This window comes from Acomys minous (assembly GCF_964271855.1).
Source record: "Acomys minous genome assembly, chromosome: 12".
NCBI classification, from domain to species: Eukaryota; Metazoa; Chordata; class Mammalia; order Rodentia; family Muridae; genus Acomys; species Acomys minous.
In genome coordinates, this window is record NC_140493.1 from 86,586,443 (window position 1) to 86,825,175 (window position 238,733).

Here is a 238,733-nt window from a genome sequence, read left to right on the forward strand (position 1 = left end):
GGGAGAGTCATCACAGAGGCTTGCCAGTCTTCACCCCATGTCACGAGCACATGAGCCTTACAAGGGCAGTGTCTTTGTCACATGCGCGGTCATACATTCCCCTGGCCCAAGAGCTTTGTGCTGGTGAGAGAGGCAGCACGCTGTACTGTGGGCTGTGCGGCCTTGGACAAGTGACAACGCTCTCTTGCCTCTGTTGCTCAACGCCACACCGAGGCAACAGTCGCTCCACTGAGGCGGATAGAGATGAAATCGATTCTCATTCTAAAATAGGAAAAGCTGCCCCTCCCTCAGTTTTAAGCCCTCGGCAGATGCCATCAACCGTCATTAGCGTGATCAGCAGGCCCTGAGTCAATGTTTTCTGGGTGAAGAGCTAATGAGAGCCTGCCGAAGTGCACACGGCAATCTCTACCCATAAGCAACATTCATATTTGAGTTCCCTGGGTTGGGATCGTCAGGACAGGTTCTCGAACCTGTCACCTGGACCAGCAGGGCGTGTCTTGTCTGTGGGTACTGAGGGGGGGCAATTTATCCCTACGAGAAGCTGATGAGCCTAAGGTTATACAGCTGCTAAACTACAGAGAACCCAACGATGACAGAGCCAGTTTGAGGACACCCCTTACGTACAAGCAAGTTTCCTGTATCCAAAAAGCTCATTTCCAGGCACTGGAATGCCGGGGGCCCAGGAGAGGCTCAGAGGGTGAAGGACCTTGCCATGTAAGCCTCATGGCTTGTGTTCCACCCACGGAACCCATGTAAAAAGCTGGACACAGAAGCACACACATATGGGACATGATACTCCTGGCCTGGCCCCCAGCGTACTGGTAGAGACAAGAGAGACCCTGCCTAGGAGAAAAAAATGTTTCCTGGGCCTGCCCATGTGTGCCATGGCTGTATGGCCTTCCTCTTCCTTTCTGTCTCTCTCCCTCTCTCCCTCTCCTCTGTTCTCTCTCTCTCTCTCTCTCTCTCTCTCTCTCTCTCTCTCTCTCACACACACACACACACACACACAGTGAGAGAGAGAGAGAAAGAGAGAGAGAGGATTGATTTAAAATAAAAAGGACACTTGAGCTAGGCATGGCAATGCAGGCCTTTAATCCCAACACTCCCAACACTTGGGAGGCACAGGCAGGCAGATCTCTGAGTTTAAGGCCAGTGAGGGTCTACAGAGTGAGTCCAGGACCTCCAGGGCTACACAGAGAAACTGTGTCTCGAAAACAACAACAACAACAACAACAAACTTTTAATTAAAACATAAATCGACTGGAATGCTGATCTCCTCTGTAGTGGTCATGGCCTTCACCTGCGCTTCAGTTCTGGCCCTGGTATTTACAGTCTTTGAGGTCCTGATGTAATTCCCGAATGCTGCCGATCTACAAGATCTACAAGATGGAAGTGAGCCTGGCCTCACGTGGCCGTTGTCAGGTTGGAATGAGGTGACGTCATAGGCACTGGGACGCGCCGTGATGACAGGCAAGCGCAAACAGTGTCTGAGTTGCCTGAAACCTACGCCGTGCTTAGATCTAATAAAGATGCCCACCTCCTCCTAAGCAAGGGCTGCAGATAGTTCTGCGGCTCCTCCTGGTCAGCTGGGCTACAGTGAGCACTGTGGGGTCTAGAGCGTGTCGGCTCAGTGGCTAAGAGCGTGCACCACACGCACAGCATCTGAGTTCAGTTCCCAGCACCTGTCTCTGCCAGCTCACAACCACCTGGAACTCCAGCTCAGAGGAGCCAGCATCCTTTCTGGTCTCTCTGTGGGCACCTGAACGCGTATGTGCACGTGTCCCTACAGACATGAGTTAAAAAAATAAATAAAAAGAAATCTCTAAAAAATAAATAAATAAATAAATAAATAAATATTGTGAGCTTGTTAATGACTTGGGAAACAGTACAAACAAACTCGAAAAATCCAATGTTAGGGCGCACACCTTTAATCCCAGCACCCAGGAGGCAGAAGGAGGTGGATCACTATGAGTTTGAGGTCAGCCTGATCTATATATATTGAGTTCCTGGCTAGCAAGGGCCACATAGTGAGACCTGTCTCAAAATTAACAACAAAAGCCGGGTGTGGTGGCGTGTGCCTTTAATGCTAGCACTCCGGAGGCAGAGGCAGGCGGATTGCTGTGAGTTTGACACCACCCTGGTCTACAAAGTGAGTCCAGGACAGTAAAGGTTACACAGAGAGACCCTGTCTCAAAAAAGCAAAACCAAACCAAATCAAAATAATAACAACAAAACAAACTAACAAAACCTTCCAAACCAGAGCTATATACACAGATGATTTTGGTGGGTTTTTTTTTTTAGGTTTATTTTATGCATACAAATGTTTGACGTCCTGTATATATGTGAACTGTCTGCACAGCTGGCTTTAACTCACTCTGTAACCCAGGTGAGCCCTGAACTTACCATCCTCCTGCCTCAGCCTCCTGAGTATTAGGATTTCAGGCCTGTTCCATGAGGCCTTTCCCACTATAATGAACCAAGTTTCCATGGTGGCAACTATCCCTTTATGAGGGCAGAGCTCCCATGTGAGATGGTCTCTCTCAACACTTACCTTGCTGATTTTATTTCCAGTGTGAACCTCGGGGGGACACACCAAGCCACGGCAGTGCACGAGGCTCATGTCATGAGCAGACAGGGTTCTATCCAAAGTCAGAATGGGAAGTCTTTGATAGTGGCAGGCAGAGGAGCTGTCTGGAACTTGGGCCCTTGGCTGCTCAGTCTGGAGGCCACGCGTAGGAGAACTGGAGACCAATGCAAGACGGGGCGATTCTAGAAAGCAGGTGAAGCAGTCTAAGCTGGAGCCACCCAGAGCTCATTTAGGTGTCCTATGATTTACAGTCACAAGTATCGCCTCCGCTGTCGAAGATGCTCATTAAAAACTAGTATCTTAGCTGGGCGTGGTGGCCCACGCCTTTAACCCCAGCGCTCCAATAGCAGAGGCAGGCAGATCTCTGTGAGTTCAAGACCGGCCTGGTCTACAAAGCGAGTCCAGGACAGCCAAGGCTACACAGAGAAACCCTGTCTCAAAAAAACAAAACAAAACAAAAACCAGTGTCTTTGCTGGGAGTGGCGGCACACGCCTGTAATCTCGGCACGCTGGGAGGCAGAGGCAGGTGGATCTCTGTGAGTTCGAAGCCAACCTAGTCTACAAAGTGAGTCCAGGACAGCCAAGGCTACACAGAGAAAAACTTGTCTTGAAAAACCAACCAAACAAACAAACATAAAATCCAAAAAATAAAAACACCCCCCCCCAATAAAAACAAAAACAAAAGACCAATATCTTCAGGCTGGGGAGATGGTTCCGTGGGTGAAATTCTTGCCGCAGAGCCTGAGAGTCCACACAGAGTCAGGTGCACCTGTCTCAAAACACAACAGAAAGCTGGCAAGACACCTCAGTAGGGACAGACACCCATCATCAATCCTGAGGGCCTGAGTTCAATCTCAGGGACCACACGGTGAAAAGGGAGTACTGATTCCTGCCACGTGAATGCTGTGACATGCATCCCCCGCACCATGCACACAAAACTTAGGGGGAAAACAGTCAGTGCCACCTGCAGACCACCCGTGTAGCAGGCTGGGGCATCTGTCCAAAAATGTGAGAGCCGGGAATAGCACGGAGTAGGAGTCTAAGGTACTACACTCCCAAAGCAAGAGCTGGAATTACTTCTGTAGGACAAGTAGGACGAGACTGTAGGAAGTTTATGTTCTTTAAATATAATAAGCATGAGTGAGTTACATACGTGTTTTTGTTTTGTTCTGTTTTGTTTGAGACAGGTTTTCTTTGTGTAGCCCTGGCTATCCTGGACTTGATTTGTAGACCAGGCTGGCCTCAAACTCACAGAGATATGCCCGCCTCTGCCTCTCTGGGTACTGGGATTAAAGCCGTGTGCCACTGCGCCTGGCTAGTTATATAGTTTTCAAAAGAATTATATAAGAAGGGGATTATGGCTCAGTTGGTATTGTATTTTTTTCTAGCGTGTACGAGGCCTTGGAGTTGAAATCCTAGTGGCTCAGGCCTGTAACCCCAAAACGCAAGAAGCAGAGGAAGAAATTCAAGGTCATCCAAAGCCTTTGAGGTCAGCCTGAACTAGAGACCTGTCTTAAAAAGAAAAAAAAAATTTTTTTTTAATTTTTTAAATTTTTTTGTTTTTCAAGATAGGGTTTCTCTGTGTGGCCTTGGCTGTCCTGGACTCACTTTGTAGACCAAGCTGGCCTTGAACTCACAACAATCCACCTACCTCTGCCTCCCAAGTGCTGAGATTAAAGGCGTGTGCTACCACCACCTGGCAAGTTTTTTTTTTTTAAATAAAAGAATCCACCTAGGAATTTTAGATTTGGGGAGGAACTAGAAGACTCGGGTGAGAAATTAAGAGAGCAATTCAGACGTTTAGATCTACTTTGAAGGTAAGAAACTGAAGCAAGGAGAACCAACTCCACCCTCTGAAGACAGAGGCAGGGGAGGAAGTGCCTCATGTCATGGGATCCAGACTTGCGCAATGTGGTCTCCATCACAGCTGGCGATGACGACATGCCAGCCAGGTATTTCAGTCTCGAGGCACAGACAAGTGCCCAGCGCGGAAGCGTTTTCAGTAGGTGGCTGAGAGACGACGTTGTGTAACCGCGCATGGGGGAGGGGGAACAGTGGCCCTATTGACAGAGCCCTGAGAAACGTTGAGAGTGTAAGGCTAAAATAAGTTCCAAGGCAGCTTAATGACCCATCACAGCCTTCTCCTGGGAGTGAGTCACCAGCATTGTATTACCCCAATCAGCCTCCACTGCCCTGGCGCCCACGACAAAGCCACTGAGATACCACATGGCTAGGCTGCTTCCTGATAAAGCCTGGGGCCTGGACCACAGGGAAGAGAACACCTAGCCACCCTCGTCCCTCATCCCCAGGCAAGCCCAAGTCTCCCTCCATTTCTCATGACCAAGGTTTGCATAATTAGGCCCTGTGTAGAGGTGAAATGTCTCCGTAGTGCTGCAGGGCTCCGTGGCCAGGGTAGAAGTGCGCAGCCACAGAGGCTGCCTGGGCTCGGCTCCCACCCACCCACAGTAATGCTTAGCCAGGGGAGCCCCACTTTACAGCGGAGTATCAATGAGACTTGAAATGAGGGGCCCGGTGCCCAGTCCGAGTGGAGTCCTATCAGCAATGGAAATTAGAAAGCAAACCTGGAGGTGTGGGCCTGTGGTTCCAGCTACTCGGGAGGCGGAAGTAGGAGGATCGGAAATCCAAGGGCATCCTGCTCTGAAAATCAAGTTCCGGGACAGCCAGGGTTACATAACGAGACACTGTCGTCTCAAAACAAAAACAAAAACAGGAAAAAAAAGAAACAAAAAACAAAACAAAACAAAAAACTTAGCAAAGCCAGCCGAACAAAGGAACAGGAGAGCTAGCTGGACTTGAACAGGGGCTTTAAGTTTCCATTCTGTGTCCCACTGTGCAAAAGCTGTGTCATGCTGAGTGGCTCTTCAGCCTCTTGGTGACCAACCTTCACCACCAATCAGAGGCGACACATCAGCTGCTGCTCTTCTGGAGACTGGCTGACATTTTGAGAGCTTAGGGTGCGCTCTGGGTACCGTTCAAAGGCCCGTTATGTACCTGTGTCGCTTCTGGAATCAACAGTAAGCCTAGGCGAGGGAGGCGGTACTGTTGTTATGAACAGCCCCAGCCCCCAACCCCAATCCCAGAGACACGGGGAAGCTGAAGGGCTGGCCTGCAGTTACACACAGCCACAGAGCCTGGCCTTGGACCTGGGAGGCTGACCTCTACAGTCCATGCCTTGTTGCAGTGCTAGGGTTGGACCCAGCAAGGGCACTGGGCAAGGCCGTATGTACCTCCTAGTCCTTGGAGTTCATATTCCCAGTTACTACAGGTAGCATGTAGGACCGTGGCACACAGGATTGTCCTCCACGGTTGTGACTGTTTGACTCAGTGTTGGCCTCACCCAGGCATGTTGTACACACATACAATCCCAGCACTGTGGTACCTGAAGCATAAAGGCAGCAAGCTCAAAACTAGCTTGGGCTAGACCTCAAGTTCCAGAATTATGTGGAATGTATACTAAGATTTTGTCTTTTTCTTTTGTTTTTTGTTTTTTGTTTTGTTTTGTTTTGTTTGTTCTTGTTTTCTCAAGACAAGGGTTTCTCTGTGTAGCCTTGGCTGTCCTAGAGCTCATTCTGTAGACCAGGCTGGCCTCGAACTCACAGAGATCCTCCTGCCTCTGCCTCCTCAGTGTGGGGATTAAAGGCGTGAGCCACCATGCCTGGCTAAGACCTTGTTTTTTTGTTTTTTTGTTTTTTTAAATGAGATTGCTGGGTCATAGTGGTGCATGCTTTTAATCCTAGCACTCAAAAGGCAGAGGCAGGTGGATCGATGTGAGTTCGAGGCCAGTCTGGTCTACAGAGAGAAGAGAGAGAGAGAGAGAGAGAGAGAGAGAGAGAGAGAGAGAGAGAAGTCATTGTTAGCATATTTAGGGAAACAATACTCAGAAAGAAAAAACAAAGAAAAACAAAACAAAAAAACCAAAAAGATTTCCACGGTGATGAGGTACTTATTCAGGAAAGATCCAAGGGGGAAGCCTGTGGAAGGAGGAATCCACAGAAATGGGAGGAGGACAGACCAGGTGGCCAGCACTGGGCTCAGAGCCGGGGAGCAGGCTCTCCCGCCAGGAGTCACATAGATGATTCAATGTCTATCAGGGCTGGAAGGAGCCCAGCCAGGCAATCAGTGGCAGAGCTTGGTAAGGCCTGGGTGATGGGAAGTGGAGACACACACCCCTGGCCTGCATTTGAGGCAGGACTCTTGCTTCATGGGATGAGATGGGGGAAGAAGCCACAAGCTGATCTAAGAGCCAAGAGGAGTTAGACCTTGGTACTGGAAAAATCTCATTATTTGTTTGTTTTGTTTTTCTGAGACAGAGTTTCTCTGTGTAGCCTTAACTGTTCTGGACTCCCTTTGGAGACCAGGCTTCATTACGTCTTTGTAGATATAATTGTACCATGAGGGGAAGGCAAGGCATTCAGCCCTGTCTCAGAATTTAGCGGAGGTCCCCAAATTCAATAATCGAGAAAAATAATATTTTTAAGATTTATTTGTTTTATGCATATGAGCGTACGTACCATATGCATGCTTGGTGCCTGTGGCAGTCAAAGATGGCATCAGATTCCCCTGAACTGGAGTTATACAGATGGCTACAAACTACCATATGGGTGCTGGGATCTGAACCCCCATCCTCTACAAAAGCAAAAGCACTCTTAATCACTGAGCCATCTCTCTAGCCCTTAAAATGTTTTGATTTTTAGACAATATCTTGCTAATTCATCCAGGCTGGCCTTGAATTTACACTACAGCTCAGCCTGGCCTCGAACTTCTCCTGCCTCAAACTCCTGAGTGGCTGGAGTTACAGGGTCTGACTGGGCGTGGTGGCGCACGCCTTTAATTCCAGCACTTGGGAGGCAGAGGCAGGCCGACTTCTGTGAGTTCGAGGCCAGCCTGGTCTACAAAGTGAATCTAGAGTAACAACAACAACAAAAACAAAAAAAGATACAGGGCCTGGCTTGTTTCAGGTTTTATGGGGCAGGCTCAGCTGGGTACTGGAGACAATACTGGGGACACACATGTGTAGGTGACTCTGTGGACTTTTTTAGACACTGAGAGCCATACATGTCTTGACGTTCCTCAAATCTCACATGCGAGACCCAGAGGGACCTGCTCTCAGCCACAAGCGGCCTGGCTGCTCCAATGGGGCCAGGAAAGAAGCAGTAAAGTAATTGGTATTTGTAGGAATAAGATCCTGGGGCTGGAGCGATGGCTCAGCGGTTCAGAGCACTGGCTGCTCTTCCAGAGGACCTGAGTTCAAATCCCGGCACCCACATGGCAGCTCACAACTGTCTGTAACTCCAGTTCCAGAGGATCTGACCCCCTCACACAGACATACATGCAGGTTCAAAACACCAATGCCAATAAAATAAATTATTAAAAAGAAAAAAATCCTGGAAGCAGGATATCCATTGCATTCCAGGTAAAACCAGGCTTTAGCTAGTTAGCTGGAGGAAAGAGAGAGACAGACAGACAGACAGAAAGACAGAGAGAGACAGAGATAGAGTGTTTCTCCTGACAAAGTTTTACAGAAGCTGGATCAGGCTGGCAGCAGCTGGTGGAAAATGGGACTTTGGCAGCAATGACAGAGTCTGAGACAGAGACTCCTTCAACCATGGGCAAGAAGTGCTGTCCTAGGCTTCCATTTGTGACAGTGACTAATCTCATGATGTGGTATTATCACATGGGAATGGCTTGGGGCAGGTCAGACAGAGAGAGGTATCTGGACTGTAAGGAAGATATGTACGGGGGAAAGTGGAAAAGGGTGGAGGTGGTTATTGGTGGAGATGGAGGGCAAGACTCTGCTCAAAGTGCACGCCACCCAGCGCTGCTGCTGCTGGTGAGGAGGACATGGTTTTGGCAGTTAGGATCTGGGCCTCAGGGACCAGGTTTGTTTTTTTGTTTGTTTGTTTGTTTTTGTTTTTTGTTTTTTTTTTAAGGATAACTATTTATTTTATTTATTTTCAAGACAGGGTTTCTCTGTGTAGCCCTGGCTGTCCTGAACTCACTTTGTAGACCAGGCTGGCCTCGAACTCACAGCGATCCACCTGCCTCTGCCTCCCGAGTGCTGGGATTAAAGTCGTGTGCCACCACGCCCGGCCAAATATTTAATTGTTGAAATACACTGGGAGAAATACACTGGGTATAGCATGCAAATTTAACTAGTTCATTTTCAAATACTGCAATGTTCTTAAACAAAGGGAATTCTCCGACATTTAAATTAAAACTTTTAAACCAACTAGTTAAAAAAAAGAGAGATAGTTGTAAGAATCCCGTTTGCCAACTTTACAGCTAAAAATAATGAAGCAGAAACATCAAAGGATAAAAGGCAATATATTACTTCAGGTAATTGTTTTAATCCGGCCCTAACAATGTGTTATAAATACAATAAGGATTGTGTTATATAAAAACTGTTGGAAGAGCTTCAGTGAAAAGACATAACTTTTGTGAACTGTGTTGGAAGGCCAGGACGGAAAACGCTATGCTATGGAGGCTGACGGCCCAGGCCAGGCAGCAACAGCCTCTGTGGCTTTTCACTGGTGGACGACGCGAAGTCTCACCGGTGAATGCAAAGTCTCACCAGTTTCCTTCTATGACCACATTTGGTACGTACCCACGGCTTTAACTAAACAGTTAGGATTTGGGGGAGGTGGCAAAGCAGGGGATCACCTTTCAGAGTTTGTTTGAAGTGTTCCTGGAACCAAATCCCTCCCATGTTCTCTCAGCCATCAGTGCGCTATCTTCCTCTAATTTTTTTTTTCCGTACAGTTTGGCTTGACTAGACACCGTATTGACAGCTTCAGGGGTCAGGCCAACATACACTCCTCCGTAGCTTCTCCTTTTGCCGTCTTCCGCTGCATCTTTAACTGCTCACCGACCCCAAGTAATGTCTTACTCACACAAGTTGATTCAAGCAACCGACTCTCCCATCACCGACCGCCAAACTTATCAACCTGAAGTCAACCATTCAAGATGGAAACAATCAAAATGTATTCTGAAAACTCTCCCTTTATGCTCATTTTAAAAATCAGTTTGCGGCCGGGCGGTGGTGGTGCACACCTTTAATCCCAGCACCCTGGAGGCAGAGGCAGGTGGATCGCTGTGAGTTCGAGGCCAGCCTGGTCTACAAAGTGAGTTCAGGACAGCCAAGGCTACACAGAGAAACCCTGTCTCGAAAAAACAAACAAACAAACAAACAAACATCAGTTTACATAGGGTGAACAGAAATGCTGTCCTCAGGCAGGGACAATGGAAGAGCAGACTGCCGGGTGACGTCAAGCCCAGGGACTCTAACTACTTTGTGCCCGGTTGGGAGGAACATGACAAGGGCCCAGGAGCTGGGTGCAGGCTGTCTACTCCGCCCACAGCACTTAGGCTGATCAAGGCTGCCCTCATCTTCTTTTCTGACACCTCTGATGTCTGTCTGTGCTCCTCAACCTCAGGGGCAATGACCTGGCTTCTGTCTTCACCTGTACCCACTCTAGTGCGGGATCTTTGGTCCTCCCCTGCTCTCAGCCTTCCTCTTGCCCTTTAAAAGTGACACCTGCATTGTGTTTTTCTGTTTGTTTGTTTGTTTTTGTTTGTTTGTGGCAGGGTTTCTTTCTGTAGCTCTGGCTATTCTGGAACTTGCTCTGTAGACCAGGCTGGCTCAAACTCACAGAGATTCACCTGCCTCTGCCTCCAGGGTGCTGGGATTAAAGGCATGCGCCACCACAGCCTGGCAACACCCAAACTTTCGGTCTCCAATTTCACCTTTGGCTATGTCTTGCCTTTCAATACATACCCTGCTCCATCTTCTCCCTGAGCCCTTTGTTGGCTGCAGAGACCTTTGTAACCAGTTCTAGGTCTGGATCTAGAACCTTCTCTCGAGGCCCTGTGGGAGACAGAGGAAGGGGAGGGCTGAGTTTCACGGTGGAACATCACCTGGAGACAATAATGGGTCCCTGGCGAGTTGCCAAATGGGTAATCGACCTAGGAAAGGGTGTCTCTTAGACCCAAGAATAGGCTCTGTAAAGCGGCATCTCTCCTGACCGGCTTAGAAGCATTTGTTTCCTATGAGCTCCTGACTCCCCATGCCCACCTCAAGGCTCTTTTGCAATTTACAGGCAGCCATGCACTGGAGGCCTTCATTCAGGCCACTACTTGTCATGGTAAACCGCTGAGACAGGGCACCCAGAGACAAAAGAGTTGGGGTGCCGCATTCCTGGGCACACACACACACCCAGAGAACTAGGAAGAAAGCAGGCACTAATGTTTCTGAGAGTACTATGCGGCAGGGCTGGACTGGTTTCTCCTCCAAGTGCCCGGATGCTTTGGTTCCTCCCGGGGTTAGAAATGAGTGCTTCCTGCTGGGTATCCCCTGGGAATCGTTCAGTCTTGAACGCTGCCAGGTGAGGGAGGGTCGGCATCTCAGGTGCTTTGGTTTGAATTTTTAAAACCCATTGATGTGGGGCTGGAGGGCACCTTGGCTAAGAGGACAGGCTGTTATTGCAGAGGGCCTGGGTTTGGTTCCCAGCACCCACATGGCAGCTCACAACTGTCTGTAACTCCAACTCCAGACCATTCCGCTTCTGGCTCCCATGGGCTCTGCACACGAAGGGCACACATATGAACACGCAGGGGGATACACACATACAGATGAAACATACTGCTCTGCTGGTACCCTGTTCCCTGGCCATCCTCCCATGCGCATCCCAACTGAGACTAGGTCATTCCAATCTCCTGCCTCTGTGGCAAGGAAGGTTGCCCTGTGTGATGTCATCCGTCACCTATTGAGGCTTGCTTTCCACCGCATTGACGGACCTTGTTGGAAACCAAGGTCATATAAACACAAGGGCACACACCCAAGAAAGGAAAGAACAAATCAAAGAAACTCTTAATGCTCTAAAACCATTTAAAAATATAGTTTTATGTGTGGTTTTTTTTTTTTTGTAGGGAAGGGTTGTTTTTGTTTTGTTTTTCGCGAAAGGGTTTCTCTGTGTAGCCCTGGCTGTCCTGGAACTCACTCTGTAGACCAGGCTGGCCTCGAACTCACAGAGATCCGCCTGCCTCTGCCTCCAGAATGCTGGGATTAAAGGCGTGCGCCACCACACTGGCTTGTAAGGGTTGGGGGCGGGGCAGCTTGAGACGGGGTCTTATCGTGTAGCTCTGGCTGGCCTGGAACTCTCTAAACCAAGTTGGCTGTTAGCTCATAGAGGTCCTCCTGCCTTTGCCTCCTGGGTGCTGGCATTAAAGGTTTGTGCCACGTGCCCTATTCTTTAATTGTGGGTTTTTGAGAAACTGCCTAGCTCCTGTAGAAGCCCAAAGAGGATATTAGGTCTCCTAGAACTGAAGTTACAGATGGTTTTGAGGCATGATGTGGCTACTGGGAACCAAATCTGGGTCCTTTGGAAGACTAGCCAGGGCTCTTATCCATTGCGCCGTCTCTCCAGCCCCTTGCTTCCTCCTCATGGGTCCCCAGGAATTGAACTCAGGTCATTAGACTTGCGGTGCGTACCTTTGACTCCTTGAGCTATCTCACCAGCCCCTCCCCCAAATAATTTTTAATGATTTGATTTAGTACCAGTGCTGGAGTTTCCAAAGCCGAGAGACCAGAAAGAATGGTGAAGGGGCCTGTCGTTTCAGCTGCCAAGGCCGGAGATTTTTCAAAAACCTGCTCTATTTTACTGCCAAATGTCACCAACACTGGCAAAGCTGCTTGTGGGTGCAGGGGATGTTCCCGAGAAGACTGGTGTGTTGTCCTTGGTGACCAGCCAACCTTGGGTTCCTATGAGGGTTTGCCCTCTAATCTCTGCCTGATCTCCAGGGTGTGTGTTTTTTTTTCCCAACTTTCCACATGTGTTTACAGAGCCAGCCATCACCTTTTCGCCCCCGTGGGAAGCTGGAAGGAGACAGAGCAGTCTGACCGCTAAGGGTGTGGGTTCAGGGTTGGGGAGTAGGGGGATCCTGAATTCAAAGTCCACAGCCTTTCATCCTGGACCTGGCCATGCCCCTGACTCAGGGCAAACTCCTTAATATATCTGAGATTATGTTTTCCTGAGTCAGGTGACCTGTGAATGTCAATGAGTCCACGTGTGCTTATTAGTTTTGGTTAATTATAAGTCTACATGCAGAATGTGCAATTCATCATACAGAGATGAAAACTGTAGAGAAACATGCCAAGAAACCTTTCTCTTCCCCTAGCTCACCACACAGGGGTAGGGGGTGAGGGAGGGGGGGTAGTACCCTCCCCCCCACTGTCTGATCACACGCACCCATCATTATGCGGATGCAGAGCCACCCAGCTCCCATGCCTGGGGTCTAGCCTTGTGACTGTCTCCCAAGCCAAGGCAGTGGAGTCTCATCACATTCTATTCATTTGCCACCAATAAAAGTTTCCTTAATGATTTCTTACTGAACCCAGAACCTCACGGAGCTACACACCCCAGCTGTAGAAAGAGCCTTGCTAAGTTTCCCAGGGTAGCCTTGAACTTGTGATCCTCTTGCCTTAGCCTCCCAAGTAGATGAGGTAAGAGGACTATACCACCACGGCCAGGCCGGTTTCATTTGGTTCTAAATATATTCACTCCCCCCAACTAAAGATAAGGAAAGGATGTGGAGGCAGTTTGTGTAGACCTGAAAGACCGTTGTGTATGAGAATGCTGACCTTCTGATTCATGGACAGTGCATCCTCTTCAGGTTGAACTTAGCTGAGAGAGGAGTATTTATACCACAGACACTGGCAACTGCCACAAACCAGCACTTCCCCTTCCATTCCGCCTCCACATCGTCTTCCGGCACACTGCCGTGCCTTGTGAAAAACATGGTCATACAACCACTTGAGAGGGCTGCCGAGACACCCGGCATGGTGACCCAGGCCGGCAATCCAGACACTCAAGAAGTGGAGTCAGGAGGATGGCGAGCTGGATGCCAGCCTGAGATGCACATTAAACCCTGTTTCCAAGTGAGGCAGGCAACTACACAACATCCAGATTGCTTGACTCTTGAGATGAAGGGGACAGGATTTGTCAGCTGTGTGTGTCCCTGCCAGGTGGAGTTAACAGAGCTCTGGGGAAGATCATAGAACTAGAATCTGGCAAAAGTTGGGGTTTCCTGCTCCCCTGCCCTGAGCCTAGTGCCTCATTTCACAGATTTTAACCTCTACGGGACATGATTGGCAACAGCTATCCAATATGAACTCTGCCTCCTGTGTCCACACCCCTCCACAAGGTAAAGAGGCAAACCCCTCCCCAGGATGAGGGTGAGTCTACTGTGCCACTTCCTTCAAGCTGCACTGGCCTTGTGGACTTTTAAATTTACTGATTTACTTCTGTGTGTATGGGTAGTTTGCCTGCATATGCCCCTGTGTCTGAAACAATAACTTTTATTCACCTGATTTAATTGTCACCTCCAAAGCTTACTGCCTCTGTCTGCTAACCTACGCCTAGTTCTGGAAGTTTCTATCCTCCATACAATCTAGCCTAGGCCTAGAATGTTTTCAGCCTCTGAGACTTACTGCTGAATAAACTCACCTTTTTTTCTTGTTCTTTCCGAGCCCTGGCTGTGGCTGGTTCAACTCAGCTGTTCTGGCTCAATCTCTTCTCCAAGCTGACTGAGTCAACCTGGCTTCTCTCTCGGCCTCTGAGTTGTTCTGCTTAGCCTCCAACTAACTCTAGCAATGGCTTGGGGGTTTTGTTTTGTTGTTTTTTCAAGACAAGGTTTCTCTGTGTAGCCTTGGCTGACCTGGACTCGCTTTATAGACCAGGCTTGCCTGGAACTCACAGAGATTCACCTGCCTCTGCCTCCCTGAGTGCTGGGATTACAGGCGTGTGCCATCACCTGGCTAGCAATCTGCTCTAATCTTCTGGCTCCTTCTCATTTTCTGGATCATTCTGCATTCACCTGAGACTAGCCTAGCATGTTTTTTCTTCAACCTGTCTCTGTAAAACTCTCCAGCCAAAACTGTTTCTTCCCTCTCATTCTCTGTGATGCTTCCTTAAGTAGCTTCCCTCTCCTCTCTGTTCACGTGAGAGTTGGGCATATCCTATTCTGTCAAATCTTCCCCTGGTTTGTCACTTTTTTGGGAGGAAGGGGGTCGAGACAGGGTTTTTCTCTGTAACAGCTCTGGCTGTCCTGGAACTCGATTTGTAAACCAGGCTGGCCTTGAACTCACAGAAGTCCTCCTGCCTCTGCCTCCTGAGTGCTGGGATTAAAGGCGTGCATTGCAGCATCTGGATCTGACCCGTCACTTTTTCTGCTGCTCAATTAGACATCACTTTCAAACATGGGTGTTCCCTTCTACAAACTGACTTTATCTTCATTGTTTGGGATTAAAAGCATGTACCACCATGCCTAGACCTAGGCTTTTCTTTATCTGACTTGTTCCATAACCAGGCCAGCCTGCTTGCCTCTGTCTTCTGGGATTAAAAGTGTGTGCCACCACCTCCTGGCTTGTCTGCTGTCCAGCCAGATCATATAGACCTAAAAGGTCTTTGGATGTGATCTTTTGCCAGAGTAGCCATGCTCTGAATTAAAATTCCTCCACATGTACCTTATGCATGTAGTCTGTGTACTTTATACACGCAGTACCTGCAGACAGGCAAGGATGTTGGATCTCTTGGGGATGAAGTTATAGACAGTTGTAAGCCATTGTGTGGGTGCTAGGAGTTGAACCTGGGTCCTCTGGAAGAACAACCAATGCTCTTAACATCTCTCTCCCACCCCTACCCCCCTTTTTTAAAAAAAGATTTATTTACTACTATTGTACAGTGTTCTGCCTGCATGCATCAGATCACATTATAGATGGTTGTGAGTTACCATGTAGTTGCTGGGAACCGAACCCAGGACCTCTGGAAGAGCAATCAGTGCTCCCAACCTCTGAGCCATCTCTCCAGCCCTCTTATGGCCCTTAAAAACCCATAAAATATGGCAGAAATAACATCGAACACATCCTTAACTCTAAAGGCTCTTCCAGATTTTACTGTGGTCCTTTCACAACCTGAGCACCTTGGGCTTTCATGAAACACAATGGTCCATTTGAGAAGTCACAGGGGTGGGGGGTGGGGGGATGAGAAGCCACTTAGAGATGCTCACCAGCACTAAGCACTTGAGACACATGCATGACATCATGTTGGACCCTCCAGCCCAAGAGATGATCCTAGGTGAGACCAACAAACCTCCCCAACTGGCCAACACACAGCCTCGGGGCTGGGTTGCTCATGACAGCCATTCTGTGAAGAGAGTTAAACGTTCCACAGTCTCCAGTGGCATTGAACCCCTTTGCCCTTGACTCCAAAAGTTCCCCTTTGTTTCCACTCCCCTCTCTAGACTGCCAGTATCCTAGGAGCAGGGATTACAAATGATCTGTCCTCAGAAGCCTAGAGCCTAGCACAGAGCTTGTAGCCAGGCCTCAAGGAATGCGGCTGATTCCGAGTCCCAGCTTCAACCCCGACGAACGGGACATGAAGTACCAGAGCTGAGAGTCTCTGCAGTTTTGAAATTGCAGAAGACAGAAAACAGGGGAAACAGGGCCAGGAAGACCCGGGGTAGCTGCTGGCCAGACAAGCCCTGGCCTTCCCCAGCCCTCCTACCTTCAGCCAACAGTGAAAGGTTAGCTCTTCTCCTGGTAATTTCAAGGTGAGGTTGGACTCTTGGTGTCACCTCGAGCGCCATTACTCAGCACCCCTCAGTTCAGAGGCAGGCGATGTATGAGGCCGAGAGGCAGTTCAGCTGGGAGAGGACTTGCCTAGCACGCACGCGCACGGAGCTCTGCTGCTGCCTCCAGCACCACAGAAAGTAGGCGGGATGGGACCGGCCTGTAACAGTGGCGTTTGGCACTAGGGAAGGGAAGATGATAAGAAGTTCAAGGAAGCTTAAAGCCAGCTAGAGAGCCTGCTGAGAAAGGCAGGGAGAAAGACAGAAAGGAAGGCGGGAAAGAAAGGGGACAAAGAAAAGAAAGAGCAAAGGAAAAGAGAAAAAAAAAGGGTTGGAGGAGAGAGTGAGAGAGCACTGAAGCTAAACTTGGTGGTTGTTATACACCTGTCATCTTAGTACTGGGGAGGCCTTGGCAGGAGGACCAGCTCCAAGCTGGTTTGAGTTACATTGTTAGATACTAAATAACAGAAACCAGAAACAGTGTTTTCTTTGTTGTTGTTGTTGTTGTTGTTTTGGGGTTTTTGTTTGTTTGTTTGTTTGTTTGTTTTTGGCTTTTCTAGACACGGTCTCTCTGTGTAGCCTTGGCTGTCCTGGACTGGACCAGGCTGGCCTCGAACTCACAGCAATCCGCCCGCCTCTGCCTCCTGAGTGCTGGGATGAAAGGCGTGCGCCACCACGCCCGGCTTGTCTCTCTCTCTTTCTATGACTCCAGTTCTGCTTTAGCCATCTGGGGGTTGGAACCAGGAAAAGGGGTTCACTGCGTCACCTTGACGCCTTTGGCTGGCGCTTGGAAATGACCCTTCTCCAGGAGGAAGGAAGGGTGGAGACAGGTGAGGAGTGGGGGGGGCAGGGGGGGGGCATTGCCAGACACACCTGCCCAGGTTCCCCCCTGACCTACAGATTAAAGTTCAACCCTTTTTTTGGTATGTGGAGCCCATCCCAGGCTGGGCTCACCCACAGCCACAGCCTTATCTCCCTGCTCTGCCCTGACAACCTTAGGTTGGCGTTGATGACTGGTAAAATGGCTCTGGGTCTGGAATGGCCCTTTCCCCCCTTCCTCCCTGAAAACTTAGTTCTTGGAGGGACCTTCTCCAGCAGCAATTGCTGCCCCTGCTGCAGACAGGCTGGTAAGGTAATAAATACAGTGGGACCACACTCTTCCTTTTTTTTTTTTTTCTCATACATATATTCATTAATCTGTGTACTTAGCCAGTGAGCACCTGCAGGAGTCAGCAGTGTTTGGATCCAAAGACTCTCCAGGTCAGCTTTGTTTTATTAAAAGACCCATCCTGCTGGGCGGTGGTGGAGCACCCCTTTGATCCCAGCGCTCAAGAGGCAGAGGCAGGTGGGTCTCTGAGTTCGAGGCCCAGCCTGGTCTACAGAGTGAGTTAATTCCAGGACAGCAAGGACTACACAGAGAAACCCTGTCTTGAAGAACAAGACAGAACAAAACAGATCATGGTTGCAGCTGCAAGATGCAGAATGGGTTAGTCTCGTGTGTGGGGGGGGGGGGTGTAGGAATGAGGCAGGGAGGCCAGGGAAGGCCAGGACCTCCATGTGGCTCAAGGAAGGGGTGCATGGCCATGTCCGCAGGTGAGAGGGCTAACAGATGGGCACCCCCCCCCCCCCCCCGTGGTCAGCTACACATAGGGACAAGGAGAGCAAAGGAGGGTGTCCTGACTTGTTCCTCACATTTGTGGCCTGAGAACTGTGTCTTTCCCATTCGCACAAGGCTCCTATCTCCTGACCCAGAAAGGTAAATCAAAAAGGAGGAGGTGGCAGACAAGGCCTGTTGGAGAGAGACCCATAGCAGGGGAGAGACCCCAGAGAGGGAACCCGGCAGGAGGTGAGTTCGCTCTCCGACAGGGGATATAAATGTTGAATGAAGCAGTCTGTTCACAGAATTCTTAAAACAAACAGACACATTATTTCAAAATACAGCAAAATCAGATCTCTTCCAAAGTGATATGTGAAATGCTTGGGGACAGAGCACAGAGGTGGTTGCAACACTCTGTTTCCATTTATGTAAAAGAGAATACTTTGAGCTAAAGGAAGCTTTTAGAAACAAATATTTATGTAAATGAGGTAAGCTCCAAATATAAAGATTATATAAATATGTAGATTATATGAAATAAGTAAACATAGGGAACACAATTATTATTTTTTTTATTTTTTAAAACATTTTTATTTTTATGTATACATTTATATTATTACACATATATACAATAATAAAAACACAATTATTTATCTTATTATATTTGTTATATTTTATGGTATGTGTGCCTGCTCATGTGTGTGTGTGTGTGTGTGTGTGTGTGTGTGTGACAGGGCATGGCATATCTGTGAAGGTCAGAGGAGGGTGTGTGCTCATTACTTCTCTTAGCTGCCATGTGAGGCCCGGGGATCAAACCTGGGTCATCAGGCTTGGCAGCAAGTGCGTTTCCCACTGAGCCATCTCTTCAGGCTCTTAATCTTTTATTTTTAATTGAAAATGTAACGGCTTCTTGTGAAACACTTAAGTAACATGCAAACAGTGGGAGCTGGGCAGGGTAGTGCAGGCCTGTAAGCACAGCACGAGGGAAGTGAAGACAGAACAGGCAGAGTGCAAGGTCATTTCCAGCCGTTTATGGAGCTGGAGGTCAGCCTGGACGACATGAGACCCCATCTCAAACAATAGCCCAGCACTCGGGAGGCAGAGGCAGGTGTCCTCTGAGTTCGAGGACAGCCAGGACTACAAGAGAAACCCTGTCTTGAGAAACCAAAACCAAAAAGAAAAGAAAAGAAAAAGAAAAAAACCAAAGCAAAACAAACAAACAAACAAAAAAACAAAAAACCTACCCCTTGTGTAATGCAACCACCTTTTCTCAATGCAACAAATCAAAACATGGAATCGTTCTATTTTTCTGCCGCTTTCTTGTCTCCCCGGGACATTACGGTCTTGTGGAAGAGGGAGTTAGAGCTATAATTAAGCCAGGGGCTCCCAAGTTAAATAGTTGAGGTTCAAAACCAGGGGTGCCACAGCCAGCAACTATGGGATCTTTTGTTGTACCCCATGACGCCTCTGCATAAATTTGTCTGTAGAGTGGGAGTCTTTTCTTGTCTCCTTTCTTTTCTTTCTTTTTCAGGCAGAATCTTGCAATATCATCCTTACCCACTTAGAACAAGATCTGTAGTTCAAGGTGGCCTCAAACTTGCCCTTGTCGGCAGACTCTGTAAATGTGAAATGTGAGACTGGGGGTGGGGGATGGGGTGGGGTGGGTGGGGGTGGGGGATGGGGTGGGGTGGGTGGGGGTGGGGGATGGGTGGGGTGGGTGGGGGTGGGGGATGGGTGGGGTGGGTGGGGGTGGGGGATGGGGGAGATAGAGGAGACTCTGATACTTAGTGACTTCTCTGATAAGTAAGGCTCCCACTCACCAACAGTTACAAAGTATAAGATGTGTCAGACTCCTCCAGTCTGGCCTTCTGCCTCAGCGGTGCAGGCACCTGCTGGGCTCACCTAAAGACGGTGGCGCCTAGGATGCCAAGAAAAGCAACTCCCAAAAGTTGTCCACTGACCATACACTCGCCGTGACACCTGAGTGCCTATGTGAGTGTACACACACACACACACACACACACACACACACACACACACTTTAAAACTTAAGTCTTCTGGTGATCTCCTCTTGGTGGATGTTTACACTGCCCCATTTCAGTCCTAGTTCTAGGTGATTCTGAGTAAGCACTCTGGGAAAATCGGTCTTTTTACACACAACGTACACATCTTCCTTCTCTTACAAAACAGTGTTAGTTCCCACCTCCGCGGCACACACACATGCTACATGAATGTCTATGGATGAGCCCTTCCCCCAACTCCTTTGGCCAACACTAGCCGTTAGCAATGTTAAAAAAAGAAGTTCTAGCAAACCAGTGTATTTGGTCTTGTTAACTTTATTTGCATTTCCTGAGTCTTTAGTAAAGTTGAGTATTACCTTGCATGTTTATTAACATACTATTTTTTCTTCAAAAAAAAAAGTAGTTTTTGCATTTGTCTGTGGGAGGGGACATGAGTGCCACAGCCTGCACATGGAGGTCAGAGGACAATTTTCAGGGGTTTCTTTTGTTCTCCATGTGGGCTCCAGGAATTGAACTCAGAGCATCAGGCTTGACTCTGAGCCTCTGAGCCATCTCTCTTGCCCTTTATTCTGCTTTTGAGAGTAGCCCTGACTAACCTGGGACTCAACATGTAGACCAGGCTGGCCTTGAACTTTCAGAGACACTATCTTCCTAGTGTTAGGGCTAGAGGCATGTACACCACATGGGCCATATGCATTTCGTAAGTCAGTCATGAGAGGTGATTTACATTTTTTTTCTGAAACTGTAAAGCTTAACTTGGTTGTAATATAACTAATTCCTTTGTTTGTTTGTTTGTTTGTGGTTTGGTTTTTCAAGACAGGGTTTCTCTGTGTAGACTTGGCTGTCCTAGACTTGATTTGTAGACCAAGCTGGCCTTGAACTCACAGAGATCCACCTGCCTCTGCCTCCCAAGTGCTGGGATTAAAGGTGTACGCCACCACGCCTGGCCTGTAATGTAACTAATTATTTAAGGTAATAGTATTCTGTAATGATGCTATTTCTAAATTGGCATGTTTGAACCCATTTTCTCTGGGGAAAAAAAAAAGGGCAGGTGGTGAGGGTGAATGCCTTTAATCCCAGCACTCGAGAGGCAGAGGCAGGTGGAGCTCTGAGTTTGAGGCCAGCCTGGTGTACAGAGCATGTTCCAGGACCGCCAGTGCTGCACAGAGAAACCCTATTTTGGAAAACCAATCCACCAAACAAACAAACAAACAAAGCCAACAATGGCTGAGGATGACCTGGATCTTCTAGTCATCCTGCCTTCATCTCTAGTATGCTGAGACTGTAGTCACACGCCACCACCCCTGGGTCATGCCGTGCTAAGGATCAAATTCATGCATTCTATAGGAGGACCTTACCAGCCTGGTCATAGTCCTAACACTTGCAACTAACTTTTGGTTTAGACACTCTGCTTTGTCTTTGTTGTTGTTTTATATTTATTTGGGGGTGAAGAGGACAAGTTTGTGTGTAGAAGTCAAAGGACAGCTTGCTGGAGTTGGTTTCCATCTACTGTGGGTTCTGGGACTTGAACTCAGGTCATTAGGCTTGGTGGCAAGTGCCTTTACCCACTGAGCCACTTCTGGCAGCCCAGCTTTTTTTTTTTTCCTCTCTCTTTAAAATAAAGGGGGTGGGGGTGGAGAAGGGGAAGGACAGGCTGTGGTGGCGCACACCTTTAATCTCAGCGCTCGGGAGGCAGAGGCACGTGGATCTCTGTGAGTTCAAGGCCAGCCTGGTCAACAAAGTGGGTCTAGGACAGCCAGGGCTACGCAGAAAAACCCTGTCTCAAAAACAAAAATCAGTTTTTGCTTTATCTTTATTCATTCTCCTGCTCTGTGTGATTATGTCTACTTTAATTCTGCTTTTCTGTCATCCCAAGTTAAGTGCCTAACTTAGTTCTAATCTTTCTCCTTCTCTAACAAGTGAGTTTGAAGGGTTAGTTCCTCTCACTTGATTTGAATTTTATAAATTTTAGTATGTAGCGTCCACACTGTGTGACTTTAACACAATCTGTTGTTTTAGTTCTGATTTCTGGATAAGCTCTGAATCATGTGTCATTTTGGTTTTGATTTCCTCTTTAACAGAAGCGACGTCTTTCATAATGTGCTTGATGCTGGGTGTGGTCTCACATGTCTTTAATCTCAGCACTCAAGAAGCAGAGGCAGCCAGATGGGTTCAAAGCTGGCCTGCTCGACATAGGCGTCCTTGCTCAAAAAAAAAAGTGCTTTTCTTTCCCTTCTCCCTATTGCTCCCTATTGTTAATTTCTGGTATTCATATTCCATGGACACTTTGGGTCTTAAAGTTTGGGAGAGGGGTTATAGAAATTTTGTGGCCATGGCTAGTTGAAAAGATTGTCTATCTTTTGAAAATACTGTAAGGGTACGCTGATCTACTAAATCAATTAACTCTTATTAGTTACGTTAGCAAATCTTTGACTTTTTTTATCTGCTATGTCAACCCTCCCTCCTTCAATTATTTCCAATGCCTCTCAGTTCTTTGTAACCTGGTCTGGCCTTGTCCACTCTCCCTGCCTCAGCCTCCCAAGGACTGAGCCCGAGATGAGCATCACCATGTGGCTGCCTGTGCTGCCGTCTACTCATAACTCCTTTAGTCCCCTGGCTAGCCAGTATTGAATTTCTTGGAGTTACTCTGCAGGTCATGTGACATATTTCATACTAGCCAGGTGAAGAACTTTCTCACTCCTCACCCTGAGGTGGCACTCCCTGTGCAGGTGGGGGTGCTGAGCCCTTTGCCTCAGGCTCTTCTTCCTCAGGAACTTAGGCTAAGGGGGAAGCCCAAGTACCATTAACGTGTGTGTGTGTGTGTGTGTGTGTGTGTGTGTGTGTGTGTGCGTGTGCATGTGTAGGGGGGCGTAGCTTGGTGGCTCTTCCAAGATGGGTCTTCCTCACACACAATGGTAATAAGTAAAACAGTAAAAACGGAAGATATAAAAATATTTCATTTTTAGATAAGCCGGATAATTGAAGATTATTCTTTGCTTCTGGTTTTGTTTTGTTTTGTTTGAGGCAGAATTTCCCTGTGTGTAGCCCTGTCTATCCTGGAGCTCACCCTGTCAGCCAGGCTGGCTTCAGACTCAGAGATCTGCCTGCCTCTGTTCCTGCCAGGGTATTGAAGATTATCCTAGTGAGTGATAAAACTAAGCTTAGCCACGGAACAAGCGCTGACAGAGCAATTCCAAGCTCAGTGTTGTCTTAACTTCTGGGGTTCAGAGCCAAGTATTGTAAACAAAATTCCAACAGTATCTTTTCCCTATTGTTGTAGTGTTGTTCTATTGCTGTGATAAGATGCCACGAGCAAAGCAACTGGGGAGGAAAGGGTTTATTCAGCTTACACTTCCAATATCACTGTTCATCATCAAAGGAAGTCAGGACAGGCACTCAAACAGGGCAAGATCCTAAGAGCATAAAGAGGCCATGAAGGAAGGCTGCTTACTGGCTTGCTCTTTATGGTGTGCTCAGTCTGCTTTCTTGTACTTTCTTATTTATTTTTTTTTTTATTTTTATTTTTATTTTTGAGACAGAGTCTCTACAGAGTTTTGATGCTCCTAGAGCCTCTACGTAGACAGACCAGACTGGCCTCAAACTCAACAGAGATCCTCCTGCCTCAGCCTCCAGGGTGCTGGGATTTAAGGCAAGTGCAAGCCACAATGCCTTCCTCAGCCTGCTTTATTACAGACCCCAGCACCACCAGCCCAGGGGTGGCACCATTAACAGTGGGCGTGGCCCTCCCCCATCAATCACTAATCAAGAAAATGCTCTACAGGCTTGCCTACAGCCCAATCTAGTGAGGCATTTCCTCAATTGGGCTTCTCTCCTCCCAGATGACTCTAGTCTAAAGCTGACATAAAATTAGCCAGCACACCCACTAAGCAACAACAAAAAGCAACCTCCCTACCCCCTTCCCCCCCCCAATAGTTTCCCATCTATTAGAAGCCAATTTCTAAATTTTCTAATATAAGGTCCCCAGAGACCTGGTGTCTGCGCAAGGCTGGCATCCTCTCTAGATGCTCACCTCTGAACCCTGCACCCCGCCCCCCCAGCCACTCTGGGCCACTTACATTGTCCAAATAGTCTGTGTTCTTCCATTGGATTAGGCAGTGACGCAGCAAAGCCACCGACTAGTCACTATTGATTGAGGGCAAGGCCCTAGAAAGCTCATGTGCAAAGGTCAAAGAAAAAACAAAAGACATGGCCCAAACAAAATGTTTGAGATCCAACACCGGACATAGGGCAGCCAAAGCAAGAATTAAAGAGCAATACAAGATGTGGAGGTCTGAAACCGAGAAATGGCTTGAAGATGGGCAGGGCACGGACCGCATGTGTCCGAAGACAGTGTCAATACTTGTTTGAAGCTTAAAAGTAATTTCCCTTATCTTTGTTCCCTGAGCTTACTCAAATGGAACTTGAGTTTCTGCCAGATCTTTCTTGCAAAGGAGAGAAAGAGGGAGGAGAAGGGATGGGAGAAACATGGGAAGAGGCAGAAAGGAGAGAGAGACATCATGGCTCCCATGGCGTTTTTCCCAGGTACCTCCCCACTCACCTTTCACGCAGCTCCAAAGGTGGCCCTGTGGCATCGCTCGCTCTATTACAGGAGGCCGGGGCTCGGGCAGCCACACCTCGTCCCGACGACATAAACCCCTTTTTAAGTTCATATTTCTCTACTGTGCTTCACTGTAGCTTAGACAGCGAGGGAGTGGGAGCCACACGGGGGACAGCCTGTATTGTTACAAGAACAGGTGCCAACAGCTGCAAGTCAAAAGACAGTTTTCTCAAGGCATCGCCAGGGAGCGGCATGAAAAAGGTGGCAAAGGTCAGAGGGAAAGTGGCCTGACTAAATATCATTAGAACTTAAAAAGCATTAAAAAAAAAATTCTGCGTGTGTGTGTGTGTGTGTGTGAGAGAGAGAGAGAGAGAGAGAGAGAGAGAGAGAGAGAGAGAGAGGGGTGGGGTGGAGTTCACAGGACAATTTGTGGGAGTGAGCCTTCTCCTTTTACCCCGTGGGCCCCTGCAGTTGAACTCAGGTCACCGGGCTCGGCAGCTTACATTTGTAACTGCTAAGCCATCTAACCAGCCTAGAACAGGTTTTGTTCAACTTTTTATAAAACCTACATTATTTACCGGGAGGTGGTGGCACATGGCTTTCATCCCAGCACTTGGGAGGCTGAGGCAGGTTGGTCTACAGAGTGAGTTCCAAGACAGCCAGGACTGTTACACAGAAAGACCCTGTCTCAGAAAACAAAACAAAACAACAAAAAAACCCTACATTACTTGGATTGGTGAGGCAGTGAACCTTATTTTTTTACTTTTTGGTTTTTCTAGATAGTTTGGGTTTTCCCTATGTAACAACAGCCCTGGCTGTCCTGGAACACTTTTTGTAGACCAGGCTGTTCTCAAAACTCACAGTGATCCTCTTGCCTCTGCCTCCAAAGTGCTGGGATTAAAGGCTTGTACCACCATGCATGGCTAACACCCAGGAGGCAGGAGCAGGCAGACATTTGTGATTTCCAGGTCAGCCTGGTCTACATAGTGAATTTTAAGCTGGCAAGGCCATCATGGTGAGACTTTGTCTCAAAACACCAAACCAAACCAAACCAGCCAACTAGGCAACCAAACCCTTCATTACTTGATAATCTTTGATTGGGTCAGAATATTCTACGCAGACCAGAAACTGAGCTTTGAGGTTTGAGCACCCAAATCACAGGTTTGAAATGTTCGGGCAAATTCTAAAGCAACATTTATGATTGGGGTCCTGTCCAGTCATGTATTTAGTTTGCAACAAGCAAACTTGACCAGATTAAAAGGCACCATGATAGCTAACACAAGTTCAGAGAAGAGGCAAAGATAAAAAAAAAAAAGAAAAGAAAAATTATACAAACAAGGCCAGAGAGGTGGCTGAGTAGGTCAGGTGCTTGCTGGGAAAGCCTGACAACTGAGCCAGTCCCTAGAACTCATGAAAGAAAAGGATGGATTCCACAAAGCTGTCCTTTGGCCATCATACGCATGCGGAGGCATTCATGCACACATTCATACAATAATAATAACAAAATAATAATAGTAATAATAATAACAACAACAACATAAAAATACCTGGACCATTTAAGACATGCTTACCCTACATAAGCAGAGAAACACAAATTAAAGCAACAACAACAACAACAACAAAACACCTTTAATCTCAGCATTCTGGGAGGCAGAGGAAGGCAGATCTTTGTGAGTCCAAGGCCAGCCTGGTCTGCAAAGAGAGTCCAGGGCATCCAACCTTCTCTAGAAAAACAAAAACAAAACCAAAAACAACAACAACAACAACAAAAAAAGAAAATGTCCCAGGCTGGAGAGATGGCTCAGTGGTTAAGAGCACTGGCTGCTCTTCTAGAGGTCCTGAGTTCAAATCCCGGCACCCACATGGCAGCTCACAACTGTGACTCCAGTTCCAGAGGATCCGACACCCTTTCACAGACATACACACAGGCAAAACATCAGTGCAAGAAAGAAAGAAAGAAAGAAAGAAAGAAAGAAAGAAAGAAAGAAAGAAAGAAAGAAATAAGAAAGAAAATGTCCTCTTGAGTAGAGACTGCGGCTCAGTGGCAGAGTGCTTTTCTAACAGACACTAAGCTCTGACTTGAGTCATTAGTCATGGTGGGTGGGGGGAGCAGCGTGAGAAGAAGAAAGCATTCTCTCTTTTGACTAGATTCTCCAAGGAAATAATCAGATACAGCTGAAGAACTCTACATAAAAATGTTTAGTATAGAGAGTCAAGGAATGTCCAACAATGGCTCAATGAATGCTTGCAAATCCAAGGAAAGTGATATAGTGCGCAGTCCTTTAAAAAAAAAAATCAGGCAGGGAAAATAGGATCGATGTAGTGTCGATCGAACCACAGGCGGAGGCTGCAGGGATGACTCAGCATGAGGGCCTGCGTTCAGTGGATGCCAGCACCTATGTAAAAAAAATGAGGAGCGGCTGTTTGCACACCTGTAACCGCAGCACTGTGGAGGCAGAGGCAGGACGATCACTGGAACATGCTGGCTACTAACCCAGTTCCACCGTCGGTGAGAGAGACCGTCTCAAAAAAAGGCAGAGTGAGAGAGCAGAGTGCTTGCCCTCCCCTGGCCTCTGCTCATGTTTATATTTGGGCCTTCTCTCTCTGTCTTTGTCTCTCTCTGTCTCTGTCTCTTTGTCTCTCTGTCTCTCTCTCTGTCTGTCTGTCTATCTCTGTCTCACCCTCTCTCTGTCTCTCTGTCTCTCTCTCTCACACACACAAAGAAATGGAGCAGATGTTCATTGTGGTCTTCAATTTTATTTGTAGTATTTGAGACAGGGTTTTGTTTGTGCTGTTCAGGCTGCACTTGAATTTATGTGACCCAAACTGAGCTTGAATTTGTGGCCCTCCAGCTTCAGCTTCCAATCACGCGTCCTTGTACCTAGTTTTTTTTTCCCCTCATCCCCCCCATAGGGTAATCCAAATTTTTGTGTGATCCAAATTTCCTGCAATGAAGATACCTACGTTTGAGGCCTCAATTTTATTTATTTATTTTGTTATAAATTTAGTATTCAAGGCAGCAGGCAATGCAAATGCTCACGTTGTGGCTTATGTGGTGGTCAAAGGAGAACTTTCACTTCTGGGTGAATTCTAGGTATCCAGCTCAGGCCTTCAGGCTTTCATGGCAAGAACCTGTATCCACAGAACCATCTCCCCCATCCAGATTCCCCCTGCCCCTTTAGTTTTTTGAGACAGAGTTTCTCTGCGTAGCCCTGGCTGTCCTGGACTCCCTTTGTAGACCATGTTGGCCTCGAACTCACGGCGATCGCCTGCCTCTGTCTCCTGAGTGCTGCCATTAAAGGCATGCGCCACCACCCCCGGTTGCCACCCAGACCTGGTCTACAAAGCATGTCCAGGACAGCCAAGGCTACACAGAGAGACCCTGTCTGGAAAAACCAAAACAACAACAACAACAACAAAAGAATTGAGTTCAGATTTCCTTAAACATTAATTACTATTGGGGATAGTTTTGTTGTTGTTTGATCACTTATTTTTTTGGTAAGGATAGTTTCACTGTGCGCTGCAAAACACTAAAGGAAATCAGACCTAGGCGGTCACTAGTTTTTTTGTTTTGTTTTGTTTGTTTTTTTGGTTGGTTGGTTGGTTGGTTTTGTTTTTGTTTTTCGAGACAGGTTTTCTCTATGTAGCCGGACTCACTTTGTAGACCAGGCTGGCCACGAACTCACAGCAATCCACCTGCCTCTGCCTCCCGAGTGCTGGGATTAAAGGCATGTACCACCACGCCCCACCCCCAACTTCTGTTTTCTTTTTCGTGTTTATAAGAAAAGCTGGTGAGGTTTGCCACCAGATCCTTGTTCAAAGGCAGGGAGACAGTAACTGTGCTGCAGCGGCTTATCTACTAATTTCCTATTTATTGGTGTGAGGGATCCAACACCGGTCCTTATATACATCAGGGAAGTACTGAGGTAGACCCACCAGCCCTTGGGCTTTGAGACAAGGTCTTACCACGTAGTCTAGGCTAGTCTTTTTTTTTTTTTTTTTCTGAGTATGACCTTTCTTTAGATTGTTCTTGGCTCTGAAAACTATGATTACTAACACCAGCTCCAGGGACTCAGGACTCCACGCAGTCTGACTAGAGCTTGCTTCTGGGGCGGTGATCAGGTCAGATCTACATGCTCCATCGATGCAGCCTGTCCCACCTCACGCTAGTCTTGAATTTTCTTTCCTCCCACTGAGATCGCAGCCAAACACCACCAGGCTACTGTTCCCTGGAGAGGTGAGAGTCCCCATCCTGTCTCCCCGCCCTCCTCCCTGCCCCTAGAATCAGGCCTGTGGTCACCTCAGTCTACACAGTGTGGTAGTGGTGTTCTGACTTCAGAAGCTCAGTCATAGGAGGCCGCGTGGCTTCCGCATGGGTCTCTCTGTGTGTTAACTCTTCAGAAACTCCCTCTTGGAGCATTTTTTCTTAGAACCAGTGCCCTTGCCATGAGAAGCCCAGGCCCTGCGGGGAGTATAGAGGCCACACAGCAACAGTGCCAACTGAGCCTAAGGTGAGAGTACTCTCAGCCCCGGGTTAGCATGACAGTCTTCAGGCCCGTGCAGCCAACTCAGGGATCACCAACCACATGTGGCTATTTAAAGTTCACCTTCATTAAAATGAAAGGGACATTAAAATCTAGTTGCTGCATGGTGGCACACGCCTTTAATCCCAGCACTCAGGAGGCAGAGACAAGCAGACGGATGTGAATTTGAGGCGAGCCTGGTCTACAAAGCGAGTCCAGGACAGCCAAGGCTACACAGAGAAACCCTGTCTTGAAAAACAAAACAACAAAAAATGTGATTCCTCGGGCACTCTGGCCACAGTTCATGGGCTTTGTAGCCAGGCCAGCACGTTGGACAGCACAAACGTATCCCCTTTCTGTCTTTGGAGAAAGATCTCAGCTGACCCTCAGTGTCCTCCCAGCAGAGAAGTTCTAGTCACTGTAGAGCAGAGACAAGGCACGCATGCCCACGTGAATTCCTGGCCCACAAGGTCTACAGTCACAACACAATGGGTGCTTTCTACCATGACAGATAGGGTCTGGGGATAGCTTGTTGTGCGGCTCTGGCGACTGGAGGAAATCCCTTTTGAAAATAAATGCTTCCCCAAAATCCATCCCGGCTGACTTGTGCATGACATTGGAAAAGCAGCGTCTCAGTGCTTGTCCCTACTACAGTGAAGCCTGGGAGAGAACACACTTAGCACTTGTATATCCTCTTCAGTCAGGAAAACTAGGAAGAGAGAGGGGGAGGGGCGTGGGAATCCATTGGGCTAGCACTGGTGTCTGCCACAATCGGTTGTGTATAATTTTAGTAAGCCAGGCTGCATAATAACACATGCAGCAATCCATGCTTTAAAGTGTATTTCAAGTCCCCCAATAACGCTCACTTTCGGAGAACTTCACATAAATGTTCTTTGTACTCAGAATGCCTTCTGCACAGTACTGCTCCTAGAATCTTCACTGTCCTGAACTCAAATCCTCATCTTTGGCTAATGGAAAGTCACTGTCAGGACTGGTTTAGACTTTTGGTCATCAGGATACTAAGGAAAGGGCAGGTTAATGAAGACATTTTCCTCTTGGTTTAAGTTGCCTCTGTGGAATTGTGTATTCCAAAGACAAATAGGCTTGTTCAGAGTTATCTAACTACCTTTGTTACACTTACCCAAGTGACTCTGCTCTGAGGAAAGCATGGCCCTCTTCTACGAACTCCAGGAGAAGCTGCAGGAAACCGCACCGGTTTCCTCAGACCCTATATCATTGCCATCCTTTGAGAAATAATTAGGAAAGAACGAGTTTTGTTGGTCCTATCTCAATGATTTCTTTGTAATTCAGGTTTGTTGAGGTAGGTTCTTACTGTGTACTCCAAGATGACCCTCAGCTGGGTGCCTTCGTGCCTAGCCCCTCAGAACCGGACTTTTAGGTATTTGTCTGCAGCCTTGCCAAGGATAAACTATATGTGGGGTTGTGGGGTTGTTTGTTTGTTTCTTTTTGTTTTGTTTTAAGATAAAAGTTTCTTGAATTACTCCTATGTCATTTAGGAGTGCCTGGAACTCCTGATGCTCCTGCCTCTACTTCCCAAGAACTGGGATTATAGGCACGAGCCACCATGCCTGGCTCCTAGCACATAATCTTTGTCTGTGGCAGGTTCTCACCAAGACTGATTTAGAACTCAAAATTCCTTGGCCTCAGAATAGTGTCACACAAATAGAGAAGAAAGGAGTAAGAATGACAACATATTTGTGCGTTGCCCTATTTTCTAATAAAGGTCAATTCTCAAGTGCAATGGCCTTTAGTAAATTCTCTGGGTAGTGGGTAATGCCTGGTCCCTAGACACTGAGTTTCTGTTTCCAGGGAAGCAGAATAAGAGAAAATTTAGGATGGTTTCCTCTTAGAAATAAGGATGATGATGCCAGATGTGGTGGCGCACACCTTTAATCCTAGCACTCAGGGAGGCAGAGGCAGGTAGATCAATGTGAGTTTGAGAGCAGCCTGGTCTACAAAGTACTCACTCAGGACAGTCAGTGCTACACAGAGAAACCCTGTCTTGAAAAAACAAAAAACAACAACAACAACAACAAAAAACAGACCAAAAAAAAATGAAGATGAGGGATGTGGTGTGCGTGTATGTGTTTGTGTGTGTTCAGGACACTTAATGACACTGGATATTTACCAAACAAGTGTTTTCTTTATTATAAAGTGCCCGCTTCAGAGTTCCTTAAAGATGTGAGGATGTGAGCTGGGGGTTGTGGTGGTGGCATGTGCCTTTAAGCCCAGCACTCAGGAGGCAGAGGCAGGCAGATTGCTGTGAGTTCGAGGCCAGCCTGGTCTACAAAAGCGAGTCCAGGACAGTCAAGGTTACATACACACACACACACACACACACACAGAGAGAGAGAGAGAGAGAGAGAGAGAGAGAGAGAGAGAGAGAGAAATGTGAGGATGTGAAAGGGAGGGCCATAGTTTCTAGTGAGCACTATTCCTTTTTATCTTGACTTTGAGATACTAGGGATTGAATTTAATAGGTCTTTGTGCATGCTGGGCAAAGGGAAAGCAGGCTCTTATGCCAGTCACAGGATGTACAATTATTTTTCTTTATTGTAGGGTGGGGGGCTGGAGAGATGGCTCAGCCACTAAAGGCTAGGCTCACAACAAAAGCAGAAATAGAGTCTTACTACGTAGGCTGGTTTCAAATTTGCTGTCCTCCTGCCTCAGCCTCTCAAGTGTGCTGGGGTTCCAGGTCTGCACCACTGAGCTACAAGCCCAGCTCTCCTTGTTATTTCTTGAGACCTTGTCTCACTGGTGCCCAAGCTGACCTTGAACTCGCTTTGTAACCCAGACAAGCCATGACCTTCGCTCCTCCTGGCTCTTCCCCCTGAGAACCTGCCATTTACAATGCCTGAGTCATCAGCTCCCAAGAAGGCTACCTGGAGCCCGAGATAATTTTTTTAAAATTTAATCACTGCAAATCTATATAAATTTAAGTGATGATTTAGCAGTGTACACTGCTGTAGAAGTCTAAAGTAGATGTTAAATAGTAATTAGCAGTGAGGGACCCTTTAAAGTACAAGACTTGAGCACAAAATAGTTTAAACTCTGTGTGGTTGTACAATCTTTTGGGTTGAGACCCTCTTACACTCCCCACCCCCACCCTCAAGAGTCCTGGAATTAGCCAGTAACAATTTTGTCTGATTTTATTTTATTTTGTTTTGTTTTTGAAACGTGGAGCTCAGGCTGGCCTAGAACTTGCCTTGTAGTTCAGGTTGGCTTTGAACTTGTGATCCTCCTGTCTCAAGCTGAGTGATGGAATTTATAGGTATGCTTCAGAGTGCCCAACTAACTTGTACATTTTTAAATTGCTGTTACTGATATTTAACCAGTCCCTAGCAGATAAATGCTTTAGTACTTTATATCTGAGACTGGAGAAATTCAGGAGAGGGGGGAAGGAGGGAGGCAGGAAGGGAGAGGGAGGAGAGAGAGAGAGAGAGAGAGAGAGAGAGAGAGAGAGAGAGAGATTCATTTCCTCTAGAGAATTCTTGAAAAGTATAGATAAGCTTAACAAAGTCATGATTCATCTATTTTCAGTTAGACATTTTAATCTCAGCCAAGCCTAATATGCTCTCTAATTATAGTGATATATTTTCCAAATTACAGCTCAAGACACATGGCCCGGCACATATGTCTGTAATTCTGAGCGTTTGGTACAGTACCACTATTTACCTAATGGTAATAAATTATGCTTCTAGGGCACATTAAAAATAAAGTGTTTCTCTTGGTAAGTCATTCCCAAAATATCTTACCTAGATTCTTGCAATTTCTGTGCCCAACTAACTATAGAATTTAAAATGCTTTATTATTTCTGTAAAAAAAATAGATTAACTTTCATTCTAGAAAAGCAAAACCACACATCTGAGGAAAACACTGGAAGAATAATTTATATTAAAATTTGTTGACGGATGCTTCAATTTTAAATGTCAATGCGCTCACAATTTAACCCCACTCTGCAACTAAAAAGCCGAAATTAAAAGAAAGAAAGAAAGAAAGAAAGAATTGAAAGCGTTTCTGAGTGAAATTTCTATGTTCTCAAGAAAGCGCTGCCCAAGTTTTAGGAACCTGGGCAACAAACAAGAAATGGGTCACGTGACCGGTCCCCACCTCACCCCCACCCCTCGGCCCATTCCACCAACCCTCCCCTTCTCACTCGCTGTGAGACTTTAGAAATATCCCTTCTCAAAGCTGTTCCTTCTAAAAGAGGAGGTGGAAACCCACGCAAGCAGATCCGAGTACAAAAAAAAAAAAAAAAAGGCTACACCCATAAAAACGAAAGGCCTCTCGGCGGGCCGCGTAGACGAGGATTTGTGCCCAGGGTGGTACAGATGGTCTACACAGAAGGTGAGTTGCGGTTTAACCTCTAGACAGAGGCTTAGGAATGCTCGCGCTGCCGTGTTAAAGGGCAAGGCAGCACCGGGACCGGTTTTTTTCCAGGAAGCATGCCCCGATTGCCCAGGAGGGGAAGGCCAGGCCCTGGGCGTTTCATTCACTGCGTCGCTTTCTCCCCCTCCTCTCCTTGGCTTTCTCTAGCCTTTACCCGGTCCGAGTTTGACGTCCGTCTCCTGGAGACCAGACAGCCAATCGCGTGGCCGCTACGGTCCGGCGCGACCAATCAGGCTTCGTTGCTACCTGTGGGTTAATATTTTTAGCCGAGAGGAACGCCCCGTTCCACTCCCGACGTGACTCGGATTTCTCGGCTGCAGGTTGTGGAAACGGCGCCGCTCCGCGCCCATGGAGTCCCTTGCGTCCCCACTCCCTAGCCACCCTCACACAGTTCAGAAACTCTCGCGGGTTCCTCAGCAAGGCACCGTGTTTATTTCGTGCGCCTGGGTGAAAACCCTCAAGATGCACGCGTGGGCGCGCACGCCGTCGCATAGGCGCCTTGGCATCGTGTCGCTCGCTGGGACGTTTGATTTTAAGACGGCGTTTCTTACGGTCTCAAGCAGCCCTCCATTTGCGAGCTGCTACCTGATGACCCAGGGAGGTCTGGCCGAGGGGGTGGGGGCTTGCAGAGGCAGTTAAACTGTCACCTGGGCGGGAGGTGCAGCGAGGTGGCCTCCCTTCCCCGCCCCCAGGTTCTGCAGTCGTCACTCTCGGGGCGGCGGTTGGCCTAAGCCCTGCGGGGATTAATACTCAATGAACCGGGCGCACGAGTCCCGGTCACCCGGGGGTGGGCTGGAGACCCTCAGGATAGCTCGCTCAAGAGTGGGGCTTTCCTCGGCCACAGACGCCCTGGGAAGCAGCCTTTTCCATGTACTTTGCCCTCCCTCCTCCTGCCTGCCTCGGCCTCCCCTCGCGGCCGGCCCCCGCCGCGTCGCCACCTGCTCCGCTCCCCCCCCCCCCCCCCCCCCCCGGCTTCAGGCACCGGCGGCCCAGCCGCCCCACCCCTCCCGCCCTCCTCCAATCCCGTGCCAATGTCTCTTAACCCCGCCCCCACCCTCTCGACGCTGCCAGCTAATTGGTCGTAGCGGCGCACAGGAGGGCGTGGCCATCTATCGGCGGCCGTCTGGACGTGGGCAGGCGGGACTTGGCCAATGGCGGCTGGGGGCGGGGCAGGGGCGGAGTCGGCGCGGCCCGGGGATGCGGGGTGCGGAGGGCGGGACTGTGACGCGAGCGGCGCGCACCCCCGCGGAGGATGGGGGCGGGGAGGAGGCTATAAAACGAGAGGCGGGGCGCGCGCCGCGGCAGAAGGAGCGAAGCTCTGGCCCGGCGCGCAGAGGGCGCTGTACGGGGACGCAGGGCCGGGCCGCCGGGCTGCTGTGTGGAGAAGCGAGCGCGCTCGTCCAAGCCTGCCGTCCCCGCCACCCCTAAGCCAGAGCAGCGAGCTCCCGGGCCCGCCCGAGGCGTCTGTCGCGCGTCCGGCGGTGGCGACGTCTTGCACCTGGCCGCCTCGCCGCTCCCGACCCACCCGCGACCCCGCCCGCCGCCCCTTCTCCCTCTCCCAGCCGCGCTCGGCGGCGGCCGCAGCCCCGGAGCAGCCTGTAAGTACCGCGGGGCGGCGGCTAGGGCCCGAGGGAGGGGCTGCAGCGTCCTGCGAGCCCGGCTGCGGAGGGGGGCCGCGGGGACCCCAGGGAATGGAGCCCCGAGGCTCGGCGGCCGGGAGATGGGAGCACCCGGGGTTGGGGGACAGCGGCGTTTAAGCGGGTGGAGGGGGGATGGGGCGCCGGGGTACTGGGATCCGGCCCGGCCCGGTGCTCCGGGATGCTGGCTAGGTCCCAGGAGCCTCGAGCGGGGAGCGGAGGAGGGGGGGGGGACGGCAGGGTCAGGTTACGGCGGGGGAGGGGAAGGCAAGGCGGCCCGCGCCGCGACCTGCCGGTGCCCGGGGCCGCGTCCCCGGGGCGGCCGGAGAGCCTGCTCTCCATTTCCCAGGGCGAGCTCCTCCTCCCGGAGCAAGGCTAGTAGTCTTCCTCCTCCTCCTCCTCCTCCTCCTCCTCCTCCTCCTCCACCTCCGGCTGTTGCTGCTGCCGCCGTAGCGCTTGGGCTCCCGGCGCTGTGAGCAGAAATCTAATGAGACCCAACTGGCTGTTTATGTAATTCTTCACAGTCCTGTCTTAAGGCGTTGCTTTAAAACTACCTTCCACCCAGCCTGGCTGGGCTCGGCAGCACCTTTAAGCAATCCAGCTGGATCTGCTCTCTGTCGGCACTTGGCTTTCGGTTTGGAAAGTATAGTTTGGAGGCAACATGAAAGATTCTTTGCCCTTTGTCACCAAGAATATGGAAAATGGAACAGACGGATTAACACCAGTTTGTTTTAAATGCCCTTTTTGATCAACCTCGGTATACAAATAGCTCTCCCTTGGAAATACCTCTGTTTGCCCTTGATCTTTTCTTATCCCCACCCAGTGCTGATCCAGCAACCGTTTAAAGGTCGACCTTATCGCTCCAGCCTCTCCAGGGGCTGTTCGTTTTTTCCAGAGAGAGAAGGAGGTAGTTTTTAAAAATTAGAATAAAACTGAGCAGCCATGCCCTTTAAACAGTAATCAATAGGAGTTTTAAGCTACTTGTTTTCCTTACACTTGCAGCTGAGATGAATTTCATAATGGGGGTTGGGGGAACAGTACCCAAAAAGAAAAAGCCTCCAAGAAGAGCAGTTGTGTGAGTGCCCTTGGCATGGTTAAAACTATAGGGAATATTTTGGTTTCTATCATCTGCCAAGGTGACAGTTTATTTAGTGTCTTTAATTTTAACACCATGTTCTTTAAAAATTAAGAAAAAATTTGTAACACAACACATCTAAATATTTGACATGGAGCAGATTTAAACATGTTTCCAAAACGATCTAGGGACCCACTTCTGAAATGGTGAATAGCACAAAAACTAACAACCAGCTTGTAAAAGTGGAGTGTGTAGGTGGGTGGGTTGAGTGTGCAATACACAGCTAGTAAACACTGTGACATGAGGAGAAAGAAAAGAAACGTATTCTTGGAGGTACCCAGAAAAGGTATGTAATAGCTTAAAATGCAATGCTGTTTTAATTGTAACTGTTTTGAACTTGAAGCAAGTGCCTTTTTAATTGTCTGTTCCTTTATTTTGTAGCGGTATTTTCCAGTCTTTCTAGCATAGTAGACATTTTCAAAAATGAAATGCTTCTGATAAAAAGGCTTTGGAGCTACTACATTGATCTTATTTGGACATGTTTGCTTTTGTTTTGTTTTCCTAAAGGAACAAGACCACGAAAGGTTGAAGGATAATCTAATACCAGCACTTTGAATGAGAATTTGTTTCTCTGCCATAAACTGATTTTTAAAAATTTTATTTTTCCGGTGGAGGAGTTGAAACAAATCTAACTTTTGTGGCATCGCAGCTATGCAGCTTGAAATCCAAGTAGCACTAAATTTTATTATTTCCTACTTGTACAATAAGCTTCCCAGGAGACGTGTCAACATTTTTGGTGAAGAGCTTGAAAGACTTCTTAAGAAGAAATATGAAGGGCACTGGTATCCTGAAAAGCCATACAAAGGATCAGGGTTTAGATGTATACACGTAGGGGAGAAAGTGGACCCCGTGATCGAACAGGCATCCAAAGAGAGTGGTTTGGACATTGACGATGTTCGCGGCAATCTGCCACAGGATCTTAGCGTTTGGATCGACCCGTTTGAGGTTTCCTACCAAATTGGTGAAAAGGGACCAGTGAAGGTGCTCTATGTGGATGACAATAATGAAAATGGATGTGAGTTGGATAAGGAGATCAAAAACAGCTTTAACCCAGAGGCCCAGGTTTTCATGCCCATAAGTGACCCAGCCTCTTCCGTGTCCAGCTCTCCATCCCCTCCCTTCGGTCACTCTGCTGCTGTCAGCCCTACCTTCATGCCCCGGTCCACTCAGCCTTTAACCTTTACCACTGCCACTTTCGCTGCCACCAAGTTTGGCTCTACCAAGATGAAGAATAGTGGCCGTAGCAGCAAGGTAGCGCGTACTTCTCCTGTCAGCCTGAGTGTGAACGACCTCCTCAAGCAGAAAGCCATCTCCTCCTCCATGCACTCTCTGTATGGGCTGGGCCTGGGCAGCCAGCAGCAGCCACAGCAGCAGCAGCAGCCACCGTCCCAGCCGCCTCCACCACCTCCTCAGCAGCAGCAACAGCAGCAGCAGCAAACCTCTGCTCTTTCTCCGAATGCCAAGGAATTTATTTTTCCTAATATGCAGGGTCAAGGTAGTAGTACCAATGGAATGTTCCCAGGTGACAGCCCCCTTAACCTCAGTCCCCTCCAGTACAGTAATGCCTTTGATGTGTTTGCGGCCTACGGGGGCCTCAACGAGAAGTCTTTCGTAGATGGCTTGAATTTTAGCTTAAATAACATGCAGTATTCTAACCAGCAATTCCAGCCTGTCATGGCTAACTAAAAAAAAACAAGAGAGAACATGTATCGTACAAGTTAAAATGCATCGGCCCAAGGGGGACTTTTTTTTTTTCCTCCTTGAGATTTTTTTTTTTTAAGATTATAGTAAGGATACATTCAAGCTTGGTTACAAAATAAAACATGCATCATTTTTCATTTGCCAACCAAGCACAAAAGTTATTTTATACTGACTGTATATTTTAAAGTATACTCTCAGATATGGCCTCTTACAGTATTTAAGATATAGCAAGGACATGGCTGATTTTTTTTTATATATATATATAAAAAATTGGCACTAATAAGTGGGTTTATTGGTCTTTTCTAATTGTATAATTTAATTTAGTACAAAGTTTGTAAAATATCAGAGGATATATATATTGTTTCTACAACACGGTATTGCATTTCTATCTTTTTACTACAGTGATCTGTGACAGCAGCTTCATGTTGTATTTTTTTTACTGAAATTGTATAATATCCATCTTAAAGACATCAACTATTCTGAAAATTGTGTACAGGATATTCCTTTAGTGGTGGAATTAAAATGTACGAATATTTGCTTTTTCAAAAAAATGTATTTTCTGTTAAAGGTTTAAAGATTTTTGCTATATATTATGGAAGAAAATGTAATCGTAAATATTAATTTTGTACCTATATTGTGCAATACTTGAAAAAACGGTATAAAAGTATTTTGAGTCAGTGTCTTACATGTTAAGAGGGACTGAAATAGTTTATATTAAGTTTGTATTAAAATTCTTTAAAATTAAAAATGCCTATTCTGTGGTCTTTGTTTTAATAAGCCTTTGCTAAAGTCTGTGGCTGAAGCTAGGTAGCACATGCTCTTGAAGAAGGCCGGTACGAGGTCACTGAGCCACAGAGGAATAATGGACTCAGAGGCTCTGCTGTTCACCACACAGCAGTTGCCAGAACGAGGGTGTAGCCTCTAGAGTGTCTGCCTAGCAAGCAGAAAGCCGTGGGGTTGAGCCCCGGCATCCTGTAAATACAAGTGTTACACACGTGCCTCTAGTATCCCAGTGTTCAGGAGTAGAGGCAGGATGAGACTATCAAAGTTGTCCTTGAATACATAATTCAAGGCTGCCCCAGGCTACATGAGACCCTGTCTTTTAAAAAATAAACAAAATCAGGGTAACCAGTGTTTGGGGCAGCTTTGTTTTATAACAACCTTCATCAGGAACAGTATGTTAAGGCTGGTTAAGCCTGCTTTATAGCAATTGTTACTTAAAATATCATGTATCTAGGAGAGAGCCAGGTTATAGGATGAAGTCATAATCTAATAACATTTATTTGAAGTATAGATGGAGGAGCTTTAAAAGCGGTTGGCCTACCCTTAAAAGGCTTTGTTTATGATCCTTTAAATTCAGCTATTATCTATAGCTAGAGAGAATTTAGGATTAAAACCATCCACAGTTGGAAAAGTTGCTAAACGTTAGTGTTTGTTTCTTTTCCCAGTAAAACTTTTACATGCTGTTTTTTGGGGGTGGGTTGTTTGTTTGTAGATGGTACCCAACCTAGTTAGGGACTTTAACAGATTAGTTACTGATAATGCCTGAGATTATAGAATTTTGTTGAGGAATTATAAAAAATTGGCTGATGAGTTAAGGCACTATTAAAAATGGAAGGTTGTGGTGGCAAATTCCTTTAATCCTAGCACTTAAGGTAGACAGAACCAAGCTCCAGATCAGCTAGAACTACGTAGACCCTGTCTTTTAAAAGCAAAATAAAACTTTTAAGACAAGTCATTATACTGTTTAAATGTTTGCTGATATGTGCTGATAGAAGATTTGTGAGGAAAATTGCCTTGAACTGGGAAGAACCGGCTCTGCGTTTGTAGTAAGGCACCAGCATTGTCTGGGTTACCAGTGAAACAAGGGTTTTAGGCAGAAGCCTACAAAAGCCTTTTGTCACCCTAGCTGTCTAGAGCAATAAAAGTTTTAAGGCAACAGGCACTGAAATAACAGAAGGAAACTGTTCCTTGTGCACCATGGTGAGGCCTTTGTCCCTTTGTGGACAGAATGGGGCTATGAAGAAGTATTGAAATAGCAAGAAGCCTCACAGTGCCCAGGTCACCAGTTTGGAGCTGTTAGGATCACAGTTTGAACAGCAACAGTAATTAAAATACCAGTTGACAGAAACCAGTGACATTCTCACAGCTTTAACTTGGAAGAAAAAGCTAGAGGGAACAAAACAACAAAGACAAAAGAACTTGTGAAGACTGGACACGAAATTCGGCTCTTGGGAAAGGCCACCTTAGTCTGTTCACATTCATCTGGTACTTGAGGAAGATTAAATTTTATCTTGATTGGTTTCAGGAAAACATTGGAGTTGAGCTTGGTGTCTGAGTAGCTTTTTTTGTTTTGTTTTTTAGAGAGTGAACAGAAGCCCTGTTTTCATGTTTTGTTTTGTCTTGTTCTCTCATTAGGAATGGAAACTGTCTTAAAGGAACATGTGCCTAGCTAGCACATTTGGAAAAGCTTACAACTTAATCCTAGGTCTGTTTTATCCTCACTGTCATCAGCTCAGGTCTTCTGTGTGAAGACTTCTTAGTTTACAGTTTGAGAAGTTCTGTAGTTTGTATAATTTACAAATAATGTATTTGTATGTCCTATCTTTTTGTCCCCAGTTACTGTAGGTGTTGCCGCAGCCTCTGAATGCCCAACCCTAGTGGGTGGTTCCAGGTTGCACTCTGCCTAGGAAGTGGAAATGATGGCTTCAGAGTTAGTGGCTCCTACTGCTAGTGCCTAACATTTTCTGGAATTTTTTTTTCCAAGTAAAGACCTAAATAGCCCAGGCTATTTCATTTTATAGCTGATGGTCGCCTTTGAACCTGATCCTCCTGCTTCTGGATATATAATCTCAAATGCTGGGATTATAGGTGAAAGCCATCACACAAAGCACAGGCTTTCTGCAGGCAAAATGTGTGGTGGCACACGCCTGTCATCCCAGCACTCAGGAGGCAGAGGCAGGTGGATCACTGTGAGTTCCAGGCCAGCCTGTTCTACAAAGTGAGTCCAGGACAGCCAGGGCTGTTACACAAAGAAACCTCATCTCAAAAAACAACAAAACAAAACAAAAAGAAAAAAACCTAACAACAAAAAATGCCTCCTGACATGGCAGCAGTGTTGATTTGTTGTGATAACTTCTTTCTTGAGGGAAAAGCTAAAGGTACCCTGGAGTTGATGCTTTTCTAAATGTATGTTGGTGTAAATTTCACAGTGTAAATTTCCATCTTAACTGAAAGATTTAATGTAACCTTCAGGACTTAGGCTATTTAAAAATAAGTCACTGAGAGCTAGGCATGGTAATGCATGACTTTAGTCACAGCACTCAGGAGCTAGAGGTAGGGGGATCTCTGAGTTCGAGGCCAGCCTAGTATAAACAGGGCGATTTCCAGGACAGCCAGGGCTATTCAGGGAAACATTGTCTCAAAACAATACATAATAAAGCTACTGTAAGGTAGAAACTAAACTGTTTCTTTGGACATACTTAGAGTGATGAAATAAAATGCTGGTTGGAGGCTTTCCTCCATACCTGTTCTCTATACAAACAGAAACTATCATAGGCATTGAATATAAATTATCTGGTTGTAGCTCGGTATCCCTTGGGGATCGGTTTCAGGACCTCAGCAGATTCCAAACTCCAGGGATGCTCAAAGCCTAATATAGACCGTAGGCTATTTGCATATGCCCCATGCACACCTTCCCATATACTTTAAATCATTTCTAGATTGCTTATAATACCTAATGCAATGCAAATACTATATAAATATATGTTATGCTATATTGTTTAAGGGAAAATGACTAAAGTATACATACTGAATAAGGACAAACACTTTCAAGTATTTTCAGCTTGTAGGTGGTAAATCCATAGCTGCAAAGCCACAGATGAAGAAGGCTTTCTCTCTACCCTTGGCTGGCTGGAATACATGCCTTTGACAGTGTAAGAACTGTGTAAGAACAGATGAGGAAAGCAGAAGGCCACATGAACTTGTCACTGCTGAATAAGAGCCATGACATTGTCAACTGTGCTGGGAGGTCACCAGAGATCAGATTTCCTTAGTTTCCGCAGTATACTTGGAAAATCTTTTCCTCTTTTGGAAAGATCTGGAATCGATATCTGTGCACGCAACTGGAAAAGCCATGCATTTGTGTTTGTTGAAGGCAGTTGTAAAACTTTATAAGTGATCCAGTTAAATACTTCAGGAGCATTCTGTGTGCCAAGCACAGTTCTAACCCACTTTACGGACCATGTGGGGCGGGGGTGGGGAAGAGACTGAGGCACAAAAACCTTAGCCCAGGACTCTGGATTCAGACTCAGATGGTCACCACAGGGTTCATGCCCTTAAATACTAAGTTGTATTTCCTCACATTCGTTGATATTGTTATCTGAGGTGAAGAGAATAAACCTCTATTTTTGATGTACCAGACACATACTTGTAAAGGTTCTTACAGAAGTGTTAATATGAGGAGTCTAGTGGACAGCATTTAACCATGTATAGCCATAGGTTTTCACTATTGAGGCTATTAACTAGGAAACAGTTTAATTGGACATGGTGGCACATGTCTGTAATCCCAGTATTTGGGAGGTAAAGGCTAGGGGATCAGGAGTTAAGAGATAATGTGTCAAATCCCATGAGCCCCATCAGGGATCCAGCTGCAAGGACTTAAGGGCCTCTCAATGCACTCCACCTCTTAAAGGCCCACAGAACCTCCCAATTGGGCTACCCTGAGGACCAAGACTTTTAACAGATGGACTTTGGCCAGGATACTGTAGCACCATGCCCAGAGGTCATGGTGATGCTTTGCAAAATATACAAAGTATTGAGCTGGGCAGTGGTGGCACAAGCCTTTAATTCCAGCACTTGGGAGGCAGAGGCAGGCAGAATGATGGGAGTTCAAGGCCAGCCTGGTCTACAAAGAGAGTTCTAAGACAGCCATGGCTACACAGAGAAACCCTGCCTCAAAAAAACCAAAAAATAAAAAATAAAAAAAGATACAAAGTATTTCGAAGTGTGTCAAGAGCAGCACCGACTTCCAACTGCTGCCCCATCTCTCCAGCCCCTCTTCTCTCCTTTTAGAAGCATTGTGTGATTTCCCTGTGCTAAAGGCTGCAGATTTAGTGTAACGATACTTCTAAAACTCACTGACTTCTGAGCTTATTTTCATTCCTTGCCTGTACTTATTGTAACTTCCCAGAGCAATCTTCAATAACAGGCGTCTAGCACCTGTCATTTGTTTGTAAATTACTATTACTATTAATTACTGTTACTAAAGCGCTTCCCAGAGGCAAGCCTTTGTAAGACTTCTGTGAGCGCTTTGTTGCTTTTTGGTCTTTGAAGCATGAGGGAACAAAAGCTCTGATTTTGTTCTTGGGAAAGAATCCTTCAGGTAGGATATATATATATATATATATATATATATATATATATATATATATATATAATTTACTTTTATTTTATGTAAATTGGCATTTTTTTCCTGCATGTATGCCTATGTGTGGGTGTTGGACCCACAGAACAGGAGATACAGACAGTTGTAAGCTGCTGTGTGGTGGCTGGGAATTGAACCCAGGTCCTCTGGAAGAACAGCCAGTGCTCTTAACTACTGAAACACCTCTCCAGCCCCCTTTAGGTATATTTTATTTAAAATGAAAAGTGGCTACATTTTAGAAGCATGAGCAATAATGAATGAATTTCTATACCCTCTAGGGTTAAAAAAAAAATATGAATTAGGCCAGGCATGGTGGCGCTTGCCTTTAATCCCAGCACTCGGGAGGTGGAGGCAGGTGGAGCTCTGTGAGTTCGAGGCCAGCCTGGTCTACAAAGTGAGTTCAGGACAGCCAAGGCTACACAGAGAAATCCTGTCTCGGGGGAAAAAAAAAGATTCCTACTATATAAAAGTTAAAGCTAGTTGGCATTTGATTGGACTCTTAGTGTGGCTTTTGAGGCGTTAAGTTTGGCCACCAATTTTGTTATTGATGGAATTTAACTTGTAACTAATGAGTTTCTCTTAATATTTGAGTTTGAAGATTTTAATATACTTTTTAATTTAAAAAATTGTGTGTGGGGGGCAATTGTGTAGATGTTAGAGGACAGCCTGCAGGAGTCATTTCTTTATTGTGTGGGTTCCAGGATGACTCAGGTCATCTGGTGCCTTTACCTGCTGAGCCATCAAGCGGGTACGGGCACTCTACTTTGTTTTTTAGGCAAAGTCTCTTAATTTCTGTTGCTTTGCTGAGTGTGCTTGCTGTGGAAGTCCATGTTAGTTGCCCTGTGAGCTTCCAGCTGACTATTCTGACTTTGCTCCCATCTCCCATCCCATCACAGATACACTTTTAAAATTATTTTTAGTGGTGTGTGTGTATGTGTATTTGTGTGTGTGTGTGTGTGTGATGGTGTGTATGATGATGTGTGTGTTTGTGTATGTGTGTGTAAAAGATGTGTGATGGTGTGTGATGGTGTGTGTGTGTGTGTGTGTGTGTGTGTGTGTGTGTGTGTGTGTGTGTAAGTCAGAGGAAAGCTTTGTGGAGAGAGATCTCCCTTCTACCTTTGTAAGGGCTCCAGGGACCAAACCGCAGCCATCACTTTACCCACGTAAAACTGTAAGCAAACCTTCAAAGAAAACATTCAGTCAGGAGGTAGTGGTGTCTAGAAGGTACTTGAAGTTATAGGTCTCTTTGTTTAATCGCATTGAATCACTTAGCACTCGTGGCTGTGCAAAAGGGAGCACCGTGACCTCAGTGTAGTTGGGGGATGTGAGGACTTGTCCCTCTGCCAATGAAAAAGCTAGAAGTGCTACTTGCATACCTACCACTTTCGAGAGGTGAGGCAGGGGGATCAGGAGTTCAATATCACCCTTGGCTACACAGCAAGGGTAAGGCCAATCGGTATTACATGACACCCTATCTTTAAAAACAAGTCAGAAAATCCATTCCAGATGGCATGCACTTTCAATTCAGCACTCCAGCACTTGGGCCAGTGGAGCCGGAGGATCTTAAGTTCAAGAGCAGTGTGCTGAGTTGCAGGCCAGCCTAAGATGCCAAGAGACAGGGCAGGCAGGCAGGCAAAGCTGTCAGTGGACATGAGTACTTAGAGGCTCTCAGTTTTTTGGAAGTCACAAAGTCTGTAACTTCAACCATGTTTAATCAGAAAACTAAATGCTGACCTGTCTTGTTTGCTTGCTGGTTGGTTGGTTTGATTTTTAGGTTTCGGAAACAGGGTGTCGTTTCATAATCCTGGATGACTTGGAACTCACTGTGAACTGGATTAGCTTTGAACTTGTGATGATCCTTCTGCCTCTACCTGCCTCCCAAATGCTGGGAATATAGGCTTGGCTCTTTCTTTCTCTTCCTCTGTCTCTCTGTCTCTGTCTCTGTCTGTCTGTCTGTCTCTTTCTTTCTCTCTTTTTTTTTTTTTTTTTTGGTCTTTTGTTTTTTGAGACATGGTCTCTCTGTGTAGCCTTGACTGTCCTGGACTGGCTTTGTATACCAGGTTGGCCTCGAACTTACAGTGATCCGTCTGCCTCTGCCTCCCAAGTGCTGGGATTAAAGGCGCGCACCACCACTGCCCAGCCTTGGCTCTCTTCTTAACATCAACATCTTATTGAATAGTAAGACTTGCGGAGAATTAAAAACCCTACAGCAACACCTGAAGTGCTATTTTATTCACATCCTAGTAATAAATACCGTGGAGTTTGTGTTTCTAGTTTTGAGACACTAAGGGGAACCAAAGTCCAACACTCCCTGGTTTGGTAAGGAGATGATGTGCCTTCTGGGAGCAGCCAAAAAACGTTTGCTAAATCAGTGTGAAGAATACATATAATGGGGTGTGTGTGTGTGTGTGTGTGTGTGTGTGTGTAGCAACTTAAACTATTTAATACATTTTACCAAAAAAAATTTTTTTTACAATTTGAACTGTTGTTAAATTTTACTATTTAAACACCACTGGGCCAAGGATAGGAGTGGTTAAAAGCAGCTGGAGTGATGGGTGTGGCCAGATGAATAATGGCCCCAGTGTTTTGTACTACAGGTAGAAGAGAAGAGGAGGTTTGCCTTACAGAAGGGAAAAACATTGAAGACCTGGAAGGAAAACCACATTCCTCCAAGCGTTACGAGTACTTACTTCACTGACAAAATATGGCCAGTGTGCAGAACGCAGAACAGGTGTACAGTATTTTTAGACAAACCTTGGCATATACCGTGGGTCGTCACATCCCTTCTGTCTGTACACTCCTCAAGTGGTGCAAAAAGCCACTTAGACAAAAAGAGCTAGACATTGCTTTTATGCTTAAAAAAAAAAAAACAAAAAAAAAAAAACAAAGCAAAACACTGAATCTTAAAGTCAAACATGAACCTCCTTTTCAGCCATAAGGTTGCTGCTGCCTTTATGCACAGGTTCTCCACGTGTCCTTCTGTGGTTCCTGAAGGTTCTTTTCTTCCTTAGCGCTGTTGTAAGAGCTGGAGTAATGTGCTGCCACAGACTCTTCTAGAGTGTGAGGGATGGTTATGCTATCCCCCTAAAAGCAGATTCTGACTTAAAACCATTTCACGGGGCTAGAGACATGCCTTGATGGCTAACTGCACTCTTTGCATAAGCATGAGGACCTGATTTGAACCCCAGGACCCACAAAAAAAGACTGACATGGTCACATGTGCCCTTAAACCTCCAGCACTGTGGGGTCAGAGACAGGAGGATCACTGGGGCTTGCTGGCTACCAGCCTAGCTCCAGGTCCACTGAGAGACACTGTCTCAAAGGAATAAGACGAAGAGTGATCAAGCAGGACACCTGATGTCCTTCTTGGCCTCTGCACACACAGTTATGGACAAATATACAAGTAAACATCTCTCTCTCTCTCTCTCTCTCTCTCTCTCTCTCTCTCTCTCTCTCTCTCTCTCACGTACGTATGTATGTATGTATAGCAAACATAATACCTTTAGACCACAGGGTATCACACGCATGGACATGCATCTGCCTAGTCTGGTCTCTATGTTGATGACAGAAGAGAATATTAACTATCATTAATGTACAATAAGGCTTAAGAAATGGAATCCTATGAACTGGGCATGATGGCACACATTTGGGAATCGGAAGCAGAAGGGTCAGGCTTTCAAGAACAGCCTCAGCTGTGACACACACACACAAACACACACACACACACACACACACACACACACACACACACACGGAATCATAAGCCCATACATATATTACCCATGTTAGCACAGGGTCCAGATTCCTGGTGACACAGAGCCAAACTTTTTTGCTTCAAATAGGGGTACTCTTCCAGACGGTTTTTTTCTCGCCATCCTTCTACCACCCGTGGCGTCTAGTAAGGATTTCCCTGGTTTTGCAATGCTTCCCTTGTGTTGTCCGTTCTTCCCACTTTGCCCAACTTTCCACCTGTGTCTCACCATTTGCCTACTCATGGCTTTGTAAGCCACCCACTGTTCCGAGGTCCTGTCAAGGAGCAGGAGCCTCAGTGACTTACCTTCTGCTAGTTCCTTCCTGCTTCCAGGAAATGCCATGGGGATGGGGAGCCATTTCCATACAGCTTAACCTAGCTACAACCCCACCCCCAGCCCCGCCCCACCCTCAGCTTTTCTAGAAGCTAAGGTGGCAACCAGGGGCTTCTTCACCAAAGACTGAGAACGACATAGTTTTCCTCTGAGGAAACTCAGAAACACTGTGCCTTTCTGAGTCTTCCACAAGATCAGAAGAGAGAAGAGAACACGTGTGTGTGTGGTGGAAAGGGGGGGGGGCGGGGATAATGAGAAGAAATACATGGCTTTGTTTTGTTTCGTTTTTTGTTGCTTGGTTTCATTTTGGGTTTTTGTTTTTGTTTTTTGAGGCAGGCTGGCCTCAAATTTGCTATGAGGTTAAAGATGGCCTTGAACTCCTGACGTGATCTTCCAGCCTCTACCTCCCAAATGTTGACAGTACAGGTGTGTGTTGCTACATCCAGCCTTTAGGGATTTTGGTTGGTTGGTTGGTTAGTTTCTCAAGACAGGGGTTCTCTGTGTAGCCCTGGCTGTCCTGAACTCGCTTTGTAGACCAGGCTGGCCTCGAACTCACAGAGATCCACCTGCCTCTGCCTCCCAAGTGCTGAGATCAAAGGCTTTTAGGGTTTTATATGAGAGGTGAAGCATCTTTCAGGCCAAGTGACAGGTGTGTATCCTGTCTCTGCTCTCCACGTCTGGGATGGATGAGAGAGATCCTAAGAAGAGCATCATCCACACTGCCCTGGGGCCAACCTAGAGCTCAGAATCCGTTAGTGGAGGCTTTGTGGAAGGTCTGAGCCTCATACAGCTGTTGATAACTATGTGTATGTCTCTCTTGCCTCATCCCCCAGTCGGAAGGAAAGTCAGAAGCCTCATGTGTTCCTTGTCAGTGCTGATCGCGACACGGTCACAGAGGACTGTGGGAATGGTCAACCTCAGAAACCAGGCATTCATAGTCAGGGCTTACATTGTCTTGACTGTGTGTTAGCCTTGCCTCTAAGCCCCTGCGTATTCTGACTGATTTCAGTCTCTATAGAGCACAGCTCTGGAAGTTGTACCGTTTCTTCCTTTCCGGTGAAGAAATGGAGACACAGGGCTTATGACAGAGCCACAAGAGAGCTGTGGGATTCTATTTTGCAATTTTTTCTTACAGTGGTTGCCCTCAATAGGTCAATTATCTATCTATCTATCATCTATCTATCTATCTATCTATCTATCTATCTATCTATTGGTTTTTTGAGACAGAGTTCTCTATATCGCTCTGGTTGTCCTAGAACTCACTCTGTAGACCAGGCTGGCTTCAAATTCAAAGATTCACCGGCTTCTGCCTCCCAGTGCTGGAATCAAAGGCGTGTGCCACCGCACCTAGCTAATAGGTCAACTTTATAATGTTCAAGGTTATCCTCAGCTCATAGAGAGTTTGAGTCCCCTCCCTTTGCCTACATGAGTTCTTGTCTCAAAAAGCTAAATAAATAAATATAAACAACAAAATATAACAATGCCCACAAACGTCAGCACAATCTCACTCTTGCTTAAGGTAGGAGGCTGTCTAAAATAGGTTCCAATTTCCCCCTCCCATAGGTGCCCAGCAACCCCAATCTGGTTTTAATACCAGCCTTTGCCAGGCATCACAAGCTGGGAGCTAGTCATGCCTGCTGACATCACTGATGCTCTCTAGCTAATCAGGTCCTGAAGTCTTTGGTCCTGACCTTCAACCAGGATGTACCAACTCACATGGCTCCTATAGGCTTGGAAGATTTTCATTCTGGTTCCTAAATTCTTGCTTCGGCAAGAAGTCAATGCATCAGTGTGTCCACTCACAGAGCCACCTGCTGGGTCAGGCCCCCCTGGTGATGTACAGATACAGAACATCTAACCCTTTCACGGAGCTGAAGTCTAGCAGAAGTTAGCACAGGAGCCCAGTCATTATCCCAGGTCACACTGGGAGTGGGAGCCACACACAGAAACCGTGAGGTGCTGAGGCCAGGAGGAGTTAAGTCATACAGAAGGGACCAAGTGTTCCCTGGAGTCCAGGGGCCAGGGCGGGGGCTGGGGGACGTCTGGGCTCCCTCCATTGCCAGCTCCCATAGAGAAACTGAAAAGGACTTGGACATGGCTCCCTTGTCACCTGGTGTGGGGGGAGGAGGGTAGGAGATTTTGCTGATCCTTGGGAGAAAGGCAGAGGGAATGAATCAAAACACAATTCTGTTGTTTCTTGAAGAAGCCGTCTTTGAACTTGGAAATTTTAAACACTCCCCCCACCCCAACACACACACACACACACACACACACACACACACACACACCGTTCCAAGCTTTGTATGGGTTAGAACTTCCTTATTCAGCAAACCCTGAGGTGGGACAGGGAGGCACAGCTGGAGGGGCAAGGGCAGAAGCAGCAGTGAGAAGGGATTAAATTGTGCAAGAGTTGAGAAAAGACTCTGGCCTTTCAACACAGGTTTTCAGTTTATGAGGAGCCTGGAAACCTCCTCAGGCAAGAGGCTCCCTCTAGGGGTCATCTCGCTGGATCCCTACCTTTGTATGAGTTTTGTGGTGTCAGTGTTTGCACAAAGCTCCACCCTTCCAGACGTCCACGTTTGTGGAAAGTGTGCCCACGGCACACGCTCAGAACCATGTTGCCACCCTCATCACCACGCCCTGCCCCTGGTGTAGGAAGCAAATCTTTATGAAGCTCAACTGTTTGATTGTTTGGATGCTCGAAGTAGTTTCCAGTTGGGGCATAAATCAAAGAGTGAGACTTCTGAGGCCTGAGGAGGTCCATGAGTAGAGTACTCGCCTTGCATGCCTGAAGCTCTGGGTTTTATTTCTGCCTCCGCACTAAGCCAGGCCTGGTGATACAGGCCCGTAAATCCAGCACTGCTTAGGCAAGAGACCAGAAGTTCAAGGTCATCCTCAACTACATGAAGGTTTTTAGATCAAAACCAAACCAAAAAACAAAACAAAACAAAAAACCAAAAAAAAAAAAACAAAAACAAAAACAAAAACAAAAAAACCCAGATAGCAATTAGCTCCATGTGCTTCTCCCCCCCTTGGGTGACTTCTGCAGGCTTCTCTTAGTGTCTTCTGTGCCTGAGCACTCTGTGCTCTGCCAAAAATACCATCACAAGCTAGCTGCGCTCTCCCACAGACCTGAGACTGTTTAGAGGACGCCGCTGCTCTGGAGCCTGCTTTGGTACAGAAAGCACAAGTGTCTGGTCCAGGTCTCAGGCCAAACTTACCAGAAGGTATAGGTGTTCAGGCCTTTCTGGTAACACTAAAACTCATGTTAGGGTGGTCTATAAGAATGCAGTGGTGGCACAGGCCTTTAATGCCAGCACTCTGGAGGCAGAGGCAGGCAGATCTCCGAGTTCAAGGCCAGCCTGGTCTACAGAGCAAGATTCTGGGATGACCAGGGCTACACAGAGAAACCCTGTCTCAAAAAAATGCAAAGAGCTTGAGGAAACTTCCAGATCACATTGCTCCCGGTGTTCTCATATAAGCTGCGAAGGGGATGCGTAGAGTTGAGACTGTACCCCAAACTCATCCCTAGTAGCTGTGCCCTGTCAGTCAAACCTCTATATACTCCCCGGAGAAGTAATGGAAGTGCTTCTTGTCAGGACTGGTGTGACAAGCATTTTTGATATATCACTGTCAGACATAGTCTCCTCTACAGAGACTACCTTAAATCCATATGGGAAGTCAAGCTGGCTTTGGGCAAGTCCTCTCATGAGAAACCTGGGAAGAAAGGCTTACGATCAAAGCCAAAGAGAGTCATCCATCTCTGTTCCTGATCTACGGTGGAGGTTACTTAGGCGTGTGGCTAAATATATGGGCTTCAGAGTCACAGGGGCCCACCCAGGCTTGGTCCCTGCCTTGCTCAGGGACCTGGGTAGGTCATTCCATCACCACCACTACCCCACCCCCTCCTTGAGCATGCTTCATTGTCTCAGAAATGAGGAGACTATTAAGTGGAGGTGAATAACATACACCTCACAGGGTTACCAACACTTAATGATACAATGCATGTGGAGCACACATTAAGTGCTGCTAGCCCTCGGTAATAGAAACAAGCCTGTCACCTTTAATTGGTCAAAGGAATCCACCTCACAGGAGGCCCCGGACAGAGCTGGGTCACCCTCTGTGTATCACTGGAGCTGGGTTCTGCTCATCCACAAACACACCAGCTTCTCTCTCTCTCTCTCTCTCTCTCTCTCTCTCTCTCTCTCTCTCCTTTCCTTTTTTTCCCCCCCCCCCGAGACAGGGTTTCTCTGTGTAGCCTTGGCTGTCCTGGACTCGCTTTGTAGACCAGGCTGGCCTCGAACTCACAGCGATCTGGCTGCCTCTGCCTCCCGAGTGCTGGGATTAAAGGTGTGCGCCACCACCGCCCGGCTCAGCTTCTCTTACTATTAGGACCACACTGTGGTCCTACCTATTAGGCTACCTATTAGCCCACTGAGGGCAGCAAGGAGGCTGGAGGACCTTAAAGCTAAAATATCTCGTTCCTTCATCTTATTTTTTTTTCCTTTGCTAATTGATTCATGACAAGGATTGAGCCTGGAACATCACATTTGTTACTCTTTTTCATGTTTTATTATTTTTAACTGGACTCTGTGTTGTAAGGGACACATATGTGACACAGCATCTGTATGGAGGTCAGAGGACACCTATGAGGTGTCATTTTTCTCCATCTACCATGTGGATCCTGGGGATCAGGCTTGGCAGCAAGCCCCTTTACCCACTGAGCCATCTTGCTGGCCCCTATCCTAACAAGAGAGGATAGTTTTGAGTCTGTTATTGATCACAGCAGGGATGTGAGGCTGCTGCCACATACAGTCTGTGGCGTCTTGTGTCCTGAGATAAGGTGTGGGGTCCTTGAAATGAGTCAGTGAGAAGTGGGCACTGGAGCTGGGCGGGTGGAGAAATGGTCTAAGGGGTCTCCCTAAAGGCGCAGAGCGACCCGCCTCTACCCATGTCATCACCTCATCTTTGCTTACTGGGCTGTCAGCTGCCCAACCCGGTGTACATGGCAGGTTAGGGGTGAGGTCTTCCCTATTTCCTCTCTGTCTCTCCACCCTTCCCCCTCTCCCCTTCTTTTCTGCAGCCCCACTGCTCCCCCCCTTCCTGGACCTTTCCCCACCAACAAATGAGTTGACATTCATCCTCCCTTCGCTCTCCAAGGTAGCTGTAGGCAGAGGGCCATTCTCTTCCTCTGTTGTTTTTTTTTTTTTTCCCCCTTCTGGCCACAGGCAGAAGCATGCAAAAGCAATTATTCCCAGCCAACTGGAGCAACCGGCCCCAGGACAGTCAGCTTCTGGAGGGCACCTTGGCTACTGTTATTATGCCATTTACAGATGAAGATGCCAAGGCACAGAGAGGGCCACTTACCCACTGCCACATAGCTGGTATTTGAGCCCAGTCAGTCTGTCCCAGAAACTAATACTCTTTCATTACCTTGACCTTTCCTTGCTGGGAGCCACTGTGGGGAGCAAGGAGACTTGAGGAACTTAAAGCTAAAATATCTTGTCCATTTATTTATTTATTTATTTATTTACTAATTAATTCATGACAAGTGCTGAGGATTGAACCTGGAGCATCACGTGTGTTACTCTTTTTTTTTTTATGTCTTATGCCTTTAACTAGACTCTATTTTGTAAGGGCTATGTGTGTGTTATACCAGCCGTCTGGAAGTCAGAGGACCCCTGTGAGGTGTCATTTCTCTTCAGCCACCATCTGGATCCGGGGATTAGGCTTGGCAGGAAGCACCTTTACCCACGGAGCGATCTTGCTGGCCCCTCTTTCACTTTTTATATTGAGGCAGGGTCATGCTAAGCTGTCCCAGCAGGCTTGGAACTCACTCTGTCCCAGGCAGGCTGAACTTCAAGGGAGACTGGGATTACAGGCCTGTATCTTCAAGCCTGGCTTGGTACCTCTTTAAAGATTTAAGCAGTGCAATTACAATAGCAGCGGCCACGAGTAAAGCTGTTCTTAGACTTTTAGTCAGGATGTCCCCACAAGAACCAAGATGACAGTGTGACATCGGTATCTCTGACAATATGCCAAGGAACCAGCCTGCTGTCAACCTGCTTGGGAGGCGGCAGCTGTCACAGGCACAGTGTCATGCCATGGGAGGGCTGAGTCTCAGGTTCCTACCAATCAGCAATCTCTCTCTACTACAATTAGCTCACGCTTTGGTGGACTTACTTTCACCTGACAGTAGGGGTGTGTGTGTGTGTGTGTGTGTTTGTCCACTTGTGCAAATGTGTGTATATGTACTGACTTGTCTACCTTTTTAAGAACTTTAGCATATTTGAACCTCATTTGCACGAAGGTTTGGAAGCTTTCTGGGAGAAAAGACACGAGGATCTCAAAGCTGAAGTCAGGGCCGACATTCTGCGGAAGCAGCTAGAGAGCTCCAGTAGTATTGTTGGCTGTAAGGCCATGAGACTACATACTAGCAGGTGGCTGAAAATAGAAACCCCTAGAGTCCTTGGCAAGGCAAAAACCTAGAACTAAGGTGCATTAAAGATGCCCCACACCCCCTCCGGGATTCTGCTGTTTAGCTGACAGCAGGGCTGTGCCGGGTAGACGGCCCTGGAGGAATCTGTCTGGGTCACACAGTACAGCAGAGAGTAGCCGCTACTTGAGATGTGGTCAGTGCAACCGAGGAACTACATTTTAGACTGTGTTTTGTTTTTTTGGTTTTTTGGGTTTTTTTAGCTCGTTCATGTGTGCTCAATACTGTGCCTACTTCAGAGTGTGGCTTCACCGTCCTTCAGTAAGGCTCAGTCCACTCAGAGGCCAGCCAGGACCAGATAGAAACATTGGACAAGGACAGTCAAGTGGGGGAGCTGCCACCGAGGGCCTCAGCATCAAGAAAAAGGATTCAAATATGCATACCATGCTAGAAAGAACATAACTAAGGTGGGGCCAACCCAGGTCTGAGTGTTGGCCCTTCCACTCCTTAGCCCTACGGCCTGAGGGAAGTTGCCTTTAAAAGCTTTAGTGTCACAAATTCGGCATGTGTAGAGTAGGGGGAAATGGTACCTGTGAGGCATCTCTGCCTCCATAAGGCATGGGAGACTTGCTTTATTCATTCATTCATTCATTCAATCACTGATCAACTACTTATCAATAGCCTGAATGGCCCGGCCTTGGGCTGCTGACTCCAAGAAGTATTGTAGCTTTCTCTTCCGCTGACTTTAGAGTACAGTGTGGTCTGCAAGCAGCAAAGGAATAAAATCGTGCCAGCTTAAAGAGGACTGGGTGTTGGCTACTCGGTCTTGTTACTCTAAAAAACAAAACAAAACCAAACCTGACTAAAGCAACTTGAAAAATAAAGCAACCCGAGGAAGAAAGGGTTCCATCTGCCTCAGGATTTGAAGGGACACAGTTCACGATGGCGGGGAGGCAGGGCCGCAGGAGTGTAAGGTGACAGGTTGCGTTGTGTACCTACGGTGAGGAAGCAGGAAGAAATGAATGCTGGCCCTTGGTGGCTTTCTCCTCCTCATAAACTCCGTGTGTGTGTGTGTGTGTGTGTGTGTGTGTGTATGTGTGTGTGTGTGTACATGACATACATGTGAAAGCTAGCTGTTGACTTCAGGTGTTAGTTCCCAGAAAGCAGTTCCCTTTTTTTAAAAAAAAATATTTATTTAGGGACAGACTTTCTCACTGGCATGGAGTTATCAAGGAGCCTCCAGGATCCAGCTGTCTCTTCCTCCTATCTCCTCAGTGCTGGGATTGTAAGCTTTATCATCATGGCTCGATTTGGGTTGAGGGTCGGGGATGGTTCTGGGCCTCAAGCTGGGGTCCTCCATACAGATAGACACTGTGCCAACCAAGCTGTCTCTCCAGTGCTTTTTCCATTTTCCATTTAACCTGGGACTCCAGTTCATGAGATCTTGCCACCCACATTCAGGGTGAGTCTCTCTTCCTCAGTTGAACCTCTCTGAAAACACTCCCCACCCCCACTCCTGGACAGGCCCAGGGATGTGTCTCCTAGGTGCTTCCAAGTCTAGTCAAGTGAAAATGAACCACTGAAAGCTATGGGGGTTGAGCTGGACAGCAGCGTATGCAAAGGACACAAGTCAGCATTGTTGGCTCTCAAGCATCTGTAGTACACAACCCTCCGCGGTAGCTCCTTCCCTCACTCGGGCCTTGTTTCCTGACTATCACACACAAAGGACACACGTCAGCCACCATCCACCACCCTCCGCTGTCTGCTAGAGAGAGCTACATTAGGGCACTTCCCGTAAACTAGAAAAACAGAGAGCCCAAGATGGCTACAACTCTATCCCGCCAGAGCCCTGGCAGTTGCCTCAAGACCGAGGAAGGACAGATAACATCGGTGTGTTGGGGCTACTCAGCACCTTGCCAGTGATGTGCTGGGAAGAGGCCCCCACCTCTGGGCCAGTCTGGGCTGGTACATGCTGGGATAAAGTCCTGTATTCCCTTCATGTGAGTGAGCTTGAAGGTGACCATTATTGTTAGACATCTGGATGTCAGGGTCCCCTGACCTTGATTAACTTGGGTCAGCGTGTCCACCTGCCTGCCCACACTGTTCCTTGGGAGGTGCGCCTGGAAGCTTCTTCTTCCTCCTGACACAGCCTGAGAGAGCAGTGTCACTTGACCTCAGGGCGCATTCCAGAATGAGGGCACAGCCAAGAATAGGACCAGGAGCCCGGCAACCATCCTGCCTGCCTTACTCACACATTCCCTAGAGAGGAGGAAGGAGCCCTAGGCTCCTTGGGGAGGTAGGAAGAAGAGTAAGGGCAGGTGAGTGGGGCTGAGAAGAAAGACCCCAGAGGGACCTTTCTTGGTACATGGTAGTCACAAAAATGCAGTACCTCACATGGCCCCTCCTCCCAGACAATGGGGGTTAGCTACTCATTGTGTTCCTGTGAGAACAACAATTAAAGCAACTTTGAGAGAGAAAGGAACCCGAGGAAGAAATGGCTCTGTCTGCCTCAGGACTTGAAGGAACCCAGTTCAGGATGACAGGAAGGCACAGCCGCAGGAGTGTAAGGTGACAGGTTGCGTTAACACTTACAGTGAGGAAACAGGAAGAAATGAATGCTGGTGCTCGGGGGGTGTGTGTGTGTGTGTGTGTGTGTGTGTGTGTGTGTGTGTGTGTGTTCATCTAGCAAACCCCGTTGTGAGCTCTGAGCAGGGCTGTGGTGTTCCTGGAACCCCTGGCCATGACTCTGAATTGGATCAGCACCACCTTAGAGGGACGCCCAGACGTGAGGCTGGAGCCACCTGGAGGCAGCAGAGGCTTCCTCCAGGGAGCTGCCTCCTGGAGGCTGAGGAAGTATAAAGCTAATGTCTGGCTCAGGAATCTAGGCTGTGACTACAGTCGTGTGTGATGGAAGTTTGTCATGTGTCCAGGATGTAAACAGCTCTGGGGTGATGCACCTGCGGCTGACCGACTAGAGCCAGATTCTTTGAGGTGTCTGTGTTCTAGATTGGACTCCTCACTACCCATTCAGGCATGTGAGTTTGTGTGCGCGTGCGTGCGTGCGTGCGTGTGTGTGTGTGTGTGTGTGTGTGTATGTGTGTGTGTGTTATACACTAGTAGAAACAGCATAACACAAGCATGCAGGGCTCTCAATAGTAGTATAAAACCCTTGGCCTTGTGATTTGGGAGCTGTGTGTGTGTGTGTGTGTGTGTGTGTGTGTGCGTGTGTGTATGCTTGTGTGAATATGCAGGTATGCTTGCCAGTGCCTGCATGTATGGAGATCAAAGGTTGGTGTCAGATGTTTTCCTTTGTGACTCCCCATCTTTTTTTTTTTTTAAAGATTTATTTATTTATTATGTATACAGTGCTCTATCTGCATGTACACCTGCAGGCCAGAAGAGGGCATCAGATCACTTTTTAGATGGTTGTGAGCCACTGTGTGGTTGCTGGGAATTGAACTCAGGACTTCTGGAAGAGCCGTCAGTGCTCTTAACCGCTGAGCCATCTTTCCAGCCCTCCCCAACTTATTTTATTTGTTTGTTGTGTATATATGGGGGGGGAGCATTGGCATAGCGTGGGGGTAGGGTGGGGTGGGGTGGGATGTGTGTGTGTGTGTGTGTGTGTGCGTGTGTGTGTGTGTGTGTGTGTGTGTGTGTGTGTGTGTGTGTGTATGTGTGTCTGTGTCTGTGTCTGTGTGTTCAACTTGTGGAAATAGGTTCTCTCTTTCTACTATGTGGTACCTAAGCATTGAACTCAGGTCGTCAGGCTTGGCAGCAAGTCCCTTTCCTCACTGAATCATTTCTCTCCATCTATATGTGTGGAACAGGATTTCTCACTGAGCCTGGCGCTCACTCATTCAGCTAGCCTGGTTGGCTGGGCAAGGCTCCAGTATCTTCCTGAATTCAGGTCCCCAGCACAGAGATTGCACGTCAGACTTAGTTTTTTGCATGGATTCTGGGAATCTACACTCAGGTCTTCAGGCTTGTAGTGAGACACATCCCCAGTCCCTCTGTCTGTATTTTTCTTTTGTTTTACCTTTGTTTTTGAGATGGAGCTTTGCTAAGAAGCCTAGACTGGCCTTGAACTTGAAATCCTCCTGCCTCTGGCTCTCAAGTGCTGAAACTGTAACCCTGTGGTTTGGCACATGGATAAATAAATTTCTCACTACTCTTGCCTTATTTGCCCCATCTACAAAATGTCACTGCATCCCATGAGACCTCAGTGCAGACCACAGGAGAAAGTGCTCGGTGCTGCCCCATATTAAACTTCCTCCGATGTTATCATAATGGAGCAGTTGGAGAACTCAGCTGAAAACAACAACAAAGCCGGGAGCCTATGTGTTAGTTACTACTGTCCCCTTTCCCTGGTTAGGTTTTGTCCTAGCGCTTGAATGGCTTTCTGGTGCCACTGTCCAGAGGGTGACATCAGACTAGGGAGCAGCTGGCCAGACAATGGAGCAGAGTGTCCTGGGAGGCTGGGGGTTCAGGAAGAGGAAGGCAGGAGAGTAAACAAAGCCACAGTGCCTTGCTTAGGGGTGGTGAGGATGGTTCTGGTTCAGCGTCAGCCAAGCCTAAGTAGATTAGAAGGGAAGAAAAGGCCTAGAGAGCGGGCTGGTGGCAAGGAGAGCCACACAGCCTTGAGAAGGGAAGGAGTGCCACTGTGCCACCACAGCCAGGAAAGCACGGGCTCCCCCGGCCTTGCTGCAGGTAGCCTTGGGTTCCTTGTGTCCTGGAGCAGGACTGAGGCCATGTCTACCAGACCGAGCCAGGTGATGGCCACAGGCTGGTGACCCTGCTCTGGGAACTCGTCAGGTCAGCTCAACCTGGGGACCTGCTCATTGTCAGCCATTGTATAAGGCCCAGGAGAACATTTTGAGAGAAAACTCAATTTCACACAGCAGGTGAGAGAGTTCGATAGTCTCTCAGTCACTCATCCCCCTAGGTCCTCATAGCTTCTGAGCCTCGAATCAGCCCGTGTGAGGGCGCTCATTTCGTATGTCCTCTGTGGTAGATAATCAGGAGTCTGCCAAGGCCCAGCACCCAGAACAAGGAGGCAAAGGGTTAGGTCTTGGGGTCCATCCTTGCCCAGGGAGCTCCAGAGGGTAAAAGGGCCACTCCACGCCAGGCTGTAGTTCTTTTTGTTTGGTTGGTTTCCGCCCCACCCCCTACCCCCCAGACAGGGTTTCTCTGTGTAACCTTGGCTGTCCTGGACTCATTTTATAGACCACTCTGGCCTCGAACTCACAGCGATCCGCCTACCTCTGCCTGGGATTAAAGGCGTGCGCCACCACACCTGGCTCAGGCTGTAGTTCTTACAAGGGTAACGGGTCGAATGCCGAGTCTCCCTGAGCGCCATGACTAACCAGGCACCGCAGTGCAGCAAGCCTGTGATCTGAGCACCTGAGCAGCCGAGACAGGAGAATCACGGAGTTTGAGACCAATCTGGACTACAGAGGGAATCTGAAGTGAGTTTGAGTTACACTGAGAGACTCTGTCTAAAACAAAAATAAATTCAGGACTGAGGAGATGTCTCAGTGGTAAACGTTTGTCTCAAAGACATGAAGACCCGAGTTGGAATGCCCAGGTGCAGGGTAGTGAGTATCTGTGTTCCCGGGGTTCCTGTGATGACACGGGAGATGGAGCATCTCGGGGAGCTTGCAGGCCAGCTAGAGCGGTGTATACAGCAGCGAGTCACAGGTGGAAGGGGAGGACAGACACCTGAGGTTGTCCTCTGGTGGCTGCACACGCACTGTGGCATGAGTGTGCCTGCATTTGCACACGTGAATGCAAGTGTGAGCATGTTTGAACACGTCCACGAGTGTGCCTCCACACATACACACATACACACAACAAACCAGCAACGGGTTGTTTTACCCAAGTGCTCCTACTGCTGTTTGTGTGGCTAGGCACGGAGAGGTTCAGAGAGAGCAAATCGGTGGTAGAGGCTGGATTCAAGAGCTTGCTGAGCCTGGTCTCATGGGCTACGTGGCTTCTGCACATCAGCCTGACAGTGTGGGTGGGTCCCCTGAATTTCTTGCTTTTCCAGGGGAGCAGAATAGCAGACTGGACCTAACTGTGGGGTTCAGACTCTTTTTCTTATAAGTGAACTAAAGTGGCAGGTAACAGGTGTGGCTAGTGAGGGGAATGGGCACTTGCCCTTAGGCTCTGAGACTATTTGTTGGACATCGTAAGCCTAGAAGCAGGTTCAGCCAACGTCCCCAGATCTCTAAGGACAGAGTGAGGTGACAGTCCTCACCCTCCCTGGACACCTGACCAGGTTGGGAAATGACAATGACTCAGCCATCCTGATGGCTAAGTTTCTTGCTCAGTGCCCTTCAGTGACAGTTCCTACCCCCTGCCCTCTCTTGTCTTGGGAAATAGAAGCTCTTTGCCCCTTCTTATGCTTTTACTGCAGATGAAAGTGGCTGGGCTGGGCTGGGCTGGGCCTGCCCTGGATTCCTCCTTTGGGTACGGCCCTGGGAACCTCCAGGGAACTGAACTGCAAAAGAGAGGTACCTTGAAGGTCAGACAAGCTTTGGTCTCTACACACTTGACTGGGTCTGGGGAACAGCAGTAAAGTCTCCCTGGGGCCAAATGCACTGCTAGCAGCATTGTCAGAACTCAGCAGGCCCCATGAGGACACTGGAGAGCAGGCATCGTCCTGATGTCCCTAGAAGTCACAGATAAGCACCTGCCTGCCCTACTCTTGTCTCTTCTCACTTAGACTCCACGGTCTCAGGGACAAAGTCTATGGCCCCGATCTCCCATTGGACACCCGTCCCCCCCATGCCCCCCAGAAAGTAGTTAGGCCACATACCAGGGCCCTAGATCTCTCTGTCTATGACTGTGGAAAAGTCACCCTGCCATCTCGGCTATGTTTTCCCCTGCTTATTTCATAAACTCTGACGAGCATGGCTAAGAAATCTCATATCTGCCGGGTGTGGTGGTGCATGCCTTTAATCCCAGCACTCGGGAGGCAGAGGCAGGTGGATCTCTGTGAGTTCGAGCCCAGCCTGGTCTACAAAGCGAGTCCAGGACAGCCAGGATAACACAGAGAAACCTTGTCTAAAAAAAAGAAAGAAAGAAAGAAAGAAAGAAAAGAAATCTCATATCTCACAGGGGACCTGAAAATCTACTGTGTCTCTCCACTACCCAAATACAGCACTATTAGCCAGACATCCCTCCTAAGAGGTCACAAGAACCAATGGTGTGACCCCAGCTCCAGCCCCTTCCTCACCTTCTCCCAAAAGCCACACGGGTAGAGCAGTTGACACTATGAACTTTTATTTAGTATCGTCCTCCTTATATTTGAGGAAGACATTTAGGGCATCCCACAGCGCCTCCTTTGGAGGGATGTGGACAGAATAAAGGGCTGAAGATGGAACAGGGCAGATGCAGAGATGACACAGGGGTTCCAAATCCTCTACCCCGTGCCTGTCTGGCTGGGACCAAAAGAAACAAGTGATCTCACAGCTGCCGTTGCCAAAAGGCTCCTCCCAGGCCCCGCCCAAATAGAGCCTCCCTCCTGATCCACGCAGGTGCCCGAACTCGCCACCAGATGGCATCATGGAGTAATAGCCATTCTCCCTGGACCAGCCTCCACTCTGATTCTTAGACTGTCTGTCCCCTGTCCCTCCTGTCTTTTGTCTTATTTCTCTTGCTACCGAAACAGATCCTGGGGCTTCTCCAAGGAAGTCCACCGCCTATGAATGCACATGATTATTAGTGCCTGACTGCTGCCAATCACCCACTGCCTGGGGGGGGGGGGGGAGCCTAGGGTCAGGACTTGGTGTTTTGGCTGTGCCAGTTGGAGCAGTAACAGCTGCCTACGGTCCTAGCACCTGGCACCCAGGAAGTGTTCACTGAACTGAACTGAACAGAAGCAAACCAACAAACCAATACCAATGCAGCTAAGGAAAGAAAACATGGGTTCTGCTAGTATGGGGACGTGGGGGGACACAAACTGACCCCACTAAAGGCAGCCCTCCCCGCAACCTCCACTAAGGATAAGTTACAGCCTGGGTTGGACAGTGCTCTGGCTTCTTAGTGCTCACACCACTTAATGTGAGGCAGACTCTGACTACAGTAACGGAGGAGGCAGTGGGGACGTTGCCTTACGCAATCCGTGTACTCGCTTAACTCCGCCCACACACCTCCTAATGCAAGCTAAACCATTTAACAACGCAGACCGCCATCTCCTCCTGGGTAGGAGTCTGGGCAGAGAGGCTGGGATCAGCAAAAGGGAGATTAAACTACCTGAGGGAACCCCCGCCCCCATGGGAAATAATTTATGCATTTCTTTTCTTCCCTTTTGCCAACCACTGCCGCCCCACCCCACCCCACCCCACCCGCAGCTAAAAAAGATAAGGGCCTTTTAGCCCAGAGGCAGAGGCAGGCAGATCTCTGTGAGTTCAAGGCCAGCCTGGTCTACAAAGTGAGTTCCAGGACAGCCAGGGCTATACAAAGAAAGAAAGAAAGAAGAGAAGAGGAAAAAAAAAAAAAAGAAAGAAAAAAAGAAATAGGGACTATTTATTGAACCCCAAGAATAGAAGTGGTCTTGAGACTTTGGTGGCTCTCTTCACACACGACAGCTGATGTTTCCTCCCTAACCACGGCTGTCTAATCTGATCTTGGTCCTGTGGCTGGCTGAGGGCAGGGAGTGGGCGGGCAGAGGAGGGTCAGGGTAGATGGGCCCTCAGTGCAGGCCCAGGAAGTCTTTGAGGACGTCGCAGGTTTTCTTGTGCATCACTTCGCGAAGCTTCCTGACCCGCCGGGTGCTTGAGGCGCCCACAAAGCTATCGGGTCTCAGCATGGCCATGCCACCCTCCACTTCCCCCATGATGACGAGCGGTGTCTCGCTCACTGTCACGTTGGGGCAAGGGCAGGCCCAGTCTACGTGAAGCAGGGTGACTTCCAGCGGCTCCCGGCCCAGAAACTTGAGGCCCATCTTCTCATCTTTTAGGACCTCATCCACAGTCACTAGGGCACGGCCTGAGTCAGGCTCTTCCGTCAGCTCAGAGACCCTGCCCAGGATGACGAAGTCACTTCGGCAGAAGCTGGTGACAAGTTTTTGCCGTGGCTTGCAGGCCCGACAGTGCTGGTTGCCCCTCGGGAAGGGACACGACTCCTCACAGGCCTCGCGGCTTTCAAAGTTGTTGCCGTTACCCTCACAGCCACCGTAGATGAAAGACTGGCATAGGCCTGTCTGGCTGTTGTAGGCCCAGCGTGGCACATAGGCTTTGCAGGGCCCCTGTAGGGCGGGCAGGCTGCACGTGGCCAGCGGGCCACTCATACAAGCCAGCATGCAGGCCTCGTAGGTTTCAAAGTGGTTGAGGTTACGATGGCAGTGGCCAAAGGTGAAAGGGAGGCAGTTGTTAGCCTGGGCATCAAAATGCCAGCGCGTCTGCTCCTCGCCGCAATCCTCACTGTCTGGGGGTTTCAGGCACTCAGTTGCTGGGAAGGCTGTACCATTGAGGCTGCTCTCTGAGGTGGCCCTGGCCAGACCTCCCCTGACCACTGACAACGGGAAGTCAGCCCTCAGGACCCCCGCAGCATTCCGAGCTGTACAGGTGTATATGCCGGCATCCTGGGGCTGGGCGTTGTAGATGACCAGCTGGGCGATGTTAGTGACCACCACGTTACCGCGCACGTGGTTCGGCCTCATGACCACGTTCTCTCGATCCTCCAGCTGTTTCTCCCAAGTGAGCTCCGGCCGGGGCCGGCCCACCACATCACAGAGAAAACTCACCGTCTCACCGACGGTGACTGACTGATGGACAGGGTGGTTGAGCAGGGCCGGGGCTGCCATGTCCAGCCCCAGAATCTCTGGAGAGGCCGTGGTAGGATGAACAGTGGTCTCGGGTGGTGGAGGGCTGGTGTTGGGCCAGGTGAAGTGATAGCGGCAAGTGACCACGGCCAGTGTGGTACCCTTGGAGCAGGCCTCAGCATCCATGTAGCAGCGGTTGTAGTAGGTAAGGCCGTCAGAGGCGCAGGTGAAGCTGGGCTCCTTCTCACAACGATCTTTGCACTTGCACACGGGCTGCCCATCCCAGATGTCACACTCGGAGCCCTGCTGCAGACACATGAAGTGGTCACACGTGGCCTCCTTGGGCATGCCCACGGGGCCTTTCTTCCCTTTCACGTCCATGTAGCGGGCTGCCACACAGCTCTTGGTCCCACACACGTTGGGGCAGCACTTCTCATAGGTCTCACATTCCTGAAAGAGCCAGAGGAAGAGAGAGACTTCTGAACATGGAGGAAGCAAGAACAGCATCCTACATCTGCCCCCAGAGGCTGTGACAGGAGGACCTATGCCTGTCTATACACAAAGTGCTTGCTTACTGCTCTCTTCCAAGCCAGGGGGACACAACCACTATTCCCACTTTCTACACAATAAAGCACAGAGAGGTTAAGCAACTTCCCCAAGGTCCCATGGCTGGGAATATGGGAAGAGATGGGCCACTGACCTCTGAAAGGGGATATGAGCTCACTACCATTTTCAAAATAAGAACATAGAGAGACGTAGGTGACACTCGAGTCACAGAGATGAGAGGAGCCAGGAAAGGGCTTCAAGCTCTAAGAGGGACCCTGAAATGCAGTACAGTGTGGTACCCCAGACGAAGCATAGGTTTTACAGAGTGAGGCTGACTTTTTGTCTTTCTCCCACTGGGGAAAGGATGTGTCGGTTAACTTGAAGAGGTCGCATCTTTGGACCCATGTTCAAGGCTAGCCACACATATCTTCCCCCTGGGAGACACCAACACACACCGAACCCAGGGTGTCAGAGAATCCTGGTGACCAGGAAAAAGTCCCCTTGTGTGGTAGCGGTAAAGCCTTGCCAGTTTGTAATCCCCGTCTGACTTCTGTGGAGTCGTGTAAGGCTTTACTCTAATTCTTTGAAATTAGCCCATGCCACCGGAGCCGACGCAAACACGGGTTGCGTGTGGCGCTTTGCACAATGTCACACCGTGCAGCTGGGCAGCTGGCTGGGCTGTTAATCCTCCACCAGGTAGTAAATGTGTGAATTAGTCCCTAACACACTGGCCTCTTGTCCTTCCCACTTTGATTCCAGCCTTTTTGACATTCCACATGAGCTAAGGAGGGAGGAAGCACCCCCCACTCGGCAGTGTGGAACAGGGCTGTGTGGAGCGGGCTGTGTGGAGCAGGCTGTAGACTTGTTTACTGTTCTTCCCCGTTCGGCTCAGAACAAGGACTTTGTTTTGAAACCCTTGTTTGGCATAGGCTTCTGGGCCACAACAGGGGGAGCTTGGGGGCAGAGATGGGTCACATCCAGAGCTGAGGTTCAAGGGAGAGAGATCTCGAGAATGGAGGGTGGACAGGGACACAATGACCTGCGGACAGGAAAACTTGCTCTTTGGCCTGATGGCTGTTCCAGTCCCATGTGGCTAGGCAGTTCCCTCGGGGCTCAGAGGTCCCAGGAATGCTTGGACACTCAGGAACCAGAGCCCTTGGGGACCAGGTGAAGGAACGCCTGAGGGGATACTTAGAATACGGTCACTTAAAGAGTTACAACGTATCCATAGGTCACCTGGATCCTTAGCTGCCCTTAGGTGGCTTCTCCAGACACTCAAAGCCAGCAGAGTGTGAGGCAGCAGCCACTCTCTCCGTGGGAAGTCCTATGCTTCCTTGTGTGGCCAGCTATTTCCAGAAGCACCAGTGTCTCCCATGTTTTTTTTTTTTCCTTTCCTGAGACAGTTTCTCTGTGTAGCCTTGGCTATCTTGGACATGCTTTATAGACCAGGCTGGCCTCGAACTCACAGTGATCTACCTGCCTCTGCCTCCCACGTGCAGGGATTAAAGGCGTGCGCCACCACCACCCAGCTTCCCATGGTCTTTAGTGATGCCCAATTCACATCCAAAGCCCTGAGAGAGTCAGAGATATGGCCAGGCAGGAAATGGGCACAGCTAGAGTAGGTACCGGTGCTATTGTAAACCTATGAGCTTTTCTTCCCAGCAGGAGTGGACAAGGATGACCCTTGGAAGAACCCAGCTGGCAGCCAGAGAAGAACTGTTTGAAAGTGGCCCTTGCCTGCTGCAGCATCCACAAGAGAGGAGCATATGGGAGCACTGGAGAGTCAGACAGGTGGGAACTCAGTTCATTTTTCCCTCCTGGATCACTAGAGTATTTGTACAGACTGGCCTCCTGCTCAGCCTACCCTGCAGCCCCATTGCTGTCGTACGGCTGAGTCCAACCCTGGGGACAGACCTAGAAGCCAGGTGGTCGTGTCAAATAGACAAGCTTCCAAGCCAGCTGTCCCTCCCTGACTGTGGCATCTCTCCTTGTGAGTATCTGTTCTCTCACCTGTGATTGGGCCGCTGAACATCCACCCTGCGGTCCTGTTATCCCAATGCACCCGGTACAGAATTGGCCCACACCAGCCTTCAACAAGCACAAAGAGGAAAACACCAAGATGGATTTGAACACTCCACCCTCTAGGCCTTAGCGGCAGTAGGCAGGCACCTGCTGTGTTTGTCTCTAGGTTGGCAGGATCTGGGCTCCTTCGTGGCCCTGGAGGTACTTCTGAGTCGCCCCCACACCATAGCCCCCACACCAACACACACTCTGTCATAGGCTTCAGGAATCCCACTCACCTGGTCGGTTTCACACTCTCGCTTGCAGGTGCTCTGGGCATCCACCCAGAGGTTGGGGTTCATGTCGTTGGGGCAGATGCCCGCATGGGAATATCGGATGGGTGGCAGTGATAGGCCTCGAAGGGGCACCCCCAGGAGCAGCAGCAACAGCAGCCCCCAGTGGAACCAGAACCGATGATACCCTGGGGCCCACATGGTGCTGCTGTCTGCAGTGGCCAGAGGACTCCCCTGTGATGACACCAAGGCCTGAGGCCCACCGGGGGACCCACCTTCTCTTGGACTGGCAACACCTGCCCTTCCGCACCCCAGCAAGTCTCCTTGCTGAGGCCGCTTGCTGGCTTCGGCGGCTGTGACTGGCTCCACCAAGTGCAGCCTGCTGGGCTGTGAAGCTTCAGATAAAAGAAAGGTCTTTGGAAGGAAACTCCGTCCCCCCCCACCCCACCCCACCCCACCCCACCCCCGGTGCGCAGGGAGAGGAACACAGCAGAGACTCAAGCCTGGATTTATATCCTGGGCGCACCACCCCAGTGGGAGCGAGCTAACCCGATGCCTGTCAGAGGCAGGCTGCTGGCGCCTCTGTCCCGTGGCTGATCACAGACTTATTGCAGAAGGGGGGAAAAAGCTGGAAGCAGTTTAGGCAGCGGTCTCTGGCACGGTGGGACACCTGCTTGTTTTTGACTCCAGGAGGCCCTTAACCCCTTCCAGGGACAGAAATGGCATGTGCTTTGGGGGTGGGGGTGGGTGGGGGTGAGCTGGCCCCAGGACACGCACGCTCACTGTGAGGCAGGTTTGTTTCCCCACCTCCTTGGGGCCAGGCCCCCTCCTCCCCTTCAGCCACCTCTAAAGAACACACAATCGCTTGTTACGAGGAGGGACCTGAGCCGCTGTGTTAGCGTTGCCCAGCTCGATAGTACATTTGAGAGCAAATGACGTGGAAAAACAAGTTCACGGCCATTCAAGGGCGGGCCCCAGCAGCCAGCGTTGTGCTGTGTAAGCCGACTCCCACCCCGGGCACCAGGTCCCCTTGTGTGTGTGGGGGGGGCGCGGGCGGAGGGTAATGCACACGGCCAGCGCCACATCTCTGTGTTACGGGTTACTGGCAGTCCATGTCTTAAGTTGCAACTTTGGTGAATTCCCCCCCAAAATCGTTCCAGAGAGACATACCAAATACCAGATATGGTCTCGCCTCCCCCCGCGCCCCCCCCACCCCCGGGCTGTTGGGACGGATCACATTCCTCGCTCACTTGTGTAGTCCAAGAAACTGGTGCAGCTACAATGTCCCAGGGCTCCACTACACCACCACCGAGATGCCCTTACCGGTAGCCGTAGTGGCCCCCACCCCTGCTTGGTGGGCCCATAGGTGCCAAGCACTATAGACATGTGGCTTTTACTTCCTTCCACGACACAGAGTAAAAAAGCTTCCGGGATTGGGGGCGTGGTGGTGCGGGGGACACAAGCAATTTGTGCAGGGTCCGCGGAAGCACCAATCAAATCAGTCACTGCCCATCTACTCTGGACCCTAATACATCGTCTCACTCAGTCTCCACAGCAAACTGTCCATCCAGTTTGGACTTGGGTGGATGACGCACAGTGAGGCTAAGCAACCCACCCTAGGCCACACAGCTCCATTAATACAGGAGGCAAGGGCAGCCACTTGTTCTGTGTGGTCAGGGACTTTTGAAGGCACCCCTCCCCCACCTGTCTGCCAGAACTGCTGTCAAGGTACAGCCCAGTCTAGTTTTTTTTGTTTTTGTTTTTGTTTGTTTTTTTGTTTTTTAAACAGAATGGTTAAGACGTTTTTTGTTAAGTCAGGGGCTGTATCTGTGGAAGGCCTAGGAAGAGGCAAGGAGGTTAGAAGCAATTTCTGCCCCAGTAGGTTGAGGGTGTGTGATTTGGTCATTAGACACGCTTTAGGATGACTGGGAACCTAAAGCCTGGAAAACAGAGATGCCTTTTTAAGGATAAGCCAATAAGGATGGGGTGGGTGGGTGGGTGTGTGATCTGAGCTGCAGTGGGAGAGAACTGGGAAGCAGCCGGAAGTGGTATCCAAGGCCCTCACATGTTCCCTTGATAGACTTGAACAACCACAGCTCCCCATCCAAGTACACTATAAAAATCATCTGCAATACCATCTCCTGTGAATTCCCCCCATCCCTAGCTTGGTGAGGTGCTGGCTTTTCCTCCTCTGAGCCAATTCCTTGCCATTGCGTGGGTCTAAGATCCGTCTTCTCTGTCAATGTCAAAGTGCTAATGAAGGGTGTCAGGTCTCGATCTGCTTAGTTATCAGAACAAACCTCGCTCGGAGGAGGCCATTTCCAGTAATGAAACCAGACAGCGGGCGATGCTGGCTGCTTTGAATTCCCTGTAATTTCATAAGCTGTCTTCCTGCTGCTCAAAGCAGGAGTCCCTACACAGCCCTACCCCGGCTGTGGCTTGCTCAGCTTTCTGCAATAGGAAACAGACAGCGACATGTTTCTAAGCAGCGCTTAGAGAAAGTGTCACGAGCCGTTATGCCTAGGCAAGCATCCGAAGGGAGGATGCTGGGTGTGTCTGTGTGGTCCGCTGAGGCCATGAGAAGGTTCTAGGGAGATGAGAGAGAGGCATGTCTCTCTACCCCTACTCCCATTTTCAGGGTTGGAGGAAAAAGCTTTCCACCCAGTCTCCACCTGGCAACCCTCCTTGCAGCCCCGGGAAATCCCTGTGCAGGAAAGAGAACTGAGCAGGAAAGTTAGGCTGCAGCCAGGAGAACCATGGTCCAAGCCCACACCTGTACTGGCTGCACCATACGATCTCTCCACCCCTGTGGAGGCTCCCGCCCCCCCCCCCATCTCTGCCTCTGCCCTGAATCTTGTCTCTAACCTATTCTGAAGTTCCTACCACCCCAAGTCTTTCTGTGACTCCCTCACACCCACGGAAGGAGGCTCCTGCCACCCAGTCCCACTCTACAGCAAGCTCCTCCCTGGGAATGGATGTTGGGCTAAGCTGCTAGGCAGAAGCCTGGCCTTTGCGTGTCTTCTCGCTGTCACCACTCCTTCCCAAGGACAAGGGGCCCAGCTTAGCGTCTCAACCACTCAATCACACTGAATATGAGAGGCGAGAGTGAGTCCCGGGCTCCGGTCTATTCTAGAAGGGACTGCCACTGTCATGCCCTTTACACTCTTTGCCCTTCGGGGCGAGCTCAGGACCCGCTCAGAGGTACTGCTGACAGGAGGCCACCATCACTCTGTCAGTGAACTCTCGGTGATCCTTGACCTCAGGTTCACCCTGAGCTTCCTGAGCCTGTGGGGTCTTGACAGGACAACACAGCTGACACTATTACCCAAATTAGCCAGCCTACACCTCAGAGGCAGCACACACCACTACAGGCAACCCAAAGACCCGGGTCTCATACCTTGCCTCTCATCACGTCTGCTCCCTCGTTCCCTAAGCTCATTTTTCTCCTCAAGTGGTTCTTAAAGCCCCTACTGTGTGCTGGGTTCTGCACACACAGAAATCCATGATGCTATGTTCACAGTCTGCACCAGAAGACAAGCGTGCTAAAATAATAAGCCCAGAGTTGTGGGGGAGGTGGTCCTCACCCTGCTAAGGGACAGCCGAAGGGGCTGGGCTTGGGCTTGCTGCTACAGGGTGATAGTGGGTGGGGCCGGAGACCTAGCAGCAGTCTGCAAGAGCAAAAAAAGACAACGTCCTACACCTCTCACAATGAGACCTGGCCCACAGCACTGGCCTCCCTGGCCAACACCCCCCCCCCCGCCGCCACCTCCCACTTTGTGGGGCCCAGGCTCCAGGAAGGAGAGATGAGGGCAGGCAACTCAGCAGGTTTAGGAGTGGGGGTGGGAACTTCCCCCCCCCCCAAAGACAGAGCAGCAATTCCTTCCTGCCTAGACCCTAGTTAGGGCATCCACACTGGCCCACGTGGAAAACCAGCCCAAGGCAGCCCTCTGGCCCTGTGTTTGGAAGGATTTGGGAAGCAGGAATGGGGCTACAGAGAAGATGCTGTCCTCCAGGAGGTACTTAGATGGACGGCCCAGGCCACCTCAGCAGAAGGCTCATTACCCAGCTGGGGACCCCCTGCCCGAGAGGCCTCAGGCCTGGCTTACATTACAAGGCTACATGAGCTCTTTCCTCCAAGTGAGGCTGCACGGAGCCTTGGAATAATTACGGGGGCCTCAGCAGATGGTGGAGGCGGACGGGGGAGGCCTTCAGCTGGGGGACACGTGACCCACCAGCATCTGTGTGGAACAGGACCTGGGAGTGTCCAGGCTGAGCTGATGGTGGTAGGGGGTTGGAACTGAATCAAGAGCAGGAATTACTACGGCCTTGGGAGGGGTGGAGCACAGTCCTGGAAGCCCCAGGATTGTTGTCAGAGCCCCTGGACACTGGAAGGATCAGTGTGTGTCCTGAAACACAGAGGCACACCCCCGGGCAGACAGGGCTGGGTTGCCGTTGAGAACTTGCATGTCCTGGAAAGGTTTTAGCTCAGGTCCCTGCCCCTCTGGGATTCTTGGGCTGAGCAACACAGAAGGAGTGGGCCATTCGGGCTTCACAGTCCGCATTGCTCAAGGGAGGACCACCTCACGTTCCCCATCTGAGGCCCCTTCAGCTCCGTCCTCTGTGATCCATGGCCCGATTCCTCTAGCTTTGCACTGATAGAATCGGCTTCAAAAAGCCAGCCGCCGCGAAGCCCTCAGCCAAGACAAACACGGCCAGGCAGGCCCGAAGGTGTCTGCTCCTGACTGGGCTCTGCCTGAGGAAGTCCAGTTCCAGCTTTCCCACGCCTCAGGGGTCGGGAGGAACACTGCATGAGGGGTGGCCTCCCTCCCACTTAGGGCCCCCCCTCCACCCATGTTTAAAGTTCTCCCAGTCCATAGTGTCCCCACTCCTGCCTTCCTTGTTCCTGCTTTTTGTTCATTGAGATGGCCTCAGCGCCCGCAGCCCCAGAGGGTGGGGGTGGGGGGGGGTGGGCTCCCTGACACTCCATGCATGCTGCCCGGCTGCCCAGCAAAGTGGCCCATGTGCTCTAAATCCATCTGCACCCCTCAAATGCACCTCATCATAAGTGCATCCTTTTTTGTGTGTGTGTGCACACCTGCATTTATATGTGGGGTGGAGGGGGTGAGACCAGGATGAGAAAAAGTCTGCCCTCCCCCCCCCGCCCCCATTGGCTACCGTTGCACGATTCTGGGTTAACAACGGTCCCTGCAGGTTGAGAATGAAGGCAAAAGCATTTAGTCTGGACCACCAGGAACTGCTGTCTCGGTTTAGTTAGCATTGCTATTCTCTCCTTTACCCGCCTGAGCAGCTATCCTTTCTTAAAGCACCACGCAGCTCTTCCCCTCCAGCCTTGCACAAACCTTGTTCTCTGGCAGGGACTCTCATCTCCTAGACGGCCGCTTTCTGACCCATCTCAGCACCCATACCTGAAAGGAAGGTCTCCCAAGCCCCAAAGACCGGGAAAGCTAATTCCTGACCACAGGTTCCCAGTGTAGTTTGTAAATAATAAAGCAAAACCAAACTGAACCACAGCTTACAAAAAATTACATGTTTGGTGGGGTTGAGTTGGAGGGTAACCCTCAAATGTCCTAACCTCAGAACCTGGGTAAGTAACCATATTTTGGGAAAAGGTCTTTGCAGACATTAAGGATCTAGATTTATTTATTATTTATACAGTGTTCTGTCTGCCTGCAGGGCCAGAAGAGGGCACCAGATCTTATTATGGATGATTGTGAGCCACCATGTGGTTGCTGGGAATTGAACTCAGGACCTCTGGATGAGCAGTCAGTGCTCTTAACCTCTGAGCCATCTCTCCAGCCCTCAGCTACCCTTTTGTAACAACAGTACATAATTAGGTCCTCGTTTTCAGATGGCCGCATTGCTGCCTCCAGCCGGGCACAGATGTCATTACTCTGCGCCCTTCTGCTTGTGACACAGCCAGTTCTACATCTTGGGCTCACACTTGTCCCATCAACCCCTCTCTCTCCCTTTCCTCCTGTGCATCTGGAGCCTATGTGCTTTCTTGAATGTCTAAGACGGCTTCCCCTTGAACTTAAATTTTCTCAGCAGGGAGGAAGCCTGCCTGCCTGCAGTTGACGTCCTTGAAGTCGAGTCGGTTGCTGCACATGATATTAAGATCTGGAGTTGAGCCCTTGCAGTCTTCTGCTTTGGGGACAATAAAGATTTTGCTAGATGGTGGCCCTAGTCCCCCCCCCCCCCGTAGCAAAGACCCAGTCAGAACACAGTTTTGCTAGCCACCTTTCCACTCCAACTCCACTTAGCTTTCCTGAATGGCTCTTTTCCATTTACTGAGACAGGGTCTCTCTCTATGCAGTCTAGGCTGACCTGGAACTTGTAACTTTTCTGCCTCAGATATATACATATATATATATAATTTTTTTATTATTTATTTATTTATTTCTGAGACAGGGTCTTTCTGTATAACAGTCCTTGCTGTCCTGGAACGTACTGTGTAGACCAGGCTGGCCTCGGATTCACAGCGATCCGCCTGCCTCTGCCTCCAGAGTGCTGGGATTAAAGGCGTGCGCCTCCATGCCTAATCCAAGAAACATATTTTTTCAAGCTGGGCATTAATGACTCACGCCTATATTCACACACTTTGGAGGCAGAGGCAGGAGAATTGTCGTGGAGTTTGAGGCCACTCTGGTCTACGTCGTCTAGAGGGCTTCTCTACACTAGCAAGACATGGTGCGTGCGTGTGTGTGTGTGTGTGTGTGTGTGTGGGTGTGTGTGTGTGTGTGTGTGTGTGTATGTGTGTCTTAGGGTTCCATTACTGTGAAGAGATGACCATGACCATGGCAACTCTTATAAAGGAAAACATTTAATTTGGCCTGGCTTCCAGTTTCAGAAGTTTAGTCCACTATTATCATGGCAGGAAGCCCGGCAACATGCAGGCTGACATGGTGCTGGAGGAGCAGAGAGTTCCACATCTTCCTCCTAAGGCAGCAGAAGGAGACTGTGTGTCACACTGGGCAAAGCTTGAGCATATATGACCTCAAAGCCCAACTCCATAGTGACACTTCTTCCAACAAGGCCACACCTCCTCATAGCGTCACTCCCTATGACCAAGCATTCAAACACATGAGTCTATGGGGGCCATGCCTATTCAAACCACCACAGTGTGCACGGAGGTAGTTTACAAAAAAAAATAATAATAAGGCTTATTTATCTTATATTTCTAGAAGCTGGAAGTTTAAAATAGGGCTGTCTTGTCTGTTCAGCCTCCAGTGAGGTCCCTTGACTACAAATGGCAGGCAGGTAGCATCACTGTGGGACTAGGTGCAAGAGAGACAGAGGACGGGGTGATAGGTGTAGACAAAGGACCTGAAGGCCAGGCTTGCTCTACTGTAGCACTTCACTCCTTTCCAAGTGGGAAGCCCCGAATGGCATCACACCCTCCAAGGGACCCATCTCCTAAGGACCCTCCCACCTTCCCAATTGTCTCACTAGGGCCAGCTCTCCTACACAGAACCTCTGGGGGGAAAAGCACACCCAAATCATAGCACCTAAGGGTCTCGCGCCATTGCCCTTCTTTCATTTCCTTCCTTCATCCTTTCCCTACTTTCTTTCTTCCCTCCTCCCCCGCTCCCTCTTGGTTTTTTGTTTTTGGTTTTGGTTTTGATTTTTGGTTTTTCAAGACAGGTAGCCTTGGCTGTCCTGGACTCACTTTGTAGACCAGGCTGACCTCGAACTCACAGCGATCCGCCTGCCTCTGCCTCCCGAGTGCTGAGATTAAAGGCGTGCGCCACCACCGCCTGGCCCCTCTCTTGTTTTTTAAAGACAGGATCTCATGTGGTCCCAGCTAGTGCCATTGAGTTGCTGTGTAGCTGGGGGTGAGGCTGAGCTGCGGAGTCTCCTGCTGTCACCTCCCAAGGGCTGGTGTAACCGAGATACACCGCCGTTCTCGGTTCAGTATTTTGGCGCTTAATGCTAATGTGATTGGGGTTTTTTGCTGTTAATTTCTTTTTAGAAATTTTCTTCCTTTCATTCTGTTTCACGTGTCAGGGTATGTAAAGTGGACGGGCACACTCTTTGCAGCAACGAAGTCCTAACTAAGATACATACCAAGGCCGGGTATGGTGGTGGCGCACGCCTTTAATCCCAGTACTTGAGGCAGAGGCAGATGGATCTCTGTGAGTTCGAGGCCAGCCTGGTCTACAAAGCAAATCCCAGACAGCATGGGATACACACAAAGAAATCTTGTCTGGAAAAAAAAAAAGATAGATACCAAATAAACATTATGTTGCTGGGCCTGGTGGCACGCACACCTTTAATCCCAGCACCTGGGAGACAAAGGCAGGAGGATTTCTGTGAGTTGGAGGCCAGCCTCATCTACAATCAAAGACTAGGACAGCCAGAACTCTGTTACACTGAGAAACTCTGTCTCAAAAAAACCCAAAAAATCCAAATAAATATTATGCTTCCCCCAACAAAAATTAGAAAGTATCAAAGACCTAAATATAAACACAAACAACTCAATTTTTGGAGTCTAACATAAGAGGAAATTTAAATACTTTAAAGTTTGGCAATATAATTTTAGGTATAATACTCAAAAATGATCTGTGGAAGAAAAAAAATAAATTATTTCTGCCTAGCAAAAAACAGCATTAGGAGAATGGAAAAACACAGATGGAGAGAGACAAGGTCATCATCATTTCCCGGTGTCTGTGCTGGTTTTATTTCTGTTGCTGTGATAAAATCTGAAAGAAACCAACTCAGAGCCAGCTGTGCAAGCCTTTAATCCCAGCACTCAGGGAGGCAGAGATGGGGGGATGGGATCTCCCTGAGTTCCAGGCCAGCCTGGTCTACAGAGTGAGTTCCAGGAGAGCCAAGGCTACACAGAGAAACCTTGTTTCAAAAGCAAAAACAAAAACAAAGGAAGGAAAGAAGGAAGGAAGGAAGGAAGGAAGGAAGGAAGGAAGGAAGGAACTCAAGGCTGCTCAGGGGAACTTACAGTTTGAAGTTATGGTCCATGTGGAAGGGAACTCAAGCCAGGAGCTTCCAATAACTGTCTGGGTCACATCGGTAGTCAAGAGGAGGAGGCCAGCTCTTACACACTCAGGACCTCCCACCTCAGCAAATGGTGCTGACTCAGCAGCCAAGCAACCACCAGGGCTTTACCTCACCCCTTCCGTGAGTCAACGGACTTTCTCCTCAACGGCACAAAACGGCTATTGTCACTCCAAGGCCCTGGTGATAGCAATGAAAGACAAGAAGAAGGCAGGCATGATAGCGCACACCTTTGATCCCAGCATATGGGGAGACAAAGGCAGTCGGATCTCTGTGAGTTCGAGGCCAGCCTGGTCTACAAAGTGAGTCCAGGACAGCCAAGGCTACATAGAGAAACCCTGTCTCGAAACACACGCCCCCTCTACCCCCCACCCCCCAAAAAAAGGACAGGAAGAAATTCAAGGTGTGATAGAGAAATCAGTGCACAGCTCACACACAGCCTTCCTTGAAATTAGGTTGAAGCAATGTAGCTAGTTTGGGCCCAAGAAGGATTATGTGGAAGTGTCGGTACGCTCTTAGGAGGTGTTCATCTTCTCCATCCATGACTTTCTCACCGTCCCCTGGGCACTTGCAGGCATCTGCACACTTGCCACTCCTCATGTGGCCACCGCCGTGTTGCAGGATGAACAAGAGCAACATAAGCGTTGCTTTCTCCAGGACTGCTTCAACCATGAGGCTGGAATCTCTACTGAGAAGTTAGACACACAGCCTGGCAAGTGTTCCCAAGAGAAAGGCCGGTCAACACGTGGCCCATGGTGGCTTCCTCGCCTTTCCTATCCAACCTGGCCGAGCTCAACATCAAGGTGGCAAATTCTTTGCTACTCTTTCCATAGATAGATAAGAGATTTTGCTTTTTCCATTGAGTCTGGCTATAGCTGGCTTTGGCAACAGAGTGTGCCAGAATACAACTTGCAAGTTGGGCCTTAGAGATCACAGTGGCTGTGCTTGCCCCTCTTCAGAAGGCTCCTTTGAGCAAGTCTGTGCTATGTGAGAATTCCCCCATCCTTAGACTACCTTGGCGCAACGAAGGACCAACCAGCCACTCAGAGAGAGCCTCGGAGGAGCATCGCAGTACCAGAAGAGAGGAGGTGTTTTGTTTTGTTTTGTTTTGTTTTGTTTTTTGTTAGGACTTCCAGCCCAGGCCGGCCACCTACTGAGTATAGCATGAATCTCACTGATTATGCCACACGTGTCAAAAGAACAGCCCAGCAGAACTCCTCCACCCTGAATCTTTCCTTCACAGTCACTATCGTTGGGCACCCTTGGTTAGAGAGACCATTCAGGAGGAGCAGGTGAGAAGGAAGGGTGTGGAAGCCAGTCCAGCCAATCAGCCTGGGGCTTCATCCTCAGTCAGGGGCTGATAAGAGTTCCCTGCCAGGGTCGGGGCGTGGGGGTTGGGGGGGATACTTGGAGATGTTCTGAAGTTGGTGCTTTTGGGTCTGCTCATCATAGGGGCTGGGAGCAGGCTTGGTGGGAAGCACCATCCATAGAATGTTACACCTCACCCTTGATCCCAGGTAACACCTTGCTTGTAGGGAGCGTTCTGTGGTCAGCTGTTTGCTCTGCATGTGAGCTTTTGCCCTGCCTGGTGCTGGGCAGGTCTCAGGTAGTGTGAGCAGGGGTAATTGAACTCCACCGAAGTGCTGGGAGTTGTACGGTTGACAGGCACTCAGTAGATCCTTGTGTGGATGGTACATTCTGGAAGGCTCTTGATAGCAGTCTGCATTCCCTTCCCTGACTATTTCTCTGTCTAGGAATGGTGGTTAGGTGCCTGGAGTGGATTTTGAACACCAGCTCAGAATCCAGAGAAGAGCACTGGCAGGCGGGAGTCTTGCTCTCAATTTAGGGCAGAAGCCAGGGGAGGCATCTGGAGGAAGCGCTGTTAACTCTGAGACTAGAAGAACAAATCATAGACAGGCCTCAGAGACGTGTGGAGGTGGACAGTGGCTGGTGGCAAAGAACAGTTGAAAAACTGGTGGGTGGTCACTTTAACAGGAAAGGAGTGCATTGCCAGGAGTCCAAGTGGGACGTGGATTGACCCAGGCCAGCCCCACCACGAGGAAGGAGGCCCTGGCTTACCTATGTTTACCTTTTTACTTTTTCTTTCTTTCTTTCTTTCTTTCTTTCTTTCTTTCTTTCTTTTATTTCCTTTTCCTTTTTTCTTTTTCCTTTCCTATTTATTTATTTTGGTTTTTCCACACAAGGTGTCTCTGTGTAGCCTTAGCTGTCCTGGACTTGCTTTGTAGATCAGGCTGGCCTCAAACTCGCAGAGATCTGCCTGCCTCTGCCTCCTGAGTGCTGGGATTAAATGTGTGAGCTGCCATGCCCAGCTTTACCTTTTCACTTTAAAATCTGTTCTGCAAACCGGGCACAGTAGTGCATGCCTGTAATCCCAGCACTTGGGATGCAGAGGCAGGCAGATCTCTGTGAGTTCAAGCCAGCCTCTTTTGAAAAACCAACTAGCCGGGCATGATGGCGCACTCCTTTAATCCCAGCACTTGGCAGAGGCAGGTGGATCGGTGTGAGTTTAAGGCCAGCATGGTCTACAAAGCGAGTCCAGGACAGCCAGGGCTACACAGGGAAACCCTGTCTCAAAAAAAAAAAAAAAAAAAAAAAAAAGAAAATTAAAAAAAAAAAGGAAAAGAAAAAGAAAGAGAAAAATCAACCAACTAATTAACCGACCAAACAAACAAACAAAACAAAAAAACCCACCAAAATAAAATGTGTTTTGCATGGAGGTTGCTAAAGATACAAAGTGGCAGTCCACTATGCAAGCTGGGACACAACACACCCCAGTCACTGCTCTCTGGCTTGCCGCTGGCTGACTACAAACATACAACCCAGTGATTGGCTGTCTTCAGCTTTGCTTCCAGCTCTGACTGAACTGAACTGCTGGGCAAAGGGAGGGAGGAGCCCACCTCCCTGCACCTCCATACAGGCTTCTACCAGGGGCCCTGGTCTTGACTCCGCCTACCAGGCCAGTGTGCCCCGCCCCCAGCACGTGAGGTCCAGAAAGCACACCCTACTGACGTTGTGGTACTAGACATGACATGAACCTCAGCACTCAGGCTGATGACTAACCCTCTCCCTCCTCTGGATTCCCGAGAAGAGAATGTAAAAACTCAAGGGCATGCGTTGGGCGCATGGTCAGTTCTCGATCACCATGGGCTCTGGAGTGTACCCCCTAATAGAACCTTGACAGGCACAGGATTGGAGACAGGAGGTTCCGGCCAGACTCTAGCCTCCCAATTTCTTTCTTAGAGTCTGCAACGGCTATTCTTGGTCAACTTGATTGTATCGGGAATTAACTAAAACACAAATTGCTAGGTACACTTGTTGGGGGTTCTTTTTTTTTTTTTTTTTTTTCCTTTTCCTTTTTTTTTGATTGGTTTATTTGAAGTGGTAAGACCCACCCTAACTCCAGGCCGTTTGAGGTTGGAAGACCCACCTTAAATCTGGGCCACACCTTCTGGGGGCATCCTATATAAAGGGCATCGAAGAAGGAAGCCTTTGTTCTCTGCCTGCTTGCCCTCGCTCTCTCTGGCAAGTTCACTCTTTCACCGTCATTACAGCCTACTTCTTTGGGATTGTGACACATACTGAAACATCCAGCCTGGCGAACGGAACAACCATTGTATTCTTAGACCTTCCGTTGAGAGGCAGCCATTGTTGGAATACTTGGACCGCAGACTATAAGGCACTCTAATAAAACATGTATCATTTGATCATGATGTTCATCCAGTCCTATCCCTCTAGAGACTCATTACCAATGCAGGAGCCGAGCTGTGGGACAAACACTGACTAGCTCACAGGACACCACATGATGTCCAGGAGTGAGGGTGGCTGGGCTCTCCGCCGGGAACCCTCATCAGCCCGGGGGCTCCAGGTCTGCCACCATGTGGAAAAAGAGAGGAGAAAGAAACTGAACCTAGTGTGGTGTGGGCTGAGGCCCCATGCAGCTGAAGATGTATAGAGACCCCTGGGTGTGGAGGACTGCTCTTGGCACCCACCCAGCAAGTCCAGGCACCCTCCAACTCTGCTTCATCTCCCCCATTACACTGTCCTTCCAGCCTAAGGTCACCGCTGTGCAGAATGGGTGGGGCCAGTCCCCTCCTTAGAACTGTGAGCCATCAACCATGCTTTCCAGCCCCTCCCCCCCCACCGCCTCCTCTCCGCTGGATCAGTCCTGTTAGCATTTGGATGCACTCTCTCACCCCGAACAAATCCCTAAATCACTCCCTGCAGCCCACACTCGGTCGTCGCACCCAGAGCCCCACCCTTCCTTGCCTTCCAAGCCCTTCTGCAAGCTCCTGAGTCCCAAAACACATCTCGTTTCTCCCCAACTCTGACCGGCCCCCCACACACACACCATTCCACGTCGGTGTGCAAACCTTCTGCCAAAGCCACAGGAGACCGCTGCAGCCCTAACCACCTACCATCCTCAAAGGTGTGTGTGTGTGTGTATGTGTGTGTGTGTATGTGTATCTGTGTGTGTATGTGTATCTGTGTGTGTGTCTGTGTGTGTGTATCTGTGTATGTGTGTCTGTGCATCTGTGTCTATGTGCATGTCTATGCATGTCTGTGTGTGTGTCTGTGTGTGCATCTGTGTGTATCTGTGTGTGTGTCTGTGTGTGCATTTGTGTGTGTATCTGTGTGTGTGTGTGTGCATCTCTGTGTGTGTGTGTGTGTGCATCTGTGTGTGTGTGTGTGTGTGTGTTTTCCCAATGCCAACCCCTTTCTTGCCACCCAGACCTTGCCCATAGGGAACATACAGGCTGAGTCTTTGCCATCTTCTTGCTCCTCCTGACCCTCCCACCACAACCAGAGGCCCCACTAGCATTTGCTGTATGTTAGAGTCAACAGGAAAAGTTATTAAAAAAAAAACAAAAAAAATTACCAGCCTGAGTGCCCTCCTATTCCCTTCCTGTCAATTAAATCAGGCACCTGGAGTGTTGGCCAGATGTGGTGGACCTAAAAAGCCCCCCTGTGAGCCTTACAGGCTGCCAGCATTTTGAGGCAGCGCCTTTCAAGTCACAGGTCGCAGATCCCCAGACATTCAAAGACAGAGTTGCCATCCCTGTGCTTTCTTCTCAGCTTCCGTATGAGCCATTCCACCGCTCAGCACTGAAGACACGAGGCTCCCCTCTAATCAGAATATAATCTGCATACACATTTCCATAACACACTGATGAGGAGCCGTTCTCAGCCTTCAATGGGACTCCAGAGCAAGGTCATTGCTTTTGAGACAGGGTCTGGCTACGCATCACCAGTTGTCTTGGAACCTCCTATCTCAGCCTCCCAAGTGCTGAGATTACAGGTGTGGGCCCCCACACTCAGCAACTTTGCTATTTTTATTTTTTTAATCTCTCTAGAATGCTGAACCATCTTGGCACTGGCTGCATTCTGATTAAGTCTTCTATACTTAAAAAAATGTATATATGGACTGCCAGGCGGTGGTGACGCATGCCTTTAATCCCAGCTCTTAGGAGGCAGAGGCAGGCGGATCTCTGTGAGTTCGAGGCCAGCCTGGTCTACAAAGTGACTCCAGCGCAGCCAAGACTGCACAGAGAAACCCTGCCTTGAAAAACCAAAATATAAAAAAATAAATGTATATATGGGGCTGGAGAGATGGCTCAGTGGTTAAGAGCACCGTTTACTCTTCCAAAGGTCCTGAGTTCAATTCCCAGCAACCACATGGTGGTTCACAACCATTTATACTGGGATCTGATGCCTTCTTCTGTCATGCAGGTGTACATGCAAATAGAGCCCTCATAGATGAAAAGTACATAAATAAATCTTTTTTAAAAATGTATATATGCAAAGCAGATGGGGAAGGAAACGTTGCAGTGAAGTGGAGAGTCACAAGACAGCTCCACAGAAGATAAAACAGACCTGTCTAGGAAGCCATGGCTGGGTAGCGGGGGAGCTCCCAATTACCAGACAAACAGTGGTGCTCTTCCGGACTCTTCAGCTCTGCCGAGCTCCCTTGCTGGGTAGAGGCCTCCATTCTCCCCTGGGAGGTTTCGAAGAAGCCACTTGATTGGTACCAAAGTCCAGATCCTGCATAATGTCACCCACAATGAGCAGTGAGCCCTGCGGCAGCATCTGGAAGCTTCTCCATGGGTTTGGTGAAGCAGAAGGGTGACAATGAGTGTTTCCAGACCTGCACCACCATCATCATTGTCGCTTGTACTAGATCTCCAAGCACCCATCTGCCTGCTGTAAAGAGTGAGAACTGCCTTCCAGTATATTCAAAAACAGACATGGAAATTCGGTGTAGCCATACAAGGACAGATTATTGAGCTACGAAAAGAACAAAAATGACCCAAAGATGCAATACGAGTGAACCTTTTTTTTTTTTTTTCTTTTTCGAGCGAGACAGGGTCTCTTTGTGTAGCCTTGGCTGTCCTGGACTCCCTTTGTAGACCAGGCTGGCTTCGAACTCACAGTGGTCCGCCTGCCTCTGCCTCCTGAGTGCTGGGATTAAAGGCGTGCGCCACCACCGCCCGGTCGTGAGTGAACCTTTGAATCATGTGAAAGCAGCCATCTATCATCTGCCTGTTTTGGCTGACTTGCCTGGAAGAGGGTAAATCCTCGGAGAACAGACAGTGGAGGGGTGGATGCTCGGCCCTGTGAGGATGGAACTGGATGACTGCTAACAGGGGACAGGCTTCCTTTTGAGGCTCCCTTATGGCCACCAGCAGCATAACCTTACCCATGGGACCAACCACAGGACCTGCAGGGACCCATCCCCTTGCTCTTTTGCGTAGGGGGTTGCCCCGGAGGATGGAAGTGACCAGGGTCTTTGGGAGGTGCCTCTCCTGTGCATTGTCTCTCAATGCACTAAGCACTGCCACCTCCACCAGAGACCCCACCCATAGAGAGCCCTGGATGTGAAGGACCGCCCTTGACGCCCACCCAGCAAGTCCAGTTAGGGCGGTCCAGGCCACGTGGCCTTTTAGGAGGAAGGGCTCCCTCTACAGGTTCCCATCAGGCCCTCTTCCTTCCCAGAGAGATGGGGAGCTAATGCCCATCTCCCTCAGCCTGGGGGGAACCCCAAAGCTTGGGTCTGCTGGTCCCAAGTTTAATATGCAAGAAGCAAACAACAGATTTATTGGTTATCATGTGAATTCTGCATTCTACTTACGAATCCCCATTCCTCTCCAGAGTGAATTCAACAATATTTTTGTTGGCTGCCACGGTCACATATACCCCATCTGTGGGCCATCTTCCCCGACATTGATGGAGAAGGGTCTGGGTCTAATGCAGACTCTTGGCAACAAGGCTCAGCCCTCGGCAGACTACAATGTCCACTCTGAAGACTCCATGATCTTCTCCCAAGCACTCCCACCACTCCTACCCGGCGAGTTCCTCTTTGTAGCATCATCCTGCCCAGCCTGTAGCACAGACGGGACCATAATGTGCTTCTTGGCTGCTGTCTAAGGACCGCTGGGATTCAAGTGCCATTCACCACTGTCATACTTCAATGCCGACACCCTCCTCCTGTGCTGGAAAGGAGGAATAGTGTTTTTCTTATTAAATAAACAACTTTGGGAGGGGGGAGGGGGTCGGCGCTCCACTCAGGGAGACCAGACTGATGTGCGGAGTAAGTCTTTGAGTCCGTCTTTCTACCTCTGCGGTGGGGCTTGTGTTTACCCACCTATTCTTAGCCGTCTCGTGTGTGTCTTCCCGTTCAGTCCTCCGTTTATCTATGATGGATTTTACTTCTGTAAAGGTAATAAATGCTCAAGACCCGTGACCTCCTAATTATTCTACTACACGCTGGGAATGAAAAATGGAGGCGTCGCGCAGGAGAGTCGAGGCTCTGTGGTTGTACGTGGTGTCCCTGCCAGCACAAGCGGGAGGGCCTCCGACGCCGCTCCTGCGCCTCCTGGTGCCCCCTTCCCACCCCAGCCCCCTGTAGCCTAGCTCTAAGCCATCCGGCCAGCTTTCAGCCCCCTGGCAAGTGCTATACTGTCCTTCATGTCTGCTGTTTGTTGGTCTCTTTCTCTCGCCAGCTTTTTTCTCTTTTGCTGCTGTGTCTTGACGCAAATACCCCCTTTCACGAAATCTTTTGGGCCTCTCTATAGGATTCTTTAACATTTCTCATTTATTTGTGTCATAAGCCCCACAGGGATTTCAACCGTGTGTGTGTGTGTGTGTGTGTGTGTGTGTGTGTGTGTGTGTGTGTGACATTTAACTGTGTGACACAAAGTCCACATACGTTTTTGCTGAGGAAAAAGGAGAGGTTTTTTTTTTGGGGGGGGGGTGAAATTCATATAACAAAATCAACCGTTCTAAAGTGACCAATGCCTTGGCATTTGTCTTAGTGTTCTATGGCCGTGAAAAGACGCCATGACCACCTCAGCTCTTACAAAGGAATGCATTTAATTGGCGCTGGCTCACAGCTCCAGTTTCAAAGGTGTAGTCTATTACCTTCTTGGCAGGAAGGATGGTAGCACACAGGCAGACACGGTGCCGGAGAGAAGCAGCTAAGAGCTACATCACAGGCAGCAGTGGGAGAGACTCTAAGCTTGAAATGGGCTTTTAAAAACCTCCAAGCCCACTCCCAGGGACACACCTCCTCCAAGGCCACACTTCCTAACCCTTTCAAATGTGCCATCCCTGGTGACTAAGCATTCTGAGCATACGGGAGCCATTTCTTATTCAAACCATTACAGCGTCGTTCAACTCTGAACATGATCGGCACCCCAGAAGGAACCCTACTCCCCATTTTCCTTTCTCTGGCACTGTCTCTGGCACTGTAATTGACTATGACATTTTTGCTTGTTTGTTTGTTTGTTTGTTTTCATTATGCCGAGATTACCCAGATCACGAGACACCCCCTCACCCCACACCAACCCCCGCAAAAAAAAGACCACCAGGACTCGATACCGATGCAGCAAACACAGGGTCCTGTATTACGGGCTCAGAGCTTCGGACCACAGTCCTTCCTGATGGAGCAGGATAGGAGAGTGATACCAGAGCTTCAAAGGTAATGGTTTTATAAGGAAAAACTGTAATTAGGAGTGGGGGGGGAGGGTCACAGGGAAGTAAGGACAAAACCATAAGCGGGGGTCGTGAGTCTCAGGAATGTAGTACTTCAGGCAGTTGGGTGGAGACCGGATCTCCAGGGAAAGTTGTGAGTGTCAGGAATGCAGACCTCCTAGCAGGTTGGGTCCAGGAGGCTGAATCTCCAAGGAAGATTTATCTCAGAGGATCATTGGGCGTTAATTGTATCTAATTGTTCCGGTGCAGTTTCTGGAGAGTGCTGGCAGGTGTCATTCCCAGAACGCAGGGGGAAGGGCACCTGGGGGACAAGTGCCCTCATACAGACCATCATAACTGTAGAATATAAATTACATATAGGATATGGCATTCATTTTCCCCTACATTTTTTGATACAGGGTTTCTCTGTGTAGCCTTGGCTGTCCTGGACTCGCTTTGTAGACCAGGGTGGCCTTGAACTCACATTGATCTGCCTGCCTCTGCCTCCAGAGTGCTGGGATTAAAGGTGTACACCACCACCACCGGTGACTATGACTTTTTTTTTTTTTTAAGATATTATGTATTTATTATTTATACAGTGTTCTGCCTGCATGTATGCCTGATTGTCAGAAGGGGGCACCAGATCACATTATAGATGGTTGCAAGCCACCATGTGGTTGCTGGGAATTGAACTCAGGACCTTTGGAAGAACAGCCAGTGCTCTTAACTTCTGAGCCATCTCTCCAGCCCAGCTGTGAAAGTGTTTATTTATGTTTTTGTGTTTGTTTTGCGTTCGTTTTGAAACAGGGCCTCATTTAACTTGGGCTGGCCTCAGACTGACTCACTGTGTAGCTGCACACGGATGACGGTGAGCTCCTGATCCCCCTGCCTTCACCTCATGTGTTCCGGGGTTGCTAATATGCACCACAAGCAACTAGCTCTGTTTACTTACTTTGGAGTCAAGGCATTACGCTGTAACCCAAGACATTGGCCTGGATCTCACAGTCCTTCTGCCTCAGTTTCCCCAATGCTTGGACTACAAGTGTGTGCTACCACTCTGTCAGTTTTCTTTTTTGTTGTTTTTGGTTTGTTCTTTTCGAGACAAGGTTTCTTTCCTTAATCCTGGCTGTCCTGGAATTAGCTCTGTAGACCAGACTGGCCTCAAACTCACAGAGATCTATCTGCCTGTCTCTGCCTCCCAAGTGCTCCCAGATCTCTTTAAGTAAGAATATTTATTTATTTATTTACTTTTTTTCCAAGACAGGGTTTCTCTGTGTAGCCTTGGCTGTCCTGGACTCATTTTGTAGACGAGGCTAGCCTTGAACTCACAGCGATCTGCTTGCCTCTGCCTCCCTGAGTGCTGGGATTAAAGGTGTGTGCCACCACACCTGGCTATAAGTAAGAATTTTTAAATAAGCGCAAGCAATCTGCTTATGAGTCTGTGGGGAAGTGGTTCCCTGTACGCTGCACCTTTCCCATACCTACCTACCCTAGATAGGAGAGAAAGGAGGTTTACGGGAACAGGAGAAGTAGGCCTTTTTGAATTCAGTTCCTGGTGAGCGATTCCCCTGGGCATAGTTGGCAGGATTTCAGCAGACCGGCAATTCCACTAAAGTTGCTTCTGGAACCTCAGCAGCCGGAACCCGGAGCCTCAAAGCCTTTGCTGGAGCGGGTCTCTCTAGGAGCCTCAAAGTGGAGCGATGAACAGCCAAACAATACCAAGACCTGCAAAGCCCCACCTCCTCTTGTTTTTGGCATATATATATATACATACATGTATATATATATATCCTCTCAGAGTCTGTACTAAGATGTGTTTCAGCTGGCAAAAACGAAGCCCCCTGCACGAGGTGGTTCGTCTTCTAGTGGATAAACATCACCTGTTCTCTCACAGGTTCTGTTCCCCATCCCATGCTTGGGATCAAAACAGTAACGTGTTTTCCTCCACTGCAGTTCCCTTTGGACAGGCCACACCACCGTCTTGGCGGTGCCTCCCCTCCTGCACAGCACACGCTGAGCAGCTGAGGTCCAGGCCCTCTTCCTGCCCCATTTGTACTTCACCTTGTTAAATCTCATAATCTGTCCCCCCCCCCACCCCCCAAAGACTCCAGCATGGTAGCAGCTATGCCTCTGGCCTTCTTGAAGAGCTGAGCCTTCTGGATTGGAGGATGTCTTAGTCACCGTCCTATTGCCGTGAAGAGACACCGTCACCAAGGCAACGATTCTAAAAGAAAGTGGTTAATCGTGGGGCTTGCTTCCAGTTTCAGAGGGTCAATCCGTTATCGTCACAGCGGGGAGCACGGTGCTGGAGCAGTAGCTTAGAGTTACATCCTGATCCACAAGGGGGGGGGCGGGGAGGGAGAAGGAGAGGGAGGGGGAGGAGAAAGAGGGAGAGACAGAGACAGAGAGAGTGGGGCTGGATCTGGCATGAGCTTTTGAAACTTCAAAGCCCACCTCCCAGTGACACACTTCCTCTAACAAGGCCATATCCCCTAATCCTTGTAATCCTTTCAAACAGCTCACTTCTCACTTCCTGGTGATCAATATTCAAATATATGAGCCAATTGGGACCATTCTTCTTCTTCTTTTTTAAAGATTCATTTATTTATCATAAATACACAGTGTTTTGCCTATATGTACACCAGAAGAGGGTACCAGATCTCATTATAGATGGTACCATGTGGTTGCTGGGAATTGAACTCAGGACCTTTGGAAGAGCAGCCAGTGCTCTTAACCTCTGAGCCATCTCTCCAGCCCCGACTGGGACCATTCTTATTCAGACCCCTACAGAGGGGGGGAAGGCAGGTGGAAGCTCACGGTTTGGGAGGATCGTCATAGATGTAGTATCCCCAACAAAGGCTGATCTGAGCATCCTGGGTGGCCCTCCCGGCCCTAAGTTGGAACAACCTGGCTCTCATCAGCCATTCGGTGTCAGCTGGGCACGGAAGGGAAAATCCAGGCCGAGAAGTACTGCCTCAAGGAGGCCAGGTGGATCTGATTCAGAGGACTAGGCCTAGGGTCTATTTTCCTAGGGCTACAACACAAGTTTGTAACACAAGCGTTAGGCCTCACGCCATCATTCCTTTGAAGACAATGGGGACTGAGGATGAAACCATGTATGTGCCAGGCTAGAGCTGCTGTGGTTAAATTACCAGTAGGGTTGCTGGGCGTGGTGATGCACACCTTTAATCCCAGCATTCTGGAGGCAGAGGCAGGCAGATCGCTGTGAGTTCGAGGCCAGCCTGGTCTACAAAGTGAATCCAGGACAGCCAAGGCTACACAGAGACCCTGTCTTGAAAAAAAAAAAAAACCACCCCAAAAAACAAATTACCTAATGGCCTAATAATGTTTACTATCTGGACTATAATTATTATTATGACAGTATTTTCTAACCCGCTAGCAATCAATCAAGACACAGACACCTATTTTATACACACACACACACACACACACACACACACACACACACACACACATATATATTTCTTTTTTTTGTTTTGTTTTGTTTTGTTTTTCGAGACAGGGTTTCTCTGTGTAGCCTTGGCTGTCCTGAACTCACTTTGTAGTTTAGTACAAGAGCAGCTGGAGGCTCAGCATATAGAAGAGTCTCCCAGCCCTTGGAATTCCCCAGGTTTGTTGTAAAAAAAAGAAGTCAGGCAAATGGAGAATGGTAACAGATGTGAGAATAGTGATTAACATAATTCAACCAATGGGTCATTTACAGCCTGGAGTTCCTTCACCTTCTTTGTTACCTTATAATAGTGATTGACTTAAAAGATTGTTTTTTCACAATACCTTTGCATGAGAAGGATAGGGAAAGGTTTGCTTTCTCCGTACCTAATTTTAACAGTAATGGTCCAATGAAGAGATACCATTGGAAGGACTTCCCCAGGGAATGATGAATAGTCCAATTTTGTGCCAATATTTTGTGCAACAACCGTTAGAAATAATTCATAGGCAGTTTCCTCAATCTATCATTTGCCATTACATAGGTGATATTTTGTTGGCTGATTTTGATGCTGATACTTTTTTAAAAAATGTTTAAGAAAACACAAAATATTCTGCCATACTGGGGATTACAGATTGCTGTTAAAAAAAAAAAAAGAAGAAGAAGAAGAGAGATCAGTTGCAAGCTCTTGTTTGGTTTGGTTTGGTTTGGTTTTTTCGAGACAGGGTTTCTCTGTGTAGCCTTGGCTGTCATGGACTCACTTTGCAGACCAGGCTGGCCTCGAACTCACATCAATCTGCCTGCCTCTGCCTCCTGAGTGCTGGGATTAAAGGCGTGCACCACCACAGCTCAGTTGCAAATTCTTAATGACTTTCAAAAATTAATGAGAGATGTTAACTGGTTATGGCCTACAATTAGATTAGCTACCTATGAGTTAAGTAACTTGTTTCAGACATTACAAGGGGATTCAGATTTAAACAGTCCAAGGTGTCTAACCACTGAAGCAGGAAAGGAGTTAATTCTGGTTGATCAAAAACTACAAAGGACATATGTGGATAGAATTGACCTAAACTTGGTTACATTCTGGTTATTTTACCTTCAACACATTCTCCTACTGGGCTCCTTATGCAAAGGAAAAATAAAATCATGGAATGGATTTTCCTAGTGAATAAACAAAGAAAAAAATTAAAGACTTACATAAAAAAATTTTTTTCTGAATTAATTACAAAGGGTAAAATAAGATTATGTCAACTGTCAGGAACACACCCGGCAGAAATTGTAGCGCCTCTTACTGATTCTGAGATTACGTCATTATGGGTAATCAATGAAGATTGACAAAGAGCTTGTAGTAACTATTTGAGAAAAATTAATAACAAATACCCAAAAAACAAACATATACAATTTATTTTAAACAATGAATTAAGCTGGGTGTGGTGGTGCACACCTTTAATCCCAGCACTCAGGAGTCAGAGGCAGGCAGATTGCTGTGAGTTCGAGGCCAGCCTGGTCTACAAAGGGAGTCTGGGACAGCCAACCAAGGCTACACAGAGAAATCCTGTCTTGAAAAAAACAAAAACACAAACAAACAAAAAACAAACCAAAAAACCTAATTAGATCCTTGCAAGTATTGTAAAGAGGACACCGATTCCAGGCAAATACATTGGATATGGCTGGTTGTAAGTCTGATAAAACGACTAAGGTGATCAAAAGCCTATTTACCTCGGTTCAAAAATCAAAATTGTGTGCAATCCTTATGGTACTGGTAGATTTTCCTGAATCTCTTAATATAATTACTGACTCTCAATATACAGAAAAGGTTGTTTTACATATAGAAACTGCTGAATTTACTCCTGATAACTCAGAATTAACTACATTATCTATGGAATTACAAAAGGTCATCAGAAGTAGAAACTATCCCTTGTATATTACTCATATTTGATCCCATACAGGTTTACCAGGTCCATTGGCACAAGAAAATGAAGAAATAGACCAATTATTAATAGAAAATGTGTTCGAAGCTTCAAATTTTCATAAAAAAACATCATATTAACGGTAAAGGTTTGAAGGAAAGATTCTCTGTCACTTGGCAAAAAGCCAGAAAAATAATTAATCTATGTGGGGGTTTTTTGTTTTTGTTTTTTGTTTTTTTTTTTGTATAATCAAATCCCATTACGTGCTAGAATTATCCCTAGGGATACCAAAAGAAATGAAATCTGACAGATGGATGTGTTTCATTTTACAGAATTGAAAGACTAAGGTATGTACATCATTCCATTGATAAATATTCATGGTTTAAGTGAGCAACTACCTTAAATTCTAAAAAGGCAGCCAGGTGTAGTGATGCACGCCTGTAATCCCAGCATTTGGGAGGCAGAGGCAGGTGGATCTCTAGTTTGAGGCCAGCCTGGTCTACAAAGTGAGTCCAGGACTGCCAAGGATACACATAGAAACCCTCTCTCGAAAAAACAACAACAACAACAACAAAAGTCTGAAAAGGCTAATTGTGTAATTACTCACTTATTTAAAATAATGACAATTATGAAAATGCCTACACAAATTAAGACTGACAATGCTCCTACATATGTGTTCCATAAGATAAAATTTTTTTTACATATTATAATATAAAGTACATTACTAGTGTACCATGCAATCCTGCAGGACAAGCAGTTTTGTAGAAAGAGCTAATTGTCCTTTAAAAGAGATGCTTATTAAACAAAAGAAAAGGGTAAAGATACCCAGGGACAGATTAAATAATGCTTTGTTGACTTTAGATTTTCTTTTCTTTTTTTTTTTTCGAGACAGGGTTTTTCTGTGCAGCCTTGGCTGTCCTGGACTGACTTTGTAGACCAGGCTGTCCTTGAACTCACAGTGATCCTCCTGCCTCTGGCTCTGGAGTGCTGGGATTAAAGGTGTGCGCCACCACACCCGGTGACTTTAAATTTTCTTAATGTTAGTGATAAAGGAACAACAACAACTAAGAGACATTAGATTATTTTAAAAACTGAAGAACTAGGACAAGCAAAAGACTTTAAAGATCTGTCGACAATGGACTGAAAAGCTATAATAGTTTGAGATGGGAATGTGGTTATGTTTTCTACAGGGAGTGAAAAAAAATGGTTACCGACAAAACTTATATAGATTAGATCTGACCAAGAAAGATCTCCTAGTACCTAAAAAATAAATGTGTTCGTATAACAAGGGAATCTTAAAGGGCTAGCTGGTCCTTATAACATCACATTCTTTCATACAGCTTGGATATTACAGCACAAACAGATGTATAAAATTGATGGCTTACACCCGGTCAAAAATAATCCAGACATTTATGCATAGATAATTTGTACACCTTACATTTTCCATATATATGTAGAAATGTACCTATACTAATACTTTCAAAAGTTTGCTTATTTTCAGAACAAAAAAAAACAGATAATAATAAAAACAAAACAGGTAAGCCAGTGATTCAACCTCAAAGACTGCCTCAGCTACTGTTTCCTCAAAAAAAAATTACATACATACCAACGTTACAAAGGCTAGCCCAAAGGAGCCATCCCGAAAAGACTAGATAAAAACAGATATAGCTAGCTCTTCCAGTGCTTGGCCAATATCTTGTTTTTTTCTAAGGATACCAAAGAGATGTTTTTACCCCCAGACAAGAAAAAGTAATTTTGAGAACACGACACCCCCATTCCCAGTAGGTGGGGTGGGTGTATTTGGTGGACTACCAGTGTTTGTTGGTTATACGTTAGTAAAAGTTACATTTAGAGATTTATTTCTTTCTCTCTCCTATTCTTCTTTCTCTTATTTTTCTATCTTATCTAGCATTAGGGGAAGGGAGGGAAGGATAAAGGGGAGGATATAGATTTATAGGTTAAAAAAGTAGATTACTGAATCTACTAGCTTCAAATATTTTACATTTGTATTGTAGATTGAGAGAAATTTAAGACTATGTTAGTCAACCCTTGCTTTGTGTATTGTATATTTGTATGTTGATAAAAAAATTTTAATTGTACATTTTATGTTGGTAGAAATGTAAGGTTATTTTGTTAAGAGACCATGTCTTGGAAAAAAAAAAGAAAAGAAAAAGATTTTGTTCAATGTTTACTTACTATATTGTACACGTGCAACTCATTTAAAAAAGTGATGTACAGTTCTGGTCTTATGAAAGGTAAATGAGCCGGGCAGTGGTGGCGCACACCTTTAATCTCAGCACTTGGGAGGCAGAGGCAGGTGGATCGCTGTGAGTTCAAGGCCAGCCTGGTCTACAAAAGCAAGTCCAAGACAATCAAGGCTACACAGAGAAACCCTGTCTTAAACCCCCTCCCCCCCAAAAAAAGAAAAAGGTAACTGTTTTAACCTGTTCAGGATGGTCGGAGATAAAAGTTGGTAGTTAGTCACCTATAAATCTTACTAGGTACTAAATTAGTTAATTACAGAATAAGCTTTATCTAGTCTGTCATATATATGTTAAGCAAGTAATAAATAGCCAAAAACAAACAATGTTTGTTTATCTAGATACATTAAGATAGACAGATGAGTTAAGTGGATGATAAACAAATACATAACTAAATAGATAGATATAAGTATACATAATAGTAAATAACAAGATGGTCTTCAAACGCTTCAGAGATCTATAGAATACAGCATTTAATAATAAAGGGCTTTTCTGACAGAGAGACACACCTGCTCCTGACAACACCGCCAATCTACTTCAAGGGAGATGATGGGAAAAAAAAGAAATAAGTGTGGCACAATGACCACTGGACCAAAGTACTGTCCTTGTCTCTACTGGTGACAGCAGACTGACAGCCCAAACTGTGATCATAGCAGAGCCCACGGTAACTGGCTGTGCAGCTTTGCACACTGGCTGGACCAGTTCTTCAAAACGCCCGCTTCACAATTATGTCTGTCAGATATACTGGGCCAGAAGACTGAAGACTGGATGCCCCAACGATAGAGAAAAACCTGTGACTGTCCAGGCAGTCAGCTCTCTCTGTCCTGTCTTGCTTTTGGAAGTTGCTTGTCTGTGCTTCCTTCAATATTAGATAGTATTTCCTTCTTGGGTCTCTGATGGAGTTGAAGTCTAGATAGCTGCAGTGTTAATATAAGCTTTAAAAATTAAAAACATGGGGCTGGAGAGATGGCTCAGAGGTTAAGGGCACCGTCTGCTCTTCCCAAGGTCCTGAGTTCAATTCCCAGCAACCACATGGTGGCTCACAACCATCTAAAATGAGATCTGGTGCCCTCTTCTGGTGTGCAGGGGTACATGTGAACACAACATTGTATACATAATAAATACATAACTCTCCAGAGGCAGAGCAGGCGGATTGCTGTGCTTTCAAGGCCAGCCTGGTCTACAAAGCAAGTCCCTGACAGCTAAGGCTACACAGAGAGACCCTGTCTTGAAAAACCAAAAATAAATAAATCTTAAATAAAAGAATTAAAAACACATTTATAGGTTGATAAATGTAATTTCTAATAAAGAGATTTTAGAACACTTTGGACATTAGGAAAAGACTCACTATGAGAGGATAGTAGAATATTTTCTCCAAGATTGTCAAATACAAAAGGACTGAGTTATGCACATGTAACTTGTGCCTGCTGACTCTGTATATATGTATATTTGTGTGTATAGTTCTTGTTTTATGCCTATCAAAAAAAATTTTTTTTTTTTTTGGTTTTTCGAGACAGGGTTTCTCTGTGTAGCCTTGACTGTCCTGGACTCGCTTTGTAGACCAGGCTGGCCTCGAACTCACAGCGATCTGCCTGCCTCTGCCTCCTGAGTGCTGGGATTAAAGGCGTGCGCCACCACACTCGGCTTCAAAAAAAATTTTAATAGAATGGGGGATGTGTGAAGAGACTGTAACTTTGCCTTAGTCTGGGCCCAAGGTGAAAACAGTCTCGGGGATGCCACCCCACTGAGACTTTGTCCCTACAAACTGATAAACATCTGAGATAGACTCAGAGGAGGAACTAAGGCCCAAGACAAAAGGCAGGGCTTGGAGGACTGGCGACAGTGGCCCGGCCCAGGGCTCTCAGGGGATACCTCCAAATTCGGTCCATGGATGGTGCAGCTTGTTCTGTCGGATAAATCATCTGCCAGGGGAATTGTCCCATGGAACTGATGCCCAGAAGGTTTCGTTCTTGGTCTCCTTAGTCTCCTTTCCCTCCTTTTTAGGGTACTCGGGCTGTAAGGGAGGCACACGCCTTTAATAAATTCCCAATAAAGTAGAATGGTCGAGGAAGCGGAGCCTACCCAGAGCTCTGCACTGAGCCACATCTAACCCTTGTAGCAGCCCCCTGCCCTCCCCCCTCCCCCCCCCCAGCCCTGTACCCCAAGTTGTCTTCTTGTTTTCATCAAATTCACAGGCTTCTCTGTTCCTGGCCTGGCTTTTAGCAAAAACCTCAGGGACCTGACGGAAGTGAGGGCAGAGAGTGGAGGGACAGAAGGTGTGATGGGGCACTCCCGTTGGCCCTCCACTCTTCTGAAAGAGTCGGGGGGCGGGGCGGTTGGAAAACTTCATGCACACACACACACACACACACACACACAGACGCACACACAGGCACACAGACTTCTGGTTGATCTCCTGTCACAGTGGTTAGCGCCCCCCTGCCCCCCCAACCCCCCCCCCCCACTTTCTTTACTCACATATTTCATAGCAACGAGTACAGCACCTTCATCTCCTGCAGCTACTATGACAAATGACCACAGATTTTTCCGCTTTATTTATTCCCTTAAAGATCTGGAGAATGGAATTCTGAAATGAGTCTCCCAGGGCCAGAGTCACAGCATGAGCTGGCCTATGCCTTCTGGGGCCTCTAAAGGAATTTAGTGTGGTGTCCAGCAAGGGCTCCATGAGGCCTTGCCTCAAAACAAACAAACAAACAAACAACCTGAAGGTTCAGTGATCAGATTGAGTTACCCTTTTCCTTCCTAAGTGTTGCTCTTCCCCTTGTCTCCTGCTCTGGGAAGGAACCTGAAATCCCTTGAATGAAGTAGCAGACAAGCATATTCCCAGATGTTCTGTTGCACTTCAATACTGGGCTACCCGCTCAATACCTTCACCATCCATTCTGAGTCCCCAAACTACAAGCCATCTCCAAAGCTCCACACATCTTGGACTTTTTGTTTGTTTGTTTGTTTGTTTTTTTCGAGACAGGGTTTCTCCGTGTAGCCTTGGCTGTCCTGGACCCACTTTGTAGACCAGGCTGGCCTCGAACTCACAGCGATCCGCCTGCCTCTGCCTCCCAAGGGCTGGGATTAAAAGCGTGTGCCACCACTGCCCAGCCCCATCTTGGACATTTTGAAGGTCATGGCCAAACTCTGACAGAGTTCCCTCAGAACCACCTCTGAAGTGGGCAGAATAACCCAGGACAGCCACAACAGACCTGGCCCACATCATCGTAGGCCACACATGGCTGGGATGCGACAGGACGAAGGAGGTGTTGGTGCCCAGATGATCCCTCCAGACATGCTTCTTCATGCTGGCTGGAGCTCTTCAGCCATGATCTTCTGGGATAGCCTGGGCCTAACCCCATGGAGTTCATTTTGGTTTGTCCAGAGCCATCACAGAGGATCTTACCTCTGGCTGGATGACCTGTCAGGCATGAGTAGAGTCGCAATTGCAGCCAAAGTATTGGGGGCGGAGGCTGCTTTGCTCTGAAGAGAGACAGAAGATGGAGAGGTCGTATCATTGCCTTCAGCCTGGATGCCTGGATATCTAGATATCTGGATCCGGGTCTTCGGAGACACCATAGAGTTGCCCGGGCTGCTTCCCCCACCGGAGCAACCTGTGAGCTATGTCCACAACAGGCACCTCTGTGAGGCATAGTTTGTGGGTGCTTTCCGTTGGCCTTTGCTCTGTTGCCAGCTGCAACCCGCCTGAAAAGTGGCTCCCTCCCTCCGTTACGACAGGGTGATCTTCGTGGTTCCTCGTTCTGAGACTCATGCTGGTGTTTTCCTCAGTGGGTCAAAAGCATTTTCCTACACCTCGGGGCGGGTTAGGAAGTGCACCACTCACCCCCCCCCCCCCCCGCCCCACCCCATCCCCGTTAGAGGCACTTTGGATCACCATACATTTGATGGAGCTGTGTTCCGAGGATTGAGGCCAGGCAAGCTGGGAGCAGTGGGGAGGGCCTGGGAACAATAATAGGAAGCCGGGAGCTCATAACAGGGAGACTAGGGCCTCAGAGGACGCAGAAGAGGGATTCTGCTCAGCCTGCCATAGGGCTGGGAAGCTCCTTCCTGATGGCTGGTCCAAAGCAAAACCCAAACAGCCTCTCCGGCTAGCAGCGGCGGTGTAACTAAGACAGCCCTCCTGAGACCTTACAAGGCCACCACTGTCTTAGTCAGGCTTACTCTTGCTGCCATGAAACACCATGACCAAAAGCAAATTAGGGAGGAAAGAGTTTCGTTTGCTTACACACCTTCCACATCACTGTTCATCGCTGAGGGAAGTCAAGAGAGGACCTGAACCAGCGCAGGCACCTAGAGGCAGAAGCCAATGCAGAGGCCGTGGAGGGATGCTTGGGCCTCATGGCTTGCTTGGCCTCCTTTCTTATAGAACCCAGGACCACCAGCCCAGGGACGGCACCGCCTACAATGGTCTGGGCCTTCCTCCATCGATCACCAGTTAAGAAAATGCCCTACAGGCTTGCAGACAGCCCAATCTTATGAAAACATTTTCTTAATTGAGGTTCCCCTCCTTTCAGATGACTTTAGCTTGTGTCCAGTTGGCATAAGACTAGGCAGCTCAGTCACCAAGTCCCTGGAGCAAGACTCAAGGGTTGTTTGTCTCTGACCGTGCCCGCCAGTTCCCGCTCTCCTCCCAGTCACAGACTCGTTTCAAGTATGGCTAAGAAAACACAGACAAATCCAGGCGCTTTGGCCCACACCTTTAATCCCAGCACTCAGGGAGGCAGAGGGAGGCAGATCTCGTTACCTGGTCTACAGAGTGAGTCTACGATAGCCTGGGCAGTTACACAGAGAAACCCTGTCTTGAAAAAAGAAAAGAAAACACAGACACAATTGTACTAGGCATACTGGCCTTCTATATACTTGTAATCCCAACCCTTGGGAAACTGAGGCCCGGAGGATCAGAACAGGTCAGGCTGGGCTACAGAGTGTGACCTTGCCTCAAACAAACAAACAAAAAAAAAAACAAACAATAACAAGACACCAAGGGGCTAGAGAAATGTCTCAGCAGCTAAGGGCACTGGCTATTATTTCAGAAGACCTGAGTTAAGACTCCCAGCACCCTTGTGGCAACCCATAACGATCTGTCACACCAGTTCCAAGGGATCTGTTACCCTCTTCTGGCCTACTCAACCTCCGGGTACACAAATAGATACATGCTGGCAAAAAATTACATACATACAGGTAGGGGTGTGTGTGTGTGTGTGTGTGTGTGTGTGTGTGTGTGTGTGTGTGTGTGTGTGTGTGTGTGTTTAAGCATGTGTGTGCACAGGCATTTTTGGGTTTGTTTTAATTGTGTTTGGGTGTTTTGCCTCCTGGTACGCCTGTGTATGGGCCTTGTGCCTGAGTAGGCCAGTATCACTACTGCTTCCAGAAGTTTCTCATCATCCTGAAAGAAAACCCAGACTCATTAGTGTGTGTTCCTGGCAACCTCAAACCTGCTTTCTGTCTCTGTGGGTTTTACCGTCCTGGGTGCTTCACATTAATGGAATTTAACAGTCTTGGCCTTCTGGGTCTGGCTTCTCTCACGCAGTGAGATGTTTTCAAGGTTTATCTGCACTAGAGTGTGAATGGGTACTTTGTGTCTTTTTATGGATGAATGATAGTTTACTTTATATTATCCATTCATCAGTTGATGGAGCCTGGATTGTTTCTTCCTTGGCTGTTTCTCCTTGGAGCTCATTCACAGCCCTATCTCCAGATCTGACATGCACCACGTTGTATCTTGCTCTGTACAGCACTGGGCATGAGGCATGCAAGCAGCCAGCCTTCATCAGAGAGAGAGAGTGCACCCTGGGCAAAGGTGATCTTTTTTGTTTTGTTTTGTTTCGAGACAGGGTTTCTCTGTGTAGGTGTGGTTGTCCTGGACTCCCAGGCTGGCTTCAAACTCACAGTAATCCGCCTGCCTCTGCCTCTGCCTCCCAGAGTGCTGGGATTAAAGTCATGGGCCAACATGCCTGGCAAAGGTGATCATTTGGTTTGGTTTGGTTTGGTTTGGTTTTTTGAGACAGGGTCGCTCTGTGTAGCCCTGGCTGTCCTGGACTCGTTTTATAGACCAGGCTGGCCTCGAACTCATACCTGGCTCAGGATCTGTAAGTAAACAGATTCTCTGTCTCTGGGTTTTATCTTTTTTGTTTTGTTTTGTTTTATCTTTTAGAGGTTTTGTAAGATTTGATCTCTCTCTCTCTCTCTCTCTCTCTCTCTCTCTCTCTCTCTCTCTCTCTCTCACTGTTGTTCCACTTTTGAGACAGGGTCTCACTTTGCAGACCTGGGTGGCCTAGAAGTCACTGTATAGACCAGGCTGGCCTGGAGCTTTCTAAGACCTGCTTGCCTCTGCAAGGGTGAATGCCACCACCCTTGGCTTGGTTTGCTTTTTTAAAAGCAAAGTCTCAAAAATAAATAAGTAAATAAATAAATAAAAACAAAGTCTCACTTTGTGGTCTCAAACTCATGATCTTCCTGCCTCAGTTTCCTGAGTAACTGAGTTTATAGTTTTACATGGCCATACACAGCTGCAAAATAGAATTTTTAAAAGCTTTTGAGACAGGGTTTCTCTGTGTAGCCTTGATTGTCCTGGAACTCACTCTATAGACCAGGCTGGCCTCTGAAGATCTGCCTGCCTCCGCCTCCCAGAGTGCTGGGATTACAGGCGTGTGCCTGGCTAAAATATATTATTTTTAATGGGTATTTTACAGTTTTAAAAAAAATTTATGTGTATGTGTGTGCCATGATGCAAGTGTGGAGGTCAGAGGACAACTTTTGGGGCGTTAATGCTCTCCTTCCACTATGTGGGTCACAGGGATTGAACTTGGGTCATTACAACCAATAGCAAGTCCCTTTACCAGCTGAGCCAGCTTGTCACCTCACAAAATAGATTCATTATAGTGTTCTCACTGTTAGACTGCCCTGTGTCCAGCTTGCCAAATGTCCTCACTGCTCCTTCCAGGCAGGAGTTCAACAGACTCCCCAAACAAGCTCCGCCCACTAGGAAACACCATGGAAACCAGGATGTTTCCATCTCAGGGGTCTGCCCGGGATAAAGGCCGCTTAAATGTAGGAGAGTCAGGGCGCTCCTGATTTTCAGATGATCAAAACAGATCCTCTGGCTAGAAACAAAATAAAGACGGACCTGGAGCCACTTTCTGCTAATTGCCGGCATGGCTTTTCCTCAGTCCACATGGCGTGGGAGGGGAAGAAGCGGGAAGCACTGAGCAATCTCGACACTGTTAAGAGTTAAGAGAGCTCTACTGCAGTGCACCCGCGATCCGCCCCACTGCTTCCCCACAGAAGGGTGTCAAGGGCCCTTAGAAAGCGCACAAATAAAATCCACAGAAAGTTAATTAACTAAGCTTTTGGTTTTTAAATTGTTTACGTTCTCTCTCCCTCAATAAACAGTTGTTTTGTTGTTTCCCTTAACTAACAGTAGATGGATAGATAGATAGATAGATAGATAGATGATAGATAGATAGATAAATAGATAAATGGTAGATAGATCGTTCCCTCTCTAACTGCCAAATGCCTCTTCTTCCTGAACTCCATTCTGCATTGCTTGTTTGTTTGTTTGCTTGAGAGAAGATATGACAGTTAGCTCTGTCAACTTGACACAACCTATAACAACTTGGGGACAAGTGAGGGATTGCGTACGTTGGACTGGCCTGTGGGCTTGTCTGTGGGAGGTTGCCTTAGAAGACCCAGCCTCCTGTCGGTGGCACCACTCCCTAAGAAGGGGGTCCAGAGCAGGGCAGGAGTGGAGACAGCAAACTGAGCACACACAAGCAAGCGAGCTGAGGATACATGCCCTTGTTCCTCTCTGATCGTGACTTTGGATACGATGCAAGTCGTTATTTTATCTTCCTGCCACCTGTACTTGCCCGTTGTGATACACAGTAAAACCTAGAATTGTGAACTAAAGTAAATCTTTTCTGCCCTAAGGTTTTGGGTGTTTTTGTTGTTGTTGTTGTTTGATTGATTGACTTGTTTTGGTGTTTTGTTTTGTTTTGTTTTTGCTTGATTGTTTTGGGTTTTTGCCAAGGCATTTTATCAGAGCAACAGAAATGAATCCAGGATTCAAGTCATTGAACGGAACTCCCTAGATAGCTGAGGATGGCCTTGAACTAACTCCAAACCCCCTCCCCCTGCCCCACTTCCACACCACAAGCACTAGGGTCACAGGCTTGGGCCAGCACATCCAGTTTCATGCAGTGCTAGGGCTTAAACCCAGAGTTCTGAGCATCTTAAGAAAGCACTCTACTAACAGTGCCACACCCTCACCCCTGCATCCTACCGTCTATCCCCCTTTCTTATCTTCCTTAGCTGCAACAGCACCCCGTGAATGTCCATGTTCCCCAACCCCTGCTCTCTCCCTGTTACAACTGTACTGTCCTCACAGCTTTCTCTGTGTAACCCTGGCTGTCCTGGAACTCTTTAGGCCAGGCTGGCCTCGAACTCACAAAGATCTGCCTTCCTCTGTCCCTGACCTTGCCACCTGCCTGCCACCACTGGCTGACTAAAATTTATTTATTTATTTATTTATTTATTTATTTATTTATTTATTAGCTATACAGTGTTTTGCCTGCATGTACGTCTGCAAGCCAGAAGAGGGCACCAAATCTCATCATAGATGGTTGTGAGCCACCATGTGGTTGCTGGGAATTGAACTCAGGACCTTTGGAAGAGCAGGCAGTGCTCTTAACCTCTGAGCTATCTCTCAAGCCCCTAAAAATCTATTTCTTTATGAACTATTCAACTGGTCTGTGTTTCCTAGCCAGGACAGGCATCTTTGACATGGCTTCCACGTTGGCCCTGGGCAGCTACTCCAGCCAGCAGCCTGGAGGGACCAAGGCAAAAACTATGTGCAGCAGGTTTCATGATAGACACAGGCTTTTCCCACGTTGCTCCCTTGGTGGGTCCCTGGTTACCTTTGGTGAGCAATTTGCCCGTCACTGCCACAGGCTCCCCAAGGTCACTAGAGAGCCTCTCACACACAGAGCATGCTCACTGCCCAACAGATGAGTCACTTTCCATCCTGTTTTGTTTTGTTTTGTTTTGTTTTGTTTTCCCTGAGACAGGGCTTCTGAAAACCCTATGTAGCCTTGGCAGTCCTGGGCTCCCTTTGTAGACCAGGCTCAGAGAGATCCGCCTGCCTCTGCCTCCCCGAGTGCTGGGATTACAGGCGTGCACCACTGTACCCCTTACAACATCCTGGGTTTTGCCACTTCCGCCACAAGCTGGACCCTCTCCCTATAGTTGGTTCTCTCTCCTCCCGGCCTCTCATGGAGCCTGGAAATCTGGCGCAGCTGAATCCCTTCCTCCCTGCCCCCAGACAGGTGCTTCAGACAGGAAAATCACAGCTCCCATCCTCCTCAGAAGAGAGAACAGGAAAAGCTAGACCGTGGGGCTGCCATCCCCTGCCAGGAATTTCCCCATGCATTCTCTGTGGCTGCAACCCACCCTCCAAATCTCCTTCCCAAGGCCACCCCTGAGGTGGCTTAGCTCGTCCTTTGCAGCCCACAGGGCCTGTTGGCAGCCGTTTCCAGGCCTGAAGGTAGGTGGTCTGAAGGCCCAATGGGTCAAATGGATTTTTTCTGTTTTTAGCTCTGGCTTATGGCTTATTTGATGGCATGGTTCCCTTGAAACCTGAAAAGGCGCCTTATCTATTTGCTCCCAGCCCATTCCAGATGCCAGCAACCACACACAAAATGCATTTTTTAGACATAATTTTCCAGCCTGTCTGTTGCTTCCTATCCTTTGGCCATTCCTTCTCCGTGCGTGGACAGGGGCAGCACTGAGCCGCTGGCTGGGGAAGGACACTGGTTATTCTGACTTTGTGCAAAGCTGAGGCTTAGTGGACTTTTGCTGTTTTTTGAGACAGGATTTCTCTGTGTAGCCTTGGCTGTCCTGGACTCGAATTGTAGACCAGGCTGGCCTCGAACTCACAGTGATCCGCCTGCCTCTGCCTCCGGAGTGCTGGGAATAAAGGCCTGCGCCACCACCGCCCAGCAATTTTTAAAAAATTCTTTTTAAAGTTTGTGTGTGTGTGTGTGTGTGTGTGTGTGTGTGTGTGTGTGTGTGTGTGTCACATGTATGCTGATGCCTGAAGAAGTCAGAAAAGGAGTCAGATCCCTGAGAGTTGGAATTACAGTTCTGAGCTACCTGACCTGGGTACCGGGTGTTGGAGGCAGAACACTAGTCCTCTGGAAGAATAGCAGTTATCTTTAATCCTGAGCCATCATTTCAGCCCCCTGATTACTTATTCTTAGTTTCACTTTTCTTTCTTTCTTTCTTTTTCTTTTCTTTTCTTTTCTTTCTTTCTTTCTTTCTTTTTTTTTTTTTTGTTTGTTTGTTGTTGTTTTGTTTTGCTTTTTCAAGACAGAGTTTCTCTGTTACATAGAGCCCAGGCTGTTCTAGACTCTTTGCAGTCCAGGCTGGCCTTGAACTCACTGAGATCTATCTTCCTGCCTCTGTCTCCTGAGCGCTGGAATTAAAGACATGTACCACTACCACCCCGTTTCTTCTTCTCCTCCTCCTCCTCCTCCTCCTCCTTCTCCTCCTCCTCCTCCTTCTTCTTCTTCTTCTCCTTCCTCTTCTTCTTCTTCTTCTCATGGAAGAGATTGAACTCAAAGTCTGGAACATTCGAAGCCTGGGATCCATCACGGAGCCACACCCCCCACCTCTGGGTTCTAAAGCTTTCATAATATGGTTCCCTCACCGTTGGCATCTAAAAATGTTGCTCTTCCTAACCAACAGCCCAGGTTTCGAGTGAAGTCTTTTTTTTTTTTTTCTTTTCTTTTCTTTTTTTTTTTTCTGTTTTCCTTGCAAACCAGTCAGTTCTTGCCTGAGCCTGTCTTATTCTTGTAAAACCTTGTCCAGTATTGCCAGCGACTCTCTCTTGGGTGGATGAGCAAAATTCTTCTTTGTTTTGTTTTTGTTTTTTCCAAGACAGGGTTTCTCTTGTAATCCTGCTGTCCTGGACTCACTTTGTAGACTAGGCTGGCCTCAAACTCATTGTGATCTGCCTTTGCCTCCTGAAGGCCTGTGCCACCGTGCCTGGCCTGGCTGACCTTGAATTTCTAATTCTCCTGCCTCCATCTCTTAAGGGCTGGCATTCACCACCATGCCTTTTTGTTTGTTTGTTTGTTTGTTTGTTTTGTTTTATGTGCATTGGTGTTTTGCCTGCATGTATGTCTGCGTGAGAGTGTCTTATCTTAGAGTATGAACAGCTATGAGCTGCCATGTGGTTGCTGGGAATTGAACCAGGGTCCTCTGGAAGAACAGTCAGTGCTCAACCACTGAGCCATCTCCCCAGCGCCCCTCCCCCAACCCCCCCCCAGCCTGGTTTTTTATTAATTTACATACTGCGTATGGCTCACGTGTCCATTAGTGTTGTGATGGTTGCATGGCTCATAGAGCCTTAGGACATGCCTTTCTGGTCCTTTCAGAAGCCATCTGCCCAGCCCTGGAGAGGAGGGCTGGCGGACTGAAGGTGGAGTTTCATGAGCCAGACCTAGCGGGAACATTATAGCTGCTTCCATCTCACTGGCCGGAACTCAGCCGTCTGTCTGGTCTCCATGTCTCCCCTTACTGCTGTTTTCCACTCTTCCTTGTATCGGGGTTTCCACCCCATAATACCTTGCTGTACACCCCACCCAGGCCCCAGTGACCTTTGGTTCAGCATCTTTAGATCTGGTGGTGTTTCCCAAACCTCACATGACATGTATATTCCCAGCAGTGGGCGGAACCTCTCGCACGCTGCGGGCTCTGAGGTATAACTCGATCCCATCCACCAAACCTGAATGTCCTTCTCTGTCTCCTGATTCCGCGAACAGTTCATTCTGTCAAACGCCCAGCCTGTAAATCCCAGAAATGGCCACCACGGTCTCCGCCCACGTTCTTTGACTCTCACAAACCGTTCTCCCTCCACCCTGGACCCTGACTCAGTCCAGCTCAGACTCTCGTGTTAACGCCCTCTTTTATCCCCAATGACCCCCATCTCTCCTGAAGCTGGCCCGCAACTGCTTGAGTCTGCCTCTTCAAAGCCCAGTCTAACGAAATGGCTGTGCTGTGTGGGCGCTGCTGCTCTGAAGGGACATAAACACATTACTTGAGGCCACCCATCTGTGCCACGGCAGGAGTGAGGTGCGGACTTTGGTTTATGAGCCTTCAGAGACCCGTGCTTCCTCTCCTCATTCCTCGCAGGATAAAGCACCAGAGAGCACAAAGAAAATTCTTCGCATAGCAGAAACCCTCAAACAGCGCGCAGGGCCGGCAACCCCCTTTGCACACACTCAGAATCCTGCAGTGGGGTTGAGCGGCTTTGCTCCGAGGGGCCCAGGGTGCCCCCTCCCCCCACACCTGTTCCGGTCCGCTGAGATTCCTGATCCCCAGAGCTTGGTAACCAGGCCGTTTTCACAAGGCACCTTGCCTCAGGAGATTGCTCTTCCAAGACAATCCTTTCCCAAAGACCGCCCCCCACCCCTACGCCCACCCCCAAGAGTCACTATGGTCCACCCTGCCTTTCTTCCCTTCCTGAGAACGAGGCCGGCGCTTTGTGAAAAACAAATTGGCTTGAGAGTATTCTGAGATTTGGTGTTTGAAGACGCTGCCTGGGAGACCCTCCTGCCCAGTCTTGTTTCTCCTAGGCACAATACTTAGTTGTATTTCTTTCCGTGTTCGGTCGTTTTGAGACATGGTGTTATTGTCTTACTACACAGTCCAGGCCATCTTGAATTCTCAGTCCTTCTTTCTGCCTCTACTTCTCCTATAGTGAGATGACAGGCCCACGGCACTATGCTGGCCTTAAAGTAGTCCCTTTTACAAGTATAGCTTACTGATCACCTGTCTCCCAACCAACATGTATGTCAGGGAACAAATGAGAAAGTAGAAAAGTAAAGGCTACTGTGTTTCCAGAGAGTTAGGAGGCACTGTCTCGAGAAAGTAAGGCAACACTGTCTGTCTGCAGCAGGCAACGTTGTCACTTTCCACAGAACACAGGAAAATGTCTGTGGTGTATTACCTGTGGTGCTCACTCAAGTCTTGCTGAATGAATGAATGAATGAATGAATGAATGAACATAGTGGTGAATGAATTCGTGAGGCAGATTCGTGAGGTATTTTGCTTTCCCAGCATGTGGAAGGCAGGCTCCACAAAGCCCCGTGCTCCCTCACAAGGCAGCCTCTGTGTCTAGGGCCCTAGAAGTCTTTTCCTCTTAGCAGAGCTAGTGGATCTAAAACAGTGTCTATCAGGTCTGCAAGTAGCAAATCCGTTTGCCCACATGGTCAGGTTCAAAGTACCAGTCACATCCCATTCCTGTCCCCCGTCCTGGGCATGGCCACCTACCAGGGTCACAGTCAAAGTGTCCTGAGCCTGACCACCCGCCATGGCCATCACACATACTACCTTCGCCTTGGTGGTGGTGGTGACATTTCTTAACTAGGCTCCTGCCTCCCCTCTCCCCTCCTCGACCCGTCCTTCCTTTGCGGACAGGAACCTTTTGACAAACTCAGATTGCTTCTCTGTGCCCTGTTGGCTGCTTCTGATAGCTGACAGCTCTTCTTGTACTTGGAATAGAGTCCAAAGTCCTCACCAGATACTACTACTATACACGTGTGTGTGTGTGTGTGTGTGTGTGTGTGTGTGTGTGTGTGTGTGTGCCAGCCCTGCTCATCTCTCATTCACTCTGTTCTAGCCATCTGTTGCTCAAACACATGTTACATCTCCAGGACTTTGGTACTTTGCGCTGCCCTGACCTGGAACTTTCTTTCCCACTTGTGTGCTTGGCTCACTCTCCTTCACTAGCTCTCAGTTCAAACATGCCAGCAAGCCCTTTCCTGTCTCCCTCATTGAAGAAAGCACACTGACTGCTTTTTTGTTGTTGTTGTTGTTGTTGTTGTTGTTGTTTTGGTAGCCCTTCCCAGTGTCAGCTTCCCAACAGATGTCATTATCTCTGAACCTTAGGTGCTGCAAGCACAAATCCTACTGTATGTTGGCATATTCCAGCCACTAGGACTGGGCCTGGCGCATGGCAAGCATACCCTATATGCTATCCGGGCAAAAATGGAAGGGCATCCAACAGACAGAGACACTTGCTGAGGCAGGTCTATTGGGCAGGAGGGAGGGGCCTGGAGCACAGGCCCACAGCCCATCACGGGAGGTCACAGGTCTCCAATCACAAGGCCACGGTTCTTCAGTTCCCCTGTCTCAGAGTGTGCCATCAATTTCTGCTGCTGTCTCCCAAATGGTCTCTGGCCTCAGCCGCCATGAGTTTCCTTTGGCCAGCGAGATGTTCACAGAGTTCAGGGAGATACGCTGAGGCCTTCTCAGCTCTGCTCCTCTGCCTCATCACGAGAACAAATCTGAGCATGCCTGCAGCTGTGAGACAGAAGAGCGTTCACGGGAGGGAGCAGCCGGTGCAAAGGCCTTTTACCAGCAAGTGGAGGAGCCAAGGACCAATGTGGCCGGAGCCCAGACCTCAGTGGGCAAGCTGCGTGCAGGGGCCCAGCTCTCGAAGGAGCCAGGCTGGGCAGGCAGGGCTGAGGAGTCTATCATGAGACCTCAGCTACTGCCTTGTGCCCCCAAGGAGACACTAACACAGGCCCTGAGGAGACGGGGAGGCCAGTGAAGGGGGCAGGAAGAGGACACCGACTGTGAGGTCGGAGCTTCTGGGGTGGGTTGGGTCAAGGAAAGTAACTCCGAGGATCCTACCGCACAGCCACAGCTCCCTGATGGGATCCCTCTCTCTCTCTCTCTCTCTCTCTCTCTCTCTCTCTCTCTCTCTCTCTCTCTCTCTCACACACACACCCTTAGACCCATTCAACGCCTCCTACTTCCTGTTACTCTCCACCTTCGCCCTTCACTTGTCTAATCTTTGACATTCCCGCCAAACTTTAAAAGCAGTTATCAGGCACCAGAGAGATGGCATGGTAGGAGAGAGGACAGGACCTGAGTTTGGCTCCCCAACTCCCCCAGCTGGGCATGACTGTGGGGCTGCAACTGCAGTGAGGAGGAGTGGAGACAAAGGGATCGTCAGTGACCCTGTCTCAAGGGAAGAAGGCAGTGAGCAATGGAGCAAGGCATCCAATGTGCTCCTCTGGCCTCTACATGTGTGTGAGCATTGGCACTTGTGTGTGTGTGTGTGTGTGAGAGAGAGAGCGCAAGCGCGCACACGCGCATGCGCGTGTGAGCACACAGGACCCAATGCAATCATCCACATAACAATTTAAGCCATTCACTGGGCAGTGGTGGCACATGCCTGTAATCTCAGCACCTAGGAGGCAGAGGCAGGCAGATCTCTGTGAGTTTGAAGCCAGGCTGGTCTACAAAGCAAGTCCAGGACAGCCAGGACTACACAGATAACCCCCGACTCAAAAAACAAAACAAAACAGCAACAAAAACAAAGCGGGGGTGGGGTAGGGTGGGGTGGGGTAGATTTAAGCCAATCCTGGCACAGAGTTCAGTGACCCAGCCACTGAGAAGGGTGACATAGGGGCTCTCTAGAGGCACTGAGCTTGTCTGGATAGCCTCACTGAGCTTGGCGAAGTCTCTGACCCATGCCTGCAAGCAGTGCTCCAGGTAACCAGCTGCCTGCAGGAGGCAGGCTGGAGATCGCCTCTTGGCAACTGCAAAGTCAGAGAAACTAGAGCTTGGTGTTTGTTGGTTTTGGTTGCTTAGCTAAACACCATGGTGGGGGGAAGGGTAATCCAAAATGGGAAGCCTTTATCCTACAGGTCAAAGACCCCTCACAACATCCCTACAAAGTGCTTGGGCGCCGAACCTGGGCGCAGAGATGCTGTGTCCCCAGCAGCTAGCATCATGTGTCCCCAGAAGCTAGCATGAGGGTCAAGCTGACCCTGGAGGGCAGCAGGACTGGCCTCTAGAGTCCTTCCCTGTGGCTCTACCCCAGTCTGAAGGGTTCCTGTACAATTTAAGAGATCAAGTCCTCTAGTTCTCCTTTGTGCTTCTGTGGGCTGTTCAGTCATCCTTCCAGAAAATTCTCACAGGCAGAATTAACCAATCTGGTTTTCTGTTGTGTGCAACCAGTAGCTTTTAGTTGTCCAACCCCCACCCCTCAGAGGACTGAACACCAACCCTTAGAAACCTCATGTGTCACCCCTGCCTCCACCCTACACATTACTAGGAGCCCAAACAACCCTAGGGTGCTGGAGAATATGAGTCAGCTTGTACCCATAGTGCCTTGAAAACAGGATAAAAGGTGTGACGGGCCGATGTTGGAGCTGTTAACCAGGCTTCTTTCTTAGGTGTATCGCACCACCCTGTGATGTATTGTAACACCTCAGTGTATCATGCCAACAGTGATGGCAGCATGGTTGTCCTGCGGGAGCTAGGGCTTGACTGCTCTCACAGTTGAGAGCACTGCCTCAGCAAATCCTAGCCATAGAAGGCATTCTCCTGCCCCACCCCAGAACTCAGGGATAGAGATACCAACATCTCAGAATAGCCTACAAGTTATCTCCACATAAACCAGACGTGATGAATTATATGGTTTGTCTGGAAAGAGTGAAGGGGGCTGAGAGAAGTTTCTGGGATCAGAAGACACTGAGGGTCAGTCTGAGGCCCAGGTGGACCGCTGCGTCCTTGGGCAGGCACAATGGCAGTCATCAATATATCTGAAATGGAAAGCCATCAGCAGATGATGCTGAGTGAGGCCAGAGGCCATCTTTGTAGATGCCTGCTAAGAAAAGTAAATCTCCAAAATCAGGAGCGATCTCTTCACTGGCTAGGACCCCAAGGAGAAAGAGGAGGGAACATCTTTAAGGATTTACCAAGGCGGGCCGGAGAGATGGCTCGGTGGTTAAGAGCACTGTCTGCTCTTCCAGAGGTCCCGAGTTCAATTCCCAGCAAGCACATGGTGGCTCACAACCACCTATGAGCTCTGGTGCCCTCTTCTGGCGTTCAGGCAGAACACTGTATACAAAATAAATAAATCTTAAAAAATAAAAATAAAGAACTTACCAAGGCAAGCCTGAATTTTTCAGAAAATGCTTTCATACCATGCAACAAAGGAGAGGGAGGTTGACATTTCCATGGACAGAAAGGCTCCCATGTCTGACTTGAGGGCCTGTGAAGTCTGCATCCACTATAGAGATCCTACCCAGGAAACCTCGCTGCCCCTAGTGCACACAGAAATGAAGGCCAAAGAAGAGCAGGAGGCGCTATGGAGAGCTACGGAAGGAGAGACGTTAAAGTCTTGGTAAAATGACTTGCTTTTATTAGGCACCTGCTGTATGCCAGGTGCCTGGGGTATGCAGGGCACCTGGGGTACGCTGAACACCATGATCAAAATGAGACCCTGCTCCACACTCACTTGGATAGCCCTCAATTCAGTGGAACTTAATTGCTATTTTGGTGACGAGGAAAGTGCAGGACAGGGGCATTGAAATGAAGGAGTTAGAAAGCATGCTTCCCACAGAGTCAGCTCAAACCACGCAGGGTGGCTGCAAAGATGGGTTTCTGGGACAGGAAACCCATCTGTATTCTGCCAGAAACACAGCTCTGGAGCTTTAAGCCCGAAGGTGCTGTTGGGAGAGATGGGAGGTTCCAGAGGGAAAGGACTAACAGAGGTGCAGGTTCTTGGGGAGAACTCTTGAAGGCGTGGTGCGACCCCTCGTGGATGTGAGGGGAATGGCAGAGAGGGGCTGCTCTGCCCATGGCCATGTGTGAGGAGGAGGGAGGAGGAGTTCAGCGGGGCTCAGGGGAGGGGAGGTGGAGGAGGGAGATTCGTGCTGTGAGGCGTTGAAACCTAACTCAGCCCCTGACAGCAATGACGATTTCAGGGGATCTCGGTCTGGCGAGGGGCATTCTGGGAAGACAGAGGGAAAGGAAATAGACCCTTAGAACCAGAGTCCGGGTGGTGGAAGGCGAGGAAGGACTCCAGTAAGTTGTCCTCTGACCTCCACAGTCAAAGATAAAATGAGATACTCCTCACACTCACTTGGAGGCTAGAAATAAAAGACAGTAAATGCACAGTTCAGCCACTCAAGTTGGAGGCCGGTGGAGGAGTAAGGTCTCTCTGGGGACTTCAAACCATTATACACAGAATGCCTTCAAGACGGCCATGCTGTCTGTGTTCTGTCTGGAAGCAGCCCCTCCAGAGGTCCAGGTGCTGGGCTCCCTCTGAGGACCAGGGTGAAGTTCATTAAGGAAAGCTTTCAAGCACACTTCTTTTTCTTTCTTCCTTATGTCTGTATATGTGTGTGTGCCTGCTAGTCTGTATGCAACATGTAAAAGCATGCAGGAACCCTTGGACGCCAGAAGGGGGCGTCAGATCCCACGGAAATGGTGTTACAGGCATTTGTGCGCCACCATGTAGGCGCTGGGAACAGAACCCAGGTCCTGTGGAAGAGCAGAAAGTGCTCCTCAGTCATTTTACCAGCTCATGCTTATGCAGAAGGCTCTACGAGGCTGCTTACCCAACCACTTACCTCCATACCTTCCTCAGTCATTTAAAAAAAAAAAATCTCCCACCCCTAAATTTATCCAAAAGTTAAAGCAACAACAGGGTTGGAGGCATGGCTCAGTTGGTAGATGCTTGCCTGGCACGCACAGAGCTGTGGGTTCAACCCCCAGCACCACGTAACTCAAGTGTGGTGGTGCACTGCTGTTATGCCGGCACTTTCGAGTAGAGGTAAGGGGCCATAAATTTAAGATCACTTCAATTACATAGGGAGTTGGAGGCCAGCCTGGGATGCATGACTCTGTCTCTAAATAAATAATAAAAATCGGAATGATTAAAAACAGCTTATAAAAGCAGAAATCCTCTTGAAAAATATTTTATTATTGCTCATATGAGCATGTGTGGGGTCATGTGTGTGTGTAGGTCAAAGGACAACTCACAGCAGTTAGCTCTTTCCTTCCACATTTATGTGGGTTCCAGAGATGGAGCTTGGAATCTAAGTTTGGGCAGCAAGCACCTATGCTGCCAAAGCTACCTTGCTGCTCCACCTCCAAGTTTTATATGTGTGTGTGTGTGCGCATACTACAGTGCTCATACTGAATGATTCTTGCCTCCCCCAAAGACATTGTGTTTAATATATTATATACCCTACACTATACAACCTATCCTTGGCTGTGGAAGGGGGGTCAGTAGAGCATTTTCTGCCTTTCAAGGCTGATTCATACAAACATCTTTGAAAAAAAACCAGCGTAGAAAAGAAGCAGTGGCTGTCAGTGCACTGTCAAAATGCACGTCAAGACCTATAAAGAATTGTCTCTGGTCTGGGAGTGTAGCTCAGTGGTAAGACCAGCATATGAAGATCAGTTGGGGGCTGGTCATGGTGGCGCACGCCTTTAATCTCAGCACTTGGGAGGCAGAGGCAGGTGGATCACTGTGAATTTGAGGCCAGCTTGGTCTACAAAGTGAGTCCAGGACAGCCAAGGCCACATAGAGAAACCCTGTCTTGAAAAACCTAAATAAATAAATAAATAAAAATTAAAAAATAAATAAAATAAAAATAAATAAATCAGTTGGCAATTTAATGGGGTTGGTTCTCCTCTTCCATCCTTGGCTGGGTTCAGGAAATCAGACGCAGACTGTAAGGCGTGGTGGCACCTTTACCTACTGATCCATCTCACCCTCCCTTAGCATACTTTTAAATGAAAAATTCACATGCAAAAAAAAAAAAGTAACAATAGTTACTTTTAAAATGTCAGAAAATAAAAGCTATGAAGGGTATTAGCTCTCTTGGCTGTGGAAATTACAGTATAAACTTCTATAATTAAAACATAAGTTAGGTAAGACAGCAGTGGGCAGATGAAATACAGGGTTAACAGTAAAGGTGGACCTCAAACCATCAGGACACATGGGGACATAAGAAGCAAGTGCTGCTGGGTGACTGAGTGCACACGTGAGCAGTGAGTGGGCGAGCTGACCGGTCTGTGGTGGCATAGGTCGAGGCTTCCCCTCAGTGTGCCAGCTGCAGCCCCTGTTCCACTGAGCCTGTTTCAACAGGTAGGGCGATTCAGGAACCTTCAGCAAAAGGTTCCACTCCCATCCTGCACCTGTTGACGGCTCACCACACCCTGGCAGCTGTGCCCATATCAATGCTCAGTTAAGACCAGGCCGACCTCTAGTCAGTGGCAGTTCAATTTCCTTGGACTTTGGTTTCCTCATTTGCTCCCTAGGCAATTTGGCCAAATCAGTGACTCTCAATGGTAGCAGCTCATGACAGCCAGTTAGAGGACTTTAACCACCCCAGATCATTTAACTCAGACTCTTTGTAGGGTGTCCGGGCAGTTAGCTTTCCGCAGTTGGTGTACGTATGTCTATGACTTACAGGATCTTCCAGTGTTTGGAGGCTGAAGACTACTCAGCTCCCTGGACCTCCTTTTGCTGTCTTCTGGCTCGGGAGTGCCCCCACCCCCCACCCCCAGACAGGGTTTCTCTGTGTAGCCTTGGCTGTCCTGGACTCACTTTGTAGAGCAGGCTGGCCTTGAACTCACAGATTCCCCTGCTTCCGCCTTCCAGAGTGCTGGGATTACAGGTGTGTACCACTGCGCCCCGCTCTGCCTTGGGAATGTTAAAACATAACTACCCATACATACTGTCCCAGTCCATGTCCCTCCTTGCCTTGCAATCTGCTTTTGAGTTTGGGACAGCAGTCTCACCGGGGACTTTGTCCAGACCCACCTACCCTTGTCTCAGCCTACCTCTTGCACTTTGATGCTTGTACAAGGGGTCACAGTCACAGGACAGTCCACCCAGGCATGGCCAGGGGCTTCCAGCTTCTTTCTAGTCATGCACAGCAACTGAGGAAGGGGCTGTTCAATCTCGGAAATTAAGGGCTTGACATTTCTTATCCCTGATGTAGATCAACAAATCTCTTCAAAGCCTGACCCTGGTGGAGGGCATTGAGGTGCCTGGCTTGGTCACTGGTACTCAGACTACAGCAAAAGGTTCCACTCCCATCCTGCACTGTATCCAGGGGTCACAGCCTAGGAAGGAGGGAGAAGCCTTGAACTTCAGTCTCTGCTTTCACTGGCAGCATACTATGTAGGTCACATGGCACACCTAAGCCTGTGTACTTAGCAATAAACATGACCTTGCCCATTTTACAGGATTGGTGACAGAACATACTAGCTTACTGAATATACTTGCGCTGAGGTGCTAGGAGACTGGTTGGGAGCTCACAGACAGCGTGAGAGGAACCACTCATCTGTCATGGAGGAGCCTGAGCAGGATAGCAGGGAGAGGTTGGCAGGTGAGTCAGGTTCTTGTTCCCAACACAGTCCTCAAGGGGAGTGGTGGTAGAGGGTGGGAGGTAGGGAAAGTGGTGGCTACTGCTGTAGCAGTGGACCAGTCATGAGCAGAGCAACAGGGCCAAGGGTTCTCTCCCAGGACCAGTTATACAAATGCAAGCAGCAGCCAGCAGTGTCTGGCGCTCACTTCTGGTGTTCTGAGCATTCCTTTTTCTTCTCGCCACCCTGTGAGCAAGGGCTTGTTAGCCTCATTTTCCTGATCACAAAACAGGTTCAGAGCAGTTAACCTATTTCAGGCCAATGTGTCAAAGGAAGAACTCACTACCCAGTTAGATTTGGGAAAGTCATGATGAGTTAGTAGAGATGCACAAGCCTATCACCCCACTTGCAAACTGATGTCTGCAACACTCTTCAGAAAGATGCCCGAGTCTCCTCCTTGGCAGAGGCAGATGAGACCGTGCCAATTCCTGTGTGCTGAAGAAGAGACTTGAAGCTGTGTGAGGGGGGTCATGATGGGTAGAACTGTCTCCACACTGGGAGTATTTGATGCTGCTGTACAAGCAGGGCTTGCATTTGGGGAGACTTAAGGCTTTAACTTTAATGCTCTATGGCTGTTGGCTTGAAATTATTCAACTTCTATACTGCCAAGGATTGTGTTCTGCCTTTCCTCCCTGGGCAACACCGCAATGTTCTCCTTACTGCCATCTGCCTCTTCGACTGCCCTATAAAAGCTCACTCCGTTCTAAAGGCTCATTCATCTCTTTGGAGCTTTTTTGTTTGTTTGTTTTTCGTTTGGTTTTTCAAGACAAGGCTTCTTTGTGTGTTTAACTGCCCTGGCTATACTAGATTTGATTTGTAGACCAGGCTGTCCTTGAATTCAGAGATCCTCCTACCTCTGCCTCCGAGTGCTAGGACTAAGGGCGGGTGCCACCACGCCAGACTCTGGAGTTTTGACATCCTCTGTGTTGGTCAAACCCAAAACCTCAGGCATGACAGACAAGTGCTGTACCACTGAGCAATATCCTTAGCCCCACAAGGTTCTTGTTTTTCCGAGACAGGGTTTCTCTGTGTAGCCTTGGCTGTCCTAGGCTCGCTTTGTAGACCGAGCTGTCCTCGAACTCGCAGTGATCCGTCTGCCTCTGCTTCCCAAGTGCTGGGATTAAAGACTTCTTTTCCTAGCTAGGTGGTGCGCACCTTTAATCCCAGGCAGAGGCAGGAGGATCTCTATGAGTTCAAGGACAGACTGGTCTACAAGTCAAATCTAGGATAGTCAGGGCTATTACACAGAGAAACCCTGTCTCGAAAAACCAACCCCCACCCCCAAACAAAAATAAAATAAGACTTATTTTCCTTCCTATGGGTCAGACAGTTTCTCTATAATTGGGACTTTTCTGCTGTGTAGCTTCACAGAGACCTGGAAAAAAACCACTGCATACCAGAAATTTAAGGGCACAGGGCACAGATAGTATTTCTTTCCTAGATTAGACATACTTTTAGAATATAGACTTGGCTTCCTTTCATGATTTCACTGGTAATTAAGAAAAATCACTCAAGACTGAAACTAGGGCTTGTGGGATGGCCACTTGCCACACAAGCCTAAGACTTGCGTCCAATCCCCAGAGCCCACTTAAAGGCTCCACAATGCAATGTGGCATGCCCCACCCAGAAATAAAGCTTTATTAGTTGAGATTAAAACTAATTACTGTCCATTTCCTGCCCTACCTGTGAGGGTTAGGTGATGTAGGAGGGAGGAAGAAGCTGAGGCAGGCACTGCTTCCTTATCTGACTGGCAGATCAAGCAAGCACAGCCAAGTGCTAGAACTATTGCTTCTCAGACCATCTCTTCCCTAATTCCCTCCCAGGTGGAAGGCAGCAAGGCACGAAGCCACGCTTGCCAACTGCCCCACATGACGACAAGCCTGACACCACTAGTTTAGGTTAGGACCAGGCTCTTGAACAATGTTGTAGAACTGTGCTCTCCATTTGGTTAACCCAGTGTAGTTTCAGTCCATACTGTTTTTGAAATAGGAAACTGGCAAGATTCACACTCAATGTCTTAAGTCCCACAAGATGTTGAATCTTCATAGCTCTTATGGGGCGCTGTGAGAATCAAACCCAGTGACTGACACCTGCCCAATGACAGATCTCCTTTAACCTTGCAAATCGCCAACTAAGCATCACAGCTGCTATACACACTGTCAATGTCCTGAATACCCACTGTGGACTTTACTTTTAAATGTATGTCTGTGCACAGCATGCGTGCGCCGTGTGCCTGGTGCCCTCAGAGGCCACTGGATCTTCCTGGAACTGGAGTTAACAGATGGAATTCAGGTATCATTTGGGTGCTGGGATGGAACCCAGGTCCTCTGGAAGAGCATCCAGAGCTCTTAACCACTGAGGCACCTCTCCACTGCTTATTTGAAATCTCTTACTGGAAGTATAGCTTAAAGTAGAGTGCTTACCTACACTCATTTAACACTCTGGCTTTAATCTCTAACCCTGAGAAAGTAAAAAGATGGGTGTGGTGAGCATGCCTGTCATTCTAAGGCTGAGCTAGGAGAGCCCTGAGTTTAAGGTCTGTTCGGGCTATATAGTGAGGCCTGCTTCCAGAGACAGAGGTTGGAGAGATGGCTTGGTACGCTGAGTGTTTATCGCTCTTCCAGAAGCCCAGTTTGGTTACCATCTGGAAGCTCACCACTGCCTGTTAACTCCAGCTCCAGAGGATCCCACTCTTGTTGGCCACAGGAACCTGCACACACATGGCATTCGATGACACAGAAGTCTTTCTCAAACAAGTGCACACCTTGAGTGACTGGCATGGTGTTTGTAGTAGGCCTGACAGGGGCACACACCTCAGTTGGCCCATGTTCTTAAGTCTCAGCTCTTAGCTACCAAAGCTCCAAGTATCCTTATAGTTCAGTTTTCAGGGTTATCTCTGCTATAACTAGTAATGCCAACAATCTTTAAAATGGGTATTTTACCTCTTAAAAACTATGTTTGAATTTTTGGGTGATCAGAACTGGTGCTTAAAGTAAGAATTCAGAACTCCAAAGAAAACGACTTCATCGAAATTGAACTACACAGACAAGCACTGAGTTATCAGAACTTATTACAAGTGAGCTGCTGTGAACTGGGGATTCCCCCAGAACAAGTGGAGAAGATGAGGAAGCTGCCGAACACACTGCTCAGAAAGGTGGGTCACATACCACCAAATAGGTAACTATGGTGGGTGAAATGATGGCCCACAAAGCCAATCATTCAGATTTTATGATCAAAGCACAAAAGTCAAGATGGTAGAAACTGCCTCCAGAGCCACAAAGCAGCTGGGTCACTTCCAGTCAGACACTTCTGTTCAATGCACAGAAACAATGTTTCTTTAAATTCTTTCCTCAGGCTAAAAATGTAGATCTTAAGTTTCAATATCAGATTTCATTAGTTAAGAATGAGTGAGAGTGTGTGAGTGTGTGTAGATGTAGAGGTGGCTCAGAGGCTAAAGAGCACTGGCTGCTCTTCCAAAGGTCCTAAGTTCAATTCTCAGCAACCACATGGTGGTTCACAACCATCTATAATTAGTTCTGGTTCCCTCTTCTGGCCTGCAGGCAGAACTATACATAAAAAATAAATCCTTAAAAAAAAAAAAGGATTGTTTTTTCAGAGGTGGAGAGATGGCTCAGTGGTTAAAGGCACTGACAACTCTCCAGAGGACCTGGGCTCAAATCTCAGCACTCACATAGCAGCTCATAACTATAACTCCAATATCTGACATCCTCATATGGACATTCATGCAGGCAAAACACCACTGTATATAAAAGAAAAGGTAAATAGATTTTTTTTTTTTTTGTTTTCTTTCAGCCCAGCACTCAGGAGGCAGAGGCAGGCTGATACCTGTAAGTTTGAGGCCAGCCTGGTCTACAAATCAAGTCCAGGATAGGCAAGGATATATACAGAGAAAGCCTGTCTTGAATAAACAAACAAAAATATTGTGTTCTCTGCCCCCTCCCCCAACCCCAAGATGGGTATGAAGGCACACACTTTTAATCCCAGGGCTTGGAGCAGTAGATCTCTGACTTCCAGGCATAGGGACCCTGTCTCAAAAAATAAACTAATTCAACTATTTCCCAAGGAGAGGGAAAAGCAAACATGAGTGGTCATCAGTAACAGTAAGCCTCATTTCAGTGATTTCACATAGTATTCTTAAATCACTAAATCTCTCCCCATCATGTAGGACAAAGACATCCAGAGACTCCAGGACTTTCAGGAGATAGAGCTCCTCTTGGTGAAGAGTGGAAATTCTGAATGGACTCAACACACAGCATCACCTCTGACAGAGAGACCCTGCTACAACAATAACGCTGCAAAAATGACTTACTAGCTACAGAAGGGTCTGGAATCATTTTGTCAATAATGAGGCTAGCCCATGTGACAACTTGGCTAACCACATCCGAACTTTGGAAATTTTCCTCACCTTCAACTTCTCATAGTTACTGTTTAACAAGCACAGCTATGGTACCCAGGTGAGGCCAAGTTTTTTCTGAAGTGCTTTGCTATAGCCCAGCACTGACCCTCTGCTTATGAGCTCCTCTTTCCTATACAACGGACAAACTTCATGATCTAAATCAACAACTAACTTGTACAGGCTGAGACTTGTGAGGACAGCTCCCATCTCTTCAGCTGGTGGCGGCTTCATTAGTTTAACTCGTGCTCATGTTCACTCACCCATTCCTCTTATTAACTCCCTGAATATCAAGTCACCCCTGAGTTTAGTTACACCACCAGGGCTCCTTGGGGAACAACACAATCTATTTGCAATCCCAGCAGCTGAATTTTTAGAGAAAAGACACACAGTAGGCATTACCCAATTATCAGAGCAAAATGGTTTCTTATAGCAACTCAGTGTGATTCTTACTGGAATGAGCCTACACCTGCAATCCTAATGGCAGGAGCACTGTAGGATTTGTGCTTTTAAAGAATGCTAGCTCCAGTGTTCCAGCGATGGCTGATTGTGACTGCAAAGATGGATCCTCAAGTGACAACTCCCCTCACTGCCGTTTTACCTTTGACAATAAGGACATTTTAGACAGGAGCTTAAGGCTAGTTAATAGCTAGAAATCACCGTTTGAAAAATGTTGAAGATTGTTTTAAAATCAATAAATTATATTGAAAAACAAGTTAGTCAGGAATGTAATGTTATCCTCTATCCTAATGGCAGAACCGATGCAGGTGCTATCAGTGGCTAGTTACAGTTCCTTCGGACAGTGATCCAATCACTAAGCTAGTGAGCAAATTCTTTTCTGTTCTGATAAGCACACTAAACTCCAAAACAAAAGGGGGTGGGGCGGAGCATGGGGCTCTGGCGGCCCAGAGGCTTTAGACTTTCTGCATAGCTGAGGGATGATCCTGAACCTCCCACATGCTGGCATCACAGATGCACAGACCCTTTTAAGTCCTAAGACAAAACCGGAGAGTTTCAAGATGAAGCACGTTTTCATTTTTTTTTCCAACTTCTTACCTTGAATGTAAAGACAAGCCCTGCACAGGCAGTAACTCCACTAAATGATTCCCAAATTGTTTTAAGTGAAATGAACCAGGCAGCAGGATGTTAGACTAAGATGCCCCCGGAACTTACCTGGGTTAGAATATAACCAACACTCTTGACTCCTAGCTGCACAAAACTGCTTTTTTATAATGATGGAGACTTCCCTTTGTGTTTGTCAGCTATTGAAAGAAGTCTTGGTGCAGCTCACGGCTGCATGGAGGACAGTATTGGCATGCTTACATGCACGCTGAACTCACACCTCAGAAGGACCAAGTCTCCCCTGAGTAGGCTGTGGCGGAAATGGGCTTGGACTAACACTGGGCTATGTGAGCCCTGCACATCTGCTGGTGTTTTAAGTCATAAGTAAAGGTTTTTGTTAATACTTCATGGTACTTAACCCTTCCTTGTTTAGAAGCAACCTTTCCCTGACGCATCCAAACAGAATGAGGCCACACAGCACATGCATGCCTTGTCTATAGTGTTCAGAATTCCAAATCTGGCCAAGTGTGGTGGTACACTTAACCCAAGCAATCTGGGAAAAGATTCGCAACTTCCACACTAGCCTGGGCTATGCAGTGAGACCATCTTAAGAATAAAAGGAGAAAGTGTAACTTAATCTGCCATACATTGAAATTAACTCAGTATGTTTACCAGTCACTACCTACACCAAGACCTTTTCCCACTTAAAAAATTTTTTTATTAAGAATAGCATATATACAAAAGCACACAAACATACAGTTCAAAAAGAAAAAAAGCCCGTCCAGCTTGAGAAAAAGCAGTGGCCATTCCTCTAAAGCCTTTACCCTCCAAGGTCATTCTCAAGTAGCAGCTAATGATCTATGTCAACTGATTCTTGTTTCTCTTTCATGTTTAACAGCCTGTCTTGACCTTTACCAAAGTGAATCATAATGGATAGATCCTTCTGTAGCTTGCTTTTTGGAAACAGTATTACATCATGTATCATCCATGGTCACACGTGGAGCTGAAGTGCATTTTCATGCCTGTAGAATTCCACAGTGGGGAGGTTTCATACTAGTTATCCAACACAAATGCTGACGGGATCGTCCCAGGATTTTCTTTTCTTCATTATACAAGATGACATTAACACATTTGTTCATCCTTCTTCTGGCAACATGTAAGAGTTTCTGAAGAGCACGTACCTAGGGCTGAGTTACAGCACACTTAGCTGTGCCAAACTGTTTCCAAAGTTGCTCCTAAACAAACCTGTTAACAGACAACTCATCTACTTGGGATGGCTGAAGAGAAGAAATAGATCAGTTGTGAAACTCTGGAAATGCATTTTAATAGAAAATCCGTAATTGTGATACAATGAAAAAACCATCTACCTTCTGTTTTAGCTTACTTGAAACATACTTCTTTTTAAAAGCAACACATTCAACTTCAAAGTGCTATAGCCTACATCTCAAAATAAATGTTTCCAAATACAGTAATTGAAAATGGAAAATTCAGATCATATATGATGGACACCATCATATATAAAAAGACATTTATATGTATCTTATATTCCCCACCTCCTGCCCTCCTGCTTCCTGTCCACTTCCCCAGTACTTGGAAGAAAAGGTAACATCAGGATCTTCTAGCTAGCAGCTAGGAATAAAGGAGAAACAGGAATAAAGGAGAGATCACTGAACACTTCAGCTGTTGCTTTTAAACCAAGAACAAGCATTACAATTGTACTTATCAAGTTAAAATGCATAGCCATCTCGAGTCCTTTCACAAGCAAATAGAAACCAGTCAGAAACACAAGCTTGAAAACCTCCCCTGAAAAAAGTGTTACCCACAGAATGCTTCGTGCATAAATGGCGTTAAAGTGTTCTCAAGTTACTCATCTGCACTGCAACTACCCATCTCTAAAAACAGAATTGATGTGAACTCAAAAGCTTCCACCATAAAAATTTCAGTTTGTATATAGACCTAAAATCTTTAGGTGGCTCAGCTCAAAGGCTATGTGAACCAAGTCTTCTTGGACCTTGGAATGACCTTTGGTCCCCTTCTGTAACACTACCTATATCCAAGGCAAGAAACGTTCAAGGAAGTAGCTAAGCGGAACACCATGAACAATTTAACAGCTCATGATTACAAAGGTACAAAAGTACTTTCAAATCCAGCTGGAATCTACTGTAGAGGCTGTCTGTTTAGTCTGTCCGCTCTCTTCAGGAGTGGTCTAACAGTAGGCTCCAGTTCTCCACCTCTTGAGAGTTACAGAGCAAAGAGCCATCAGTCTGTGAACAACTGAGTAAAAAGCTCATTGGATTTTACAACACTATTTAGGAAACCTCCTCTTTCAGAGACATAGGTTACACAGCATAACTGAGACATGCTTGAGAATGCCTAAGAGTAGACATGCATGTGCGCGCACGCGCACACACACATACACTTATGCAACCCCCCCATACACACAGACACATGCAAACACATGGGGCTAGCTATAGCTATGAGCCACTCCAGTGGTTGATTGATTATGCTGCTATGTGGTTAAAAAGTTCCAAAATAAAAAGCATTTTAAAAAAATCAACTAACTGCTTGCTGTTTCCAAAATTAAGATCGGCTCTCCAAAGAGATATGACACATACACAGTATTCTCTCACACACTCCAAATGACAAAGACAGTTATTTGGTCTATAAAATAGAAATACATTACTTAGAGTAAGTTAGTACCTAGACTCTACACCTCACACCCTAAGGAGCAAGTTCTCTCAAATCCTGGATCTGCATTCATCGATCTCAATGTTCAGAGGACACCTTTTCACAGGAGCCCAAATTGTTGTTCTTCATTTGAATTCATTGTTCACTCTAGTCGAGGCAGAAGAAAGCAACCTGGCATTTTAATACTTGAGCAGGCTTCCTAGATTATGTTCTTCTTAATACATCATCATCAAGCTAAACACTACACAAAACAGAGCTTTGGACTGGGTGACTCTGTGCTTGTCAGACTGTTGTTGACAATTACCTTCATCTTCACCTGTCTGGTCTCTGACAAATTCAAAGACAGCCTCCTCACCTACTCTGGCATCTCTACAGCAGCCAGGGAAGCCAGGAAGGCTCTGACCCCATTAACATTTTCTCATATAGAGCTTCTAAAAGTGATGACTTCATGATTCATCCCAGTTTCTCTCTGCATTGACCCATAATGCACACTAGAAGAGCACAGCGGCAAAAGAGCGAGAAAAGGCTGAGACCCAGTCTCCATGTCCTAGCACTGATCAACATAAGACCACTTCCTACATAAGCCACTTGCCCACTTTTGTCACCTATAAACTGATGGCAGTATTAAAAAACTAAGTCACAAGAAATTGATGTGATATATAAACATTTGTAGTCAGGGATAATACTTTATATAGTTGATGGAGCTAGATATAAACATGCTGCTACTTCCATGTGAACTATCACCTGCTTTATTTTTTTTAAATATCTTCATTATATATACACTCCATACATGGAATATGTACATTTATAAACAGACAAGACTGGGTTAAAAGAAGTTTGTGGTATAGGACTTAAAGGAAAAGAAGAAAAAACCAACTAGCTCAAAGTTTCTGAATGTCTGCCTAAATGATTTCATAGGTCGACAGAAAAAGACACTGCACGTTTATTCAGAGCCTTTTACTACTAAAGAAACCTCTCATGGGTGTAAAAATATATTCTAGTTCACTGTACACCTTTGCTATTAAAAGCAAATCCAAATTTATTCATAACCACCCAAAATTGAAGCACCATTAAAACATCAAACGGGAAGTTCTATAAAAATCACCCTTCAACAGGACAAGTTAGAAAAAATTGTTCCCTAACATCTGTATTAACAGTGTGCCTCATAGTTAAAAACAAGGGACTAGTTTGGAGTTGATAACTTTATTAGAAAAAGAGCAGTACTAAAGCCTTTCAATGACACAGACAATCAACTTTGTAACAGAAAGTCAGAGATACTTTATTTTCACTTCTAAATCCAAAGGCTAAAGTGTAGCCAAAGTGTAAAAATGGGATCCCACTTAGTTTGCTTCCTTCACACAAATACTAACGCTTAATCCTGTTTTCAAAGTCCGAGACTGAAAACTTGCAAGTAAACACTGAGCAAGCCACATGTTTAGATAATATTTCTTAAAAAGTCTTAAAGAAAAAAATATGATACAGGACCTAAGTTTTCAAAGTGGCATTATGTGCTATTAACACATGTTCTGAAATCTGGTAGGTCAGGTCACAACAGTCCTGAATTAAATTTTAATAATAATAATAAAAAAAACAAATATCTAACTGAGCTTTATACTTTTTCTATGCCACTATAGCTTTCTTTCACCTCATTTTAATGTTGATCTTCACTTTATGCCGTTTTCAGTATTCTTCAAAAAATCTTCAACAGTAGTCCTACAATGCAAAAGTTGGGGAAAATTGATAATTAGACAGCATATAAAAGGTAATATTTTATGACTAAGTGTTGGCCCAGTCGCTAACTGCTAATCATGATACATGTGTATATGAAATGTTTGTATTTTTTTCCATCAAGGCATCGGGGTGGTTCTTAGAGCCATGAGCCTGTGTATGCTGCCTATGTGTGAATGGCTCACAGAGTCACAACTACACTGCTTTTCTAAAACAGGAATGCCACCAGTAAATAACTAATTGGTACTTCCTTTCGAGTTTTTCATCCCACGCCACTAGCCCAAAGATTGAACAGTTAGAGGTTTTAAGAACACCTACAAAACCTAGCTTTAAACAAGTTCTTTAAGAACCCAACCTCATCCGATAGTTAATCAGTTCTTCATGTCACTGATGCAAGCGTCTGTCCTTGCTAGATGCTGTTTCTTTCGATGTCTCAGCCAGTGACTATTCCTCTATACTATGGCTGACTGCAAATTCTCCTACACAGTAGGAAATGTTAAACACATACCTCTTAAAGACTTGAGAATTGCACTGAATGTAACAAGGCGGATAATATGAAGTGTTTATTGTATTTTAAATTCTTTAAAGATATCTAATTCTGGGCACCACTGCATCCCTACACACAGTTGAAAAAAAATTCCATTCTGTTAACATATGATTTTTAAGATTTCACGCAATACACAAAAAACCCCTCCTATGCTTCTCGTAAAGAACAAAAAGGATACACAACAGTTAAGCGTAAAGGTCACAGGCAATAGCATTCAAACACGGATGTGGGTAGAGAAAGGAGTACCTGGCATGAGTACCTGCTTAGTTTGACTGAATCCTTGATTTCTAATTTGGCTTTTCATGGGCCGCTCACAACACCAACGCTGTGTGAGGTATGGTAGTCAGCTGCAATAATTCATAAACCCTACACTTCCATCAATCCAATGCTACTGGCTCTCGAGTTACAGAACAAACTGCATTAGAATGCAAGGCAATAAAGCAAAAAACTAGAAACATCCTTGACAAAGAAATACTAGCAGTTTAATTAAAACAAAGTAGTCCAACATGTGCCTCAGAAATAGTTAAGTTTTTAAAGCATATGTTTCTGCCAATGTACCAACACAAGATGGACTTAATACCAAAAAGAAAAAAACAAAAACAAAAAACAGTTCAACCTTTTTATTAAAAAAAAAAAAAAAGAAATGACAGCAAAATCCCTAAAAAAAGGATAATTAACTTTTCAATGGCGACTATATTACATAGGTGGACAATAATTTCCAAAGAGGCACACTAATGGGGGCACGAAGTCTGCTACAAAATAGCTGAGACAAAACAATGTACCTCAAAATGTTTTGCAGGACTACACTGTCTTTTCCTTCAGAAGAGGCTTTTGTATGTCTTCTTACTCGGCTTAGATCCATCTTCATCTGTGCATACTTACGCTGCACTGTCAAACAGTAACAAAAAGCCCTAATCAAAGTGAGAAACAATACACTTACCTCTGTCTGATCTGAGGTCTTATCAGATCAGTTTTAATTGGACTGAGTGTCACCTTCAGATTTAATGTCTTCACTGGTCCCATTGACCTCATTCTTAGTATCACTTTCCTTCGATTCAGCGTTTGTGTCTTCACTTTGTTTTTCTCGACTACTGGGCTTCACGCTACTTTTTTTATCATCAGATCCCCTCTTTTCTGCCATGAAAGAAGACATTGACCATGGAATTTAGAGTAAAATAAAAACACATTACTCTTTAAAAAGGGAAACAATAGAAATAAAAGAACCATTTCCCACAGCCCACAAGAAATAGTCTGCAGAATTCACCAGCGATGTTGTCTGAGATAATAGAGGGAAAGGCCAAGAAGGGGACTAAGAGGAAACAGAAGGTAAAACAGGAAAATTTCTCATACTAGTGAAGACTTGCTAAATTCACCGCATGATTTAAAACGTCAATAAATTTCATTTTAGATAAAGAACATACAAAGGCAACAGGAAAGGTACACAAGACAATACACAAAACTGTTAACATGAGTTAATTAAACCGCAAGGGCAAATGGCAACCACAAAGAACATTTAACATTTAAATGACATGTTCAGCCAATGAAATGTTTTATTAAAACAATATTTAGGAATTTAAATACCCAAGAGGGACACTTAATAAGAAAATGTGATCTTAGAAAAATTCAAGAACCTAAACCTCTGTTTTCACTAGATGTAATGACATCTAAGAGTTTCTCCTAAAGGAAAAATTAAAACTCAGTTCGGTTACAAATGTAGTTTCCAGCTTCCCTCTACTGTTGTGCTAAGGGGAGGTGGCATACTGTCTTCCATGCTATGTGTCCCTTTAAAGAAAGATTCGGTAGAAAATGTTAGACACCTAAGAATAACTGGTCTAGCAAAGTAGGTCATAACAGGAAAGAGAGAAACTCTACATAGATAGCTGTTACAGAGAACACCAAATACCTGGAAGAAGGGTGGAAATGCAAACAATGTCGTGAACTCATATCTTAAGAGTGTATGAGGTTTAACATTTGTAAAACAAGCAGAGCAGTGTCTAAGCAGTTAACTGTAAGACCTGCCCGGCGCCTGTCTGTCTGCATGTGGGAGCTGTGCTCTAACTGACCTTGTGGGGAAGTCCTCCCTTTGTGCCTTATGGGCTTCTTCGGTGCACAGGTAGCTCCCATGAGGAAGAGTCGTCTTGTTTCTCCGTAGAGGACTAGTAGTCCAAAAATCTTATCTTCTGGCCTATGTAAATATGGTAGATCTTAATAGTCCTAAGGATATCCATAATGTGTGGTGGATTTTAGAGTTATGGATTAAATGGAAACTTTCTGAACAAAGGGAGCATAGGTAGCTATGTGTGGGAAATGACTTCTCATTTGTGGAGTTAAACTGCTTCTGTTACAATTATAGCACTTGAAGCAGAGAACAGTGTTACTCAGCTGCCATTATCAAATGTTTGCTAGTACAGATGCCTGATCCCAAAGGCCAGAATGTTATCCTTTGTATACTCAGGTGTCTAGAGCTGGACTTATTTCTAAAAGGCATCAGTCATCTTCCAGTTTACGTTAATTCTCCAATGACAATGCCCAACCAAGATAGGCCTGATAGTTTTTTCAGTGTCCCGTCTTCTCTTTTCCTGCCTCGCCAGGAAACTTAAGAGTCTTACTAAATTCACCTTGTCACCGGTCAATAATTCAGGACACGTTTTTGCTTTACCTATAAATTATACAAATATGTCTATTTAAGTGACATGACTGAAAAAAATAACTAATACAACAATAGCAATCTGTAATCAAAAACACGACAAAACACAGGTGACTGATTTGATCTGATACAAGAGTCACTAGGTGACATTCTTGGATATATATATAAATAAATGGAGACCCTCTCAAAACAAAAGCAGTAACCCTTTAACCCAACTGCCTTTTAAATCACAAAAGCAATTTCTGAATTTAAGATGACAAATAGTAAAGCTCCTGAGGTGCTTCATGTGTCCATCTCTGCAAATAAGGGGGGGGGGGCTGTTTATACTGCTCGTTTTTTAACAGTCTAGAAAAAGTATCCAAGTCTAGCAATATAGCTATAAAAAGCAAAACAAAACACGAGTTAACAGACATGGTCAGTGTAACATAGCAGCAAAGATGTGGAAAAGGACAAGATGGGATTAGGATTGAAAAGATCAGAAACAGGCCCTTTCTCTCATCCCACTAATGTAAAAACCAAAGATGCTTAAATAATCCAAAAACAAAATTAAGTTTTAAGAGGAGATCTTGGTGACTAAAAACACTATCCTCCAGTAAAGGCTAAAAGAGTATTTTTGTGAAAAGAGGCCAAACACAAAATTGATAGTCCATCACTATCACTAATACAGCACCTAACTACTGAGAGCTACAGATCGAAAGCATGCAGCTGCCACACAGAACACTGTTAGGACACTTAGGTAAGGAACACAGAGCCTAATTGCTGAGTTAAGCCAATGCTGCACAACAGGACCAACAAACAGTGTGCATGTATTTTGCAAGACAGTATGGAATATTGCAAAATTTTTAAAAATGTAGCCAAATAAACCCAAAATATCTACAGCCTAATCACTCTCCAAGGTGATACAAACTACAAAAAAACCTTCAGGTTACCAACTGAATAATGAGGCTTTAATATGATCTTAAAACCTCAGGTCAATTACCCATTTCACACATCAGAGCAGAAAGAAAAAGAAACAGAGCTTGAAATTGAGCTGGCTGTTCTGGAGCACAGTGAGTAGGGTATGGGTTATCGACGGCACCTCTCATAACAACCAACCTTTCTCCTTGGACTTTCTATCTTGCTCTCTGTCCCGACTTTTACTCCGGTGTTTATATGACTTTCGATCTCGGCTTTTTGATCTTCTTCGATCCCGACTGCGAGATCTATGTTTTCTTTCTGATCTGTCATGGCTTCTGCTTCTTCGTCGATCTCTACTTCTTAATAATTTAAAGAAAAAGGAAACAACTTCAGCTGACATTACTAAAAGGACTCATTTAATAATTAAAAAGATTTAAGTAAAACTTTCCCTAAAGAAACAAATCAGGAGCGGGTATGGTAGCAGTCTAGGAGGCAGAGGTAGGTGCATCTTTCTGAGTTTGAGGCTAGCCTGGGCTACAAAGTGAGTCCAGGACAGCCAGAACTCTGTTACACAGAGAGACCCTGTCTTGAAAACCCAACAAAACAAGGTGCACACTTTTAATCCCAGCACTTGGGAGGTGGGTCTCTATGAGCTCAAGGCCTGCCTGGTCTACAAAGAGAAACCCTGTCTTGAAAAACCAAAAAGAAATCTCAAGGCTGAAAATCTTCTTGCAGCTGGGTGGTCGTGGTGCACGCCTTTAATCCCAGTACTGGGGAGGCAGAGGCAGGCGGATCTCTGTAAATTCAAGGCCAGCCTGGTCTACAAGGTGAGTCCAGGACAGCCAAGGCTACACAGAGAAGCCCTGTCTCAAAAAACCAAAAAAAGAAAAAAATCTTGTAAATCAAAACCCAACAAACCAAACCAAACAAACAAAACCAACAGATATAGCATCCCTGGAAAGATTATCTCAGATGCCCAAACAGGAGGGAACTAGCCAAGAATCCTCCCTAAAGATGGAAGCTAATATTTCTTTCTTTTGTTTTGGTTTGTGGAGACTGGGTTTCTCTGTGTAGCCCTGGCTGTCCTGGACTCACTTTGTAGACCAGGCTGGGCTCGAACTCACATCAATCCGCCTGTGTCTGCCTCCTGAGTGCTGGGATTAAAGGCGTGCGCCACCGTGCTAGGCAAAAGCTTGCCTTTCAACCCTCATGAATGTACCTAGCACACAAGGATGTAAAGTCTTTCCTTTGACTTTATGACAGTACACAAGTAATATACATCCATCAATCATTATCTTTCTTTCTTTAAACAGGGGTTTTCTCTGTGTAGCCTTGGCTGTCCTGGACTTCCCTTGTAGACCAGACTGGCCTAGAACTCACAGCGATCCACCTGCCTCTGCTTCCCTGAGTGATGGGATCAGTTATTCTATTTCAAATTTAGGATTTTAATTAATCATCACCCAGGGTAGCAACATGTGTTAGACATAAAACCTAAACTTGGGTGGCAACAATCACTTACAGTTCTCCATCAGCCATGTACTCAACATTCAACAATGCAGGGTACTATGTCACTACGAGATTTAGTGACTTAACACATTTTCAACTCACGACAGTTTCAATTGATGACATTATATGGAACCCCACCATGATAAAAACCCATTTCATGTTCTTTGCTCATGACTGCACTGCTGTGTCATCATGAGCAAGGCTGTTAGAAGGGTTACATACCTGCTCCGCCTTCTGTCTCGACTCCGCGATCGTTTATGGTCCCGAGACCTGCTGCATCTCCGGTCAGAAGTTCGGCTTGAGTGTCTACTCCGGGAACGACTTCTCTTTCTCCTTTCTCTGTCACGAGCTCTCTCTTTCTCTCTTTCTTCTTCTTCTCTTCGTCTTTTCCTTTCCCGTTCTTCCCTTTCTCGCTCCCGTTCTTTTTCTCTTTCCTCTCTTTCCTGCTTCTCTTTTTTGAGACGTTCATCCCGGTCAGGTTCCTCTGTTCTTTTTCTTAACTTTTCCTAAGGAAATCAAGTTGTGTTTTTTGGTTTGTTGTAGTACTGGGACCAGCCAGAAAGCCTCAAGAACCCTTGGCAAGTGATCCATCAGTAAGCTCTCGCCCCAGCTCAAGGTGGACTTTTATATAACTTCAGCCTTTAAGACATTCTCAAGCAATTTACAGACTAAGTTGTTTATGGAATCTCATATCCTCAGGGGGAATGAAGAAATGTTGGCATCATATGTATGTATAAAACACCATTATTTGAGTACTTCTTTAGGTAAAGTCTCAAATTCTGGTATTTGAAAATGAAGGAAATAAAATACTTTGATATTTTCTCAGGAATCATCACTGTTTGTTTTCTTTACATTTTGTTCTGGGGATCAACCCAGAGTGGTGGGCGTGCTGAACAAGCAGGCTAACAGCTATACTGACACATCACTGCTTTAAAGAAATAAAAACATCAACAAAATGCCACCCATGTTTCTGTCATCGTTTGACCAATTTTTAGCTATATAAAATACAGCATTTCAGTGGCAAACTATTACTATTGTTAGAAATTACAGCTTTTTGAGACAGGCAGGGTTTCTTTGTTATACAGAGCCCTACCTGTCCTAGACTCACTTTGTAGACCAGACTGGCCTCGAACTCAGAGTTCGAGGGAGAAACTTACTTTTAATTCTTCCACAGTTGCTTTAATTTTGGCATAGCCCATGTGTTGTTTTCCCATCAAATGGTCATCTACTCGGGACTGGGCATCTCCTACTATCAAAAAGGCTCCACACACTTCACAAACTTCCATTTGTTTTTCTTGGGCAGCAAAACTTTCAATTGTCTGAAATGAGAAGTCAGTTGCTATAAGAGTATCTGAGGAAGAGAATAAACAAACTCCAAAAGGAATTTAACACCTATTTTCCATTTCTCCAGACATAACTGAATATCAACTGCTCAGGTTTTAGAAAAGAAAGGCTGGAAAAGAGCCACCAAACCTGCCTTTTCCAGAAATAAGGGCAGAGCAAATGCTCACCTGACCTAACTGCTCAACAGCAAATCACCCTGGAAAAGATATGCTTAGAAAGCTACTTTAGCCTAACTTGCTTTCATACAGGCTCGATGACTCAATCATTAAGAACCTAACCTGCTGGTGAGCACTGTGAGCTTGCAGCACTGCAGGTTAGCAGCAGGAGCAGAACAGCCCATCGCCAGGACTGAAAGGACACTTTAAGACTTTGTCCATTTTAAGCTAAGGTAAATAGAAGTACCGGACAATTTAACAAAAAAGAAGATATAATTCAGGCTCAAATGAGCATTTATAGTTTAAGGCAAGGCTCAGCAAGAGAGTCACCAAAATTTTGTTTTAATAGTTTTACTAAGGAGCTGGCAGATGGCTCAGCAGGTATGGGATGACAAGAAAAGTTCACATGGAAGGAGAGAACTAATAATGGCTTTGAGTTGTCCTCTGTTCTCAACACACAGGCTGTGACAGGACCACACAAAGACACCACATAAATAAATGTAAAAAATAAAGAATACGGTCTGTTTGCAGTGAGATAACAATGGTGATTATTTCTATCCACAGTTCTTCCTCCACAAGGCAAGCCACAGAAACTTTAATCTTCCTTCACATTTGAGACTTGGGGTAGACTATCAAGAAATTCATTGACCTGTATGTTTGATCACAAGGTCCTTTTTTGTTTTTTGAGACAGGGTTTCTCTGTGTAGTCCTGGCTCTACTGGACTCGCTTTGTAGACCAGGTTGACCTTGAACTCACAGTGATTCACCTGCCTCTGCCTTCCAAATGCTGGGATTAAAGGCGTGCGCCACCATGCCCGGCTTACAAGGTCCCTATTTTAAAGGGCTTCTGCACAGCAGACAGAGTAAAGGATGCTGCAGGGAGGTCACAAAAAGATCTGGACAGGCAGGCTGCTGGGTTCCCCCACTTGGTCTATTGCATTGTATCATATTCTTTTTATCTAATCACATTTCTACCCAGTAGTCCATGTTTGCATTATGCTTATTATAGAAAAGTCTCCAATATGACCCAGAAAAGGGCCTGAGAGCTTCCAGATACCTGAATACATGGAGGCTCCTAGAAGGTGGTGAACCTGAAGAGGAGATGGAAGCTTCGCAACCCTTCTCCCATACCTATGCATCTCTTCTTCATCTGCATCCTTTGTAATATCCTTTATAATAAGCTGGTAAACGTGTTTCAGAGATCTGTGAGGTACGGGAGCAAATTAATTGAACCCGAGGTGAGGGTTTGTGAAAGCTCTGAATTTTTAACGTTAGTCAGAAGCACAGGTAAAACCTGGGGCATGACTGACATCTGACATACATGTGCCTGGGATTATGTGTGCGTCTAAGATAGGAAGAAGGACTAAGGGAGGAGGAGAAGCAAACAAGGAAGGACAGAGCAAACACAAGCTTTAGGATTGAGCTCCCAACTATGGAATCTAATCCTATGTCCAGATAGCCTGCACTAAACTGTAGACACTTGGCTACTGAAAAACATTCCTTGCTTGGTACTGGAGGGAAATCGCTAGCTGGGGAAATAGCTCAGAGGTAGAGTGCTTACCTGACAGACACAGTCCCCTAGGCTTGGTTTTCAGCACTGTGCGTGTTGGGGGTGGGGGCAGACAGAGGGGGTACACCAGACCCTGCTAACTTTGAGGATTTTGCTCTACATCTTCATAATGTAAGGCAGAACACAATAGCCTTGTAACCTGCCAACCCAACACACATGGCCTTTTAAGAAAACGCTTGCTTGATCAAGACTGAATTTAGGATAACAAAAAACAGTATTCAAAGATTCTCCAACAAGAGCAGATTCTAAGTAGTTCATAATTACCAGGCTTCTTGACAACTTAGAAGGGTAAAACTCACCGAGGTGGTAGATCTTAGCAATTCTCTCTCTTCTTTTAACTGTTCAACCAGCTTCATCATTCCCTGGGCTTCTTCTACCTTTCCTTCAGATCCTAACTCTTCAATCTAAGACAGAAAAAAACAAAGTCAAGACTCCCCCTCAATTAAGCTAAGATTTTACAGCTACCATGCTCCATTAGCATTTAGTGAATGTCTTTTTACTTGCTAGTATTTAGCCCTCATGATTTCTTTTAAATAGCTTAGATGACGTGGACTTTAAGTTCACAAAGATTAAATATGGACACATGTATATAACCGCAAAAAAAAAATCATTACCAGTTAGATCTGTTCCTTCCCCACCCTAAAAGCTTTCTTCCTGATCATTTTAACACTTCCGTCAACCTTAATCCTATACATAACTGGCAGGCAATCAATCAATAATCTCCTTTCAGTATAGATTAGACTGCACTTTCCAAATTTTACATAAATGGTATTACAATGTGCCTTCTATTCCTTCCTTAGTCTAGCTTCTTTCGCTCAGATGGTTTAAACATTTATCCATATTACTGCAAATAGTAAGTTCCTTTACATTGTGGAGTATTGTTTCACTATACATAATTTAATTTTAGTTTTAAGACAGTATTCTGTCTCTGTAGCTTTGGCTGGACTGCAATTCACCATGCAGCCAAAACTGACCTTGAACTCAAGGCACTCCTCCTGCCTTAGTCTTGAGATCATGAGCCTCACAGCTGGCTTGCTCCAGCACTTGCTGATTAACATTTGAACTGGTGCAAGTATTGGGTTTTACTGGGGTGGAGATATGAGTAACTTCAAATAAAACTGTGAACAGCGGTGTAAAAGCTGTACAGACAGACTTTATTTGAGTAAAGGAACAGTTCATAATATAGTTTTAACCTTTTAAGAAGCAAATTAAATACACACATACAGAGAACAGATTAAACTTTCTTTTTTTGGGACAAGGTTTCTCAGTGTTATTTTGGCTGTCCTGGACTCACTTTGTAGATCAAGCTGGCCTTGAACTTGCAGCGATGCTCCTGCCTCTGCCTCTCTAAGTGCTGGGATTATGGGCGTGCACCACCATGCCCCACCAGATTAAAATCATCTAGAGTACCTGTGCCTGAATCATTTTACACATCCACCAGCAATGTCTGATAATTCTAAAGAGACCAAATCCTTCACAACACTCAAGTACTTTATATACTTATTTTTTTCTGTTTGATATTAGCTTTGAGACAGGGTCTCTCTGTACAGCCTTGGCTGTCCTTAAGTTCACAGAGATCCACCTGCCTCTGCCACAATACCTTTCTATTTATTCTTTTTAATGAAAGTCATTCAAATACTGTTAGATATCTCCCTGTGTATCTTTCAGGTCTACTTTCTAGTCTTACCAATCATGTGTCAGTCTTGCTTGTGTTCTAAGACAGGCTCATGACCCACTATCTCCACCATCTCCCACATGCTCCAATTATTGTCTCACACTTCTGTTAGCAACTCTCACCTGCTGTAGAAGCACATCAATTTTGTCTGTCAGAACCTGAATTTTTTCTTCATTTTTGCCTGTTGGACCAGCAGCCTATTAAGAACAGTAAAATGTGTTAATGCTACCGTTGATAAGTAAAATACCAAAGAAAACAGTTCATACTGTTGAGCCCAGGGATAGAGTTAGTGGTGATATGTGCTAGGCCTTGGGTTTGGTTCCAACATTGCTCCCTAAAGTAATAAAACACTCAAATTCTCATGGATAGATAGATATTTCTCTTTTCACCTTTTTTAAAAAAAGAAACAAAACACCAGGGGTCTTTCTATGTAGCCCAGTGGCCTTGAACTCAAGATCCTTCTGTCTTAACCTCTCAAGTGCTAAGAATAGAGAGCAATTAAAGAGAGGACAGGAGGGATGGAGGGAGATTGAGAGTCACGGTACATGTCTACAATCGCTTGGAAAGTGGAAGCAGGAGATCAAGATTTCATCCCACCACTCTTGGAAAGTGAAGGCAAAGAAGCAGGCAGATCTCTGAGTTCAAGGCCAACTTGGTCTAGAAAGTGAGTTCCAGGGCTACATAGAGAAATTGTCTCAAAAACAAAATGCTGGGCACAGTGGCATACCCTTGCAACCCCAGCACCCAGGGAGGCAGAGGCAGGAGGGTCTGTGAGTTTGAGGTCAATCTGATCTACAAAGCAAGTCCAGGACAGCCAAGGCTACATAGAGAAACTTTGTCTCAAAAAACAAAAAGACTTCAAGGCCATCCTCAGCTACAAGTTCAAGACCAGTCTCTACCACAGGAGACATAGTCTCAGTGAAGCAAAGTGTTTAAGAACTGAATGCTAATCCAATTGTCTTGGATTTGTGGTAGCCAATTACACACATAGTTGCTGATACTTGAAGAGAAAAATCCTCAACTGAGAGTGGTGATGTGTGCCTGTCATACTAGTACTTAAGTTGAACCAAGGGGGCTGAAGAGACAGCTCAGAGGTTAAGAACATAGGCTGCTCTTCCGAAGGTCCAGAGTTCAATTCCCAGCAACCACATGATGGGTGCCCTCTTCTCGAATGCAGGTGTACAAAATAAATAAATAAATCCTTCTTTTTCAAGACAGGGTCCCTTTGTGTAGCCTTGGCTGTCCTGGACTTGCTTTGTAGACCAGCTGGCCTTGAACTCACAACCATCTGCCTGCCTCTGCCTCCCAACTGCTGGGATGAAAGGTGTGCGTCACCACTAAATAAATAAATCTTTAAAACAGAAATTGAGGCGAGAGTATCACTGAGTTCCAGGCCAGCCACGGTTACATAGCAAGACCCGTTTCAAAAAAAAAGAAAAACTATTATTCATAAAACCAATGTTAATTTACTAATGAAAATTGTCTAAGAACTACAAAGCCCAGAAAATGGGAAAGAAGAGACTGAGGCTAATCTGCGTCAGGCACGCATCATCTATACAAGATCCAAGGCCTGTATGTCCATTTCTGAGCACTTCCATGAGCTCTGACTCAAACAGCTAACACCTGCTGGGCACCTAACCATGTGCTAACCACTGGTCACAAAATATGACTTGTCCAATAGTTAACTTTATTATTTCCAAGGCATGAGACAAAGGTTAGCAATTTTCAGAAATTGGAAGATTTTTGGATTCATGCCCAGATAGCCTGATTTGCAACTGCAAGCTCATGTCACTTCTCACCTCCTCCTTAATGTCTCCACTTGAGTATTTGGAAGGCATTTCAAATTTGACGTTTCTAAGATAGAAACTGTACGAGCAGAATTTCCTCTAGTTCCTAGCTACATTAAATTCTGTTAGTTACCTGGCTACTCAAACCAGGAACCGTTCAGGTAAAATGGATTTCTCCCCTCCCTGCTCACCCAAATCCTCACCCTGCAACCATTGTCACCCAGCCCACAATCATTCCACAAGCCCCCAGATGACTTGCTGCCTCCACTGTACACCCTTCAGGCCATTTTCCATTCTCTATTCAGAGTGAGCCTTTAAAATCTATACTGCAGTTCTTTTCACACCTTCACTCTGGCTCAGCTGTGGCTGTTTGAAGAAATAATCTCTTCCTCCTTTGTCTTTAAGCTTACTGAACCTTGTCTCCCCACCACCATGCGGCTTCCTCTGCTTCCTTTGGAGTCTGCTAGCTAGATCCTTGCTTGCTTTCCAAGGCCACTGTTAGAACTGTCTTTTTAGTCATGTTCTCCTTGGAACAGCAATTCCCTTAGACAATCTGGGCCCTTTGCTTATCCCTTCTCATCATGGAAGGGGGATGAGTCACTGGGTCAGGGCTAGTTCCTAGAAGACCACCTGCCCTGGCGTTCCTAGGATTAACAAAACGGAAAGCACACCACCAGAACAAACAAAGAGGGGAAGGAAGATGCTTCCCTATACAAGTAACAGAGAGAAAGATGCTTCTTACATTTTATATGATTATAAAGGACAAAGTAACAAATGAAAGCTAAGTTTTAAAAAATATGAGATACCTGGGTCTCCAGAGAACAAGAGCCCTTTACAAAGACTAAGTTCATTTCATACTTACCCCAGAGGACTGCTGATTTTGTGATAATGCCAAACGAGCATGACCTCGTCTAATTCTACGCTCTACCTCAGCAAGTAAACTCTGTAAGTATCTCAAAAAATCTCTCTCATAGCCGACTTTCATAAACCGAGAACTCTTCTCATACCTGATAAAATGAAAATAAATAAAGCTTTGAATATTACAAGTCATATATTCTCTACCACTCCAGCTCAAAGACTGATGCATAAACAAACCATTACAAAAAATTTCCGGCTCTTACCTTATCCTATCAAAGGGAAAAGCATTACATACTGCATTACTATTCGTTATTAATCAGTTTGTTGTTTATTTGATCTGGTAGTACTATGTATAGAACCCAGGGCTTTAACATATATTAGCAAAGTGCTCTATAACTGAGCTATATTCCATAACCCTGGTTTTTTGACAAATGGCCTAAACTGACCTTGAACTTGGATCATCCTGTTTCAATTTCCCAAAGAGCTGGTTTTATAGGCCCACACTACCAGGCCCAGGTAAAAACACAAGCTTCAGACACAGGTTTAAGCACTACTTTGAATCTGTGACCCAGAACCCAGGACAAATTGTCATTTATAAAACATGGGCCAGGACCAGTGAGATGGTTCAGCAGGTAAAGATACTTACTGCTAGGCCTGACAACCTGAGTTTGATCCCAGCAACCCACATACCAGGAGAGAACTAATGCCTAGAAGCTGTCTGTCCTCTTAGCTCCACAAGTGTGCCATGTCTCAGGTGCATGCAAGCCTAAAGTAAGGCATAAAAACTAACTAAAATTAAAATGTAATTTAAAAATAGCTATACTCTGAAAAGGAAGGGGGAAAATAAAGGTTGAGCAGTGGTAGTACGCGTCTTTAATCACAGTGCTTGGGAGGCAGGGGCAAACATAACTTTGAGCTCAAGGCCAGCCTGGTTTACAGGGTGAATTCCAGGACAGGCAGGGCTACACAGACAAACGTTGTCTCAAAAAACAAAACAACAACAACAACAGCCGGGCAATGGTGGCACAGGCTTATAACCTCAGCAGTCAGGGAGGCAGAGGCAGGCACATCTCTGTATGAGAGAGACAGGCAGAGACAGACAGGCAGGCAGACAAACAAATGGCTCAGCAATTAAGAGCACTGTCTGCTCTTCAGAGGTCCTGAATCCAATTCCCAGTAACCTCATGGGAGTTCATAACCATCTATAATGGGATCTGATGCCCTCTTCTGGCATGCAGGTGTACACACAAATAGAGCATTCATATATGTAAACAAAATCTTAAGGAAAAAAAAAAAGCTGGGCATGGTGGTATATACTCTAATTATAACGCTACAGACAGGTAGATATCTGAGTTTGAGGCCAGCCTGGCTTACATAGTGAGTTCCAGACCAGCTAGGCTACATAGTAAGACACCTCATATAATAAATAAATTTTTAATAAATAATAAACCAGACTTGGTGGCTCATGTCTTTAATCCCAGCACTGGGAAGGCATAGGTAGGTGGGTATCTGTGAAATCAAGGCCAGCCTGGTCTACAAAGTGGTTCCAGGATAGTCAAGAGCTACATGTGAGATTTTACCTAGATAGATAGATAGATAGATAGATAGATGTAAGTGAAGGAAGTTGAGCATGGTGGCAAACACCTGTAATACCAGCACTCAGGGGAGGCAAAGGCAAGTGGCTCTCTGTGAGTTCAAGGGTAGCCTTGTCTATAAAGTCAGGACAGCCAAGGATACGCAGAGAAACCCTGTCTGAAAAAGCCATGAACAAGCAAATAAATATAGATGAAGCTGGAAGCTAGGCTCCCTAGAACCCATGTAAAAAGCTGTGCAGACATTGTAGTCATTTATACTCCTGGTGCTTGAGAAAGGGGGATTCCTGGAGCAAGCTGGCAGGTAGAACAGTCAGAATTAGCCAACAGGAGACATTGTCTCAATAAATAAAATGGAAAGTGATCAAGAAAGACAGGCTCCACATCCCCACCCCATGTTCAAGTGACCCACCCCCCTACCCCATGGGAGCTGAAGAGCGAGCTCAATGGGTTAAACTGTGTATTGCATCTGTATGGGGGCCTGAGGTTGGATCCATATAAGCCAGGTACAGCAGTACGGGTTTCTAACCCCAGAATTCTAATAGTGAGATTGAAAGGAAACACAGAAAAATCCCAAAAGCTTTTGGGCCAGTTAGCCTTTCACAAGAAGTATTGAAACAAGAGACCACCCCCCACCCACCCCGCCGCCGCCCCTTTTTGGTTTTGGAGACAGGTTTTTTTTGTTGTTGTTTTGTTTTTTGTTTTTTGTGTGTGCAGCCATGGCTGTCCTGGAACTCATACAGAGCCTCCTGCCTTGGCTTCCCCGAGTTCTGGGATTATAGGTGTGCGCCACTGCACCCAGCAAGAGAGCCTATCTGACACACAAGGTTACAAAACAATTATAAAATAAAATCTAAAAGGGAAAACAGAGAAGTAAACATAAAATAATAATGTTAAGCATATAATATACATTCACATGGCAGCTAATTTCATTAATGAAGCTATTAAATCTTACCATGCCAAGCCAGTGCCTAGACTTATATGAAACATTATTTCATATTAGTTCTAATTATTTCTTCAATACTTGTCTTTTAAATAACTAGGAGGAGGGGAATAACAAAAAAAAGGACAACTCACTGTTTTCTTAGATTTTCATCATGAATTTTTTCACATGGACCTGAGAGAGAGAAAAGAAGGTGCATCAATTACTTACAACATTAATACCCCTTTCCAAGCCATAAAAGATATGTTTGGCTTTTTTCTTTCTTTCTTTTTAAGATTTATTTATTATTTTGTGTACAACGTTCTGTCTGCATGTATATCTGTAGGCCAGAAGAGGGCATCATATCATGTTATAGATGGTTGTGAGCCACCATGTGGTTGCTGGGAATTGAACTCTTGATCTCCAGAAGAGCAGTCAGTACTCTTAACCTCTGAGCCATCTCTCCAGCCCGCCTTTTTCTTTCTTAAACAGTATCTTACCACATAGCCAAAGCTAGTTATGAATCCTCCTACCTCAGCTTCCCTGACAACTGCACCATGTTTTTTCCTCTTTCTCTTTTAAAAAATGTTGCAGGTCCCTGAGCATTTTCACTCATGTGGCCTGCAGTCAACCTGAACAGTGTATCCCTCTAGTAAGTATCACTTTATTCAGAATAAAGTTATGCTGCTACTTCTTAGGAGTGGGGTCAGGAACAACATGGGACACCTGAGGCTGTAGGTCAATGGTAGAGCACTGGCTTTAACATGTACAATGCTCCAGGTTTGATTCCTACTATCTCTGTGAAACAATACAGCTGCATGGCAATATGGCAGCCCTTGAAAAATAATAAAATATAAGCTGTGCGTGGTGGTGCACGCCTTTAATCCCATACTCGCAAGGCAGAGGCAGGTATATCTCTGTGAGTTTGAGGCCAGCCTGATCTACAAAACGAGTTCAGGACAGCCAAGGCTACAGAGAAACCCTGTCTCAAAAAACAAAATGATAATAACAATGATGATGATGATGATGAAGAAGAAAAGGACACATTCTATCATTGAGTAGACTGCAGATACCAGAATGCATCCCGCCGAATCATGAAATATCGTGAAAATTGATCTCTTTAGCCTTCAAGGTCAAAAGGGGAACAAGGAACAACAGTGATAAGATAGGACACTGCTCCTTACTGCCACCACACAAAACGTGGATGCTATGGACCACTGCTGTAAACCAGTACTGACATTACCTTCAAATACTTAGAGTTATGCCCCATTTCTTAACCCCCAGTGTGAGCATTTTTTACTTTTTCAGCTTTGTCTTCTGCAATTATACTCCATTATTTCAGAATTTTCTGCTTAAAAAAAAAAAAAACTTTTTAAAAAGATTTATTTATACATATGAGCCTTCTATTTGCATGTATGCCTGCACGACAGAAAAGGGCACCAGATGCCATTATAGATGGTTGAGTCACCATGTGGTTGCTGGAAATTGAACTCAGGACCTCTGGAAGAGCAACCAAAGAGCTATCTTTCTAGCTCTTTTGCTTGCTTATTTGCTTGGGTATTTGTTTTTGGTTTTTTGTTTGTTTGTTTTAAGACAAGGTTTCTCTGTGTTGTTGCCTTGGCTGTTCTAGACTCTCTGTAGACCAGGCTACCCTTGAACTCACAGAGAGCTCCCTTCCTCTGCCTTTCCAAGTACTGGGATTACACCTGGCTTCCTTTTATTTTTAATCTTATACATCAAAAATCTAGGTTATAGCTAGGCACGGTGGCACACACCTGTAATCCCAGCACTGTGTCCTACACAGTCCTATGCTCGTTGTTCTCAAATTCACCATAGTGTGCCAGGGAAGGTACAGATCCTATTTTGTCGTGCCTCTCACTTGATGGACTTACCAATGTAAAGACTGACATTTAGCACTGCATTAAAAAATGTTACTTCAAAGGAAAAAGAGAAAATGTATTTCTTGGGGCTAGAGAGGTAGCTCAGTGAAGAGCACTTATTGGCTGCTTCTAAAAGCTTTACTTTTAACAAGTTCAGCGTAACTACAATCTATTCTTTCTAATGTCCACAGAGCACTTATCTGAAGATACTAAAGGTAGGTAAGATGTCTAAACAATTTCAAACCACTTTCCCCTGTACTTCCCATCAGGCCTCTTCCCTTGCCCATTTTGTTATCCAAGTTAAAGGTATTCTCCAACTGTCTGCTTGGTTAGTATTACCTGACAGGCAAGTTGCTTTTTAAAGACTTTTTGTGTACATACACGTACGTGTACACACACACACACACACACACACACACACCCCTGGCCGGAAGAGGGCATGGGATCCCCTAGAACTGGAGTCACATATGATTGCGAGCTACCGTGTTGGGTGTTAGGAACTGAACCAGGTCCTCAGCAAGAGCCCTAAAACCGTGAGCTATCTCTCTAGCCTTGACAACTAATTTTAAAAGGATAATTCCAAATTCTGATGGGAAATTAGATGGATGGGCAAGCTCTGTCAGCAAGGGCCTTTACCAAAGGAAACCAAGAACTAATTTTTTTGAAGGCATTCTCAGAGGGCCAGGATGCAGACAGATCACTTCTCTGAAGTCTTCAACTGCTCCTCTATAACTGGGGGAAAATAGCTAGTTATACCCTTCTAGATCATTTTAACCCCAGTACTCAGGAGGCAGAGGCAGGCAGCTTGAGTTCAAGGCCAGCCTTGTCTACAAAGTGAGTCCAGGACAGCCAATGCTACACAGAAACCCTGTCTTGAAAAACAAACAAACAAACAAACAAATGAAACAAAACCAAAAAATCCCACAACTTTTTAATAATCTTGTTTTTGCTCAGAATTGCCCAGTGCTGTGCTTAAATTTTCAAGATTCAGACTCTTCCAGCCATAATATGCTCTGACATCAGGAATATAAGAGAGCTCATAATTCAGTCAGAAGGCCTCTTTGGTCAATTATTCCAAAAATAATCCTTTATCTTCCTGGGGCACTGGGATAGAAAAGTCAGCACCAATAAATGTGCAATACCTAAACTGGCGGCTCTTTATCGGGAGCTATGTAGACAGCAGAGGACATTTGTCAACGTCTGGTGACGAGTGTGTTAGGTTGTGTTGTTATAGTAGTATGTGCTACTGAAGTTCCAGGTCCGGGACAGGACTGCTGCAATATCCTCAAATATAAGAGAGGCCCTGAAAACTGCTTCAAAATGCTAACAGTGTCAAGGCTGAAAAATCTCTCAACTGAAAATCTTGTGCATTTTTAGACATAGGACTCAGCCCGGGCTTTTATGGTACTCTGGTGACCCAAATCCCGGACTAGCCAAGATTCTAGGATCCAACCCTTACTTTCTCAGTCTCCTCTGCAGACTTCAATGCAGGTCATCTGTTGAGACTAATCTTCTGAAACTGTTTTGATACCCACATTACTGCTGATGCCACGCCTTCAACACACTTTCTATCTTAGCCAGCCATGGTTGCTTAAACCTATAATCCCAGCATTCAGGAGACAGAGGGAGGAGAACATGGGCTAGCCTGGGCTATAGTAGTGTGAGTGTATATGTGAACAATTTTCACCTTAATGTTTTACAAGTGAAGGTGTGAATACTTACTTATGCCAGTATGCTTAATCAGCCTGGCATTTAGTAACATTCAAAATTAACCAAGAAGTTACTTATTAGCAAGTTTTTAAGGGGAAAAGAATTTCAGGATTACAAAGAAAGTTTTGAATTTTGTTTGGACCACAAGGTCTTACTACATAACCTTGGCTGGCCTTCAACTCAAGCTTTCCTTGCCTCCTGCTGAGATTTTAGGCTTATACCACCATACTTGAAGACAGATTAAGTTCAAGTATGATGAAAAGGTAAACAGAAAAAAAAAATCACTTACCAAGATCAGAACGGGTGTTTGTGAACAGCTCCGCAGGACAAAAACCACAGAGATAATATTTACAAACCTGTTGAGAGAGGGGGGGGGAGGTACTTTTAAAAACCTCTTAGTTCTAAAAATTCCATTAGAAGAGTACCAAATAATACTCTTTCTTTCTTTTTGTTTGTTTGTTTGTCTTTCGAGACAGGCTTTCTCTGTACAGTCATGGTTGTCCTAGACTCACTTTGTAGGCCAGGCCGGCCTCGAACTCACAATGATCCGCCTACTTCTGCCCCCCCTCCCAGGGCTGGGATTAAAGGTGTGCACCACCATGCCCAGCTCCAAATAATATTCTTATGTCCTGATGTTTTCATCTTTTTGACAAAGTACAACTTCATCTGTTAAACTGTGACCTTTATACTCAATAAATTTTAATAAAAATGAACACAACTTATAGAAGAGTCAGTTATACTCTAGGTATGTATGTCTGCTCAGATATGATCCATTGCCCGGTAACAACATCTTGTGTTTAAGAACTGGCTGTGAGCTGGGAGGCACAGGCAGGTGGATCTCATAATAATGGAAAAAGAAATTGAGGGGCGGGGTAAGTCCCCAAGACAGGGTTTCTTTGTGTAGCCCTGGCTGTCCTCAAACTCAGAAATCTGCCTGCCTCTGCCTCCTGAGTGCTGGAATTAAAAGCATACACCACCATGTTTGGCCAAAAAACCAAAACAAAACAACCAAAACAAAAGTTATTATCTAAAAAACAAACAAACAAGCCGGGCGTGGTGGCGCACGCCTTTAATCCCAGCACTCGGGAGGCAGAGGCAGGTGGATCGCTGTGAGTTCGAGGCCAGCCTGGTCTACAAAGTGAGTCCAGGATAGCCAAGGCTACACAGAGAAACCCTGTCTCAAAAAAACCAAAAAACAAACAAACAAAACAGAAGCTGGAAAGATGGCTCAGCATTTAAGAAGATGTAGTGCTCTTGCAGAGGACCTGAGTCCAGTTTCCAGAAACCAAGTGGAGAGGCTCACAACTACCTGTAACTCCAACTCTCTTCTGGCATGAACGCATGCATACAAGTCCTATGTATATCCACATACTCACAACACCTCCCACTCACACAGTTAAAAATACTATCTTTTAAAAAAATCTTTCAAAAAAACCATTCTCGTAAATCCCTTTTTGCCATTTACATGAGTGATATTTCAGTAATATGCATGTATACAATACATAATGATTTCATTCTAACCTTTTCTTTCCCATCATAACTTTTTTTTTTTTTTTTTTTTTGAGACAAGGTTTCTCTGTATAACAGAGCATTGGCTATCATGGGCTCACTTTGTAGACCAAGCTTGCCTCAAACTCAGAGATCCACCCACCTCTGCCTCCAGAGTGCTGGGATTAAAGGCCTCTACCACCATGTCCAGCTTCCTACCCTAACTTAATTTTCTCTTCTTATGGTACTTTGGTCCTTTGTATAGTAAATTCCAAAAATCAATGTTCAAGCTTTTTAATAGACTAAACTACAGATTAGGACTTGGAACTTGTGGTCTAAATCAAAGATAACACTTATTTAAAGTAAACTATAATTACAGATCATTGTGAGCCACCACGTGGATGCTGGGAACAGAATCCAGAGCCTCTGCAAAAACAACAAGTGTTCTTAAGTGCCAAGCCATCTTTCCAGCTCTTGTGCTTTAGAAATACGTGTTTTCTCAAATTATTTCTGAACCTCCCAGTGGGATATAGTAGCACATTTCTGTAATCGCAGCACTATGAACCCAAGGCAGAAGCTCTAAGCTTAGAGCCTGTAGTAATCTGCCTCGCAAAATGACTAAAATAGCCAGTCATGGGAGCTTCTGTCTGCAACCAAGCACCTAAGATTCTAAGGCAGGGTCACTGGGACTCTGAAGCCAAGGCTAAGAAAAAAGCTTGCCCAGAAAGATGAATCCAGTGCTGGCCAGATGGCTCAGCAAGCAAAGGTGCTTGCCACCAAGACTTAAGACCTGAGCCTGACCCCAAAACCATATGGTAGAAAGAGAGCCAGCTTTCACCAGCTGCCCTATGAACTGCACATACACAGCATAGTATCTTTTCTTTTTTGGTTTTTTTGAGACAGGGTTTCTCTGTGTAGCCTTGGCTGTCCTGGACTCACTTTATAGGCCAGGCTGGCCTCGAACTCACAGCGATTCACCTGCCTCTGCCTCCCGAGTGCTGGGATTAAAGGTGTGTGCCACCACACCCCACCCAAAGCACAATTTCTTTAATCATGAAAGCTTTTTCAAAAGTCAAACAACACGAAATCAAACCAAAAAGATAAGTACATCATATAGCAGTACACCAAAACTATGCCGCTCTATCCGGAATTCTCTCCGTACACAGGCTCATCCCTATTCCCCACCATGCTGGAATAGAACCCAGAGCCTGGCATGCAGCTGGCAGGTTTTAACCCCTAGACTATACTTCCAGGCCCTAGACTGTTTCTGATTCTCCCTAGGAATTGGAAGAGTTTAAAAGCCAAACACATTAGAACATAGAAAAACTGGTAGTACATTCTTGGATGTTTCAAATAAAGTTATTAACCCCAACAATACAAATAAATCCCCATACTATTTTATTTCATTTATTGTGTGCTGTGTTCATGTATGTTTATGGGCAAATGTCTAAGAAAGTCAGAAGTGAATGTGGGGTATCTTCCTCTAACACGCCTCACTTTTGTTGGTGTGTGTAAAGGCTGTTAATACCAGCAGTCTCCTGCAGCTCTTCTCCTCCTTAGGTATTGGGACAGTGCCCTTGCTGAACTTAAGGGATTGCTGATTGGTTAGTCTACCTGGTCAGTAAGCCCCAGAAATTCACCTGTCTCTGGCTGCCCAGCACTGGGGTAACAGAAACACTATGGTGCCCAGCTGCATAATTAGTATCTTTCTCTGGGATAAAATTGTGCCAACTGCTTGAAATTTAAGATATTTATTAGCCTTTGGCATTTAAAATTAATCACTAAAAAATATAAACCCTTATCACAAATTAACCCTGTCTCGAAAAACCAGAAGAAAAAAGGAAGCTGGGCACAGTGGCACACACCTGTAATCCCAGCACTCTGGGAGGCAGATGTGGGTGGATCAATGTGAGTTCGAGGCCAGCCTGGTCTACAAAATGAGTCCAGGACAACCAAATATGAATCCTTTACTTGACATCCTATGGAATGCTCCCAGAATTTTGGTATTATAAATTACTACTGATTAGCTGGGTGTGGCGGCTCATGCCTTCTATCTCAGCATTCAGCAGGAGGATCTCTGTGAGTTCTAGGCCAGCTTCATCTACAAAGTGAGTCCAGGGCTTCTACACAGAGAAACCCTGTCTTGTAAAACCAAAAACCAAAACACAATTTACTACTAATATTGGATAGGCATTTGGCTACAAAAAGTGTGTCAAGTTCCAGGACTGGAGAGATGGCTCAGTGGTTAAGAGCACTGGCTGCTCTTCCAAACGACCTGAGTTCAATTCCCAGTAACCACATGGTGGCTCACAGCCATCTATAATGAGATCTAGTGGCCTCTTCTGGCCTGCAGGTGTACACAGTATACACAATAAACAAACAAACAAACAAACAAACCAATCAATCAATAAATCTTTTTTTAAGTGTCAAGTTCCAGCTCTCCCATCCTTCCCAGTGGTAGTGTTCACATCTGAGTAAGTGAGCTAAGTGAAGTAAGTATACACTGTACCACTACCACTGAGCTCTGCCTTCTTCAAGTTCCATTTTATAAGATGGATGCTAATGAAATCTGCACTACAGGCAAAAACTACATCCTTGTAATTTCAGCTATGTGGCTCAGGTAGATTTTGAGTCTGGGATAAGTCTGAGCAATACAGTGAGCTCCTAACTCAGCTTCCTCCCAAAACAAAACAATCAACAACATGAACAAAACCACTTAATGGTCAACCCTGATCACTTTTTATGAAGACTTCAACTGTTATACATGTATTAACTTAAAATCCAAGGACACCAGAAAGTTTTACTATAGTTTCTTGTCCATATTAATACTTTAACTCTGGCTACATGCAGCCTAGAACCAAATGGGTATTAAGAACAGTCTCATCCAATAATCCTAGCTGACCTACATTTTGAGTTCCTCCTGCCTTGGCCTTCTGAGTACTGAGATTTGAGGGTTGTGCTCTCATGCCTAGCTAATTTTTTTTTTAAGATAAAGAAATGTATAAACAGAAAAAGAAAAAGGAAAAAAGGAACTTCTCAAAGACAGTTTTGAACAGAAGGCTGTGTAAGAATCAGTCTGTTAGCTACAGCTTTGCTCCAGCTATACCATGATCATATTTTCGGGTAAGTAGTCTTTGTGTCTCTCACTGCATTCCATACTCCTTTGCAGTCACAGCCCACACATTTCTGGTTACACATTCTGAATGATAAAATGTCAACCTTTGCCGGGAGTGGTGGTGCACACATGCAATCCCAGCACTGGGGAGGCAGGGGCAGGCGGATCTCTGTGAGTTCAAGGCCAGCCTGATCTACAAAAGCCAGTGCAGGATAGCCAGAGCTATGTGTAACAGAAAGCAAAAAATAAAACTAGCAAACAAAAAAAACCCAAACAAATCAATCTTCCACAGCAGCCAGGCAGTGAACACCTCCACCGCTAAAAGCCTTCAACTGTTTTGCAATGTAATGAATCTACACCTAATTCTCACTTAATCTCACTATCACTCCCCACCCAAGAGACCCAAACAAGGGCTTCAGTTCTAACTGTACTAAAACCTTCCCAATTGCACTCATGGATAGTAACGTGTCTTCTCTCTGGCCCTCCTTCAGGCTCTTACCAATCCTCTAGGTTCCAGTATTTAAAGGCCACTTTGTATGAGAAACCCGTCCTGAGTCTCATTTAGATCAACTGAATCACTCAGAAAGGACATTCTCCACCCTGTTTAACTGCCTGTAGGCATTTAATATTTAATAGTAGGTATCATGGACTACACTAACTTTTAAGAGTTTATTTTGGTGTATGTGTTGGCATGTATATGCTACAGCATGCACCTGAAAGTCAGAGAGCAATTTGTGAGAGTTGGTTCTCTTTTCCAAATGAAGAAATGGCTCAGCAGTTAAGAGTACTTCCTGCTCCTCTGGTCAGGCAGCTCCCAATGGACGCCCAATTCCAACTCCTGAGCATTCAATGGCCTCCAACACACAGAGATCTGCCTGCCTTTGCCTCCCAGAGTGCTAGGACTACAGGCGTGCACCACCACGCCTGGCCCACTCAATCTTCTTACATTGACAGTATCTGCTAACATCCTCAAAATTTTAGAAATGTACATTTAGTTCAATTTACTTCTTAAATTGTTAGCCTTTAATGAACAGGTTATGCTTGAATTAAGTAAGGTAAGTGACAAAAGCAACTGCAGTCACACGATGTGGAAGTGCACTCCTATATGCAAGGGGATTACTTAAGGACAGCCTGAAAAACTATTTTGGTCCCAGCAAATAAACCAACTGCTTTTGACTCACTGCAAACATTGTAAAAGTCAGTTACATCATCCATAGTTAAATTCACTTTTGGAAGGAGGGTCTGAATATAAAACTCCAATGTGAACTACAAAATTCATATTATATAAAAAATATACTATCTGGTCTGCAGATGTATATGCAGGCAGAACACTGCATACATAATAAATAAATCTTTAAAAAATAAATAAAAAAATATACTAAAAGCTCCGTATTAGGCCTTGTAATTCCCTACAATCTTCTGTAATATAGCTTCTAATGGCTTCTCTGGCAATTGTAATCTTCCATGTAGACTTTAACTGAAAGGTAGCCCTGGGCAGTAGCAGGAACACCAACCAAACCTGAGACAAACTGCCTAATAGAAACTCACCAGCGACTCCCAGCACTCTGAAGGCAGAGGCAGGCAGATTGCTGAGTTCGAGGACAGCCAAGATAACACATAGAAACTGTCCTGAAAAACTAAAAACAAAACAAAATAAAAAACACCAGCAGCCAACCTGGTCTACAAAGTAAGTCCAGGAGAGCCAAGATAACAGAGAAACCCTGTCTCAAAAAACTAAAAAGAAAAAAGAAAAACCAAAACCACCAGCGATTGTAAGCAAAAGAAAGCAGAAATACGAGGCAAAGGAGTATGAATCATTGAAAGGGTTGATGTAGGGTGAAAATTATTCTCAAACTACACAGCAAAGAGCCTATAAAGCACTAACACTAGTATACTACTCAAGACTCAACAAGGTGGGTTTGTAGGTGGTTTCGGCACCCCCAAAAGCAAATTTGGGCCATCAAGATGGCTTAAAGATTAAAGACATCTGCAACTAACCCTGAACTCCCAAGATCAATCTCTAAAGCCACATGGAAAGAGAGAACCAAGTCTTTAAGAGGTTGTCTGTCCTCTGACTGGCGTGCATCCATGCACACAAGCGCATACACACAAATTTAAAATTCTAACTATAGCCAAGAATAGTTTTAACATGCTTGTAAACCCAGTATTAGGGATATAGAGATCAAGAGTTTAATCCCAGCCTTTAATCCCAGCACTCGGGAGGCAGAGGCCGGCAGATCTCTGTAAGTCTGAGGCCAGCCTGGTCTACAAAGTGAATCCAGGACAGCCAAGGCTACACAGAGAAACCCTGTCTCGAAAAACCAAAATCAAAACAAAACAAAATGTTCGTGCTTCAATTCCAGTAGGGTCCTATTCCCTCTTCTGGTGTCCACATAGTGCGCAGACACTCATATCAATAAGATAAATGGAAATGTGTGTATACAAATACACAAATATATTTTAGATAACGTACCATAGAGCTAGTGTTAACACTAAAGTAAGGTTTACTTTCTTCTCCCCCTCTGGCTTAGCAATTAAGAACACTGCCTGTTTTCCAAAGGACCAGGGTTCAACTCCCAGCATCCTCATGGCAAATCACAAGTGTCTTTAATCCCAGTTCCAAGAGATCTGAAGCACACACATTCATGCAGGCAAAATACTAAAAGCATACATTAGGGCTGGAGAGATGGCTGAGAGGCTAAGAGCGTGGCCTGCTCTTCCAAAGGTCCTGAGTTCAATTCCCAGCAACCACATGATGGCTCACAATCATCTATAATGAGATCTGGTGCCCTCTTCTGGTGTACATGCAGGCAAAATACTGTGTATATTTGATAAATAAATCTTAAAAAAAAAAAAAAGCATACATTAGCCAGGTATGGTGGCACACGCCTTTAATGCCAGCACTCAGGAGGCAGAGGCAGGTGGGTAGCAATGAGTTCCAGGCCAGCCTAGTCTACAAAGCGAATGCTCTGAAGCCAAAGGTACAGAGAATCCCTGTCTCAAAAAACCAAAAAAAGACAGGGTCTCACTATGTAGGTCGGGCTAGCCTGGAATTTAGAAGTGCTGAGACTAAAGGCACAAAAGGAATATCACTATGCATTTTCTATTTTGACTGCTAAGTATCTACAGATGGCTTTTCTCCATCTAATCCAACAATGGCAGGGAAAAAAATCTGAACACAGGCCAGAGAGGTGGCTCATTGGGTAAAGGCACCTGCTGCTAAGCCTGAGCACTAATGTCCACCCCCCCCATCTTTCCACACACACCAAATAAATTTCTAAATGTTACTTTCAAAAAATTCAGGAGCTGGAGAGATGGCTCAGAGGTTAAGACCTACTTCTCTTCCAGAGATCCTGAGTTCAATTCCCAGCAACCACATGGTGGCTCACAACTATGTACAGTGTGATCTGATGCCCTCTTCCGGCCTGCAGGTGTACAGCAGGCAGAGCACTATACATAATAAATAAAAATTTAAAAAAATTTTAATTTAGGAAGAAAAAAATTTCAAATTGGAATAAAAATGCAAAGCCATGTTGCAGTGTCAGGTGGTAGAGACTTGATGGTGAACCTTTTACACTCTCACATGCTGGATTTGTCCATCTCTTGGGGTATTTATTTATTTGTTTTTGGTTTTTGGAGACAGAGTTTCTCTGTGTATCCTTGGCTGTCCTGGACTCGGTCTGTAGACCGGGCTGGCCTCCAACTTACAGAGATCCTCCTCCTCTGCCTCCCGAGGGCAGGGATTACAGGTGAGCACCACCAAGTCCCAGCTAGAGGCGCGGTTTTTATTAGCAACCAAAAGCATAGCATCTGACTAACTTGAAGTAAGTCCAAGAGCTTCCTTCTCCATGCTTACTAAACCCTACACAGTATCTGCGCTATTTATAAAGAAAGGCCACCTGTTTTGTTCCTGGTCATGACCTCCAGCACTCACCCTTAGCCCTGCAGCAGCATCTGCCTGGAAATCTTTGAAACTAGAATACAATGCAACTTCATCATTAAAGGCATGATAACAATCACTACATAGTGTATCAATAAAAAGCATTAAAACAGTCTGAAGAGATGGCTCAGAGGTTAAGAGCACTGTCTGCTCTTCCAGAGGTCCTGAGTTCAATTCCTGGCAACCACATGGTGGCTCATAACCAACCATCTATAATGTGATATAATGCCCACTTCTGGCATACAGGTGTGCACGCAAATGGAGCACTCACATACAATAAGTAAAATCTTAAAAAAAAAAAAAAAAAGCATTGCTGAGCAGTGGTGGTGCATGCCTTTAATCCCAGCACTTGGAAGGCAGAGATAGGAGGAGCTCCGTGAGTTCAAGGCCAGCTTGGTCTACAAAGCAAGTTCAGGACAGTCAGAACTATATAGAGAAACCCTGTCTTGAAAAGCCAAAAACCAATAACTATATAAATAAATAAAAATGTAAAAAAAAAAAAAGCATTAAAACTGAAAAGAGGGCTGGAGTGATGGCTCAGAGGTTAAGAGCACTGCTTACTCTTGCAAAGGTCTCAAGCTCAATTCCAGCAACCATATGGTGGCTCACAACCATCTATAGTGAGATCTGGTATGCTCTTTTGGCATGCAGGCATATATGAAGATGAAACATTGTATACTTAAATGAATAAATCTTTAAAAAAAAAAAGGAAAGCACATCTATGGCTGAGATGACATTAAAGCCTTAATTATTACTTTCACCAATGAGAAGTCATTAACTTATCCACATATACTACCATGTACCATTATTCACAACACATGTTCAAAACTAATAGAGTAAGGAATCAATCTTTAAACCAAACCCACAAATATCCTATTTGTGTATCAGGGAAAATCCTATTTTTTCCTGACCTTTGTTGTTAATTTTTGAGACAATTTCAAGGTGTAGTTCTGTCTGACCTTGAACTCACCAAGATCCACCTGCCTCTTGCTCACCAGTATTGGGATAAAAGGTGTGTCACCAAGCCCAGCTAATTTTTCCCAACCTTTTAAAAGCTTAGACTGAAGAGCAGTGGTGTGGCGCCCCTTTAATGCTAGCCATCAGGAAAATTGAGGCAAGGGGATCACTGAGATCAAAGCCAGCCTCGCCTACAGAGTGAGTTCCAGGACAGCCAGGGCTACACAGAGAAACCTGTCTCAAAAACCAAACAAACACAAAACCTGTTTGGGGATAAAAGCACGGGCTATTCTTCCAGAGGGTTTAAGTTCCATTCCCAGCAACCACATGGTGGCTCACAACCATCTGTTATGTGATCTGATGCCCTCCTCTGGCCTGCAAGTGTACATGCAGATAGAGCACTCATATACATAAATGAATCTTAAAATAAAAAATAAAAAAATAAAAAAAAGCTAAGAGAGTCAACATAACCTAGAGTCTAGTGATAAGCAATGGGGACAATAAACATTTCAAATTCTCAGGTGGTGGTGGCGCACGCCTTTAATCTGGGCAGTGGGGAGGCAGAGGCAGGCGGCTCTCCTTGAGCTCAAGGCCAGCCTGGTCTACAAAGCGAGTCCAGGACAGCCAGGGCTACACAGAGAAACCCTGGGGGGGGGGGGGGGAATCCACAGGGGACTCATGTGTTGAAATCAATCAATTCAATACACTAATAAATATGACTAATAACCAAAACCATAATTATACCCTAAGAAGACTTTTGAAGTCAGGTATCATTTCCAGACAACTTTAGCCAAACACTTTTTGAGACAGGGTTTCTGTTTAGCCCTGGCTGTCCTGAACTCACTTTGCAGAGAACAGGTTGGCCTCCAACGCATAGTGATCTGCCCGCCTCTGCCTCAGAGTGCTGATATTACACATTTTTAACATAAAGAAATCATGTACCCCATCTTATTTCTTCTGCATCGCAAAAGAGAAAATTGTACTTTACTAAAACCTTGTGTTTTAAAGCAATACATAGAGCCAGGCATGGTGGTGCAAGCATTTAATCCCAGCTTTGGAGAGGCAGAGGCAGGCGGATCTCTGTGAGTTCGAGGCCAGCTTGGTCTATAAAGAGAGTCCAGACCAACCAAGGATACAGAGAAAACCTGTTGCAAACTAACAAAACAAACAAACAAATAAAAACAATGCATATGTAACTTTCCTAAAAAGCCTATCAGTTACCAAGAGTGGAAACGCCTGCAATCCCAGCACTCTGGAAGCTGGGCGAAGATTTCAAGTTCGAGAACCACCTGACCAACAAAGTAAAGCACTGTCTCAAGAAAAACAAAACAAAAGCGTTTGTTGAATCATTTCCTCACATTTTATTAGCAAGTGATTTAAAACTGCTGCTTGATTTTAACTGCGAAGTAAGGTCTAGTGCATCTATTTTCTGGGTAAGATCTACAACAGTGCACGCCATGCACAAAACTAGATTAAAAAATACTTGACATACAGTACAATATTTGCACGGAGCCAGCTTCAGAGAACCGTGCAACCTGGACAGTGCTACAAAAACGCCGATTAACAAGAGATCTTGAATGAGCTGCTCGGCTCCAGCCTCACCTGCGTGTGAACCTGGACTTATATACTTAACTCTTCTAAGAGGGTAAAAGGATCGATTGAGTTTTACGTGAAAAGCAAAAACCTTGACAACCGCCTACCTGGGGGACTTAAAACAACTGCCATCAAACAGTATTGGCAAATACTGTTTACGACAAACCGTTAACAAGTTACCTGTTTCAAACGTCTACCTTCCAAAAGAAGTGTCGAAATGGAACCACTCCTAAATAACGCACTGCCACGATTTTTTTCTTTCCCCCACGAGTACTGGTCAGAAATCAGGCGAAATACGATGGCTGCACCCAGATAACGGAAGATTTTTGCCCTTCTTTTTCAAACGGTAAAAAAAAACAAAACAAAACCCGGAGCTCTCTCTTAATAAAACGTGCCCTTCCTTTTCTTTTCCCGCGTTTTCCGGCTTCACCAAGGTGCTTCTTTTGCCCCGCAGAGCGCAATCCCGGACTTCCTCCACAGGAAATCACCCTATTCCCGGGGTTCGCGCGGAATCCTTCCTCCTGGGCCACCCTCCCGCCTCCCTCAGCCGTCAGGTGCTTCCAGTCAGCGTGGCCGGGACCCCAAATCGCGCAGGGACACCCACCCACCCCTACACCCGGGCCTGGCCCGCGCCCTCCCCTTCCCCTCCCCCCCGCCAGGCGCTTGGGCACAGGCCCAAGGCCCACGGGACTTACGCTCTCGTGGTCCCACCGCACGTTGCTACGCTTCTCGTCCGGGGCGAGGTTTCGGTCCCGGCCCATTAACTCATCCAGCAATTGCGCGGCCGAAATCATGGTGCTTCCTCCGGGCGGCTGCTCTCACACCAGCCCTAGCACCCACCAACGAAAGACACCAGCCACTCGGCCGCCAAACCCCTCGGCCCACTCTCAAGCCGAAAAAGCCTCTTCCAAAGAGCAGCCGATAAGACAAAATGGCCGCCGCCCGGGCCCCTTCCCAGCATGCCGTGCGCCCGCGGAGACACGCCTAGGCCCGGGCAGCGCGGTGCCTGCGCCGCTTCGCGGGCGACGGGGGGCGGGACCTCCGGGCCAGGCCTGGGGCAAGCCGGGGCCAGACGCTGACTCCGCCCCGCCTTGCCGTGGTCCGGGCAGCCTTAGATTTCCCTAATCGCTGTGGAGCTCGGCCTTTTTCACTTCGGGGGAAACAACAAGCTAGCCCCGAAATGGAGAAAATGTCCCTTTGTCCACGTGGTGCCCAGGCTGCCATCTTCCAGTAAGGGAAACAAGAAGAGAAAGCTACGTTCGTGCTCAGACTCCATTTTCCTAGTCGCTATAGTTACTGCCTCCTCGACTTGGGTTTATTTCACTGTCAGCAGCCCCCACCCCACCCACCCATTTAGATGCTAGGGACCAAACTATGACCTTAAGCTTAAGGCTCTACCAGCGAGCTAAATTCCCAGCTCCTCTACTTGATTTTGTTCGGATTTTCTTGACTTTTAGGGTGGAAAATTGAGGGATAGGCTATGTGCGGTGTGGGAATTATTTATTGTCCCTAACCCTCCCATCCAGGAATTTTTTTTTTTTTCGAGACAAGGTCTCTCTGTGTTAGCCTTGGCAGTCCTGGACTCACTTTGTAGACCAGGCTGGCCTCGAACTCACAGCGATCTACCTGCCTCTGCCTCCCGAGTGCTGGGATTACAGGCATGCGCCACCACGCCCGGCTCCATCCAGGAATTTATTTTCCTTCGTTTTGTGTGAAGTGCAAGTATTACTGTGTGTTTGGGGGCCCATAGAGGAAGAGAAGAGGTCAGACCTCTATAGTTCATTCTTTAGGACCCATACACTTTTTGTTTTATGTGCTTTTGTTTTTTCGAGACAAGAGTTTTTATGTGAAGCCCTGGCTGTCTTGGAACTCTGTAGACCAGGCTGGCCTCGAACTCACAGATCTACCTGCCTCTGCCTCCCGAGTTAAAGGCATGAGCTAAAAGAGTCTCGGCCCTGCACGCCTTTAGCCCTCGCACTTGGGAGCCAAAAGCAGATGGATCTCTGTGAGTTCGAGGCCAGCCTGTACTACAGTGAGTTCCAGGACAGCCACGGCTGTTATAGAGAGAAACCCTGAAAGAAAGGTGTTACACTGGGACCTGAGCTTTCTGTCAGCCTGAAAGCCTCAAAGGTTCTGTTATGTGTGCTTGCCTAGCACTGCAATTATAAACGACAGGGTTTTTACATGTTTGTGCTGGGGATTAAACTCTGGTCTTCATGCTGAGTGGTAAACTCGGATTCTGGAATTTCTTCAAATGTATTAATTTAATACTTTTTTTTTTTTCCCGAGACAGGGTCTCTCTGTGTTAGCCTTGGCTGTCCTGGACTCACTTTGTAGACCAGGCTGGCTCGAACACAGCGATCTTGCCTGCCTCTGCCTCCTGAGTGCTGGGATTAAAGGCATGCGCCACCATGCCTAGCTTAATAATACCTTTAATTATAAAGCGTGCACACCTTTAATCCCCAGGGATCCGGAGATAGAGCCAAGAGGGTCAAGTCCAGCCTGGCTAACTTACGGAGTTTGGAACCAGTCATGGCTACATAGTGAAACTTCGTCTCAAAAACAACAAAATATGTGTGCAGTCGGGAACAGTGGAATAATCTCCCCGATTTGGGGGGTTGGAGCAGGGGGATTATTGTCCCAGGCCAGCATGGATACACTGTGAGTCCCTATCTAAAACAAATTTTTTAAAAATTTAAGCAAACGACAAAACCCCAACCACCAGATAGCTAGACCGAAAGGCATCTGCTGACAAGCTTGATCCATCCCCAGGATGCACACCGTGAGAGGAGAAAACCAACTCGTTGTTAGTAATTAGGCAGCAGAACAGCCCTCCCAAAGGCCCCGAGGACCATGGGAAAACAGGAAACCTCAGAGTCACCCTAAAATATGTCGCTGTCATCAGCAGCACATCACCGCCAGCCACCAGCATTCAGGTCCCCCTAAATTACCGGTGCACTCTCTGCACATGCACCAGGTCGCTTTATACAGGGTGCTCACAACCCCCTCCCTGTCTCTCCCTCTTTCCTTCTCTCCCTCCCATACTCTCTCCCCTCTCCCCAGAGATCACCTCTGTCTACCCTTCCAAGAAAACCTCTCGGGTCTGCCTCGCGGTGTGGCTTGTGTATCTATCACACAGTCACACCACGCGAGCTCCAGCACTCATGAAAGTTGTGCTCTGACCTCCATATGCACATCCACACACACGGACTATGGCATATAAAATAGAATGCTAAAACAAAACAAACAAACAAACATTAGGGTTAAAAATTGGAGCCCTGGGGGGCTGAAGAGACGGCTTAGCGCTTAAGAGCACTGTCTGCTCTTCCAGAGGTCCTGAGCTCATTTCCCAGCAACCACATGGTGGCTCACAACCATGTATACCCTCTAATGCCCTTCTCTGGGATGCAGGTGTACATGCGAATAGAGTACTCATATGCATAAAATAAATAAAATCTTTTTTAAAAAATCGGATGCCGGAAGTGCTGCTCACGCCTTTAGTCCTAGCACTTAAGAGGCAGAGGCAGGCTAACCTCTGAGTTGGAGTCCAGCCTGTTCTGTAGAGTTGAGTTCCAGGATAGCCAGGGCTACACAGAAACCCTGTCTCAACCAACCAAAGGGCTCAGAGGCAGGCGAATCTCTGTGAGTTCGAGGCCAGCCTGGTCTACAAAAAGAGTTCCAGGAGAGCCAGGGCTATTATTCAGAGAAACCCTGTATTGAAACAAAACAAAAAAACAAAAACAACAACAAAAAACAAAGGGGAGGGGACAAAAGGGACCAACCTAACAACAAAAACCTCAACAAGACTCCCTCTCTCCCTTTGTTTCCTCATCTGTAACTAGGGTTATGTGTCTTCCTCATCAGCGTTATCGTGAGAACTGAATAAATTGCTACACTCTGCGCATTGGTAGAGGAGACTCAAATTTTTGTTTTCTTGCTTGTTTGCTGAGACGGGGTTTCACTATATAGCCCTGGCTATCCTGGGCTCGCTTTGTAGACCAGGCTAGCCTTGAGCTCACAGTGATCCTCCTGCCTCTGCTTCCCAAGTGCTGGGATTAAAGGCGTGTGCCAGTGCCTGGCTGCCAACGGGTTTTTAACTCTGTTAGTAGCAAGAGAGAATGAACCTTTTCATTGTCAAAGGGTAGAGGTCAGCTCCCCGTGGAACTGCTGAGAACCATGACAAAGCTCCAACCAGACAAGGAGGGAAAAAAACCAGACCTCAAGCTCAAGACTGATTCTCCTACCTCAGCCTCCCAGTGTGTTAGCATATTTCCCCAACCAGAAACCTGAAGAGTTTACAGTTAAGGAAAGAAAAAGTTTCAAAAACACGAAATTGGTAGCATTGATAAAAACTGCTGAAGGTCTGGTAGCAGAGGAACTTTTTAAAATATTCTTTGAAACCCAGCACTTGGGAGGCAGAAGCAGGCAGACTGCTGTGAGTTCGAGGCCAGCCTGGTCTACAAAGAGAATTCCAAGACAGCCAGGACTAGTACACAGAGAAACCCTGTCTCAAGAACCAAAACCAAGGGCTGGAGAGATGGCTCAGTGGTTAAGAGCGCCACCTACTCTTCCAAAGGTCATGAGTTCAATTCCCAGCAACCACATGGTGGCTCACAACCATCTATAATGAGATCTGGTGTCCTCTTCTGGCTTGCAGGCAAGATACGGTACACATAATAAACCTTTAAAAAAAAATTAAAAAACAAACCAAAACCAAAACCAAACAAAACAAAAAAGCATGTGGGAGGCAGAGGCAAGTAGATCACTGTGTGTTCAAGGCCAGCCTGCTCTGCAAAAAGCAAATCCATTACACAGATAAACTCTGTCTTGAAAAACCTAAATATATACATTCTTTGAGTCTTATGAATGGAAGCTAGACTAAAATGGGCTGAAAAACTAGAGGGAAGCAAACCCAAAAAGGCTAAAATACAACACTCAGGAAGCTGAGGCAGGAGGATCGGAAACTAAAGGTAGTCCTTGGCAGAATGAGAAAAACCAAGGCTTCCTCCACTACTCCACTGTAACTTTCCAAGGCCACAAATTAGTCCTCAAGTTCTGCTGCTCTTGAGCCTGTGAGTCATCCATCGCTAGCCCCGCCCACTGCATGGCTCCTCCTCCCCCAGCTTCCTGTTGTCCATCCTCAAGCCTCTTGGAGACTTTCTCTCCATCATTAGAATTTTGAGTGTTCTTTCAGAGTCCTGCCTGGCTGTCTTCTCTCAGTACTCACCAACTCTCTTGGGATTATCTCTTCTGTTTCCATAACTTCAGCCAGCACCTTTGTTGCTGAGTGTCAGATCTCAACCTCAGCTCAGATCTCCTTTCTGAATTTAGTAGTCATGGCTACCACCCCCCAACCCCTCATTTACTGGGCTGGTCCACTACATAAAAGTCAAAAACAAACAGAAACACAGCTTCCTGGGCCAGAAGTATATAGCCCCAAGGCAGAGGGCCATCCTGACATGTGTGAAGCCATGGGTTGAATCCTTGGCAACAAAAGAGATGAAAACAACAACAACAAAAACAAAAACAAAAACAACAACAACAAAACTAAATATAGGTCCCCAGACAACTGAGTTAATAGATTTTAGTTAATTCAAGCCTAAGGAGATAGCTCAGTAAAGTGTTTGCCAAGAATGCATGAGGACGTAAGTTTGGATCCTTAATTTGCTTTTTTGTTTTTGCTTTTGTTTTTTTCGAGACGGGGCTTTTCTATGTAGCCTTGGCTGTCCTGGACCCGCTTTGTAGACCAGGCTGGCCTCAAACTCACAGAGATCCTCCTGCCTCTGCCTCCTGAGTGTTGGGATTAAAGGCGTGCGCCATCACTTAGCTCTTAGTTTGTTTTCTGTTGCTGTGTGATAAACATCATGACCAAAAACAACTTAGGAAAAGAAGGATTGATTTCATTTTTCAGCTTATAGTCTATCATAAAGGGAAACCGGGGCAGGAAGGCAAGCAGGGCAGGAACCTAGAGGCGGGGCAGATGAGAAAGCTGTGGAGCAATGCTGCATACTGGCTTGCTCTCCTGGTTCACGTTCGGTTGCCTTTCTTTTTCTTTCTTTCTTCTTTTTACTTGTTTTGTTTTGTGTGTTTTGCCAGCATGTATGTATGCATGTGCACATGTGCATGCTTAGGTCTGAAGAAGTCAGAAGAGGGCATCTAAAGCCCCCCCCCCCCCTCAGAACTAGTTACATATGGTTGTGAGCCACCATGTTGGTGCTGAGAACCAAACCCTGGGCCTTTTTACAAGGGCAGCAAGTGCTCTTAACTGTTGACATCTCTCTAGCCCCTAATATAATCCTTTCAAGGAAAGAAAATTTACCAATTCTTATTTTTAAAAAAAAATGTAAATTTTGGAGTGCATCTAACTTTTGTTGCTACTGCAACAGATTTGTTTGTTTGTTTGTTTGTCTTTCCAGTTCTGAAATGCCGGGCCTTGTTTGGGTATGTACTCTACCACAAGTGATAAAGTACCTACTACCATCTTTGTTTTGTTTTATTTGTGTGCCTGCATGTGTGCCTGCATGCTAGGAGGCACCAGATCTCACAATAGATGGTTATGAGCCACCACGTGGTTGCTGGGAATTGAACTCAGGACTTTTGGGAGAACAGCCAGTGCTCTTAACCTCTGAGCCATCTCTCCAGCCCTTGTTTTGTTTTTAAGGCAGGGTTTCTCTGTGTATCCCTGACTGTCCTAGAACTCACTCTGTAAACCAGGCTGGCCTCAAACTTAGAAATCTGCCTCCCAAGTGCTGGGATTAAAGGCAGATGTCACCTCTGCCGGGCCACTACTATTTTTTTAAAATTGCCTTTCATCATTATTATTATTTTTACTGTTATTATTCATTTGGGTTTTCCAGACAGTTTCTCTGTGTAACAGCCCTGGCTGTTCTGGATTTACTTTGTAGATCAGACTGGCCTCAAATTTAGAGATTTGCCTGCATCTGTCTCCCAAGTGCTAGAATTAAAGGCGTGAACCACCATGCCTAGTCATACTATCTTTTTTTTTTTAAGATGTATTTATTTTATGTATATGAGTGTTCTGTCTTCATGCACACTAGAAGAGGGATTCATATTCTATCACAGATGGTTGTGAGTCACCATGTGGTTGCTGGGGATTGAACTCAGGACCTCTGGAAGAGCAGCCAGTGCTCTTAACCACTGAGCCATTCCTCCAGCCCCGATACTATTTTTTTTAAGTTGCCTTCCTTCCTTTTTTTTTTTTTTTTTTTTTTAGATTTCTATTTCTTTCCATGTCTTTCCAAGTTGTGTTCATTTGGTGTGCCAATCCATCCATATCAACATCAGATGGAGTACCACGCTGGATCTGAGAATTAAATTTTAAATTGAGGAAACAAGGAAAAGCATAAGCTCAAGCAGCGTTCCAATTTGCCACCGGGGTCAATGTAAGTGTTTAGTCAGTTGCTGTTCATCACTCCTGGTGTGCAGTGTGTGCTGTGTGAATTACTGTATCATAATAAACAGACATTGCTTTTTCTTAAACAGTAACAAGACAAACGCGTGCTGTGCGCCCTTGGCAGCCCCGAGAAATGGAAATAAAGACTCTCTACCTATATTTATCCCTTCCTATTTCATCTCCTCTTTGTTCAGGCCCTCCTCTCTGCCTCCCCAGGGCGTTTTCCTTAATCTTCTCAGCCCATCTGCAAAGTTCTAGCCAGTGCCACATCAGGAATCTCTCCAAGGCCCCTGAGCTCAGCAAAACAATATTTTCTGTTTCTCCCACTGGGTGGTAAAACAGTGCCAACCGAGGCTTTGAGCCTCATTAGCTAGGTTAGGCAAGGAGTACTGCACACTGCTGTTTATGAACGCACCATAGCTCTACCCTCAGTGCCTAGGTTCAGGACCGAGATGACTAAGCACCCCTCCCCAGCCCGCTCCGTCTTTCTTTACAAAGCTTTCAGAACAATTAATTATAATTTATAAGATATAATGAGTTGCATTTTATAAAGTATAAACAATGTTCATTTTCATGAAAGCCAAGTTAGAAGAATTTCTGTCTAAAAACGATAAGGGGTAAAACAATAAAACTGAAATAAATATTCTAGCCAAATGGTCCCAAGCACTGACAAAAATAAGAAAGAACAGTGTCATCTATCTCTGCAAATAATGGGCATATTATAGTAGGATCGTTTTCAGCGCATTTCCCGTCCTGCTGGGTAAAAATTGGCTCAGATAGAAAAAGAGCTACCCAAACTTGGGACAGTGGGGGTGGAAACCCACCAATTATTTTTAATGCCTGCTAAACAGCCTGCTCCAGAGGATAAGGCTTTTCTGGCTCTCAAGCAAGTCGGGTCCCTCCGCCCCCCTAACTATTCCGGTGTCTGTCCTCCTCGCTGGAAACTGCTGGGTGGGAGGTCTAAAAATAGCCAGTGAATCACAGCAGATAATCCAGTGCGGTGGTTACATAAACAGCCGGCCGGGGCGGTGGGGCCGCGGGTCGGAACGAAACATATCTGGGTCAATGTTGTCACAGTGAATAGGGTCCCCCGGAGCCGGCCTTCGGAGGCGCGGCGGGGGTGGAGGCCTGGGCCTGTGGGCCAGGAGCAGCTGGGGATCTGCCGGCGGGCGGGCGGGAGCACGAGGCCCCGGGCCGGGCGCGGGCGGAGGCGCGAGTGGGGCGGGTGAGCCCGGCGCTCCCTCCCCATGGCCGGGAGTGGGTCGCGGAGGCGGCGGCGACGCTGACAGGCTCAGGGCGGGGCGGCCGGGGGCCCGGGGCCCTGGGGAAGATGAGCGCCCTGCTAGAGCAGAAGGAGCAGCAGGAGAGGCTGCGGGAGGCAGCGGCCTTGGGGGACATTCGGGAGGTGCAGAAACTGGTGGAAAGCGGGGTGGATGTGAACTCCCAAAATGAGGTCAACGGCTGGTAAGTGGCGAGCGGGGGAGGCCTAGGGTTCAGGGCCACTAGCTCGGGGCGTGGAGCAGTCATCGGTGACCCAGGACGCCGGCTAAGGCGAAGCGGGGTACTTTTCAGGCCTCGTAGGTTGTGCCCTTTCGAGACTAGCCCTGACCCAGTTGCCTCGTGCAGACGGGAGCGCAGCTTCCCCAGGTCATACCTTCGGTGGTCCACCGCGGACAGCGCCCTCGGGGACACCGGAGGCCACTCCACTCCGCGTGCGTGCCCCCTTGTTAGCTTGGCTCGAATGGTGGTGATGCTAGCTAGAGGCTTTGATTTCTCAGCGACTCTGCTCTGGATTTCATCAGGCTTGAGTTCTTTTGCCACGGGCGCTTCTGAAGAACACTTCGTGCAGAGATGAAAGCATAAGCAACCGATCAAATGCCAATCTTAAAACCAGCACGATTTCTTTAGCCAAGACCAGGAAAAAAAAAAGAAACAAGAACTACAAAACCCCACCACTTGCATAATAATTTTGCCTCTGTTGTTTCTATACAACAGTGGTTTGCTGTTGCTCTTTGAGAGGAGACTCATTTGTTTGCCCTGTAGTGCTTTGTTTTCTCAGTACAATTTCCAATAGTGAGTTTTACCCAAGGCTTTAGATGTCTAATTGTAGATGGCCTCCTTCCCAATTAAATATGGAAGCAATCTGTCTGTCTGTCTGTCTGTCTGTCTCTCTCTCTCTCTCTCTTTTTTTTTTTTTGGTTGTTTGGTTTTGGTTTTTTTTGTTTTTTGGGACCAGGGTTTCCTTGTGTAGCAGCCCTAGCTGTCCTGGAACTCTTCTTTGTAGCCCAGGCTGACTTCCAACTCACAGAGCTCCTCCTGCCTCTGCTTCCTGAGTGCTGGGTTTAAAGGTGTGTGCCACCATGCCTGACTAAGGAATCTCATCTTAAGATGTGATCAAGTCTTTAGTTTTAAGTAGCTGAATGTGGTATTATTCTACCCCTTTTGGAATTTACATTTAAATTTTTACTTAATTCAAGTAATGTTTGTTTTTGGTTTGGTTTGGTTTGGTTTTTGGAGACAGGGTTTCTCTGTGTAGCCTTGGCTGTCCTAACTCACTTTGTAGACCAGGCTGGCCTCGAACTCACAGCGATCTGCCTGCCTCTGGCTCTCTTGAGTGTTGGGATTAACGGCGTGCGCCACCACGCCTGGCCTAATTCAGGTGATGTTTAACTAGTCCCTTTGGCTAGTTTAAAGTTAAAATGAGTTTGAAGCCCCCATCCCCATTCGCCTGTAAACCCAGCCGTACATTTTGGAACTGAAAGGGCACTGGAAATCATTTGAGTCCCAGACAATGCTTGCCCTGGTTGCCCAGTTGTCAGTATCATATCAGAGTCATAACTGGTGTACTTTCTGAGAAATCTACCAGACTCCTTACCATAAAGAAACTAGTCTAGACAGCTGTCCACAGCCACGGGACAGTGGACGCTACTTTCTTGACTTGAAATGTTTGCAATTAAAACACTCGTAGTTGTGTTTGCAGTTAAAACACTCGTAGTTGTGTTTGCCTTGCCCTGGTGTCCAAATGTGAATGACTGTTTTGGCACTGGGGGGCAGTGCTTTGTAGCGTAATGAGCCTGGTTGCCGCAGGTTCTGCCTGCCTAGCTGTGTGTGGTCTTGTCTGAGTTACTTCCCTTTCCAGTTATTTCAGAAGCGGTGTTAGCGTTTATTGAGATGAAGGATAGTAAGTAGCTACCACTCATTGAGCAAGCTCTGTGGCACAGGATGTGCTTCCAAACCCTTGACCTGCCTCCCAACTCTCTGGGGACATAAGTTATTGTCCTTTTCTCCATCTTAAAGATGAAGAACTGAGTCCCCACGAGAATTAAGTAAACCATCCAATTTTCAAAACGTCCCTAAATTACTAAATTTGGTATTTCATTAGTCTACATGACTGTTAGCCTTCAAGTAACTAACTGGTAGAGCTGGAAACGAGTCCAGCATCTGAGCCCTCAGCACCATGCCTGCCCTGTGCTGATACATAGTGAGTGTCAGGTGAGTCTGAAGTCACATGATGAGGCGTGGCAAAGAGGAAATTCTAACTGCAGTCAATTCAGTCCAAGTGGGGATTCCTAGATTTCCCTTTTCCCGCCTTAGGCTCTTGGCCTAGTGCTTTAAGTCCGTCTCATCTCAGCCTCTTCTATGACCAGGGCACAGCACACCGTCCTTGGTCCCTGTCTTTCCTTCACACACCACATACCATCAGCCGTTCTGCTGCCGCCATGTTCAAACAGCATCTGCCTACCTCTCACAAGCTCTTTGGTGGCACTGTCACACACAGCCACCACAGTTTATCTTGCGAGACAGGGGCATAGTATCCGTCCTAGTCTCCTTGCTATACTACAGCAGTCACCCTGACTTAGACGTGGATTACTTCACTCAAAGTCCTCAGTGCCTCCATGTTATTCTGAGTTTCCACTCCTGTGCTTGACCTTCGGGCCTCATGCCTTGAGATTTGCTTCCTTACTCACTTGTTTCCATATTCCCCTGGCCTCCGAGAACAGCAGTAAAGCCCCAGTTCTAGCCTTTTGCACTTTGCCTTCCCTCTTGTCTAGAGAGCTTTTCATCCCTATGCCCTGGTTTGCTCTCTGTCCTCTTTCAGATCTCAGCTTAGATGTTAGCTTCATGGTAGGACTTTTCCTTGTCTGTCAGTTTAAAATTGTGCAACTCCCTCCCAACCCCTGGCATTCCCTAATCTCTTGCTCTGTTCCCTATAACACTTAATATTCACTTAGCACACTACATAATTTGCTTATTTGTTTGCTAATTGAGTGATGAATGTTCACAATAGTAGGCCTTTCTTTTCCTTCTTTTTGGTTTTTTCAAGACAAATCTTGTTTGTCCTGAACTTGCTTTGTAGACCAGGTTGGCTTCGAACCCACAGAGATCCGCCTACCTCTGCTTCCCAGAGTCCTGAGATTATAGGCATGTACCACCTCACCGGGCTTAGTAGGTTTTTCCTCTTTCTTTCTTTCCTTGTTTCTTTCTTTTTTTGTTTCTTTCTTTTTAGACTTGGCCTTGCTATGTTGCCTGGCCTGGCCTTAACTCCTGTCCTCAAAGTTACCTTCTTCCTACGCGAGTGTACTGAGTAGTTGGGGCTATAGGCAAACCCCACTGTACCCAGTTCCTCAGGGGATATTTTGAAGATTAAATAAGTTCAGCCTTTTAGAACAATGCCCAAGATGTAAAGTATTATGTTTGTGTTAGCTATTGTTATTTTCTTCTTATTAGGCAACATGTTGGGAGACATATAAAGTTACCCTGGCAAACAGCCAACTCTTTCCAACATTGGAAACTAGGCTGTGACTGCTTTCAGTTCTTGGTTGCTCAGTAACCACAGTTTCAGCAGTGATGAATGATGCCCAGTTGATGAATGATGCCCAAAGCCTCTGGTCTAAAATACTTCCCAGCCCTAATGGGATAGTCTGACTGCAAATGTAAAGTTTAAAGAGTTGAGGTTCAAAAATAGAGTTTCCACATCAATTGTAATTCAAGTGTCATGTGTCCCCTTTGGCCCTAGAAACAAGCATAATGGTTTATGAAGAAACTGAAAATACTGCCTGGCTGCAATGGTTGTGAGTTCTAGCTGCTCATAGTCACTCGACTCTGGTGGTACTCTAATTACGGCAGCTGGTTCGTCCCAGGGTCTCTCTGACCCACTCACAATGAATTACTCTTTCACTCTCCAGCTTGCCATGGATGAGTAATTTACCACTAGCAAGTAAGAACTTCTTTCCAGAAGGGAACATATTTTTTTTCCTTAGCCTGAGCCTTTCATTTTTGGGTACTCACTTATTGTAATTATTCACTTTTCAAGCTTATGGCACAGACGTCTCCACACAAACACACGCTGAGCTGCAATTTTCTCAGAATCAAGGAAAATTTGGATCTCTCTATCCTAAACAATGTCCATTTTATCCTAGCTTCACTAAATGATAAGAAAGAAGCACTTGGGCTGGAGATGTAGCTCAAGGGTAGAGTGCTTGCCTAACGTGAGGTCATTGTTTCAGTCTCTGGTACCACACATGCATGTGCGTGCGCGTGCGCACGCATACACACACACACACACAAGCATCTGTATATGTCAGGTCGATCCTTCTGTTCACCCTCTGCTGGGGATGTAGCTCAGTGAGGAAGCACTTGCCTAGCATGTGTGAGGCCCTGGGTTGTAGCATCACAAAATAATTTTAAAGGCCTCTTCTCCATTTTTTCCACATGGCCAGTCATTTTTGTCAAAGAGAACACTAAAGGCACCTGGATGGTGAATGATGGTATGGACTGTCACTTTGAAACGTTTGTGGCTCCCACCAGTCATTCAAGCTAGAGTTCCCTAAGTCATTAATGTAAAGGTATACAAAGCAAATCAGCTTCCCCTGGAATGAACTAAACATTATGGATAGGTGCACTTCCCAGGTGAGTGTTCTCTGCTGAGCCTCTGTGTGTTCATTATCTTTTTTTTTTTTTTATTTTTTATTTTTAAGATTTATTTATTATGTATATAGTACACATCAGATCACATTATAGATGGTTGTCAGCCACCATGTGGTTGCTGGGAATTGAACTCATGACCTCTGGAAGAGCAGTCAGTGCTCTTAACCGCTGAGCCATCTCTCCAGCCCCGTGTGTTCATTATCTCATCTGGGTTTGGCTATAAGGTCTGGACATGCATATCTTGGTTAAATTAGAGTTGGTGAGTATTATGTTCAAAATGGGAAATGAATGAGGAGAGAATGAGTTCCAAATGGGAAAAAAACGTATTTTCCTTCCATAATATGCATTCTGCTCTGTGCCTGAGGATGCAACTTCTGTTAAGATGGCATTTTTGAAGGGTGCTCATTAAATTTGTATTCAATGTCAAAGTAACAGTCCTTTGGACTGTTGAGCACCTCTGTGTATACAATATTAAGTAGTTTTGCTTAAGTGAGGCTGTTCCGGAAGGAGGGTCTGTTCTTGAAGCACTTTGGCTGTTGATGGCCTCGTTTTCGGTGCCTCCAGAGTACAAAGGATGTATGCAGGGTTTCACTAGAGGAGGATATGTTTGTAGCCTTCTGGAGACATTGAGAAAAGGCAGCATTTTGGAAAATGGAAGTTTGGAAATCATGTATGTGGGTAGCCGTGTGTAGAAAAGGGAATAAGCAGCTAAGACGGATGCAGTCGTCCCTGCTGTGGTAACGATAGACACAGCAGAGGAGCTGCAGATAGGAGCTAGCTCCTGGTAGAGCGGCGTCCTGAAGTGTCATTGCACTGAAGAGCCTGGGATTAATTGATGCTTCTTGTGGACTAGAAATTAAAACTTTATTTATTTTGCGGTGCTAGGATTGAACCCAGGTAGGCTTTGTGCATTTTAGGCAAGCACTTAACCACTGAGTTACAGCTCCAGCCCCTAGAATGAAACTTAAAAATAAAATTTAAAAATATTAAAATATTCTTACTGGAGATTGGGGGGTTGGGGTGTCTCTACGTAAGCTTTGTCTGGCCTGGAACTCACTATGTAGACCAGGCTGTCCTTAAGATGGACAGAGATCAGGTGGTGTAAGCCTGCAATCCCAGCACTTGGGGAGCCAGAGGCAGGCAGATTGCTGTAAATTTGAGGCCAGCAAAGTGACCACAAAGCAAGTCCAGGACAGCCAAGGCTACACTAGAGAAACCCTGTCTCAAAAAAACAAACAACAAAAACAAAAACATACAAAAATTTACAGAGATCTGCCTGCTTCTGCTTCCCAAGTGCTGGGATTAAAGGTCTGTGCCACCATTCTTGGGTATATTAATATATTTTTTTAAAAGATTTATTTATTTATTATATACACAGTGTTTTGCCTGCATATGTGCCTGTATGCCAAAAGAGGACACCAGATATCATTATAGATTGCTGTGAGCCACCATGTGGTTGCTGGGAATTGAACTCAGGACCTCTGGAAGAACAACCAATGATCTTAACCTTTGAGCCATCTCTCTAGCCCCTATATTAATATTTTGATCATCTGCTTTGTAAAATGAAAAATTGAGACCTGACTTCTGAGTTCTAGCTGATGTCTAATAAGCTTGTGTATATTTATCTACTGATATTTATAATTTGAAATATTTTTGTTGTTGTTTTCTTTTTTGAGACAGAGTCTCTCTGTGTAGCCTTGGCTGTTCTGGACTTGCTTTGTAGACCAGGCTGGCCTTGAACTCACAGCGATCCGCCTGCCTCTGCTTCCCAAATGCTGGGATTAAAGGTGTGCACCACCATGCCTGGCTAATTTGGAATCTTGAATCACCTTTTCTCTTTTTCAGTCATTCTTTCTCCTTTCTTTGGAACAGGACCTGCTTACACTGGGCCTGTAAACGAAACCATGGGCAGGTGGTCTCTTACCTGCTAAAATCAGGAGCTGACAGAGAGATTCTGACAACCAAAGGAGAAATGCCAGTGCAGTTAACATCAAGGAGAGAAATCAGGAAGATTATGGGAGGTGAGTCTAAGATGTATTATTGGCCACATTGATGCTGATCAAATAACTGGTTTTATTTTTTTAAGTTAATTACTATGTCAAGGTTGTAATTTCATTTTTTCCCTAGGAGGCCAATATTATAAGTTTTTGTTTTGTTTTGTTTTTATTTTGTAAAATTGAAAACAGTAGTAAAAATGGTAGTCATAAACCTAATGAAATGTTTTCTCTTTTGACCTGAAGAGGCAGTAAGTCCTGACCAAAGTGTTTGCCACGTCTCAGCTGACACTAGCTCTCACTGTGCTTGTTTCTTATTAAGTTTTATGTTCTGTATTTTTCTATTTTTTAGTGGAAGAAGCTGATGATGATGAGCTCCCCCAGCTGAAGAAGGAGGCAGAACTGCCCTTTGTTCCCAACTATCTGGCCAACCCACCCTTCCCTTTCATCTATACTCCTGCAGCAGAAGACTCCACCCAGCTGCAGAATGGGGGTCCCTCCACACCTCCAGCATCACCCCCTACAGATGGCTCGCCTCCATTGCTTGCCCCCACAGAACCCTCTCTGCTAGGGGCCTTTCCTAGGGACCATACCTCTCTGGCATTGGTTCAGAATGGTGATATTTCTGCCCCCTCTGCCATGCTCAGAACACCAGAAAGCACAAAACCTGGTCCTGTCTGTCAGCCACCAGTGAGTCAGAACCGCTCCCTGTTCTCTGTCCCATCCAAGCCACCTGTGTCTCTGGAGCCGCAAAATGGGACATATGCAGGACCAGCGCCAGCATTCCAGCCGTTTTTCTTCACCGGAGCATTTCCATTTAATATGCAAGGTAACACTTTAGCAGCAAACAGCCTCAGCAACAGGAGACTGAAGGTTATTTGTTTGTTTAGTTAGGGTATACTTATAAAACTAGGAGAAAGTTACAAGACCTGCCTAAGGGACTCTCTTCACTCAATATTCATAAACTGTATATTTTTACCTTAAAATAGGAAAATATGTTCCTTTTCTACCATTCCTAGGAACAAGAATTTTCTCATATAACTATAGTACAGGTATTGAATTTAAGAAACACAATTTTAGCCGGGCGTGGTAGCACATGCCCTTAATCCCAGCACTCGGGAGGCAGAGGCAGGCAGATAGCTGTGAGTTCGAGGCCAGCCTGGTCTACAAAGTGAGTCCAGGACAGTCAAGGCTACACAGAGAAACCCTGTCTCGAAAAACCAAAAAAAAAAAAAGAAAAAAAACCACAAATTTGATTTAATATTGATTTAAACTGGTAGTCCATACTTAAATTCTGTCAGTCGTCTTAACAATAGATATTACACTTGGTTATTATGCCATTTTATTATTCTTTAATCTGAAACATACTCCATCCCTTTACCCTTTATTGTCTTGTTTTGTTTTGTTTTTCCAGACAGGGTTTTTCTGTGTAGCCTTGCCTGACCTGGACTCAATTTATAGACCAGAGATCTGCCTGCCTGTGGCTCCCTGAGTGCTGGGATTACAGGTGTGTGCCACCACTTTCTTTCTTTTTTTAAAAGAAAGATGTATTCGGGGTAGGCGTGGTAGCATGGATCACGCCTTCAATCCCAGCATTCAGGAGGCAGAGGCAGGTGGATCTCTGTTGAGTTTGAGACCAGCCTGGTCTACACAGTATGATCTAGGACAACCAGGGATGTTACACAGAGAAACCCTGTCTCAAAAAAAAAAAAAAAAAAAAAAAAACCCAACAACAACAAAAACCACAAACAGAACGAGAGAGGAAGTACTATGGGGTTCAGCAGTTAAGACTACGTTCTACCCTGGCAGAGGACTCTGCTTCCATTCCCAGTGTCCACCTTGTAGCTCACAGCTGTCTGTAACTCCAGTTCGAAGAGATCCAGTGCCTTCTGCATTATATACACATGACTCACATACATATATGTAGGTGAAATATGTAAAATAAATACATCTTGAAAAAGATTAAATTTTTTTAAAAGTTTTTTTTTTTAAATGTAATGAGTGTTTTGCCTTCATGTAAGTATGCCATGTATATACAATACCCTCAGAGGCTGAAGTGGGTGTCAGATCTCCCGGAACTAGAGTTGCAGACTGGAGGAGCCTCCTTCCATGGGTACTTTGAACCAAATTCTGCTCTGGAAAAAAAAAGCAAGTATTCTTAAAAGTTGACCCATCTTTCTAGCGTTTCCCCCCTATTGTTCTTGACTCTATAATTTTGAAGGGCTCAGAGCACTTATTTGGTGAAAATACGGCTTTCTGTCATTCCTTCTCTTTATTACTTGGTATTATGCTATGAAAGGGACTTTGAGGGCAGGAGAGATGGCTCAGAGGTTGAGAGCACTGACTGTTCTTCTGAAGGACCTGGGTTCAATTCCCAGCACACACATGGCAGCGCACAACTGTCTGTAACTCTAAGATCTGACACCCTCACACATACATACATACATACATGCAAAACACCAATGTACATAAAATAAAATAAAGAAAGGGATTTTGAGTAACTGGAGAGATGGCTCAGTGGTTAAGAACACTGACTGCTCTTCAGAGGACCTGGGTTCAATTCCCAGCACCCACATGGCAGCTCACAACTGTCTGTAACTCCAGTTTGGACGAAATATAAAATAAAAACAAATTTCACTAGAAAAGGACTTTTCCTTCTCATTTATAGGCATATGAACTTGTGATTTTTTTCCCCCGGTATGGGTGTTTTGCCTGCATGTATGTCTGATTACCATGTCCAGAAGAGGGCATTGAGTTTCCTGGAATGAGTTACAGACAGTTGTGGACCACCATGTGGATTCTGGAAATTGGACCTAGGTCCTCTGGAAGAGCAGCCAGTGCTCTTAACTGCTTAGCCATCTCTGCAGCCTGGCCTCATGATTCATATTGTATTTAGTGTGTTGTAATTGGATGCAGTCATTCTTTTGATAGTCAGATTGTTCCTGACTTAGCCAGTGGGAACCCCTTGAAGCTAGTTCTTATATCCTGTGGACACATCCTCAGTATTCTTGGAACACATCCTTATTTCTAGTGCAACAAGATGTTTCTGATTTATACTGTCATTCTTCCCACACCAACACTGCAATCTGCCATTTCTCCTAGGAGTTCTGGGTCTTTTGGGTAGAAAATTAGATTTAGAAGTCAGGATGTGGGCACTAGGTGTCCTCGTTGTTATAGGTGTAACAGTTCCAGGCTTAGTTAGAGACTAAGAAAAAGGAAAACATGGACGAGAAGAGGGGACAGGAGAGAGGAAGGAAGCAAATATTTATATATACATGTTGGTATATGTATAATATATTGTTCACATATATATATTCATATGTGCATTTCTTTGTGTGTGCTTATTTTAATTTTTTGTTCTTTTGGCAGGATTTTTTAAAAAAATAATTTATTTATTTTACTTGCATTGGCATTTTGCCTACATGTATTTCTGTGTGAGCGTGTTGGGTCCCCTGGAACTAGAGTTCCAGACAGTTGTGAGCTGCCATGTGGGTGTCAGGAATTGAACTCAGGACCTCGGGAAGAGCAGCCAGTGCTCTTAACTGCTGAGCCATCTCTCCAGCTCCCTTTTGGCAGGATCTTACTATGTAGTTCCGCCTGGTCCAAAACTTAACTATGCAGAACAAGCTAGTGTTGAGTTCATAGAGATCCACCTGTTTCTGCCTCCCAAATGGTAGGGTTAAAGTAATGTACCACCATGCCTGGCTAGCTGTATCATTTTAAGAACATTGGAGACCACAAGTTCGTACACATACCTCTAATTCCAGTAAATCCACACGTTTCCTTTTCACCTACAATTAACTTACTTCCTAGTTTTGAAAACCCCATACTCTACCTGCTAATATTGGTGACCCGTGGCGCTGTGAGGGATCCATACTTTAAGAGCAAGTCAGAATCTCCAAATGTGTGTAAATACTCGGCTTGAGTCATCTTGACACCGGGTTTGGCATATAAAGGCAAAGTGCTTTAAACTCTGACTCATGAGTAGCAGTGCTATCAACTCCCAAGCAAGGACTCCTGTCTTATTAAGGTGCAGTGTTTCAAGTCACATTTAGATTTAAATTTGTTATTGTCCCTTGCTGTCTTGATTTGGTGGTGGTTTTTTGTTTTGTTTTGTTTTGTTTTTTGTTGTTGTTCTGTTTTTGTTAATTGATTTGGGTACATAGCTTAGGCTGGCCTGGAACTCACTATGTAGACCAGGCTGGCCTTGAACTCACAGAGATCTGCTTGTCTCTGCCTTCTGAGTAGCTAGGATGAATTGTTTTGGTGTTTTGAGACAATGTCTCACTAAGTAGTTCAGGCTGTCCTGAAACCTGTGGTCCTTCTCTCTCCACCTCCTGTTACTGGATTATAAGCATGTGATGCAGCCCATGCCTGGCTCCTTTACATCTTTATTTTAAAGAGTGTTGTATTGCCTAAGTGACTTTAGAATTGTTGAATCCTGTCAGAGTTGCTCATGTACCATGTCTTGCCCTCCTTCTTTCTGACCTTCTTCTTCACTCCCTACTCATGTGTAATTGGTACTCAAACCCTTCGGGAGTCTTTACCTCCTTACGTCCAGGCACCGAGATTAGTGACCCTCATAGAACTAGGGTGGCTGCTCCTGCCTCATTTCTTGGAGAACTGTGGCGGAGAAGGCAGAGCCAGAAAGGCTGTAAATAAACCCTACTGAGTGGCCTAGGGTTTCTTAGTGAGTGATGCAGCCTTACATTACGTGCACTGTGCTATATACCAAGCTCCGTGTTACCATCTCTCTCTGTGTCTTTCTAGAGCTGGTACTCAAGGTGAGGATTCAGAACCCATCTCTTCGAGAAAATGATTTCATTGAAATTGAACTGGATCGGCAGGAGCTCACCTACCAGGAACTGCTCAGAGTGAGCTGCTGTGAGCTGGGTGTTAATCCAGACCAAGTGGAAAAGATCAGAAAGTTACCCAATACTCTGTTAAGAAAGGTAAGAAAAGTCTGTCAGTACAAGTGGCTCTGTTTGCATTTGGAACGTACCTAACTTCTTCCTTGGTCAGTGAGTCACCGCTGAAGGGAAAGCCAGTAGAGGAGAACTAAGGAGGACTGAGGCTAGGGCCCAGTGCTAAAGCACAGGCTTGTCATGGGCAAGGCGCCAACCTAAATTTTTTTTGTTTGGTTTTTCAAGGCAGGGTTTCTCTGTGTAGCCTTGGCTGTCCTAGACTTGCTTTGTAGACCAGGCTGGCCTCGAACTCACAGAGATCCGCCTGCCTCTGCCTCCCAAGTGCTGGGATTAAAGGTGTGCGCCACCATGCCCGGCTTTCTAACTAAATGTAATCCACGAGCTTTTTTCCCTTTGTCTAAGCCACAGAGACCCTGGTTTACTTGCTCTTTTGTTTATTTATTTTGAGACAGAGTCTTGATGTGTAGCTCTAGCTGGCTTGGTATTTGTTGTGTGTCCCAGGCCAGCGTTAGATTTATGGGAGTGCTCCTGCCTCTGCCTCTGCTGGGATTAAAGGTGTGAGTTACCACACTCTCATGCCCTGGCATTATTGAAGGTTGGATGATAGCAGGATGTTACATGGGCCCGTTTCACTTGTTCCCATGGTGACCTGTGGGGCTTGCCTTAGTGCTCTGCTAGAGTATGCTCTGTATATGATGAGATGAGGCCCACCTGGGCATCTGTGCGACCCTCCAGCCAGCTATGGGTTTTCTAGCATCAAGTTTCCGGCTTCTCTAAGTTCCTAGGAACTGATGCCCACCTGCCTGATCCTTTAGGGTGTTCTCATCCTGTAGCAGACCGTTAACTGCTTTCTCCATATTTCTCCCCAGGTTGCACATGGGGACTGATAACTGCTTAGCTGACTCAGGGATTTCATTTTCTTTTAGATTGAAGATGGACCAAGATACTGGCATCAACACAACCCACAAAACATAGACACAAACTGTTTCTATTAATCTGTTGCTCTAGGCTGGCAAGATGGGTAAAGGTACTTACTGCCAAGCCTGATGACCCGAGTTTTGTCCCGGGACCCATGTGGTAGAAGGAGAGAACCAGTTCCCACAGGTTGTCCTCTGACCTCCACCCGTGCATCACGACACAAACATGTCACACTAAATAAATAAATAAACAAATTTAGTAAAGGAGTTAACTAAATGAAAAGAAAAATGTAATCCATTCCCGTTTTATTTTAGGACAAAGATGTTGCCCGACTCCAGGATTTCCAGGAGCTGGAGCTGGTTCTGATGATAAGTGAGAATAATTTTCTGTTCAGAAATGCTGCATCCACACTGACTGAGAGGCCTTGCTACAACCGGAGAGCTTCAAAACTGACATACTAATGCAGCAGGGACTTTATTACTGAGTATTGTGACAGTATGTGTCACCTCTGGGCCAAAGGACAAGCCATTGATCCCAAAGCCTCAGATGCCCACCAGGGCCCCTGGTGCCACTGCGTAGTGTACACTAACATCCTGCCTCAGCAGGTGGGAACCCGACCCCCAGCAGCGGTGCCACTCTTCCAAGCCTCTTGGTGCACAATAAACCTATTGCTGAATCTTTGAACAGCTGAAAAGTAGTCTTGAGAGGCAGAAGCCGAAGGTACGATAGCCAGTGTTACATGTGCAGAATCTAGAGAGCTGTCGAAGCAGAAGCTGAGAGCAGACCTGTCTCTAGCCACTCGTGTGGACAGTGCACCTGAAGGGCCCGGCACACTTCTCTTGGTGTTGCATGCTCGTGATGCGCCTGAAATTTTGAACTGACTAGGGAGGAGGACTGAGGAAAGAAAGCACAGGTGCTGGACAAAGGGAATCTGGTGTGACCTGTGGCTGTGAGGTTTCATATAGCGTATTTATAAATGTTACTCAGGTTTAAAGTATTTAAAAATATAGTTACCTAATTGTAAATAGGCTGTTAACCAAAAGAGCTTCCCCTCCCCCAGTTTTCTTTTGTGACCACTCACGACTGCTCCTGTCTCAGGACAGTCATCTTTGCATCCCTCCCTCCACAGTCACTAGAGGGCGCTCTAATGCTTCCTAAAGGAGCCGCTGCCTTTTTACTCTGAGGCAGCTCCTGTCATCCTTGTTTAACTGCACCGTTCACGAAGAGCACAAACTGCTGGTCTGCGTCCACCACTCCCGCTTCCCACCAGAAATGAAAAGCAGTTTTTGAGCCTGAATTTGTTGCTGTTTTAATGGTTATTGTGGGAAACTGAACTAAAGGAGTTAGCGTCTTTATTTTTGTATCAAAGATAAAGGTTATTTTGGAAATTATTAGGATTTTTACATAACTCTGAAATCTGTTGCTTTTGTAAACAAATTGTTCAATCTTAGGAATTCCCCTGTCACCTCCACAGTCAGTTGTGAGCACCTGACTAGACTCTGGAGCATGGTGTACGAATCTTTTCCAAGCGTTCAGTCAGAGAGTCTCCCCCGCCTCGGCATCAGTAAAGTTGAGAAGCCTCCGTTTGCTGAAACAAACAGCTTACCTTTAGAAACAGGACCTGGCCCACAGGTGAGCAGGAGGCAGGGCTGGAGCAGCTGTCGGCGAGGGTCCCTGCTGTCTTAAGCTTTCGCCCCATAGTGCCTATAGTTTCCAAAGAAACTTCACCTCCTGACGATTAATTTTCTTAGAACACTGCAGTTGAGCGAAAACATGCAGGTGTCAGTGGAAGAGAACGCTGCGCTGAGGTAATGGCCTCCCGCTGCCGCTGGAGTGGCAAAGTGAGGTTCAGGTGTTCTTCAAGGCCAGCTTCTTGGCGTCACTGTGTAGTGACTGAATCGTACAGCTGGCAACTTCCCCTTGTAGAGTGTCTGCATAGCAGAATAGCAGTTGCTCATCACCCCTTTCCCAAGTGCTTTAATGAAGGGCCCTCCCTTGTGTTCCAAGCACTCAGAAACCACTTTATCTAGATGTTCTAACCTTTTTTTCCTTCTAATTTGCTTTGAAAAAAAACCTTCCTTTACTGATACAAATAAGTGTGATTCTATCTTGGAAGAAATAAATTCAGTATTCATGTCTAAATTACTGGGGTTCAAACTCCTTCAGCCACCCCAATTGATTAGAGATCCTGAGAAACAGTAGAGACCAGCTGGGAGGTGGGCTACAGAAGACGGCATCAGAACTCAGAAGCAGAGTGACCAAAGGTCTTGGTGTCCCAAGTGACTCTGCCAGCTGCCCTGTCCTTTGCAGAAGTATTGTGGTCCGTGTCTTGGGCAGTGGGTTGAATCTGCACAGTTGCTCTTAGATGAGTTTGAAGTCTTAATCTATGCATTCAGAGAAATATTTTTATATGCTTTGTGTAATTTATACCGAGGGAGTTTCTTTTGAGCTTTGTTAACTGAATGCACCCCCCCTCTACTGCATATTTAAAGCATGTGTTCACACTGTGTGTAAACATTCACATAAGACTTTTCCTTGTGTGTTGTTGACTCTTCAAACATAACAGGTATTATTAAAATTAAATGTTAACTGGCCAAGCCCATTTTCTCTCATTTTGCCCTGGTTAAACAGCACTGAATTCTAATCACAGAGAGTTCAAATGGCCATAAAGACCCATGGGGCTGGCACAGTGGAGGAAAAAGAGAAGAACCAGCTCCCTAGCTGAGCCACCTCCACCCCATCGCTGCTGCTGGTCCCCTGTCACCCCTCAGTAGCATCTGGAGATGGATTCTGTGTGGCATCTTCCCTCCCAGTTCACAGCAGCCGCTTGGTTTCCCTGGAGTCGCTGAGCCAGCTAGACAAAGGTCATTCCTCCATTAGGCACATTTTTTGATTATCCTATTACTTGATACAACGGAGCCTCCCCTTTGGGCTCTCAGCACCTGTCATGGCCTCAGTGAGTACAGAAACGAACTCCCAAGACAGGAGAGGAAACAGCCTCACACCTTCAGATCTTTAGCTGAGAAGGATGCTGAATGAATCTCCTGTTGGTTTAGGCCGCCTAGCGCCTCACAAAGCAGACGTCATGCCAAATTGGCCTAATAAATCAGAGAGCGCAGCAGAGACCTTTTCTTAGCACCAAGGAGAGGCAGAATAATTTGGGCATTTGTGCTTTCATACTTGCTCTGTCACAAGGATGGAAGTCACTTTCCATATACCCATAAACATCCTGGGCAGAAACAGCCTGCCCAAAACAAGACAAAAAAATGTGGTTATTAACCTTTAACAAATGGTCCTGCAGCATAGGCCAACCCAGGGCACACAGAAAAAGCAGATCAAAGGAGTCATCTCCTCAGTGACTGCCAAGCACTTAGGGTGGGGAAGAGAAATAGATGAGGGTGAGAAAGTGAGAGGGTGAGAGGAGATGGCGGAAGAGGTTCTTTTCAAGTGGAGTCCTGGTACCAGGTAGACTCTGACTGAAGAAAGTCAGTCTTTGTTGGCTTGCTCAAAATGGCTCCAGGGGCTGCGGAGGCAGGGACCTGGGACACTTGACCTTTCTCTTCACCCAGCTTCACCGGGTTCAGTGGCCTCTCATGGTGAAGAGGCAGGAGGCTGGGGTGGAGGGTGCACACTCACTTTAGCCCTGGAGGACAGCTTTGGAAGACTGAGCAATGGCATGGACCCAGAAGTGCTCTCAGCAGCATTCCAGGAAGCCATGGCCTCGGCAGATTCTAGGGTCTTTCATCTCTTACCTTTTCTCAGTATCTGCCCAACAGAGTGGGAGGTACTGTAATCTCACTGTGAATGTTGGCTCTGAAGATGGTATTTGTAGCCAAAAGTTTTGAGTCTGAAGGTCTCAGATAGCTGCAGCCACATAGAAGTGTAGGAGGTCCCTGCCTGCGCTGCTTCTTCAAGAAGATTGTAACCCCCGCCCCTCCTCCCCCCGCCCCCCAAGACTTTGCCAACATCGGAAGAAAGCAGCATGTGGTACAAATGCTGTTGTTAATCACACAGCTTTATTTCATCAGTGTGAAGTGGATTCAGCAGTCAGAGGTCAGAAGTGGATTGAGACAGCACCATACAAGAATTCCATTCCTGGGACAGGCTGACCTAACAGTCCCTTGTCCAGGAGGAAAAAGGTTCATTTAAAAATTTTTTTTAAAAAATGAAAATGAAAATATGAAAGTATAGAGGCAGAAGGAAGGTCTCTTAAAAACTGCAGTACAGCCGGGTGGTGGTGGTGGTGCACGCCTTTAATCCCAGCACTCAGGAGGCAGAGGCAGGCGGATCACTGTGAGTTCGAGGCCAGCCTGGCCTACAAAGTGAGTCCAGGACAGCCAAGGCTACACAGAGAAACCCTGTCTCGAAAAAGTAAAAAAACAAAACAAAACCAAAAACAAAAAAAAAACAAAAAAACAAAAAACAAAAAACCCTGCAGCACAGGAATAACGGTGGGCTAGGACCAGGACACCCAGGCGCTGGTCTGAACTTGATTTTTAACTAGTTGTGACTTCCAACAGATTTCTTCATTCCAGTGTTAAGTATGGCTAGTCTGTGAGGCAATTTGCAGAATTAAAAAAAAGTCTCACAAAACCCCCAACTCATCGCTATTACGTCCATTCGGCAGATACCTGCTGTCAGTTCAGACGGGGAAGAGTCCCTTGGCGTGTATAGTCTAGGCCAGTCCTGCATCTTTGGCCATCCCATAGAAGATGCCTCCAGCGGCAATGAGGTGGGCTGGAGAATCAAATTCAGCTACTACCCCTTTGTCCAAGACCAGGACCCTAGCCAAAAAAAAAAAAGAGTCAAGTCTCTGTTAGCCTAGACCTAGGCCTGGAGGCCAGCCCTACCCTTTGGGAACTACTCAGACTCCGCAGTGACTTGGCAGCCCACCCACTTCAGTCAACCCACTCTGATAGGCCACATGTACACACTTGCAAGGCGCTGGCTATTTTCGCTATTTTGTTAGCTCTCTCCTAGTGCACGAAGCGTTTTCTGAAATCAAACACAGAGTCCTATTCATCTCTGCTAGTCTGGGCTTGGAAAGCCTTTCCTAATGAGCTCCTGCTCTTGCTGGGGTCGAGGGGTTTCAGCAGGCTGTGTGCAGGGAGCCATGGGCCTGGGCACTGGGCCCTGTGGACATCCATTTGCTTTGTGCCAGCTCACATAGGCACACACGGCAGGAAACCAGGCTGCAGTGAGTCCAACACTGCAATCTGGGATTTGGGCTGCTGCTGCTACTGCTACAGGGATCAGCTGCCCCACCCCAGGCAAGCCTGAAGCTAGAAGCTAGAGCCGCCTATCAACCACCACACACACACACACACACACACACACACACACACACACACACACACACACACGATGCACCTGCCATGAGACCCACAGGCAGTTGCACCAGGGTAAGGTGGGAGGGGCCGGACCTCCCTCCCCTCAAACCTGGAGAGAGAGAGACTCTTTTGTGAGAGGGGCAGGTTGCTTTCTGAGTCCTACCTGCTGGGCTCCTAGATCTTTGTGCTAGGAAGGAGTGAACATTACCACCTGGCCACTGTCCAAACCTGGCCCAGTAAGCTGTCACATCCAAATCCATCTCCAGTGAGTGACATCTCCTGGCCCTTACCGTGAAGACCAATTGAATCTGCACGGTCTTCAAGTACAGCTTTTGGGGTCTGTTCTCTCTGGCTCTGCTCTTCAGCCTCAGTGTTCTCTGCCTCTGCCTTGGGGCAGAGCTGCCTCAGGGTCTGAGGTATTCGGTTCCCTCCCTTCCTCACTCCTCCTCCTTTTTTTTTTCCCCCTTTGGTTTTTTGAGACAGGGTCTCTCTGTGTATCCTTGGCTGTCCTAGACTCAATTTGTAGACCAGGCTGGCCTCGAACTCACAGCGATCCGCCTGCCTCTGCCTCCCGAGTGCTGGGATTAAAGGCATGCGCCACCGTGCCGGCCCCTCACTCCTCCTCTTTCACTCCTTTCCTATCCTTTGGGCCCAGCTGGCACTTTCTTAGCAGAGGGGGCCCTGCCACCTTGTGTAGACTGACTTCTCTGCCTGCACACAGGGACCTCTTCCCGTGGCCTCTAATTACAGGCTCTGTAACCCGACCCTTTGATTAATTTCTGCCTGCCCTTTTAGAAGGAGTGAACTCCCCCCCGCCCCCCAGGGTGAGGCCCAAGTCTCCCAACCCCAGGGCTGCTGAGGAATGAGTCTGGAAACAGATCCTCTTGGCTCAGGCTGTCTTTGGAAGAGCCCAACCCTTCCAGCTACTGGCACTTTCCCCCCTGTGGGGTCCTGAATGGCAGTGGAGGGTAGAAATGGGATAGGACAGACACAAGGTAGCATCAGCCATTCTCACTGCCCGACCTTCCACAGCCCCCACTCCCCCCAGCCCACCCCACTGTTACCCCCCAGCCCCCCACCCCACCCCCCGCAAGATCCTGCTGGCTGCATGGGGACACTTCCCAGAGAAAGCCTCAGTTGACCCATCACGCTACCCAAGGAAGCCAAGAGATTATGAGGGCAATGCTTCCTTCCTTCTCCTTGGAGGAACGGATGCTAGGGAGAATCCCAGTACATGGGCTTCCAGGGGGCTAGGGAGCAAACTGATGTTTCTCAGTGTTACCTTCAGTTTAAGCATTATTTCATTGACTCCTCACAGCAGTTCTGAGCGATATGGAGCAGGCCCAGAAAAGCTTCGCAAGCTGCCCATAGTCACACAGAAATCAAGGGGCTCGGTGCCCTGGCTCAGACACAACGCCTTCCCCACCCACAAGCACCAGCTCTTTCAGGCACTGTTAGGTAGGGTCTAGTGACCAAGGATGGGACCTAGGAATCTGTCATCGTCCTCCCAAGCAGCTTCGTGACACCCCCTGGGACCTGTGCTTCCCCGTCACAGGGGGTGGTGAGGTGTAGATGAAGTGACCAGACGTGCAAACTCTCCACCAGGAAACTTGGGAGTGACATGAGGAGCCCTTCCCCTCCCCTTCCCCAGTAATGTCAACAGTAAGAAGCCCAGGGGTGGTCCGTGCAGTTTCCAATGGCCAGGGAGCTTGGTGTACCTTTCCCCACATGTGGGTAATTCCAAAAGGATTCTGTGTCTTTGTATACGTCATTGTACCCAGTTAACCCTGCTCTATTCTGCTTCTTAAGCATATCTTGGGAACCCCACTCTGTACCCCCAATACCATGGCCAATCCCAAGAGTCTCATGCCCAGATACTTTCATTTGCCTTGACTCTTCCTGACGCCTGACTCCCAGGTGATAGCCTCAGATCCCCTCATGTGGCTTCCCACGGCCCACCTGTTGTAGTCCATAATCGTGTTGAGCCGGTGGGCGATGGTCAGGACCGTGCAGTCTTCAAACTGGGTACGGATGGTGCCCTGGATGAGGTCATCAGTCTCCAGGTCAATGGCAGCGGTGGCCTCATCCAAAACCAGGACTCGGCTCTTGCGGAGCAGGGCTCGGGCTAGGCACACAAGCTGCCTCTGGCCAACACTGAGAAGGAAGGCAGGTGTTTCCAGCTAGGTGCCCAGGCTGCTCACCAGTCTCCAATCTACCCTAATTTCCCACATGTTTGGCTCTACTCCTTCACACTATCCCTGGACCAGCTGCCTAGCTTTCCTGGTTCTGCCAAAGCTGCCCAGGAGCAGGGACAAAGGTTTATACCTAATGAGGAGGCCTGGAGGGCTAGACCCAGACCCAAACATCACCGTGAGAGCTCTGCTCAGACCTCCACTTCCTGTGTTTCCCTTCCCGACCATTCTGCACAGGGTTGTCTTTACTGCACATTGTCAGCTACTCCTACTTTAGTAAGAACGGATTTGGGATTCCTCTTCCTGGATATTTGCATTCAAGCCACACTCCACGCCATCTTGCTAAGCCACGCTTATACCACTGTGTCAGTCATTTCCTACCCACAGAAGGAATAGAGACTATGGATCTATTTGGGAGACTTGTGAAGGAAGGAGCTGGGGACTCCCCATCTTTGCTCCCTGAGAACCAGGAGGGCTGATCCTTATCTTCCACCTCTGGCCCTTGGAAGCCAGAACCAGTGAACAAAGCAAGGCTGTGTTCCCAACCACAGAGGCCATGGCAACGCCCCCTCCAGCCTTCCACCTCCCCCCCAACACACACCCCCCCCAAGGACAAATACCTCAACCCTTCCCAGAGGGGTGAGTCACAGCCAGAATAAAGACCGGCCTCCCTCCATGGCCTCTTCCCGCAACTAATGAAGGTTTTGGCAGCAGAATGAGCTGCCAGATAGAACTCAGGGCTGATTAATAGTGAGAGCCTGGCACAGGATACAGGTTATACTTAAAGAGCCCACAAGCTCACGGAGGGAGGAGGAGGAGGAGGGACCGTTTCTGTCTCTGATCCTGGCGTGAAGGGCTACAGACGCTCTGGGGGAGGTGCTGGGGACCAGCAGACAGCTAAAAGCCCTAGAGACAGGGGCAGGGGAGCCCGTACTGCCAGTACTCACGCCCCATGTGGTTATGTAAGTAAAAGCCAATTAGAGCTACACATTTACCTTTACAGGGTTTTTGGAGGGGGCGAGAGGAGGGAATTGAACCCAAACATCACACTCACTAAGCAAGAGCTATATCTCCAGCCAAGGCTTGTCTTGAACTTTTAATTCTCTTTGCCTCAAGGAGTCGGGACTACAGGTGCATGACATTAGGCCTGCACCACATGATAAAGCAAGCAAGTGATGGGGACAAAAAAAACCTCACACTTCCCTGAATCCTTTGTCCTGCCTCTGGCTGGCCATGAAGTTTTGGGCAAGTAATTCCATTTCTATTTCCGGCCCATGGGGCAACAGTGATGATTAAATGAGATGGCGGAGGCCAAAGTACTTTGAATACTGCAAAAACATTAAGCACTTGGGCAGATGTGACCTTTTGTTTGTTTGTTTCAAGTTTTGAAACCTGAGCATGGGCTGAATATAAAGAGGAGAAAAAGAGGGTTGGGAATGTGGCCGTGGCAGAGTGTTTCACGTTGGACCCCAGCACCAAAAGGAAACCGTAAAGAAAGAAGAGAGGGCAGAAGGGGGGCTGGGGGGGGTGCATGCTGACATTTCACAGGAGTACACGCAGGCTAAGCGCTTCTCAGCGGAACCGACCCAAGACTGCTCCCTTCAAAGCGTAGCCACTGACTGGCCACATCTGGCTGTTGAAAGTAGAAAATGCAGCCATGTGTGGTATATCACTTCAGGAGGCAGCAGGCAGAAGCCAGAGGCCGGAAGATGTGATCTCTCTGTGAGTTCTAGTCCACCCTGGTCTACATGGCAAATTCAAGGACAGCCGGGGCTACTACATAGAGAGACCCTTTCCCAAAAAGAAAGAAAAAAAAAAAAAACAGAAAAAGAAAATGGAAAATACATACAGGATTTTAAAGTTCTGTGAAAAAAAATGCAAAATGCAAAATATCCTGATACACTCAGGAGGCAGAGGCAGGTGGATCGTCGTGAGTTTGAGGCCAGCCTGGTCAACAAATCGAGTCCAGGACAGCCAAGGCTACACAGAGAAACCCTGTCTTGAAAAACCAAAACAAAAACGAAAAACCAAAAACCAACTGATAACATCCTCTTTTCTTTTCTTTTCTTTTCTTTTTTCTTTTTTCTTTTTTTTTTTTTTTTGAGACAAGGAATCATTACGCAATCCAGAGATATAGGATGATAGGCACATATCACCTAGTAGCTTTTATATCGATGACACATTGAGTGTTATTTTAGATACATTGGGCTGAGTAAAATATGCTATAGAATTTATTCCAGGGCCTGTTTAGTCAATGGTTCTCAACCTGTGGGTTGCAACCCCTTTGGGGGTCACATGTCGGATAGCCTGCATATCAGATGTGTATATTATGATTTATAATAGTAACAAAATTACAGTTAGGAAGTAGTAACAAAAAAAAAATGATTTTATGAGTTGGGAGTCACCACAACATGAGGAGTTGTATTAAAGGGTCACAGTGTTAGGAAGGTTGAGGACCCCAGGGTTAGGTGGTTCGGTGGCTAAAGGCACTTGCCGCTAACCCTGACAATCTGAGTTTGATCCCCATAACCCATTACCTCAGGAAGAGAGAACCGGCTCCTGTAAGTTGTCCTACACAATGGTACTACACATGAGTATCATTAAACAAATACTTAAAATTTAAAAATATGTATTCTACTGGGTATGGTGGCATAGCCCTATAATCCTGATACTCAGGGAGCTGAACAGGGGGATTACCTTGAGTATTAGGCTAGTCTGGACTGCATGGTGAGTTAGGTATGAGTTAGGTACATTAAGTTTTTAAAAGATGCATTTTTATTTTATGTGTATGCTTGTGTGTCTGTGTGACGTGTGTGTGTGTGTGTGTGTGTGTGTGTGTGTGTGTGTATGTGTGTGTGTGAAGTGTGGAGGTCAGAGGACAACTCTGTAGAGTTGATTCTCTCCTTTTAGCTTTACATGGGTTCCAAGGGTTGAACTCGGGTCACCGGATGTGTGTGTGTGGCAAGCACCTTTGCCCATCGAGCCACCCCATTGGCCCGTGCCTCTCTCAAGAAGGGGTATCCCTGTTGTGGTGGGAGACTCATGTGTTTAAATGCTTGGCCCCTAGGGAGTGGCAATGCCAGAAGGTGTGCCACTGTGTGGGCGGGCTTTGAGATCATTTATGCTCACGCTATGCCCAGGGTGGAGGGCAGACTTCCTCCTGCTGCTTGTGGATCAAGATGAGGAACTCTTCGGCTCCTCCGGCACCATGTCTGCCTGCACCCTGTCGTGCCGCTACCCGCCATGATGATAGCGGACTAAGCCTCTGAAAGTGTAAGCCAGGGCTGGAGAGATGGCTCAGTGGCTAAGAGCACTGACTGCTCCTCCAGAGGTTCTGAGTTCAATTCCCAGCAACCACATGGTGGCTCACAACCATCTATAATGTGATCTCATGCCTTCTTTTGCCCTGCAGGAGTACAAGCAGGCAGAGCACTGTATACATAGTAAATAAATAAATCTTAAAAAGAAAGAAAGAAAGAAATGTAAGCCAGCCCCAGGTAAATGTTTTCCTTTATAAGCGTTGCTGTGGTCATGGCAATAGAGACCATAACTAAGACAACTATGCTGCCCATTAGAGAAAATACATATAATTGTGTGTATGATGTGGCTTGCATTATATATATATTTGTTTTATTTATTACTTTATTTATGTGGGTATTTTGCCTGCATGTACGTCTACATACTACATGTGTGCAGTGCCTACCAAATCCAGAGGAGGAGGTTAGATTCTTAGAATACGAGTTACAGCCAGTTGTCAGTTGCCATGTGGCTGCTGGGAACTGAACCCAGGTCTTCCGGAAGAGCAGCCAGTGTTACTAAGTGCTGAGCCATCTCTCCAGCCCTCAGGTTATGTTATTATCAGGGAGTACAAATGCAAACTGGCATAGACTAGTATTATCCCTATTCCTTAGTGAATGTAAAAGAGACCCAAAAATGGTTAAGCAATTTGCCCCAAGTCATACAGCTAGGCCTAGGAATAAGGCTTAGCAGTAAAGGGCTTGCCCAGCAGTTGTCAATCTAGCACCAGAAACAAATGAAATACAAAAGAAAATCTAGGTATCGTGAGGTTTTGACTCAGTAAGAACGGACTTATGATCTCTGGATCACACAGGCCAGGATCTTGGGACTTGGGTCCTGAGGGTCTGGGGTGTGAGTGGGGGTAAGGGGTGAGCTAACAGTCTCCATGCTGGTAGACATCTTTATGTTTCCAGAGCACCATAGGTGTCCTCTTACTTGTTCCACGGGTACATCACCCTGGAGCCCAGAAGATTCCAACAGGGGTGGGATTGTTTGAAATGTTGGTGGGGTCAACTAAGATGAGAACCAGTGTTCTGGTTCAAATCCCAAGCATGCCTTCTCTCAGCTGTGCAACCTTGGCTAACCCCTTGCCCTCTCTGAGTTTGTTTGCTAAACTGCAAAGTTAGGCTTGTGTGAAGAGTCTGTGAAGAGGAGGTGTCCCGGGCTTGCTGAGACTATACCCCATACCATGCAACTCCGGCTGTGGTGTGTGTGTGTGTGTGTGTGTGTGTGTGTTTGCTTGTGTGGATTGATGGGTCATCTGGATTCTCTCCAGCACCCACAAGGTCCCTAACGGGGCGGGGGGGGGGGGGGAAGGGAGGGGGCAACATTCTTTTTTTTTTTTTTTTGAGACAAGGATTCTCTATGTAGCCTCGGCTGTCCTGGACTTGCTTTGTAGACCAGGCTGGCCTCGAACTCACAGCGATCTGCTTGCCTCTGCCTCCCGAGTGCTGGGACTAAAGGCGTGCGCCACCATGCCCGGCGATGGCAACATTCCTGCGGTGTTCGCTCCCACTCTTACCTGAGATTATCCCCACCCTCAGCGCATTCGAAATCCAGGCCTGCTGGCTGGCTGCTCACAAACGTGTGCAGATGGGACAGCTCCAGGGCCCTCCAGATGTCATCCTCCGAGTACCGGCCAAAGGGGTCTAGGTTCATGCGGAGGGTCCCCGAGAACAGGATGGGGTCCTGGAGACACAAGAAGATCAGAGAGAACTAGTTTAGACTCGATAAGGGGTCCCCGAGGGGCATGAAGCAGAAAAGCAATTCAGGCAGCTGCTCTCTGCTCGGTCCGCAGTCCTCCAGAAGGAAAACTTTACCAGGGCGATTTAAAAAAAAAAAAAAAAAAAAAAAAACAACTTGTCTGTGGGGGCGTGATAAACCTCAGCTTGGCCAGTTGCTAAGTCTCCTGCTGAAGCTACTAATCTGCCTCTGAAGTGTCTACTCGGCATAAAAGACACCCTAAGGAGCCAGAAAAGGCTGCGCCATTTGGAGCTCTGCAACTAGGAGAGAAAGAAACGACACCTCAGCGTTGTTGTGCTGGGAGGAGCCTATGGTCCTTTTCCATTTGCTAGCCCGGGAACCCAAGGGCAATCCTGACTGGCCAAGGTGTTTCCCTTCCCAGATCAGTGCCTGGCTGGCTCTTAGGTTGACTCTGCTCCCCTCTGTGGAGGCATTCCCCCCAACCATAAGTTCCTGAAGTTTCGGGGTGGGGTGGGGTGGGAGGTGGATGGAAGGGTAGGCTCAGCAGGCTCCTACCTGAGGGATGATGGTGAGCTGAGAACGCAGGTCATGGAGGCCAATGTGTGCCACGTTGAGCCCATCAATGCAGATCTCACCGGCTGCAGCCTCCAGGATTCGGAATAGGCAGAGGGTCATGGAAGACTTGCCGGCCCCGGTGCGGCCCACGATGCCTACCTATGAGGCGCCAGAAGGGCTGTCAGCGGCACCTCCGGCTTTCCAGCCCGCAGCGAATCCGGTTAAAGCACCCAGGTTCTGCCCACAAGCGCTCTGGCAACGACCTCAGACCCAAGTACCTTCTCCCCACCCTGCACATGCAGAGTCAGGTTCTTGAGCACCAACTCCAGGCCTGGGCGGTACCGCACGGAATAGTTCCGGAACTCCACCACTCCACGGCTGGGCCAGCCTTCTGGAGCTCGGTTGCCTTCCACCACCCAGGGGGCCTAGCAGGAGACAGTTGGGTTCTTATGTTCTCGTGGGTGGGTGGGGGTCACCATTCAAGCCCTCCCCTACTGTTCAGCCCCACCTCTTTCCAGACACCTCAATCTTCACTCACCATGGCCCCTTACGGGGAGGCCTGGCACCCGGTGGTTCAGTGACTCCTATATCCTTTGACTTTTTTTTTTTTTTTTTTTTTAAATAGATGGAGCCCTGGGCCTCACACAGGCCAGGTACGCATGCTACCACTGGGCCATACCATCAGCTATTTCTCTTTGATTTCATTGCCCCAAGTGCTGCTGGAGTTCTCTCTCTCTGCCTGCATTACCCCTCCTTTCACCAAGCGCCACCAATGAGACAAAGCTCTGGTTCTGGGAGGTTTTCGTTCCCAGCATACACAGGGGCAGATGATCTATACATAAGCACGTCTGTATAGTGAAATAAGGGATGAGGGCTTGGGCCAGAAGAGTTTGGGGTTACTATTTTATGCATTACTCAAGAAGGCTTCCTAGCAGGCCATGACAGCAGTCATCTGAAGGAGGCGAGTTGCTGTCTAGGGAAAGTGCAGGGCAGACAGAGGAGTGGTGTCTGCTGTTTGTGGTCTGTAGGACAGGGACAGGTACTCCGAATTACCTCCCAAGTGCTGGGAGATTAGGCAGGAGCCATCACACCAGGTTTATCTGGTGTTAGGGCTAGAACTCAGGACTCTGTGCACATGTTAGTTGCACGTGCACTTTACCAAAAGAGCCATCACAATAGATCAGGCTGGTCGCAAATTCACAGAGATCCTCCTGCCTCCGGCTTCCTAGTCCTGAGATTAAAAGACATGTACCACCATGCCCAGCTCCCAATGGATTTGTTTGTTTGTTTGTTTTTGGTTTTTCCAGACAGGGTCTCTCTGTGTAGCCTTGACTGTCCTGAACTCACTTTGTAGACCAGGCTGGCCTCGAACTCACAGCGATCTGCCTGCTTCTGCCTCCCAAGTCCTGGGTTGAAGGCGTGCACCACCACCACCACCAGGCCCTAATGGATTTTTAAAAGGTCTTGCATGGCCACTTCAAAGAGAATGGACTGGCTGGAGGTAAGACAGTGGGAACTTTAAGGCTGAACCAGCTACAGCATTTGAGAGGCCCATTGTAACACACACACACACACACACACACACACACACACACACACACACAAACAAACCAACCAAACTCAGGGCCTGTTGTCCAAAAAATTATTAAGAATGCCAAGTGAGGACTGGAGAGAGATGGCTCAGAGGTTAAAAGTACTGCCTGCTTTTTCAAAGGTCCTGAGTTCAATTCCCAGCAACCACATGGTGGCTCACAACCATCTACAATGAACTCTGGTGCCCTCTTCTGGCCTGCAGGTGTACATGCAGGCAGAACACTGTATACATAATAAATAATAAATAAATCTTTAAGAAAAAAAAAAAAGGAAAAGCCGGGTGTGGTGGCACACGCCTGTAATCCCAGCACTCGGGAGGCAGAGGCAGGTGGATCACTGTGAGTTCGAGGCCAGCCTGGTCTACAAAGTGAGTCCAGGACAGCCAAGGCTAACACAGAGAGACCTTGTCTCAAAACCCACCCCCCCCCAAAAAAAAAAAAAAAAAGAAATGTCAAGTGACGGGCTGGAGAAATGGCTCAGAGGTTAAGAGTACTGACTGCTCTTTCAGAGGTCCTGAGTTCAATTCCCAGCATCCACATGGTGGCTCACGGCCATCTATAATGTCTTCTGATGCCCTCTTCTGGCATGCAGGTGTATGTGCAGGCAAAGCACTGTATACATAATAATAAATAAATCTTTAAAAAAAAAAAAAAGAAAAGAAAACCAAGCAACAATAGCAGAATATTGAACCAGCACGAAGCTCTGCTAAGGCTACACAGAGAAACCCTGTCTTGAATCCCCCTCCCCCCACAAAAGAAAGTGGGAGCACATATACATCTTGGGAAGCAGGGATAGCTGTGGCAGAGTAGGGTTATGGATGTGAAGGAAAACTAGTGACTTTGTTCTGCGGCTACACGCTAGCTGTTCTGTGCAGGTATGATGTGGACAGGTGGGCTCAGGTCCGGTGGGGTTTTGTAGGCAAAGACAGGCACAGGTTGAAAGCACGTCCTGGAGGAGCATAGACAGAGTCTATGCTATATAGGGAAGGTGAAAAGGACAGGAGCCGATGGCTGGAGCAGCAAAGGCAGGTCAGAGCACAGGTCTCAAGGAGGGTAGAGTACTGTGAGGGTGAAACGCACAGTTGGCGGGAGGAGTTGAAAAAAATGGGCTGCTGGACACTCAGAGCTTGGAGATGGTTCAGCTTCGGGGCACTCTGAAATATGACCTCTTTGGAGAAACATCTCTCCCCCACCTAGGAGAGAACAGTTCCCCCTCCCTAAAAAAGGGCACGCCACCTCTGTTCCCTCGGCTGGAATGCTCATCTTTTCCCTGCGCCACCCCTATGTCACCTAATCTGTCAAAACTTGCCCTTCCTGACTCTCACTTACTCCGGGATCACCTCAACTGACCCCTGCCCCCCCATACCCCCCCACCCCTGCCCCACCTCCCCATCCCCACCCCTCATGGGTCCTGGGTACAGCCCCAGAGCCTTGCCATTTATATGCCTCGTGCCTCCCGCTGGCTCAGGATCTCTTGTTCAACCCTGAGCCCTCTACACCTAGCACCAACCACAGCCTGATACTCTGAGAGTGGGATGGATGGATGCTGCTTAAACAGCTAGCATGGAAACACAGCTATGACAGGCCAGCAAGCATCCTGCCTCAGGGCCTCCAGGTACCCTCTGCTGCAGGGCTCATCTTGAGACTCACCTCAGTCTCGGTCTTGGAGTATTCGCTGACTCTCTCCACGGCTATGATATTAGACTCCAAGTCGGATATCGTTCGTATCATCCAATTCAAAACCGTAGTCACCTGAACAAAGGAACTGTGTTATGGGAGGGGCTCAGCAGTGACCTTCCTTCCTGCCTTCCTTCCTTCCTTCCTTCCTTCCTTCCTTCTTCTTTCTTTTTTTATAGTTTTTCAAGACAGAGTTTCTCTGTGTAGCCCTGGCTGTCCTGGAACTCGCTGAGTACACTAGGCTGGCCTTGAACTCAGAGATCTGCCTGCCTCTGCCTCGGATCGCTGGGACTAAATGTCTGAGCCCCCAGGCCAGGCTGGGGCTTTATTTCTTGATCAGTGGAACCCCATCCCATCTAAGACCTACAGGTGTGTGCTGACTAGGCCTCTGATCAGAACCGTGCCTTGGGCCGTGCGGACATAGCAGAGGATGGCTCACTCTGTGCTCATAAACTTTAACATGTATTAGACTTCTCCGAGCATCCTGTCAAAATGCGGTGTGAGTCAGTAGGTCCAAGACTCTCTATTCTTTTTTTTTTTTTAAAGATTTATTTATTATTAAGTATACTGTGTTTTGCTTGCATGTGTGCCTGCACACCAGAAGAAGGCACCAGATCTCATTTATAGATGGTTGTGAGCCACCATGTGGTTGCTGGGAATTGAACTCAGGACCTTTGGAAGAGCAGTCAGTGCTCTTAACCTCTGAGCCATCTCTCCAGCCCCGACTCTCTATTCTTAACACGCTCCCAGAATACGTCAGCGTGGCCAGTCCAAGGACTGTACTGTGTTACCAAGAAGCGTTGACAGAAATGCAGAATCTGAGCTCGGGCTCAGAACTGAACCTTGTGAACAAGAATGAACATTTTAACAAGATCTCCAAATGAGTCACATGCACAGTTAGGTTTGAGCAGACAGGCCTGTCGGCATCGCTTTGTTTACCAATGCATTCGGATCTGAGCCACCTGAGGCCTCAGCAGTGTGATTTGCTTCACAAAAAAAAAAAAAAAAAATCCCATTTGCAGGTTGTATAACTCCTTGACCACACAGGCTGGTGTCAGGGTGACCTCCAATCCTAGATGCCAGTCACCTGATCTGCTTAAAGCCATCCCTTAGCCCTCCACTTCTACAGGGCATTGGTTCTGAGAGGCTGGGGTATACTGAAAGGCACAGATGTTCAAGCCCTTCACATCCAATTGCTTATTGTTCACATGAAACCCACTCACACCCTCCCCTATGCTGTAGATGATCTCTAGCTCACGGGCAGCACCTAACACAATGCCTACAAGGCACAGCATTTACACGTACTCAGAGGCACAGTGAAGTCATCTTGCTGGGTTTTGCTTGTTTTCTGCTCTGCCCCCCACCCCCACCCCCTGTAGAAGCTTCTGAATTTTTTTTTTTTCAGATTGTTTTGGGGAAGGTTTTTATTTTGTTTTGTTTTGAGAAAGGGTCTCACTATGGAGGCCAGGCTGGCACTGAATTAATTCACAGCGATCCCCCTGTCTCAGTTTCCTCCCAAGTGTTAGGATTCCAGGAATGCACCATCATTCCTAGCCCCTCTCGAGGGGTTTTCTACTTGCAGTTGGTTTATTCTTTAGCAAAGAAGCCAAGGACACAAAGAGCTGGCTGTAGCTTCCTTGAAGGCAAGCAGCTACATCATGTAGTCTGGCCCCACATGTCCTGTATTTAGACCTCAGTCATGTTGAACGCACATCTTGCCCAGATATGGCAGTTCGATTTGGACCAAGCTCCAAAGTCATTTCCCTAGCATCTCAGAGCAGGGAAATTCCTTCAAGCTCTTGGCTCCTTCCCTCCCTCCCTCTTTCTCTCTCTCCTTCCCTCCCTCTCTGTATATGGGTTTGAACCTAGGGTCTTGCATTTGCTAGGCAGATGCTCTATCAACGGACTACATCTCTATGCCTCTTGCTGCACTTTCTTCTTCCTGGAAGGAAGACCTCTCCAGCCTGCATCACACTCCCTTGCTGGCAGAGTCTCCCGGTGCCTGGCTTTAAGAACCCAGCTGGGGCTCATCTGCACGTGACACAGAGGAGGACATTCAAGAGATGCTTGTGAGCCCTGTGTGTCCTCTGCTCTGGTAGGTAGTGGCCCTGCCTACAGTCCCAGATCCCACTTTACCTGTAGGGCATAAGACACAGAAAGACCCACGAGCCCTGGACTCAAGCTGTTTCTCCCGATCACTGCAAACAGTGCCGCAAAGAGCACCACGCAGTTCCCCACGAACTCCACGTGGACACCCAGCCATCTGTAGGGACCGACAGGGAGGAGATGAACAAGAGGCAGGGAATGCTGGAGCCTACCCAGAACCACAGAAAGCCTGTGGGCACCTGTAGAGAGGAAAGGGGGGGGGGGCTCCTGACCGGTTGGAGGCGATGTAGGGGTAACAGCTCTTCTGGTTGTTGTCCACCTTAGTGTCACTGAGGACCTGGAAGTCTTGGATTCGGCCATAGGCCCGGATGACACTGGTGCCCGTTACTGTCTCCGAAAAATGGGAGAAGATGGGGGAGCGGCTGATGGATTCTAGCCGCTTCAGCTGCCGTGATGTGGCCACATAGAAGCGCTGATGGGGGGTGGGGGTGGGGGGATGGGAAGAGAACGCCAGTCAGGCATGTCAAGCTACCAGCTCAGCCCTGCACGTCCTCCAAAAAACTCCCCAAGTGTCCTCCTACCGGCCTTCTCCTCCCACAAGACCGTGATGTCATGTCCTATGGTCCCTTGAAGACCAGAGTCCAGACGAACATTATACCCTTGCCCTCTGATCAGCTTTGCTCAGTCAGCCAGGCCACCTCTTCCATGAAGCGTTCCCTGATTCTCTATGCCTTCCTGTCTTGTCATCTTTTGCAGACCATAACAACATCTTGTTTATCTGTCTTTTGTTTGTTTGTTTTTGTTTTTTGAGACAGGGTCTCTCTCTGTGTAGCCTTGGCTGTCCTGGACTCGCTTTGTAGACCAGGCTGGCCTCGAACTCACAGCGATCTGCCTGCCTCTGCCACCCGAGTGCTGGGATTAAAGGTGTGCGCCACCACAACCGGCACTGCCTCCCCAAATTTCTTGTTCTGCTTAAAGACCCTAGATATGTGCTCATGTTCAAATGACTTTGCAAAAATAACTTTGTATCTTTTTCCCCCTGAAAAAGTCCCTCTTACCCTACCTACCTAGTTGCTTAAGGGTTAATCCCACAAAACAATGGTTCTGCCTTCATTTTCCAGCCTGTATTCTGTAGGACCCAAGATAGCCAGGCCTGCACAGGAGAGGCTTATAAGAGGCTCTTTACCAGGCGGGCGGTGGTGCCACACACCTTTAATCCCAGCACTGGAGAGGCAGAGGCAGACGGATCCCTGTGAGTTCGAGGCCAGCCTGGTCTACAAAGTGAGTTCAGGACAGCCAAGGCTACACAAAGAAACCTTGTTTCAAAAAACAAAAAACAAACAACCCCCCCAAAAAAAACAAGACAAAAACAAACAAACAAAAAAAGAGGCTCTTTTACCCAGGAGCTACAATTCCAGCCCCTTGTGGAAACTAATCACCTCCCTGAAGAGAAAGATCCCAGTGAACACAAGCCTTTACCATGAGCTATCACTGAACACTGAGCAACTCAGGTAACACATATATGTCTAAGAATGCATACAAACGACAGGATCTCCCGAACTGTTTACAGTGGTTTACTCAGATAACACCAATAGGTGTAGGGGCTGAGAGGAAGGCTCACTCAGTAGAGCGCATGCTACACAAGCATGAAGACATTAGCTAAGATTCCTCAGCATGGCAGTGCACACCTGTAACCCCAGCACTGGGGAGGCGGGGCCAGGTAGATTCTTGAAGCTCATTGGGCAGTCAGCTCTGCATCCAATGAGAGACTCAGTCCCAGAAAATAAGGTGGAGAGTGATTGAGGAAGACAATCGACCTTGACCTCTGGCCTCCACAAATATATAAATACATATGCATACACACAGACACACGTGTGCATATACACCACACACACACACACACACACACACACACACACACACACAGTAAGTAAAGTAAGTAAGTAAATAAAATACAGCCAATCAGAAAGGGTCCCAGGGCTGTCAGTTTATGAACACACATTTCATCCTCACATCATCCCTATGGAGTAGATGCTAAGAGTCTATTTTGCAGCTTAGAGAAGTGAGTTTCATCAAGGAAGCGAAGCAATGGACTATAGTCCCTGATCCAATCTGGGCACACCCTAGTCTACAAAAGTGCCTGGTCCACATCAGAAGCCCCACCACCACCACCACCACCACTATGCTCCCCGGGCCACTCTAGATCTCCACCTGCCCCACGCCATCAGTGCCCCACCCGTCCACACTGGCACCTGCACAAAGCCATAGAGCACAGCCAGAGGCAGGACGACCACAGTGAAGAGCGGCGTGCTGGCTGTGATGACCACAAGGATGGAGGCGGACGAGCTGAAGGAATTCAACAGCATGAGGATGGTGGGGGCCAGCACCTCGTCGATGACGTATATGTCCTTAGAGAACCGGTTGAGGATGCGCCCTGAGGGCGTTGTGTCAAAGAAGGACTGAGGTGACCGGATTTTGTTGTGCAACAGAGCTGCGTGCAGCAGGCGGGCAGCCTGGATACTGCCGACCACCATGGTGAAGGCCGCCAGCATCACCAGGATCCCTTATTGGGAGAGAGGCAGAGGGTGAGTCACTCACCTTAGCGGAGGAAGCCAGGAGAGAAGGGGCAGGATGAGACATGGGATGGGCCAGGTGGACCTTATGGAGGCTCTGAGACAGGGGATTTGGCTTTGTGGTTTGGGGAGTGGGCAAAGGAGAGGAAAGGATGAGAGAGCCCCTTCTGGGTACCCCAATGTGTTCACCTTGTAGTGTTCCCAGGGCAGCATAGACACCTAGCCTGAGGGAGGTGCTGTTCTGCTGGCCTTGTACCACCTTGTCATTGGTCCAGGCGCTGAGCCACACATTGGCTCCAATGGCAGCTGCACTTTGGCCCACATACAGAAGGCAGATAGCTATTGTGGTGCAGAGCCCCACAGACTTAGCATAATGCCAGAACACGCTCAGCCTCACCTGTAAAGAGTAGCCACGTCATCTCCATGAGCTCTGGGGGCCTGATCATCTTTCCCCGGCCCATACCCATCCCATCGTACTTACACTGCCTGTCTCTGCCGTCTCCTCTTTGATTAACGCACCAGTCTCCTTAGTCTTTGTCACCTGCATCTCCTTCTCTGACAGACTCACGTGTCTCTTGGGCACAGGCCGGTTCTGGCTCTCCCCTTCTGAAGACAAGGAGCTCATCTCTCTGTGGAGGCAACAGGTCAGACCCAGGCAGGAGGCCACTGACACACTCCCAGGATGCGAGTGTCAGGCAGTTGTATTCTATCTGCTGAGGCTCGGGAGCCCTGACGTAGCCTTCTGGGGATTGGAGAACTCTAGGGAATTTACCTCATGAACTGTTTGCGGACCTCATACATGGCTGGCTCGTGGTCCGTCAGGTCTGTGTGCGTGCTGAGTGTGTCTTCAACCAGCAGCACCTCCTCGTCTGCTTCTTGCATGGCTGAGGCAGGGAAGGAAAAGGCAAAGACGCTGACTGCTCCTTCTGCAGCCCTTGAGACCCTAGCCTCCCTGCCAGTGGGCAGTCTGGATGGACAAGCAGGGGGGCAAGGAGAGGGTTTGAAAGGCTAGCCAGAAGGAAATGGGTTTAGGCAATGAAAAAAAAAAAAAAGCTCGGGAGGCAGAGGCGGGCAGATCGCTGTGAGTTCAAGGCCAGCCTGGTCTACAAAGTGAGTCCAGGACAGCCAAGGCTAACACAGAGAGACCCTGTCTCGAAAAACCAAAAAAAAAAAAAAAAAAAGCTTCCTTTTGGAGATTGAGAAGGGGACTCAATAGGTTGAAGACTTGGGCTCTGACGTCAATCCTGCTGATCTTAAATCCTAGTTCCTTGATGGCAGCAGGGCCTTAGGCAGGCATGGGTAAAGGGTAACAATCATAGGCAGCTCATGGTACCACCAATAACTGTGAGGAGAAAGGACAGGATTGTGTTCTGAGCTGATCAAGGGTCATAGCACTTGGGGGATGCTCATGCAGGCTGGCTGGGTACACAGCCTCAGGCAGGGGAGCCTAACAGAAGGCCTGGGAGGTTGAGTGTTGAGGGAAGGAGCTCTGACTGGACAACAAAGTGGGGAGCAGTGCCTTTCGTGAACCCAGACATTACCCCGGGTTTCACGTTGAAAGAGGTGTTTTGCTAGTCTACTGTCTGAAAGAGTTTCAGGTCATAATAATTATTAGCAATTCTTGTTGGTAAATAAATGGGTTTTTCTATGTACTTATACACTTACTAGATAATTCAACCATAAAACAGTCTTAGTACACACTCTGGTCTGAGGGTATGGTGTCCTTCTATCAAACTGGGAAGACAGACTCTGAGACCCATGCTGCTGACTGGCATCCTGCAGTTAGCAGGGAGGAGCTGGGATCTGAGTGCATCCACACACATGGCTCCAGTTTCCCAGAACTAGGTCCCCAGCACCATCTGGGGCCAGTCCAGAGATACTTGGAAACCCCAGACAAAGTGGATGCTGGGTAATGATGAGCGTTGGGAAGGCCAGGAATGGTGGGTACTAATTTTTGGCCACCTTCATGGTCCTCCTTGTCTTCATTGGGTGCGTAGTTCCGGAGGAAGTTGGCAAAGGAGCCATCGTGCTGCAGGAGGGCCGAGTAGTGACCCATCTCAGACACCTGTCCGTCAGCAAGCACAATGATGAAGTCTGTCTGGGGCAGGAAGCTGATGCCATGGGTTACCAGCACCCGAGTCTGTGGAGAAAGCAGTAGGCTCTGAGCTGCAGCATCGCTAGGCATATGCCAAGCATGGACACAGAACCATGGGAGGGAATCATAGGCCAGGCATATCCACAATGTATCCCACACCAGCCAGAGCCAGCTCAGCATCTCTGGGATGTGCCATCCCCTGACCGGGGATGGGTTTCCCCTGACCATATCCTGATTCTCAGGTTCCGGCATCCTCAGAGTCTTACCCAATAACCTCAGCCTCCCATCTGCTCTCTCCTGGGACCAGATCTCATCTTTGAGCAGAGCTTTTCCCGTGGCCTCACCTTGCCTGCCAGCACACCTTCTGGTCCAATCACTTGGTCGAAAATATGTTTAGCCACGTGAGAGTCCACAGCCGACAGTGGGTCATCCAGCAAAAAAATGTTGGCATTACTATAAACAGCTCGGGCCAAACTCACTCGTTGCCGCTGGCCTCCAGATAGATTAATGCCCTAGAGGGAAGAGAAGGTCGGTGATGCGTGGTGGTAGATGGGAAGGGGCCAGCCAGGCCCATGGGGGATGAGAGCCTATTCACTGCCACTCAGCGAGGCAAACCTCCGAATCTGTATTTTATAGGATACTTGGCTATTTCCACAAACTTGCAGCCCATGCAAAGCTGCAGCCCTCAGAGGAGGGCGTGTTACCTCTTAGAATCCTCTGCGGAGGATTCTGGTTGGCTGCCCTGCCCGATGCCAGCGCTCAGAACAGAGGAATGGGAAAACAAGAGGTGGAATACCCATAGACTGGAATATTATTTAGCTCTCAAAGGAAGGAAATGCTGATCCATGCTACCACATGGACAAACTTCGAGGACATTATACAAGCTGAAATCAGCTGGATGCAAAAAGGCAAATATTGTGCAACTCCACTTACACTGGTGTCTAGGGTAGCCAGATTCTGAAAAACAAAGTGATGGTTGCCAGAGGCTTGGCGGGTGGGGGGGGGGAGGAGGAAAGGGGGGAAGGGAAGGAATTGAGAGCTGTTCAATAAGGATAGACAACAAAGTTTGAGTGACATTTGGAACGACGGGGTTCTAGGAAACATTACCTAACACTGAAAATTACGTAACATGATCGAACTGGGCATGAAAAGATAGTTGAGGTGGTACGTTTAATGTTAGGTGACCTTTACCATATTTTTAAGATTTATTTATTTATTTATTTATTTATTTATTTATTTATTTATTACGTATACTGTGCTTTGCCTGCATGTACACCTGCAGGCCAAAAGAGGGCATAAGATCACATTATAGATGGTTGTGAGCCACCATATGGTTGCTGGGAATTGAACTTAGGACTCTAGAAGAGTGGTTAGTGCTCTTAACCTCTGAGCCATCTCTCCAGCCCCTACTGTATGTATGTAAAAAATATATATATATATTAAAGGAAATGCTTTAAGAATAAAAGCAAGGATGACAAGATAGCTCCATAGAGCCATCAAGCCTGAGGACCTGAGTTCGATTCCTGGTACCCAAAAGTAAAAGGAATAGCCTCCACAAATACACGGTAGCATTTGTGTGCTCTCCCATGCACCTCTCCTGCAAATTCATGTAATGAAAAGCAAGCCCAAAGAAGAAAAACACAGCTTCCACTGGGGTCCCATGTTTTATAACTTAAAGGTCCTAATCAAACCAGGCATTGTGGTGCATGCCTTTCATCCCAGCACTTGGGAGGCAAAGGCTAGTCTGGTCTACAGAGTGAGTTTCAAGATCACCAGGGCCACTGGGGTCAAAGTGCACCAAATGTCCACCTGCGACCACCCACTGCTCCTAGGCTCAGTCTCCAGCAACACTGGGTAAAAGCTACAGTCTTCAAATGGCCTGCGGAGTTCTAAGTGTCCCAGCTGCCTGATACTTCCTTTGCTTCTCTTTCTCCTCTTGGCTCCTGGATCACTCTGCTTCAACCACACTGGTCTCCTCCTTGGGCTAATGCCAGTCACACACCTGCCTGAGGCCTTGAACTGTCTATTCTCTCCACCTGGGAGGACTCCAGACCAGATACCTAGATAGCCAGGGCTCCATGGCCCCATGCGGGACTGTTCCTTCCTCAGGTCTCTATTTCTCAGTGAGGAACCTCCCTGACAAAACAGCCTGGCACAGATTCTTATATTCCTGAGCTGCTTAATCTCTTCCCCTTTAGGATTCTCTGATATATATATCTGTGTGTGTATGTTTCTTATCTTGCTTATTGACTTTCTTTCCTCTGCTAGAGTGTAAGATATATAAAAGCAGAGATTTTTTTTTTAATCCTTGTACATTTACCACCATATAATATTCCCTGGCATTAGTAGATGCTTAATGAAAACCTGGTGGATGAACCCATGAATGATGGGCTCCTCTTTCTCAGTCATTAAGAGTCAGCTCAAAAGTGATGCTTCTCCTCATACAGACCCTGCCTCCTGTGCATAGACCTTTGCCATGACCTCAGGCGCTCTGTGGTTCCTGTCTGCTCACCATTTGCCCTCCCTGGAATATAGCTGTTTCCCCAGTGCCTGGCACAGACCTGGGCGGTGATGATACATGAACGTGTGAGTAAAGGGATTTGAGATTGGGCTCTGGCTAACAGTCTCATGAGCTGACCCCTCAGGGATGAGACGTTGGCTCCGTACCTTCTCCCCGATCTCTGTCTGGTCCCCGCCAGGAAGCACATCTAGGTCAGGTAGCAGGGCGCAGGTCTCCAGAGCCTGCTGGTAGCGCTTGGGGTTCATGGGTTGGCCAAATAGCACGTTATCCTGAAGTGTGCAGTTCTGGATCCATGCCTGCTGGGGCACATAGGCCACAGAGCCCTGGCCAATGGCAGAAAGGGAGAAGGTGCCTTAGAGTTTGCCTGAAGCTGACTAGACTTGATGCCTCTCCAGGAGACCCTCCCCGTCTCACCTTCACAGACACCGCACCTTCCAGCTTCTCCATCTCTCCAAGTAAGGCAGACACCAGGGAAGACTTCCCGCAGCCCACGGGCCCCACCACAGCCACCAGCGCCCCCTTGGGGATTTGAATGTTTAGGCTAGGAGCAACGAGCAGTGGTCAGTGGCTGGCCTTGGGTTCGGTCCAAGCCTTCCACCTACAGACCCTGAGCCCTCCTCCCTCCTGACATCACCCTGGCAACGCAAGTTCTTCTTGCATTCCCTGCCAAAGACCGAGACAAGGAGGGAAGGGGCTACGTTTGATTTGATCTCTGTCCACTTTGGATAGTTGGCAAGCGAGTGACAGAAGATGAATGGTACCTGTGCAGAGTAGGCGGCAGGTCCTGGGCCCAGGTGAAGGTGCCATTGTTTATGGTGATGGCATAGCCTAGGAGGATCAAGATGCATAGGGTCAGCAAGTCTAGGATGTTGGAGGACTGCAGGGAGGCCTGGGAGGAGCCTGGGCAAGAGAGAGGATCCCTGGAGTGAGGGCAGAGGGAGGAGGAGCCCTGGGGGAGGGGTAAAGGAGAGGATTTGATTAGCAGAGGGACTGTGGAATTCAGAGATGGGGGGGTGGGGGGGTTCACAGAAGGAATTTTAAGAAGCTTGGAGCAGGATGCCCTGGGGTAAGGGTGTTGGGACCTGGGGAGACGGTCTTTCTTTCCACACACTGGGGGTCAAGTTCATCTTGGTTTAGGAAATCCTGGATCCGGTTCAGAGACACGCTGATCTACAGGAGGGTGTGGGTTAGCCTCACCATTGCTCTGTGGGTTCCCAACATCTGGGGCTAAGCAGGGCCTCCTGAGGACCTACTCACTAATGTTAGGGCCCTTCCTATAACCGAGTCTTGCATGGCTCCCACTGACTGAAGATAAGGTCTAGTTTGCTAAAAGGAGGCCGTGTCGGAAACTCAGACCCCGAGACTCCAAACCACCCGTTTTAACCTTTATGGCTTTCCTTGACACACCCTCTCCCCAACTGATTATTTGTTGATGCTAAGTGAACTTTCCTGACTTCCCCACATATCCTAAGTCCTATAGACATCCTCCTTCCCCTGGGTTACCTGGGTCAGGCCACTGATTAGCTGAGGCAGCAAGTTGAGGGGGGCCTTTAAGATATTGAACAAAGACAGAGACACAAAGGCCTTCTCGGCATCCAGCACGTTGGTCTTATCCACACACACGTACACTCCGAGGGTGACTAGGGTCACCTGGGTAGCATGGGGTGGAGGGGGGGGGGCAAAGGGAAGGGGAAGATGAATGTCAGGTGGAATCTGTTAAGACCCAGGGTGTCCCAAGACCTGGGCTGTCCTCCCAACTGCCAGGAACCCCATACCAGAGAAGAGCCTCACCAGAAAGGGGGTGCAGATCCAGATGAAGGTGGAGAGAGCCTGCAGGTAGGCGCCCTTGCGCAGCAGTTGGAGCTCGCTCTGCCTGATTCTTTCTACCTGCTCCAAGAAGCTGGGCTCCCAAGCATACAGCTTCAGCACTTTGATGCCATTCAGGATCTCGTTCATCAGCTTGATGCGAGAGTCCTTGAACTTCATTTGTTGTACCTGTGTAGACAGGACCAATGGTATGTCCTTTCCCCTCCCCAGACCTCCTACCAACTGGGCGCACCCCTCCCGTCCCATCCCATCTACTGTAGCCATGACATGTTGCTTGACCGGCCTCCCTGCCTCACCTCAAATGCTCAGAGCCCTGTCCCCACGCAGCCTGTGACCTCAGAAGAGCAGCCCCATGCTCAGTGTCTCCTCCGGCTGACCTCACCAGGCAGCATCCTTTGCCTTTTCCTCCCATTCCCACCCCGCACCTCTTCACACAATGACCCCAGTCAGACTATGAGCCTCCCAGGGGCAGGAATTGTTTGTTTTTCTGCTTACTCAGATCCTAATCTAAGGCCTGGCATACCACAGTGATTTATCCACTCAGGTCTTGGTTGCTGAGTGCTTACGTCCCCAAGCCATGTGCCAGATGAAGGATATCCTGATGAGCTAGCTATTCAGATGAGGCCCTGGCCATCATAAAGCTGATAGTCTGATGGCAGAGGCAGACAATAAAAAGTAAATGCTAGGCTGGACATGGTGGTACATGCCTTTAATCCCAGAATTTGGGAGAGGCAGGTGGATCTCTGTAAACTCAAGGCCAGCCTGATCTAACATAGTGAGAGCCAGGATTACATAAAGAGACCCTGTCTCAAATCAAACAGAAAAGTCATTACCAAATTAGATGCTTAATTATAAATATCATTGTGTGTGTTCCAAAGAAAAAGGATAGGGCACAGTAAGGGGATTAACAGGGCAGGGCAGGGGAAGGACATTGGGGTAATCAAGGTGGTTCTCTGAAGGAAGTGATGTTTATCCTGGGAGGTAAAGGAACAGAATGTGGCCGGGCAGGCGTGGTGGCACACGCCTTTAATCCCAGCACTCGGGAGGCAGAGGCATGTGGATCATTGTGTGTTCGAGGCCAGCCTGGTCTACAAAGTGGGTCTAGGACAGCCAAGGCTACACAGAGAAACTCTGTCTCGGAAAACCAAAAACCAAACCAAAACAAGAAGCAGAAGGTGTTAAAGAGCAAGGAGAGTAAGGAATATGCTAGGAAGAGAGAATAGTACACGTAGTGGCCCAGAGGTATACAGAGTTTGAAAAGGCCAGCACATCTGAAATGTGATCATCCAATGAGGATTAGGAATAGAGACAGGCAAAGTCCAAAGGAGCCTGGAGGGTGGTTGTGGTGGTTTGAGTGAGAGTGGTCCCCATAGGCTCATATATTTGAATGCTTAGTCGCCAGGAAGTGGAACTGTTTGAAAGGATTAAAAGGATTAGGAGGTGTGGCTTTGTAGGAGGAAGTGTGTCACTGGGAATAGGCTTTGAGGTTTCAAACGCCCAAGGCAAGTCCAGTCTCTCTCTCCTTCTCTCTGTCTCTGTCTCTCTCTCTGTCTCTCTCTCTCTCTGTATGAGGATGTAGCTCTCAACTACTTCTTCACCACCATGTCTGTCATGCCTACTGCCTGATTCCTACTAGGACGATAGTGGACTAAACTTCTAAAACTGTAAGTAAGCCCCCCAATTAAACGCTTTCCTTTGTAAGAGCTGCCTTGGTCATGATGTCTCTTCACAGCAGTAGAAGTGTGACTAAGACAGTGGTCTTACTAGTTTGTCATTTATTCTGTGTGTAGAGGGAGCTGCTGAAGACGTCAATAGCCATTTGCCGATGGCTAATTCATTGTCTGGCTATCGACACTTATCACCATAAAGTGGGTAAATGTTTGAGTCCTTGTTCTACCTGTCTCTGGACTGCCAGTTTCTCTAGCTGTGGTCTTTCTGCTGTGAAACAAGACGGTCACTACAGTGATGGGGATTGAGGCGGTAAGGTTTGTACAAGGGGCTGTGGCTATCACATTCAGTACAGGGAATCGAGAAGCCCTGAGAACTGAAGATGAACACTGGGCCCCAGCACCATATCCTAGCTGGTGTACCTGAAAAGTACAGCAGGTACCTTTAGCATCACTCACCTGATAGGTTCGCATCTTGATGGACACAGCTCCGTTGAGTGGTATCAGCAAGACTATGACAGCCACTCCAGCCAGGGCTGATGGGCCTAGGATCTGAGGAGGCACAGATAAGGGGAGGGTCAGGCAAGACAGATGAACTTATAGATAACCAAGGTCTTCAGACAGAGCTCAACAGAGACTGGCTGACTTGATGTATGATGGACAAGAAACGAAAGACACTAGTCAGGCAAGGAGAACAGAAAGCCACAACCACAGAAACGGAAACATCCAGCTATCAGATAATGACCACAGATGGCCAGCAACACACACACACAGAGAAGGATACTCAAAGTGGTCTCGACAGCGACAGGGCTGGAATTCTCTGGAATTCTATTACTTCCATAGTTTGAGGCTTGCCTGAGCTACACAGTGATTTCAGGAACATCCCGAGCAACTTAGCGAGACCCCATCTTGAAATCAAAACTCAAATGGCAGCCGGGCATGGTGGTGCACACCTTTAATCCCAGCACTTGGGAGGCAGAGGCAGGAAGATCACTATGAGCTCAAGGCCAGACTGGTCTACAAAGTGAGTCCAGGACAGTCAAGGCTACACAGAGAAACCCTGTCTTGAAAAAAAGAACAAAAAACAAAACCAACCAAACAAACAAATCAAACGGCAGAGGCATCAGTGGCAGAGTGTGTGCTAACATATACACGGCCCTGGGTTCAATACCAGTACTGCAAAAAAGATGAAAAAGTAGGAAAAGAGAAGGCATGGTGGAGAAGATGATGAAGAAGCAGGAAAGATAATACCAAACAGACCAACAATAATAGCTATATCCACACCACCCTGCCTCCGAGTACCCGTTGCCCTTGGCTTTTGAGGAGTAAATTGCAGCTTAGGATAGGAAAACTGACTAACCAGGTTCCCCTGGTACCTAGGGTTGGTCTCATTGGCCTGACACAGCTCATCTGTCAGCACAGAGAGATGTAGTCAAGGAAAGGACAGAGGTCAAAGTTCAGGAGTTACCTGCCAGAGGAAGTATATTGCCAGGATGACCTGCAAGGGTACAGACCACAGCAGGTTGATGAAGGGAGAAATATCCATGAAGCGCTGGGCATCCACTGACATGAGGTTGACCATTTCTCCCACGGTGGACTCACGTTTAACCGAGTTAGTGATGACCAGAGCCTGCAGATGAACAATGGCGGATGGGGAGTGGGTGGACCAGGCCTATGATCTTCCCCTCAAGCAGCCCAGAGATAACCTCTCCCAGTGTGGGTCCCACTCTGGCTGACCTTCCTATAGATGACACCTATGATGGCAGTCCGTAGCCTCAAGGCCATCACAAAGATGCAGTGGTAATATTGGTGTAAGATCAGTGTCTGCATCATGGAGCTCACGAACATCAGCCCGGCCAGCAGGAAGCCCCACCAGGTTGGGGCCGTGGGGTCGGAAATAAACCTGATGAGTATGCTGCCAGGGGGAGACCAGGTATGAGGCTGGTATGCTCTTCTCAGCCTGTCTCCCCATGGAACAACTCTTATCCTCAGCTTGTCCCCACTTCCTTGAATACCATGACAGGCACAAGAGGCACATCTTCATTGGCTAGATCTTCTTACTCATTCTCCTGGGCTGCTGGGGGTCCTGGAAGCCACCCCAGGGCCACACGGATTTTCATTCCACAAATCCTCCCAGCACTTGGTCCCCAGTGCTACCCGCTGTCTTTTGTTGGGGCTCTTGGCCACTTCCCTATGGCCTTCTTCCTCTTTCTTCTCTTACCTCCCAGCCTGTCTCCCCTCTCCTTGCCACTCTCAGCAGCTCCCCATCCCCACACTCAGCTGCCTATTGAGAATTCCCTGATGCCCCAAAGCTCCCAAACTTCCCCAAGCTCATCCTTTTGCTCCCATCTTATAAGAGGAATTGTTCTTCCGGTTTTCTAAGCCCTATCTTGTCTCCCCGAGCCCAGGATCTGATCTTCCCATTGGATCTTCCTCAACAGGAAGATTGGATCCCATTCTTTCATGATGCTCAACATTGTCACCTCTTCTGGGAGCTCTGTGCCTTCACTTATCAACATGAGCAAGATCCATCGTGTCCTAGAACGAACCTCCTCTTGACCTCATGGACCTTTCCAGCCACCATCAGAGTCAAGCTTGCCATTCTCCTGGGGGCCGAATTGTGTCTTGTTGACCCTTTGGTACCTATGAATGTGACCTCACGGGGACGTAGAATCTTTGTAGGTATAATCAGTTAAGATGAGGTCAGGCTGGAGTGACTCGGGTACTGTTGTCTTTATCAAAAGAGTGGAAGATTTGAACACAGGCAAGTGCACGCACAGAGGGGCGGCAAGGGATGGGGGAGAAGGGGTCTGATGGAGGCAGGGATCTGAGTGATACATTTTCATGTCAGGATCACCAGGGACTGCTGACAACCGCCAAAGCTAAAAGACAGGATCAGGAGAGATGCTCACCCAGAGTCTTTGAATCAGAGCATGGAGACATGTGTCTAGATCCCAGCACTCAAAAGACTGAAGCAGGAGGAGTTATCAGGCCAGCGCTGGCCTGGGCCTCATAGCAAGACTCAGTCTCAAAAAAACAAAAGAGCATGAGGCTGGAGAGATGATGGCTCAGTGATTGAGAGGACTTTCTGCTCTTCCAGAGGTCCTGAGTTCAATTCCCAGCAACCACATGGTGGCTCACAACCATCTCCACTGGGATCTGATGCCCTCTTCTGGCCTGCAGGTGTACCTGCAGATAGGGCACTCATGCATAAAATAAACAAATAAATAAACCCTTAAAAAAAAAAAAAGAGCAGATCTGGGTGTAGTGGTGCTTGGTTTAAATCCTAGCACACAGGAGGCAGAGGCAGGGAGATCTCTTGTGAGTTCTAGGCCAGCCTGGTCTGATGGAGAGAGTTCCAGTGAGATCGTGTCAAAACCAAACCAAACCAACCAAACAAGAAACCTCCACCAGTCCTGTCAACACGCCTTGATTTTGAACAGTGCAGCAGAACTGGGGGAATCATTTCTATTGTTTCAGGCCACCCACACAGTAACTTGTCAGAACATCACCGTAAACTATGCAGGTGTCTTTTGCAGTACACCCAATCTCCAATGCTCTGAGGCCTTGCCCCTCTGTCCCAGATCCCAGTCTTTGAAAAGCCGCTAACCAGCTTATGCTGCCTTCTTGGGAAGGAGTTAGCTGTCTAGTTTTGTGTGCTGGAAGCCTCTCCCCACCCCACCCCACCCCCAAGCACTGTCTTATGCACATCTTGTGTCCCCAGCTCTGGACCTCTAATCCTGCAAGTGTTCTCCCGCCTCTGTCAGGATGGCTGAGGATCTGCTGGGACCACCCCCTTTCACAGAGTGTCTAGGAGAGCTGAGTCCCAGACATGGGACCATGGACTTCCACTGAAAGGCATCTTCTCTAAGAGGGTCCACCCAGCCAGCACTTGGCCCTGTGCTAAGCCTCTTTCTCCCTCTGACCTCACCAATTAGGGAAATGTCTATGGTCCCTCAGTGGCACAGGGCACTTGACAGGAGTAGCTCCTGAAGTCTTGCCTCTCTCCTGGCTTGTGCTGGCCTCTGACCCTCTTGGGTCATCTTGCCACCTTGCCCTACCCCTCCCACACTGGGGCAGGGCTAACCTTCGGAATCGAAATGTAAACAAGATGCCCTTTCCTGGCTTTCTCTCTCCCCATCCCTACCCCGCCCTTGGGCAGCTTTCTCTAGCTGTCCCAAGCCGCATCTCTGGAGTCATGCTGCCTCAGCCCTTTGTGACTCAGCTGGTTGCACCTCTTCTCTCCTTTGCTTACTTATTTCTTCAAGGATAACCTCTTGAGCTGGTACACATTCTCTGATGTGGCAGGCTGACTTCCTGGCCTTCCCAGGCACGCCTGTGACCCACAGTATTCTCCTTGAATTTCCTTTGGCTTCTCCCACAAGACCCTAAGACCCTAGCTTATCTGCAAATCTAGTGGCAGCTGCTAGTGGTGTTCCATGAATGTTTGCTGAATTGATGAATGTGTACAAAGTGGGGAAACAATGCAAGGCTCAGCCCTGTGTCTCACGCCGTCATCGGAGTGCTCCCTCTAGTCCACACCTCTCCTGTGACAGATGGCAGAGGCTGTCAGAAGTGGAAAGAGCTCTCTAGTTAGACTTCAGAGCCCCTGCCTTACCACTATCTACTTCACCTGAGTGTCTGCCTTCACATTTTTTTTTTAAAGAAAATATGGTACTTCCCTAGAGGACGCCTGAACAAGGCTAAAGAGAGGCGATTATTACTGACAGACAAATGCTGTGTGCAGCTGTATGTGGAATGGGACTAGGAAACTGAGGTACAGAGGCAATGTTGCTGGCTACGGGTCACTCAGAAAGCAGAGAAAACCTCTTCAGTTCCTGGTCTAGGGCAGCCAGCCATTCCTCCTCCCAGGCAAGAGGGGGTGTGGTGAGACCTGAGCAGTTGTGGGTTGATGAAGGAGAGCAGGTCCTGGATCAGCTTGAAGCAAGCACCCGTGATCAAGGAGGAGCTGAAGGTTCTCCCCAAAGCCCACAGAAAGGAAGGCTTCTGGGACTTGGGTCTGGCCCTCAGTAGGACTTCATCTTCGCCTGGGATCTTTCGCTCAACTGCTGTAGTCAGGAGCCTGTTTGGGGGAATAAACAACAGTGGGTGGGAATGTGTACCTGGCTTCAGGAGACCACGGGCCAGTCTAAGCTGGGAATGGAGAAAGAGGAGGAGGAAGAAGAGGAAGAGGAGGAGGAGGAAGAGGAGGAAGGAGAGGAGGAGGAAGAGGAGGAGGAGAAGGAGGCAGCAGCTTCTTTCTTGGCTTTCAGAACTGGAAAGGGAATAGACAACATCATCCCCCAGGTGACTGTCTCCAGGTACCAGGGGATGCTTGCTGAAATGAGCACGATGAACATTCTTGTGACCCCTTCCTACCTCCAACAGCTGATTTCAGTAAGAACACTGAGGCCGGAGAGATCAGGGCAGGTTCAGTAGGAGGCTTAGTCTTTGAGCAGCTGAACAGGGAGGGGGTAGAGGTATTATGGGGGGATAGAGAAGGGGTACAGCCAGCAGCTGGGGGTGTCCCAGAGGCCTTTCCTGTGGCCCCAAGGCAGAGGAGTTACAACACTCCTATCCAAGCCTTGTACTTGTCGCTTCCCAGTGGCTCTGGGATGAGGAAGCATTGACTTCTAAACCCTGGGTTGTGGGCAAGAAGGAAACGCAGGTGGGCGTGGGTCCTGGATGAGAGGCTGCCAGCTCCAAGGCCCTCAGCCTCAGGCTCTCTCAATCAGGCCTGCCTCCAGACAAGAGAGGCAAGATTGAGAGGGTTGGCTCTGCCCTCCCTAGGAAAACCCCTGCAATTTCCGATTCAAATCAGGCCCAGTGGAACAAAGATCTTATTAGGGCCTCTGGGCCAGCTGGGTGTGGATTATTGCTCTGTCAACATCCAGTGGGTGAGACCTTGGCTGGGTCATTAAACCTCTAAACTTCAGTGCCCTCTCTCTGGGTCAAAGGAGTTACAGAGTGAATATTGTAAGGCTGCTGAGAGAGTGAACGGGGTACTCTGTATGCTCAGAGCTGTGCCTAGCATACACTGTGTCAGCCTCCCCTTAACCTCAGCCAAACCAGGGAGGACGGGGTCCCACCCAGGCCTTGCTCCCACCTGCAGCATCCTAACGCTGCTGAGACATGCCCCTATGCTTGCTGTTCTCCCCACTCCTGCCTACACATCACAGGTCTTTGGGCAACACCACAGGTGACTGGGGAGTGTGGAGGGCCAGGGTATTGAGGAGTTAGGGTGGAGACCTGAGGGCACAGGGAGGTCTCTCTCACCCTGATGTTTGGTCCTGCTGCTTCTGCCATGCGTCCAGTAGCCGTTGTACCACCTTTTGAGAGCAGTCATCCTCAGGCAGGGACCAGAGGTCGTGCTCCTCCAAGGGACGCCGATAGCCAAGGATGGCTAGCCTGGTGGAGGGAAGAGGGATCCCCTCACAGGGTCAGATGCCTAGAGAAGGGCTGAAATCTCTAGGGCCTCAGGTATGCGGGGGGAGGGAGGTCCCCCTTTACTGCAGCACCCAAGGTCATTTCCATGGCGAGCAGGCTCTCTCTTGACTTGCACCTCTCTCTGCCTCTCTCCTGTATGTCCCCAGATGCTCTTATCTGTCTAAGGGCCCTGATGATGAAATTCACACTGACTAGGCCTGAGTGTGCACAAGGCAGGAGGGATTCAGGCCAGCCTCAGGTGCATGTGGTTAATGAGTTGTCACCCAGGTCACAGACACAATTATCCTGCTCGCGCCACTCTGAGGGGGCAGCCAAAGAGATGACAAGCTGGAAGCTTATCCCAAACAGGAGAGGTTAGAGTTAATTATGGTCTTCTTTCAGCCTGTCTCCTGTGGCCTGCCAGATGCAGGGGTAGCCTGCAGCCTGAGACCTAAACTCAGCCTTGGCACTAAACCCCCAGCCCAAACAGACACTTTTGCCTACCCAATTATTGGGGTGGCAATGTGGGGGAGGGGTGAGTCAGGCCAATTCCTGGGGTTCCTGGGCTTCCCTTGCCCCTCCTGATGTCTAAGGTAAGAGCAAGAATGAACTCACTTTGTGAACCACCAGAAAGACAGGCGGGAGAAGAAGCCAGCACAGGCCTCTGGGCAAGGATTCTAGAAGGAGAGAGATGGGTACAAGGGGATCAGAAGTGTTCCTCAGCATCTCAACACCTAGGAGAGGCAGGGAAGGTGCCATTTCCTTCATGCTCAGGCTGTTCACAAGCTGTGCAGGTGGCATCTCCCCACTTGGGTGAGATTGGAGGGATGGGGCTGTTGGTGTCATTTGGGCTGAGGTACAAACTATGAAGCCCCTGCACTCTCCCACGGCAAACTCACAGGGTCCATGTTCTCCGGGGAGAACAAAGGAGGCTTCTCCTTGAAGCAGGACAGGACGAGGGAGCAGAGCACCAGGGCGAAGTAGATGTAGAAAGTGGTGAAGCGGAACGGATCGGAGATCTTACCCTGGGGGAGAGTAGAGAGGGACCTCACTGGCCTGCAGTCCAGCACCCTAGGGTGTCGGGCTCATCTGAAAGCACCCAGAGGATGCGGAGTGGTGGGGAGGAAGTGTGTGGTGTTGAGGGCAGTGACATGGTGAGGACTTGTCTTGAGCCAGGCATTGCGCTGGGCCAACATTCATCAGCTGGCTCCTTTCTTGAGAGAAGATGGGGGCCACCTGACTGTCAGTGCTCCATCCCACTCACCATCAAAGAACGCGGCCCGACCGAATCAGGTGGAAATAAACAGAGCTAATGAGCGGATCATCACACAGACATGTTCATCACAGACACTGGCATCTACAGAATTGTCCTCCCCCTCCTACCCCCCCCCCACCCCCACCCCACCCCAGCACTCCCAGGAGCATCTAACCATGATGGGATCTTTGACCCATTTCCTTGCATTGCTCAGATCTCCCACTTCCTGCTACGGGGACAGAGATGTGGCAGGTGGAGGAACGGCATGAAAGGCGCTGAACAGAGGGAATCTTGGGATTGAGAAGCCTAGAATCAGGAGTAACCTTGAGCCTTGAAGCCACACCCCTGAACAGGGCTGGACAAGGAAGGGCTGACCCCTTACCTCTGACATGGCTGAGAGGATCTTGGAACGGAAGGGGATGATGGCACAGATCACACACAGGAGCCAGAAGATGATGAGCACCCCCGAAGACCGAACCCCCCGGAGCCGCTCATACTGGATCAGCAATGTGGCCAGCAGCTATGCAGGAAGGACGGGGAAGGCTTGGCCAAAGCACACACATGTAAGCCTGCTCTAACTTCCTCCCATGTGCCCAGATGCTTTTGGAGTCACCCCACCCTCTGATAACTGCCCTGTGTCCACCCTCTCCCTCAGAGCCCATGGCCTTAACATATTCTACAGCCCTCACTGGAGACCTCCCCACACAGTTTCCTGGGCCCCCCACACTAACCATGGTGATCCCCACCACCAAGGGGGTGACAAAGAAGACAAGTGCAGGGGACGAGCCGTGGATCAGGCCGTGGAAGGAGTAAAAGAGGTCCACCCATGAGACACACCACAGCAGAACACCCAGGGTCTGCAGACAGTGCACAGATTGGAGTCTCCATTCCTAAAGGCAGTGCTAGTCCCTGACGGGGAGAGGTCCCTGTGTACGCAGCCATCATAAGCTACCAGACCTGCCGGGGCCGACTCAGAAACTTCTAGAGCGAGGGGAAGGTCTGGTGTTAAACATTCTACAACTTTGAAAACAGGGAAGGGCGGCAGACCCAGTTGATAGGTTTCTAAGGCCTGGGACTATGAGGGCAGGGGCAAGGGGCAGGGGCAGGGGCAGGGGCAGGGGTAGGGGCAGGGGCAGCGGCAGGGGCAGGGGCAGGGGTAGGGGTAGGGGCAGGGGTAGGGGCAGGGGTAGGGGCAGGGGCAGTGGCAGGGGCAGGCTACGAACACTGGTTTAGCTGTCAGTGAGGGCAAGGAGTTCATTAGAAGGGGAATCCCTTAGGTCCCCCCACTTCAGACGACAACCCTGGGTCCCTGACCGTCTTGAGCCTGGACAGGTGGGAGAGGACGATGTAGCCACGTTTGTGGTGCCGCAGGTAGACCAGGTAGCAGGGCAAGGCAGCCCACAGGTAGATGCTGGGGATCCAGGCCAGCAAGGAGTTCTGGAAACAGGGCGTTAGGTCCGGAGTATTGGTATATACAGACAGGTTGGAGTCCTGGGGACAGAAACAAAACAGTTTGGTGTTGTGGTGAGCCCTGCCCCCACCCTCCTGCATCCCTGCAGGCATAGTTGTCCCTCAGGGAGATGACTGGACTAGGCAGCCACTCCACCCTCCCAGGGAAGTGGGCAAAGGGTGAAGGATAAGTGAGGCCAAGAGACTGAGCATGCCTGTGAATAATAGGTGAGCAGGGATGGTCGGGTGTGAACTCCCAGGGAGAGCCCGAGGCGGCCTCATGTCCTCATACTCTTTCTAATTGAGGGATAATTGAAGTGCAGTATAAACTGCGCCCATTTAAAGTGTACAAGTCAATGAGTTTGACAGCTACGTAAGCCCTCAAAACCACTGCCACAATAAAGCCATGATAGTTCCATTATCCCAGAAGGTTATCTATGTCTCTTTGCATCCCACCTCTGCCAGGCTAACCGTGTTCTTCAGTGTTCCTAATCTTTCTTTCTTCACCCCCCCCCCAAAGGAAAACAAAAGGAAACCTTTCTCTCTAGGCCTCTCACAGGCAAGGACAGAGCTTCCCGGGGGGCCCTTAGGTGCCTTTAAGGTGGGGTGGCCATACTAAATGGATGGCTTTGCGGCATAAATGTGGGGACCTGAGTTTGGGTCCCTATTTATTTATTTATTTATTTATCTCTTTTTAAACCAACCCACCATAGTGGTCCATACTTGTAAGCCCAGCTCTGGGGTGGTAGTGGTGGTGGGGGTGATGTGAGGAGGGGAGACAAGTGAATCCCTACAGCTCATTGGCCAGCCAGTCTAGTGGAATTGATGCTCAGGTTCATTGAGAAACTCTGTCTCAAAAAACAAAGGCGGAGGACCAGCAAGATGGCTCAGCAAAGGCGCTAGCCACCAACCAAGGCTTACCAACTGAGTTCTACCCCCAGATCTACATGGGAAGGGGAGAACTAAGTCCCTGCAAGTTGCTCCCTAACCTTCACATATGCACCGTGACACTTGCACACATCCCGTTAAAAAAATGTAATAAGCATACAAAATAAATGTAGATTAACAATCAACCCTGGATCTCCAAATGCGTACATGAGTGTGTGAACACACACACACACACACACACATACACACACACACACACATGTTGGTCACCCTCCTTGTCCAGCTCCATACTTTTTTGGAACAAGATGAGGTAATAAATTCATTCGCAAATGCTTTGCCTTCAGATTCCTCCTTGGTAGCTAACCTACTCATCTTTCACCCTTCTCACAAAGTATTAGATGTTCTTTACAAAAAGCTCCCCCAATACAAACAAATAATGGGAAAACCGCCTACCATCCCATCCACCTAGAGACAACTGCTGCCTGAGGAAACACCGCCTACTTCCATTTAATTTGTATGCAAGTTGAACACGCACATAAACCTGCTTTTCCTGAAGCAGATTTGTTTTCTGTTACTGGAATTGGAAGTTTCTCTCACATTTGTGTGATTCCGGAGGCTTGGCTGGTTCAGTACTTTCAGATGAGATTTAAAAAAAAAAAAAAAAAAAAGCACCAAGGGATGCCCTGTGGATTTGGGGTGGAGTTTGTTGGGTCCAGGGAAGCTCCGTATGGTAACCTGCACTTACAATGCCATGGATGGGCGGTGAAGAAAGAAAGGCTTACTTGGTGAGCTTTAGGCCAAAAGGAGACCCTATCTCAAAAAAGATGGGTGGTATCTAAGGCATGGCACCTTAGGAACAGTGCCTAAGGAATGACATTTTAAGTTGTCCTTTGGCTTGCATGTATACACACATGCATGTGGACCTGCATATGCATGTAAAAGAAGAAAAGGAGGAGGAGGAGGGTGTATCCAGGCTTTGCTACTTTGCGGGTTCTTCTTTTTCCCCACCCTTTAGCCCCCTGCCCTGTTTCACTGTCTATCACTAGATAGGAGAGAGGAGAGATAGGACAGAGAGAGAGGGGGAAGGGGAAGGGGAGGGGGAGGGGGAGGGGGGAAGGGGGAGAGAGAGAGAGAGAGAGAGAGAGAGAGAGAGAGAGAGAGAGAGAGAGAGAGAGAGATCTTTGAATCTAATTTTTTTTCTTTTTGTTTCTTCTTTGAACATGACTACTAACAAACCACAACCAACCTCTCTAAATGAACAACCACCGGCACCACCTATGGTGACGCTAGCATTTATCTACCTTCTGAAAAGTTCCCAGAATTCCAATCATCACGCAATTGCAGAAACAATCTGCAGCTGGCAAAACCACGCCTCTGCTACAGCATGAGGCAAATCATAGTCAGTTCCTGCGGACAGTCCTCAAGCAGCCCCATAACAGGAGTTAAAATGAAAACACATTCTTACAATATTTCTGGGGTTTTTTTGGGGGGGGGTTGATAAAACAGAATTCTAGGATTCTCACTACAGAAGGGGAGGAGGAGGAAGAGGGTCTCTGTCCGAGTGGCTGGCGCTCACCTGGCTTTGAAAGGAACTGGAGAAGCAAGTTGGGTGTCTAAGCTTTCCTTACAACCTTCGCTCCAGCCCCACGCCTCCCTGAGCCTCCTGCAAGCCACCCAATCCCTGAGCTTTCCCAGAGTGTCATTCTCAAGCTTGCTTATCCTCGCCTCTTGGAAATGGCTCTTTCCTGGTCTCTCCACTTCCTGGCAAGTAATTCTTACCAGCGAACTCTGTGCTCACAGCCTCAGCCCCTGGGTTGTTGTGTCACTGTTCACAGACCTCACTGAGGAGCCGCAAAACCAGGTTAATAGATGGAATCTCAGAGTCATTTTGATTTGTATTTCTCTGATGACTAAGGACGTTGAGCATTTCTTTTAAGTGTTTCTCAGCCATTTGATATTCCTCTGTTGAGAATTCTTTGTTTAGTTCTGAGCCCCATTTCTTAATTGGGTTATTGGGTTTGGTGGTGCTTAATTCCTTGAGCTCTTTATATATTTTGGATATTAGACCTTTGTCAGATGTAGGGTTGATGAAGATTTTTTCCCAGTCTGTAGACTGTTGCTGTGTTCTGTTGACAGTATCTCCTGCCTTACAGAAGCGTCTCAGCCTCATGAGGTCCCATTTTTAAATTGTTGACCTTAAGGCCTGGGCTGCCCATCAGAATGGCCAAGATCAAAAACTTAAGTGACAGCACATGCTGGTGAGGATGTGGAGAAAGGGGAACACTCCTTCATTGCTGGTGGGAGTGCAAATTTGTGCAACCACTTTGGAAACCATCTGGCGCTTTCTCAGAAAACTGCGAATAGGGCTACCTCAAGACCCACCTATTCCATTCCTTGGAATATACCCAGAGGATGCTCTATCACACAACATGCTCAACCATGTTCATAGCAGCCTTATTCGTAATAGCCAGAACCTAGAAACAACCTAACTATCCCTCAATTGAAGAATGGATAAAGAAACTGTGGTACATTTACACTACGGAATACTACTCAGCTATTAAAAACAAGGAAATCCTGAAATTTGCAGGTAAATGGATGGAACTAGAAACGATCATACTGAGTGAGGTAACCCAGACTCAGAAAGACTCACATGGTATATACTCACTTACAATTGGAACTAGCCCCAAAAGGGATGTCCCATGAAAGTCTTCACTTACCAGGAGATTGGGATAGATGTGGGGACCTCTTATTGGGAATCTAGGTGAGAGAAGTATGGGGGAATGGGGAAATAGAAGGATCCAGAAGGCCACCTGGGCCACGGGGGGTGGGGGGGGTGGGGGGGGTCTGCTCAAACTACTGCACCAACCAAGAACAATACATGCAGTAAACATTGAACTCCTTCTCAGATCTAGCCAGTGGACAGCACATTCTCCACAGTTGTGTGGAGAGCAGGGACTGACTCTGACATGAACTCTGGTGACCCATATTTGACCACTTCCTCATGGTGGGAAGGCCTGGTGGCACTCAGAGAAAGAATAGGCAGGCTACCAAGATGAGACTTGATAGGCTGTGACAATATGGTGGGGGAGGAGGTCCCCTTCTGTCACAGACCTAGGGGAGGGGAATAGGGTGAAAGAGGGAGGAACGGGAGGAGACAAGCAAGGGGGTAACAACTGAGGTATAATCTGAATAAATTAATTAAAAAAAAAAAACCAAGTCAATTGCCCCAATCTCCTCCTAGGCTAATGGTTCTCACAGCCCCTCATGCTGTGGTGACTCCCAACCAACAAATTATTTTCGTTGCTACTTCACAACTGTATTTTTGTTTGTTTGTTTGTTTGTTTTTTAGATTTTCAAGATTGGATTTCCTCTGTGTAACAAGAGCCTTTGCTGTCCTGTACTCACTTTGTAGACCAGGCTGGCCCTGAACTCACAGCGATCTGCCTGCCTCTGCCTTCTAAGCGCTAGGATTAAAGGCGTGCGCCACCACACCAGGCTCATAACTGTAATTTTGCTATTGTTATGAATTGTGATGTAAATATGGACATCAGATATGCAACCCCTGTGAAAAGGTCATTTGAGGGGTCACAACCCACAGGTTGAGAAACCACTGTCCTGGACCTCTGTGGCCTCTTCCCCATGGCCTCGAAGATGACATCCCCATCTGCCCTCAGCCTCTTCATGTTCAACACTGTTTGTAGCAAACTTGTTTACTTCCTGAAAGGAACAGTAAACGCCATTGGCGCTGCCTGGTCTGTCAAAACCACCACCAGGCTTCTATTTCTGCCAGGCTCGTGGTACTGGCCCCTTGCTGGGAGAGCGCCAGATGGGTAGGTGTCAGCGCCTGGCTTTCACCTCTTTTAAGCCCTGTGATCTCAGACAAGGAGATCACCTCTTGCCTCTCGGGCCCTTGGCTTCTTCAGGGTTAACGCTGGGATGGTAATACCTCACCTGGTCCCTCTCACTCGCCCTCTTAGCCATCACACCAGCTCTCTAATCTTCGGGGGGGGGGGCTCTGTTCTCTTTTCTTTCTTTTTTTAAATTTTATTTATTTATGTATTACGTATACAGTGTTCTGCTTGCATGTACACACTTGCACACCAGAAGAGAGCACCAGATCTCTTTATAGATGGTTGTGAGCCACCATGTGGTTGCTGGGAATTGAACTCAGGACCTTTGGAAGAGCAGCCAGTGCTCTTAACCTCTGAGCCATCTCTCCAGCCCCCTCTTTTCTTTTGGTACCTCAAGGATATGGATGCTAGCCTTCCCCTTCCTTCACAGCCATGCCTCAGTCTCTTCACTGGCTCCTTCTCTTGGTGTGAGAGCGCCCAGGCTCAGTCCTTTCTCTTCTCTATCTGGGCCCACCATCTCTTCTGTTCCAGGCCGTGTAGATACCAGTGTCTTTTGGGTTCATCTTTCTATCCTACCGCCCCCTAATCATCAATCCAACTCTTAACTAGGAACCGCCACTCTACACACTGTGTAGCCTGTACCGTTGTCCCAGCCCCCTGACCTGACTTTGAGTACTGTTTCTCCTGCCTCAAGGCAGCCACTGACCTTTTTGCTGTTTGTAAGCACATGCTAGGTACATTCCCATCTTGGGGGTCTTTGCGCAAGAAGAAGAGCGCTACTTCTTGGAGGAGCTTTTCCTGTCTTGCAGGATATTTTGGAGAAAGGTTCAGTGCTTCAGACACTGCCGCCTGGCAGCCTGCATCCACGACACACAGCATGGAGGCACCTCCTTCAAGCCACGTGTATCTGTGTTCGTGTCAGAGAACTGGGGCTGTGGCACATACACGTTACATTCCAAATCCTTACACAGGATGCAGCCGGAACTCGTTTGTCCTTTATAGCTCCTTTCTTCCCTCTCTCTCATCTTTCTTTCATTTCCTCCTTATTAGGAAATCAAGCCCAGGGGCTTGTACATGCTGGGCAAGTGCTCCATCACTGAGTTATAGTTCCAGATATAGGGGTTCGAGACAAGGTTTCACTATGTAGTCCAGGCTGGCCTCAAACTCATGATCCTCTGGGTCTCATCCTCCTATGAGCTGGGATCACAAACATGTACCACCATGTCTGGCCTATTTTATGTTTTCGCTCAGACTGTATAAGCCCACACACTCTTGCCCTGTCAATCACAGGGCAGGGTCTAACACCAGAACTGATCAGGGAGAGCAAGAAGCAGACATGGTCTAGCCCTGGATTGCTTTTCTTTTCTCTTCTTTTTTCTCTCCTGCCACTTTCTTTCTTTTGTTTTCTTTTTTAAGGTAGCGTTTCTTATAAAGTTGGCCTTAAATTCCTGCTCATTCTGTCTTTACCTCCCAAGTACTGGGATTACGAGTGTGTACCACTATTCCTGCCAACTCCCATTTTAAAAGCACTTTTGAAAATTCAAGCATGACATACTTATAGAAAAGCACACATATCTCTGAAATAGAAATCTCCATAATTTCCTCCCCACAGGTGTACTTAGCTGTATAAACGGCATCCATATCAAGAGATATAACACTGGTGGCAGGAAGGGGCCCGGGCGCCCTCCTTACCACTGCCCACCACAGGGAATCCATCCTGATCTCTCATGCAATGGATGAGTCTGTCCAGCTTGGAGCTTCCTTGTAAATGAAACTGTACTGTGTCTGCCTCTTTCAGACAACATTGTTGTGGTATATTATTCCAGAGGGTCCACACAGTGTTCCACCGTGTGAATATTCAACTGAGGATACAGCCCACCAGTCTCCAGGCAGCTCCTAACTGAGACGCGTTGATGTCTGGACCACACATCCTATACTAAGCCTCTAGGTATCCCAGCTGTGCCTTTTGTCTTTGCTTCTGGTCCTGGAGATTGAGTCAAACACGCTAAGCAAAGTGCCCCGACACCACTCCAGGTTGTGAGATTTTTAAAAGATACCCACTGGAGATTAGGGAGATGGCTTAATTGATAAAGCGCTTGCCACACAGGTGTGAGGACCAGAGTTCAAATCCTAGAATCCACATTAAAAACAAACAAACAAACAAACAAAACAAAACAACCCACATTGGTAATCCTGGTACTCCTATGGCCAGATGGGAGGTGGAGACAGAATCCTTCAAAACTTGTGATCCAGTTAGCCTGGCATACACTGCTGCAAACAAGAGACCCTGTCTCAAACAAGGTGGGTGGTGAAGATGAAGACGAACAGACCAGGCTGTCTTCATATCTCTGCATATACTCTGTGGTACACACACACACACACACACACACACACACACACACACACACACACACTTCCATACATGATATCTCCAGAGCTACAAGCAAGAAAATGCTCTTCCTGTTACAGTTGTGTGTAAATATGAAATGGCCACCTTCTTTCAGTTTTGAAACTACATATTGAGGGTTGGGGAGGTGGCTCGGCAGGTAAGAGCACACACCACCAAGCCTGACGTCTTGAGTTTGATTCCCTCAAAACACACACGGTGGAAGAAGGGAACCAACTTCTCAAAGTTGTCCTCTGACCTCTACACAGGTACCATGGCCTGCCCCTCACCCCCACTAGAAAAACCTCTATATGTACCACCCATCTTGGTGGTACAAGAAATGGAGCCCAGGATCTCACCCAAACAAGGCAAGCACTCTACCATTGGCCTATAGCTTCACGTTCGATTTATTTTTATTTTTTTTTATCTTGACGCTTGCCAAGTTGCTAGGGTTGGCCTTGAACTTTGGACTATCCTGCTTGTGCTGTTGGAGCACCGGAATTACAGGCATATGTCACCAACACATGTCACCACGGTGCTCTGACATTGATAAGTCATGTGTAGCCTCAGCGATCTGCTAAGTGAAGGTAAAAAAAGTACCCTAAGGCTTTTTCTAGCATTATTATTATTATTATTATTATTATTATTATTATTATTATTATTATTATTATTATTATTATTACTGCCCTCACAAAGTCACTATCTTGTGGCTAACTCAAAACAAGTTTTTGAGATGTAAAATAGGGGTGTTGCTGGGCTCAGTTTAGAGAGGAGAAAGTGACGCCAACAGCTTTGGCAACAGCTTCAGGGACAGTTGACACTGTAAAGCCAGGACAAATATCTTGGCACTGGGGATGCCATGTGACAGCGAGATCCATGTGACACTCTACCAAGCCTGACAACCTGAGTTTGATTCCCAAAAACACACACAGCAGAAGAAGGGAATCAACCTCTCAAAGCTGCCCTCTGAGCTCCACACAGGTGCCACCACGGCATGGCCTCCACCCCCACCAGAAAACCCCTATATGTTGAATGAGTCTTCCTGATCTTGGTGGGGAACCAAGATGGGATTCTCCCAGCCCATTCTTCCTGGACTCATGTACCAGAAGACACTTTCCCTCTGAGGCTTGCAGACCTTTAGGGGGTACCCCATGTCCTCCTCTTGTTCTTTTCCTATGCTGTATCCCCCTCCATCCAACTTCCAGCACAGGGCCAGGTACCCTGGCGCAGACTGGAAGCTGCTGTTAAAAAAGCGGTGACAATGGAGTATGGGGTGAGAGAGTCTACGTACGTGTGGACAGGTGACTAGCTTGGCCTCACTACCACCATCACCTTCACCCTCAGACAGGGTTTCTCTTTATAGCTTTGGCTGTCCTGGACTTGCTTTGTGGACCAGGCTGGCCTTTAACTCACAAGGATCCACCTGCCTCTGCCTCCCTGAATGATAAAACCAAAGGCGTGCGCCACCATGCCAGGCTGACTGGCTTGGCTGTTTAAGGCCACCAGAAGACCCAACCCTGGTGCTGTAGATGTAGTACAACTCCACCAGTTTTTTTTTTTTTTTTTTTTGTCTGAAGCCAGTTCTTGTGTAAGGCGGGCTAGCCTTGAACTCACTACATAGCCTAGGCTGGCTTTGAACTCACTATGTAGCTGCCTTCACCTCCGCCAGTGTCATTATTATAGGTATGTACCCCTATGCTCAGTTCTGCCACTCTTGATTCATGTAATGGTGGCTGGTCCCTGCAACCTTCTGAACTCCAGGCGCAAGTAATGACAGACCTGCAGTCACCTTCCCTGCAGGAGTGATGAATGGCAAGATGCCTAGCTGTCACCTGGTCACACTTCGGGACAGCAAGCTGTTGGGGGACATGTTTCATGACACAAACACTGACACGACAGCCACAACCAAGTGACCTTGGGGAGCGAGGATCGCATGGTTGCTCTGAGTTCACAACGGTCCTATCTGGGGTCCTCTCCTTATGGGAGGTGTGTTCTGATTGGACAGTCTCCTTGGAGACAGCAGGTACCTGTTCACTCCTGTATCCCAGATTATTCCCCCAGTGCTATTGGTAGAGCATATCAAGCACCACAGGCCCGGAACTGGGGGCATCTCTTCTTCTGATGCCCACCTACCTCCATGACTGGCAATGCCTTCCTCCCTCCATCCCTCCTGAGCTCTCCTCACCCTCCCTTCCCTCCTTCCGTCAGGACAGAATCTTCCTGTGAAGGCCAGCATTCTCGCTTTGTCTCACTTCCGGAACCCTTATCCATCAGCAAACCCCCGTCCACTCTGTCCAAAAGATCAGGTGGGAATTCAGGTGCAGTGATATTTATATACCCTAGCTCTGTAACAAACCTATCCTAGGCTACATAACAATATCCTGTCTAAAACAAAATCAGCGTCGTCCGTCCACCCCCCCCTGCCCCCCCCATACACACAAAGATTAAGCAGAACCCTGAGCATGCTATATTCGATCATCCTTATCCAGAGACAGGAGCCTTCACCTACTTTACCCTGATTTCTCTAGAATGGCTTCTCTACTCTCCTGCCTGGATGATCTCCAGAGCTCTCCCCTCTGGTTTCTTGCTTCTGGCTCCACCCCTTGTCCCTACATTCTCTTTCCTAGTACAGGAAGCACTGGAAGCCTAAGCAGACCACACACCCATTGCACTGCTTTGTTTTGTTTCTTAAACCATCATTAAGGAAAAAGCAGGAAACCCCACACAGCCCTCAGAACCATTGCTAGCTTTCCTAACCTGTCTGACCTTCTTGCTTCCATCATCCTTAGGACCCTGTCCTGGGACCTCGCCACACTCAGCTGCTGGTCCGTCTTCGCTTGTCTCTGAGCCTTCCCTGTGTGCAGGCTCTGCTCAGGTCACACTGTCTCATGAAAGTTCACCTTGACTTCCTGATTAGAACTGCGACCCAGCCCAGCCCCCTTCTTATTCCTGCACCCGCCCCTTATCATCTGTTCTCTTCTCTCCATGACCCCTGACATCTTCTCTCATTTGATACAAATGAATCGTTCTTCAGTTGCGGCTTTTCTACCTTCTCCCGCTAGAGCGCGTGCTTCCCTGAGGACAGGTCTGCTAAAGCGCAGCTTTTATGGACCGTGATGCCCCTCGCTACCTAGAGTTTGCAGCCTGCTCACCTCAACCACAATGACTTTGGTCCCTCTCTCAAGGAAAAGCACCCTCAGACCTCAGAGCGACCATCCAGTCTGCCTTCTCACCTGCCAGCCCATCACTTCCGGTGCTTAGCCCAGAAGGCACATACTCTGTATACACTGGCTGAACAAAACGCATGAATGAATGAACTAATGAATGAATGAACTAATGTGCTCTCCCAAGCCCCAGCGCCAGTGGCAAAACAGCATCATGCTGGTGTTTCTCTGGCACTTAAGGCACCATCCTGACAACAAAAGGAGCCTTGCGCCTAAGATACTAACGTGTAAATGACATCAAGGACGGGTCAGTTGTGATCATTTCCCCAGACTCCCACAGGCAAGTTGGAGGGTGGCTCCTTAAGGCTCCTCTTCCACTCCTGGTCTGAGGAGCACCAGCTGGGAGGTAGCCCACAGCCCCGCCTGCTGTCAGCCACTTGGTTTCCACAGCAACAGCAGCTTCCTTAATACTGCGATTAAACAGCTGGATGGAGCTGATAAGGCAGAAGGTCCGGCACCCAGAATGGACCACAGGGCAGATGCCCATTAATGGGTACCGAGGCTGAGATCCGTGTAGACTCAGGCTCAGTGGCAGAGGGAGGGGGATGAGGGCTCCAGAGTTCTCTGCCCCAGTTCTGCCAGCAATCTCCCAGGCCTCAGGCTGCTGACAGGCTCTGTCCAAAGAAGATTCATTACTTCCTCAATCCTGTACGGTGGGGTGGGGGGGGGCCCCCATCTGTGCTAGACAGCTCCTGTGGTCACTGCGAAGGGACTGATTGGCAAGATCATGCGTCTCAGCAGAAACTGGACAAAAGGGGAGGGCGCATTCTGGTTCCCTTCCACCTCACTGAGCTACTCAGGCAAAAACAGGAAGCCTGGGAGGCCAAAGAGGGTTATGCTGGGCTAGCCTGTAGCTTGAAGGACTAACACACCTCTCACGCCTGTAAAAGGCCTGGCGTCTCCCAGAGATTTCGGTAACTGAGTGCCGCAACACCCGGGACCTGTGGTTAATGTGGAACTCGAGTCCAGGCAATGTAGCTCCAGTCCTTGGGTTCAATTCTGTCCCTTAGTGCCCTGTCAGTGCCTGTCGTGACATCCACCTGCACCAACCCACTCAAGTCACTCGCTGTCCTTCACCCTTACTGCCTGCCCTCTCTCCTTGCAGCTCATCCATGGAGCTGAGGGGTTAGGGGCTGCCAATACCTGGCCATGGACCAGCTGAGTGGCGGAAGCAAACTGGACTAGAAACGGCAATGTCTGGTTTGGGAAAGAAATCCGACCTAGGCTGGAGACCCCATTCCCACTCGGCTCCACAGCACAGCCCCTGGACAGGCTTCAGAAAGAGTAGTTCCAGGTGGACCAGAGGGTAGTGAGGCAGATATCCTGACCCCGAGGCAACCGGCAGGGGAAGGGGGAAAAGTCACAGACTTCAGTCCTTGCCTCCAGGGCAAGTGATTTGCACTCCAAAGCCTTTTTGTTGCTATTGTTTTAAGATTCACACACACACACACACACACACACACACACACACACACACACTTTGGTGATTTGATGTTTAAGGACAGGGCTTCTCTGTGTTGCTCTAGCCATCCTAGAACTCACTCTGTAGCCCAGGCTGGCCCTGAACTCAGAGGTTCATATGCCTCTGCCTTCCAAGTGCTGGTATTAAAGGCATGAGCCACCGTTGGCCTGGCCTTATTTTTATTCTTAGTTTTGTATAGGTGTGTCTGTCTATACATCTGCGCTTGTAAATGCAGGTGCCCAAGGGGGCCAGAAGTTGGAGGCCCTGCAGCCGAGTTACAGGTGGCCACGAGCCACCAGATGTGGGTTCTGGGAATTGAATTCTCCTCCTTTGGAAGAACAGGAAGCATTCTTAACTACTGGGCCATCTCTCCAGGCCCTGGGGTTTGCTTTGTGAGACGGGGGTCTAACCTAGACCAGGTTGCCCTCAAAGTAGACATAAGACTTGGAATCCCTGATCCTCCTGCCTCCACCTGCCAAGGGCTGGGAATTACAGGCGTGGTGTGGTGTTGGAATCAAACACAAGCTTTGTGCATGCTGGGCTAGCATTGCCTCCAACTAAGCTGCATCTTCAAGCCCTTAGTTTTGAAACAAGATCTCACTATCTACAGCCAAGGATGGCCTCAAACCCATGGCGGTCTTTCTGCTTCTGTTTGCTGAGCGTTGGGATTCCAGATGTGGCTCCAAGACCATTTCGGTTGTGTTGGGGTGGGGGGAATTTAGGGTGGGGAGGGAAGCCAGTGGATTTCACAAAGTTTTCTCTCCCAGCTTACATCCCTGGCTCACTTCCTTTCCTAAGCTTCTCCCTTTAGACCAAGGCCAGGGAATAGAAGGCGGAAATCTGGGATCACAAGGGACCAAAGCTCCCAGCCAGAAGCTAGAGACCAACTCCAAGAAGCCTGAATTTCAACATCTCCAGCTTTAATGAAATGGGTTTTCCAAGTCTCTGGCCTGGCAGGGAAGATTCGGTCCCCGGAAGGAGATGGTACCTAGCAGGCTTAGAAGTGGGCACTTTCCACCTGTCTGTCCATTCGGTGGCCATTCTAATTCCAGCTTCCTTGCACGTCACCGTCTCCGTTTGAGAGCCCAGATACACTGAAACTTGAGCTTTGTCCATTACTCGTGCCTCTTGATGGTTTGCCTTACTTGCATTTTGGACAATAATTCAAGAGGGAAGCCTTGGAGTCCCTCATACCTAGAGCCCTAAGGTTTAGAGCACCTTAGTTATGGCCCTGGACCACAAACCTGAGGCTCCTCCTCTCAGAACCATCACCAGGCAAGCCACAGACCTGTAAGGGGTGGGGTGGGGGGGGGCGTGGGTTGTCTCAGCACCACCTAAGCTCAGCTAGACTCAAAAAGGATGAGTGAGTTTCCCACAGTTACACACCTAGTAGGTGACAGAATGGAGACCAGCCAAAGAAGACACCATGGAAATGGGCCTTCGAGGAACCAGAGCTTAGCCCCTCCTGAGGGGTGGGTTAGCTGAGGAAGCAGTGAGAATACCCGGCTCTCCCACATGGGCCTGAGGTGGCACCCGTGGGAGCACAAGCTGCTGCTAAGCGGAGGACGTACGCCTGGAACAACGAGAAAGCCAGGAGAAGAGTCCAGGAACCAGGGAAGAGGAAGTGGAGCATCTCCACTGGCCAACAGGTCTCTCTTCCCAGTTGCTCGAAGACTCTACAGTCAGGACCGCCTGCTTTCCTTGCTTGGGTTCTCTTCCCACAAGGAGGCTGCACATCAGGTACTTACACGCTCCTAGTGACAGGGAACCCAGTGCTTTTCAGGAAGTCTTGGTTATTTTGTATACATGCAAAGTCAGCCTCTGGATTTCTAATGCTTCCTGAAGGCCTTGGGTCAAGGTTAAGTATACAAACCGACTAAATTTTCTAAGGGCAGTCAGTCCGTCCAGGCCTCTCGCTTCACCCCAGTGACTGTTGGCTAACCTGTCCCCAAACAAACAGTGATAAACAGCAAGTCAGAGCAGAGATTAAACCCTAACCTCCTCTGCCCTCAGTCTCTGTGTCCCAACTCACTCTTGATTGTTTTGGTTTCTTTGGTTTGGTTTTAGTTTTTCAGACAGGGTTTCATTGGGGGTAACCCTGGCTGTCCTGGAACTTGTTCTGTAGACCAAGCTGGCGTCTCAAGGGCTGGGATTAAAGGTGTGCACCACCACTGCCCAGCTGGGTTTTGTTTTGGAGAAGGGGGGTCTCATGTAACCCAGGCTCACCTCAAATTCCATGCATAGCTAGGGGCTATCCTGTAACTCCTGATCCTCCTCCCTCTACTTCCTGGGTACTGGGATTATAAGCACGTGCCACGATGCCCTGGTTGTTCTTGCTTTTTGAGACAGATCTGCCTCGGGCCTTCTTTTGGAATTTGTTTCCACACAAATTGAAGGTATACTCTGAGATGTTGATAATATGCCCAATGAGGTGAGGACCAGGAAGTGAAGGAGACCTATTGTGCCACCTAGTGTGTGGTGTGTGTGTATGTGTGAATATACGTGTGTGGTGTGTCCCCAGGATCACAGGTCTCTTTGATGGAGTGGAGCTGAAGGCATTAACTTCCTGCTTCCTGGGGTGGGGTGGGGTGGGGTGGGAGAGGGAGAGCTGGAACTAGAGCCTTTGTCCCAACAGTCGGCCTGTTTCTCACAGGACCACGACTTTGACACCCATCCTGACCTCATTCGTCCCCGTCTTCCCTCCAGTTGATAGGATTACAGGGACCTGCCATGAGAGCTTCTTGCTTCTCAACTCCATTTCACATTCTCTATTTCATGTAATCTCCACCAAAATCTTGCAAGGCAAGCAGCAGGTGGCTCATTTCCTCATTTCGCAGGCAGGGAATGGAAGGCACAGGAAGCAAGGCCCGGTCACCCCACCAGTTGCTCCCCTTTCTTCTATGTTCAGGCTCTTCCCAGCTACCCCGGTTACTTCTCACCACAGCCCCCAAGGTTCAGGGGTTTAGATGAATTGCATGTGATGCAAAGTAGCATACAAAAAAAAAAAAAAAAAGAGTAGCTCAGAAAGTCAGCCTTTTGGGTAACTGAGCTATAGCTTAGGGTCCAGCCTCCTAACCTGAGACGCTTCTACACTGTACTTCTGCAAGCCCCCAAGGATGAACTCAGACCCCAACATGAAGCCACTGACAAGCGCCAGCCAGGAATGGCCTTCAGAAGCCAAGATCACATGGAAGATGGAAGATGTTTCCAGTCTGAGGTGGGCAGAGGATTAGTCAGTTCTCTGTCATTGAAGACATCTAAGCAGAGGCTCACCTGTGCCCCCCCCCAAGGGTCACAGTAGAGGCAAGCTCCAACCCACAAGATCTCACACACACTGTGAGGTTCCAGGGCTACGGTGCCGGTGCCTGAGGCTCCAAAGGGCAGCCAGGTAATGAGAAGGCTGCCACCACACTGCAGGCATCTTGTCTCGTAGTCAAACACTGTGTGACAGCACTGTGACCTTGCCATGGCCATACCAACCTGGTGTCCTTTTCTCCCCAAGACTCTACCATAAAATGCTCAATTACCTAAGCCCCTGCCATAGCATATCTCTGAGCTGGGAACACAAGGGAACCCTGTGGTTTCATGCTTCAGGCTTTGGGGAGCACTGCCTCGGGCAGTCCTAATGACTCATGACTTCACTGCCACCCAGAAACAAGGAAGGTTGCCCCTGAAGCTTGGTACATCTGCCAATTTTCAAAACTTTTTGCCTAGTCACTGTGACCACGACAGTGCTGTAGTCACACCTGCCAAGTCCAAGTGAACAGAGAAAGGAGGTTCACTGATAAAACAAGGACCCCCTGGGAAGAGTCACTGCTCCAGTCTGGCTGATGAGGGGCTCCCCATGGTTTGAGCTAGGACCACTTAGTGGCCCAGAGTAAAAGAGTGGTCTCCAAAGACACTTTTTATTTCCGTTTGGCGATAAGGTTTCATGTCTCTCGGGCTGGCCTGGAACTTATCACGCAGGCAAGGATAACCTTGAATTTCTGGTTCTTCTACTTCCAGCTTCCAAATAGTGGATGACAAACTGCACTGCCACATCCTCTTGACATGAGGGTAGGGATGGGGGGGGGGTAGGGGTGAGGGGTAGGGGTGTGGAGGGGTATACTCTATTGCTGTCACTTCTCCTAAATCCACATAACCTCTTGTGCCTAGCCCAATCCAAGACACCTTAAGGGACAGCCCTAGAGTATGCCTCTTGACTTTTATACATATCTGTGCACATGCAGGCATAAAGGTTACCATCGGTGCATAACACCTCACCTTCACCCCTGCACACTATTACTGCACACATCAGGTACGTACGCACAAATAGGCATCATGGAAAAAAAAATGTGCAGACTGGGATTCTGAGTCTAGATTTGAAACCAGCCTAGTCTGGGCAGCCACTGGGTAAGCAGAAACTAGCCCCCTATTACGTCTACATGGGACGCCGAGATCGTATCTTCAGTTGCCTTGCCTGGTAGAGGAGTGCTAAGTGTGCACACAAGTCACACATCCAAGCTGACTGATGGAACCCACAGAAGGTTGCCCTGTGTGTGCACTGGAGGGCAGTACTAGGGTTTGGGTCTGAGCCTCCAGCATGCCAGCTAAGTGCCACACCCGTGAGCTATAATCCCAGTACAAAAAGGACTGCTTTTACTTACTTTAGTACGATTTTTAATCCAGCTCTGGTTTCATGGAATTGTGTGCTTTGGGATAAGTCCCTTCACGTCTGGACCTCCATTTCCCCCCATCCATCAGAGCAGAGGGTTGGGCTAGGAGCCTTTAGTCTACCTCGCTTTCTTATGTCCTGGGTGTAAATAGGGCCTTGACCACAGAAGCATTGCCTCCTCCTCCTCAAAAAAAAAAAAAAAAAAAAAAAAAAAAAAGGCAAAGCAAAACAAAACAAAAACGGGGCCTGGAGGGTCTATCTGTACCAAGGACCCGATTGAGCAAGGATTTGGATGCCCTAGGATGTAGGGAGGGAAGATTGAATGAACAGTCAAGCCATAGTTAGTGGGTCAGGTGCTGGGTGGGGGTGTTCATTCACCAGGGATGCAGACAAAGTGCACAATGCTCCCTCGATACCCTGAATGGCACGTCCCTGTGCTTCCCAGTTCCTGATGCCCTGCTCTACAGATGCAGGAGCCTCCTTCCTCCCTAGCTCTTCCACGCGGGGTAGGGCAGGGCACGGCAGGGCATGGCGGCAGCATCGTGGCCGTACAATTTTCCAGAGCCCATCGTTCCCTCTTTGATGCTTAGAGCCTTTCAGGTCTGGCTATACATTCTCCTTCCAGGGCCTCAGCTGCTGCTCCAGCGCTTACCCCGGAAGGCTGTGCCGGGGGGCGGGAGACCAGACTTCCCTTCCGCAGCACGGGATCCCCGCCCCCCAAGCCTCAGAGGCTTGTCTTACCCAGAATTTGGAGTCCAGCTCCCCGGAGCCACACAGACGGTCCATGTGGCTCAGGTGCTCGTCAGGACTGGGACCTTAGTTCAGCTCAGCCCCAGTAGAACTGCCCGGGGAGCCGCCTCCAGACTCCCAGCTCCACCACCACTCCTCTCGCCCCGCCCTCAGGCCCTCGGTCAAGTTCTCCAAGTCCCGGCAATTTCGACACAGCCTCGATAAAACTGTTAGTAAATTGCAACGCTGGAAGGGATTGTAGAGTGACGAGGGGATAGTTAACAGTACTATTCCCTTCCAGTGGTCCCTGAGCTTCTAGACCCTGAAGCTGATGGATCTGGGACGGACCTGATCCTCAGTGTTCCGGCGGGGGTGGGGCCCGGGGGGAGGGGACTGAAACATAGGAAAACCTGGAGAGGTATATAGCAATTTTCTCACTTGTAAAAGAAGTCCTTTGTAAAGATAGGGTCACATCTGACTTTATGAATACAGGGTCACCTCAAGTTTCATCATCTATATAGTATGTGAAGCGCTTGTTAGCCTAGGCTTCTCCACATGTTGTCAGACAACTGACAGACACCAGCACTATGTGTGTGATGTGTTTATGTGCATGTGTGTAGCAGGAGAGTGAGGCATGAAGTTGGTCCCAGTACCAAATAGAGGGGTGTGTGGTCCTTTTAAGTTGCTGCCTTCTTCTTCTTCTTCTTCTTCTTCTTCTTCTTCTTCTTCTTCTTCTTCTTCTTCTTCTTCTTCTTCTTCTTCTTCTTCCTCTTCCTCTTCCTCCTCCCCCTCCCCTCCTCCTCCTCCTCCTCCTCCTCCTCCTTCTTCTTCTCCTTCTTGTTTTTTACTTTTAAGTTGCTGCCTTCTGAGGCTCTGTGGCTTCCTAGTCTTGCCCAGGGCACTTCACACTGGTCAAGTATGAATAGCCACAACACTCCCCCACACAGGGAAGTATATAAAGCATATGTATTGCATGTAGATCTCCAGCCTATGTTAATTCTGTTTCAGCCTGGCCATGGTAAGGATGGGCTTTGAGGCCCACACTAGTACCCCTATCTAAATGCTGAGCCTTCCCAGCTTGCCTGTGCTGGGATGCCCTCAATCTTGCTCTTTCCTAATAGGACCCCAACTTACCACCCCTCCATGGAGCTGAGCAGAACTCCTCTTGATTTAACTTACCCCTATCTGTACCTGAAAGCTCCTGGATATGTGTGTGGGGTGTGTGTGTGTGTGTGTGCGTGTGTGTGTGTGTGTGTGTGGTGTCAGCCTCCCTTGGCACTTGTTTCTCAGTCAAGACAGGGTACTTCTAGCCTCCTGGATTCAGTGTGGGTGTTAAGGGGATCCAGCAGGACACTGCATTTCAAGCAGGAGACAAATGAGCAAGACCAGGGTCGGATTTGAAAATCAGTGGAATTTATCAGGCTGTTGTCTTTCGTCTTTCGGTACCAGCTCCTGCTCTGACTCTGTCAGTCATGCTGGGATCCAGAGAGGTCCCTGATGTGGAGCATTGGCCCTGATTAATGGCAAGGGGGTGGGGGTGAGCATCCAGCTAGTGGTTGGGTTCTTGAGGGAGTTTATTTAAACCATTTGTTTTTGTAAAATCTCTTCTCTTGAGATTTTTTTCCTCTGCAGTTTTGGGGAGAGAAATTGAGAGGAATGATTTAAAATTTTTAAAGTTTATTGCTTTGTGGAATTGCCACAACGCAGCCAATCCCTTCTCCCTACCTTTCTGTTTATGTATTTGATTTTATCTTTTTAGTAATAAATAGGCTTATTCAGTTACAGCTTGTCCTTGGGGATTATAGGGAATGGCATGAGACAGGTGAATTTTCCAAAATTGTTAAAAAGAGAGAAAAATTTTTTTACATATATAAGCAGGACCATTATTTGTTTTACTTTGTTTTGGGATGCCCATTACAGAGAGAGCAGTTCACACGTATCTGCAAAGAGCTTGAGCAAGCACTCATATGCTTGAGAGGAAGCAAAGACAACGCCTAAAAAATATCAATGCAAATGTGACAATTTTTCTCAATAAGCAAAGACATTTCTACGAATCACATCCATTTGCCAAAGATCATTAGGATGAAGGTCCCAGAGATTGGCTGTTCTGGGGCTGGGGGATGGAGGGGCCCCAACAACTCACTGGACAGTTTGCTGAGCTTGTATCTGTGATACTGAGACTTGCCTATGATGCTCTGGCTCCTTGATGAGAGGCAGTGGCTTGTTGAAAAGGAGACATGGCGAGCCAGTCAGCATTACGACTTCTTTATGTAAGGCGACCAAGTAGGTCATGGCATTGAGCGTAATGAATAAAAACAGGATGAATTCACCTGTGAAGGAGGCTTTGAGTAGAGCTTAATGCTGATTACAAGAAGTCTGAGGTATGAGCCGAGGTGGCTTTCTAATGGCTAAAGAAACTCCTTTTTTTATGCTAGGCATCTGTCTTGGTACCCACTAGCCATTTGCCTCTGACTCCAGTCCCTGGAAGATAAGTTCCCAGTAACCCTGACTCAGTGACCCTGGCCCAGAAATGTACAGTCATGACCTACTTGTTTTGATATGACTAACTGCTTTTTTGGCTTCTGTAGCTTGCTGACATAGACACTCAAGGATTATTATGGGTCGTTTTGACCACTTGGCAGAGCAGACCAATTTTTGCTTGCTTGTATAGATATTGAAGGTCTTCGTGTGTGTGTGTGTGTGTGTGTGTGTGTGTGTGTGTGTGTGTGTGTGTGTGTTTTGCCTTTAAAAAGCCCTTCCCTGCTGGGCAGTGGTGGTGCATGCGCCTTTAATCCCAGCACTCAAGAGGCAGATGCTGGCAGATCCATGAGTTTGAGACTAGCCTGGTCTATATAGTGAGTTCCAGGGCAGCCAGGGTTACACAGAAAAACCCTGTCTCACAAAAACCAAAGTAAATAAATTAATTTTTTTAAAAAGGGAAAAAAATCACGACATGCCTGAGATTTGGCTTTAAGGTCTGCTGTGCTGTTAGCAGGTAATTAATATGTCCTTTAATTATAACCGGATTAAGCCTATGGTCTTTTCCAAGGGGTCAGGAACACTATAACATCTTGAAATAAATGTGGGATGCCTTGAGCAGATAGTGAGAATCAGTTTGTAAATTGAAAGGCTGGACAGGGATATGTTTGAAGGCAGCAGAGCAGCAAAAGTTCTGCCCGTTGGGTGGGGGTTGTTCAGGGGTCACAAAAGAGCACCATGTTCCATCATCACACCGTGGGGCCGCGCCTCTGCCTGATGTATTGGCTCTGTCTGAGAAATGATCAACGCAACAGAAGTAGGATGTGTACTTGTAGGAGAGCATGCCTGTAAGGGAAGTCATGGGATGCCACAGTCTTTATAGGAGGGAGGTGAAAGGAGATCTGAGCCCACAGAAACTGAGTAAACGCCATTTTCCATTCTTCCGGAGTCCGAGAGAGAGAGAAAGCTGGAATTGTCTTGAGTTACAGAAGGATACAGAATATTAGGGTCTTGTCCAGTGACACAGGCAGTTCCACTTTTGCCTTGTTGAAAACGAGTGACTCTTTGCTGAGTAAAGTGACTCTTTGCTTAGGTGTATTGGGAAGAAACAACTGTCTTCAGATGCTGAAAGGGAAGTTAATTGTCCAATGGCTGCCCTAAAACCTAAGCATCTGTGGAAAACTAGTGTTTCTTTCACAGCTGCAAGGCAAGGAGTTCAAGTGTGAGGTGAGTCTAAGTCGCAGCTCCTTTAAGAGAATCCAAAAGGCGAGGAAGAGCTGCGTAGGGGATTCCCAGGAAGACTGAAGCCCGTTGATATTGCCCGAGAGCAGTTGGAGAGAAGTTCACGTTGTTTTTCTTGGAACAGACAATTGTAATCATTAAAGTTTAATAGAAAAATGAGTAACAGTATATCCACAATAGCTGGGAACATTTGTTCTAATAGAGTATATTTCCTTGTTAACCCACCATTGACAGAAGGTGGGGACTGTTGGTCACATCTAGGGAAGAACATTCCATTGGAAGCAAGGCATAGACACTTGATTATAGAGAGTAGGTATTGAAGAAACAAATCTTTAGCATCAGGATGTAATGGGACAGTTTTTTAAAAAACCCTTAAGATCAATAATAATAATAATAACATGAAGCCAGGTATAGTGACACATGCCTTTAATCCCAGTACTAAAGAGACAGGGACAGGTGGATCTCTTGAGTTTTGAGGCCAGCCCGGTCTACAGAGTGAGTTCCAGACAGCCAAGGATACCCAGGGAAACCCTGTCTTGAAAACAACCAATAATAATAGTAATAGTAAATAATAATAATAGTAATAGTAATAATGATGATGATGACGACGACAACGATGATGATGATGATGATGATGATGATGATAATAATAATAATAATAATAATAATAATAATAATAATAATAATAAACATTGGAGTTTGAGGGACCATGGTAGGAGAGGGAATTTCTGGCTAAAGAACACCAAAGGGATGATGATGATGATGAACATTAACAGCACGGAAATCATGTAGAAGCTTGGGAATACAGAAGAGAGGAATAATGAAGGCCTTTAAGATGGTTTAGTATGGTTGGCCTCAAGTGTTCTTGAATTAGGTGATATAAATGTCTAAGTTTGTCCCTTCAATGGGTCACTGATTTACTCCAATTTGGGGGGGGGACTTTTTAATCCAAGAAACTTTGGGAGGAAAGTTAATGATAAAATAGAGGGTTGCAAGGTGCACTTGGATTCTGAGAAGCAGCACGTAAGCCTTCTACACTTGGTAAGGGATGACTTTTGTCACCACCCCTTGGATGTCTAAAACTGGAGACAAGCATTATTAGAGGGACTGCATTGCTGACCTATAATAGAAACATGAGCTCCTGTGTCAATAATGGCAGTTATGGGGCTCTGGATGACTAACCCTGGAATATAAGGTTTATCACAAGATATCAACTGAGTCAAGTTCGCATCTGAAGAACCAAGTTTTGAATCTTGTCAATAATCATCAAGAGTGTGTGTGTGGTGTCAGATAAGGCGCAGTAATCAATTGTTCTAACTGAGTTAGTGCTGGGATTTCTTGGAGTAGCTGGGAATGAACCATAGTATGAATTTGATCTGTATAATTTGAATCAATAACATCTGGGCAAACAAAAACACTCATTATAATCCAATCTGTTTTACCTAAAATTTAGCCAAAACATTTCGTAGGAGGGAGCCTCCGTAAGTCTGTGGGGGAGCCTCATTACTTTTCCTATTATGCCTAACTTTGTATCTTTAACAAAAGATAAATCCAATGTTGAATTATTTTTAATAGTGGTGATTAAATCCCTTATTGTCTTTGGTTAGGGGTGGAGCCAGACGGAGTGTTTCAAAAGGCCCGAAGCGGTGAGGCCAGCAGTGGCTGCAGCTGGCAGTGCTCCTAGCAGCTGGGAGACAGTACAGGGGAGGGGATGCTGGGCTTCCAAGCTCGAGGTGAAAGAGGGCTGGTTAATGTCTTCCGCACAACCCTTGGCACTCGTTTTCCCATTTCCAGAATTGGATCGCCTTCTTTATCAAACCTAGAATGACACTGATTGGCCTAGTGAAAACCCTTATTTATACCTTGGGCATATTTTTTAAAGCGGGTTTACCAGGATGAGACTTATTTGTATCTGTTTGTGTGCATTGTTTTTGCAAATAGCCTCTTCCCCTCCTCCACTCCCTGCCCCCCCCCCCACTCATTTAAAACATGCAGGAAGTTGCAGGGATGCTCCTAGAATTTGGGGTTTGTGCTCCCTGGCACCAAAGTCTGGCATGCTTTGACCATAGCGTGCTGTCTTAGAGGTTCTGTTCCTGTGATGAAACACCATGACTAAAAACAACATGGGGAAGAAGGGTTTATTTGGCTTATACTTGCGCCTCGCTACTCTTCGTAGGATGTCAGGAAAACAGCTCAAACAGGGTGGGAAGCTGGAGGCAGGAGCCGATGCCAAGGCCATGGAAGGGTGCTGCTTTCTGGCTTTCTCAGCTTGATTCCTTATAGAAACCCAGGACCACCAGCCCAGGGGTGGCCCCACTCATCATGGCTGGGCCCTCTCCATCAATCACTAATTAAGAACCAGGCTTGCCTACAGCCTGATCTTACAGATCTTACAGTGTTCTCAATTGAGGCTCCCTCTTCTCTAATGACTCTAACTTGGGTCAAGCTGACATAAATCCAGCCAGCACAAGCCCTGCCTGTGACTACCACAGAATGAAGGCGTTTCTTGCAGTCAGAATTTGCCTTTTCATAAACTAAGGAGAGAGATACGGTGTGAGCAGCCATTTTACATTCTCTCCATAACTTGTTGTAGAAGACAATTAAGGCTCATATGGGGGTTCTGTGGGTTTTTGTACGATAGCGGAAGAAGACTCTGAAGGAGGGCTAGGATCAAGGAATCTTAGTCCTAGCCCTTTCTGTGGCTCTACTGATCTGGTTATTAAGCAGGGTGTTGGTTAGTTGTAGAGCTACGCTTTCAGAGTTTCCTTGACTCTGGTTAGTTGCTCCTAAATAATATTTAGAGAGGGTTGCTGCCTTTGATTATGAGCAGCAATAGGCGGGCATGCATCCATCTATCCCTCAGATTTATAAACTATACTGAGCAGTGGTAAGAATTGTTTTCATAAGGGCTTGCCAGTCAAAAGGTATCATTTAATAATATTTACTGTAACATCTACTACTCCCTGGTAAAATGGCCTTGCCCTCCCCCCCTCCCCATTCTCTCTAAAGTGCTTCTTAAAAGCTTTAAGCAGGAAAACAAGAGGCCTTTGTGGCTGAGAATTGTCTTCTCTAAAGCTAGGGTATGAAGTTCAAAGTTCTCCTCCTTGAGAGGACTCGTCAAGGTATTTGTGGAAGTCACTTTGTGGGTGTGGGCTACCAATTGGCAGAAGTGTAGGCAGAGAGATGCACGAATTTTAGTAGGTAGCGGCTTTTCCAGAAGTTCCCCTCTCTTCTGTCGATGACTCTGCAGCACATCTAATTTCGTTTCTGCTGAAGCTATTCTATGCAATAGCACAAATGGTTACCAATCCAGCCCCACCCTTCCCAAGTTCCTAAACCACGTGTCCCACAATCCAGATACCTGGGGCAACACTTCTGGATAACACTTAAAAGCTCATAAATTTGTCCTAAAGACATCTTAGCTCTGATTCTTATAAGCGGAGTCACTAATTGCTGTGCATGAGCTTGAAATTTGGGGGACAGAGCGCTTCCCCAGAGGGAAATCAAAAGCCAGGTAAACCGACCTGGCAAAAAGGAGCCAAATTAGGCTCCTCAATACCTGTTGGAAAAGCACCTGCTTGCTTCCCACTTACCAACTCGACTTTCGCCTTCTCCGCCAGACTTTACCAGGGCTGAAGAGGATGCTTTCTTCTGCAAGGCTCCAAATGTGGCTATGCCATGTAAAAGAAGAACAACTAGCTCCTGGTGTCCTTTATCCAAGAGTGGTCCTCATACATTGAGAAGAGTTTTGGTCTCTCTTGTCCTAATCCAACTGTAGAAGAAGCCTAGTCTGAAAGAGATCTAAGACAGTCTAAAAACTGGATCGTGAGCAAAGGCCATCCTCTCTATTGAACAGCACAACAAATCCTGTAATGAAAGACAGTCAGGGGTCTTCGTCATCTTTTATAGAAGTCTCATAATGGGGCGGTGGTGGGCGGGGTGGGGTGGGGTGGGGGAGCGGGCAGAATTGTCTTTCTGGCCCTACTGATTCAGAACAGCACACAAAGCCATAATCAGTATTATGACTCTATACTTGCATATTTTCAGGGCAGGGGGCGAGAAGGAGGGATGTGGCTTTCAATGCCTTGCTGCTTCCAGCAAATGGTCTTAGACCTGGTTACCACATCTTCCATACACAAACACTGTTCTGAGTCAGGGGCACGAAAGAGTCCCGAAGGAGAACACGTCCAAAGCATAGCAAATGATTACAAAAAGGTAATTCTGAACAGCTTGAGTGCACAGCTGCAAACAGGATGAGTTCATAGCTATAAATAATCTCAGAGCACATGGTTAACTTGTTACAGGTTGGGTGAAAGTTGGATTTGTAAAGAGAAAGTTTAAACCGCATTTCTCAGAACACCATCTCCACAGCAGGTAGGTAGTGAGGCCATCCTGACAGAAGGAACGGTCCCCCGAAGTGAGCACAGCTCACTCGCTTTTGAGTGTTCGTGAACCAAGATGTTTTCTAGCCAAAAGGCTGATAAGAGGAGAAACAGAGGACATGTGGTTTGAGCCGAGGCATCCAGGGGAACACAATCTGGCTACCTCACCCTCCTTTCTGCCTGACTGTGACTCCATACTAGATGGGCGATGCATGTGCTATGCCTCCTCCGCCTGTGAGCTTCTCCAGGCAGCCCGAAACAGGGATTTCCTGGCAAGGAAAAAAAAAAAAAAAAAACCAGCAAGAAAAGATAACTGCAAATGCAGAGCAGGTGTGACAGCAGGGACAGAAAAACAGAGCAGAGGAGACAGGGAGACCCAGGCACAGGAAATGCTGCCTGAGGGCGGGGCAGGTTGGAGCTAACAAAAGGGACAGTGTAGAAAATGCAGTCCTGTCCTCACCACACCGTGTGCCTCATTTAAAGACTATTGAAGTCCGGGAACACCCCTAAATTATCCTCCAGGCACATGCCCTGCCTCCCACTTCTGGCTTCCCACGCAGTGGGTCTGTTTCCTCCAGGCTTCAGCCTAGCTGGAGCCGCCCGCTCCCCTCCCAGTCTCTGCAAGGCTGCCCTCTGCCCCAGCCT

General features: G+C 47.3%; 6 protein-coding genes and 1 long non-coding RNA gene across 15 annotated transcripts in view; 3 read left to right on the forward strand and 4 right to left on the reverse strand.

Moving 5' to 3' along the window:
• Nucleotides 1–5,440, reverse strand: part of LOC311578215 — a 9,274-nt gene extending 3,834 nt beyond the window's left edge. The window contains exons 1-2 of the long non-coding RNA XR_014772801.1: nucleotides 5,170–5,440; nucleotides 2,552–2,769 (exon numbers count right to left, since the gene is read on the reverse strand). This is a non-coding gene — a long non-coding RNA (uncharacterized lncRNA). The remainder of the gene's footprint in view (nucleotides 1–2,551; nucleotides 2,770–5,169) is intronic.
• A 29,198-nt stretch (nucleotides 5,441–34,638) lies between these two features.
• Nucleotides 34,639–38,558, forward strand: TOB1 (transducer of ERBB2, 1). The gene is made up of 2 exons (XM_084803352.1): nucleotides 34,639–34,935; nucleotides 36,617–38,558. The coding sequence occupies exon 2, from the start codon at nucleotides 36,761–36,763 to the stop codon at nucleotides 37,793–37,795; it is 1,035 nt and encodes a 344-aa protein (XP_084659478.1). The 5' UTR covers nucleotides 34,639–34,935; nucleotides 36,617–36,760; the 3' UTR covers nucleotides 37,796–38,558.
• A 22,475-nt stretch (nucleotides 38,559–61,033) lies between these two features.
• WFIKKN2 (WAP, follistatin/kazal, immunoglobulin, kunitz and netrin domain containing 2) lies at nucleotides 61,034–66,801 on the reverse strand. Its single transcript, XM_084748302.1, has 2 exons — nucleotides 66,369–66,801; nucleotides 61,034–63,972 (listed from the first exon to the last, which is right to left on the reverse strand). The coding sequence occupies exons 1-2, from the start codon at nucleotides 66,561–66,563 to the stop codon at nucleotides 62,452–62,454; spliced, it is 1,716 nt and encodes a 571-aa protein (XP_084604428.1). The 5' UTR covers nucleotides 66,564–66,801; the 3' UTR covers nucleotides 61,034–62,451.
• Nucleotides 66,802–113,195: 46,394 nt separating this feature from the next.
• ANKRD40CL (ANKRD40 C-terminal like) lies at nucleotides 113,196–123,027 on the forward strand (the record flags this gene model as incomplete). The annotated part of the gene is made up of 3 exons (XM_084748218.1): nucleotides 113,196–113,235; nucleotides 116,251–116,426; nucleotides 117,459–123,027. The coding sequence occupies 3 exons, from the start codon at nucleotides 113,196–113,198 to the stop codon at nucleotides 117,603–117,605; spliced, it is 363 nt and encodes a 120-aa protein (XP_084604344.1). The 3' UTR covers nucleotides 117,606–123,027.
• On the reverse strand, nucleotides 122,691–154,302 carry LUC7L3 (LUC7 like 3 pre-mRNA splicing factor). Of its 7 annotated transcripts, XM_084748010.1 has the most exons (13): nucleotides 154,043–154,302; nucleotides 142,544–142,610; nucleotides 138,820–138,859; nucleotides 136,155–136,299; nucleotides 133,628–133,702; nucleotides 132,130–132,234; nucleotides 129,919–130,080; nucleotides 128,984–129,267; nucleotides 127,454–127,614; nucleotides 124,705–124,845; nucleotides 124,494–124,599; nucleotides 123,971–124,036; nucleotides 122,691–123,149 (listed from the first exon to the last, which is right to left on the reverse strand). In XM_084748010.1, the coding sequence occupies exons 1-12, from the start codon at nucleotides 154,139–154,141 to the stop codon at nucleotides 124,012–124,014; spliced, it is 1,410 nt and encodes a 469-aa protein (XP_084604136.1). In that variant the 5' UTR covers nucleotides 154,142–154,302; the 3' UTR covers nucleotides 122,691–123,149; nucleotides 123,971–124,011. The 7 variants fall into 7 exon arrangements, 6 of the variants coding, with proteins under 6 accessions (XP_084604136.1, XP_084604134.1, XP_084604135.1 ...); XR_014772800.1 differs by having other exon boundaries at nucleotides 123,971–124,599; XM_084748008.1 differs by lacking the exon at nucleotides 123,971–124,036.
• A 7,555-nt stretch (nucleotides 154,303–161,857) lies between these two features.
• On the forward strand, nucleotides 161,858–177,123 carry ANKRD40 (ankyrin repeat domain 40). Of its 2 annotated transcripts, none has more exons than XM_084748014.1 (5): nucleotides 161,858–162,225; nucleotides 168,562–168,710; nucleotides 169,036–169,512; nucleotides 173,454–173,635; nucleotides 174,478–174,790. In XM_084748014.1, exons 1-5 carry the CDS (start codon nucleotides 162,092–162,094, stop codon nucleotides 174,493–174,495), a joined length of 960 nt encoding a protein of 319 aa, XP_084604140.1. In that variant the 5' UTR covers nucleotides 161,858–162,091; the 3' UTR covers nucleotides 174,496–174,790. The 2 variants fall into 2 exon arrangements, with proteins under 2 accessions (XP_084604140.1, XP_084604139.1); XM_084748013.1 differs by lacking the exon at nucleotides 174,478–174,790 and adding an exon at nucleotides 174,841–177,123 and having other exon boundaries at nucleotides 161,859–162,225.
• Nucleotides 177,124–178,523: 1,400 nt separating this feature from the next.
• ABCC3 (ATP binding cassette subfamily C member 3) lies at nucleotides 178,524–230,130 on the reverse strand. 2 transcript variants are annotated; one of them, XM_084748006.1, is made up of 32 exons: nucleotides 229,999–230,130; nucleotides 212,658–212,834; nucleotides 212,075–212,200; nucleotides 211,726–211,863; nucleotides 210,988–211,113; nucleotides 210,704–210,765; nucleotides 209,939–210,070; nucleotides 208,557–208,745; nucleotides 205,400–205,577; nucleotides 205,131–205,292; nucleotides 204,122–204,214; nucleotides 201,960–202,163; nucleotides 201,672–201,818; nucleotides 201,251–201,338; nucleotides 200,930–200,996; nucleotides 200,583–200,709; nucleotides 200,315–200,491; nucleotides 197,992–198,159; nucleotides 197,515–197,692; nucleotides 196,325–196,436; nucleotides 196,034–196,181; nucleotides 195,742–195,949; nucleotides 195,232–195,542; nucleotides 193,252–193,451; nucleotides 193,010–193,136; nucleotides 190,847–190,948; nucleotides 187,883–188,029; nucleotides 187,605–187,763; nucleotides 186,868–187,034; nucleotides 181,816–182,010; nucleotides 179,158–179,310; nucleotides 178,524–178,646 (listed from the first exon to the last, which is right to left on the reverse strand). In XM_084748006.1, exons 1-31 carry the CDS (start codon nucleotides 230,041–230,043, stop codon nucleotides 179,202–179,204), a joined length of 4,569 nt encoding a protein of 1,522 aa, XP_084604132.1. In that variant the 5' UTR covers nucleotides 230,044–230,130; the 3' UTR covers nucleotides 178,524–178,646; nucleotides 179,158–179,201. The 2 variants fall into 2 exon arrangements, with proteins under 2 accessions (XP_084604132.1, XP_084604131.1); XM_084748005.1 differs by having other exon boundaries at nucleotides 178,524–179,310.
• Between the last annotated feature and the right edge of the window lie 8,603 nt (nucleotides 230,131–238,733).

What these genes read in the sequence shown, in the direction of transcription:
- WFIKKN2 (XM_084748302.1), bottom strand. Translation starts at nt 66,563, where the DNA reads ATGTGGGCCCCAGGGTATCATCGGTTCTGGTTCCACTGGGGGCTGCTG. An exon ending in GAGAGTGTGAAACCGACCAG is followed by an intron (nt 63,973 to 66,368) that starts GTGAGTGGGATT and finishes TGGCTCTTTCAG; the next exon opens with GAATGTGAGACCTATGAGAA.
- ABCC3 (XM_084748006.1), bottom strand. Translation starts at nt 230,043, where the DNA reads ATGGACCGTCTGTGTGGCTCCGGGGAGCTGGACTCCAAATTCTGG. An exon ending in TGCCCTGGGAACACTACAAG is followed by an intron (nt 195,543 to 195,741) that starts GTGAACACATTG and finishes TCTCCCAATAAG; the next exon opens with GGATCCTGGTGATGCTGGCG. An exon ending in ACGATTATGGACTACAACAG is followed by an intron (nt 179,311 to 181,815) that starts GTGGGCCGTGGG and finishes TTTTTTGGCTAG; the next exon opens with GGTCCTGGTCTTGGACAAAG.
- ANKRD40 (XM_084748013.1), top strand. Translation starts at nt 162,092, where the DNA reads ATGAGCGCCCTGCTAGAGCAGAAGGAGCAGCAGGAGAGGCTGCGGGAG. An exon ending in CAAAATGAGGTCAACGGCTG is followed by an intron (nt 162,226 to 168,561) that starts GTAAGTGGCGAG and finishes TCTTTGGAACAG; the next exon opens with GACCTGCTTACACTGGGCCT. An exon ending in CCAATACTCTGTTAAGAAAG is followed by an intron (nt 173,636 to 174,840) that starts GTAAGAAAAGTC and finishes GTTTTATTTTAG; the next exon opens with GACAAAGATGTTGCCCGACT.
- LUC7L3 (XM_084748007.1), bottom strand. Translation starts at nt 154,141, where the DNA reads ATGATTTCGGCCGCGCAATTGCTGGATGAGTTAATGGGCCGGGACCGA. An exon ending in AAAATCAGCAGTCCTCTGGG is followed by an intron (nt 133,703 to 136,154) that starts GTAAGTATGAAA and finishes TGTTCTTAATAG; the next exon opens with GCTGCTGGTCCAACAGGCAA. An exon ending in TGCTAAGATCTACCACCTCG is followed by an intron (nt 130,081 to 132,129) that starts GTGAGTTTTACC and finishes TTCTCATTTCAG; the next exon opens with ACAATTGAAAGTTTTGCTGC.
- TOB1 (XM_084803352.1), top strand. Translation starts at nt 36,761, where the DNA reads ATGCAGCTTGAAATCCAAGTAGCACTAAATTTTATTATTTCCTACTTG.